This window comes from Camarhynchus parvulus, chromosome 2, assembly GCF_901933205.1.
Source record: "Camarhynchus parvulus chromosome 2, STF_HiC, whole genome shotgun sequence".
NCBI lineage: Eukaryota > Metazoa > Chordata > Aves > Passeriformes > Thraupidae > Camarhynchus > Camarhynchus parvulus.
Window position 1 is genome coordinate 86,648,359 of NC_044572.1, and position 221,448 is coordinate 86,869,806.

Below are 221,448 nucleotides of genomic sequence, written 5' to 3' on the forward strand. Positions count from 1 at the left end.
GCAGAAGTTGAGTCAGACTTGACCATGACATAAGCACTGTCACAGGGATGTCATGCTGTACCTGCCTCCCTGCCAACAGCTGATGGGACTTTCCAGTCGTTGATCTTTGTGCACAAATCCCTGTGATATTGCTGCAAACAGCTGACATGGCTTGTTATTTCTTTTTTATATCCTAAACAGTCTTATCTTTTTTCCAGTGAATGTAATTTCAAACAAATCAGCTTAAAAAGTAATGGCAGTCACTCTCTTGCATAGTGGGAGGAGAAATGAAAGATAAGATCATTCTTCTCCTATCTGTTTTTATAATGACCATGAAAAAAAGCCTCTGAAATTAGTTGAATGAATCTTGGCACTTCTTTTTTGGCTGAGATCATAATTTCATAGTTAATTATTCTGTATCTAAATTCTCTCTGGTTGCAGCTTCCATGAACTTTTATTACTTTAGCAAGATTCCTGGTTATCAAAATCTCAGTTTCTGTTTACCAAGGCAGCAATACCCACACTGAGGACAATGTCTTGGCTTGACTTTGGACTGTCTGAGTTCAGGGTTTCTGTTAAACATACAAGACAGCAAGTAGGGTTACATATCTTTTCTGGTTGCATTGTAGCTACTGAGCAGCATTAGTGCAGGAAACAATTAATTTTTGTTTCTCTTAAGGATACAGTAACTTAAAATTAAAAATCTAAGGAACAAGCTTGGGAAGCATTTTTCTCCTCTCTTTCTCTGTCACACTGCCAACTGAGCTCTGCCATTCCTAAAACATCTTTTTCTCCTCCATTGACAGGAGATGCAGATTCAAAATTTCATGCAAAACAGAATTAAATACTCAAGCTGGGAAAGCGAAAACGTGGGCTTTTCCTTTTAATGTATTTCAGATATATACTATTTGCAATAATTTTTTTTCTTTAAATAAAAAGTGCCTAGTATACCTGTGATTTTAAGCCATGTGTCTCTAAAGCATTGCAAGGAGAAACTTATATTTTCATGTGAGTACTAATGAATAGATATCAAAACTCACTTTACATAACAGCTAACAATACAAACGCTCCCCAGACTGATTTTGCTTTTGAACTCCAGTTTAATGGACAAGAAATGAAATTTTAAAGTCCAGTAATTTTACCCTTGCCTCATTCAGAAGTGCTTTTTCTCCTTGGCATTTCTATTGACTGTGTTGTTTCAGTGGGGAAAAAATAGTTGCCAATGTGGAGACAATAATACTGAATGGCTGGGACAGGGTCTTGCTCTTAAGCATTGCTCAAGAAGGGCTCCTGTAGTTTCAGGTGGATTCAGCTCATGGCTAAATGTGGATCTGTGGCCACAGGCACTCCTTGACCTTCAGGTGGCTTTTCCACAGCTGCTGTCCTACAGCTTTTTTTTGCATTTACAAGGAGCACAGATAACTAGTCACAGACTGATGTCACCTCAGTGGAGGCAGCTCCCATTTATCCTTGCCTTTGGAGGAAGATGAGGGCACTCCATGCCCTGCAGGTTCAGGGAGTTTATCAGCTTTCTGCGTGGTTTCCAGGAGAATATGTTTATCAGCACTTGGCGCTGTCCCCACCGCGCACGCTCCTGCAAGCGTTTGTGCAAGAGCTCCTTGGTCGCTCGTCAGGCACCAGCAGAGGTTGTTTTGACAACAAAGCTATTCATGATGATTCTCCCAAATGGAAACATTTCACAGCAAAGTTATTCACGCTCTGGGTGAGATTTCTGAGCACAACCAGCGCGCCCAGTGGCTGCTACTTGAACCACTAAGAAGCTGTTCACTGACTGACAATAAATGAGTAACCTGGGTCTAAGTGTGGCACTGCAGCGGGGCGGAGTAGAGAATTAAGTTGGGCATTTTTCTCTTAGATGACTTTTCTAACCACTGGGGAGCTGGCTAAGAAATATTTTCACTTTTTGGAGTTAATTTGCAAGTTTCTCAACAGGTAGAACAGGAAATATCTTGAAACTGATATAACTTTTTTTCATGGGATGAGGTAGCCTTTTTTTGTCCCGTCTCTACATCAGTAAACTGCTCTTCAGGTCATAAGGAAACATACGGCATTCGTAACATGGCTGTGACGAGCACAGCCCATGTCTGATATACTAGCCTAGGAGCACAAATATTAGAGTGTCCAGTAGACCAAACAATCTCATGCTGGGACATGCAGATGTGCTGCCTGAGGATGCACCTCCTCACCAATCTCTGAATAAGCTTCTTCTTTTTTCTCTCTGTGTGAAAATAGTAGCTTTTTTTAAGGTTATGGTAGACAATATGGCACTTGTCTTCAGAGGGCAAACAGACATCAACAGCTCTGTGCTCCGCACGGAAAAGTAAACAGACTCCAAGAGGAGAGAGCCAGTTAAAAATAGCTATAATAACAGTAAAGTAGCCATAAGTGAAGGTTATAGAAACTAAAGGTTTCTAACTATTAAAATGGCAAAATTCTGGACCAGCTCTACAGAGCTACTCAGACTAGAGAAAAAGTAAGTAAAAAAAAAAAAATCCCAGACAAAAAAAAACTTCATAAAGTAATAAAACCATAGCCCTGAGTACCAGAGAGATCATCCTTTTGTTGTGTATATTGACCTTTTTTGACCAACCTGCTTTACTGCCCTTGGAAACAAGCAAAATCCTAGTTATTTCTCAATATTATTTGTTTTTCACTCATTTTCTTCTTTTTACTATAGGCAATAAAAATAGATAAATAAGTATTGCCGGCATCAGGGATGGTGTTAAAAGTCAAGGTAATACAGACAATGAACAATTTAAAAGATCTGTCAAGAAAAATCACTTAGGAAAGGGAAGATGAGTATTCAAAAATAAACCAAAACTTTTCTTTTTGACAAAATTATATTGAAACTACTTATTTTTTCCCCTAACCTTCTTCTCCTCAAAGATCTGTATTTTGGAGGCACTACTGAAAATTAACTACTGGAGAAGACTCATCTAGGCTGTTTTGATATGAAGTGAAATGTTCCCAGTGCAGGAAGGCAATTCCCCAAGGAATGGCCATGCAGGACACCTTGACAAGGCAGACGCAAGCGAGCAGTTTAGGGGTTTGCAATGTTTTTCTAACCAGAGAGTAACTTGAGGAATACCCACAGAGCAAGGCAGACAGATGCATAAAAAGCCTTGCCATTGGTACAATTCATGACCCTTGGGAGACACAAAATATTATGTAGCAGGGAATGGTGTGCAATCCATAAATTTTCCAGTGTATAGGGTGCCTGTGTGCAGTGTTTAAGCAGCCCTAAGCTGGAGGGTGGGAACAGCCCTGGAGAAGAGGTTGTTTTCACTACTGCAGAGTATCTGAAAGAATGCTGGCTTGCTGAGTTGCTCAGCTAGTTCTTACAAGCAGGAATTATTTTCCCATGTGTGCAGATTTAAGGCTCTTCTTTCCTCATGAGCACACAGATGTACACATCACCATTGAAAGGCAACCAAGGAATGTGAGGTGAGAAAAATACAGCTGATAACTTTTGGGTCTCTTCCCTTATTCTGTCAAAGGAAAAACTCACTCAGCCAAGAAAGGGAACTGATAAACCTTTGAGACAGCCTAATTCATTCAGCTCATCAAAAAGCGAAGAGATACACACACAGCCCCATTCATCCTGGTGCCCTTGCTGTACATTAATAAGAGATGTATTCACCCTTTCAGGGGCTCTCAGTACATCCTTTCATTTTGGACAGTGCCTCATTCACCTTCTCCTGAAGTGCTTCTTTCCAGTAGCATCAATCTAGGAGGCCATCAGCCTTGCATGCTTGATAATTTTCAATTAAAACAGTAACATCTGCATTGTATAGGAGGAAAAATGCTGGGAGACTAAGGAGGACAATTTCTAAGTTTAGCCATCAGAGGTGAATGTAACCTAATTTAAATGTGATGAAATTAGACTGTTTGCCCTAATTTTCATGCATTTAGCATTATCTCAAGAATACTGATGAGGATAGAATGAACACCTGAGAGCAGCTGGCAGGCAGCATGGTCACTGTGCTGCGTCACATTCAAGGTTTGATTTCAGATGGAAAGACAGAGTTATAAAAATGAGGGATAGAGGTAGGCTATTTGGCTCTCCAGCTTGTTTGGGAACAGGAGAATGCCAGCATCCTCCCTTCAAAATCACATTGACTTCTTCTTTTACTTCTGCTAGCCTGCTCTGCCTGTGTATTGAAAAAAGCTCAATACTGTTGTTTTAGGGGAGAGGGCTGCTCTTTGAGAGGTGTTGGTGGGAAAATTGGGGTTTGGGGGATCATTTGCTTGCCTTTTAGTTTTTAACTAAATGGAGGTAGGAAGAGGAAAGCGTTGCTCCTTGAGTCAGTCCATAAGTAGCAAAGACACTACTACTTCCATCTATTGGTAGAAAAGTAAAAATTATTTTACTTACTTTCCAAAGACAGGAATTACAAGAATTTCTAGTGCCATCTATGAGTGAACACAGAGAATTGCCAGTATTCCTATGCCTTATTTCACACACACACACACACACACACACACACACACACACACACACACACACACACAGATTTATAAAATACAGAAATGAACATTGTTCATCTTGTCACCTCTAAGTCCACACAAGATCATTGTGAGTAAAATCCTTTTGCAGCTATTTAATGCACACACTTGATTAAATCCAGTTGGAGTTAGTAAAACTTTAAAACTCATCCCCACAGTCTAAGATACCATGCAAACCAGCTGACTTTCAATGTGCCATCACAATGCAAAGTTCTTAAAGGAAAGCCTAAAGGAGATACCTGAGCTCAAGTCTCTAAACTTCCTAAATGGCAGCAATCCAGGGTCAAAATCTGCAATTGACCCATACCACACTGAAGAGAAGCATCTTCCCACCACCCCTGTTGTAGTTCAGGTTTTTTTAAATACATCCTAATTAAAAACCAGCTGAAAACAGCAAGATTCAAAACCCAGTTGTTGTCCTCCGCTCACCCCTGAAAAGACAAGAACAATCCCGCTGGAATTCCCCCCTGGATCTTACTGGCAAGCAATTTAAAACCTCAGAATGATAATTATCTTTTTCTGATACTCTATAGGTTGAATTTTAAATGCTTTTGAACACTCATCATTAGAGACTGTCAGAAGCAGGGATGTGGGAAATCACATACTGTAATATTTCCTTTTTGGATGTTCCCAGATGTATCAATTTCAAAAAGTGCAACTTATGCCTGGGAGAGACTTTCTATTTTATTTCTTCTCACCCATATTTCAGTCTATTTCCTGAGCTTTTTCTCTCCAAAGAGGACAGTAGCAAAGAGAATTGGCAATCCAGAAAATAAAGAATGGTTATATTGGATTCCATGAGAGAAAAACATGGAGAAAATGACTACAGCATATCTTAAAAAACACATTACTGTCCCCTGGGGAAAAATTTAGGAGTTCACATTAAGGCAATATTCATTTGTAGAACCTTAACACAAATTTGCAACATAAAGTATTATAAAGGCTGTCATAAAAAGTGAAACACCAAGCAAATATTTTCTGGTATTTTTTTCTACTATTGTTAAAAAAACGGAGCAGAGCCCCTCACCAAGCAGAGTGTTTGAGGTTAGCTCAGCACCAGCACTGCCTCTCAGCTCCCTGCAGGGACATTCCTTGTGCAGCAGTACAGCCAGTGGGGACACTCCCATTGCAAGTTCTCACATCCACACTGCCCTAGGTCCAGTGAGTGCAGCCGCCTGGGCCAAGTGATGCCCTGGGTTTTCATATGGAAATAGACAGTGTCTCATTAGGCTGTGGAGAGATGCACACAGAAGTAAAAATGCGACGTCCCCTCTGGTTACAATGTTATTTTGAGTTTTAAGGGAATGTTCAAAGAAAAAACATGTCGAGTGTGACACAATTTCTACATTAAACAATAAAGAAAGTGTATTATTTGTTTTGTGCTTCCTTCAGCTTCTCCCAAAAACAGAGGTCAAAGGAGGCTTTGGGGACTTGTATTTTCTTGATATCATGGTTCATGGTAAAAATACAGCTAAATATGGATTACCAAAGGAGCACTTAAACCAAAAAAATGTCCCCCAGAAACAGAATCCCAGCAAGAAATGTACATAATAGTGCATTTCTCATCACTAGGAGGCATCAATGGAAAATGTGAGGGGACTAGAGGGGGGTGTTACATCCATTGTATATTCATCTCAGTATTTTCCTCTGAATAAGAACATTTTATGTTAGTTTAAAAATTTAATCTGATTTATAGTAGACCTGACTAAACTAGTCATTCATTTTCCAGAATCAAGCACAAAGGCGAGATAAAAATCAAACTCCAGAATTTTCAAGCTAATGCGTTTTAGTTCAGAGAGTATGAATGTACAAAAACATAAAAAGAATACATTTGGTTTTCAGTAACGAAATGTCAGCAAATTAGGGCATGGTATAGCAGAGTCCTTGGCTGACACCCTTGTTTCAAAGCAGATGTAACTTAGGGAGTAAGTTTGTAAGGGTTCTACATGAGATTCCAATACAACGCTGTGAAACACACTCTGTCCTGCTCTAATCTTTCCCTTCTCCTTATAATCCTTCAAAATCTGTGATGTATATATGTTTCCAGAGTGTATGTACCTAGATTTTGCCTTTATTCCATCACATGGAAGATCAGTTGGGAAAGTATGCAAGTACTCCTGTCCTTGGGCTTTCCACCCACACCCTAAGGCATAAAGTTCTAACAAATCCATGTGTGTTAGTAATTAAAACATAACTGCAGATGAGTATTTCCCCTACCCAGAGACACTATTGCATGCCTCATCTTTCTCCAAGCCATTTATTAAGAGAGCAAAAAATTTGATTTCTTTACCCAGGATTTATCTATTTTCACACCTCAAGAGTCTGTGTAGATGCACAGTGAGAAGCAATGGCACAACTGCTTGTAAATTTATCATGGGACATTTATCATGGTTACTGCAGTTTCAGCACATTTCCAAGAAATAATGATAAGTAGGTTTTTAACAAAGGTCCTTTGTCTGATCTGGTTGCCTGAGGAATTACCCTTCTTTCTGTAAGGTATCACCATGAAAAAGACAAGGTCTGGTTCCTCAAGTGTAATAGAACAAAAAGAGCTTCAATTTTCTAATGTGGATTATGAGGCTTTTATTTTTCTAAATGTTGATAAGGTTCGTTGGGCTTTGGTTTTTTGTTTGTTTGGTTGGTTGGGGTTTTTTGTGTGGTTTGGGTTGAATTTTTGTTTCATTTTCCCTTGGAGTTGGGATTTTTGGAGAGAGGGCTTCAATAATCTATATTTAGCTGTATTTTTACCATGAACCTGATATCAAGAAAATGCAAGTCCGCAGATAATGAAAGTCTCCTTTGACCTCTGCATTTGAGAGAAACTGAAGGAAGCACAAAACAAACAATACACTTTCTTTATTGTTTAATGTAGAGATTGTGTCATAGTCCACGCTGTTTTAGGAGAAGAAGAAAGATACACTTACTTTGGTATATTAGCAGTAATTTGGCTATGTGGTAATTTTATGTTATAGTTTACATACAGCTCTTTGTGTGCATGTTAAATGGCATAAGTAAAACTATTGAGAAAGCAGCTGATTAAAAAAACCAAAACAACCAAACATATTTGAAAAAAGCCAGGAGAGACCTTCAGAAAATACATTTTCAGGCAGTGGGCAGTGACTACCATGCACACAATTCTACATGAGAACTGAGCTCAGAAGATGCCCTTTGGTTTTGCCCTTGAAAGTAGTGCATCGAGGGAAGAAAATTTCAATTAACTAGAAAGCAGAAAGACAAGTTTTTAGAAAATTCTTTTGAGAATAATGAAAATAGGTCTTTATTTTTCTCTCCTTTATTACTACACACTGCCTGCATTGATGTAGACTTACAACAAAGTTGACCAGAAACACAAATCTCTATTAAAAGAAACAAGAAATACAGAGGAAATCAAATTAACACCTTTTGCCAAAAACAAAGACACTAGGGGGCCAGTTTGTTTTAGCTTTCTCAATCAAAAATATAATAGTCCTTTTATATTATCACCTGGGCATAAAATTTTTAAACATAAATTGTGAAAATGCATCCAAAAAGTAATGAAATAATGCCCAAATTTCACAGAGCAGGTTTAATACAAAAGGCCTTCTTTGGAGTCAAACTGGCGAGATTTTTCTCTCCTTCATTTTAAAGTAAAAAACCCCAACCAAACAAAAAGAAGATGCAAGAGAATTATTCCTTCCTCCAAATTTTCAGTTTAGATATCAATTTCATCCCCCTTTGCACTCAAATTCCTTGCTCAGCTCTACTTTTGACCTTTTATTTTTAGAATAAAGGGGGAAATAAGAAGAGAACTTGAAAATTCATGCAAAATAAGTCTACCTAATTTACTAATGCAAACATTCATATTTAGAATCCTGGAATTGACCGGCATATCAATTTGTTCCTGACATTGAAGCTAGAATGTGAAAGAAGGGTACCTCTCCCACTCGCTTGAGATTCAAATGTGTCATACCTCTGCACACATCCTTCCCTTGCTCAGGCTGAAAAGGATGAGCAAGGGTAGCCCTGTGAGTCAGTGTCTTCCCTGGAGAGCCTTCAACCACAGCATTATAAAGGCAGTAGTTTTGTTAATTCAATCACACAAGTGATGGAACTTCAGCCACTTATGAGGGCAGAACGAGTCCTTCCTTTCACATTTTAGGAAATCCACCTTTCACATCCTCAGTCAGGCTGGGGGGAGGTTTGACCAATCTGTACCAATCTCTCCCCAGTTCCACATCCTTGACTGGGCAGCAGGTTTGGCTCGGTCTCCTCCCACAGTGGAGAGCATTTCAGCTGGCTGCTGTTCTTGGCATGGAATAATAACCTGGTACATCTCTGCTGTTCTTGGCATGGCATAATAACCTGGTACATCTCTGCTGTTCTTGGCTTGGGATAATAACCTGGTACATCTCTGGTGCCTAGGCAAAGAACCTGCTGGCTCTGCCTTGGCATTTCCATGGCCCAAAGCAGTTTGTGTGGCAAGGGCTGGAATACAGCACTGGGCTACCCATGAGAGTACAGCTCGCTGCCATGCTTGTGCCATGAAAATCCCTAAAAGTTACGGTCCCTACACTACCCATTAATGAACTCATGGCAGAAATAGACAAAATAAAAGCCTGCTGGTATAAATCAGAATGATCTTGTTATTTTCAGCAATACAGAGTTAACAATCGTTTGCAATAGCTGCAAAACTGGCCTCTCACGTGTAATGGATGACACAACACAGCTGCTGGGGAGGAAGAATAGATATGTCTTCCCACTTCTTTATGAAGAAGCTCCATTCTTTAAAATGCTCAACAGATAGAGGTGACTCCTAAGAAGTCAACATGCATCATGAGAGATCTCAGATATTCTGCTGGTAGGTGATCATTTTATTTTATCTTCAGCTGTCAGTGTCAGTCAATTGTAATGCTAAGTAAGGTTGCATCACTTGCTTTCCTTGGGTGCAAGGAATGGGATGTTTTGCACAGGTCTGCAGAAATTTTTGCTACAAGCTCTCCAGTAATTCTCAAGGTACACTTTGAATTTAAAAAGCTTTTCTACATCTAAGGACTAGGAGTGCATTCCACTTTGAAACAGGTTTGATTTATTCCCATGGCTGGTGCAGCTGAAAGAACAGAACCAGCAGCAAAATGCTACATCCAGCTCAATTTGTTGTATATTAAATGTTTGCTAGTTGTTTTCTACCTGCAAACATATTCCAAACAGACAAAACTTTTCAGGAAAAAAGTCTCTTTACTGCTAGGGATGCACATAGAAGTTGGAGTTGGTTCTGTCTGTCATGAATATCATCCCCAAGGGTTATGAGAGCTGATTTTAAGACATGTCTGGCACTCCTTCAACAGAAACTAATGCTGGGATGACTTCTTGGAGTCACCATCCTCAAATGTTTCCTCTCCACAACCCTTTACTGTGACAAAACAGACAGCAAAGTCTTTCATTTCAGCAACTTCTGGCTTCAGCACTGCTATCTCAGCAGGATGTGAAGACAAGATAAAAAAGCCAGCAGTGACTTTGCCTGTAGATGGGTCAGAGAAAATTTTCATGAAAACAACTTTCATTTCATCCATAAGATGAAGTTCAATGGCTGCAGCACAGTCAGGTCCCAAGCTATTACACATGTAAGTAACAGCTCAGACATTAATACACAGCAGAGATAATCTGTGGGGTTTTTTCCTTTTGTGTTTTTTGTTTGTTTGTTTGGGGTTTTTGTTTTATTTGTTTGTGGGTGTTTTTGTTTTGGTTTTTTGTTTGTTTTTGTTTTTTGGTTTTGTGGATTTTAGGTTTTGGTTTGGTGTGGTTTTGGTTTTTTTTGCTGTTTTTGTTTGGGTTTTTTTCTTTAACTTACTTTATACTTGGGATTTAGCTTGAAAAGGGATTTGTGAATGTGTCTTTGCAGATACATGACACTGGTCAGGCTCCTGCTCCAAGTACAGTACATTTTTCCTGTGATTTAATCTGCATGAGAGGCAGCGAAATATTATTTAATATTTAGACTTTATAAGACCTGCCACCACCTTTTCCTGGCCCAACCAGAAAAATCAGAGTACAGCAACCAGCACTGCACAGAAGTAACACAGTGCAACAAAGGACTGGCCCAGCCTTTCCCAAAGCAGCACAATGTAGGTCAAAGGACTTAACAGAAAAGCCATGCTTCAACAGAGGTAAGTTTCATAAAACAAGCCTCAGATTAGGTAAGCAAACACCCAGCTCCTGATAGCTGAAGGTGAAAAAACCAGAGACTCAGGTGCTGAACCCTTGCTGAAACCATTGCAGGTGTGCCCACACCATGATGGAAACCAGCTGAGGAGAGGGCCAGCACTGTCAGAGCTGCCCCTGAGCTGCCCTGCTGAACAGCCCAAGGACAGCAGGGTTTTTTATGGGTGGAATGACGGTGGTGCAGAGGCATGAGCAATATCTGCCTCCTGCCAACCTCTGGCAGGCAGCTTGCAGTGATCCCCCAAACCCCAGGGCAGCTGCAACTTGCAGAGGCCACCCGCAGCGTGAGTGCCCTGGGCCCAGGACCTCATGCTCAAGGCATAGAATGGGCACACTGCCCACTGTTTTCTGCCTGTTTTGAGGCTCAGAAGGGGACACAGATCATTTCCACCAGGCCAGCTCTGAGAAACTATGTGGTTTGGGGGATTTCACATATGATGCTGCAGCAAGGATGACCTTGCCTGCTGTGCTGTCCAACATGAGGGAGCAATCTCTGAAGAGCCCATGTGTAAAAGTAGCAGCCTGTGTCAGCCCCCTCACTCCTCCATGAGTGTCCCTCCATGCTGTCCCTTCTGCCACAGCAGAGCCATGGTGAGGATGGCCATTAGTTCAGGACAGCATGCATTCATTGAGCATGCACACACATTTGGCTTCAGTCAGGGAGGGTGTTTGCTTCATACCAAAGAGATCTGTAACAATAATTTGTATAGAACCAACCTACCTGCAGTGAAAGGGATCTAGGAACATGGAGATAAAGATGAAAGGTCTCTTCTCAAAGACACAATATTTGAAGAATAACAGAAGCATATTTCTGGATCAGTGGAGTGGAGGTCATAGACTGGAGTGTTTTCCATCTGCAAAGGCTTCTTAGCCCACCAAAGAGGAGCCTTTTTATACCTGTATCCAAACACAAACAACAGAGTTGGGGAATTTTGAGGATAGACATGTTGCCAGTATCTTCCCTGCATTATTAAGAATAGCCAAGAAAAATGTTCCTTATCCATTTCTAGATGTAGATAGAAAGCATGGTTCTGTCAGTGAACTCATTACCAGAAAAATTATCCCTTGTATTACATACAAGGGATATGTAGATATCTCTGCTACAGTCCTTTGCCATGTTTGATTAAGCATTCATGGCTAGTTCAAAAACTGTAGTAAGCTGCACAGTTACTAATTAATCAATATAAACACACTGCTGTGCCTTGAGTCCCTTAAGAGGAACGGAGGAAAAGAGAGAACAGCAGTTTTTGCATCACAGTGACTCAGGGGTACTGCTCTACGTGCTGAGCAGTTTGTATTTTCCAGAGAACATCCACACCTTTTCATTTCAACAGTAAACTCCAGAGAAGTGCTCCTTCAGCTGAGCACACACTCCACAAATTTCTCACATAAATCTGAGAGAGGATATTTAAGAGTCATACACCTAAAATGTGCCTTGAATACTTGAAAAGGAGAGGTTTTGATGTGTGTCAAAATAAGAGCCAGGCTGAATAAAATAATTCAGCCAGGAATTGTCAAAGTGGGAGCTTTAATCTTACGCATTTAGCATTTCCACCTGGAAAAAGAAACATCAAAAGAAACTTGAAGACCACCAGTAATGTGGGAAAAAACCCTCTGAGCCAGCGTGGACAAACTGCAGTGGCTCAAGGAAAAGAGACATAACCTTATTTGAAGAAAAGGCTTCATGTGTCAGGAAGAGAATAAATTTGGGCAGTAGAGGGACAACAACATTTTAGTACTGTGACTTCCAAAATTTGGGGAAATAACACAGGGGAAGCGAGCAGCCAGGTGCAGGGCTGGAGACACACAGCTGTGTTGTGGATTCCTTTGCTGAGGAAGACCCTGGAGGGACTGCAGCCCATGAAGGACCCAGAACAGGATGAGGAGCAGTGGGTGGCACAGATCAGCAGGAAAGAAACCTGCTGTGCACCAGCCCAACCTCTCATGGCTCACCTGTCACCTCACTCAAAGGGACAGGGAGGGATTGAGAGTGACATGCAGGGAAGTGGGGACCAGGAAAGGTGGAGGAGAATTGTTGGACTGAAGACCAATATGGGGAAAGGGGATGAAAGACATTTCCCTCAGGGTTTGTTTTACTGATCAGCCCCTTATTTTTCCCCTCAATAGCCAAAGTAGATATTAAAGTTTCTATTAATCAGAAATTAATTGAATTAAATTAAATTAAATTCCACGGGTCAAGACTGCTTTACTTGGGATGACAGGTCTTAATTTACATGGCATTTTCACACAGATCTGGGCTGCTTTTTTCCTTTTCCTCCTTTTTTTTTTTTCAATCACCACAATGTGCTGATAGGGGATATTTCTTCTTTAGGATAGGGATGCTCAACACACAGCATGTGATGCCTATGGAAGGGGACTGCAGGGCAGTGAAAATGTTGGCCCTTCCTGGCTATCACTTCTGAGCATCACTCTGCTCTTCCCCTGCCACAGTCCAGATTGACCTGGGGACAAGTGGCAAAAGCTGCTGTGCTCCAGCCTGTTCCTGAAAACAGAGTGTGAAAGGAGCCTACCACCCTGGTTGCTTCATACAGCCTTGCACCTGGCTGGGAACAAACAGGGACTTACCTGTGCATAAGCACCAGCTTTTCTGGCTCTGCTCTGGCTGCACCAGCCACACCTAGGGCGTGTGTACTTGGGAAATCCAGCCCCCTAAGAGGCAGTCAGGACCTGGCAATCACAGCAGGAGGCTGGCTGTATGGACAGCAGGGAGACCCCGCAGCCCATGAGAGGTAGCACTGCTGTGACAAACCAGGCCATCCTCCACATGATAAGCCTAAAGGAACTTCTGCCTCCTGAAAGAAACTATGCAGCTTTTCACACACAAAACTATCCTCTTCTGTCCATAAATCATCATAGCTCAGGAGAAACTAATGCCTGCATAACAAAAGGATTACAGAGCTTTCCTTATGAGGTCAGGAGAGTCCAGAGTGTTTCAATCAGCTCTTTGATATTTTCAGTCTAGGCAAAGCCTCAGGATACTGGTTTAAGGATTAGAAAAAATAACAGAAATGCTTCTTAAACTGGTTTTGAAATCTGCAAATGTTTTATGCAACAGGAAGACCAGGCTCCAGGAACAAGGTAGTGCCAGCAGCCTGTTCAGCAGCACAGGAGATGGTGTCCACTCAAGAAATATTCGAGTCTTTTGGGTGGGACCAGGGTTCATGGATACAGAAGATAACAGAGCTGTGTGAGGCCTTCCCAGTTTGGCATCAATACCTAAACACTGGCTTAAAAATGGAGCTGTATTGGTCCCAATTAAACATTACATGAGTGCTCAAAATAAAAGCAGGCAGGAACACACCAAGCTCCATGAACAGTTCTCCACTGTTTGAAATTGAGTTCCTTTTCCAAGATTTGCTGATGACACTGAGCTATTTTGGGTGCATTCCAGAGGAAACTGGAGAAAGGTGGAAAACCAGACAAAATGTTGTCACATTAAAGGCATGCAGTTTGAGCTGTTTCCAAATTATACTAGGTACTGAATTGAGCATATCAATTCAGAAGAGATAACACTATATTTTAATAAAGAATTTAGTACCAATCTCTGGACAATCTGCGAGTGGCAAAAAAACTCCAAAAACCAAAACAAAACAAAACCACACCAAAAACAAAACAACAAAAAAATCTAAAAGGAAACAAAATGTTACAGATAATAGAAAGGCTTTCAAGTAGCTCATCAGACAAGTGAGCTGGTATCTAGCTAATCATTCAAACTCTGCTTATCTTCTTTTGAGAAATATAGCTATGGCAGAATTTGAAGATATCACAGGATGAGTGTGTGAGTTCCACAAGAAGCTGGGCTGATATAAATCACCTTTTTCTAAACAGGCTACTCCAGGACGTGTGGCTTTATGTGCTGACCATATAAAAGAATAGCCTTGCTTGGGTGTGGTAGTTGTCAGCACACAACATAAGTTTTTAAAGAAATCAAATTATATGACTAGTTGCAGCAAATTTTACACCCCCACCCAGCAAAGCACTGAAATGCGCTCTCCTCTCTCTTCAGAGAAATGTAAAGCATCAATGCTGCCTCAAAAGTTTCTAGTGCTAAGCTCTGTCAGACTCAGGAAGGTTCAGAGGGCCCAGGATGCTGATGGAAGAGATGTGGGAAAGTTGCTTTTAGGGAGAAGTTTACTTTGTCACCCACAAATGTGATGGCCAGAGGGAAGATTCAGCCATCTGCCTCTAAAGTCAAAGTCCTCAGGCCAGCAGGGATATGGCAAAGGCTTTCAGGAGGGAACTCTGTTCAGGATGGGCTCCATTTAACATCTGCAGGGGTGACTAGAAAAGATGAATAACATGTTCATGACGTTTACAGATACTGATTAATTAGAAAATGAAGCAAAGAGCTAATGTGCAGCTGAAAGGCAGTAATAAAATCAAGCACTGGTGTATGAGGCATACACATAGAGTCAACACACACACATATATTAATATGTGTGAACATCAGCTTCCAAACATAGTGAGGGAAATTATTTTCTGAATTACTGTTTTTATTGACATTGGACTCACTCTGCTGAATGGCTGAATGAAAACACTTTTCCATCAAATGCAACCATCTAATATACTTTACTGCTCTGTGCAATGCTGTTGATGTAGATCTTTGCTTCCACAAAGGTGATTTTGACCAGATTCCTGATAATTTTTTTCTCCCTATTCTGTTTTATCTTTTGTTTATCTGTGTTGTAAAAGCAGCATGTGAAAGCATTTCAGGTAAAGTCCAAAAGAGAAAGGGTAAAAGTACAAATTAAAACCTGTTAATTTTTACCTGAGAAATCAAAACTTTGGTTATGTCCTGGACATGACCTTGTAGTGAGAGGAGGAAGAAAAGAGGTGTGATTCCTACAGGTGAGCAGCTCTTGCAGTGACTGTTGGAGCTGGGGCTCTTTGCCAAACAAACACATTTTCAAGCCCTTTCAAGCCCTTCCCCTCTGACTGGATTCCAGATGGGGCTGCCCGCTGGATGTGGTAGCAGGGCGATGGCAGCCTGAACATCTTCCCACCTGCTTAAGGTTGGCAGGATGCTCCTTTTCTTTGCAATTACTCTGTGACCTGTGAAAGAAAAGGTTTTCATGTTTCACTTCTGAACACTGGGGGTCAGGGCCACTTGCAGTCAGTGCAAGGTCAAACCACTGAATTATTGCTCATTTTCCATTGTTTCCTTCCCCTGGAAAAACAGCTCTGCCCCTTTTCACAAACTGCTTGGAAATCCTGAGTTTGATTAGCACTGCCAGGTTCATCTGCACAGGCACAAGGATGAGGATGTGAGGCAACAGGGTCACCTGCAAGCAGCAGGGAGAAGTATCAGGAACACTGATCTGTGCTGTACACTCCCACTGGCCCCACATTTTACATTCTGGTTCACTGGGCCAGGGCAGCCTCAGTAAGCTGAAAGCATCTCACAGGTTTGAGTGGGGGCAGATTTTTAGCTCTTGAATGTTAAGGCTAACTGTGTTTAGGGTTGTAGGTTTTTTCCATTTTCACGTACACCAATCTGAAGAGAAGAAGAAGGAAAAGCCAGCAAGCAACCCTCACATACACACAGGCATTCAGAATGGGCTGGACAAGTTGCTTCAAAGGGTTTATTTCCTTTGAATCTCTCTGCTTACAAACCCAGCCATGTATTCTGGGTTAGAGTTGCCCTGTGAAAAGTCATGTCCCAGTTTACTTGGGGCAAACTGGTCACTCAGCCCTGCTAGGGCTGGGGCAGAAGCTCCTGTAGCAGTGAGTGCTGCTGCTGACCTCCTGCTTCTCCCCTGTTCCTCATCTGTGGCTGCTCCCCCAAGTGACCTCTGTGCAATAAACTCTGGTGTGTCATAGGAAATGTAGGAAAAGAAGCTGCAACTCTGCAATATCTGAGTGACAGAGCCAGCTGATATTGTACCCAGGACAGCAGGTCAGATGGACTGTCAATAAAATGGTACTGGTTTTGCTGGTGTGGCCTGCCCAGTCATTTAGCATACTGGGTGACCTATAGCACATCCTTTCCTACCCCACAACTCTACTGTGCCGTACATGCAAAGAAGAGCCTGCAATTTCCCTGGCATAATTGCCACAGAAAGACCTCTCAGCCCAATGAAGTCATTCAGACTTTTATAAAATGGCATGTACAGCTTTACAAGGAAGCCTGACAATTTCACTGTAAGAGGCAAAATTAGTGTGACTTTGTTAGCCTATTTTCAAGGTGTCACAGCAACAGAAAGACATCAGCATGACACTCTTGTAACTCCTTGGGTGTCAAATCAAGACTCTTTCAGAAGGCAACATAGGAGCACAAACCACCCTCCATTTAGCAAAGAGAGCTTTGATAGCATCTGTGTCTCTCAAATAGTTTCAGACTGTGGCAGGCAAAATCCCTAATCCTTTGCTATGACAAGAGAGGTAGGTGCAGGAAGGCCTTGGTGTGTATCCATAGTCAAGACTTGACCTTTCTGGCTGCTGGTGGAAGAGCAGACACAGAGTGAGTGAATGGGCAGGAGCTTTGGGGAAACTCCACCTCAGCCAAGAGGAGTCACAGCTCTCCATGGCTGCCTACCTGCCTTCCCCTCACACCCAGCCAGGTGCCCTGCTGGCATTCTGTCCAGGTTCCAGGCATTGCTGGCTGCTGACTATGCTGCTTTTCTGGGGTTAGCAAGCACACCTGCAGCAGAGCAGGACACGTCCATCAGCCCTTCCACCAGCAGCCACAGCATGGCATCTTACTGCAAGGCTGGTGTGCTGCTGTGGCAGACCCTGAACAGCTGCCTGCTCCAAGAGAAAGGAAGCTGTGCTTGAGCAAATGGCTTTAAGTCCAAGTGATCAAGTCCAGTAGCTCATTTATGATACAATGCCAGGATGTCTCACAGGAATTCATGCTCCACTCTCCTCTGCACAGCCCACCATGCAGTGCAGCCTCTCCTGGCACAGCCAGAGTTTCCCTGTGGCAGCTGCAGCACTGCAGAGCATCCCTCTGCACAAATGGCTTGGTTTTGTATTGCCACATAAACAGCAGCAGTCCAGGAGCAATATCTCCTATTGACACTGAAAAAACAGCTGTTCATGAGTAAAACCACTGAAAGAGAAGCATGTCATGGCTAATTTTAACACAACCAAAGTCCTTATCTGCTTTGGAATTTATAGGTGTTAACCACTGCTTGGACTCTTTATGGACCTGGGAGATGCACAGGACCCCAGCAATGTGGTGATTCCCCGCATCTCATAATTGTGACATGCCACATTGCCATCTTTCATTCTGAAGGGATGAATTACAATCCATGCACCTCATTTGCATTAGCCTCATCAGGCTTTGTGGAACTTAGTCAGCTAAATATCAAATCCAGCTCTTGCAATTCTGCTTACCTAGAAGAAATAAAGCTGGATGAATTGAGAAAAAAGTAATCAGCTTACGTTGCTCTGATACAAAATATTTGAAGCTGATCTGGGATCATGTATCTGGGTTACTACATTGGTATTTAGAATACTGTGAATGTTGGGTATTGGGTGCCCCAGTAAAACCCTCAAGAGGAGAAGTTGTGTCTGCTGCTTGTTTTCATCTGTGTGGCACCTGAGGGTTGCAGCACACCCTGGACATGCTCAGGTAACTGAGATCCCAGAGCCAGATGCAGCAGTTCCTGCATGCAAGAGACAGAAAAGAGAAGCATGCTGTGCAACAGCTGGCCAGATGCATGATTTTCCAGAAATCATGGAAAATGTTATTCTTTAGGAGGACCTGATGGGACCCATACCATTCACAACCCAGAGTCTTGCTCCAGCTCCTAGAGCAGGCCACAGAGTCCTGGCCATTTGCCTGCCACAGCTGTTGAACCAGCCCTGGGTGAATCAGTCAGCATCATCTCTGCTGCTCCACTGTCCTACAAAACAGATGGTGACTGTGCACTTTCCATGGCACTGGGAAACAAAAGGGATATTATCATGTCTTTCTAGGACCAGAACTCAGATTAAAAAAAAAAAATTAAAAATTCTCTTTAAATATTTACTAGTGTAGATTTTGTTCTAAGTAATGAAAAATGTCTGATCAAACATAATACTCCTCTGCAAATATTAGGGTAACAAGGCAAAGAGAGCACGGAGTGAAACTGCTCATTTTTTGAGATTCTGCCTTCTTGTGGAGCCAGAAACTCTGAGGACTGTTTAATTTCAATTTCCCCATAAATAAAAGCACGTTCAAATAAAGCCCAGGGCACATATGTCTTTGCACTTACAAATCTGTACAAGTTTTGTGCAAATGTGACACACATAGACCTGTGCTATTATTTGAACTGTGAGTCATAGAGAAAAGGAATGTAACAGCCAGCACAAGGACAGCTGAATGAATTTTCATCAACCTCCTTGATAATGATGTGATAAACTGTCATCAGGGTTTCCTCCTGTTGCCAAAGAAAGCCCCATGACCCATCAGAGCAGCAGGAACCCCTGGCAGAGCCCCTGCCAGCTCTCAGTATAGGCTCTGCAAGTCCTTGGTGGTGCTTGATGAAGGCAGCTTGCACATGAAGCGTGGGCTTCATCAGATGATCACTGAAACCAAATTTGCTCCTTGGAAAACATGCACACATTCCCACAGTCCCAGGAAACAGTGGGCTGCCAAAAGAAGATTGCCTCAGCTGACCTGGCCTAGCTTTTTCCTAGCAGAAAATACATATTGAAGATCCCTTAGGCCAATTTGCCAACTTCTGCAAAGACCTTGTGGCCTGTCCTCAGCTAAGTCATTGAATGGGCTCATAATTGCTGTTCCAAAAATGCTGAAGGTGGGCAGCCAGGATGATTTTACCCACCTGTATTCCCACAAAAGGTGACCACAGTGTTGAGCCAAACAGCCCTTGTGGGAGCTCCAGGAGAAACCAGTGAATCTGCTCAATGTTTTCACTCTGTTGTCTCAAGGCTTCTTCCTTGGGCATCAATCCTGTCACACTTAGAGTTTTATGAGTCAGGAGATGAAGTGCATCTGGCTGCTGGGGAATTGATAGGAGAAATAAAAGGCTTTCCTTGAAGCACAGCTAAGTGCCAAGCTTTTCATGCAAAGCTGCAGCCTGCAGTGTGCTGACCACACTGCCCTTACAGGTACAGAGAAATCAGGCAGCAAAAAGCAATTAAATATTATTGGTTATATGGTTTGCCAGAAAACCTTAAAAAAAGGGAGGAAAGTATAAAAGCACCCGGCTTTAGTTACAGTTTTGCCTTGGAGCAATGTGGTACCCTTCCTTTCCAGAGAAGGTATTATCTTGAGCTTTGGGAGGTGGGTTCTGGTGCAGGTTCTTTCATAACACCCATGATTGGTTTCCTCTCCCTAGAAACAGCATTAGTCAATCCGGATCAGGAGGTCTGTTTGAGCCAAGACATTGTAAAGAGATCTCTGAGGCCAGTTTCTGGTAGGGACCCCAGAGTGCCTGGGAGCACAGGCACCAGCTTGCCCTTCTTGGTTCCTCCTCATCTGCAGGGAGCAGGTTGGAGATTAGGCTGGGATCTGCCATGGTCCTTGCTGTGCTTTGTCTACAGGGATATCACTAGGTGGCCCTGTTAGATTGCCTATTTCTAATGAGCAAGTTTTTAATCTTCAACAAAATATTGTACTGCTAGTGATTGGAGATTTTTTAATAATTTTTTTTTTTTTTTTTTTTTAAATAAAGGATTCTCATTTTGAAAGAAATAATTTCATTATTGTGGGAGCTTGCTGGTAGGTCTATTACCTGTATTTTGACAGAAATCCTTCAAAACCACAACTCTGGGCTCAAAGAAATGAAATTTCTTTCAGAAGAGGTTTCTTTGCACATGGTTTGAGATGATCTTGGCTCTAAAGTTAGTAAATGCATATAAATAAAAGAAGATGGGCTCTGAGCAGTTGATAATCTGGTCTGCTTCAGTAGAAAGGTAAACCAAAGGTCTGCAACAGTTTGGCTCAGTGCCAGGTGGAAAAGGACAAGTTTGTTTTTTTTCAAGTGGAAAGGCTGACACATTTGCTAGGACCCTTTACATTTACCTGGGACTGCACAAGGACAACGCATCAGCTTTTCAATCCTGCCATGAGTTATTTGTCCTCTAAAAGGTTATTTGTGCTTCTGTGAGAGGCCATTGCAACATTCAGCTCTTCATCACAATTCTTTCCAATTGGAAAACCAAGAGTGTTTATACAGTGAAGCTTGAAACCACTTGTACAGCTGCAGCACGAGGGCAGCTTGGAAGTGAAAGAGTTTGTAACTACAAAAAGTCCCACGATCACATTTCCCAGCACTGAGGATGTGGACCAGGCTCTGTGTTTCATTCCTTGGACAGCTGCTTTGCTAGTCAGCATTGTGAATTTTAGGGAGAGCACAGAGTATCAGCACATTGTGCTGAACTTCTTTTGAGTCTGCTGGGAGAAGGGAGATTTAAAGGTCAGAAAAGAAGAAATTATTCTCCCAGTGCCTGGGAGAAATAATGGGAGTAGAGGATGTGCTGTGTGGAAAAGAGTGATGCAAGCTCTCAAAAGTTATTTTTGAGTTATTAGTGGGTTATTTTCTGCAAGCAACCACCTCTGCTACAATAGAGAGGCACTCCACCAGTTAAGGAAAACCCAAAGACCAGTTTGGCTCTTCAGCAGTGAGCTGACCTTGCAGTCTTAACATCTGATAACTGCTGTAATTCAAAATTGTGCATGCTCCAAAAGACCAGCTGCCACAACAAAAGTCATGGAGATGAGAAAAAACAGTGACCAAAGAAGCCCACACCTCTTCAATATATTCACCAAACTAAACAGAGCAAAACTTCATGCCCAGCAAGTGGAGATGGGAGGGCACAGAATATTTGTCCAGTTGGCACATTATAGCCAGAAAACTGCATTTTAAAATGCTCACTGTCTTTACATAGGATGAAAAAGCAAATGGGTGGGTTTTCTCCACTAGCATCAAGTCAGCAAACCCACCAGTGACATCTGCCAATGCCAATGGAGGGAAATCTGCCCTGGATACTGCAGAAATGATGGTGATTGCCCTTTGTATATCAAAACAGCATCAGCCCCAGTAAGAGAACAAAGCCCAGGTTCTCAAAGCAGAATATTTCTGTTCTGAGCATCCTGACTAACAAAAACATAAAAGGTCTAGCTTAGGACTCAAAAAGACCTCTCCTCTTTTTTGAAGCCATTTGACTTCCACAGTGCTGAGATTTCTCTGGGAATTTGCTGGGAGGCTGTTAGGAACTCATGCCACATGTAAGACTAGGCATCCTCTGGGATCCCTTCCTTTCCCAAGGACACAGCTTCCAGCCAAAGATCTTTGAGATGAACCCCCGACCACCTTGCTGATTAGAGCTGGCCACTTGCAGGGCTTTCCAGGGGTTATTTGCTTGTTCTAGCCTTGTACTTGAATAAACTAAACCATCACATTTAGTGGCAGAGACCACACAACATCTGTAAAACCTGCTGACTGAGCTGTCTGAGAACCCCTTTTGCTTACCCATGGTAGCAGGGAAAGTTTTGCAATGAGAAATGGCAAGGCAATTTGGCACAACAAGTGGCATTTCCCACTTAGAAATCCTCACGATTACACAGGATCAAGTGGTGTGTACAGCCACACATGGGATGGTGACAGAGTTCTCTCTCAGGCACTGCAAAAGCCAGCAGGTTTATAGGTGTAGCTCTAGAGAGATGTGTCACCTTTCAGCCACTGTTCTTAAACTTGAGCATGTGTCCCCTGTTATGTGCCAAAATGTTATGTGGAGCAGAAATAGAAATTAAAGGATGCTTAATGCAGGAAAACCTCACAGAGAAGAGGTTTCTGCTGCCTGCATCCCTTTCTTCAACAGGGGCATCTCTCATCCCAAGAATAAATTACCCACATATTTCTAAGCACTGAGGCAAGCAACAAGGGCTTTTTACATCTCTCCCAGCCTTGCCTTCTCCATACAACAGTTGTTTTCAATTACAGCCAGCTTCCATCAGCATCTCTCACTCTCCTTCCTTGCAGGAGACAAGTTAGATACTGACTTTGTATTTTCACCTAAGTTTTTCTCTGGGCTGTGGAGGAGGAAAGGGAAAGAAAGAGAAAGTGAGTGTAAGTGAATATCAAGAACCTGCCTTAGATAAAATATTCAAATCGTACAGTGAATAATACATGGGAATGGAAAACATTTTTCCAGCTATGTGCAAGCCCAGTGCACTGTAGCAGAGACCATACCAACTTGGCTAGCAGCACCTTACAGAGGACCAAAGGAGGCAAAAAATTCTGCACATCTTCTGTTATTAACTAAATTCCCCTTCAACACTGCAGCAGCAGACGCAGACACAGACCATGCATACACTCACACACACACACATTGTTTTCTCTTCGGCTCCAGCAGCATGGGTGCTGTGCTCACATGCAGCAAAGCAGCAGCAGAACTTTGTCAGAGGTTTCAGCTGGAGGCTGGGCTGCTGTGTGCTGCTGATCAGCAGGGAGTGTCCCCAAGATGATTAATAGAGGTTTGCTTTGCAGCTGCCATCACCAGCACTCTGCACTCCTGCCTGCCCCCCCTCTCCACTTCACTGGTGGCCATAGCAACATCCCCAGCACTGCCTGCAGCGCCAGCTCTTCCCTCCTTCCAGGCAGCCTCCGCTCTAGGAAACCATCCTCGTGAGCAGCAAACCTGTGCTCTCCACACTTACAGGCTTTGAAATCTGGGACCATTTCCCAGCAGGATTCTGGCATGCACCAGGTGCCAGAGGTCCTGCTCATGCCCTGCCCTCCCCTGCCCATCCCACCACTGACAGCTGCAGAGGAGCCTCCCAGGGGTGAAACACTGCAGACACCAGGCTCAAAGCATGGCTGGCTTTACCTGCTGGCACCATTTCATGGGCACCCTCTTGGAGCCACTTCTGCCCTTGACAGAGGGGATGAGCCTGGCCTTGCTGCAGCTCTGCTTGGTGCACTGGCCCATCCCTGCCTCTCCTTTCTTTGTTCCTCTCTAACCAGAGGGTTGGCTGAGTTAAATCCTGGCAAGTCCCTTTGTAAGAGCTGCTGAATCCACCTGGGCACCAGCTGTAGATGGGAAAATGTCATCCCACTCCACCGGATAGGAAAATGCTCATCTAAGGACACATTGTAGCCTGGGCTGCCTGAGCATCCGTTTAATGGGTGCCACACTGCTGTGGGAGCTGCTCATCTCCCTGCTCTGACAAGTTGCAGATGTTTTCTTCAGTGTTATTTTAGCTTCAGCCACAAAGTGCTCTGAGGCTGGAAAATAAGTAGCCCTAAGGGATTTTGTGAACCTCCCCATTTGCTGCCTCAGGATACACATGCACCCCTGCTGTCTCAAGGCACTGTGTATATCTAGAAACCAGGGAAAGGAAAGTGGGAAGGAAAGGGAACACAGAGGCTCTCAATTCCCACTCACAGGCTCTGGGGAGCAACTCAGCACTCGTATAAATGCAGGGACAAGGGCCTGTACTGCTCAGCAGCCAATTGAGGTAATGGCCGTGCCAGGCTGAAACTGCTGCTCTGGATCAGCTCTATTCACAGCATTCCTCTTTCCAATTTTTGCTGGCACAAGTGTTCCAGTAGGCTTAGCTTTCAAAGCACTTATTGCTGTTTAAAAAAACAAAAAACCACAGACTGTCTCTAAGGCTTCCACAAGCATGCATACAGCTAGAAGGAAAGATTTTGTTTACTTTTTAAGCCCTTCCCCCCTTTAAGACATAAGTAATTTATGCAAGCAGATAAAAATGTTCCTTATTGCAGGCCAGTGTATTTCCAGACAGAACTAATCATCATTAGCCTATTTGATTTCTAAGGAAACAGCCTGATTAAGTATTGATCATTAATCTATCATATCGCTTGGATTAGTTTTAACTTTGCACATTAATGTCAGCTGCTGTGAGATGCAAATACAATAGATTCACTTTCCAATTTCTTGTCAGAATATTGTACATGTGCTACTGCAGTATCCCAGGCTCAGATATTGCATTTCTCCCCTGAGGTCCAACAAACAAGAATTTCAAGAGGACAGCAAATGAATACTTAGCCTGAGGGAAAATGTTTGATGAAAAAAGTCACATTGTTAATACTTTTCATGGAAAATGAGATGAAAGTGGGGTTGAAAAAAATACTGGAGTGGTTTTAGCTGTAAGTGCCACTGAGGGCAGGATAAAAGCTGTACCTTGTCATTTTTTAGACTGGTCTCTCTTGCATACTAGGGCTCCCACTCAGGCTCACACAAAGTATTCCTCACTGGGTATAAGGTAGGAGGAAGACTGCTGCTCTCCGTGGGCAATGTTAGGAAAGAGAGCCTGCCTGGTAAAAGCTAAAATATAATTCAGGAAGCATTATGATATCTGGATTAACTAAAAATCATTATTTTTATTGGAAGTATTCTTTCTCATGGTGAGAAGTTCTTTACTCCTGTGAATAGCTAGCAGATTCCACAATAACTGTGAAAGCCCAATTTATCCAACAGAAATGTCGATGGAAATCATTTGGGTCAGCTTTCAGAATACCACCTTGCACTTTGAAAAAAGCAAGCAGTCTTCCTGTTTTATCCATCAGGAATTGATGGCAGACAGGCCAGGTGGATTGGACGGCAAGTGGGTTTTAGTGCACAGAGCTGCTGCTCAGCTCATGGCTTCATCACAGTTGAAGGAAAAGATGCATGGGAGCATTAAACAATCACTGCATGCATCATCCCATTGTTCCCTTGAAAGTGAGGCATGGGGACTACAGAAATCCATCTCTATTGTTCTTGGATTCACTATGAATAGTAAACTGATGTGCAAAAAACCCCAACTACAAACCACATAGAAAATCCAAGCAGTCCTGAAGTGCCAAGAGATTTTGTAGGAGCCCCTGGTGAGGCAGGATGCACTGGGGTAACCTGCTCCTCCAGCCTCCTAATTGTCTTGATCCATTTTCAAGGAAGAGGATAAAATGTCACAATGACATATTTTGCTTGAGCTAATCAATGCTGTGGGCTGCAAAGCAAAAGAAAACAGCCCCATTAATTCACAATAACCTTCTTCTGAAACCTTTTGGGAATTTATGCTTAGCTGCTGCTAAACAGAGGAGGTTAAATAACAAAAATGCAGAACCACTTTATTTGCTTATCAGCCCTGATGGGCAGCCTGATAAGATAGATGCTGTGGAATAATCCAGACCAGACACAGCAGCTCCCTCAGGCTTCTGCGCCAGCTGCATTGCCCGTGCTCACATCAGCCACTGCTGGGCTCCCTCCTCTATCCTCAGTGAGCAGCAGCAGCACATGTGGTCTGAGGAGCAAGGGAGCCCCTGACGAGCCTGCACTGAGCTAAAGCTGGACTTCTTTTGTTAAATATGAACAGAGGTTAGGCTTATTCAGGGAGGGTGTCCTGAACCTTCTTTCCCAAAATTGTCCTCTTGCCCTGACACAAGAACGCTTTCCCTGCCTCACTGCCACACCCAGGGGCTCCTCCCATCCTTTGCATCAGGCTCCCTCTGTGCTCCATAGCCTGTGTGCACTGAGACTGCACAGAAAGCCAACAGCTTTCCTAGGATTACTTTTCAACAAAAATGATTCATTTTTTAGCAAAACCTACTAACTTACTACTACTACTTACTAGTTTAATTTATTTTAAAAATAAAAACACTCCAAGGAACGCTTCCTTTTAAAAAGCAAACAGACCAGTAGCACAGGAGTTAAATCCATTGATTTCAAAGCAATTGGAATGCCAAAAGCTTGATAGGTGACACCTGTGGATGGACTATTATGGAATAAGCTCATAGCAAGGGCAAGCAACAGTAAAATAATTAGTCTGGTATGTCAATGATTAATTTAAAAAAATATAATATTTTTAGTCTGACAGGACACAGGATAAACCTAGAAGTCTCTACTTAGTAAGAAAAATGAAAGAAGCAGCCTGGGATATACAAGAGGTCTGCTACAGGTCATCTTACAAGCAGCTCTATTAGGTATAGAATTTCAATTTATTTTCTTTTAAAAAAGAAACATTAAGTCATTAGCTGAAGACTTTGGTAGCCTTCACCCTTCCCAACACAAAGCAATGAAACAGGCAAGAGATTCAAGAGCTTCTTGGGATATGATGGGAATTATTTTCTGCAAAGTTAAAGGGAAGAGGGAGGTTTGGAGGATGGGTAGCTCTCTGAAGAAATAGTATTGAAAGCACACACACACACACAGGCTCTGCCAGTGCGGAGGAAGCATAGCAGGAGAGCAACTTGGCTCTGCTGGGAGCTATGAAACAGCCTGAGACTTGGGAAGAATAGAAAAATAGGACATAGGGGAAGCTATTCAGGAGAAGCATGACAGAAGAGCGTGGATTTATAAGGGTAAAATCAAAGGCCAAAGACACAGAACAGGCCCAGAGAACAGCAATATCACCAGGAAAGTATGAAAATTAATACATTAGCAAGAAAATAGAGATAGATCACTACTCAGTGGGAAGGGAGACCTGAGGAATGGAGCATTCTACTTTAACAGAGCTAGGAGTAGATGGGCAGAAGAGTAACACCCAGGAAAAGAGTAAAAGAGCCAAGATGATACCAGAAGAGAACAAGCCATAGAGTACTCTGGTAAGGTAGAAAATGCCTGAAAGCTTATTTAACTGATTAGACCTGAGGAAATGTACCCAGATTGCTCATCTCCCTATGGGAGAACATGTCAGAATGACCAGAGATTTTTGTTGAGCACTTGGAGAAAAAATGGACTCGGTAATGGGAAACAGAAGAGCAAAATGGTCCTTAAAAAAATTACTTCAATGTCCAGTGATAACAGAGCAAGTGGTTTCAATTGCAACTCCTAGAAAGGCACTGGAACAAATGATCTAATTATATGTGAACCTGCAGTAAGCAAACATGTTACAAGCAACAAACATCTCCAACTCATTAATAAAACCCGCATCAAATCAATCTAGTTTTTAACACATTGCCATACCAGAATATAAAATCTGAGAGGGGCTTGTGGGCATAATTTGGAGATTTTTTGTGATCCCCTCTCCATTGTTTTGGGTTTGAGCTGGGTTTTTTTCCCCCACATCCAGCTAGGTTCAGAAAGGAGAAATAATTGGTCACTGAGTGAAACAGAGGAACCTCAGGGGACTTTGGTAATACAGGAGCTTAATAATGTGCCATGAAATTAGATCTCTTTAAATGTTTCTCTTCATTTGTATATATTACAGTCACTGCTTTGTATCTCTGGCTATCCAGATCACTCACACTGGCTCCCCACCATGACACAGGTGCTGCAAAGTATTTCTTAAAGCAGCACAGTAGGAATAAGGCTTACAGGGAAATCTGGGTTCACAAACGCCAGATGAATGTAAATACACATTTCTGTATGCACATGAAAGTGTACTGCAGTGGCATCCAGAGCTGTTTTAAAAATAATTATGTGCATTAGTCATGGGGTTGAGCAAGGAAAGGTTTCATAAAGGCAGAGTTGTCAGCCTCCATCCACACACAGCTGAGTGTGGGGAGGTGCAGGCAGAGATCTAAGACATGAAACTGGCTGATAATTACCTTACACCACTCAGCAAGAAAAAATAAGATGTGAAAACCATACAACATATGTGAATTATCACCCCACATGGAGTGGGGGGGTCTCTGAGGGCAGGGGCACAAGCTGCCAGCCCTGGGGGCAGAAGGTGGTGAAGAGATTCTCAGTGCTGCAGCTGCCTGTGGATGGACATGTAGGCATGGGGAAGTTCTGCTGAGAGACATGAGACTGAGAGATTTCAGGGACCCACAGGGGAAACCTAGTGGGTGGCTGGAGGTTTTTCCTTGTGAGGGAACATGGGCAGCTTCCAGGCCATGGTTCCAGGCTGGGCAGGCATGGTACAAGGGGCAGCTGACCTGAGTAGGGATCTTGCTTTCAGTAAGTGATGGGGACATAACAGAAGAAGATGGGAACACCTGGAAGTTGTGGACTGTGGTTCAAAAATTTTACCTATCAAGACATAAAAAATCATTGGTTAGATTTCTCTCCTCCTTGGGTTACCTTGGCTCAATACACATCATCTAAATAAATCAAACCACTGGCAACTGAAAAAACCCAGCAAACTAACCTCAACTTTCCAATTGTTTCAATCCATATAATTAAGAGAAAAGTAACCAACCTTTTCAACAAAAACTCTAAATTTTCCCCTTTTCCTTTAGCAACCTCCTACAACACATGAACATAACTAGTGGCTGCATTGCAGACACCATCTGTTCCAGCACAACAGCAACTCACCCACTTCTACCCACTCAGCATGACCAGAATTTAGCAGTGCATGCTGCATGTGCAGGGGAGGCACATGTGTTGTGAGTGGCGGAGGAGAGCAAACTAGGATAAGGAAGGGACAATCACTGCTAGAGGGGGAGCAGAGTGCAGCTCTGCAATGAATCCTTCTTTTTGAGAGGATAGCGAGTTGGCCACACTCGAGTAGGGTAGCAAAATTCATCCTGGGATAACCAAATGTTTCACCATCTTGTAAACTGCCTAGTACTGATGTAGCCATCCAAACCTATTGCTTCCTTGCCACCAGCCACTGCCAGCAATCCAATAATTTTTAGTGTGAAATCTTCTAGTACTGTGCTCCATGGGTAGGGCATCCCATGGAATATGAGTAAATCATTCTGGTAGTCAGCCTGGGAATTCTGGCATCAGCCCTGGCATGGGCAGAGGACTACAACTTGACCCTCAAATTCTCTTCCCTCATCCAATAGCTTTGCTCTGTGGCCATGAGATTCTGCACCTAACCTTGGGGGAAATACAAATTACTACATCTCACAGGACTGTAAAACAAACTTTGCTTGGCAAAGTACCGTCCTCTGTGGGGAGCTATAAAAAAATGCATCCTCTTCTGCTGAACTTCAGTTCTAGCTATATCCTCTCACTGTCCCCAACAAGGAATGCATGAAATCTACCAAGACCTTTTTCTGTAAGCATTTTAAACAATTAGCACAATTCCATGAAGGAGCAATTTCTGTGAAGCAACAGGAACACAGTGAGAACAAGGTGTGCCCAGGGTTTCAATTATCTTTGCAGAAAGGCTCTGTACAGAAAGCACCGAGGGCTTCCTCTCAAGGTACGTTGCCAGTGCTGTACTTCCAGTTTCTATGACTTTATGCTCTCTTGCTTGCTATACTTGGATAATCCAGGTTCCATGCAGTATCATTCCCTTTGCACTTGGATGCTTTGGTAATTCCATCAGTTCACACAGCTAAACTTCTGCTCTTCAAATATCTACTGAAGTTATATCTGCCTAATTTCTGTAATTGAGCAGTTATTAAAGAAGTTATTTTCTCCTATATTTAACCTTTGTGTCACACCTCTGTTTCCTTATATACCATGGCTTGGTTGACTGTGAATGAATAAACTGTTCTGTCCCTCCTCTGCACCAACCTAAAAGCTTATTGGAAGTGGGATTGCATTTGATAGTTATGTGCTCAGCATCAAGCACCCTAACTGCATCAGATTACAAACTTGAATAATAATTGGCTTGATTAGAGCAAAAGGCATGATATGTAAACCAGTGCTTGAATATACACTGAATGTAATCATTGCATAAAGTATTTTATTTTCCCTGTTCTCTGCCATATTACTCCCTGAAATACCAGGAAATCACTTTCCTAAGTCATTACCCTTAAAATAATCCTCAATCTACATAACCTTGTTATGACAGAAGAGCAAACAATTTATGCAGATGGCAATAAAGCAAGCAAGATTCAGTGTCACTTGAAGTAATAAATTATGCATGTATTACAGCACTCTACAAAAGCAAAATCCTATGCATATAAATAATAAAACCAGCTTATATACAGATTTTTTTTCAATAGTTTGAATCAAGTTTTTACTTCAATACAAAAACTACTGTAGCACGCTAGAAAAAACCCACTCCTTATTTATACATATTATTTATATCACCTGTATGGTCAGCTTCATTTTAGACTGACCCTTTTTAATACTGTTCATGGCTGAGATGTCAAACTGAATATATGCATTCTCTGCCCATTTTTGGAGCTACTTTTGTTATTCACTTAAATGCTCTGTTTTCTCTTTCTATACATGTGCTCACATACACATCTATCTATCTCTCTCTCCACCCCCTTCCTATCCTGTCTTGATAAAGAGATAATATTTGAAAGTAATGCAATTTAGACAAATCTTTAGGACTCCTGTAAGAGCACTTGCCAAGATGGAGCTTCTCAGTTACACAGCTGAGGAGTTGTAAGTCAGGCCAGCTCTGAGCAGTTGCTGCCATAGAGGGTGAAGTTGAATAACCTAGGCCACAGGAAAAAACCAGCATCAGGCCATGAGAGAACAGATGACTTTGAAAGGGAGCTCAGACTGGCTGTGGCACCTCCTGCCACAGGGATTGAAGATGGACAGCCTGTTTCCCTTAGTAAAAATCCAAGGGGAATGGGGAGGAGGAAGAAGCATAGCAAGCTCCTCGTAGATGGCTATCCTCCAGTCTTCAGTAGGTCTAATAACTCTTGGGTTCTCTAGGTTTCCTGTATCCTGCATAGCATCTAGGCTATGTTCAGTCCTAACTTTCCTTCAGCTGGAAGCTCTACTTCTCCTCAGTTCCTGCTTTTCTTACCCACGTAGGGGAATACTGTATAAGAAAGAGCTCCTACAGAGGTGGCACTTTCCCAGCTGGGGGCCCAAGACAGCATTTGCTCGTGCACTGACATCTCATTTGATAGAGCAGGGAAAGTTACTGAGGTAGCAGAGATGGAATATCACAGTACTGAGAGCTGTTCTTATGGAGGACAAAGCAACATCCTCTATTCAAAATGCAAGTGTCCCCAGCAGTACAAAGTGGGAAGGTTTTCTTGTAATAGTGTTTCTAAGACTAAAAAAAAAGCCCAAAACAAAACAGAAAAAAACCCAAACCAGAACAAAACATGAAAAACATCACAAAACAAATGAAAAATCAACCCAGCAGGACAGATGAAAATAATTAAGCCTGACTCTTCTAAAAGAAAAAAAACCACAACCAGCTAAGAGGCAGCAACAAGTAACTTTGTAGGCAAAATGTATTTCAGTTTTTGGCACGGTTACCTGAATGCTGGAGTCACTGCATCCTTTTAAGCTCAGTGTTATACATAAGCAAATTGGCCCCATTTGAACGCAGCAACCTTATGCTAACTTAGAATCTGTATAATTGAATGCAAAGCTAAAGAGCTACACTACATTTCCATGATGTTTGTATGAACATGCATGAGCAGAGTTACCCAGATCAGAGCTGAGGACTCTCATGCTCAAAAAGGACAAACCACTTAGTAAGGAGTAACATCCAGTATTTAAATGAGAATTTATCAGGTCTAAAAGAACAGGGCATTTGTACTGACACAGAAAGCTCTGAAGGCCAAAATTACACTTAACCAGGAACAAACCCATTAGCAATTAGCATTCCTATTCCCACAGCACTCTGGGCTACATCAAAGTATACAGTGAGGGTTTTCACACACCTTTCCATCCTGTTATTACCACCTGACACCCCAGCTCACACCATCATTTGTGCCAGTGCAACCTGACCGTTCTTAAGCAATTAACCCTTGGGCTTGAGAGACAGCTAGTGCTGAGGAAACCTTTTTCTATCAGTGCCAATTAACTAATTTTTTAAACTGCAGCTGATGCACAGATGAACGAAAAGGCTCCTATTATAAATGATGCTGCATCTCTTGTGAGTGGGTGCTACATACAATGAAACAGAAGTACATCAGAACACCTTTGCTTAAAAATAGTGTTGCAGTTCTTTGAGCTTTGAGTTCTTTGAGCAGTGTCAGGCCACTCAAGGGCACAGGAGCGTACAGAGGGGTCTGACCTTTTATCATGCTCCAGCAGAATATTGGTTCCCCTTATTCCTGAAGATGGACCTAGGAATCTGAACTGGCTCTGAACCCAGAGACCACCAGCAATATCCCCAGTCTCCCCAGATGACTCTCCCCAATGAGTTAGTCTCATAGGGTTCATTTTAAAAAATTGTGAACTCTTAATTTTGCCACTCAAAATGAAGAAACAAGTTTTCTTAGCAGATTGGCTTTTGCACATGCCACCTTTGCATATTTAGTTTTTAGTACATGATGAAACCCAGTTTAATTACATTGTACTAGGACTGCCAAAAAAAAAAAAGAAACTTAATCCCAAATGGACATGAAACCAGATGTTAACAATTTTTATTATATTAGTTAAAATATTTTACTTTGAGTACTAAAAGGAAGATAAGCTAAATTGATTCACTGCTTGAAAATGCTTATATCACTGAACTAAGGCATGAAAAAGCTAGACATGAAAATAACATATATACAGCGGAATGCCACTTGACATTTATATTCCCAATTGTAACAAATTCAAGCAAGACTGTTAAAAGGGAGGCTATCTTGCCTATGACTGCTTGTTAGGAGTCTTTTGTGTTACATAAAGGCACTCCTTCCACATTCCCAGCTCCCTGGTGGAGCACCTCACTCCTCTGGTAGCCAGTACCATAAGGGGTAGCCAGTACCATAAGGATTTTAAAGGATTACCTTGTATGGAGGAATGGAACACCTTCATGTCCAAAAATCATGTGTCACACTCAGCAAGTTAAAGCCCTCTTCTCCCCTCTAGCAATCAGCCATGGTACAGCTACAAGCTTGGAGTTTACTTCTGCCTTATCTCCTCCAAAAGGCTTTTCTTGCACCCATCTTGCTATCAAGCTGTGAAGATAGCAGTGCATCTTTCCATAAATGGCTTCGTTTGGATTTCCAGCAAAACCTTCAGCTTGGATAGCTCTCTACGTACCTGTAAGAGATTCCAATGTTCACACATATCCTGTGTCTGAGCCGTCCAGACAGGTGGTTTTGGCTTTGTGCTCCCTTTCACTGAGATTTTATTGAATTCATGACTTCATCATGAAGTTTTATTGGCCTCAAGCTTGAAAAGACTAATCAGTAGGCAGAGCCACACCTTGTAAACAGCAAAACGTGCTGGCTAACAAACATTCCAGTTCTTAACAAAATCTCAAACATATTTTCAGGTCAATGCTCTATCCATCTGTTAGTGTTTCATTCAATGTGTTCTCTATTTTGAAATGTATGAACTTGCATCTCAATATGCATGTAAACAGAAATAATTCAAGAACAGCATCAGTGGGCTCTGATTTGTTGTGAAAACGTGATCACCACCATGGGGCAACAGACGGTGTAGAAGATTACTCAGGCATGCTGGTGAAATCCCAAAAGGAAGGACAGCCTGGAGATTTCATACATAAGAGCAAAAAGGAAAATCCGCACTTGAGCAAAAAAGAAAATCTACACTCAAATGGTTATGTGGCCTTGCATGGCATGACTGAAAAGGTTTATTCACCTAATTAATTTAGACAATCCTCTTTCATAGAACTTTTTGCAAGTGAAATATTCCTTAGAATTTGTGACTTGCTTGTTTTCTTTTTTTTACTGTGGTATATAGACCAGACACTTCCCATACACGCTTGATTGCTTAGATGAAATTCAAGCTGGATCCATGTGTGATTTTTTAGATTATTCCTTTCCTATCAAAAAGGCCAATAACTTTTAAATGTAATTCATATTTGCTTTTTGAATAAGCCACAGTAAAACCATACAGCCAAAAATGGTTTATTTGACCATTAGCCATATAACCAATACGCATAAAATGGTGGCTATGTTTTTGTTCAAAACAGTTCCAAACCCCAAGAAAGCTCTACTGAAAACATTAAACAACCCTTTATTCCTGTAAAAATAAAAAAGAAAAATTATACATTCAAGAGGCGTCTACACTTTTAAACAATAAATTAAACTTTGTAATATCAACATCAATTTACATTTCAAATGATTTAAAAGAAAAGTACAGCATAGGGTACAAAATAATCTCTTTCCTTACCTTCCAAATACATCAAATACATTCTTTTATTCCTTTAATGCACTGGCACCTAAGATCTTAGAAGAAACTATAGAGTGCTACAGGAAAAAGAAAAAACACTTAAAAACCTCCAGCTAGAGTCCCTAAATGGATATTCTCTTCCAAGATTTTGCAAACAAAACTCTCTGACAAAAATGCTAACTGAACTTTTATGAAAATACAAGCTTAGTGACTAGAATACTGAAATTTTCTTCAAAACTTGCAAAAAACCCCAAACAACTTCAGCTTTCCCAACTGTTATGCAATTTATCCCAGTCCTATAAACACATTTCCATATCAGTTGTAATCAGTTTTAACCATTACATTATTTGTGAGAATGAATGGCAGGCAGATTTTTAAAGCTTTAATAGGACTGTCCCTGTTATGTACCTTTAATAATTTCTCTATTAAGGTTACACAGTGAAGTGTGAAAACCTAAATAAATTATATTTAGTGTTCACTGCATAGGTTACTGGAATGTAAGCACTGATACTCTTCATTTATTTTCCAAAACTGGCATTAGAAATAGATTTACATTTGAGCACATACACTAATTCCTCTCTAATTTCTACAGACAGTAATTCAGTTCCTGCTAAACCCCAAGTTTTCAATCATGTATGCAAAGCTCTGAATTAGAAGGGCACTGATCAGGACTAACCCAAGTGCAGCTTAACTGAAGCAAATTAAGCCCACTGCAATTAAGACTGCTGGGCTGAGCTTTTTGGTTTTTTGGAATGAAGTGCTTCAACATCTTTGCAAACCCATACAGATATACCTAATCTCACTTTGAACTAGACTGCTGAGGTTAGATAATACAAGTACAATTGTATTATCTAACACTAAGATCAATATAGGCTGTGGATTTAGTGTGCATTTACTATTTCTCTTTCCCAAAGGAAGGCAGACTTTTTTCCTTACTTCCTTCCAATCAGGATTGCAACCAACCATGTACAAGAAAGTTGACAAATAATGAGGCATTTGGGCTGATGATGCACTTTCTGTGCTTTAGGGGCCATACTGCACACTAGCTGAGAGCCAATTATGACTAAGTAAGCTGCCCCCACAGCTAAGAAGGTATTTCTAGCAGCTAACCTTTGCATCTTGTAAGAAAAAACTATTTTTTTCCTTTTAAAATGTATGTTTTGTACAGAATTTCATAAATAGTCACTCCTTACTTTAAGATTTTAACTTTTTTTTTTTTTTCAAACTATAAATTCTGGCTTGGTGCAAGACTATTTCCTGATGCTTGGGCAAGCAAGCTCCAAGGACTATTTACAAAATGTTTATACTGCAAAAGGCTGATAGAAATATGATGCTACTCTGGCTTAAGTTGGTAACTGATGCTAGATGAGGGGTTTAATAGCCCTAACAAAGCATCATCTTCCTCTTAAGCATGCACGGTAACCTCAACAGGGTTGCAGGCAACCTCAACCTCGACAGCAGGGCAACCCAGCCAAACGCAGGTTTCATTTATGTCTCAGGAAATGACATCAAATGAAAACAGACAATATATTTTCTAAGAGGAAAATATTTAAGAGGTTTCTTTTTAATGTTACTGAAGTGCACAAACCAGTAGATGAGGAAAATGTTCCACTTAAAATTATTTTCTAGGTGGATTTGACAAAAATTAAATCCCATGGCCAACAGCATGGCTCTTTACTAAAGAAATTGTTCCAAGAGAAATGATGTGTTTAAAACACAGAAGTGTTTTAAAGGAAAATGAGTAAAAAAATAATATTTTTTCCACCTCTATCTGTTAAAAGCATTTTCATGTTCACAATGTTTGGCTTTTTTTCTTTGTATATTTAAGTTAAACTCAGTCTTATCTGCCCCGAGGAAAACATTTTTTGCACGCTTTTCCATAAATCTTTATGATTTCTACCACTGCTAGTAGCACTGTTCAGAAAAGAGATCAGTTTGAGACTGGTCTGAACACCATGCTGGCCCTTCAGCAGGTGAAAGAAAAACATCCTTTCTAAAGCAATAGTAACTTTGCCTGTCTGAGACAAAGCCAGTTTCACACTTGGAGGAAACCTCAAAGTGATTTTATAAGGCAGAACAATGACATTTCAAGAAACAAAATCACGTAAGTCAAGTAAACAGAAGTTACACAGTTAACAGTAAACGGAAGTGTTTCACTAATGTCTATTAAAATAAACACTTTACTATTAAAAAAAAAAACTTTATTAAAGTTTAACCTGCATCTAAACCCAAAATAAAGCACAAACTAAGACAAGTCTTAGTCAAGTAGTCTGCAAGCAAATGTCCCCTCTTGAGATGAATTTGTCTTTAAAAACAAGGAAAAAAAAGGACAGCAATATTTCCTGGTCTCTTACAGTCCATACAATTTGCTTTTTCCCATAATATTACTGATTCTCAACATTTGCTCTTTATGTGAGTGGTAAGAATGCTACTGTCACAGTGGCATTGAGTAGCAATGTAGCACAGTAGTCTGAGCTGAAAAATGGTTAAATCCATTGATATTATGTGTTACTTCTTCTTTTGATCCAGAGAAACTTCCTTTTTCTTTAGAATGACAGGCTTCAGTGATTGCAGATGCTACTGTTTGAAGCAGTGTTAAGTACTCTAAAACTCAATCATATTGCATTAGATTGGTATATTTAAACTGTTAATGTAAACTACAATTAAAACAGACAGCCATTTGAGATGGCTGAGCACTATCAGTGTCAGAACTTAAATGTAAGAAACCCATATAATCAAAACATTGTTTTATATAATGAATTAATCATTCACTTGGCCTTTGAACAAAATATCTAATGAAAACTTTACCTTCTATATAGCTTCAATTAATAAATGCTTTTAACCAAGTAGACTGGTTGCAGGTTACTAATCAAAATACAAACATTTCCCAGCACATGTTTTCTGGAAAGGCTGAAAGAATTAAATAAACTTGCACTTAAATGCTACATTTCAAGATAGAAAAATAAAGCCATTATCAGTGAAATAACTATGTTTAAATTATAATTGACTGAATATGAACCATGTGCATCTATTTTTAACATTTACGCATTTAGTCTGACATGAGAATACTGTCCACAGGGAAGAGCTTTTTTGCAAAAAAGTATCACTATAAAGCCAATGCAAAGTTCATTATATAGTTCAGAACTAGAGTTCTTTTAAAACAGATATATATTTAACCAAGTACTGCATAGTAGGAAATATGAGGAGAAAAAAGAAAACCAACAGCTGAAAAACTGAGTGTATATGAAGACTTATTGCTGAATTTGTGGGTACATTTTGACTGCATACAATTTAGTATCAACACATAAAAGACACGATAATTAAAAGCAAACCCCTAGATTACAATTTATTCCTTTTTTTTGTGTGTAAAACACCACCACTGTTCAAGGTTTGGTTGTATTTTAATGACTTGTATTTCGTACATCTGGTTACACAAAAGGCATTCATGGTTTAGGGCACTGTTTTTCTTTTAACAAATAGTAAGACCTGTCCTTTCACCTTTATATGAGAAGTGTTTCCCTGTGAGATTTCTGAAGACATGTTGAATAGGCAGTTTAGTTACTTCCACATCAAATATAAAGCCACTAAGTTAAAATTTCTTTAATTCCGTAGAAATCAATGTTAGTGTATTTCACAGTGATGAAAATGTCAAGGGTTTATTGCTCCCTCTTCATCCACCCCCACCACACCAGACATTTTGAATACTTATTTTCATGACCATGCCAGCACAGGAAAAAATCAAGGGTAAAATGTTTATGAAGGTTATACAGAATCTTTTCTTCACAGCATCTTCTACCACTTGCCAACTGCTTGACAATTTAAAACTTTGTGCTCACAAGTTTTAACTCCAACCAAAATCCCCCCAAACCGACCATTTCAATCTATATCTTCGTGATTTCTTAATTTTTGTGAAAACAAAAGCTGTCAGTATGATGTTTTTATAATTATGCTTTCATTGCAAGATCAGATCTAAGGCGTACTTCATTCAGTGCAAAGTCATCACACACTACAGAGAGAAGACAAAACCCCTTCAATTCTCCCATATGGATCTTACAGGTACATGTGCAAAACCCAGCAAGACTGAAATAAAGATGGACACAATATACAAGATACTTGTGTAGTTAATATTTCGTTCTAGGTATTAAAAAAAAAAACAAACCAAAAACCAAAAAAGTTATAGAGATTACTATTTATATAGCTTTGAGCATTCTCTCTGTGGCCAGCAATTTAAAACAAGTTATTAAAATCCAAGAGCTCCCCAATGATATTACCAAACCCATCCAAGTTTACCAAAACAAGAGCAGCATTTGTTGTCACAACATGACAGTCATCCTTTAAATGCACACATACTAACCCAAATCAAGCCTATACGATGTATCTTGAGACTGGAATTATACACGAAATATATTTACAGTGCTTTGGTAAGTACATATTAAACATGAAGAAACATAAATAGCAATTGGAATATAGGAATAACCTTGAACACAAAGAAACCATGAGTACTTCCATGAAAGACACGGATGTCACTAAGATGCTCAAAATATTTTCTTACAATTTATTTTCTTGTCTTTTTTCACTTCTTGACAAACTATTAAATGCAAATCATGTCAACTGCAAGGGATGAATCTGAGACCTTGGCAGAGGAAAACTTAAAAAAAAAAAAAAAGATGTTTTAACAGACAGGCACACATGTAACAAAGCTTCCCAAGTAATATGTGCATGTCCACTATCATTTTACATTTGGAGCCACAGACTGATTAAGCTACCTGATGCAATTTAGCAAGATAAGAGTGAACCAGTCTTTTGGTTTTTAATCTATGCCAAATCAAGCAAGATGACAATGATCCAAAATATTACAGAAAACTCCAGTCAAAGTGAAATTTGGAATGCACTATGTAAAGATGAGCACAATCCTATTCACCATTCAAGCTAACAAAACCAAGAAAGTTTCCATGTCGCCAACTACGCTGCACATCTCAATTAAAATTATTTTGATCAATAAACAGTAACCAGACATCCTCTTCAGCTATAGCCAAAAATGTAATCTTGGAGAAAGGATCAAGACTACAAAAGACAAGTCAGCAATTTAGCTTATCCTACATGCACTTTCTAGTTACCTCCTGAGGGAAAAAACATAGTCTTCCAGTAACATGAGAGATGCATACTGTACAACTGTGAATAGTTTCTATAATGAAACTCGAGCTATAAATGATAATATCTATAATACAAACCATAATTCTAAAATACATCTGAATATGTGTGTGCATATATATCTCTCTGAAAAAATTATCTACATTTTCTCTTTTATACATATAAACATCTGGCTAATATGCCCCATAAAAATTTTACCCTATTTAGGACTAATTTTTTAAATAACAGAGTTTTAAACAGTCCCTTAGAATATTTTTTAAACACTATTAAAAAATTAATAACTATCTCAGGTTAATCAAAAAGCACACACAAAATAATTTAACATTATACAAACGTGGTTATACTGTTCAGAAAGTCCAATTCTCCCATCTGAAATGAAATAGAGACCAGTGTACCTTAGGGTGAATTATTCATCAATGTACAAATTCATTCTTTCTTTCCATGTAAATCTTCAGGTGAATTTAACTGCATTTCTGTATAAGCAAGAAACACAGTGAATCTGGAGAACTCTTGCAAAAGGGAGTCATGTTTTGCTGGATAAGAGCGCTTTGCTGGAGGGCAGCAAGTCAATATTTTATCACCATCTGAACACTAGCAACACCTGTGCCCTTGTAAGCTTCACACCTTGAAATAGCAGCAACATATTTGATGGGTTCAGTAGTAATTTTTCTTCCAGTATTGGATTAGACTACTTTGCATATACAGTAAGTCAAAAGTCTAGTACTTGTGTGCAACATTAATCCACATTTACATCTGAGAACTCGTAAATACACATGGAAACAAACATGACAGAGAATTAAACCTCATTTTAAGTTAAAATGTTTTCAGTACACATATAGAAACAGCAGTGAAAACTATAAAGAAGATGGACAGCAGAAACAGAAGAAAAGGGGTGCAATAACTAAAACTGTATGAAGTAGGTCGCTGTCAAAAGAGCAAGTTGCAACTAAAATTGATCAACAGAAGATGTAGACTGTACCACCTGCATAAATGCCTAACTGCAGCATTATTTTCACATCACATACAGTAGATGTGATTTCTAAGCAGCATATTATAACAGCTGGCATACTCACTAATAGATTTATGGTAACTGAATACTAAATTTCTCCAGCTCAGTGTACAGTAGTTATGCATTAGCCTTTAAAGCTCTTCGTCAGCCTTTTAGTCAAGGTTACAGTTCCATGGATATTTAGTAGCCCAATGAGAAAGTTACAAATATTCACCTTCAATGAGTTTTCATATGAAACAAATATATTAAATACCTTCTTAAGATGAATAATTTCAATAATAGGAGTTTTCCTTTTGCTATTTCAAAGGAAACACAAGGAACTTTGTAACTTCCAAAGTAAAGGGTATTTTAAGGCAGTAAAAGATGCGTGTTAAGGTTTCCATGATTGTTTATGGTTGTCTATGTGAATAAAGCATATTACACACAATTGCTGTCATATATTTATCTATGTGACTTTGTTATACTGTACATGATTTAGCAATCTTCTTGAGAAATTTAAAGTGCCACAGTTCAAATGTGCTCGTCTGTCTTTTCATGGGCTTCTAGTCCATTCTAGTTGCTTTCACAAACAAGCCCTTGCTTTACTTAAAGAGCAGGTTTTTTAGGCAAAAAAAAAAAAAAATCATCCTTCACTGCTGTGCTAACTGGAATCCAGTGGTCGAACCAATCCTTCTTTGTAAACACGAAGAATAGCTTCACAAACAAATTTGTATTGACTCTGCAGAGGAAAGAAAACACAAAAACATTTATGGATGTTCAGTTAAACTGCTGATTAGACAGTATTATTGAATAGGACTAACAGTTCCACGGCTTCCTTTTTTCCTGAGCAATGACAGGAGAGGAGCTACAAGGATGGGAGGAGAAAATCCTACTCCTCTGTCTATGTTCACAGTAAACAAAGCTGACATTTACTCTTCCTTGAAGGACAAGCATTAAAAAATCACTCACCAAGGAAAATATAGTTCTCCAAACTAAAATAATACGTGCTTAATTTTTAGGGAAAAGGACTTATTTGTAAAAACTATGCATGACTTTTGACTAAATTTAACTAAATAAATGATATTTACCTTCTTTATACATCTCATCTGTTTTAGGGGTGTTTGGTAGTTATCTGATTATTACGAGTATTCTGAACTTGCCAGTCCTGCAGTTACATATTACTGGGCACATTTAAAGTTGACATATAGGATCTATAGGTGTGACTACCTAGCTAAAACCCTTATTTTTTTCTCCCAAAGAACCTACAGTACTGCAGAAGGAGTCACTTTAATTTTTGATCAGACCACATATGTCCTTTTGTAACAGAAGGGGATCAAAACCTTTCAAATTAATATTTTTGAAGATCAGCAGTCACATTAATTCTTCTCTCACTCAACATTTTGATCTCAATTAGATCTAAAAGTCTTCACGAATTAAAGTTTCTTTTCTACATTATACCATGACAAAGACTAGCTCTTCCACAACCTTGCAATGTAACTATTTGTTAAAAACAAAAGTTTTTCTTCCTAAAAAGCGATACAATAGGATTTATGCAGAACTAAAAATCCAGGTAGTCTGAATAAATTTTTTGACTAACACAATCCTGAGAACACAAGATGATTGAAATTTAAAAGAACTTGCAAAGATCAAAGCATCCTCACTTCTCTGAAACTACTATTGTCAAAACCCCCAAATGAACCCTTTTCTCCAAAGTTTCATTACATATATTCAGAGAAGCAAAGCTTCACATTTTTCATATCCCTTTTTTCCATCTTTGAAATGTTCTCTCAGCTGCTCTTGTATTGTCAGCTCTTCTGAAGCATCTGGAAACATTCTCCCACCATCTCCCAAAGGGCAGGGCTAAAAGATAACATTTGGACTGTGAAGGACTTTAGGTTGCCTCTATATACCAGTAGTTAAGAATTTTATTCTTGTCCATAACATAACACAATACATTTTCTTTCAAGTACAGAAAAACTTAAAGGAAAACAGGAAGCTGGAAATCAGCTTTCTGCATCTTGATTTTCCTGGCTTTTCTTTCAACCTTTCAGTCAATTACTCCCACCTTGAACAACACTTTGTTCTTATTTCTTAATTACCTTGTCTCTTCACTGTTATTGTCATTTCCATATTTCTACTGCCTGAACAAGCCAGGTGTGGTATTTAGCTCTCTGTTCAATACTTCTGTTAACTTGTGTGATCAAGTTACTGAACAAATAAAAGAATGAGCATTTCACCATTGCTTCCTCTGACTCAATCTCTGACTACTTGTTTTCCTTGCTCTTATCTGTTACATGTATTCTTAATGCTCCCTCAGTTAGTAGCTACTTCTATTATGTACATCCTAATATATTCTGTACTGCTTACATACCTAATTTCTCTTTATTGGTTAATCTTTCTTTTTTTTTATTAATGAAAGGTCATAGAGTTACACCAACTTTGTTATAGATTCATCATTTTGGTTGAATGATGAATTTGCTTTTTTTGCTGCTCACAGTAACAAAATTACTGGTCTTTGAGAAGCTACAGCTTCCACATGATTAACAACAGACACTAAACTGACCAGGTAATAGCTCTGATCAGTTCATTCTTTTTGAGTATGCCCTGTCACAACATGTACCTAGCAAATCATATCACCTTAGAATTGGAGCACACACAGAGTCCCCACAGGGCAGCTGAACATGCTCTAGGCAAGGCTATTAAAACTGAACTATCCTTTATTACAACAGAAGAATCTCTAACAGCTTCTCCCAGACACTCTAAGTGGGATGTCAAATATGAGCAGTGAGGCTAGCTGGAATGGGATGGGAATGGGATAGAGCACCCAGGACAGATCGAAATATTAACACAGGTCTCTGGTATTCTGTTTTCTCACAGTTGAGGGCTTGCTTCTGTGTCTCATTTACAGCACAGAATGCCAATTTTGCTCACTGGCTTTTCACAACAGTATCTGCCTTCTTCAAAAATAACAAGCAAATTTAGTTTCACAGTATTGCTGCTATAGATCATCCCTCTCCTGATTGTGCTGACAGCAAACTGTGTGACACAGCAAGCAAGGTAAAGAATCCTATTTTAGATATTGTTTTCCCCACCAGGAGACTGACTGTAGCTGTATTTTTTACTATTTCCTGTATTCTTCAGTTATGTCAAAGTGTGGATTGAAAGGACAATTCTGGCTGATTTCTGTTGTAACAAAAGGGATTCAGTCCTTTGGCAAGTTGAAGTTTACTCCAGGTTTTTACATCTGATTCTCAAGAAGAGGACCATTTCTAGAATGTTGAAGCTTGAACTTGTTTAGGCAATTTTAGAAACTGAGGGGTATAGACAGGTGCAATTCCAGAAGTAAACACTCAGCTTCCTTAAACTTCAAGCTAGTATTCTTCATCTCATGACCACCTTTGTCACCAGCTCAGCTTCCACTTCAGCAAGGAACAGGAAGGGCACCCTTCAAACAACTCCCATTCAACCACACAGTCCTGACCCTCTTCCAGAGGGTGCGCTCCTGCTGCAATGAATACAAGTCCCAGCAGCATGCATGGACAAGCTCTGCTCAGTGAGCACTCTAATGGTACACAGGCAGCTGCAGATCCTGACACTTTTATGCCCTTTGATGATACAAAATTTCCCTCACATCTAGTCATAATGCTAATTCTGTAGTCATTAACCTGTTAATGAATAGAATTTGTCTTTTTAAATTAACTATTTTTGTGATCAAATGGATTTGATTTCAACACATTTCAGGCATTTTATTTGTAAGATGAGACAGAAATGCCCAATTAAATTGTTGGCTTTCTGTGTTTAAATCCCCTCACTTTTATTTCTCATAGGGCATTTAGCTCTCCAACATAACCCACACTCAGAATTCTTGTCATCCAGTCTCTCCTAAAGAAAGAACAACTTCTCATCCTTCATCCATCTCTAATGTCAATATGTTCATTTCCAAAGCTGACAAAGAATGGCTCTCACAAACTCAAGTTGTCTCACTTTCATCTTAAAATTGCTATCTACTTTCATGTTTCTGTTACTGGTGCTACACAACTTGCCCTTAGTTTTTTTCCAACTGGGTAGTGGCAAAATTTAAAAAAAAATCTATATGTTCTTATAGAATTTCTACTCTAAAGTGGCCTTTTGAAAAGCAACTTCTTACTTTTCAAACCAGGCCACAAACACTTTGATTTTACCTTCAACTTTATAACTTCCTGTGGTGTTCTGTACTAGAATAAAAAGCAAGCATTTATTCTAGCTTCTTGCAGAGAAATTAGACAAAGGAGCAGGAACAGATGATCAGTACAAGTGTGACTTTGGGCATTCTAACTACTTACAATGTATCCAAATCAATTATCTTTTCATGGCAAGATAAGAAATATTTTAAAAATAGAAAAAATACATACCTCATTAGCAAAGCAGCCTTTGCTGCTATGCTACATTTTGCTAAATTTATATGATATATAATGTTTGATATATAATGGCAACTGAAGAGTCATACTACTAGATCCTTTATAAAAATTTTGGACCTATTTTATAACGTGACAAGTGCAGTAAATACACAGAACATGATGCTTCCTCCCCATCACTTACTGATGTTTGCACCATCATAGCTCTCTGGTCTCGCATTTTCCGTACAATATCCAGTGGATAAACAGGCTGGTTCCTTTCAATTAAGCACATGGCTGTTTCCATAGTGACCAACACACCAGTGCGACCGATTCCTGCACTGTGAAATTCAACAGGAGAACAGTCTGTAAAATTAGGTTTTTGCAAAACACCAAATTCATATCACAGTCTTAATAGTAGGATAGCCTTGGAAATAACAGGAAGACCCTTGTAAAATCCAAAGAGAGCATAAAGTTTATTTTTATAGCAACTTCAGTAATATTTTCTGGTAATTACTAAAATGAAAATATTTTTAAATATAAATACAACTAAAACTTCACCTAAAGTAGATGCATTTTTAAAGAACTAAACTGTTCAAACTGTACAGGTTTGATATTTTTGTCTTTAAAAAGGTAAGATCTAATTGACTGCTTTTATGACACACACAGTTGAACAGCAGGAAAAGAATTTTAGCAGTACCATTCAAAATGAGATTACAACAGTGTAGAGGATAAAAATCAGAAAACAAACTAAATTGCAGATTATCAGATTTGTGATAATTATATGACTAAGCCATTTCACCAGAAGGTTGCAGGAGAAAGGGAGACAAAGTAAACTCATCCTTTAGATATAACATCAGTGTTTCCATCATCAGCAGTAAATGCTCGCATTGCACAGTTTAACATTTTTATCTCATTCAAGGATCTACAATGAGAGTTTTAAAACACAAATACCTGCAGTGAACAAGAACTGGCTCATTCTTTACTCTCTTTGGCCTCATACAGTTCACAAACTCCAAGAAGTCCATGGAGTCATCAGGAACGCCATGATCAGGCCAAGCTACGTACTGGAGATGGGTGACGGTGTGCTGTTGTTCTGTCTAAAACACAATAAAGTTTTTAAAAAATGGCCAGTGTTATGACTCCTGTATTAATATTTACTAGATACAAGTAATATTTTTCAGAGCAAGTGTTTTCTGCAGATGCAATAAGAAGTAGATGGTGTAGAAAATGTTTGTGATTTTAAAATTCAGTGTGAAGTATGGACATTCTTGGAAAGAATTCATAAGGCACAACATTTTCTAAATAAATGAGGTATGAAGTTTAACTTTTGTGATCTAAACATTTTAAGTTTTTTGATTTATTGAGTGTTGACTTAATATATTTTGACATCATTGATTCACCTGAGGTAAAATGCTGCACGACATAAGCATAACAGTACTACACAACTATAGTTTAGAACTGGCTGGAAGAAACAACTGATAACACCAGAACTACTGAGAACAATACCAATATAACAGGGATTTAGGGCTATACAATCTGATGTAAATATGTCTGTGTACACTTACATATTCAGGTATAATAACATCGCCTGCAACACTTCCCAAATCTGGTTTCTGTCAGAAAACAGCATACATACATATATATCATTCATTCACACATGCTTATTATACATATATGAATGACATCTGCACAATCCACAGGAGAATACTTTTTCTGTATGGAAGCAATATAATTAGTTAAAAGATTCTGTTGTACAGAGAGTTCTTTTTTTTTGAATTTTTGAATTATATGTAAAAAAGCTGCAGTTTTACAGAAGTTCTTTCAGTTTAGCTTTTCGTTAATTTTGATTATGAAATCACTCAATCATCTCTGCAATCAGATTGAGCTGAACTGATATGTTACAGATGTAACTAATGGTTAGGGTGGGAAGGAAAAGACATAAGATGTTCATGAGTTCTGAAGCATCACGCAGCGACGATGTCAATCTTTACAAACTGAGACAAGTCTTCATGCTCCTTTATTCCTTCCACACATTTTGCAATAGTTAAGCTGGTACCTGCATTTAATTTATGTCCATTATCAGACTTAACATTTGGCACCCTTCTGAAATAAAACTCTCCTTTATGACAGGATTAGTCTATAAAAGCTGGCCTTTCCTTAGTGGTCCACACAGAAATGTTTTTATGATGCTTGTGACTTTAAAAGGATTTTTTCCCGTTTCTCTTATGCTCACAACTGCTGAAATATAGGACCTGTTTTAAATGTCTTCAGCTGCTTGTTTTCCTCTCCTGCTTGAGGATGTTCCACTCCCAGGGAACAGGGTAGTAGGACAGAAAAGATGGAATAAATACTCCCTATGTACTAAGCAGAGTCTTAGGGAAAACATTTATTCCAGTCAAAGCAATTGCAGAAATTTACAATTGCCCACAGGGACAAAAAGAAAAATGACACAGCTCATACTTTGCCTCTTAAAAACAAAGCCTGAAAAATCAACAGTTAAAAAGTTCAGCATAAGGCCCACATGGACAACATAACCTAACATTAATGACCAAGCTCACTGTAATACAAATTACATCGGGATCTACCACCCATGTCATCAAAAGATGCACAATGACCAGGATCTCTGCATGAAAAAGCATGCATGGCCTTTTGCTATCCAGCTCTACTGAGTAAGAAAAACTGACCTTGATCAAATGATTGCCATTCACATTTTTCTGAAATGCCACAGATTTAAAAAAAATATACAAAAATATGTCTAGGAAATGTCATTAAAAAGTCCTCCTTTGAAAATCTGCACTTGCTTAATCAGAACCTCTTCAAAAGGGAAATGAGATAAAGCAGCGATTACACTTAACAGTTTGAGCTGATTCTTTTAAATCAGAGATGTTTGAATTACAGCATCCTGGTGAAACAAAGACTTGATTAATTTGAAAATTATCCAAGACTGAATATCCAGTTGCTTTCCATGTGCTTCAAGAACTTAAAGCTACACAACATGGGTAAGTACCAGTGGCACACCTGTGAAACACTAACAGTGATCTGTAGAAACAAAGTCATTTTACAAGCTTAGAACAAAGGAAAGACCTGACTTAATTTTTACTTATCAGTACTTCAGGTTCAAATAGAGTGAGCTGCATTTAGTCAAATAGTTTACAGACATTAGGTACAAAAAGTACGTTACATAAGACTTACTCAGAGTAAGAATACATCAAGAACATGCACTTAGTCCTCACAACTGCTGCTTTTGGTGTAAGCATCTTCAATTTTGGTAATGTGTCCTAATCGTCCTTTGGGACCAATACAGGTGTTTGTTAATTATTCCAGGTATGCCTCAAGCCTCAGTGCAGCCTTCCAACTATTTGTGCTTTAACATGATCAGTTTTGATTCCTCTGTTGAGCTCTTCTGAGATGATTCAAAATGCTGAAACTTGACTATTCTGCTTTCCTCTTGCTTTTCAAAATGCATAAGTATTTTAAAACACTTTATGTTTTATTAGCAATGTAAACAGTAAATATATTCGTGTATGTTAGAATTAGTTTTTCTATGCATGAGTTTTTGTCTCTCTTGCAGAAAATGTCAAAGCAGTACTACAATGAAGTCCAGATTTTTAAAGTTATTTTTAGCAGGGTTTTTGGCTTTTTTAAAAACATATTATCTTCAAGTCTAGTGAAAGTCAGTTTTTAAATACAGAAAATGTCAGCCAAATAACACCCCACATAGAAATAACTTACATTAAAAGACCATCACAGCTTCTAAAATCTAGCACTTCTGCATGAAAAAAATGCTAGAATTGTAGTTACTGGTTCTATAGCTAGCCCCACAGTACATGTTCTGTTAGCAATACTTATTTTTAAACACTATTCCTCTCAGATCTTGCTCCTTTATACAAACCTGATAATGGAAAATAAGAGGTAACCTCTCATATTCAAGTTATTAATCAAACCACTATTCTCTACAACTCAGTTTAAATCTTTTTCACAATTTTTTTTCTTTTAGCACTGTGGTTTTTAATGACAGTCTTCCTAATGACTGATAAATGTATAATTTTTTTCATAAAAATCTGGCTTTATTAGTCCTGTTTTATGAGTCTTAGAGGAAGTGAGACAGCAACAGCTGCTTATTGCTTGGTTGCTATTTTTCCTTAACTTGACCTTGTGCACCTTGCTATTCCAAATTTTTTTTTGCATTTATGTGGACTAATTTCAATGGAATTAATGTATTTGGTATTTCTCCAAATCAGTTTAAAAATTATGGATTAAAAAAAATTAGCCCAAACAACAGACTCCAGTGACACTTCAGTAACTTGCCCAGTTTATTGTCAGCCCTTTGGCCAACATTTAGCTTCTTCATGGCATTGATTCACATTTACTTAGTAAGGCGCTACAGAGGTGTAAGACATCATCTTTTGCTTACACCTCTTCAGAGGTGTAAGACATCACTAGCTCTTTGTTATTGTGCTTCTTTGCTGTCATTAGAGCAAAGCTGTTCAGCAAAATAAGTCCAACAAAATTATGTACTTGTCCCTACCCCTCCTGGGCAAATTCAAGATACCTAACTGCAGAAGCAGCTTCATTGTGGTTAAGATAACATCCTAGATTTTGCTCAGAAGCACGTGATCTTTACCAGTGAGTCTGTCATTAGGGCTGGAATTCCTGACGAAGAATACATCTGTCACAGGTAGTGCTTCAAAGGCACTTGCAATACAGCTGTACTGTCAAGACCTTCAGCCACAAAAATATCCAATCTTCATCCTTCTGCAGTTTGCAGCCTTGCTTATTATAATTATATCAAAAGGCAAACTTCCTTGTTTCATTCTCCTTAAATGAGAGACTCTCCCTGATTAATAAAAGATTTGTGTGCTCTTTAGAAAATCAACACACAGAACTTGGAATAATAATAATAATATAGAAAGCAGGAAATTTAAACTTGAAATGTCAACCTTAATTCCTACTTATGTTAAAACCAAACAATTGATTCTGCATTTGCAATGTTTCAGTTAATGTCCTTTTTCACAGAAGTTATAACATAATCTTCAAAAATAAGACAAAAAAGAAATCACAATATAGAACTACATTAACCCTGAAATGGTCTTTTTATCTTCTAAGCAGGAAAAGGTGAGCTCGTTGCCACTGAGCTTCACAAACACACCTTGAAAGCTGAGTCTGAATGATTGGGGGTAAAGCCCAGTTTCTAAAGAGTAGATAGATACTCTGGCAAATGGCATTTGTCATTTCTTGGACAAGTGTTCATACATTATTATGTTGCTGTACACACTTGCCATCACATTTCTCACTTACTTTTGTTATTTGGTTCTTAATGTTTCAAAACTAGTGAGATTTAATGGTCAATCATACATTGCAAGGCATTTATCTCAAAGGAAACAATGAAAATTTGTTTCAGGCCTCATGCTATTTTGTCAAGGATCATAAAGAAAAACGTATCTCAATTTACAAAATAGTGCACTGTGTGATGTACTCTGCACTCTCACTACATGATTTCTTTCCTTTGGTTTGTTTGTTTTGGTCTCCAAAGTGCTCTGAACCTTTTTTTAAAAAAATAAAAAGCTTCAACCAACCCCAAAACCCCCCAAACTTGGTGCTACAGTATAGCTTTTGATCTTGGTCTTGAAAAGAAAAGGCTGAAAATTAAACCCTTCTTCATTTTATGAGATTTAGAAAGGTTACAAATAAATAATTTGAGTGAGAAGGACCAAAATTTTGGGTACATATATTTGCAGTACTACTTTTATGAGGTTAATTGCTTCTGTGCTGATATTCAGGTTTATCACTTACAGAGTAATTGGCCAAAATACAGAAACAAATATCATGCTGCTCCCTGACTGGGTGGTTTCTTATATCTAGAAACAGAAGCACAGTAAACTGTCTTGACTGAAAAACCTCTAAGGACTGATGTCTGACATGTCATGTGTTTATGACTGCAAAGGAAAACTTAATCACATTAAAGTAAATTTGGATGCACTGTCAAGTGAGAGAATGTCAAGTCATAAATATATGAGACTAAAGGATTGGTCATCTTGCTGTAAGTACATTGACTAATATTAAATTTTAAAACAAATATTGTCTTTTCCTTGCTTACTACTTACTATTACTACTAGCAATTCTGGTAACAGTTAAAGCTACTTAACTCTACAGAAGTTTAAAAGACTGGCTAAAAATTAGCCTTTGGACAGTATACAGTGATTTCTTACACATTTTATGATAGCATAAATCCTTCATCTTTTTAGAAAATATCTGTGGCCATAGAATTTTGGAAAAGAGATGAAGAAGGAAAACATATAGAAATGCAGGTCTACTTAGAAACAAAAACCAAACTTCAACCCTGACAATTCAGGTTGTGGGAAGTCTAGAGGTGACCTGAACACTGACTTCACAAAACATGATAATATGCTGTGTTTTGCCTTCTCTTTGCTTTCTAAATTTCTAGACATTAGCATGAAAGTATTAGGAGTTATGGAATTTAAGTATTTTTCATAAATTGAACATATTTCAATTGAGATACAGATGGACTTTTTAAAAATCTGACTATTAAAAAAAGACAATGAAAAGGAACTGGTGAGATTCTGCATCTTATCTCAAAACAACTTTATTATGCTTTACTTCTTTATTAGCTGTTCTAGCTGCATGTGCTACTAACCAAGTGACCCATATTTCATCCTTGAAACAGCAGAGTTACTTAGGAAAAAAACTCTCCTTATAAATCAAAGTACTTATGAAGAGTCAGTGATTGCAAAACTATTTAAAGAAAAGCACTAAACTTCCTTTTGATGCTTATTGCAGTACCTGTATTATAATAGCACAATGTATTACAGTATAATGTACTATAGAACTTCAAAAAGTGTGTCTTTGAAGAAGCTCTAAAGAAATAATCATACCATGCTGATCCATATAATATACAGATATTCTATTTTTAAAAATGCACGTGTCTGTGTGTCTTTAGACACGCATCATATCCACACACAGAGATATACACATATACATTGCCAAGCACACAGTCTTCATCTACCCAACCTATAAATGTATTCATGCAGCTTTTTTGGGGATAATTAAAGGCAAGGAGCATTTACCTCAATGTTTGTAATGACCATTTCTCTGACAACATAAGCAATTGTGCAGTCTTCAGAGTGGCACCTGACACGGAAGCAGCCATATTCCATTACATCTGGTGGATCAGGCCAATACTGATGACATTTGGTCTATAAAGAAAATCAGGCACACGTCAAGACTGTTGTATACAAGCTCTTCCATTCCCAGCCTTCTTTCTTGTGTTGTGGTTCAGGGAATTCAAGGAGTGATACTAAATCCGTTTTAGTTTGCTGGTTAGATTTTTTTCCCTCCAAATTGAAAAAAAATAGGACAAAATAGGCTAAGTTCTCCATAAAGTTCTGTTTTAGTGATTTATAATAAATATTCTGGTAAATTGGATGCATGATGCTTCGTCTGCTGCTTATTTGTAATTGCAAGAATGACTTCTCAGGGCATAATGTGGGAGAATAAAGATAGATTTATTCTGTCTTAAGAAAAGAAGCGCAGGGGTTAAATGTCAAACTAACTGTAGCCATCTAATAGCAGGTTACACCAAAGGCAAAGCCACACTTTTCCTGAAAGTGAAAAATGGAAGGACAAGAGACAACTGTAAAGAAGTTATAAGGGAAATTCTGACTAGATGTTGGCATAAAAATTCCACAAAGAAGGACAAGCACAGAAACAAGAGCCTTATGAAAATGTGGAATCTCCACCTGTGGAAATTATTAAAACTTTGATGTGACACTGCAACCTGCACAAAGTTCAAAGTTGTTTTTGTCTGTAACTTTTAAATTGATAGAGTAGCACAAGCTGGAATCTTTGGAAAGTTAAAATTTCTAAATTTTACCTTTAATAGAGCTCAATTTTCAGAGGCTTGAAATTCAAATTATAACCATTATGCCTGAAAGTTTCACTGTAGTAATTTATCTTAACTACTTTCCTCTTCAAATTTAAGCCAAAATCATGTATTCATGTTGAAAGAAAAATTAACATTACTGAGGAGAAAAAAAAATCCTATCATACAAATCTTAACACCATTGGAAAGGGATAGTCTGGAAAGTAAAACCTCCAGGGACTAGGAAAATGCTTGGCATTTGCCAATAGGGATATTCTTGACAAGAAAACATATTTTTCTATGCCTGCAAGTTCAAACTGGACAAATCTATGCTCACAAACTGGGCAAATCTAAGTAATTTCCGAAAGCAAACAAAACTCATAAATGTGTCTGTTGTACAAAGGTACCAGCAGGATGATTAGAAGCTATTAACAACTGCCTTGAAGTTTCCAACTAACTGTACGAGCTACTATTGCTGATCTGTGTTCCTCCTCAATACAAGGAAATGAATACACCAACACAATCAAAAGATGAAGGGAGCATTTCTATGTCAGGTGATGTTCAATAATGTCTGCTTCCATGAGCAGCTACAAAATGTGACTATGGTTAAAACCTGATTGTTGCTTAACTCTACTTCCTTACATCTCAATCTTTATGCTGTTTATGACCTAAAATACTCACTCACTTGCTTTCTGAAAACATTGGGATGTCAGATAAATTTAATAATGTAGGACAGATCACATACAAAACACAAAGGCTACAGTGAAGGCATACAGGAGTCATCACCTTCTCCATCTCTTAAAAAATCCAACTGTTGAGTTTTCAGCTTCTAAAACTTTAAAACCAATACCTTTCCATTTAATCTAAAAACCTAATCTTTAAAACTACAATGGACAAATTAAATCAAAACACACCAGATTTTCACTGTGCTATTCCAAAATTCAAGGAGAGACAGAATTTATCTAAACATAATTAAAATAATTATCAGAGCAATTCTAGGAAGGAACCTGAGATAGAAACAAAAATAAGCAAGCTAAATTCTAGCCACTAGTAAATACCACAATGGCAGACTCCTTTTTACAGGTAGACTAGAAGATTTGCTCAACCCACTCAATCCTTCCAGACATTTTCTGAATCTTTTGGAGAGAAGCTGCCACATGGAGGCCAATGCCCAGGGAGAAAAATGACAGCATGTAGTACCTGTCTGATCAGCACAACAGAGTGAATGCAGTGATTTCTGTTCATCACACAGCTGGTTTGTTTGCAAAGCAGCATAACAAAAAGTAAATTGAGGACTATCTGCCCTGTCTAAGTAATTCAGAAAGCCTGGCCCTCAGAAGAATAATTCAACTCAATAAGATGGCCTCTTTTAGGGTTATTTAACCATAACAATGGAAAAAAGTTCAAAGCTACAGCACATTTTTCAGTATACAAAGGACCTGGGCGCTTACCCGTCCTCGTTCAGTGAGAGTTGTTAGCATGATGATCAGTGATAATTTGTGATCCCAGACTACTTGCCAGAAGTGTCCACATGTGTGTGGAAGAGGCCCCTGAGTAGCAATGTACCGGTTTACAATGCCAGCAGAAGGAATTTCCATCTACAGAGGGAAAGAAAAATCCTACGTTAAGTACACTCTCACTACTCAAGTACTTTTTTAACTTAGCACTTAATTCAAACAGGAAGTTTTGAGGGAAGATTAAGGCAAAAAGTTAAGTAATAAGACAATCACAATTACAATTTGATATGTAAAAAACTTTTAAATAATTAATTTACAACAGATGTAAAGCACAGATTCTGTAGTCCTTCATGCTGAACTATGAGCAGAAGATTGATAGTGAAAATGTACTTGCAAACTTGAAACTGCAAAGCTTTCTAAATTTTCTTTAATATTTAGTAAGGGATGATGTTGGTGTATATACACCAAAAGTACAGCAAAAGCTGTTTATTGCCTGATATTAAACACAGGAAGTTAATAATTGACTCTGTGATTTAGGTGCTTAGCTTATGCATCTGACAGAAATATATACACATTTCCCCCCTTTTTTTCCCCTTAGTCCTACACTTGATTGATTAGGAAAATCAAGGCTCTACTTTATCTTGCGGATCCTCCATAGCATTAGCATAGCTATGGTAATAAGTCATTTTAGAGGGGAAAAAAAGGCTCAGTTTTATGGAGACAACCTCAGCATTTGAAGTATATGGAAAAATAAAACCATTTTTACTGGTTAAAGACTCTGCACATATCACAGTGTATCACTACATGGTAGCACTCACTGTGTGTTAGGATGGTCACCTGCTTCACAACAGACACTATTTTTTAGGTTATGAAATTTTACATCTTTCACATTTACAAATCCCCCTAATTAAAACAAAATATCCTTATTCACCAAAAAAGCCATTTTTTTTCTGTTCAGTAATATAGAAAGTGAGTAAATGCAGATCTCTGTATGACTTACATTCACATAATTTGCATTAATGTAATCTTCATCTCCTTGCAATATTATCCTTGTGGCATCATCTGCACACATACAAAAAAGAGGGAATAAAATTAGCAATTAAGAGACATACTTCCCCTCTATTAAGTTTAAAAAAACCTGAGGACTTGCAGAAACACAAAGAGCAGAATACAAACAGAATAAATTACCTTTTAGAAAATAAAACGACCAATTACATGACTTCAATTATATAATGAAATCTTTAATCAGCAAGTTCAACACAGCAGTTTTAAAAAGCAAAATAGGCAGAAACTGTACTTTAGACTCACAAGGTAGAACATCTTTGTATCTATTCTTGTCCATATTCTGAGGTACCTTTGCACATGTAACAGCCAATCCTGGTTTCTTTCTGTAAAGTTGCTGTAAAGCAGAATGAAAAATTACAAGATTTGGGGGGATGTGATTATGCTATACACACACTAATTACATTCACACAAAAATACATAGACTGAAAAAAATTCCATATTTCCTTTAATGTTTTTCCTATCCTTCTACAAAATTCACTTGGGAGGTTTTTGTATTTAACACGACAAGAATTTCTGTTATTGCTAGCCTGTCTGGATAGCTAGAAGAATTTCTAGGAAAAAAGCAAAACCAGCACGTGAGCATCATTGATATAAACCATTGCTCTGCAAGTTTGCCTTTTGCTTTTAAAACTGCAGACCAGAAGGACAACAGTGATTGAGGGTGGAACAAGGGAGCAGTGAATGGCAGCAGGACAAAAAAACAGCAGCAGACTTATTCTCTGGAATCAACTACAATACAAAAATTTCAGAAAAGTTCTATTCTCTGGAATAAATTTATCCATTTCAATCCTGAAAGTAACTAAAAAACCATAACTTCAATGTATCACAATCTCTTAACATGTGACTTCTTTGCTTTTGGGCCAACCTCTATGTTGCAGACTTTATCTGGAGTAAATGGACAGAGTAATGGGGTATATGTAATGTGTGTATAACCAACATTTTGAAGTTGGTGCAAGGTTAATGGTTGGATTCTACGATCTTGGAGGTCTTTTCAAATCCTAATGATAGGGTTTGAAATGATTGAATGATTTGCTTCTATGTACATCAAACAAGACCAAAAAAATGGTACAGAGGGGAAACAACAACAAAACCAAACAAACCCACAAGAACCGTAGGTATACAACTATAGCTTTTGTGTATTAAATATACATGAAAACACCTTACAACTGAGCTATTAAATCTGGATGTGCCACTGGACACTTATCACAGAGTTCATTATGTATGAATTCATATGCTTAATGATATGGATTTTGAATATCGTTCCATACATAAAATGGAATGAAACAAACTGGAGGTTAAATCCCCTACTTCTGGTTGAGAGAAAAAGAGCAACACACAAAAATATTTATTCTACTGAGATTTGTTGGACCTTAAAATTCTGTATTCACAGATCACTGCACTTTTCAACTTACACAACATAAACAAGCCATGTGAGAAGATAACTTGGTAATATATGTAATGGAAAATCTGTTTTAAGTCAAGTTCCACTTTACTAGAGCCTGGATGCAATTTCTGCCTTTTTTAGGAAGACAGAGAAGAATAATTTAAAGTCAAGTAACCATTCTTGAGCTTCACTGTTGCCTGGCAAACAATCATTTGCTATTGACAGACTTAAATTCTGACTAAATGGAGGAAGATATTCTGGGAAAACTTGATTATTCACAGTCTACTGGCTAATTATTTACTATTTTACTAAAGTGAATGAAGAGTTTGAGTCACCAAAGCTGATGAGGAGACACTGCCATTGCCTCTGCTTCTGAAGATCACTAAACAATGAACTCAAAGCAAGAAGATCACTAAGCTGTACCCTAGTTCATTAGATTTCAAAAAGCTTTGGCATTTTTTCTGTAAAATGCTTTCATAAACATTGCCATAAAAAAGATAAAATATAGGCTCAAATATCCTATGAATATCATAATATCATATATCAGAATATCAAAAAGGATCAAATATCCTATGAAGTTCACTACAGGAAATTTGTGTACAAATTTAGTCAACAAATTTGACAATTAAGAAGATACTGAAGGTCAGTTCACATTTTTGAGCTACAGCTTCAATAGCAGTAGCAACAGATTCATTGTAATTGCTGCATTGCATCCAGTACTGTGGATTTTGGGAAGCAGTTATGAACCATTTTCTACAATTCCTTAAAACCAGAGGAATTTTAATTCTCAGAAATCATAGAAGGAAAGGAAACCTCATAAAAAGAGTGATTATACAATAAACAATACCACAACTCTTCAGCCGTTACCATTAAATTTTACAGCTTTAAAAAAAAAAACGGTAAAGAAAAAAGATATCAAAAGGGGAAGAAATTTTATTGCTGTTCTACAAGTTTTCAGTGACAGAAGGGGTTACTCCAGAACTCTGCCAATTTTATAAACCATAATAAACTAAGGTTTATTCAGAGCTACTACAAATGCTTGAATCTTCAACAGTAAAGCAACCACAAACATACATACTGTACTCCATTGCCACTAGAGAAGCAGATGAATTATCCTTTGGAATTTCTTATACTAACACTGAAGGAACTAATTTAATAAAATACGAAAATTTTTTTAGCTAGTTTTCTGTGCTAACACATTGAAGAACATAGAAAAGGAAACAAAGTACAAGACTGATCTCTGTCAAAATTCCACTACTCTACTCATTTAAACAACTACAAAAAAAATTACTGATTTAGTGAACTTTGGGTACTTGAGCCAGAAACATATTAATTTAAATACATTTTTCTCAGCAGATGGTATTTTGTCTAAGACTTAAAACTCACTCTTCCCTATTCTAAGTAGTGAAGTGTGAAACTGATGAGCAAGTCAAATTGTTGCTCTCTTGAGATACGACTGAACAGGAACAATGAGATATGCAACTAATTACAGCCCCTCCATTACTCACTGGTTACAGCTATTGTTCTACACTAACAGCATTGTGGAGTTGAGTATTACCTACCTCAAACTGAATAAGGACAGTCCCACTTTCTAGTCCTCTTCTTAGCTGCTCCATAGACTCCTCCAGTGTATCACCACCATATTCAGAAGAGACAGGAAGAATAGATTCTGGCAGAGTGTGGGAATCAGCTTCATCTTCTGATATGGGATCCACAAACTGTTTAACTACTGAAAGATGTGTATGAAGCTATAATCCATTACATAGAGCATTAATGTGTTTTTAACAGATATAAAAATTTACTAGCTTGAAGTAACAACAGAGTTTGCAAAACCTCAGAAAAGCAAATCATTAAAAGCAACATTTTAATCACATTTCTTTTTGTACTATATTACTGTAGAAACTATAAAGAGTATAATGTCCCTATGACCTTTCTGAAAGAAAAACTCCAAATGCCTGTTTATGAAGGCAAAGAACTTGAATTCCTAGCACAAGGAGGTTTTTGCAACCTTGTCTTGCCTAATGAACTGCTAAATAGGCTAATGAAACACAACCTCTACCATGGTAAAAAACAAGGGATTTTTACCTAAAGAAGTGTAGATTGTAATTAGTGGAATATCTCTACAAGAACCTTCTATCAGTTAGTACCTCAACAGCAAAACAAGAGCAAAAATCCCTTCATCACACTCCTTTGCCATTAGAGAAGACACAATTATCTTTTGCAATTTTTTATGCAAACACTGAAGGAACTAACTAAAGTTAAAAAGAATTATTAGTCCATTTTCTACAACATTCCTTGCTATTGAAGAACATGACAAACATTAATGAAGCAATCTACATAGCAGTTCTGTCCCTATGAAACGTATTGTATCACCAGACATGTCCAGCTGTGGTTATCTTCTGCAGTGAGGAGAACAGGTCATACCTGCCAAACTTCAGAGAATGGGGAGCTGGTTATGCTCGTGCCTATAAAAAATGACTGGTATGGGGCCACGGATCATCTTTAAGATTTCTCTTATTGGCAAGTTGGACTAGAAAATCAAGGAAAAGCTAAATGCTGTATAAAGCCAGTGGAAAACAAAATAAAGAGCCCCTCTATCTTCTTAGAAACACAAGAAGTTTGAAATAAAGCCAATGTTACAGAAGTACATATCAGTTAGGCTGTTACATTCCCTCCTATTTCCTAGTAATGCCTAATCCCTCCAGATTTTTATGTCTTTATGTCTTCATGCAATCAGGAACTCTGTGTAATTGTGTGTGCTAATGTCTTACCATACCTTTTAAGGAAAGCAAATAACAAATTAAGAGTTTGACATCATTTGAAAGCTCTTGGGATCTACAGGTGTTTAAATATGGAGCAAGCAATGCCAAGCTGGATGAGTTTTCCATTTTTAAACATACAGGCTTAAGACCCTGCATATTTCAAAGACTGTCTCCTCTTTGCAGGCAGCAGTTCTGCAAGCAACCAGCACAGGTTTATCTCAGTATTGTCCCTAAATGTCTGCTGTAAGAATGCAGTGAGGAGCAGCTTATTTGACATGTTTCATCACATAATTGTGCACGGGAACAGTCCATGAGTTTTTGTGAATCTGCAGTTGGGGGGGTTTTAAAATTATGCTTAATTTACAAAAAAACCAACACCTCATGTCACCAAAAAAAAATTTCAAGGAACTATTTATTCTCATAGATTTTTAGAACTAAAAAAAGAAGAAATTCTAACGTGCAAGACTCTTTGTGGCAGTGGTAAGAACCTATATAGTTTAAACTACTTGTACTACTAATTCAAATTTAGTGAGACCTACTCTTTGCACAGACCTATTCCAAGTGCACTGAGAACATGTTTATGCAAACAGAAGAGAGTACACCACCAAGCATAAGAGCAACAGTCTCAAAAACATTAGAAGTGAATAAAATTAGCCCAGTTAGTTACCTTTCCTCCTGACCAAAAGTGCAAGCTCTCTTGTGTGGGATTCTCTGCTGGCTTTTATGAACATGACCACCTGGTCATGCGTGTGCTCTGAGATATCTCGGCCATTAATTAATACTATCTGATCACCTTCATTCAGCTTTGGAATGCATTTATCAGCCTGTTTCAAGACCAAAGAAACACATTAATGTCATCACAACCAGTTGTGCAAGCAGGAACATATCAGGATATTAAGTACATCATGTAAGCAAGTCTTCACAGTTCTCCTGGCAAAGTTTCATATTCTGTATCAGAGGTTCTATCAAAGTTTTCAGCTCTAAAGTTCTCATACTTCAAAGCCTCTCCATGACAATAAGGAACAAACAATTCAAACAACATATTGATAGCTTTAAAGGAATTCACGTTAATCAAACAGCCATCATCAGATTGTTCTCAAAGATCTGTATTTCAGACTCCAAGCCTCAATAACCTCTGAATTTCCGGAGAAAGTGTTTTGGGAACATGAGATCATCCAGTTCACTTTTTATGCAGTGAATATTAAGAAGTCCAAACATGATTTTCACGAACATGAGTAAAGTAACATGACATTCCCCAGGCATGCACTTTTTAAATTTCAAAGAAATCCACACACATTTCATATCTTTGTTACTTTGTAGAGTCTTTGGATTTAAAATAACTGCTGGACTCCAAGGTTTGTTTCGCTTTTTTTCTGCCACAGTTCTCTGTATGCTTAGCCCTATGTATGTCCAGAACAAAGCAATTAAAGCTATGGCCAGAATATGATGATGCTACAAAGATGTCTAAGGGACTAGAGCAGCTTTTGCTTGAAGGAAGACTCAGAGAGCTGGGAGTATTTAGCCTAGAAAAGAAAAGGCTCAAGGGGATCTTGCAATGTACATAAATACATAGATGGAAGACACAGAGAGGATGAAGCCAAACTCTCAGAGGTGCTCAGTGACAGGATCAGAGGCAAAGAGCTCAAACTGAAACACATGAGGCTCCATTCAAGCATGAGGAAACAGTTCTACTGCTGTGGCGACTGAGCACTCCATCAGGTTGTCCAGAGATATTGTGGAGTCTCCCACCTCAGAGCCCTCAAAAGCTATCTGGATATGGTCCTGGGCAACTGACTCTACGTGACTCTTGAGCAGAGGGGAATAAAGAAGACGACCTCCAGGTCCCTTCCAACTTTCTGTGCTTCTCTAATATGAATATGCAGGATTCTACAGTCTTTGAGTGTCAAGTAATGTAGCAATTTTTTCATCATTACTATCCTAATCTTTATTTTGTCTAGGAAGTCTCCAGCTACACAAGTGATATATAAACACTTCATTCCATTTATTGTATGAATGAGACATAGACCTTTACTGTTTTTATTTTTTCATAGGTGTTCCCTGTATTTCCTTCATAGCCAGCACAGGTTCCCTGAGCTTTATTCATCCAATATCATTAGCCCTACCAAACAACTATTATCAATCCCCTGTAAACAAGATATTAAAATTAGATCCAATCCTGATTATGGCCTGCACCAATGGCTCCTAATATATTGATATTACCAACTAGTAAATAAGAGATGGAAAGAAGAAATTTTAACAAAAAAAAAATCAACAACATGAAACATGCAGAATAAAAAAATAGTGGCAAGAATATGAAGAAAATAAATTGGGAGTCATTTGTACCAGTAAACAAAGTTAAAGAAAAGAAAATTTAAGACCTTTCTTAAAGTGCCAAAAAACAGATAAAGAAGAAGAGAAAGAAGCAAGAGAGAAGAAAGATGCATGCAAGAGGAAAAAAATCCCATGCAGAAAACCTGATTAAAAATTTAAAGAAGGAATAGTTGCCCCCAACTTTTTTCATAGAAATAAGGAAAGAAAATAATGAAGGATAGGGAAGATTGACAATGATTCATTAAAAATGTAAACAGAAAAAGAATGGGAATTAGGAGCAGCCATGATGTTCTTCAATACTGATTTAACTAGGTATTCACAGGTCCCCAAGAACACCCTTACCATATTTTGTACAGTTTACAAAGGCAAGACTAAAGAATGTAACTATGAATGACTAATTTAATCACTCTTAAATATTGTTAAGTTTTTCTCTTTGAAATATAAATATTTGAAAAGGTGGGTGATATAAAGACCATATCAGGTCAGTCTAGAAGAGTCAGGACATCAACAAAAACTTGGAAGGAATGGTTTCTGAGTTTTTGTATTTGCCTATAGTTTAGATTTCTTGGCTGACTGCTATTAGTCTTTATTACAGATGGACTAATATCTTTGCTCAAACAAACTTTGTTAATCATGTGATATGTTAATGCACCAGCCTTCTTATTTGAATCATCTGACTATATAAAATATATCTCAAAGGAGAATTAATTCCTCCTATGCAAGCATAATTTATAGATTTTTCAGAGTCTGAGCTCTTCCAGACAATTTATTGTGTCAAAGGCTCTCTGTCCTACTGATACACTCAATGTGTCATTTTTATGCTAATCACCTGCTCTTGCTCCAAGGAGCATGCATGGGGTTTTTTTCCATTAAAAGCTCTATTACATAAAACCATAATGACCTCTTTAGCACCTGAGAGCATTAATACTGTTTGTGAAAAAAAAATCTGTAGAGAACTTTAATTAAAAAAACCCCCAAGCCAAACATATGCCAGAAATGGTTGTTCCTTCACTAAAATGTGCTTTCATAAAAATTTTTGGTACTCCGTCCTTCAGTTTTCCCAGCATACTACATTGCTGCTTTATTAAAAGATTTTTTCAAAAGAACTTTAGGACGTGTAAAGAAAAATGCTGCCTTATTTTGGGGAGTAGCTTTGCTTCCTCTCCTCTAAAAAAAATACACATCTTTTTGTAGGAAAGTGAGAAAAAGGCGACCTACAAACCTGAGAAATAATCTTAGCAAATAATATTACCAAATAGCATCCCTGAAGACATTTTAGAGGGTAATGAGTGAATCTAGAGGAAGTTAAAATAGCAGTAATGAAGGTAAGGCATAACTGAGCTAAAATAATATCAAAATGCATTCAACAGACTTAAATTTGAACTATCAGCTTCATTTCATTAAACAGTAAAGGACAGGTAAAATTTTGTTTATGGAAAACAATATAATCAATGTTAATACTGCTATTCTCTAAAAATAAGGGTATTATTTTCCTCTTGCTATAACATGACATGATTTCCCTAACACTGCTACTGAGTGTTATCTATTGGAGAGCTCTTTCCAATTTTTTTATGTGATCCTGGTAACTTGCTCACTTGGTGGTTTACTAGGCTAGAGAGATAATTAGTCACTCTTGTCCATGCCTATGACACCAAAGGGAGACACTTCAATGAAGTGTTTAAAGTTGGAAAACCAGTCCTTTTTCAATCCAAGAGAAAAAAATACAGATCAATACTTTCCAGAAGACAAGCCGAATCTGCCGAAGGAGATGACTGCCTCTGGAGAAACATCTTTCATTCTCTGCTCTGATTGCAGAATGAGCCTGTTTGCCCTATGTAATCTCAGAATCTCAAATCACCCTTAGAATATTTGCTAGGTTGACCATGAAATGTCTTAGGAAATGTTTTATTTTCAATTCCTAGATGTAAGTTATAATTTCCTACCGAACATTTTTTCAAGTAGTTATTATGGTTCATAAAGGAATGCTATGAACTGTGTAAATCAGGCCAAAATCATAAATGTGACCAAAAAAATAACTTCTCAAGCAATCTGTTTCAGCTGGATTAGCATCACGACATTTAGCTGTCAGTCCTATGACTGCTTACTAAATTTCAGAAGAGTCAGAAGATTCAGAGTGCATTGTATTTTTAGGATTAAGTCAGTAATATTTCCTAACAAGTCTGCACTGAAATTATTTTATGAGAGTTAGGAAATATAGTTTGGAAAAAGGCAAGTGAAAAAATTTGATATAACAAATTTAAATTTAAATTTGTCCCCACAAATTTATGTAATAACTATTTAGAAAAAATAGTTTAAAAAGATTTTATGTTCCTATTGTTATTTCACAATTCACCAGAAGAACTCAATGACTATGCTGATTCTTATAAGCATTTCACCTAGTCTATAAATATTTCCATAAACAAAAAGTCTATGGCAAAATAGAAACAGAGCAAACATATGCTCCCTTTTTATGCTCCCTCTCTCCTGCCAAGTACTCTCCTATCCTATAAATAATTTTAGCCGTAAGGATTTCCTCAGCCTATTGTGGCTAGCTTAGTCAATAACAATAGTTTTTTTCCACAAGTATTTGTCCTGTCCTGACCACACACAAAATTATTTTAACCACACATCCTTTGTCAAGGAGTTCCACAGATCTATCTTCTGCACAAAGAACTACTTCACCAAACATGAAGAACTTGACCTTCACAAACTTAATTTAGTAGTCCTATTTCTGTAGTCCTAATTTTAGTAGTCCATATTTCTGCTGGAATTCCTTTTTCACAGTGCTTCTAATCTTGCAGATCCCTACTACATCTCCCTCAAACCAGCTATTATTTCTAGGGTGCAGGGGACCAAATTATTTACTTCTTCAGTAATGATGTTCCTTTTCCCCAGTTCTTGCCCCTTATCAAGCATTTTCCAGTTCAGGACGCACTTGTTGAGATGACAGGAGAACACAAATATACTTTCTACTTATATCTGGTTTGACAAACTCTTCCAGATCTTTTAAGCTCTTTTAGCTCAGTGATTAAGAAATCACTGGTTAAACTGATCCCTAATGAGAATAGTTCTGCTGCTATCTCATACTGGTTAAAGGTGTCCAAATTTCTATGTGTACAGACCTTTGAGAGGTGGAAGGAGTAGCAATGAAAGAGATTAAAAGCCTCAAGAATTTACTTACAGGTGATCCTGGAGTTATTCTTGATACCAGCAGCGGCATTTTCTGATCTACTCCACCCTAGAGGGATGAGAAGAATGTCAAGTAAATAGCTACCATAAATCTATCATTAAGTATAAGCAGCATTTAAAAGAAGTTATTGCTTACTTTCTTTTTATTTTTTTTATGCTGTGTCATCATGGACAGGGTTGGTAGAACTGAATTTTCATCAGTAAATGGGGAATTACGGGGTGGGTTGTGGTGTCTTTAAGTGTACCAATTTCCAGTAAACTAGACTGGGTGTTTGTTTCAGGCCATACATTTTATTAAGCATAAACAGATAAAACTGAACATTTTTTGTAACCCTGTGCTTGAAGCAAGCCCAATTTAACACTTGAACTTCCAAGGCAGACAGTTTTCTTAGATTTTGTGACAAATGTGCAAGGAATTTGGTAGGATCAAAGTCCCAGACACTGTTCTCCTTTATTCTCTTTACATCAACAATAAATAGCCAAGGTGAAATGACCAAACTATAATTTTGATATTATGGCAAATTTATAATACTTTGCTTAAATGGAATTTCAGTGAGGCAATTTAAAAGATTTACAATAGTCAATTATCAAAATAATTTAAATTTTCTTCACAAATTAATTTTCAAATTTTCAATATGATTTCTAATGGGTATAACTAAATAGAACAGCACAAACTATTTAAATTGTTTTATAATACAGAGCTCCGATTTTCCAAAAGTCTATGCCTTAAATTAGGCTTTTGAGTTCATATTTCAGTAGCCAAATAGGCAGCGTGCCTTGGATGTGGGTCATGCCCATAATACATGCAACTGAAAACCAGAGAACTACTAGATGCTTATTTCTGTAAGTGTTGCTTTAGTGCTTAAGGATTAGGCTGCCTCTGCTAAAAACTCTCGGTCCACAGGACATTCCTGTAAAATAGACTGCTTTCTCCAAATCATTACACTAAAAAAATATTAAAAATCATGAAGTAAAAACATCTTATCTATAAAGCATTTAAAAATAATTAAAAGACAGCTGGTTTACCTTTAGATTAAATCCAAACTTCCCTTCTTCATCTGGTATGATACGCACCAAAAGTAAATCTCCCTCAATTATGTCATTCTGTGATATATAGAAAAAGAAGGAAAATGTTCTGATTTTTAGAAGAAAATAGCAGCAAATTAGAAAACAGTGCAAACAAATTTAGAAGTGCTGAACAAAAATACTCTACATAAATCCACCTTTGAAACAGGAAGAGGATATAGTTGTAGAATATACCTATGGTAGTAACCTTTTAAATAGTAAAAATAACAACGTATATCTCAGCAAATGCTTTCTGGTTGCTCTGTCCTAACATCGTTACTCTCATCTTAGCTTTCCTTCCCAATTGATAAATCCTATTAAAGTTCCAACCTGTTGTCATTAAAAGCTTAGGTGCAACATATGAATACAAATGACTTTATTCGAAGAACAATGAAATGACCATTTTTAGGACTTTTCTCCTTTAAATAGGTTTATTTTTACGCAACAGATCCACAAGGCAGGAGAATTAAAAAGTGTCAGCAGCTAACAGACATGTTGCAAATGATAGAACTATTCTAACTAATTTTAGTTAGTTGTTTTAATTTATTGTAAGCACCCACTTTTAGCCAGAACCCCACTAGAACAGGCTGGGGAAGAATGATCCATGACCATAATGTTAGCAGGGAGCAGCTGCTCTCCAGCCAGGGTAGAACTCAAAAGGATGATGTTTAGCCATCCTTATGAGATGCCTGGGATAAAACAGAGCTGTGTCTACTTTTCAGAGATGCCTGGGATACAGTAGAACTGTGTCTGCTTTTCAGACAGATAGTATCTTGAGTTAGCTGATCTTCTTTTCCTGTGGAAGAAACAAGATTCAACCACGTAAGGATTTTTATTCCACTAGGAACTTTCCCTGAAGCTTCTAGAATGCTGGACGCTTTGGAAACCAATGCTCTTGGTAAGCTTGCCTGTCACACAACCTTGGACAAATGTGAGTGGCAGCACGAGATCTACTCTCATTACTACATAAAATAGGCCCATCCTGAAACACAGCCACCACTTTGCCCATTCTCAAACCACAGCTCAGAGTCACACTCACTACTAGCTCTGACTTCAAAAGCACACAAGTGCCCGTACCTTATCACAGTAGTACTGACTGGAGTCTTCTGTTGAGCTGCTTTTTGTAACGTTGTCATATGTTTCTAGGAACTGCTTATCCACACCTTCCAATGGGTAAGAGCCAGAAATGTTGCCAACTCCATTGGGAGAGCGAGCCAAAGCTTTAGGTGAGAGATGGGTCAGAGAGCTCCGCGTCGGACTGTTTCCCAATACATTCCTTTATTTTGAAAGGATAAATATTATAAAGGTGCTGTTATTCACATTTTTAAATTAAAAGATTTAAAAAGAGCAAGTTGTAAGAGTTAAAAGATTTAATACTACTTAGTGGAAGTGCAGGAAAACAGGACTGGAGTGTGATCTAAGCCTATCATTGATCAGTGGACATCCAGAAAAATATTCAAAAATTCTGGAATAGCAAAACCATTTAACGCAAAATATCTGGATGTTAGCAGTGAAAGGCACTGTTGTAGCTGTACAGGAATTCACAGTAACACGTGGAGAGGGCTGAACCATAAGGGAAAGGCACTTCAGTTGCCAATTCTATCCATGAAAAAATCTTTTGCTGTGATTCCACTCTCCTTCCTGCAAAGTACCTTTTTTTTTTTTTAAGATTCCTCCCTCTTATGAGTACCATCTCAACTTATCCCAGTGGGTGAAGGCAGTTTGCAGAAAAGCCAGAGTAAATTGTCAGAGAAACAGGAAATGAAGTGAAAATTAAAGGTTTAATTGCAATTAAAATATTGTGTTATTGAAGTAGTTATAGCCATACTAAAGGACCCAGCACTAACTTAGGGTACAGATCTGGCATTCAAGAACTTTAGCATTCAATGATAACAAAAGTCAGTACCTAAAATCCTCAAATCTGGCAATTGGCCAAGTTGCCTGATAGTGCTCCAGGACTTCCCAAACATTCATGTAGCTATATTCCCTCTTTTGAAAAGGATGACATACAGACCTCTCACACAACTAACCCCCTTCTTCAATTGGACCAAACTCATGGATGCCATACAGACTAACTGCTCCATCCTTATAAACACCACCTAATGTGAAAATATCTGTCTCGAGGAAAGCTCAAGGTATAACAACATCACATTTAGACAGTGTTAAAGTGGCAGAAGTACATATCTTGCCAAGTCAACCTTGGCAATAAAATTTGTGAATTCAAACATTTATTTCTGCTTTGGTATTTGTCGATATATGTGAGCTTTTTGGAACCATTTCCAGCAGATATTTAGAGCTGTCAATGAAGAAGTAATTCTACTCCAAGGAGTGTAGCTTTTAACATACATGACTTGTATTGCAGCAAACTTTGATATTGCAGCTACTTGTTTTTGGACCGTGAAAGTCTGATCACAACAAATACAAATGTCCTGAGAGGTGCCATCAAGGAAATGTATTCTTGCCATAACACCTCTGACTTTCAGTTAGACTATGAGTACTTGGCAATGGCAATGAGGTATTTCATGCAACACTTGCAGTACTTTCAGTTACTACTGAAAGTGGCACTTTTTGAATGCATTCAAAGTTTCAGAAAGCTTTGAAGTAGTGAACTATAATTACACTGTCAAAATTCTGGTTTTATCTGATAGCTTCCAAGACTTTTCATGATTCTGATGAAGTCAATGTTAAGCAAGGAGGAACACTGTGTTTGTAAATACATCCTAATAAGTTTTTCAGAACACAGTCCAAAAAAACATTTCACTTACAAGTTGAAATTACAGACCGTGTAATGATTTTTTAATGTAGAAAAGAAATCTAACAATACCAGAAAAATATTATTTCAATCAGTGTCATCTGGCACTATATAAAGAGTCACCACATAAAATTGCCAGTGGATTTTTGCATCATTAAACATTTGTAACAGTTTCTAACCAAGTTTTTCTGTTAAGTGTGATGAGAGATCTATTACAACTTAAGACTTTCCAAATCCTGACCCCAAAACTTACTTTTTTTTACAAATCTTTACATTCTTCATTGATTTATACATTTATTTGTGTCTTTTAATCATACAAAACCACTACTTTGAAAAATCAGTTGAAGGTATATATTTCCTTATTTATCTTAAAAAGGTAGGAGAAAGTATAAAGAAAACTCACTTTGGTGATTCTTGTTCAGATGACCTGGTAAAAAACCACAAACACAAAAACAACATTAAATGAATATAAGTTAAATCTTAAAAAAAACCAAGAACTAAACTCCAACTTGAAAAAAAACCCCAAAAAATGCATAAAAGCCAGAAGTTGTGCTCATAATGGATTAAAGAATACTTAATCCTATGGTGAAAGTCTGAATCAGATAATTAGGGTGTTTATAAGACACTCTGCAAAAATCCCAGGGCAGCTCTGATCACTCACTTCCGCTTTTGATACAAGCCTAATACAGGCAGCACGCATCTGCTACTGCAACTCAAGCACTGCAGGAGTTTACACAGGCAATTATTTAGCCAGACACAATAGATCATTTTAGAAAGTTTTAGGTGTGGATTACAATGACTACAGATGTCACTGATTGTATTTTGTAAAAGTCAAAATGTGGCAAGATCTTTATGTTTAGGTAGCCAGAAATGAGCACAGGTGGCTTCAGAAGCTTGACATTTCCTATGCTTATTCTCATGAAGTGAGAGCAGTGAAGGTGTTGACAGAAAACTTTGAGACTAAGTATAATGAAAGTAGAAGCAATGAGGACAATCTGGAATGGAAAAGAAATCAAAATTTGCACTGCACAGCATTTTCCAATGCATTCAATTAACTTCATCAAAAATCCCCTGAAACAGCAAGCTAAAATGATATGATATAAATTAAAACAGTAGCAGTGCTACTAAGACAAAATTTAAAGTTACCAAAAAAGGTTCTTACAAAGCAAAGTTTAAGGCAGATTGAATAATTTTACAAATTCATTTAAGGAGTGACCAAAAATCCTGGAGTGGTACATGTCCATGCAGGAAAAAATATGCGAAGCAGTTCAGTTTGAAAGTAGACTTGCTGAATTGCCAAGTTAAAGGAGGCCATTCACAGTATGCAGTTAAATTTTCAACTCACGCTCTCTAAGTCATCCTTAATACCAAGAGTTACATACTACATTTCACTAAAATTACAGTAAAAATAGCGCCAGTATCAGTCCAGTTAAGATTCCTTGTATGTAATTTGACAATATGAAGAAATTCTTCCTTGAGAGGCAGAGACGGTAAAGCTTAATCTGGGAGGAATTTTAGAGGTTTGAGTTCTGGGTACTTTAAATACTACTAAAACATTAAGCTTCTTCCTCTTTTATTGCAATCATATCTAACTTCTGACCCCACTGACATCTACCCCCACCTCACCCACTAATATCTCTGGTTCTGTTTGTCCACAATCCCCAGAGAATTTTTACCCTCCAAGTGTAAGCAGATGCTATGGGAATGCAAATTCACCTGCTGCCTGATCAGCCCACACCTAAATGGGACAAATACTGAACTTGTACTTTAACTCCTCAGTGAGAGGACAATGTAGTCTTAAAGTTTTGGGATTATTCCTGCCTAGTCACTGACTTTCACTAATCTTGAGAAACTTTGTATGTTCAAAAACCCATCTCCTACATTACATTTGATTGCATTGTCCAAATATTCTCAAGTGGAAACAGAGGCAGAGGGGCTGTACAATGACATAAGCCTTATTTCCTTAGGAAGTTACACTAAAAATAAAAAAACATTGAATTTATTTTCATTAAGCTAATAGATTTCTTTGTAAGGCAAAGAAAAACGAAACTGTACATCTTTTTTACATTTTGCCACAGGAGACTTGCAGCTTTATTACCAAATCCTGTGCAGAATCAAAATTGCCCTGAGTTAACCCTTTCAAGAGTCTTCATCAAAAACTTACAGACATAGAATTGTGATGACAATCAATAAAATGCCCTGGTTTTAATGTATTATCTGCACTCTACCTTCCCAAGAGAAAGAGGTAAAGAGAAAGAAAAAGAACCTACTTGGGGTTTGATTCATAGACCTTCTATAAACTTACCGTACATTTTTTATTATCTCTACCTTTGGAGACTTGAATGTGGGATATATTTGATGAAGATTTATTTGTTAAATTATTGCACTTTAATTCAAACACATCAGCTTTAAATGATTGACTGAAAATTCTGTGACCTTTTAAATTGGGAAGAAAGGTGATCAAATATTTGACTGAGAAAAGTGACCAAATTCATTGTCTAAAAGAATTAATCAGAGACAGCGCAGCTGTGTCTTCCTAAAGTCCTCAATAGGTCAGCATGATAGAGCTGCAGAATTTTTCACCCCAACACAGTTAAATTGTATTTCTATCATTTAATTACTCAGCAATATGATAAAATACCTTAAACATTAATAACTAGGTGATTTTTTTTGGCTACACAGTGTTACACTAAGCCATCATCCTCATTTCACAACATACAAGGATTGTGTTTTAAGTTAATGAAAGACAACACTCACCAGACCAGCCATTCAACTTTTTCATCAAGGAAGAGAGCCCTTCCTTGGAAGGAGATTAAGCTTTCCATTGGTGCAGCAAACAAGCAATCACTTCAAAACTGCAAGTAATTTCTCTTCCTCACTTCACAATATAACTAAAATTATGCCATTTCAATCTTGCATTCAGTATGGATTGATCTGTTGACAATTACCTTTAAATACAGGTCTTTGCCCTGCAAAGTCTAACTCTCCTCTTCTGTCATAAGGACAGAATGGAAAGGTTTTAAGGAAAGACCCCTCCTCCTCATTTTGGCATGACCTACCAGAGAATTCTGCTATTCTGAGAATCAAGGATGATGAACTGCAGCAGAATAAAACCCCGAGAGAAAAGGGTCAACTGAAACAATAGCACTGTAGCAAACCCCCCCCTTTACAAACAACTGAAGGAAACATCTGTAGGTTTTGCCCTTGTGCTGTTCTTGAAGTTCTTAAAGCTTCTTTCATTGTAACACCTGCAGGGCTGGGGAAAGTGAGTATGCCAGCATTTCCATTATCACCTCTTCTGAGGACTCACCATTACAACTGGGGTTTTTTATTTATAAGCAAAATAAGTAGAAGGTACATGTAGCAACATCTTTCTGCTGCCCTTTAGAGGAATTTATACACAGAATATTCAGCATTTCTGTGAAGAGAATAACTGTATAAAGTGTCATAAATTTTTTGTACTGGATAATTAAAAGAATCAGTACAGAAAACTTGAGGACTTCAAGGCATACACAAGCTTTTCAGTGATTTCCTAGAAATTTCAGTCATTCACATTTGTAAGCTGCTACCACCACCTTTAAAGGAATACTTTGTTACTCTGCATTGCCTCTATTGACTGTGCCCAGTTTACTGGCTTGCCAAGAAAGTTTCATGTGTTCTGATATACAGCAACTGCTTGGATTGCTGCAAGGTTTGCCTTATCACAGATTTGCAATTCAATTTTGATGCTTTCCATTTAGATGCAAAATTATTGCATTTTGAACTGGCAAGGAAAGCATAGTACATTTGAATAAGGATATATATTTAAAAAGCAAAGTTTGCATCTAAGCAAAATATATTTTCATGTATATTTGGGTGGAAAAGCACATAAAACTTAGTCTATTAGTAGTAGCATTATAATTCTAATTTGAAACTAATTGAAACATTCCCAGCTCCATTGTCTAGTATTAGGATATCTTCCTTGAGAAAGGCTGAAGTACACGAACAAGGACAATAGGATTTTGTAAAATGCAACAGATTTTGTAGAAACAAAGAAATTATCATATCTGTGAATGATTAAGTACTAAGGGTAAAGAACAGTTTAAAACAAGGGAGAGGTTCACTTATTTGTAATTTTCTACCCAAAAAGTAGCTACGGGGACTCAGCTGGATAAATCTGAAGAGTACTTTTATCAATAGTAAAGCTATAAAAATTTTCCTCTTGTGAAAAATCATATTTTAGTTAAACTAATGATGTGTTCCCATAGTACATTCACCAAAGCTCACTATGCAGCTACAGTTATTGTCTATCAAATGCTAAGCTAAAAGAATTGAACAAATGCAGCATCCGTTCAGGAAATCTATTTTCAGTGCAATACCTTCACCGGATGATGCATCACACTCACACTAGGAACGTATGTGCACTTCCAGAAATTCATAGCACAGTGCAAGTGAATTTCCGTTCTGTATATTAGTTCATCATTTCATTTCCTTCCCCTCCAACTCTGGGGCTACACACATTACTCCATCTGTATCACTAGCAAAAGATAGTTTTACAATGCAAATTGAAAGATGCTTATAGCTTTGCAAGCATTTCAGACAAAAGTTTATGAAGGGACATATTGCATTTATAGCAAGAAGAATTATAGACTCAAAATAATTTATGTTAGAAGGGAACCTGAGAGGTCACAAAAACTCTTATTCAAAGAATAGACATCAAAGGTAGATGAAGGTATTTGGGTCCTTGCCATGTTGTGTTTTGAGGTTTTCCAAGGATGGAAACAACTCCACCTTTTTGCTGATGTATAAAAAGGCTTAAATAATCAAAATGTGATCCCCCCCCATTATCTTTTGAGCATTTCCCAAGCTATAACTTGCATCCAACGCCTCACATTTTTGCTCTGCATCTCCAAGAAGAGTTGGCTCTATATTCTTCATAATCCTCTTTTGGCAGAGCAAGGCAACAATGTGACCAACCTCTCCTTGACTCCCCCAGCCTTCTGGTTCTTATGCATCATATGCTTGCACCTGTGAATAACTTGGCAGATTTATCTCATCAATCAATGACTCTAAATATATGATCTATAGCATGTCACCTGTCAGGAAGCTTTTCTTGCTGACTGTTACTATACCTTATCACTTAGAAATATGTTTTACAATAATCTTCTTTCTGGTTAGACAGAAAATTTCACTAATCTTTTCAGTTTAGGCCAGCAAATCTACTCTGAAAAAGTACCAAAACACTTGCTCCTACACAATCTACTGTTCCAAACCAAACAGACGTGTTCAGTTTATTTAATTGCAAGGTGAACAGGAGAAACTGAATACAAATCAGATAACAAGACTCTCCTCCACACAGCTTATCAGGTTACTTTTCCAAGCCAATAAGCCAGTTATTTTTTCTCTTTAGCACCTTGTATACTCTGCTGGTTTTGGCTGAGGTAATTTTCTTCACAGTATCCATTGTTTTGGATTTCTGCTGAATTGTGGTTTGAATTTGTGCAGGGCTGATAATACAGAGATATTTTTGTTATTGCTGAGCAGGGCTTACACAGAGCCAAGGCCTTTGCTGCTTTTCATACTGCCATGCTGGTGAGAAAGTTTTGGGTGCTTGGGAGGTTGGGAGGAGACACAGCCAGGACAGGTCACCCCAACTGACCAAAGAATTCCAGACCATATGACATAATGCTTAGTGTATAAAGTGGGGAAAAGAAGTAGGAAGGAGGAGAATTTGGAGCAACGGAGTTTGTCTTCCCAAGCTACTGTTATATGTGAGGGGAACCTGACCTCCCAGAGATGGCTGAACACCTGCCTGCCCACAAGAGGCAGAGAATTAATTCCTGGTTTTGTTTGGCTTCTGTGCACGGTTTTTGCTTTCCCTCTTTAACTGCCTTGATCTCAGCCTATGGGCTTTCTAGCTTTTACAGCTCTGATTCTCTCTCCCTGATTCCATTGGTGGAGGAATGAGTGAGTGGCTGCAAGGTGCTTGGCTGCTGGCTGGGGTTAAACCAATGCAAATTTATATATTCATCCTGACAAGTACTCTCCCCATTAGAAAAGTGCATTCAAAAACAGGAAGAAAGGCATTAGGAGGGCAAACAATAGCTATATTAATACTCCAAACTATTTCATCTATTATATAAAAAAACAATTAAAATATTTTAAAAAGCACAAGCCATTAAACCTGAATTTACAAGGTCAAAAATAAGCTCTTCTCCTCATATAAGGGAAAGGGGAAAACAACTCCTGTACAGGTAACACAACTAAGATTATTCTGAACTGCCAAAACAAATTACTGTTTGTTTCAGTAATCCTTTGCATGTAACATCTTCTTTTCTTAAAGAAACCTGAGCTTACTAACATTCAGTTAAGGGGCAGGTGCAGGTGCTGGCCACAACACGGGTCTTCCCACAAAGCCAGATGAAAACCTTAAGGCCATGAACAGAGAAGAATGGAGTATACTCCTTTTTTATACTGAATGGTAGAAAACCATGCAGCTTCCCACAGCTGGGTTCTTGGAGGTTAAGAGCATTAAACAACACTGTGGTTTTCAGTTTTCATTTCTTGTCATTTGTTTGTTTTCATTTCTCATTGCCTAATGAAGGGTAAACATCTGTATCACACCTCATGTACCCAAAGATGCTTGAGAAAAAGGAAAGGAAAAATGAAAACAAGAAAAAATAAGTCCGAAGATCCATAAATAGCATTTGGTTACATTGAATTTAAGTTTTCATGGCAGACCTTGGAATTTCAGGTTCACCAAGTGTTTAAAAAATATATTATTGAAAAATTTAAAATTATATTTTTAATTTACACCAAATACCTTAACATAAAGACACCAGTGAAATCATTATAGCAGTTTAAATTTTCCCTTATTTACTTGAGGGTAAAGGGCAGGCTAATTTATTTTAAAGGAGTTTTTCTTTTAGCTTCTTCTAAGAGTTCATGTATGAAGAATCCTACACATATTAGGTTGCATTTTAATTTTTTTTTTAAAGCTACCAATGCCAGGAACCAGACATTGCACTGGGGATGGCCAGTGCAGCCTCTCAGGAGAAAACCTAATACCTGATTAAAGATCAAGCATGTCAAAGTACATGATTCCAAAACAACTAGTCTAATGCCCCAGTTAAAACCAAGTTTGATTTGAAGGTCACTGCATAAATCAAGGATGTCTTGGAATTTCCCAATCTGATATTGAAACAATGTCACATACTTCAGTATGACTATTTTATTCTTCTTGTACCTTTTCCCCTTAAGTGACACAGTAGCATACAGATCAGAGTGGTGTCAGGGAAGGCAAATCAGCAAGGATGACTTGTTCCTCTACATCTGTGAGTCTCTCCTTATTCCAAATTTGGAAACTGTAGTGGTACCTTTATCAAGACAGACTGCAACAGTAGTAATCTTCAAGCACTATGCCAGGCTAGACAAAGCAAAAATTGCAGTAAAAAAGAATTCCCTGGACAAGCCCATCAGTCTGCCTTTAAAAATAACTAGCTGTGGGTTAAACCTGTTCAATGTGTGTGGGCAAAAGCCCAGGGAAACATCCACATTTAATACTAAGGATATGCAAGGTAAACCTTTTTCTTACAAAACAGATTTAGCTGATAGGGTAGGATTCCATCCATCAATGTTCAGTGCTCATGGAAAGATTTTACAACACCAACATGCTTAATTTCACTTTACATCTTTCAACAAAGGAAGTGAAGTAAGTAGTAACTACTGTAAGATTGCAAAAGGAAAAAAACTGGAATGTGGACTAACGAACTTCAGTGTAGAGAAAAAGTGGATTTTTTTAATGGCTACTATTTTACCTTAATTGTTAAAAAGGAAATTATTAATGACTATTTTACTTCACAAAAATCTAACAGTCAAAACAACACAGGATAATTTATTCCATTCTTCTTCCAAACCACACAACTTGAATTTAATTACTCGGATTTATGCAGGCATTTTTTCATTTACTTGCAGAGTATCAAATATTATAAACATACCCAAAAAACCTGATAATGCATTAAGGATAAGATGTAAGAAAAAAAAGCAATGATTTATATGTGGTAGTAACAGTAAAAATCTCCACAGTGAGTGATATTATTAAGATTCAGCACAGTCACTAGGGCTCAGAAAATAAATGAATGTTCTATTTTCAAATTTAGAACATCATTTTTTTCACTGTCTGAGAAAAGGCATGAAGGCAGGAATTTCCACTCTATTCTCAATAGGTATAAGATAACTGAAACAGGAAGGAAAGAAAAAACTACAGGGGAAGAAAAGAAAAAGGAAAATAAAAGAAGTCCTACAATGTGTTAGCTGGCAGGACACAATTTGCCAGTCACAAAACACAGCATGGGAACATAATTTTCTGTCTACAGCTTCTACCCTCATCATCTCTTCTTATGTCTGCCTCTCAGTATTTTTACTCAGAAAATACTTCTAAAATTGTATAATCCGCAAACTTTAAAACACAGCAAAGACATGGCTTCCTATCTATGGCTATTCACAACATCTAAAGGCCTAACTTTTATGTATTATCATGGCTACTACTGCCAATAGTACTAATAAATAGTATTAAGGTTCAGCTGTATTCCAGTCAGAAATTTAGAACAATATTTAAAAAAAACCCTACTTAATATACCCAAAACATTTAACATACTCAAGAGTGACAAAATCCAAATATGCATACATGTCAATTTTCTTTTTTTTAATAGAAAACTCTCTGCTATAATGTCACAATAATATTATTATAGAATTTTAAAAAAATAGTTTCAATCAGAATTTAATGCTGTGTTTAGTACCCGCACACTATCATAGAGGCAGGTGAGTCCTATCAGCTTCCATTAAGAAATTGCTTCTCAAAATACACCTTGCCTTAAAGTCACTAGGCATCACTAAATACCATTTTTCATTTGCAGTGCTACAAAGGAACACGCATTTCAGCACACAGCATTCTCCCCAGCTCCAAGTTTTAAAGTAACTGTTTACTTTTTGAGACTGAACAATCAATGACTTTGTACATTTGTGATAATCCGACATTCATTAAGAAATTAGTGTAGCCATACATATAATGTAAAACATGAACAAACAAATAATCAGAGTGAGCAAAGACAGGCGCTTGAACTCCTGGCAGCAAACCTAGCAGTTGTTAAGGCACTGCAGAGGAGACAAAGTAGGTCCTCAAGGAATACAGCCAAAAAGTAGACACTGCCTTTAGAAAAGCCATTGACAGTTCCTCTGAAGAAGAAAAAGATGGATGACCACCAGCATTATGAAGTTCTTGTGTATACCCAAATGCAATACCCCTTTCAACTGACAAGGCTGACCTGGTGATGTGGAACATGACTGAACTCTTAAAAGAGTTCACTAAGTCTTTCTCCCCACAAAAACGCTTCTGACAGGTAGAAAAGGGCTGCAAAAGCTACTAGGAAACATGATATTACAGATTTGAACAGACATGCCTTAGTAGTTCTTCTAATTTTACTAACAGCTCAACTACTATGTATTGCTTAATGATGAAGGGTCAGTATGCTTTTGACTTGCATTTTGTGTCATGGCATTTGCAGTATAGCAATTGGTCAAAACAAAGCTTATGCAAATAAACTGTTTGAACTCGTTGTAGCATTACAACTGATTGTGACTGTTTCACACTACAGCTCTTTGGGTTTTTTGTTTGGTGCTTTTAAAAAAATCAAAATAAGCAAAGGATTCTTTGCCAAAGTCCTTACCTCCTCTGTGGACTACGGTTCTGAGAGAACTCTGAATCACTGTCCTTTGATGTTGGAGAGCCCTTGTACGTGTAAAAAACATCCTCTGTTTCAGTAATATAACTAATTTCGTTTGTAAGGTTATCTACAGATGAGTGCCGTGGTTTGCGGATTTCGTGACGTAGCCTAGGACTCCGCCTTAAAAACACAGAATACAAACACAAGCAGGAAGATTAAATATTTCATGAAACTTTATAAAAGAAAAACTTCTATCCTATTGCAGTTATGATCTGAATCTTCGTACCAGGCCTATAAGTCTCCCTTCAAAATAATCGTTTTTAAGCATTCTGTATGGTGTACTAGGCAATCATACACTGCTAGGTTCCATACACTGAACTGATTTGTGTTTCTCCCCCTGTAAAATGCAACTTATATTATTATGTTTTAATCATAGGATGATTCTGGTTGGAAACGACTAATGGAGGTCACCTAGTCCAATCTTCTGCTCAAAGCAGGGTCAACTAAGGCCAGAGTAGGCTGCTTAAGACTTTATTCACTCATATCTCAAAAAATCTGAAGGATGGAGAACACAAAGCTTCCCCAGGCAATGACTGTCTATGTGGTGAAGCAGTTTTTCCATTATATCATGACAAAACCTCTTTTGTTTCAACATATACTTGTTGCCCCATTCTCTCACTATGCAACAGTGAAAAACTCAGCCTAATCCTGTAGCTGGCTTCCTCCTAAGTAATTCTGGGCTGTTATTAGGCATCTGGGACACCCCTGCTTCTCCAGGTTGAACATGTGCCACTATGTCAGCCTCTCCTCACAGGGTAGGTGAGGACCTCCTGACTACCTTGGAGCTGGTGGTCTTTGCTGAGCTTGCTCCAGTTGGTGTCTGCTTTATATTTGCAGACAAAAAGGGCTGCAGCATTCTAATAAAATCTAGAGAACGCTGGGCCAAAAGGGCACCATCCCCATTGTGTTGTACTATCTACAACTCTGTCAATTCTCCCAGGTTGGACTTGTTTCCTGTCAGGGCATACCAGATGGCTCATGTACCACTTCTGCCTATAAAGATTACCAGGCTGTTTTCCAGAAAGCTGCACTGCAGACAATACTGTTACACTGGGTTCTTATTTCCCAGGACGCTGTGTTTGTCTCTGTTGAATTTCACACATTTCCTATTGGCCCATTTCTCCAGACTATCGAGATCACTTTGGTGAGTAGCCCTGGCCCCAGGCTTATTGACTCATCCCCAGTTTGGTGCCATCTGCAAACTTTATGATCAACCATACCATGGCCTCCTCCAGGCCATAAAGAGGTTAAGCAGGACAGGTCTCAAGAGCAACCGCTGCAGTCACCTACTTTTTATTGTTGTCCAGGTAGAGTGTGACCCATTAACAACTCCCCTCTTAGTCCAGTCATCCAACCATTTGAACATTTTTTTTTAAACCATCCCTGTCGTCCAGCCATCCAGAAACATAATATCCTAACTTGGGTAAAAGATTTTGGCAGACAACATGAAAGCCTTGCTAAAGTTGAGGTGACACCCACCCTTTTGTTGTCACATATATTCTCAGATCAAAAATGTTTAAATATATCTGTACACACTACATAATTATCTGCTAGAGTACATACAATTAGAAACGGTAGGAGACTAGAAGGTGTGGAAAAGGCTGAAAATGGATTTACCAATTGGGGGTAACAGGAGGTGATCGAGAAGGAAGGCTTTTGGTCTCTAGGTGCTCAACTGATAAGGATCGTCTCATAGATGGGTTCCAAACCATCCCACCTATCACTTTTCTGCAGTACTGGTTGTTTACGGACCTGAAAAGATATAAAAATGCTATATGTGAGTTATTTTGCATAGAAAACTTAAATATGCCTATGAAAGTCAATTTCATAATTTAAAGCATCCCCCTGTGCTTACCCCCTCCTTACTTATGCATTTACATTCTCACAGAGACATTTGTTGTCCCTCATTTGTGATGATAAAAGTTATTGTTAATCCCTGCTACATTGCTTATCACAAGCCTGGATAAAAATAACTTTTTCTGAGAATTATTTTTAACCCAATTGTGTTTAAGAAGACAGCAGGGAAAACAGGAAGTTAAGGATGTCCTACTGGTACTGAACTGAGTGCCGGACAAAAGACAGCTCAAATACAGGTAATATGTTCTGAAGCTTCCCTGTCAATATTCACAAGGGGGTAACAATTCAGCAAGAGCTTGGCTGAGCACAGGACAACTTTACCCATCTACCTGCTGCCTCATTAGGAGCTAAACCAGACAACACTGTATTGTGAAAGGAAGCCACTTTTGAGTGATGTATTCCTTAAGAGATAAACCATTAAAAAATCTGACATGAAAATAAGATCTCCAGGTCTAGACTGCTTCTTTTGACAAGAAGAAGAAAGATTTGAGAAGAAAAGGACTGCAACAGGATAGGTACCACAGCTAGGAAAGCAGTAAAAGTATCTTAATGGTGAAAACACACAGCATAAAGAAAATCTTTAAGTAGACTGAAATCGAGATAAACTAACCCTTATGCATCATTTTATACAGCATTCCACAAGACAAGCTGAGAGATAAGCTGCTCACCTTCAAGTTTATAGGCCTAGGATTTCTTAAAGAAGAAACAATTTATTACTTACAGAGAAAACACCTTTAGCCTGTTAAGCCCTGAACTGTACATAATGGGCAGCTGGGCTAGCAGGCTGTGTAAGGATCTTACTACAGAGCTGAAAAGCCTCAATTTTACATAGCATTAAAAAAATTAAAAATAAATAAAATAAAAACGTTACTAAAGCTGTGGGTATTATGCTAAAATCAAACCTAACGCATGCTTTGCATTGTACTACTTTTTGCTAATATAAGTAAAAGGAAAAGCAACCCATAAAAGCAACCCATAATTTTTTTTTCATATATACTTTAGTATATCTTGTTCATTATTTTAAAGGAAATCAGTTCCCTCATCTTCTAAATGTACTTTAGAAGCTTCTCCACTTATAGAAAACAGAGGAAAAACTCAGTATGAAGCATCTACATATTACAATCACCTACCCGTGTATGTTTCCAAGCTTAGTAAACAAAGTCCATCAGGAGAAGCTTTTGGCTATACTACCCATTTTATTTTTTGAACACTTTTGAATACAATAACAAGGTACCAGCTACTCATCTTCTTCAGAAACAGACGTCTTTCAAAGAACCCTTAGATAGCTGGAGCAGAGGGAAAGACTGGAAAAAGATGAATGCATTATGAAAAATGCATTGTAAAGAACTCCATATTAATAAGCTTTTCATTTTTACAAGTGGCTGTTGAGGCATTTTCCAACACAGACAACTTGAAGTGCAACACAACTCATGTGATGGAAGCCAGAACCCTAAACCCTAATTCTAATCTTAAACCCCTAATCCTGACCACAAAATCACTTATAGGGCATGTCTCTAGATATTTCAGTTAAGGCACAGAAGATAAATAATCTCTTGAATTCAAGTAGCTGCCCTTCAAATGCCAAATATCAGCATATTTCTCAGCAAACATTCTGGGAGGCTGCCAAAGCCTTTCTGGAATGGGCAGTACTATCTGGAAATGATGCTTCTTTTCTCCTATCTATTACTGAGGCTATCCTTGGTGAAAAATACAGATACATTATTTAGCTTTTCAACAAGGAATGAGAATGCGTCTAGGAGAGGTTTTTCAGCGTTCAGGCCAGAATTTACCTCTCAGAATCTGGGAGATATGATTCAGTCTGCTCCTTGAACAAGGCTTACAGGTGATTTATAGAACTCAGCAGCCCAATTTAAATGGAATGCCTCTAGTACCTTAAGCTAAGAGAATCAAGAGGGGCATCAGTATGTGCAAATAAGAAATTGTACTCATATACAGCAACTATCTGAACTGAGGCAATAAATGCCAGGCTATCTGACTCAAATAAGTGTAGGACATAGAACAAGAAAGCCACAAATTGCATAGGAAAACCTGTGATACTTAAGATGGTAAAACCTGAAAGTGGCACCCTTTGAAGCTGATGGAAGCTGCATGAAAAGAATTCTTGAATACAAGTCAATCTTAAAACCTCCAGGACTGCATGTTGTGGTCAGTGGAGCTTTTGTGTGCACATTCAGTTTTGTGGTTTGGTTTGTCTGTGTTTGTTTGATTCATACAATGCAAAAATTTCTTCCCTTTCAAAAGGGAGAATGCAGAATCACTGTTTTGGTTGTGTAACTTCCACATGAGTTCAGAGCATCCTTGAAAAGGAACACGTAAAATCTTACATCATTCCATAATCATAAACAGGTCGGAAAGTAATAATTTTCAATATGTGAAATATGACCCCAGAAGTGACTTTTTCACAATTTTTCTTAAATCTTTTAAGAAAATAATTTGCTGAGTTCATAGAAACTACTCAAAGTTTTCAAAATTACTGTTGCTTCTTTTGTTGTTAAGGAGTCTTTCATAGCAATGGTTGCTGAGTTACCTCTTCCTCATGTAGATCCCAAAACTCATGCTTACTGCTGGTATAAATAAAGCCAAAGAGGTTATCCTAAGCTGATAGAAGGTATCTCCATAACTGATTCTCCTCCTGGAGATTCCTTAGAACTCTAAGTAAGCAATTCAGCAGACAATGCCTCAGAGCATTGAAACTACTTGAAAGGAATTATTTCTTAGTAATTCAGATCAACAATGAGAACTGTCCTGTATGCTACAGACTATTAAGAAATTGTAACAGCAGATTTGTCAAAATTAAAATGTTTGGTAAAAAAAAGAAATTATACTAAACTTTGGAGTTTAGTATGATTTGGAGTCCCTTTGGAACTCATACTGTTTTCTTTCTTAACATTACAAAGGCTGTGGAATCACTGTGTGTATATATCCGCCCTATAGGAGGATCAGGATTTTCAATCTCTTTGCAAATTTGAAAGAAATAAAGGACTCCAGGACCTGACAATCCAACAAACTTTCAGTCACCTCAACACCTCCACTACAGGAAAAACAAGGTCATAACACTCCATAAATGAGTTAATTCTAAAAATAGGAATTTTTAAAATGTTAGAAAATTAGAATACTGTTTGTACAACTAGGGTTTTTTCCCTAGATCATCTAGCTATGACCTAGTACTAGCTGAAAACATGGAAATATACTCCAGTAAAAAGCATAACATTTTATCAGAATTCCTACATTGCCCTCAGGGGTTAATTACTTCATTTACAAGCAATAGCAGTGCACTTGGTATTAATTTCTGCAGTATCAAGAGACAGCAGAGTGTGAAAAGCCAGAGAGCCTCCAAAGTTTGAGGAGCCATTTGAAGCATGTTGATATCATTCAGAAGTTGAAGCTTATCCAAGTAGAAGACAGAAAATCTCCAAGTCTGACAAATTATATGTAAAGTTAAACTGTTAAGAGAACACACTACAAAAAACTCACAAAAACACACTACCCATGAACAAAAAGAAAACAATAAAATACTTTTCCAAAAATCATGAGAAGAAGCAGGTTTCTAGAGAGTCTACAGAGCATCAAAGGGTCAAAGAACCCCCCCTCCCAGAGAGGATAATGACACAAGACTTTCTTTTTCATTCACTATTAATATGAAATACTTTTTAATATGTTTCATTACAGAATGTTTTTGGGGGGTGGGGTAGGTGGATTGGGATGGGATGGATGAGACAATGAAGCCACAGGACATGACACCTTTGTAGCTGAATTGCTGATAAATGCAACAACAGAACAAATCAACATAACGGAAGAAATCACTGCAACTGATACTTATCAAAAATTGTAAAAGCCCCTAAAATAAAAGAGTAGAGTAAAGAAACTCACACAGGATAGCCAAAATAAGGGCTAACTGCAAAGAAACGGAGAGGGACATTATAATGTCATGTGACTGGACAATAAACTGGCAGCTTAACTTTAATGACAATAGGGCTCAGTAACTGCATATGGGGAGCAATAATCCCAGCTTCATATAGGAAAATCACAGGCTCTAAAGAATCACTTCCTGGTAACTAAATCTTAAACAACAGTAGGAACTAGTGCTTCTAGTGCTTTGTAACTAGAAGAATCCAATGAGACAAATAAAGCATTAGAAGTGTCACAACAGGGCTATCTTGAATACCTGAATGGGAAAAAGTTTTTCATCTTTGTGTCAGTAATAAGTGGTTGGTGTGATGGACTCCAGAAACTGCCCTAACATATTAAACAGAATGTGTACATGACACTAATGGCTAAACATTTCAAAACAAATCTGTTCTGCAAATTCTCTTACTGGATCATTAGCTAAATGACATTTTTCCTTTCCAGTTTTTATACTTTCCTATTTTTTCCTTTCCATTTTTTTTTTCCTTTTCCTATTTTTTCCTTTCCAGTTTTTATACTTCAGACTGAAGGAACAAGTTGAAAAAATAGTAGTAAAACTTATATCCAAACACCTTTTGAGGCAATTATAAGAAAAGTTCCACTGTAAGGAGATCACATTGCAGAAAGTGAAACCACAACCATATAACTTGTCAAATTATTATATATAGACTGGAACAAAGCTATGGACAGGACTGAACTCTGCCACTACAACTTGAGCTACCACTGACACAAATCCTCCCATTCGCATCATAGAGCAAAACATGCTTTCACACAATACTTACTTTGCTGGATTTCTAGAACCCAGAGTCCAATAATGTGATAATATCTTTTTTTCATGAGGTAGTGACTTCTTTGCCTGAAAAAATGTGTGATGCTCTACACAAGATTTCCAAAGATTTTTGCATGCTCTGTAATTTAACATGTTGAAGGCAACAATATGCTCTCTGGATTCATTCTGTAACAGTAGGGAACACCATGTTTCAACATATACAAGTAGATGAAACAGTAAACAAAATCATTAAAAAAAATTATTTTAAGCTTAAACATGAAAAATACATTGTGGTAAACAAACAAACAAAAAACCAGCATATATTAGATTTTGAGCTGGAGATAGCCAAAATACCTCTGTGACTATTTTAAACTCCAAACTGCAAAATGTGCACTTTACAAGTTCATGAGGTGTTAATAAAATATTTAAGTTTAGAGTGGTAAAGATTTTGTATATATGAGTATCATGTTATACTGATAAATATATTTTCAGGTTTCCAGTCAGATTTTGACCTCTTAAGACAAAGAAAATTCTTTAAAACATTCAATTAAGGGTGCAATGTCAAAAGAAAAAAAAACCTCATTCTTTGAATTCAAACTCTTCATGTAAGGCTTCAATTCAATAACGTTCTTTCAAGTGCCATAGTATGCAAAAAGCATATTCTTGATATTCTTTCAGAAGAAACTGAAGATGTTAACAGTGATCTTTCTTTGGGGAAAGAAAATACTTCTGATAGGACTGGAGCTGCTGCTACTACTGTTGAAATCCACTCCTGCTTGGATGATAATGTGAGTCCACAATGAGGAGGTTCAGAAGGCAGCAGAATATAAAACTTGTGTGTCTCAATGCAAACTCTCACAAGTAACTTCAGTGCCTGAGTGCCAGTGAAAGAAGAGTGCAACACAACTGTGCCATCAATGTCTATCCCAAGAGTTTTGTACACGAGAAAGCTTTGGTTAGTTAATTTAGTTATTAGTTGGTTAGTTAATCTAGTTAGTTAGTTAGTTAGTTAGTTATAGGTTGGTTAATCTAGTTATTGATGCAAAGAAAGTGGAGTGAGAGCAAAGAGTAGAAATAAAGGTAACATGAGACCGGAGAAAATTGCCAGCATAGCTCAGCACTTCAGTGAAAAAACAAGTTTTCATCACTCATCTTTTCTAGCTCCTCTAAATTATGACTAATTTTGACATCTCAACATATAATTAGACAGGCAACCTTTTGCTTGTTCACAGCAACAATCCTGTTGGGAAGTAACTACAAATCATTTTGGCTGGTATAGTCAATCTGTTTTTCTTGTGGTTTATTTTTTTTATTTCTAGGCATCCTTTTACAATTGACACATATCTGAGACAAAGCCTGCTTTTTGCAAATCACTTCATGTCTAGTCCAGAGAATCTGTGGCTTTCAAGAAAAACAGCGAGACTCTCAAGAGAAAAAAAGATTTCCTCTTGATTTTACATAAGTACTGAAAAACATTTAACTGATTACAGTGCTTAAGGAACATTTTCCCTATATCTATTAAAGCATTTAAAACATATTTTCTTTTCAAAATGTGGGTTTGTTATTTGAGTGTCTTGCATATTGGAAACAATTTGTCAGTTCACCACAATTGCTTCTAAGTAGTTATGTAAAATGAAGCAGGAAAGCATAACAAATCTTAACTCAGAATTTCTTGAAATATATGAAGCACACATCACAAAGGTTTAATGACAAATGCTATTTCTGACATACTCCCTGTTGGTTGAATACAACTTGAAGGGTTTTACTACTCCAGCAGACAAATAAAAGTAAGTGTATAGATCTTTTTGTAGGCCTGAAGCACCGCCCTTTCAATTGCCACAAAATTATTTTATCCAAACATCCCAATTATACTGAAAAGCTATAGTACAAAGATAAGGAACTAAGTACATCTAATATTCTCTTTTTAAATTTAGGTTTGATAGCAGCAATTAATTTTGCTTGTTACAAGTGTGCTTTTCTGTTGTCACAGAACCTTCTTAGCAGCCTTTAAGTGGGCTGCAAGTTTCAATGTGGATTTAAGCTAGGAAAAATATTTTGAGAAGTTTCATTAAAATTTACTCAATTTTTAGACTAACATAATCTTTTGTTAATAACAATCTGCCTCACTAACAGGCCACCTTGCAAGTTATGCTGTTAAATCTGTGTATTTTTTTAAAGGTAAGGAGAGTTTTAGTGGGATCCCAGGATGTAATGCCCATCATACTTCTCAACTCAAGTTCTAAAAGAATGGCATTTTCATGATTATCAAGAAATGAGGGTTAGAGAAATTTGAGGTAAAGGGAACAATTCCACATAAATAAAGTCTTTTGCTAGTTCAGCCTATGAAAGAATTTCTGCATCAGTTGTATGCCTACTCCATTAACAGAAAATCTGAAAATATCTACAGCATAAAAAGTGAAGATATATTTTAGTATGCAGCAAATGAAGTTGTTTTTAAGCATTAGATAAGCACATTGAAAATAAAATTTCATTTCTGAAAGGTACAAAATGTTGCCTTTAAACAGCATAGTTCCTATTCCTACCTTAAATCCTGCACCCTTCATTAAGCCTATATGTCATGAGCTTCTCTAGCATCAGACATTCACTGATTCATCAGTCTTGCTCCCCAGTCCTTATTTGGCTCTTCAGTAGAAAAAGAAATACTGCATACTCCTAATCAAGTAGCTGATCAACAGACCGGAGCAGTGGGAGGGTAAAAGAGAAGGTGAGTAGAAGGGAAAGAGTGAGATAAGGTAAGTTGATTTTTTTCAGAAAAGGTGCATAAGGAAAGAAAAATGGAGTAAATGAAATAAGGAGAGCAAATCAGTGAAACATGGGACATCCCAGGGGACTGCAAATCCATTGCCTTTGAGAACTTTCTGTAGATTTTAGTAAAGAATCTACATATGACATATAAAATACAAAAGAGGTTCTATAGCACTCTCATCCTCTTTAGTCAAACCTTGCCTAAGAATATACAGCATCTGCTCTGTTTTCCCCACAGTCTTGCATCTCTCTTACTTCCAGATTCATTTATCTATTTGCTTCTGTCTTTCTAAGCAAAAAACTGATCATTTTGAAGACTGACACCAATGCAGTCATCTGCCCTCACAGACCCCTCAAGCACCCCACTATTCTGGAGAAACCCCTAGGACTCCACTCCCCGCTCTCCCACTGCATGGCACCAGCAAGCTTTTCCAAGCAATACCACCAGAGCACTGCACACTTGATGCCCTAAATTTCAAACAAAGTGGGCTGACAAGGGTGGATGTATCCACAGATTCAGTGGCACACCTGGTCTGCTTTTTCATATAAACTGAGAAGGAGTAAAAAGGTCATGCAGCTGGCCCTACTTTTCTTCCAGTTCTGCAGCTCTTTAAGCATGACACTGCGTGCATTAATGTATTCTCTGGAGGTTATGAAACGAAGAACTATGATCACTTAAGAGAAGGTAAGCTAAAAGAAGCAAGAGCCTTGAACTGTCATCATTTATCAAATGTTTAATTGAACAAATTAAGATTGCTGCTCTCTTCAAAAGTGACACAGGTCTCCAGAGACAAAAATTCTACTTTTGACAGCAGTCAAGTCTTTATGTAATGAACACACATATTTTACATTACGTCCACAGATAGTTCTATATTGACACTTTATTCTTCCATATTACAAAATCATTGTGAATACACTCATTTTTCAGAGAATCGTAGAATGATTTGGGTTGGAAGGGACTTAAAATCAGCGAGTTCCAAGCTCTGCTGTACTAATCATTCTCAGAGAGTTCTGTTACTACATTTATTCTCACAGACACATTTGGAAACTGCTGTCTGAAAGCCTGCACTTATCTGTATATTTGAAATATTTAGATTTTAAAATTACTATTTATCAGTGACTTTTTAATCCTCAAACCCAGAGAGAAGTTACTACTTGCAAGTGTTTACACTCAGAATTGAGTAGAATGATCTATCAACCACTCATTTCTTCGTGCAGTGTAATATAAATGAACACACTGCAAAATATCTCCATATAGACAACATATTTAGAAACTTACAGCTAGTAAAAAAACTTTAAGATCACCCTACAATGTGTAAGGACACACTCTGTGCACACTATCTATGTGTGCAAGCATTAGTGCTGTAACACTCTGTCTGGAAACTAACTCTTAAATGTGAATCCTGAAATGTGACATGTACATACTTGCACACTCCTCAAATTTAAAGAGCCCACCAAACTGGGAAAAAAGAAGGACACATAGAAAATAAAAAAGAACAAAACATTTCTTTTTGGGAAAAAAAAAGGCCTCCTTAGAAATCTGTGTTCAGCAGACCTCCTAATCTATGTGGGTCAAGAGGTGGTCTTGTAACACAGTTCCTATAAATTTAAGAGCTTGTGTACTACCAGAAAGAGCCTCCATGAACTTTAGGTACAAGTTAACACCTGCCTTTTACTAAGTTTTGTCCTCAATTGAATTAAAATATTTATACATCTGCTGATCACTAGTTCCTGAGAAGTTTGGTTTTTTTCTGTCATATTAAATAATCTATGCTCTTTGTAAAAAACATCTTATTTTTTTCATATTGTGGCAGCACAATAACAATCAGTTATCGAGATTTCTTTCCCCATTAAATAGACTAATATTTCAATTGTTCTACAAAGAGCACAAAGCAACCAACAGAAGCCATCTCTTAACAGTTGAAAATTTTAATATTTGTTTTATCAACTATCTTCACATAATTTGCCAACTCCTAAAGCCCTCCATGTTACACAGAGCAGCAAGTGGGCTATTTCCCTTTTCAACCTCATGTTTTCCATCTGCAAAGGTCTCCTTTCCTCCTGGAACCTTGCTTTCTTCCTGAGCTCTGAGCCCCACAAGCTGAAGGGACCTCACAAACTCCCCCTAGATGGGACAAGCAGTTTAGTAGATTCACTGCATTAAGGAACTCTACATGACAGGGAGAGCAACAAGGGAAAGAGCAGCAGATGTTGGTGAGAAAGAGGAAATATGCTATGTTAATAGATATTGGAGAAAGGATGGAGATCTGCATTTACCCAAAGTCTCCAAGGGAGAAGAAACCTCCATGGGAAAGATACGGTCAAACAGACTGAAAGTGGAGGGATTCAGTGTTGGAAAAGAAAAAATAAAAGGGAAAAGAGAGGGAATAAGCAGACCAGAACTGCAAGACCAAGTTAACAAAACAAAGTTTCAAAGGCACATTATCCCAACAGAGCCTTTTGATCAGCAGTTTGTAGGTTACATTCAATATAAAATATTGAATATGGTCACTAGAGCAAAACAATATTAGAGGACTACTTACATGTTTTTGCCGTTGTTGTATAAAAAACTTTTTCCTTTTAAAGGAAATTTTTAAAATGTTCACCCTAAAAGACAGAAACAGGCCATGAAATACCGAGCAATGTTTAGAGTGATAAAACAATGAAAAATAACACTGTGTACAGTAAGCCTGAAAGATTAGAGCTGTAAAATATTCAATGAATAATATGCAGCCATCTCTTGTGTTGAGTGGCAAATAGATGTCCTTGTTTAATCTTTAAATAGTTCACAGCAGTTCTCTCCCACCAAATCTATTCTTGCAGCAAAAAACTCGATGACATCTTCTACACTAAGCTGCACAAATGTTAAATGTGTCAACTTTTGTATAACTTTAGAGTCATATGACAACTGTGACTAAAGGAACAAAATTTAAGACCCTAATGACTTGACAAGGTTGGTCTTACAACAACTGAAACTTTGCAGAGGCTTTGCAGAATTGGTTTCATAATGTGAAAGATATGTATTTGTCTTAATCACTGAACAAAATCTCTAGATAAAATCATCATTTTAGAAGGATGAAAACTGCAGGAACGAGTGTTAATATACTTTTCATTTCATTAACATTGCTATGTAATTTATGTAGTAATTTTATAAATGAACACATCTTTTTAAATATACACAGTGTGAATACATATTTTCTAAGGTAAAGATTACAACTGGAATTGGTGCTCAAGCAATTTTCATTTTAATTATACACTTATCAGTATTGCTAAATTAAACAATCTTCTACTCACCTGCACAACTTCCCACAGCAAAACAAGATTTGTCTAAAAATACCTAAATTTTCTCTGCAATAGTAGTACTTCAGTAACTGAAAACCTGCATTTTTGCACAAAGAAATCTCTGATCTACCTTCAGCTGGAATCTTATGGAGGCCTTAAGGAAACCTATTTAAGGCCTAAACAAATCATATTTGCCTGAAAAAAATAATGAAATGGTTTTGTAAGTTTATTGCTAGAAGTCTCAATGTTTTTGTGAACGGATGCTTCACAGGATGTTAGATATCAGGTATGAACTTTGTTGAAAGTCCTCTCAGTTTGGCACAGTTTTTGCATTACTCTCATCAAGCAGGATGGCATAAAAACTCATTCCCAACTGCTCATGGGAGAGACACTGGAGTTATACAGCAACATCCTTCATGGATATAGGAGAATATAGTTGCCAGTTACTAACAAGAATATTAATGGAATTACCTATCCCTCTTCCTGCACAAGAGGTGGAAAACAATGCTATTTTCAGAAAATGCTTTTCTCCGTCAATTACAGAACCACAAAGAAACAGGTATTTCAACAGTATTCTTTGACAAGACAAACTGATGTGAAAATGAATGGAAAATTGAAATCATATCCTCCTTTCCTGTTAGGCCAACTCTTAAAATACTTGTGTCATTTGACTTGCTACCTCAAACATCAGTGATCTGCATTGCTCATCTAAAAGCTCTTGATTCTGAACTACCTGACAAGTCATAAATTTTCAGTTGTATTTCCTAAGCTGCAATTCTTTCTTGATTCTAGTGCTACTCTGCCTGAACTAGTACCACTTAAGTTTTGTGCTTCTGGTTCTTTCTAACCATATTTCTTGACTTAGACTAAACTTCAACAAACAAGTTTTTGGAGTTATTCCAAAGTTGCTGTCATGGTCTTGTCTTACTCCAACACAGAGCCAGCTGAAATGCAGAGCACTGAAAACTAACCTTGCAGACTAAGTGAAAAACCCTTGACCCAACAACAAAAAGGGAGCCAGCATCCTAAAGTACCAAAACTCCCTCAATCACTCTCCACTACCTCCTGCTTTTTCTTGAAAAACCCCAAAACAAGCAAACAAAAAACAACCAAAACCCCATTAAAACCAAAACAACCCCCATCATTCAGTGCATGACCATATAATCACTTCAAGCCAAATCAGGGCATTAAATCTCTTTATTTTGACACTCTCCTAAATAGAATACCCCTCAATTCCATTCATTCTTCTTAAAGTACAACTAAACCTACTTAGTTCAGGCATGAAGAACACTTGGTACTCTGACATCTTTATTTAACAATGACTAAAAATCATTTGCAACATTATGCCCACAAACTGACTGAATGTTCACACCAAGCAAAATCTAGAAAAAAAAATCTAGGAGATTAAGGTGTCAAAGCACTTAGACTTAACAAGTTCTTGAAGATGCCATATCCAAAAATTGTATTAATAGAATGCAGTTACTGCTATTATATCTGGTGGTTCAGTGGCCCTTCTCTCTCACCAATAATCTGTTCAGTGACTATGCAACACTCACAAATCATTAAATTTCATGGTTTATTTAAAAAGCACTCACTAGTTGTAGCATATTAAGAATGATAGATCTTTTGGGTCCCATCTTCCTGTCATTCACAAGCATCAAAATAGATCTGTCGCTCTGTGGGCCACAGAATCGCTAATTTTTGATTAAACTGGCAGTTCTGTCCTAGAACTTAGTACTAACAACTGGTACTTGTGACTTAAAGCAAAGAGAAAGTTTCTTTACCTGTAAATACTATACTTTGCCACCGAAAAAAGATTCTGTCCAATTTGCTATGCAAGATACTTGTTTTCCAAGTTTTTACTAGCAATATATTATGCATTCCTCAAGCAGTTTCTCTGAAATTTTCAAAGCAGTGAAATGGCATACACAGAAAACATTAACTACCTAACTTTAGTTGCTGCTGATATAGAGACTATTTGTATGTTCTTGCCATTAATATTTACTTGCAAAATCATTTGGAAATTAGCACATAACAGTTAAGCATCCTTAAGAATAACTCTGCAGAGTGCAAAAAATACTGCATTAAATCCAAAGCTATTTTTTAAACCTGTCTTGACTTGCATTGTCGCTGACTGATCAGTCAGCTCTTTACGTAGGTTGCTTTGATTGAAAAGCATCTTTTTGCCAAGGCAGAGCTCTCTCACTGCCTCTGTTCCTGAAAACTTTTGGTCCCCTTTGACTACTACCATATGGCATAGTTGTATTGTTGTCATCCACTGCAAAGTATTTTACTTAAAATTTTGGAAAGAGTGCTTCGATGGTGTTTGCTGCCACCTTCAGTTCTAACTCATTAATGGTGAACTTTGCACAGTCCATAGGAAAAACCACTTGATATAAATGGTGTTACATAAAGAGCCTAAATAAATACCACTTCAGGCATTACAGAAATATATCCTGCTTTGAGATCTAAAATGAAAGTAAGAATCCATACTACAAATACATCCCAAGTACCTCCACTCTGGTGGTTTTCAGTGTTTGCCTGTTTTGGTGGGATCAGGAAATGGACACCATTCCTGCACAAGGAATTATGATTAACTCATGCAAGATGCCAGAAATAAAATATCAAAAAGTTAGCTCCTGTGTAGGGAGATTTTGCTTTCAAGATGAAGTGAAATTTTTAGAGAGAGAGAGGCAGAGAGAAAGCGAGTGAGCAGGAAAGCTTGGAACAACTGCATGAGCTATCAGCTGAAAATATTATTGCCTAAACCTCATCTTTTAGTGTGGGAATTATTTGAACTGAAAAACCTGTGGGTTTTACTTCCCTCAATTTTTTTCTGTAAATGAGAACAGGCTTTTGTGAAAAATGTTTTAGCATCTGTGTTTTATTGCTCTGTGATCTTCTGGAGTAAAAGTAGCACAGGAAGTTGTAGATTCCTCCTGTCTTGTGTGCTATAAACTATCTTTCCCTTCCTTGAAAAAATTCATATAGTCACAGATTATAAAATACCATTTCTCTGTGATTTCCAGGAACAACTATTATCAATTCATATCTTACTTAGGTCAACTAAGTTGGCAGAACAAGACTGGCATAAGACAGAAAATGTGCCTCCAGCTGGCAGTTTTTAAAACCTGCAGCGGTTGAAAGAAGCTGAGAGGCTGATGTATGAAAGAGCAGCACTCAAGGCACAAAGATGAAAGACAAGTCTTTTGTGCTTCAATGTGCATTAGAAATGGAAAAATACAAGTTTTCACTGTATTTTCATGCTGCTGCATGAGAGCATTATTATTGACATGCATTTACCCAGGATGATTGCAGTATATCCCAGGGAGTTGAAATGCAACTCACAGCAAAGTAAAAAAAATCCAGAGACCATATTTTCCCCTAGAATTTAAATTGAAACTGATTTTATTGCTTTTCTATAGGAAACAGCTGTTTGGTTGGGTTCATAAATGAAATGATGAAATGACACTAGCATTTAAAGACTACAGCTAGGGAGTTGGGTTTTTTTTGTATAATTAAGGGCCAAAAAGCAAGTACAACTCACTGGAATGCATTTTTCTGTCATGATTAAGAACACTGTACTATCTTACTGAAAAATTTATCCAGAAAAATTGTTACAAATTCAAAGAACTCATGTTCTTTGAATGACAATGCTATAGTTTTATCAAGCATAAAAAAAAGTTCATACTTTGTTTAAAAAAGAAAGACTGGAAAAAATTTCTTTCTGATCCAATTCAAAAACCTTAAGGAAATGCCTGACCTCCATATAATTTCTTATTCAGGTTATAATTTTTAGTATGATATAACTAATAAAGCCCAAAAGCACTTTAAAAAAATTATAGCTTATGTAACTTCTCGTGTCATTCACATCAGAGCTCCTGTGCACATTATTTCTTTGCAGAGATTATTTTCTACAGCACAATCATGCATTCTAATGTTTTATGTATCAGAGAATTAATGTGAAGGTCTCTAACCTGCTTGTTAATGTTATATACCCATATTTGATGAGATTTGAAAATGTCTAAATTATATTATCCTACTTGTAAATCTGAAACTCCAAAAACCTAATTTTACCTTTCTACTCCAAGAAGTATCTTCTTGCTGAATGCCATGTTAAAAAGTTCAGACTGAACTTAATTCAGACTGAATTAGGGACTGAACTTTAATAGCAATACTGATTAATTTTGTTTTTGAAGAAACATATTATTGAGCATAACAGCAGCAAATCTCTAAGACCACAAGGTCCTCCTAATAATGTACTCATACCTGTATGTAAATTAACTTGATCAAGACTTCACACAGTGCAAGGACTCCAGAAGTCTTAAAGATTTAAAAGCCTAGGAAAGTTTTTGTTTTTATCTAAGCACAAGGAAATAACACAATACTCCATGAAAAACAAATATATGTATTGTAGGCTTATTTGGAAAAAATGTGAAAGCAAATGGAGGTAAGATTGAAAAAACTGGACATATTTCTTTACAATACAGGAATTTACCAGGGATAGAAGCTCGTACAGATGAGTTTTCTATATACAGCAATTCCACTGGATGCAATCCCAATCATAAGATCTAGATTATGGAGATCCTAAAAAAGAAAAATACTGTAAGAACACAGATGCAGTTTGTGTCATTCACATTTATCTACTAATAAATTTATTTTCAAGCTTTCTATACCTAAATTGCTACACTTGAGGAATAAAATCAATGACATTTTTGAGTTTTGATTTTTGTGCATCTCTTTCCTTTGATGTTATCTATTACACATTCTAAATATTATTCATTCATAAAAGTTGTAACGTTCATCCTACTACCCTGGATCTTCCTTAGGTCTGTATCAAAAGTAAATTTGCAAGTCTAACCTTATTATTTCAGGAAAGAAGTTGAAATACTTCCCAAGATTAGTCAGGTAAATGTCACAGAATTTTGGGAACTGAACAAAAATTGCTTGATTACATGCTGTTAAAAAAAGCAGAGGAATAATTCCTTACTTTTTCCTGAAAGCTTTTACCAAGAAAGACCGCACAGAAGGTGACCATAATTTTGCATATGAGAATATGTTGGAGAAATACACGTGTACACAAATATTTCATACACTAAATGAAATCCATTATTAACCAAACCAAAAGCTGTGCATTAGCTTAACACATTAAACTGGGGAAAAAAAATATCAGAATTTTACAATCCTTTCTAGGTACTGAGATACTCAAGAGAAAACATATAGGCAAACATTGAGTTAAAAAAACCAAAAACAAAAAGGCAGAGAGGAGGATGCTGGATGGTCATTTTGAGCCTAAACCCAGACTGATGTTAAAGAAGTTACAAACCTTGGCTTTCCATTTCTTATGATCAATACACACTAGTGTGTCATTATACAGATTTCTGAACAGAGTTAAATGCATACATAAATCCACATGTAAGTAGAATCCATTGTTTCAAATATCAGGTTTGACTCAAAAGCAATTTCAGCTTGTTTTTAAAGGACAGCCAATGGTAACAGATTCTCTTAAAGCCTTCAGTAGCACAGTTGCTCCTCTAGATGGTAGTCTGGGCTCAATTAATATATGGCTTTCCTCCATATCCAATCCCAATTTCTTTATATTAGTAAGGTACGGGAAAATAGAACAGGTAGCATGTGCTCTGGCAATACTGTGGAAAGTCTACAACAAATCCTTTAAAAACAATTGAATAGAAGTGTGATACAGGCCCATGAATGAGCAAAGCCCAACTTAATTTTCAAAGCATAATACAGGAATCCAGAACTGACATCCCTGTATTTTAATACTTGGGAAGAACACTGAGGTATTCAGGAGATTAAGTGCCTACAGTTTAGCTGTTTCTGCCATGATATGGCCAACCTAAAGGAGGGTAGAAAATTGTATTATTAGCATTTTGAGCTTACTCTAGGTTCCTGCTTTTAAAAATCAATACTGTGAAGAAAAAACAGCTTTTAAAGTAAAACCTTAAAATCGACATGATTAAGTAGAAATAGAAGGATTATCTAAAACACTTGATGGGGATTAATTAGGCTAAACTACTCTATTTTCTCCAGAAGCTTTGTCAGAACAAAGTTCATTCCTTACCCTCCTCTGCACCAGCCTAAACCACTAAGCTCCCATGTTATTTGTTATTATGAATTCTCTTGTATTGAGCCTAAGAAACACAAAATCAAGATGCTGGAATAGCATAAAGAGAGGGTCTCTTATATGAAATATGATATTGATGTACAGTTATTTCCCTTTCAAAACATCAAGCTGTTAAATTGCATAACGAAGAAATAACGTGCATATTTTTATTAAAAAACAGGTAACATGAAGAAGAAAATAATAAAATTTGTAAAGATAAAAAATTATCATGCCAGTCATCTAGCTAGTTAAGTACTGATTCATATTTGATTTAGTTTACAATTACCATTTTGATTTTGGAAATATGGAAATAATATTGATTCAAAAAATTTCCTATCTTCAACTCTGAGTAAAAATGAAAGATAAGTTAACAGCAGATTAATTATTGAGCAGAGGGGATATTGGTCCAGAGTGAAAAGGAGATTAGAAATTCAAGAAATATCAATATAGTTTTAAGATATTGAATTCACTCTCTTGAGTCTCCTAATACTATCGCATATTTTAATATTTTAGCAGTTCAGATTTTTCATCAGAAAAAAAGCAGAAGTATTTGCAGATGAAAACTGAGCTCAAATTGAAGTTGCATGCTTAGTAAGTTGCTAAAAAAAAGCTCACACTTACATTAAATATTTAACTTTGTATCATAAATCAAAAAAAATAAGGAAGCTATATATCCATCTGCTCTTCAAGAAACATTATCCAAAAGTATCCCACTCTCAACCACCAGTACAGGAGCACCAGCTTCTTTGGGCCATTAGTATAAAAGCCAGGTGTTACCTGGTTCTTCTGCCATACACAATCTAAGAGGAACAAGATCATCAGAATCCACAGAGATAAAGCCTTTCACAGAGACACAGTTTAATTAGCCCCTGCTAAATCTGTCAAGGCACTGGGACGTGACAAAACTGGAAGGATGATTTAAAAGCAGTGTTGAGAGGGGGGAGAATATCAGGAGGCATTGTAAATATCCCTGCCAAAGCAGGGGCAGGACACAGTAGCCTCTGTGAAGAAGCAGCTGGTAAACCTTCACTGTAAACTTCACTGTAAACTTCACTGTAAATAGGGAGCAAGTTTGCCTCATGGCATTCAATCCAAACAGGCACTTGCAACTAATGTTTTGGAAGGACAAAATTTCAGAGACAACCAACTACACCCCGACTAATGACTTCCCTTCTCAGCCTCAGGTCATTTAGAGGTAGAGGATTTCCTAGTTTAGAAGCTTCTTTTATATTTAACAGACTCCAGTGACTGCCTGACTGTTCGTGATAGCTCTTTCACCTTGGGCATCCATTAAATCAGAAGTAACACTTACAGTTCAATTACAGCATTGTGGGAAAAGTCCCTTTACTTAAACCTGTCTTTTTTTGAGTAGACTGAAGATCTTGTTGGCTATTCACATTCTCCATGCTGTTCACCTGCTACAGAAGGCTTTTCCTTTAAACATTCATGATTGTTATCCTTCTCTGTACTTTTCTTTTTCCATTACCCACTCTGAGATAAGGAAGGGAGAGGAAGAATGAAGCTCAACATTCAAATGATATTGAAACTCAATTTGAAAGGTGGCATGATATTTTCTGGTTTGGGTTCTATTTCCTTCCTAGCAGCTTCTAAATGTCTAGCTGTCTAGTTCAACGGCTAGAAAAACCAGATCACTTCAAATATTTCATCCTTAAAAAAACTGAATTTCGATAAAACTATTATTTTGAATCAAAACAGTAGCAAAATCATCTGCAGTGAAATTTCATTTAGCTGAAAATGTCTGAATCCAGTCTATCATCACTACTGACACTGGTAAAACCACTACTGACACCCTGCATGCAGTTCAGCAGCCTGCAGCTCAGGAAGGATAATGGAAATTGGAAGAGCTTTCAGAAACAACATCCCATCAATATTAAGAGACTGGTCACAGTCTAGTGTGGAAGTCTTAGCACTCAAGTTGACTTATCAAAATACTAGGCTATATTAGAAGTTAAAAGGAAAATATCCAATCAAGTTAAGTGTATATAGTGATCTCAAGTGTAACACTAAGAGCCTCTTCAATAAAGTAGAAAGGTGACAGATGACCTAATGGACAGACTATACAAAGTCAGATTTAATAATTTCCTTTTCTTTCTACTTTTATCCATTATTTTAAAAAGTGTCTACCTTTTGATCACTGTATTTCATTAATATAAATGTAATTATAGTGGCTTCATACAGAAGTACTTTAGGAATTTCTAGAAATTCAATGCAGCACTCACTAATTTGTGGCAGAATAAAGAAAAACAAGAAGAAAATATGCTGAAGGAAGCAAATGACTCAGTCTATTCCTTCCTCATCATTAAAGATATTTACCAATTTTTCATTCTAACTCTTAGTGTCAGGATTATTAAAAAACCTCAAAAAATGTTAGGAAAACTAGAAGTCATTTTCACCTAGGAAATTAATTATCTGTAGTACACTTCCTTTGGTTTTTACACTACAAGTCTTATACAAAAACAATTTACTATTGCACAGAAGAACAAAAGGTAACTTGCACCCTAGAATGCAAATAAAAAAGCATTTTGGGGATTCACTTCAGATGAATAGTGCAGTCAAAATTTAAATTGCAGTAGACAGTGAAATACTAAGACACGTTTCTTATCAATGAACATCCCGTATCTAAAAGAGTTCAAATACATTTTTACTGGTCATCACTCATGCTGTTAAATACTTAGATTTAGCCTGGAATCAGGGAATATAGGAATTTAAAGAAAAAAAAATCTCTAACACTTAAGAAATTAGTGCTAGAAATTCAAAGAAATTAAACTCTTAAAACACCTGCCAACTAATAGCACTAAACACAGCATTTCATTTTTCATGCTAAGACCCTCAGAATCCTTTCTAAAATTATTAAGTAAAATATGTTGCAGTAATTAAATAGTTTATCTTAAAAATTCTTTGTTACACTTTTGAGGAGCTCTAGCTTATCTGGTTGAAATTCTAGCACCTATGTCACACATAAGTTATCGAAAAATTACCCAGCTCTCCTTAAAAATAACACATGATAAAGTCAGTATTTAAGTATTACTTTTTTTTTACTGATATTAATTAATGTAAAAAAAAAGCATATAAATTTACTTTCCAAGGGAAAAATTACAATGTAAACATACTCTACCACTGTGCAATTCCACTCCATAGAATTCAAGTGTTCTTGCTATATTTATATAGCAGGACTCTGCTTCAGATTGCTTGAGGCCACTAGAAGAAGGGGAAAATAATAAATATGAACCACAGACAAGTCAAAAGTAAATAAAAATTATATGATATTTATTCCAAATGTATAAAACCAGAAGAATGCTGAAATCCAGTGTCTCAGAAATAACACGACATTAAGTAGTGCCACAATTTCTTTACTGATGAAGGCCCTGCTAAAATACTCCCAAAAATTAAATGGATTATGTGTGATTTTATTACCTTAGCCACTCTTGACCAGCTATTTTTAGAAAAACCTTTATCTGTTATGTTCAAAGGGATGAGGAAACAATTCCCCCATAAAATCTGACATTTTAAAAAGAAGTTGTATCGGTAAATATTGTGCATTTCATAGTCTCTCAGAAAGTAGTCATGTAGAAGAAAGATAAGAAGCACGAACGCACTAATAAAATAAAGGGGAGAGAACAGACTAAAAGTTAAAGTTATGAAACACACCAAGGAAAAGCCATCTGAGTTAACCTAAAATCTGTAAGTCCTAAAATATTTTTTTCTCCTGCAGTTAAGACATTAAAATCATAAAAGCATTTGACTCTCTTGTCTCCAAGAAAGCTTCTATAAGAACAGGTAAAAACAACTCTTTGCTAGGTAAGCTTCTAAAACAACATGCATAAAATCACATTAATCAAATGCAATTTAGGTACAACCTGCACAAAGTTGACATAATATTGAGTTATGTTAAGAAATCCAGCCTCTATTACTTCCAATTAATATCTCTCTTTTTAAATGCAAAGCCATCCAAATACAATGCCCTGAAACAGCCACTCTAGGAAATCTTACATCATGCTGCAGAAAACTGAAAGCTACCTTGAACTGGAAAGCCATAGCCAGCGTGGCTTGAGGATGGCATAATATCAGGAAAAAAGAGAGCAAAGATGAAGAAAACTTCTGTTTGTCACAATACTGAGCTAAACTGGTTTCTCAGATCCACATGCATACTGACTTTTGCCAGCTTGATTCTGAAAAACTTTAGTAGACCCTGTATCTTTCACTGTGTCAGAAAATTATAGAAACAAACCAATGTGAAATGGCCATTTTGTTATATAAAAGGATGCTGAATATGTTTGCAAGAGTACATTGCTGTCATTTTTAATATTTTGATCAAGTATTTGTTCAGAAGGTCTGCTGCACACTAACAAGATGCCTGCAAATTTTAATTCTCGAATTTGTATACTCCATCTACACCAGACCAGTCACGCCTTGTGTCTTGAAGGGCCAAGTATCTCAGCACAGACTTAGGTTTTTTACTCATTGTTTTTACACCGTCCTACTCAATTAGAGGTGAAACAAAACCTTCAGGTCCCTAAGCAGATGGTAATTATTCAGTGAGATAAACAGGCAAGAGGAAACTGGTCTTGATATTCCATTTTTTTTAGTTGTTGATACCCAAGGACTATGAACCTCATCTGGAATATAAGCATCCTATTTAGTTTCAAAGGCATCTTTCTCATCAAACTGATGGCTGGATCTAGCAAGCACTATGAAAACCTTACCAATTTGGACAATATCTGCATCCTAAGATCTCAGGCTGTTTATGTTACTGAGCAAAACACAGCAGGAAAACCACGTTAGAACCAACTATACACAGAAAAATCCCCCTATGGATTTAGCAAGCAAAACAAAAGGAAAACTTCTGAAGCTACACAAGTTCAACATGACAATAGCTGCTTTCTTAACAGCTACATACTGTCCACTGAACAGTGTGACATGGACTTGTTCAGGGAATACTTCCTCAGATTTTGAAAAGCAACATAAGACCTAGGTAACAAAAACCTTGCACTGTGTTACAACACATAACAAGACATAACATAACTTCTAAAGTCTGTATTTCAGCAACTCAAGCCTTTTTATTTTCCTTTGTGAAAGTTTCCCAAAGCATAGACACTAAAGAATGAAAAAAGGATAGATGTCTATAGGGTCAGCTTTGAAACCCTCTAATATAAGAATACTGATTTCAAAGCTATAATAACTTACAGATAACCTATACGATTCACAGCAATATTTTTTATCCCAGATTAGCAGAAATTTCATTCCAAAGGAACAATGCTCTCTCAAAGGGTAAAAAAGTAAATTCTTCCTTTCTGTCTTTCCTTCCCAGCAGCTCTGGTGAACACCAGAACCATTCTTGTCAAGTATGCTCTTGGCACTGATCTAGTAAAATTCACATCTGAGACATAGGAATGCCAAAGGAGTATGCAAGAAATACTGCCAGAGTATACAATAACTTGTCTGTCTCTCCTTGCACTCTGAAGTAAATTGGCAGTAAGAGCTAAGTTTAGAAAGATGTGTTAAAACAATAAAGAAAATTTTTTTCCAGTCCAATCTACTCAGTATTTTTATTCAGACTTTCAATTACCAACATCTCTGCTAATTCCAATACAGATGTTAAACTTCTCAACCATCAAGGCTTCTTCACCCCAAAGACACTCAATGAAAGCATTGATATCACTGAAAGGACGCAGAGAAGAAAGGAGTCTTTGCAACAGACCCCATCACACCTTAGTCTGGACCAATGCTAACTTCTGATCTTTCCTCTGCAGTTTTATATCTCTTGCTACCACAGCACTAAATACATGAGCTCAACCCAGCCCATCCAAGACTCTTCAGAAATTTCCCTCAGTCGTCTCCTAGCTGACTGCTTCCAAAAGACAAGCAGGTTTATTCATTCCTGTCTAAAAACTTCCCCTCAAAACCTACTGAGCCTACTGGAAACTGCAAATTAAATTGGAAGGAGTAGAAAGAAGCATCAGCTATTGTGTGCCTGAACATAACTGTTTGGAAAGCAGCCCGGATTAGTATCTCCAACAGAAAGGACAGCTGGAGTTAAGAGTTTGGTAGTTATCTTCTTTTGCCCCATAAATGACAAGGCCTGCTCTGGATGGCTAGGGACCACACATGAAGTTCAGAACTACTCACTACACCCACTAGCAGTAAAGAAACCAGAGGAAAAAATAAGAGTATTGAAAGATGAGAAAAAAGCAGCTGAGGGACATTAGGAAGACATGAAAATGGAAATATTTCAGGGCATAAATCAAAGAAACTAAGAGAGCAGGGAATTAGCTCTGCCGCAGTTAAAATACAGGCAGAGAAAACAAGTCTACAGAGATTTGGATTTCATTTGCTCACAGACAATTTCTTAGATTGGTATATTTGCATTCAGCTTGCAAGTATCTGATCAACACCACTAATTCCAAAGCTGCAGTCTTACAAGAGACAAATCAGCAGGGTCAGAAAAAATAATTAGCAGCGCACTGACTGGAATAATCTGTTGCAGCCTTTGTATTACACTCAGGAGAGGGGAGGGAAAGCACAAAGTTAATTGAAGTGGTTTATGGCTATGGTATTTCTTGGAGTTTTTCCCCACATATATAGATAAAAAAATCTGTAGAATTTGAAAAATGATCAAATGTTCTTCATGCAGCAAACTCCTCAAACATCTAGTATAGTATTCTAGATTGTTGCCTTTAATAATATTTAAGGCTAATTAATCTCCTAGAGGTAATAACTAGAAATTTATTTAGATGTTTCAACACATTAGCATCGTACTCTGAATATAATTAAACTAGCATCTCTATGATAAACCCAAATACTTCATTTAAAAGTAGGTATATGAAATACACCTGGTTGTTGTAATGAAACTACTAAGAACTTGAGTCTTCCTTTTGACATCTTTTTTTTTTCCTTTAAAAGCTCAAGAGGTGATAGAGAAATAAAAGTTCACATTACCTGTGTTGCTCATGTAGCGTTTCTACTTTGGTAAGAAAATCTTTGTTCTGCTCCGGTATAAAGTTGTAATTTGAAAGATATCCTGAGCTATGCACTGAAGCATTATAGTCTCCAAGTTGTGCTGTTAAGAAACAAGAAACACATATACAAAGTTTTCACAGTTAATTGGATTTTTGTTTAGAAGAAATTCCTTCTAATTAAAATACATACACATATGGGAAAATGCAGAAATTACCAATTATTTCCCAACAGACAAGAAGCGTTGAACTTCAGGAACTGTATGACCCCAGCGAGGTAAGATTTTTTTCAAAATACACTTACCATAACTATAACCTCAGGCACTGAATGACTCAGTACTTTATTTAGTTACTTATGTAGCCTCACTTTTGCATCACAACCTGTAACAGCATCAGACAGATGTCATGTGCTGTGCTGACACACATGCTGCACTATAACATCAGAGAACATCAAATTGTTTCAGTAAGAGACGGCAAATGAAATCAATTTGACACATTTACTTGACTAGAACATATTAGAAGTTTTCAACAAGATCTGTCACTTAAAAAGCATCCACTCTTCCCAAATTCAGGTGGAAATCACTCTACTACCAACTATGACACTGTCATAGAAATTCAGCTGTGAATTACTTAACAGAAAATGTGAAATAACTGCGGATTGACACATAATATTATCAAGGTGCTACAAAAAGTAAATAAGTACAGCCTGTACTAACCTTCTTTTTCATAAAGAGTATAGAATACTGATTATAAAGCCTTAAATTTCCCAGAAGTTATTGGTATGATTTGCAAATTAACACAAAAGAAAGTAACTGATAGGCTGCAAACAATTCAGCATCAAAAGCTTCTCAACTAAATCAAAGTTCGAGAGCACATTTTCAGGATATACTATCAATAATATTGACAGCATTTCCCAGAAAAGTAAAAAAAATACAACAGAGATATTTAAGTGATTCAAGTTGAGGGGCATGAGAGGCACATCAGAAATAACTTACACCTAGTAATTATGTCAGATCTGTAATGCAGGGGATAACTAATATTTCCCATATACATGTATTCAAACTGCATGATTTATGTCCCAGAAAATGGAACTACAATGATACAATACAATTCCCAGGGAAATGCAGTCAAAAGCTAATATAGTTGCACACCTAATTGTCTGCATCAAGAGAAATATTTAAATAAAAAAGGGAATGATAAAGAGAAACTAATTTTCTTTAAATGCAGAAAGTCTTGCCTTAGTTCTTTCTTTTAAAAGGTAGCCTAAACTTTAAATTAATTAGCAAATGGCAGGCAAAGGACTAAATATTTTCCATGAGAGCCAAAACACGTATTTGAACATTACTGTAAAATTTATCTGAAGAAAAACAAAAAAACAAGAACAAATAAAAACAAACCAAAACAAAAAAATCACCAAATCAACCAAGACAGACAATGCAGAAGCATCATAAGAAACTGAAATGATTTTTAGAAATATCCCTACATTGACAAAAGTCCAACCCTGACAATGCTAAGACTAAGGCAACAACAATAAAAGTGAAAATCTGAAACTTTTAGAAATAAATAGTATGCTAATAACAGTGTAAAATAAAACCCACAATTTCACAATTACAGTAGTTGATCGAGGATCCCTTCCTTTGCTAGTCATTAACACAACCCATCTTTTCTATGAAACAATCTACATCTTTAATGTTTGCTGAAGCCAGTCTGAATTCCATTCTTGCCAATGGGAAAAGACCAGATTGCCAGAAATAAGATAACGTCATTTTCTACTCCAATTTTCTTTGCAATAGGAAAAGATATTGTTACTGTAATTTTACCTTCTCTAAAAGGGACAACTGTTATTCCTCCATACATTATGAGGTAGTCTTCTTTCTGATCTTCTAAATAGGCCACTCTGGGTTTTTTTCCTCTTGCTACTAGCTACCTGAGGCCATGCCAACAAGGGGAGCAATTTAGCTTCTCCAACTCCCTAGCCAGCTGTTACAGTAGAAGAAAAACCTCTTGCAAGACTAATGGTCTTGTGTAAAATTTAATTATCCAAACAGGAAAAAAAGTAAGGACATATTGAGATGCCGGCAGAATAATAATCCATGATGCTTCCATCTCTTTACTGGTTTTCTCCAGAAGAGAAAAGAAGGGCAGGAAATACTAAAGACCTATTTCTAATCTGAGTTTCTCCTGACATAGTTTCTGCTCTGATCATGAGACAGCAGATACTAACTCAATGAAGATAAAGCTAGAGTATAAAAAAATATTTTAATATTTCTCCATTCTAGACCACTGTTGCTCTTTAATTTATTGTAACTGGCAAACAATATAGAGCAAAGTGAGAGAAAGTAGAACCAAGGATGAGTCAAAAAACAAATAAACCCCTGATATTTGAATATCAGAATACTGTATTTTAGAGTTATATATCTAATATGAAAAGCTTTAAAGGAAGGAATGTATGAACCATTAATTTAGAAGGACATACTCAGTAAAACCAGAACATCTATTTTTAATTTCTAGTAAAAGAAGATTCAATAGCCAAGTAGCCATGCCAAAACACTGGTTCTACAAACTTTCAATAAAGAAAGAGCTTATAAGTGCTTGAAACACTAGTCTTGAGATCATCTATGTTTACAGAGCATAGGGTCTGTCTATGCCTTATTGAAGCCTAAAGAAGCCATATACTCTTCATACTTTTTTCAAAAGTAATTTGTTCAGATACCCTTCAAGGTGCAGATGACATTGTTCTCCAATTCTAGAGACTTTGCTTGTAAATAATAAGAAAAAGAATTGCATACAAAGTAATAGCACCAGAACCTATTTCTGTACGTGGGCATTTCAAATAACTTCAGATACAAGAAGGGAAATGCCTGAATGGCTCATTGGCTAACCATCATGAGAAATCAGTTATAGATCATTTGGACAAATTTACCCAAAGGAATGCCTACAAAAGCTAGTCTTTGGAAAGTGGGTAATATCAACTTTCTATAGACCTGGAAGTGTATCAGAAAAGAATCAAGCAGGTTCACATTAAAATTGCTATAAAATTACAAATTTAATATTTTAGGACAAATGAATAAAGCACAAAAGTGACTTGAGCTGCCTGTTTTAAAAAAAGGAAAACTACATATAAAGATCAGGTTCACAGGGCAAAAGAATAAACAAACCACGGGAAGAGTCTTACATATAAATTCTAAAATCCCTCATGTATAAAACTGCCGTCCAGGATTAAAACATAGTTAGGATCTTATGACTGGCCTCCAAATCAGGACAGCAATAATGACTCACATTCTTGAGGTGAGGGTGAAATGTAGTATTAAATGCTAATGATTAATTTATCTTCATATGAATATTGAGGTACAAAAAGAAAATATACTTAATCTGTACAGTTTAATCAGTTTAGAAATTTTAAGTGATTGCTTCTTGGCAAAAAAAAAGAGAACAGAAGAAAGATGAACTTCGTAGCATAAACTGTTTCTGAACACTAACTACAAATTATTCAAGTATTAAAATGTTTCTGGAATCAGAAAACAATCTGCTACAGCAGAATGCAGTTTCAAAGAACCAACATAAAAATGCAGACACTTACTAAAGACAGACTAAAAGGCAAAAGGTAAAAAGGCACATTGGAATGATCAAAATGACACCATGTTGAAAATGGTTTTCAGAGAGAAATTTCTATAAGGACCGAAATCCACAGAAGTGTATGTTGAGAGAAGGAAAGGTGTTTCAACAAGTGGAACCTGTATCCAAATAAGAATGTGAACATGAACACTAACCCACTCAGTCCCTAAGAAATTGTAATGTCTCTACAGGACAAGTAGAACTAGCTATCATGTGAGTTAAAACTAATTTGTTTTGCAAAAGGAAATAATGCTTCACACTCAAGAGCCCTTACAAAATGTTCAGCCTAGGCATGACTGTAAATAGCTGCTTATGACCACTTACAACAGCTGGCCATTTTGTGGTAAAACAGAATGAGAAATTAGGCATTAATAAAAACAAAGGAACATTTGTGGAGGAAAAATAGAGAAAACTATGCATGCACAATGGTAGTCTCCAAGTTATTCACCACTCCAGAATGAAAAATGAGCCAGTCATTGTAATGCCTTTTATTAAAAGAACTAAAAAATAAAAATCAGCAGCTCAAAACCCAGACACAGTCAAACAACAACACAAAACAATAGTCACAAGGAAAAGGAAGAAACAAATTAGAAACTATAAATTACACTGAGTTGCTGTTTCTGCATCTGAAATACAACATGTACTTCAGAAACCATACAGACACAATCGAAAAAACTATTGAGAAAAGCAAAGTATAATCCAAAGTAGAAAGAGTATTCATTTTGAAGAGGCATTGGGATAAAAGACTTAAAGGAGTAGTTACCAGTACTCCCACAACATTGTGAGGCTTTACCAAACTAATGCTTCTGATCTTCTGCCATATATGTTGTTTCTCAGCATTCATCACTACTCATTTGAGAATCACAAAGTCATTTAGGTTGGACAAGACCTCTAAGATCATTGAGTCCAACCCTTAATCCAGCACTGCCAAGCCCACACTAAACCATATTCCTCTGTGCCACATCTATACACTTTTTAAATAGCTCCTGGAATGATGACTTCACGACTTACCTGGACAGCCTCTTCCAAAGCCTGACAATCCTTTTGGTGAAGAAATTGTTCCTAACAAAGAACCTAAACCTTCCCTGGTGCAACTTGAGGCTGTTACCATGAGTGTAATTCTGTATTACATGGACCTTGACCTTGGGAAACTCCTCTTTCCCCCTTTTTAGTTACGTTACACAAAAACATTTAATATATTCATCCAACTCAAAATACAGAAGAACAGTAGTATAAAATCTATGAGGCACTGCAGAAAGTCAGCTCCTTCAGCTACAGCACTGGCCACTATCCCAATCTGGGGCTCTCCACTCTGGAGACTGTACCTTGTTTTAAAGTGTTACAGTTCAAAAAATTATTTGTGGCTTAATGGAAGACCATCACAAACAATACTTCAAGCAATGATCTCCTGAAGTGGCTTCTGTATTGCCTAATACAACTGTAAAATATAATTAGGGAAAATCAGGCCAAAAGAGTTGGAAAGTTGCTGTATATAAACAATCAGGAGACTGAGATGATCTGTTGTACAGAGATGCTAGCAAGCTCAGGAGCAGCAATCTAGAATTCAGTGAACTATATGGAAGAAAATGGGAATGTTTTTCAATTAATCTCTCCAAGCTGATTCTTGTATTGGGAGTTTCATCACCATCACACAGATAACACTGGCACTGCTGATGACAGGTATTATAAGATATGATAAAAGGTACCTCTAGCTGAACAGCATTGATGCAGGCTTCAGAAGAACAGATGTGACATGCACACAATCCTCAGACTACCCAACACACCTAGTAAGTAATTTCAAACCCTGGAAATTCAGCTCAAAGCTCTCTCTGCTAATGCAATCTGACTTTGATTCTAAGACACAAGGGTTAAAGATGCCCTGGAAAGAAGCAGAAAGCTGGATGATCTGTAAGCAAGTCTCTCAGTCTATATGAAATGTCCTTATGAGAACTATTTCACTTCAAGAAAGCGTGGGTAGAGAGCACACACAGAAAAATCCCCAAATGCTAACCATGAGAAGGAAGAGGTTTCCATAAACTAGGAAGTCTGAGGGGTCAATCTAATTTTTATAAAGTAAGGCAAAACGATGGCAAGTCAGAAGAAAGAGTCAGGCCTCACTGTGGTGTTGATGTTTCTCTAAGTCTTACAGCCCACCTCTATCTCTGGGACATCAATCTTCTGGCATTCCCAAAATTCTAACACTTTTATTCCCAGCTCCTGAGAGACTTTCACACTAAGTTCAGCTTTCCTTGACTCCTCATCATCACCAGCCTTCCTCTCCTTAGAAGAGGTTAAAGTCCATTGGAAGCCCTAGCAGCCAGTTAACCCCTTTCTGAACAAAGTCCCAAAGACAGATCACAGTGTGCTAGAGATGATTCCTGGGTCTCAAAGCAGGGCTGAGAGGGGCAGTACCACAGGAGACAAGAGCAACTGATGCTCATGAGAAAACAAGCTTAGAAGCATTCATAATATCTTGGCTGGCTTTATTGCTGTGCTTCAGATTCAAGGCCCAAGTCAGCAATAGATTTATTAACATAAGAGCATATTCTTACAAAACCCATGGGGATTTCTTACATACCAGTATCTGGGCATTTAAACAATGGCCTGGAAATGGCAATTTGCTACATGAAGTGATAGAAAACAAGTGGGGCTAAACCATCATTTGAAATTTTAAAAAAAGGAATAGTCATACTGTATGGGTTTCCTTATCTGGTTTTATAGACAGTACAACATTCCCATTTTACACTACTAAAAACACATGATTTATCAAGTTTTTTTTTCAGTATGATTGTATCCTTCCAACTTCACAATGATGAAATTATTTGAAATGCACCTTAACAAATTCTTCTTAAAAAAATATTTCAAAATCCACTGACTGTTTTGCCACTAAGCACATTCCTGATAATACACTAACAACTTCTTCTTGAAGTGCCTGAAGTATGTTCGTAATCAGGTTCAGTCACATGTTCTTCAGACACAGTACTCACACCCACTTGCATTCCCCTGTAACTCAGCCCCACCAGGCAAGGCAGGGTGTGCTGCAGCAGGGCAGAGGGACACGTCAGAGCTTTATTTCAGAACCAAATGCCCGCGCACAGGGCACTACAGAGAAGCCGCATCCCAGCAGATATCACCAAAAACTGTCCCCTTGCAAAACTCAGACAAAGCCTCTAAAGGCCAACCATACAACCAGCACATGGAAAAACTTTAGTTAAGAAGCAAGAGCAGAAATATCAAACACCAGACTTCATACACCGTGAAAGAGATCTGCTTCAGCCCTTCTGTCAGCAACAACTGCTACACCTTTTAAATAAACAACCCACAAGGTTGTCAGGCAGCAAGGATTTCCCGTTCTGCATACAAGGGAAGCTACAGAAGGAGAGAGCAGCCTGAAAGCCACCAAGAAGTGGCAGTAAATAGCTCAGGTAGAACTGATTCATGGCAACCTCAGACAATGGATTTCTCATAAGTAGCTGCGTCATACCAAGAATTTCAGCTTTCCTTACTAAGTATGATTAGAAATTAAAATGCTAATAGAAAACTACTTAAAACAATTCCTATTGACAGGAATCACAACTAACTTGACTCAGTAAGGAGACTGAAACCCTTGATTTCAAAAATGTCTTTGCTATGCCATCATCTTCAGGTAAAAGCAAAAACAAAAAACTTAAGTGAATATGCCTCTATATTAAATATTTCATTCCCTACCAATGCAGAGAATAAATATCAGTATCACACAAACAGCAACAGAAAGGAAATCAGATAGCAAAAAATAGTTACTTTTGGTTTTGGGGTTTTCTGTGCTGTGGCTTTTTAATTAAAAAAGAAACAAAAAAAAAAATCCCCACCACCTGGTAAAAGCAGCACTATCAGAAGTTAGAAAAAAGAGATAAATAACTCAATGGAAAATCCAGAATACACCATGAAAGAAATGAATAAAACACACTAGCACCCTTTGACAATCTTCACCGTCCTTCTAGCATTCTCCTTTAGCACAGCTAACTGTGTTAGTAGATATCCTAGCCTATGTACTAAAAAGGGAACAGTCCTAAAACTGAAGGGGAAGCAAGAACAACTTGGGGATTTGGGGTACACTAGATATATCATGATTGATTTTCTTTTTGATAAAATCTTTGCATTCTTCACTTTTGAGCTTTAGCACAACTGGATCACCAATTCATTTAGCAATCCTAATGGTGCAGACTGTTTCAGCCTTCAAGTGCCCTTACTGGGCCTCGGAAACACCAGAGCAGGATACATTTCATCTGGCACCACAATTGGGACTATGGGAAATTTGGAAAATTTCAGCTGTTCTTACTGAAGCTTGAATCTGATTACAGTTTCATTTTATAAAAGAGTGCAACATATGATATGCTTAAACATAAAAGCAAATGTTTCATAGACTGTTAGGGTTTCAACAGATACTAAGAGTTTATCACATTTCTCTTTGAAAACCACACTTTAATTTTTTTAGCTTGGTTCTTATTTCAAACAAAAATTACCTCAATTGTTTCTGTGGGCCTTGTTAGCCTTTCCATAAAAGAAATGAGATTCAGCCAAATAGATACACAACTATTCTCGTTTATTTTCCCCTGACTATTTTAACAAATATGCAAACTCCACTAAACCCCCAACCTGTTTCTTTTTCTTTATTTGTTTAATGAGAAAGGTCTTCCTCCAGCTGTTTTCCACTATCTGTTGAGGATGCTTGTGAGGCATTGTCAGACTCCAGTTTGGTTTTCCTACAGAAGATGTTTTTCTAGTATTTGAAATTCTTTTGCTAGCTGAAGGCAGATGAGAAGGATTTAAGTTCTTATATGTAAAGTCATCTTAAATGTGTTGCAAAGGGCCAGTTTTACGTAACTAACAAACCAAATTCCATGAAACAAACATTGTGTAAGAACACTGTAGTTTCTTAATCATGAGTTTACCTTCCTCTTATCCATTCTCTAGATGACCACTTATTCCCTTGGAATGCTTTCTCATAGCTATTGTAACACAGTAAGTTTCACAGTTTTGTTTCCACTGACAATGCAAACCTGACTTTTTAGTCAGCAGTCAGAAGCACACATAAATAGCAACATTACTCTTGTATCAATTTTTTTTTTTACAGGTCTAAAAAGTATTCTTTTTCTATTTAGACTGCCTCTGGAGGCTGGTCTAATAACCTTCACCTGCATACTGAATACTCAAATAGATAAGGAAAGAAATCTTTCCTGACTTTTCAGCACCAAAGAGCCAAGAAAGTAGTTAGTCAAGTAAATTTATTAACAAAATAATGATTGGATATTACTTACATTGTACTGCATATGATGCCAGGACAACAGCAGAATTAATGGGACATGACAACCTGGAAAGGAGAGGAAATAATTTTATTTAAACATAGGCTGTATGTATGTCTTATTGAAAATGTCTCACAATTAGTTCAGTATGCGAAGACTAACTTATCTTCAAAAGAGTATCTGATTTTTTCTTACTAAGTTTGATTGTTAAAGCACAGTACCAGACATTAAACAGTCCCTTAAGTGAATGGAAGGAACTAATTGGAAAAGCACATGCTCAAACTCTTGCTGGATGCTTAGTCAGGAAAGAAAAAGGAGAAAATATTTTTATGGGGCTCTGGACATTACTTTAATAGCTGTATTTTGGTGTACTTAAAATGAGACACCAACATTAAAATTACCTAAATGCCAAGCACAAAGACAGCTCTGATCTCACAACCAAAACTGACTCTATAAAAGAAAAAAAGACAACACCTGTAGGCAAATGACATTTGGCAGCAAATACTTGGATCATGTTTTCCCGTTTTACTTTTTTCAATGTACAAACATGCAGAAATCACAGCCAAATAAACCACTGGGTATATGCCCACCATATAGGTAATATAACCCTGAAATGAGAAATGATAGCATGAACTGCCTATTACTATTCCTGATTACTGCACTAGGTAGTGGGTCCCCAGGTTTGGAATTCCATACCTGGCACACCAAGCCTTACATAAATATTTCTGTGGCTGATGTTGAGCCTGTTGACACACAGCATCTCCTACAGCTCATTCACGACAGACTTCTAAACTGTTCTTAATAAGTGAGCTATGAGAAAGTTTGTAACATTTCCTAGCAACATGATTTTCCTTTAAAGCAATGTTTCACAAGCCATATTTATGGGATAACTGGGATAATTTTACAGCAACAATATCCTCAGGTCAAAGGCTTTTTGATTTTATTTTAAAAAGAATTATAGAGAAAGTGAAGATTCTTCTTATTACCTTCCTTCTGCAATATCAATCTTCAACTGCAGAAAGAATAAATGCCTAGAAAATAATTTTTTGGAAAAGAAATAAATGTGCATTTATTTTTAAATGGTATGATTTAAATAGCTACATATATTAGCTTTACTTCATTAGATTTCCCAGCAAGCTATACAAACAGATGAACAAATATTAGTGGCATTTACAAATATGCAATCATACACCCACTTACTCTCACAACATTTTTAAGGATCTTTGGCAGTCTCTACTGCAACTCCAAAGCCACAGTATTACTGTCACAATTGACACTACAAAAACCAAATCACCATTGAACTGGGCTCTTTTTCTTCCTAAAATACTAATTTTGAATGCAAATTTAAAAAAGGCAAAACGCCCCAAATCTCAATCAAGGTTAACTTTGAGATTCTATCTTGGAGCTACTCAGTGGAGGATGAGACATTTCTCTAGCAGCATATGCTGACAAAAAGCTCTTAAACAATTCTACAAGAGCAGTTCAGTCTTCCTCTTATTAGTCTGTTTGACAATGTTAGTTTATAGTGATACTGAAGAGTGGGCATGTGAAGAACTTTAAAGAGCAGATCTTAGAATAATTTCAGTTTGAAACTGCAGAATATTTTAAAACTGCATGATTAGCAAATACCAAAACAGGTCAAAAGCTAAATTTTCTATAAGATTTATAATTTCACATGTTGAACTATTTACATTCCCAAGTCGCTGAAATTAATAAGCAATGAAAGTTCTACAGAAATGCCAGATTAATGGCCAGATTAATGTGTGCCTTCAAATTCTAAACTCCAAATTACAGGTACTGAACAAAACAAGTACTCAATTAAAATCTTGTGACAAATTAATTGCAAATTGCTTACAATTCATGCATATCACCACCCCAAAAACTCAAAGACAGGTTTAAAAATAAAACTTCAGAAGTCTACTGTAAACAGAAGCATTACACATATTTGCACGTTACAAGCAATGGGCAAACCAGAAAACAAGAATTGTTATCAGTTCTTCACCAAAAAAAATAAACCCCACCCTCCCACACCCTCAGCATTAAATCTACTACACGTGTTCAAAACTGACTCAATGTTGATACAAAACTTCTAAGATAGATAGACCTAGCGCATGCAGACCCAAAAAAAAAAAAAAAAATTCAAGATGCAAATAAACGTACTTTTAACACCTACATCTTTGTACTAACTTACACTCCAGCTGTACCTCAGAGTTGTAAGCAGTGTACATCAGAAACTACTCCTTTGAGCATGGCATTAAGCTCTCCATTCCAAATGCATTCAATACCAAGAGTAATGGAAAGTTATCTATGTAATAAAGCATAATTTGCCAACCTGCAGACATGGGCAAGACACATTCTTAGTTCATGAAGGCAAATAGAAGTTACCTGGTTTGTTCTTGCTGAAGTGTGTTAGGATCAGGTATAAAAAACCTTACACGAAAATGAAGAGTGCAGGGAAAACCTCCTGCAATATTTTAGAAGAGCAAATCAATAGTTTAAAACAGAAAGAGCATAATATTTAAATTTCTATGTATACAGAAAAATTATATGAACAACCACATACAAATCTCATGTATTTTTTCATGAAACTAAAAGAAATTATGAGAAGTCTCTCCTGATGCCCAAACACCAACTTTGAGAAGAAAATACTCTCAAATGTAGTAATGCTTTCATTTAAAGTACTTGGCATATGCTACTTTGCATAAAAGGCATTACTGAGCTTCCTCTGCCTCCTAAGTATTAGAAGAGAGAAAAGCACTAAATATATTTAAGGTATCCCAGTTGGGATAATGCTCAGTTCTATCTAACATATAAATGCATTAAATTACAGCAGTCCAATATGCTACTTTTGTATATGAATTGAAAAAAAAAAGCATGATCTGTAGCACAAGGTAGACATGAGAGTGCTGAAAAACATATCTCGAGTGTCACAGCACAAACTGGGACAGTGCCACTCAGTGCCACTCCTAAGCTGCTCTCCAGCCAGGATTATGCTGGCTGGCCTGTCCCTCTTGGCAGGCATTCTGTGTTACCCAAAGCTGCCTAAAACAAGACATACTGGAACAACAGATGTACCTGGAAGCGTGTGGCGTTGGTTTTTTTGGTTAGTTGTTTTTTAATAAAAATGCATAAATTTGGGGTTTCTTATTGTATTTGAGACAAGAAATTCTCAGAACCTACACATGAAACTGGCTATTCCTCTCTCAATCAAAACTCCTCTTCCTTTGCTTCCCTCTCAGGAGGAATTCACTGGCAACACAATATGACTACTGCTTTCATGGCCATCTAAGCATGTCTAATGCTGCTCAGAAACCAGGTTCAGCTGCTATTATAGCATCAAAGTTAATGATCTAACAGGTCTTACTTCCACTCAGGTAGGAGTAAGGAGAAGTAGAAGAATCTGTTGAAAAGACTGGAAGACACAAGACTTGCTCTTGAAGAAGAATCTACCATTTGGACAATATGCATTTGTTCTAGCCATAAGAATGCAGAAAAACAGAACTCCAAAGTTACAATCAAGATAGTAAAAATAAGTCTTACCTTTTAACTGTTTTCTAATAGGTTTGCTTGGTTCAAGCCATCGCTGTGAAATGAAAAACTATTAGATGGATTAAAAATAGTTACAAATAAATACTGTTTATGTGCACGTGTGTGCATGAATATGTGTGTATAAATATATACATATGTATATATTTATACACACATATACATGCACACACATTTATTATTTACTATACTTACAGGTGAATCTACTGAAGTCTCATTTTGCTGTAAACCAAAATATTCCTTCTCTGTCAAACCCAGCTGGTTATAGGTCATATCCAACAAAATCTGTCCAGTGTCTTGTTTCTGAAGACAAGAAAGGTTTATAAGTGAAATCTGCAACACTTATACATTTTAAGATAGAATTAATTGAAACTAATTTGGTTTTGGTTTTTTCCCTAATTTAATTCATGAATAAAATAGCTGCTAATTCATCAATTCAAAGTTTTTCAGCAATAAGAACTTTATTCTGATAAAGGTTTGGGTTTCTTTCCAAAATACTTTAGGCACATGAAATTTCCTAATATGAAGAGACATGTATCCCAGCCATTGATGTGAGTGCAGCAAATTAATCGTAAGCAGGTCACCGCTCCCTTGCCCACAGTGGGAGCAATGCTGTTCCCTGGAGTGGCAGCCTGCAGGGATGGCTTGCAGACACACGGGGCTGCTCTGGCCCCTGCTGTCACCGCAAAGCAGCATGGCAATGCTGTGCTTCCACATCAGCTAATAAAAGGCAAAGTACGTATACACTAGGATGGGAAAAAAAAAGGAGGGAGATCCTATGATCCAGCCATGAGATCCCATAAATAAGACTGCACTCTAACCTGGCCCTTAGTGTCCACATGCTCAGCTGCCATTCAGGCACTCCATTTTCTGTCTAGACGTCCCCTGTGACAGGAATCACAGAAGAACTGGTGCAACATGGTATCAAACAGGCAGCAGAGATCAGAAGTCTAAGGCTGGCATAATTTCCCCCAAACCAAAAAGGAATCTCCATGCCATGGCATTGTGGAGAACAGATTAACCAACTTCTGCCAAAGAACACTATGAATCAATTCTATTTTAAAAAGCTGCCAAACACCGAATCAAACAAAACAAAACCCCTCAACAAGACTGCAATCCTAAATATGCTAATAAGTAATAGAGAGGTTGCTGTATTGGGTTTGGGTGGCTAGATTTTGGCACTGGGGAAGCACCTGCAGACCATGGTGAATCAGCTCTGTCCCTGCAGCCCATAGAATCCCACAAGAGAGGCAGAGTCCACCTGCAGCCTGTGGAGGATCCCATGCCAGAGCAGGGATGCTTGAAAGGAGTTCGTGAATCAATGAGAAGCCAGGGGTGGAACAGGCTGCTGCAGGGACCGGCAAACACGTGAAGAGAGAAACCCACACTGGAGCAGGTTTGCTGGTAGAACTTGTGACCCTGAAGTACTGCACCTCAGGGAAGAGTGATCCATATTGCTGCAATTTGTGAAGAAGTGTGGTCTATAGGAAGCCCATTGAAGAAATTTGTGGAAAATTGTCTCCCATAGGAGGGACCCCACTGTGGAGCAGGGGAAGGACTCCTCTCCCTGAGCAGCAGGAGAAACAACCTGTGGCAAACTGATCAAAATCCCCATTCCCTGTGCTCCTGTGCCATGGCAGGGGAGAAGGTGGAGCCTGAGCCTGAGGAAGGATGAGTGGTGGGAAGGTGTTTTTAAGATTTATTTTACTTCTTATCCTGCTCTGATTTTGTTTGTAGTAAATTCAATGTTTTTCCCCAAGTTCAGTCTGTTTTGCCTACAATGGTATTTGGTGAGTGCAGAGATGTATGGCATCTTAGCTCTAGATTTTTATATATAGAATTGCTGGACAGAGCAGAAATCAGGCCAGTTTGCTTTCTTTTATTGAAAAAAAAAGAAAATCAAAGAAAACAAAGATTCCTAATTAGTTTAAGATTTTTCCAAATGTCTCTCTTGAAAGCAGAAATAATCTGCACATATTAAAAACCCCAACCCAAACAAAAAAAAACCTCAGAGGAAAATTATTTGAACTGCAAAAGACAAGCAGTTTATACTTGAACAAATTTTTTAAAATTCAGCTCTGGTTTTATTGCACTCCAATTTTTTAAGAAAATGTCTTGATTTTTTTGAAAATAATCTCTTGAAACAAAGGACTTAATGTATAAGTCACATTACTGTGGCTGGCCCCAGTCTTGCTCAGTATGTAAGTGTGCACTTATAAGCCAATTCATTTCTTTGCTTAAACATTTTTTATAATAAAACAGCGCAGTAAGCTCTGTTCAGAAGACAGATTTTTATGATTTTTTTAATAGGCTACAACACTGTTGTGATTGAGTGCTTTAAACCGCATCATATTCCATAGTCTTTCCTTTATCAAAGGAGCAATCTTCCTATTTAAAAAGATGGGAGAAGAAAAACAAAATTTCAAGCAAAGGACACCCACTTTGGAAGATGGAATATTATTCAACATTTTCTACTGCTAGAGCAGAACTCCTAGCAGCTCATTCGTGACTTGAATGCTCAGTGTTACCATATCAGGCTGTTGGCCTCCAATGAAAAGCTGTGCCCATTTTTCTGGAGTAAAGTCACATGTGGAGAAAACAATGTAGGCAACACCCAGATGTTGAGACTACCTTTTCCTCTCCAGCACTCTCCCATCTTGTCTAAATTTCAGAGAAAACAGTTGAGATCTCACAATAAATGTGAGTCCAGGCCTGGAAAGGCTGTGTGGCCACTAAGAGCAGCAGCTTTGCGCCCTCCAACCCCAGCCGCACATTCCTACTCCCACCTTTCAAACAGGCTGCTGCCATAGTCAAACCACAGCATTGATCAAATCCCACTTTCTCCTGAAACAGCACAGGCCTAACATCCAGCTTAGAAACTGAACTGCCAGTCACAGGTAAGGCCATGCAACCATGCATTCCTTATCACACAAAGCCATGGCATCATGCACCTGTCAGGCAGCTCTGTCCATCAGTGGCATTGCCTCCACCATGCAGACTGAGATTTGTCCATCAGAAATTATCCATATGTGTACACAAGAGGGCCCCATGGAAACAGCAGATTACACCTTATGAAATAATGGGCATTTCCTGACATCTGTTAAGCTCATCTTTAGCACTGACCATATTCATTTCCCCAGGGTTGGGCTTTTAGAAGCAGAAAGTTAAAATACTTTTAAGTGTCATCATGACACCTGCACAACTCAGAAGCCTAATTTAATTGCACACCTATGGTGTGAACTTTTGACAGCATCTAAACAAGCTCCTAAAGTTATATTATGACCAAAAGCAGTAATTACAGGGGATGGGATAGATACTTTGATGAAAGAAGCTGTTCAGGAATATCAGGTTTCATTATAAATGGAGCAGGAACAAGACCACAGAGGGTGGATTCTTCTGCTAATTTTTAGTTTGAATTTCAACACTTCCTATTCCTTTTGGTCTCCTTTCTTCACAACAGCATTATCTCCAAATTCCTTTCTCAATTTACATGATTCCAGTCTTTCATCCCAATTCAGATGCCTTCACCTTCTCTCTCCCCAGCCCCTCACAATTGCATTCCTGCCTCTCCCCCAGCATATATGAATTGCTAAGCCTTCTCATTGTTTCTCTGTAAAGACAAGCAAGCTCCCCACTACGACATCTTGCTCAGCAGAGTTCTCTCTTTGCAATGTTCCCATGGGTCTCCCAACCCTAAATCCAGCTGTTCAGCCAGCACTAGTCTCATCCACCTACACATCTATTTACTTCTCTTCTTCCTCTCCACATTTCCTAAAAAAAAAAATAATTTCCAGCATTACTTTTATGTAGTTCCAGTTCTTGCCCTCTGGTACTAAATGCACAGTTTTTTTCCCAGTGCCTAGATCAAGCATCCAGTCAAGATATCTAAGCTAAATAAAAAATGTTATTTTAAATTGTTCAAGTCTTGTTAAAATTCCCAGTTATAAGGGGATTTGTTGTTTTTCAAGGAAATGTTTATTTCCTTAATTTTGGTATTGCTTTAAGAAACATTTGAATTCTTTTTCGGTCTATATACCTAAAAATGGCCACACAGCTCATGCTGCACAATCTTCAACTTACTCTGTAAATTAACCATTTTGAGACCTAGGTGTAAAGTGAGGCAGGTTAAGCATGTCATATCAGAGCTTCTGAATTTTGACATCCGTTCCAATACGATTCATAGCCACAGCATATTCAAATGTTAAAATGTGTCAAGTGCTTTACAACACATCCTATTTTTACTCCCCTGTGCCATAGGAGGGCAAAACCAACATGAACACTGCACAGCTATACTGGGCATTAGAATCAAGTTCTCCTTAACCCTATCAACCATTAGGGCAAATATATAAGATGTTCCTAATTAAGCTCCTGTTTTTCTATAGCGTAATTTAAAAAATGATGTGTTTTCCTCATTAGCTTGCACTGCTATAATGACACAAACTCTTAAGAATTTCAAAGTTTTTGCTGAAAAGAAACATTTTCAAGAAGTTTGTGTGTTTCCACCTGGAAAGAACTTCCTATTTATTTCACTTTCATGATATCTACCAATCCTTATTCTGAAGTGTTAAAAGCTTTGCATCAACCACCTCATAACCACACACCATTCACCTCCATTTAAATCTGTCTTCAAATCAATTACAACTTATGTTGGATAGGCCAAAAATTAATACTTTACGCACTCATAATTAACACCTGTTACATTCTACTCATGCCACAACAAGTTCCTAAAACATTTAGGGAATTTAAATTAGTCAAATTCTATTTCTAGTAAGTTAAAGAACTGTGAAGAGAAAAAAAGCCCTCCATTACTTTTTAATGTCAAATACTGCCTAGAACCTGGAGTGATCAAGACTCACTGCCCTAAGAGCTGCATAAACTTAAGGGGAAATTGTTAGAACCTTGGACTAAAGAGGTAAATCTGCATGCAAAGTTCTTCAGGCTGTTAACTTCTACAAGGGAAGTGGTGATAATTTCGGAGGACAGTGCAATATAAAGCATATCTCCCTGTCCTGCAGAAGCTTTGCCCCCACTCTGAGGTAATGATAACCTCTCCCAGTTAAGCCCCACCTAAGCTTTTGCAAATTCAGTCTGACTTCAGATACAATGCCCACTGCCCGTCACGTGCTGTTTGAGGTCATCCTTTCCTAATTTAGCCTGTAACACTCCTTTGCTACCAGACAGCCTATGTCCCTTGGTCCTAAAAGATGCATAAGCCTGAACACAGTGCTACCACTTTCTTTTCATTTCCGCAGTAATTTAACACACAGCTAATTTGCTCTTCTGCTATCTCTGTCCTTGTCTCTTCCTGGAATTTATTTACCAACCTGATGCTCTTATTTAACCATGGAAGATTTTGTTCATCTAGAATAAACAGAACAGGCTTTTTCCTAAGGTCCAGTCTTCTGCAGAGCAGCCTAGTTTTACTATGCCTGCTTGACTGGAACTTCCCTCTTTTGTCTGCAAGTGGTCATGATCCACATGTGACATTCCCTGAAGGGTTGCCTCAATGCCAAGACTAACACTGCTAATACTTCCTTGACACTGGCTGAAGATTCTTGCCTGGTGCATGAAAGCACCCACCTTTTTCAGAACAGAAATACATGAGAAACTCAGTCTGCAAACTGCCACTGTTCTCTATTCTTTGCAACTGAAAATTGAGCTTAAAAAAACATTACCTCATCTCATAAAAGCTATTAGTTTACACTACTGATTTCCCTCACTGCAATTACTCCTGGTTCAAGATAACCTGCTACCTCATATTCCTGTATCTTTTTGTTGTTAATAAGGCCTCAAACTTAATATTTTTGATTTTTTGAAAAAGTTTCAAGAGCAACACATTAAGGAAATCTGGCAGTCAAGAACTCCCTTTAATGTCCTTGTGCTATTTAATATCTCCTTCTAACAAGATCTACAGCCACCTCCTCAGCCAACTCCTGGCCCACCCTGTAACGTTTCTAGATTCCATACACTTTAGCACAGTATTTTCCTACATAAAGGTCATACAAAATATTTGTCCAAGGACAGAGTTTTAACCCACTGCATTTCCTCTGCCTCACAAAAATGATTTAAAACAAACATATATATGAGGTTAGTCATTCCATTCTAACTTTAGAAAAATTTCCCCTCCACTAATTCTTTCCTTCAGCATTTATTATGAAGTCTTGCCCCACAAAGGGCTAAGACTAACAAGCCTGCTGTAGGGCAGATCACTTTCTCACTGTCCTCAGAGGCATCATCAAATTTCATACTGTCTTACTGCTTTCCAGTCAAGTATACTGACCTGACTCAATACAAAACTAAATATTTGCTGCCAGCCTGAAACTTCATACAGCAGTTCTTTCAACATGCAGGGACACAGAGTAGCATTAAACCATCTTGTATTATCAAACAATACCGAGTAGGAAAATTCGGTGACAGATATACAAAAATTCTGCAAGACTGCATTTTTTATGAATGGTTTAAAGTTATAAAACTCAGACCCACAGTCAAAAAGAACCTCTAAGACTTATACCTCTGTCCATTATTTTAAATATAACAACAGTACTTGTGGGTGTTCATTTTAACCATCATATTCCTTCTCAAATACCAGAAGAAGAAACTTAACTGAGGTGGAAGGAAAAGAAAAACATTCCTTACAATTCAAACTTCAATTCATGCAACTTTTTGAATTATGACAGCCTCATCATTTTCTTTCTAGAAGGAAACACTATTACTAAAAGACAACTAGTCTAAAAGCAAAAATCCCAGGTAATAAGACAAAAATATTAACTGTCTAACTGATAGACAATGCAATTCAGAAGTGATCTGCTGCTGTCAGTTTTATACCTTCTCAAAAGTCAGTTTACTTGAGAGATGCTTCCCAAGTGTTCATTCCTGGTAAATGAATCAAAGTTGAGCAAAACCAGAAAATACCTGCATGTTTATATCAAAAGTTACAGACAAATTTACATTATTGCACAATGCAATATACATAATATAATAAATACCTATTAAACACACTCATACATGGTATATGAGCAAATTCTCTATATATCAGAATGACAGCTAACATTTTCTCCAGGTGAAAAACCTATGCATTATAGTCTTAGAACATGACAGAAGAGACAATACGGACAGAGGTGAGTTAACCTTACCATAAAACTGAAACAATCAAAATTTACTAGGAGGCTTCAAGAAAGCCTGGATATAATTAAAGTCAAGTGCAACATTCAGCACTAAATGCAGTCAAGTCTTTGCCTCAAATGTGGTTTTAAAAGAACATTTCCAACTCTCAGCTTCCACGCACCTTCAGTTCTTTGCCTGGACTTTGGACATGTTCCATCTAAGTACTGAAACACATAACAGTGGAACAAGAAAGGCCATGTCAGCCTTGCATAGATAACATACTCTGTGGATTGCAAGCGATGTAGTGGAATGTGTCTGTCTGTTCTCCCATGTGAACTTTCTTGATAACAATGACCTAAAATCAGCACATACCACAGGTTATACTGATGAACTCCTTGTGATACCATTAATCCAAATTTCAGATTCACTGAAACTGTGGTATAAGACTTTTATATAAAACATTGAACAAAATAGCCCATCACTTCACTACTCTGCCAAAGTAACAAGTCCAGGAGAAAAACGGCACTGCTCTCTTGCAATTAAGTCTTTGTTTACAGCTGGTCAGAATACCAACATTCTTTGGGATAAATGATTAATAAGAACAACTTTTAAGAAAGGAAATTATGCAGCTATCTTCAGGTTCCTTAACAGATAGAAAGTTCCTCTGGTTACATCCATATGCAAAATCTACCTTCTTTTTTCCTTTGTCCAGTTTTACAATACTTGGTTTTTATTCACCCTCCTACAGACAGAACCACTGGGAAAACAAAGCAACATCTGAAGTATCATTCATCAGAATGATGAGGAAGAAAGAAACACATAGGTATAACTACAAAAGTGCCATGCCATTTGGTAACAAAATTTGATGGACATCAGCTCTGTGGGCTCCATAAAGGTCTTGTTCCTAGAGAATGAAAAGACAGTTTTATCTCTATTCTCCCTGTTCTATTCTCTGAAAGATTCAGTATTTTGAGATAACATGAATGTTCTACCATCATTTTAAAGAAGTGAGTACTAGTTCAAAATTCCAAAATATAGAAGTTGTTATCAGTGTTGCAAATTTAGACTATTCAGTTAACTTTCTATTAAATTTAAATACACCACATATTTTGTAGTGTTGAGCATATGTACATTATCAACAAGATAACAGAAATGACAACATAGGAATACACATTTGTTTAAACTTACAGTAAATTTATCTTAAGTTTCTTCTTACCCATGAGATTTCTTTTCTTTAATGTTATTTTCTTATATAATCCCCTTACAACTTTGAAAGAAAGAAATCCTTTTGCAGTAAGAATTCTGTGTTCAGAGAGTTGCTACATGACAAGCAATGCTCAGTTGTTTCCATCCCACTGTCTTTAGAATGGGAGAACTCTCCAATTCCACTTAGGCTATTATATGGACAAAAGCCAAGCTTCAAGTATTCTGCTTTTCCACTTTTACTTTCTACTATTTGTTGATGAAAAATATAATTATGTCAATGAACATAAAGCATACTTATGCATATGTAAATATTAGCCTTAGAATGTTAGTTCAAAGTGTAACATCTATCCAAACTTTGAGCCTTCCCAGATCAGAACCAGGTACCACTAGACCACAAACAACCCTGAAGAATTCCCAACCTTAATTTTCCACTAATAATATTGATGTTCTTTAAAGAGAAAACACTGAACTCTACGCTTTAGAAGAAGTGATCCTGTTCCGGTCTAGTTCTCCGAACTCTGACAGAGGAAAAAAATTCAACATATTTCAGCAATAATTGTAAAAGCAGAGAAAGTAAAAAATCTAGAAAAGTTATTTAAAATATCCAAAAGAAGAGTAGGTCTTTTTATCCATGTATCTTGTATTTATGTCTAGTCTCTTCAGAAAGCACCTTCCTTTTAATAATGTACTACTACATCATTTAATACATTTCTGCTTATTTGTCTTCTGAATAATTATGCCATGTGATATCCATATTTAATTTCTTTAAAATATAGAACTGTCAATTAACACATTGTCCAGAAATTAATTATAAGCAGAGAAAAACATCTTGATATGAGAAATAGTTTCTCTAAAGCAACACAGAAAGGTTTCACTAGTGGGGAAAATCTGTTCAGAGCAAAACTTATTTTTTTCTATAAGTACATGCCCTTCAGTTTATAACCAGCTGATTCCCAGACTGACCACAGACCCAAGTTATTCTTTGCTCACAGAGATAAAACTGAATTATGCTGGCAATTAAAATAAACACATGAACACAAAGTCAGGCTGAATTTTTCTGCTAATGTAAGCAAAACTTGGATACTAGTTTTCTGCAGCTGGTTTCAAATCCTTTTAAGAAATGGACTTTATGATGCTACCAGAGCATGGCAAAGCCTATTCTTAAGCTGCTGTAAGGTTAGATAATCAAGAAGGGCCATCCTCACAGAAAAGCGCCGCCTCCCTCATTACCAGCTCAGTACTCAAAGAACATAAATCTGCAAAGCCCTTTTCTTAGGCCATAACACAGCAGGGTAGCTGCACTCCCTGCTTGTTTCATGTACAGCAGTAATGAGTCCTATATCACCCCTATGAACAGTTCAGCATCACAACTGCAGTAAAGGAGGCCCTTACAATTCCTGGATGGAGGAGATAAGCAGCAGTGGCACCCTAAGGATACGCTGAAGGTAGGGAGAGAAATCAGTTGGGTTCAGAATTTCAAAAAATCATAGAATGGTTTTAGTTGGAAGTAACCTCAAATATCATCTGGTTCCAACTCCCCTACCATGGCCAGGGACACCTTCCACTACTCCAAGTTGTTCAAAGCCCCATCCAGCCTGGTCTGGAACACTTCCAAGGATGGGACAGCTGCAACTTCTCTGAGAAACCCATTCCAGTGCTTTACCACCCTCATAGCAAAGAATTTCTTCCTAATATCTCATCTACATCTACCCTCTCTCAGTCAGAAGCTAGCCCCCCCCGTTGTATCACTACATGCCCTTGTACAAAGTCCCTCTCCAGCTTTCTTTAGGTACCAGACGGCTGCTTTAAGGCCTACACCGTTCCTTCTCAATGGTTCCCATTTTGCACTCACTGTCTAAAGGAGGAAATGGGGAGCAAATTTCACTTGTATAATGCTGGACTTCAGGCCAAGCTGTGAAACATCTGTTTACAAAGAACAAATATACTACTATGCATGGATTTAAAACCATTTTGAATTCCCCACTTTACACAGATCCTTGTGTAGGGAAGGTGGCAATTATGCCAGCTCCCTGACAGACAAGACAATTCCCAAGGTATGCTAGAGACAAACAATGGAAACAGTATACTAACATATTGGTCCTTCTCTAACTTACTTTCCTTCTACTCCACTCCCCAATATTACACACATATATGAACACATAGCATGCAAAATACATAGTAAAATGAGAGTAATTCTGGATATACTATGGTGAAAATAACCTTTTTAACCTATCAAATAATTTATACTTCAATTAATACCCAATATCCAACGGACAAAGTTAAAAAACAAAATCAGTATGCTGAGAACTGCAATGAGACTTGGGAAAATACAACTTTTGGGTGCAGTTTTGAATGTCCTATTAGAAAGCACAGTGTTGACTAAGATATCTAAACAATACAACTTCCTCAGCAAAATGCTGCTTCTCAAATAAGGTAAATTGGATAAAATAAGTATCATATAAAGAAATACACACAAATCTTACACACAATTCTACTTAAATTTACCCACAATTTTTTTCCACATGGTCAAATAATTCTATTGAAAGGTGATTGAGAAGTTTCTCTTCTTTTCATTTTAAAATGAACCGATATTTTAAATCGGTACTAAAGGTTAGAACATTGCAGAATAAAATACACTAAACATACAGAGTATAAACATCCATTAATCCCCTTTCCCTCCCCACATCCAAATAAAGAGACTGTATTGAAGTACAAAAGACTGAACAGAACAGTCCTACTGAGCCGCAACATCTTCACTGTTTACATCATCTTTGCACTTCTGAAAATATGTACTGACATCACTACAGGAATTTATAAGGCCTCTTTCTTTCAGGAGGAGTCCTTTTTACAAGTTCTTTGAAGGAGAAGCACATCCCAGTTCAGGAGTTCCCTTTAAATATGAATTACTTATTCACAGTTGATAATGATCACCAGATCTGTTTCTTCATGGTTCCCATATCATATAGAAGACCTTTATGCAGACACAATCTGCATGCCATGGTTTTATGACATTGAAGTTGGTTGGCTTGAAAGTAAATTAAAACAGCACTTTTTAAATCCACTTCATAAGCAGTAATTCTGCAATTTGTTATTATGACAAAGCTACATCTTTAACATCTTTTGGAGATACCATGCCTCAGGGTCCCATATTTCCTCTGCAGCTTTCAAACAAATTTCTATGTATTTAAAAAGAAAATAGTTTTCCAAACTTACGTTGACTTTGAAGCTTTGTACTGAGCCATCCAAAAAGTGGACGTTACAGATTATTTCTGATCGGGTTTTCTCTTTTGGTAGCTCTGATGCTCGTATGTTATTTATCCTCCCACCTAAGGCTCGTAAACGGGAGTTCATAACTATTGCTGAATAACCTATAAAACAAAAATTATGTTTAATGACAGTTCTTATAATTCTCTATATTTGTTTTTCAGAGTAACTTACAACATCATGAAGACCTCATTACACCCCAAGTTAACAAATGCTTCTTATAGAAAAGAATAAGTTGTAAAATTAGCCTGTTGTAAACCAGAACATAAATGCATAAATATAGAGGGGTTCCCATACTGTAAATGGAAACATTATCAAGAGAATTACAGATAATCCCTGCAATGTATACCTGGCTTAGGCATGAGTCACTGCCTTAGTTTAAATCAGTAAAAAACCCCAAACACCTACTATAATATAGGAAGGCAACATCAAGACAAGTTTTATCATCTGCAACTAGGAAACCCCTTACCCCCTTTTACACTTCCTACATATTTCTGCATTTACAATACAAGTTCCACTACAATAATTCTGTTTACTCTCAGCTGACAAAACAGCCTTGAGTTAATGCAAATCAGGTTCTATCAAGTAACACTTTGTTTCAGGAATATATATGCAAACACCATATGTAAGGCAAGCAGAACTAACTTTTAAAACATGTCAATATTTTACAGTCTAGCATACATAAATTCATGAAGCCAGAAATTAATATCAAAGACGAACATCCCACAAGAAAACACTCCTTTTGTTGCTTAGGCTTTTTCCTTTTACAAAAACCCTCTTAATGAAAACCAAAACTCTAAAAACCAGTATTTACAAATTAAAACAAACAAAAGAACATCCCATCAAACAAAAAAAGCCATTCATTGAAATAAGAGGTGAATTAAATTCAGACAAGCCTGTAAACATTTCAAGCCTCTCTTCACTGGATCAGTTTACCAATTAACATCACAGTGTTTAAAGCCAGTTGGCAAGCGAAGCAGGGGATAGTTTTCCAGGTTAATTACCATACCAATTACCAAACCATTCCTCACTTATAAGGGGACAGCTACAAAGGGACTTGCATAATATAAGTATTACATAGACTGCTGGCCAAGCTAGATGGGATCTATACGAGTACTATTTTGCCATCTCCCCTTTTTCGTGTATCTGCCTTAAAACACAGGCTGGCTTTTCTTTTACACAGCTACAGAAATGGAACAATTTAGAAAAAAAAATCACTTAAAATACCAAAGCATTGCCTCTACTACATATCTCTTTGAAAGGGAAACATGAAAAGCATGAAGAGCCATGAAAAGTAAAATTGTATAAAGTGATCTTTTTGGGGTTGCAAAGGCAACAAAGCAGTGCAGTGATGCTTCTCCACTCAAGTCTGTGTAATCTATACTCAGAAGCAGCTAAAACAATTGCCTTCTCACAGACAGCTCAGAAGTCAGACACACATTAGCATTCAACACTTCCAACAACACTCTCATGGGTTTTTTTGTCAGCCAGTTGATAGTTCACCATTGTATATTTTCTAAAATCAAAACTGTAAGCTATCAAGACTCAGTTTTTAGCCAGCATGCATTTTTTTCCTCAGAAAAGGTGTGGGTTGGGGGTTTTAGATGTTTCTTTTCTCTGGTTCTTTTTTTTTTTTTGTTGTTTTTAAATGAGGCAATAAAAAGGAAGAGGTAATCTTTAGGAGAATTATGAACAATATTTCCATATAAACCACGAAACACTGCTATTGCTTTGAAATTTTTCTTGATATACAGTCTGCATTTAATTACAGGTTTTGTTTTTTGGTTTTATTTTTTTAAATCCAGAAAATGGGGTAATTCATGACTGCTTGCTGTTAAATAAAACTTACAGTTATCCAATTATCAAGAGTATACAAAAAGTTGATGACAAACTAGGATAGTAAAGGAAGCCTTCAATCTCACATTCTCTAATTTTCTGGCAGCTAAGTTTTAAACTATTTATTCAGCACTGTCTTCACCTTTCACCAAAAAGTCAAGTGACTACATGAATTATACTACAAAGTCTTTTCTCCACTCTCCACCTCAGCTGGCAAAAAACACCTTCTCATTTGCAGAAATAGCTCTCTACCCAACTAGATGGGTTAAGCGGAAGGTTATCCTTCACTGTGAGCCAGCCGCTAGATGAGAGAGAATGTTTTGGTAGCCAGATTCAAAGCTTCATCAGCCTGGCCTTAAGGGCTCAGTCTGCATTGCAACACCTAACAGTCCCAGCACACAGACTTCTCCATTCCTGGGAAAAAGGCTATTTGACCCTTTTGCTTACAATACCCAATCTATCTTACACTTCTACCATTCCCTTTCTCTATGCCCTAATTATATTCAAACTTTGTCAGAGCAACAGTCCACAGGAGTCTCCAGCACCCTGTTCCTGATCTACCCAGAGAGAGGGAGCAAACAGCGCTCAGCCCCTGAAGCCCTAGTGCAGAACACGCTTCAAGTTAAGCTACACTCAGAGACCCTTCAGACATTTTGATACCTAACTCTAATCCCTCTCCAGCAGAGCATTATTTTTTCAAGTGTTACAATATAGTCATATCTTGCTACTCACTTGAGTGTCAAATGCAGAAGCCAATACAGTAGCATCAATAAAATTTATACACATGTGTGTTTGCAATCCAGAAAAAAAAAACACAACAGGAAAAAAAAAAAAAACACCAGCTAAAAAAAGAAAACTCTTATAACTGCAAAAAAATTAACCTGAATAAACTAAACTGATTATTTTTATTTAAGTGACTGTGCATAGTAGCACAAGTAACAACAGGTCCATTTCATACCATGGTCCCTCTGTAGGAAACCCAGCCTGTCTCCTGGATAACCCAAGCTATCCAAGAGCTAACACCAACACATACTTTCATACTGCAGCTCATTATAAAATGAGAGGTGCTTAGTTTGAAATTTGTAGTCTTGTGCTAGTTTTTCAGTTACCTCTAGTTTAACACCTTCAGGTGATCTTCTGGATACTGGGTTATGTGCCCAATGCCCCAAGTGAAGCAGTAAGTTGGAAATTCATCATGAGAAATTCAAACTTGCTACTGTGACCAGTTTGCATTGGGTTCACAAATGAAAACCTGCAATTCCTTTATTTTTACCATTTTATGTAAAATCACACCAGGAACACAGAGTTCATGGTTTGTGCTGATGGCAAGCAAAGAGCCCCAGCTGAGGCTGTCCTCAACAAAGCCAGCTGACCACAGGAACTGTGCCAAGACAGGGACAAATGGCTGAGTGTTTGGATGTCACAGCTATCAGCCAACTGGAGCTCAAGGGGACTAATCAAGGCTTAGGGAACTGCCACCAGCTGGAGTCCCCAGCAGAGAAAGCCACACCTTCTACTTCCCACCTCCATGGCCTTGAGCACCACTGTGCCAAGTGAGCTCCCCAGGGAGCTACGTTAGGAGTGTCACACCACAGGAACCTGCCCACACCACTTTGCATGTCCCACCTCAGCATGCCACAAGCTCAGCAAGTCTGCAAGGAAACAACTTAGTGAATCCCTAGCCTAAAGGGCAAGGGAAGGAGAACAGGAGACAGGTGAGCAGCTGAGTTGTTGGCACCTGCTCCATGACTTTTCATCCATAAGTGAGCTGTTTAAAGCTGTATTTTAAATTGGGCCAGATTACTGGAATGGCTTATGGACTCCCAGGGCAATATGTAGCAGCATACGAAGGAACCTGCAATGGCAACTGCTTTTGGGGAAGGGAGAGGGGCCACTGAGATGCCCAGCACAACCAGAAACTTTACACTTCTAAGACAAGGGCTCTTAAGCCCTAGCAATCACCCTCCAGCCCTGAGCAACCAGAACCAGCCATTACACGCAAATCTCAGTTCCTGTTTGTAGCATCAGGAAGGAGGCTGATTCAGAAATGAAACCAAATTTTAAAAACCTGTAAGACAATTTAATATTTTCAACAAGTCAGTACTTCAATGTTTTTTCTTCCTTTCCCTAAAATAAGCATGTTTTCCCTAAAAAAAATCCAGGAAGTTGGGAGGTATATTTTAATTAAACAAACAAAACACACCGAAAACACAGTTGTTTTCACAGTTATAAAGTATAAAATAAACATGTGGAATTCTATCCCATAATGAAATCATGCAGTAGGCTTACAGGAGAAACAAATACAAGCACAGATATGGAAAGAAGTTAATATTTTCCAAGTACATTAAACACATTTCTGGACAAGTTTGGTTATGCATGCCTTCTCCTACAGCAATGCTGCAGTCAAGCAGAACAAAAATAACATGTTTTCCTCATCTTTTGTATTGAAGACTGACTTTTAAAAATGCTTTTTTTTTTCCATACCAGCATTTGATTTCTTTCCAACTGCTTGGAAATTGCTAGTAAAAAAGTGTGAGACTTCATTATCAGTATAACTGCCATTAACTTATTTTTTACCAAGTAATTAAATCAAGGGCAGATTTGGTGAGTATACACTCAAGGACCTTCTACATATAATCACACTGCATATAACTGTTAATAGATTTGTTTGGTTTGTGATTGTTTGAGGTTTTGGGGTTTTTTGTTTGTTTTTTTTTGGTTTTTTTTTTTGTTTGTTTGTTTTTTTTAATAAATTATTTATTACCTCCACTTCTTCAGGTCAATAGGGATAATTTACTCCTGTAAATGGGTACACTCATGTTTTTTGTAGGAGGAGATTACTGCACTAAGTTTTCTTACTTTATTACAGTCTTGACTAAAAATGTTGGCGTCTGAAAAATCATATATATTACAGAATCTGTGGGAATGTCATATACATAAGGATAGTGCTTCCAACCCACTTTCATTGTCTGAGTGATCACCCCTAACAAGGAAGGGGAAAACAGTAGCACTAATGACACCGCCGAGTCTTATGTGTCCTTTCCATAACAGTTACATTTTATGGTTGTCTGTTCCTTTACTTAAAAGGTACAAAATAACTGACATGGGAATGGAAAGAGGTATAACAAAGTAAAGGTGTCTTTGTGACAATGTATATCCCTAAGACAACTGATACAAATGCTCTTCAGCGTGCATCTGCCCATGTAGTTAAGAATTACTTGCACAGAGCCCTATCTATCATCAGTGCATCTTAATGACAACTAAATTATTCAGCCAGATTTTCCAAATAGAAGAATTAGGCTTAACTCGCCACGTATGAAAACCAGATTCTGCTTCCACCTTCTGCAGAGGAAATGCTTCATCTTTTCCACATTCCCAATAAGAAACTAAATGCCTCCCTATAAATAAAAAATTCAGCTCTTCTATTTCTCTTGGGAAAATCCCAAGAGGTATTTACCACAGTACAAATTACCAAGCATTACTAAAGCAATAACCAAAGTAAAAGATAAACTTCATTTTGAGCAGCGTGTACAGATCACCATTTTATCCTTATTTATAGTTATTTCTTCACAAAATTTTCCTGACATATTCAGGTAAGTTATATAAAAAGTAAGTGTGGAAGCCAGAAGCAACATGATGAAGCTTCGCATTACTTGGAAAAATAAAAGCTAAAAAAAAAATCCAATCCAAAGCAATTAAACCATAAATACAGAACAAGCATGAAAGCCTTAGATGATTAAGCCTTACAGATTATGGTATAAAAATACCTCCAAACTGAGATACAAAGAATAAAAGACTTGTTGCAGCATGGCCTTCCTTAGAACAGGAATAAAGGTTAATATCCATATTGAAAGTAGGTGCATGTGTGTAGATACACATACAACTTCCAAAGCAGTAGCTGCAAGTTTTCAAACCACTTCTCTTAAGGAAAGGCAGCAATATCATTATAATAGAGACTCTTCACAGCAAGGTTAAAATCAAACAATAATTTTATTAAAGATTTGGCTTTCTTAGATTTGTTTCCAGTGGGTATGACACCTATGATATTTTCAAGCACAGCAAAATTACTTATCTGCCATGTAAGTAACCAATAGGTCTAGCAAAGTATTCTAAGAATGATATTAAAAATTGAACTACTAAGGCTTAAATCATTCTAGTTATCATCTTTGGTTTTGCAGAAAAAAAAACCTATAGGCAGAGATTCTTCATAGAAATTTAGTTCATATAAGCAAAAAACATAGGCATTTTTAAGTTATACCTCAAACAGACATAACACATATTGCCAGCCCATAATTTACCAGAACCAGTACAGAACTGAGCAAAGAGAAAACATCCTTCCACAGTAAAATATAATGATACCTCTTCTCCATTTAATAGCCCTTAATGCCAGAATTCACCCACAAATAAGCCTTCAGGGTAGACCACATACAGTATGACTCCTCTATGTGTTTATTTAGAGCGTAGTTCAAAGCATTTTAGTTTCAATGAAGGTAGGTACAAGGAAGAAAGCCTCATTCTAAAAACAAAAACCAGACCACTACTAATGGTGAATACTCCTTCCTCTTCTAACCAGCAGAGAATTGGAATCTGGCTTTTTATTTCACTTTTAAAAGCCATAAGTAAATAAACTAGATTTGTTCCTAGGAATGTCTAGGAATCAGGTACCTCCCTATCTACAGTAGTCATTGTCCCTATACCATTACAAGAGGTTAGATGTTTAATTAGTGCATAAAATTAAGTAATTAAGTGATTTGCAAGCCTTCCCTGCACTTCATTTAGCTTTTCATTATAACACAACCCTGGTAAATTCATATTGCAAACTGTTTTCATGGGAAATCCAGCTATTTTAAACTGGATTCAGCAAGACCAGACATGAATGTCAAAGACAGACCAGAAGAGATGGATGGGAGAGGAAATATGCCTTTCAGTTCTAGCATTATACTGTACCCTGACTGACATGCCACTGAGATCCCACTAAACCAATATCATACTGAAGGTAATGCCAGCAGTGTGAGCAGCTGCAGTATCTGGTGCAGAAAAGCCATGCACCACAGTAAGCCACCCATCCTTATTTCAGTTCTGCTGCCTGGGACCTATGTGCACTCATGCAGCTGCACTGGGAACATTATTTCTGTTGGGGACCATCCTACAGTGGCAAAATAAAAATACTAAGTGATCAAATTATCCTTAAGAAAAAAGGGAACATTCACACCAAACATTTGTTCTGTATATATATGTATATATATTCATTCCAATACAAGATTTAGAGACAAAGATTTCATTTCAACTTTTCTGAGACTCTTCTTTCTTCCTGTCCTCCCCTTTTGAAAAAGGTGTGCTTTACGTGTAAAGGTTTACCAAAAAGATTTTTACCCAAAGAGTTGTAAAACATGCACAGCTTCAGCCATCCCAACAGTTCTTGCTGTTAAGACTGAAGAAGCAGAACAGGCTGCCATCACAGGGTAACAGAGATTATTCGACCAAAATAACCATACTCTTTACATAGTAATAGCCTTTACATGGGGGACTGGGGGTTAGAAGGATTATCCCAGCCTTTCAGCAACATGTTCAGCAGCAAAGACTGCTTATCTAAAAACTTAATCTTGAAATCAGATAACCCAAAGGTAACTAAATTCTAGAAGAGCTTATTGGTGGAAAAACAATACTGACCATCAATTTCAGTGTTGTTCAGATCTTGTGTTTTTAACATCCTTTATTCCAACATCTGAGGTAAATATTTTGGTCACATTTGCAAAGGATCAAACAAGATTGTATGAATAACTCCTCAAACTTCCAGGGTATAAATCTGGTAATGCCATCTTCACAAACGCTCTTCTGCATACATACAATAAAACCATGCAGGTTAGGTATTGTAGTATTCAATGTGTCATTTCAAAGAGAAAGAAGCATTATTGCTAGACCTGAGACGCAGGACTAGCACAACTAAAGAGATGGTATCTACTCCACACAGAATGAATGAGAGCAGAAAAACTAGTGGGAAGAAAAAGCAAGAGACCTGCTCCCTACACTGCTAAAATACTGTGAAATACAGTGAGAACAAGACACACCTATAATGCTTTCACATTTTTTGCAGTTTTTACTGCTCATGTCAGAGATTTTTATGATGTTCATTTTTAAAAACCATTTCTAAAATAACACCTTCAGCCAGTGTGTTGAGGACAGTAAACAGCATGCTGCTTCACTTCCTGCATGCTGCCAATCAAAGCATTCAGGAACTCTATGGTTTCCTCTATTGCCTGCCTCAGTTTTAAGCAGACCACAGAACAAAAGAAAATCATCTCACCAAAAAATGCAAGGGCTGCCATTACTTTATTTTCCAAATAATACCTCTGGGATGTAACTAACAACATTGCATGAATTCAAAATAAAAATTGCAGAATGAAAGCCAAAGTTCACCTTCCCCAGCTTGGTAGTGCCTTACACTAACAACACTGAAGAGTGGAAGCGGACACCGAGTCAAAGTGAAAGCTGAGCACTGCAGTGCCCAGCTGTCAACATTTCCCATAAATATATGAGTTTATATAGAATAAGTAATTTAAGCCTTCAAATTTTCAAAAACAAGTAAATAAGCATTCACCACTGAAATTTATAAAGACAAGCAACTAAAATATTCTGAAATCTGAGTTACCAAATTAATCATCACACCAAAACTGAAATACAAAAAATACCTCATTCTATTGGCAATGAGCCGTGTGTCATGAAACTTTTGTATGACACATAACATGAAACAAGAACCATCATGTCAATTCTCCTGCCAAGTAAAGCTGTTATATTTAAGCAGAATTATAATCATCTGCATGACAGATTCAGGATGAGATGCAGAAAAATAACCAAAGCTTTAAGGATTAAAACATATTTCCAAAACATGCTTTTAGAGGGAAATTCTACTTTTTACTATATCCATAGTATGATACTAATCAAACAATCAAACAGTCGAGAAACTATCTATTCTACTTCTGGTATTAAAAATACCCTAAAGTAAAACTGGGATTATTCACACAAATCTCACACTATCCACTATGCTTGCAGGTTAATATAAATCTCTACCACCTATAGGGTAACATAAACAAACACATATAATTTTCACTTTTGAGAATGTTGCTGAGAGTGTCAGAAAAGCATCAAGTCCCCATATAATGTTCCCTATGTGAGACATGCTCTTTTCTGATAGCAATTTTGAACTGTTGTCCTCCACCTATGAGTTAAAAAACTATCTATACTGAAACGTTTAATTTGCCAATACATTGTGATGATGGCCTACAAAAAAAAAAAAAAAAATCACAAACTGCAGAAAATGCCTCTTATGGTACAGGCATATTAAAAAAAAACCCAAACACCAGCTTTAAATAAAAGAGACTTTTACAAATTTTCTCTCCCATTAACACAGTACGTTTGCATGTCAAAGCTACAGTTATCAAAGACTTCAGTCTTTCCAACAGGACTCATGCCATTGTACCTCACAAAGCAAAAGAAATTTAAGGTGTTTTTTAAGGAGCAGGTAAACAGCAGATTGTAGGCAGAACAGAGTATAGACTCAACATAAAGCTGTGAATCTAAATGTTCACATACTATTTCTGATGCTGACATTTTGTGAACAAGTCGCTTTCCTCCGCCTCAAATTGAACATGGACCAGGACAGAAACAATTGCCAAAGCATATTTTGAAAACTTTGAAAAAGCAGGGGTATAGGTAGCTGGACTCTGGATACACTTAAGAACTTGTTCTTCTACAGAAGGACTGAATGGCCCTTAAATCTGTCAGTTCAGAAAGATGCTGCTGGCAGTGGTGACTGTCATTTTTTGCCAAGAGGGAAAGAAGGAAAGAAAACACCCTAATCATGGATGTGAGAGTATTAATGAATACTAATGCCACGGAAATCCAACTCAGCTTTTAAAGAAAACAGAAATTCCACACAAAATTCAGTGCTGGATTAAGAAATAGCCCAAAATTGAGAAATAGTCTGAAATTACAGATGGCTGAAGTTTCCTTCATGCATGGGCACAGTTGAGTAGCGGATCAAGACATGCCACCATTACCCAGTGTTTTCCACTGTGGGCAATACTCAATCTACTTTTTAACACAACAGAGGACTGTGTACCATTCAAGCTTGGGAAGAAAAAAATCTTATCACTGGCAACAAAAAAACCCAGTTCATACGTTTTGCAAGAAAACATTTCGGACCTCAGAAAACCTATCTTGTAAACTGTGTTAATGAACAAAAAACTCTTGAGAACTACTATGAATTATCTTTCTGAACCCAGATACTTCTTTTAGAACTTAAAGCTTAAAACTTCATAGAACTGTTTTCTATACATTCCTATTTCATATATATTTATAATACACATTCTGCTGCAAGCTTTTGAAATATATTCCATTAAGCATGACAGAAGACTTCTGTTATAAAACCTATGGTTTCAAAAGGTCCCCAAAGGGATTTGGAACACAGCACAGGCAATCAGCAGTTAACCACAAAATACTATTGAAAAAGATTAAATGGTAGAATAATCAAATGACAGCAATTCTTCCTTTAAAAGAAAAAAGAAGGACACAATAGCAATCTGGATATTGAAAGTTATGTTATGAAGGGGAACTTCAAGTTGTATGAAGAGAAAAAAGTATTTCTTTTAAAGACTATAATTCTATAATGCAATTTATACTCCAGCACTGTTCAAAATGATGAGTTCAGGAGATCCTCAAGTCTCACAAAACTAGTTGAAGGAATTACACAAAGTTCTACCTCATTATTATTAGGAAAGAATTTGAAAATGTGCTGCAGAAATCTTGCATCTTAGAATCAAAACCTAAACAACATGATAAAATTAAAACACCTCCTGATATTTTGATCATAACGTCTTGTTTTTACATATTCAGATAAACAAAACTGAAGTTGTTCATGTAAGCGTTTACTTGCCCTGTGAGGGGCCTAAGGGAGATGAACACCTCCAGAAAATGTACGACTTTTTATATGGGCATGTAGTGATAGGAAAAGGGGTAATGACTTAGGCTAAAAGAGGAGAAATTCAGTTTAGATATTAGGCAGAACATCTTCACTATGAGGATGGTGAGGCACTAGGATGGGTTGCCCACAGAAGCTGGTGGGATGCCCCACCCCTGGAAGTGTTCAAGACCAGGCAGCATAGAGCTTTGAGTAACATGTTTTAGTGGAAGGTATTCCTGCTCATGGTAGGGGCCTGGAACTAGGTGATCTTTAGGGCCCCTCCCAACCCAAACCAACCCATCCCATTATATTTGACTTGTAAGTCAGGAAGAAAAAGCAAACACACACTGTGGAAAGCCAGTCTAGGAACATCTGCATTTTGTAAACAATTGCCAGAGATGAACAGCTTACTGCCATTCTTTCCTCTCTTCATCTCATCTTCCTCCCGCATTTATGACTAACAGAAAAATTTGTCTTTTAAGCTTACCAAAACGCACCTCTTTCTTCCCTTTTCAGGTTGTTTCACAAACTTCAAAACATCTAGTATCACAAGAATTTGCTATCAATAAGATCAAACTGTTCTCCAGGACCTGCAATAGCACTGACTGCAGCTCTGTAGCTTTTGCACAAGTCCTCCTCCTTCTGCACAAAGAGAATAGGCAAAGAAAAAAAAGCAACACTGCCATCCAAACTGGATAGACATTTTTCCAATTCCTGCATGTGCTTGGACATCCTTACTTCAAAAGAAGAAAGTAATTCCTCCACACAGTGAAGAAAAAATTAAGTAAACATACTACAGAACACGTCCTAGCTTGCAAACAATTTGTGCTTTCTCGTTTTCCATAAGTATTTAAACAGTGTATGTTTCAAACCAGCAAAATCTAAACATTTACATCTTTACATCCCTGTTAGACAATTTTTGACCACCCTACAAGATTAACACATACCTGGTGACCATGGTGCACCACACTAGAATGAGACTGGTCCAAAAAGCCTTCACCTCAAATAAATGCTCCTGCATCTTCCCTCCACTGCAAACCCAGTGTCATTTTTGGTCATTTTCTTCCTTTCAACATGTTAATTAGCTTAAGCCCCCAAAGAGACAAAAAGCAACTTCCCAGTCAGGATTCAACACAGCTTTGGTGCCAAGTTCAGGCTGGACAGCCATGTCCCTGGCAGCACAGATACCTCCCTAGACCAGGGAAGGCAGAGCATTCCTCCACCATCACAGGCTGGGGTGAGTATATTGGGTCAGCTTTTAGACAAATACCTGCTAAACCTTCTGACAGGGGGCCACCAAAGTAGAGTGAGCATGAGCCATGCAATCCAAACTGGAGTTTGGGGGAGTAAAATTGAATGGATTAGAGTGAGATTTTGTAAAGGAGTCTGGTAAAGAACTGCTCACTCTTGGGTGAAGTACTACTTTGGTTTTGTTGGGAAACAGGGAGGGGAGGTTGTTTTAGGTTTTTTGGTGTTTTGTTGTTTCTTCTCCAATTCTCCTACTGACATATAACACTGGCACAAGTAATTCAGCCCACCTAGGTCCTTTTTGTTGATTTTTAACACAGCCGTCCAGCACATGGTCATTTATAATAAAGCCTCCTGTTGCCATCTGAAGTAATGCAAGTCTCTTCAACCTTGTTAAAACTCCCATGCAGAGCCAAGATCACATAATTTAGAGAATTAAACCATCTCATTTTTGAGAATGCATCCCTATGTATCAACTGCTGCTATTTTTCAGAGTTTATAATTCAGAGGCTAGTTTGGTTTTTAAGCTTCAAATCATTCAGTGCACAAGACAATGCCAAGCATTTTCAAACAAACACACCAAATTTTGCCAAGTAGATCTGACATGCCCCAAGCCTTTCTATTTCAGTTTTTGTATTCCTGGCTGGCAGGTAGAATATTTATCTACTTCCCACAAAGCAATCTTAGCATGCTGTGGCAACCGATTACAGAGGAATGCAGGCACTAGGCCAGCATTGCTGGTTTATACTGAAACAGGAGCAAAAAAAGGAGAGCTCCGCTTACAGTCCTGAGATCCGGTATCTCTCCCAGTTTCCTCACTGCTCAGCACTTCTACAATGCAGAGGTAATGGGCAATGCCTCCCCACAGGCAAATTCCTCAAAACCTAATGTGGAAGGGCTGGGAGAAGTAGAGGGGTTTGGCTGCAGCATCTCATCAGGTTAGAGCCATGATCACAGAACAGCTAGAATGAGAAACAGGACAGAAGTCCACAACTTCTTGGTTTTTTGCCTTTGTGTTTCTTTCATGACCCTGCAATACACCAGACGTGCATTTTTAAGGAAAGGCATCAAAACAAGGACTACTTGAAAACACAGTACTGTATTTCTAGTTTTGCTTAAGACTAGTCAATTGACCAGAAATGAGCAGTACAGCAAATCAATGACAAACCAGCCTTTTTTCCTGGAAATAGCTGATCATCATGAAAGCTTTAAAGGAGAAATTAATTTGAAATGGGTTCTTCAATGTCATCAAGCTTATTTTACCTTAGCAACTGAATAAAACAGATTAGCAACTTGATTTTGAAAGCTATTAGCTAAACCTTTACATAGATCTCTAATATTTAAGCTTATGCTGTAATCAGTAACAAAGGTAATGACCCTTACTCCAGACTGCCTACCCTAAATTACACCTAAATAAAAATACTCAGCTTAGTTTATTTAATCTTAATTGCTTTCCTAGTGCAAAATGTACCTTGTCATGACCAAGTAAGTGGTCTGCTTGCCCGCGAGAGCTTTCTGACTGTGACATCAATATTTACTCATGCTGAATGCTCTCAACTGCTACATGATCTTTGGAATTAAAGTACAAATTCTGACCTACACCACATACACTTTCCTACTATTAATAAAATCTAGTATTTCATCCAAGCAAGTTTGTCCCTTGCAAAAATGGGGTGGGGATTCAGCTTCAGCATGCACTGCAAATTAACTGCTAGATCTAGCCAAAACTTGCAAGGTATGTAACCTTCAACCGGGTTAAATTCATGCAGCAGCATAGAGTCCCCCTCTTGAAGCAGTATGACAAGAACATAAATTCTTTCAAAGTAAAGGCAATTTGCGAGATTAGAAAGAATAATTGGTAGGACAGTTTTGCTAGGGACTGAATGCAATGACAAGCTGGCTGCCTACCCTGAACCAGCAAACACAAAGCAGCCAAAGTGAATCGCAGCAGCATGTTAGGAAAGGAGGTCTAAGAGATCTTCATAGCAGAGCTCTGGCTGGGAAGCACTTCAAAACCTTGAGGAAAAATCAAAAAGGGAATGCCTCCTGGTTTATTTTTTATCACATTCATAAAGAAAGAGCTCCCCTTTCTATAAATTTCAAAAGCATTATATCAGATGATGTTCAAATGTGAAAATAAATCAGGACTGATAAGACTAATTAAATCAGGAACTAGTGCAGGCTCTGAATAATATAGGGGGTTTTAAGCAGAATAAGCAGAAGGTCAGACATAAAAACAAGTGCTGGATGAATAAAAGCATAATGGGATAGAACAAAGCAAATGGTAACACGGGTATAACAACCATGCAGAGGCTGGAAGAAGAAGAAATTAGATAAGATAGTAAAGGGGAATTACCTGGCATCTTTAAAAAAATGAATGAAGTTTGCTCCTGAAGAACTAGATCAGTGCCAGGCAAAAAACAACAACAACAACAACAAAAAGTGTTAAGGATTTGTACAAATTCCTACTAACACCCTTTACAAAAAAAAAAAAAAAGAAAAAAGAAAAAAAAGGGAGAGAGGTTAAACTATTGAGGTTGCTTGGATTTTAAAATGCCCATTGAAGTTTCAGTATCTTTTGTGGGATTCCCTTCATAAATGTTAGATAGCATGATTTCATGCTGAGTCTGAAGTGCTTCCTTGAAAGCACCTCTTTTTAGTCCCAGCCAGTCTCAAGAAGTATTATCTGCACAGTTGGGTGAGAAGTCAGATCCATCTCATTTAACTATCTTACACTCTCTTACTACTGAATTTGTCACCTTTTCTCCAACGTGACTCAAATTATTTGTGTACAGACAGCTAACAGTGACCACATACACCCCTTAACTTCTGTGACAAACATGCACTACTACACTTAAACACAGGTCTTAACATCTTGTTTTACAGATAAGGTTTTATCTGCCACAAATATTTTGCCATCATTCATGTTTAATGCTTCAAGACCAACTCCTCAGGTCCACCTTATTAATATCTCCAGAAGGAGAGGGAAATGAAAACCTCAGAAGAACAAGGATCACAACTCTTTCTGGTGGTATTACTAAAAACATCATCACAGACCATACTAATTACTTGCTTCTACCTCAAGCTTTCAGTATGCAACAGTTTGGCAAACTGTCACTTTCTTATGTCTAAGAACCTTTTACTTAATGACCAATATTAAGTCATGAAGGGAAAAACTGGCAACATTATCAAAGATGTACAAAATTAGACAAGCACTGTAGCGCACTAAGCTTGTAAAAAAGAAATGTGCATTCTTACTCATGTAGATGGAATTAAAGGAACCATACTATAATTTGCTTCAGAAAAAACGCCAAAACTGTTTTGATCAATTAATCAAACACTTGGAGAGCAAAAAGAGCAGAATATCAATGTAGCTGAAGTACAATTAAATCCTTAGGAGGCCGTAGAACTTTTCCCCTAAATTTAGAAGTTCAGCTACTACAAAGTGTTATCAAACCTACAAAATTCAGTAATACAACTGCCATTACAAATGCAGTAAAGAAAGGATCAAAAAATTCAAAAATGCTGATTTAGATGGCTACTTTCCTCTGGTTTTCAGCCGTGTAAACCTCCAAAAGAGGCTTGAAAACTGAGCTTGGAAGAGGAGCCTGGCTGTGCTGGGCCCACTGCTACCCCCAAAAGCGTGGCTGCAGGTCCCCAGCCCAGCACACCCTGTGCCGCGGTGACATCGTCAAGCCGCCCCACGCTGGGAACATGGAGGTCCGAGCTACTCATTAACCAGGGCCGGGCAGGAGGCTCCCAAAGCCCGCCCGGAGATGGGGCTGTTCCCAGAGCTAACGCCGCGCCTGCTCTCGCCCGGAACAAACTCCAGGGAAAGCCCCTGCCCCGGCACAGTGGGCTCATGCTGACAGCAGGCATTCAAAGTCACCAACTCCTCTGTTCTAGGACTAATCCGTTTGAAGATTTGTCCCCCCTTTCCTGCCCTGTCACCTAAATTATAATATTTGTAATTGTGCAAACAGTAGTTAATTATAAATCTAGCTATCCAGAGAAAGGTGACAGCATACCAGAGCCTGGAGCAGCACTATTCAAACATGGTCTGTGATGTCTGCAATTATTCTAAGGAGTCATGGAAGAATAAGAAACTTCTACATCAAACATCTCTTCTGGAAAGCAAGCACAATGCAAACACCTTTCTGCCCACTTCAAGAGCAGGTCCTAAAGTGGTTAGGTGGCAGGAAAACAAAAAAAGTAGAGCTGATCTAAATACAAAGAAAATAAAGATATCAAATAATTTAAACAAACAACAAAGAAAAGAATAAATCACTAGCAACAGCAGGTAAAAAAAAAATACAAAGTTTTCATTCTGAGAAATGCTGACCTTGTAACTGTTTTTCTCCCTGCTTGAAATAATTTTACTAGCTAATGAAAAGAAACAAAAAATTTAAAAAAGAACCTGATGAGTTCATTATAAAACAGGCTTGTAAAGTATATCTGTATATATATGTACTCCTATTGCAAAGTTAAGCACTGGAAACAGCATTTATAACTTGCTAAACATACTCAAGCCAAATCATAACTAATCCAAGTAGTCCCTACACCTAATTTTACATGCAAATCAGTCACAGGTTAACATAAAAGGTTTTGAATATTTAAGTATACTTTCCCATGAAGTAGCTTACAGTATTTTATTATCTTCAGTAAGAGATCCTTAAGTTCCATTCTGAAAACCAGGCCTAAATTTTTAGGTCTTCTGTACAAATTTTACATAGTATATGCACAGACATCACTACAGATCTCAGAATTATTTCCTGAACCAGTAGACAGCAGAATTACCTTGGCAAAATTTGAAAGGCTAATTTGAAATGTCATACAGGGAATGTCAATATATTACATTGACTTTGTAACAATTTCTACAATGAATGGCTGGGACAAAACCAAAAAGACTTACACCAAAAAGGCCAACCACTACAGCTGGCCAATTTGGAAAACAGACAGACAAATTGAAAAGAAAATCCACCAACAAAAATGCCCAGAAACCAACTACAAACAGGATATGTTTACTTCAAAGTGTTTTGAAACAAATATAGCTCCACCATTTATAAGCTTGTCTTAACGTGTTCAATTTGTTCTGCAATAAACATATCAGTATATATGTGTGTGTGTATATATATATATATATATATATATATATATATACACATAGACAACATGCCATCAGCCATAAAACCTTCATTCAGGTATTCATCATTTACATATAACCAATAATAAAGGAGGGTGGAAAGTATTTGCTACTAATAGTCAAATGGTTTCTGATTAGGTTTGAAACTAGGTTGTTAAACACTACTCAAGCAGCATGGTGTGCATCAAGCAAACTCCTTACAGGATGCACCCTCACTAAGAGCTCTTTCTGCTCTCATATAAGTAAAAATAACTGAGTATCAGCATTATAACTATGTCTCTAATATAGAATAACAATGTAAATTCTTTTAGTAAGTTTATCATTGTATACTGGCAACGGTATTGCATTGGCAGACTGATTTTTCACATTTTCAACAGAAAAAAATATCCTTTATTTTAACAAGATTAATGTAATTTCCATTATACTACCACAAATAATTTAGAAAAACATGGCTATATATGACCTAGATCACAGAATCATAGAAAAATCTAGGTTGAAAGGGACCTCTGGAGATCATCTGATCTAACTGCTCTTGAAAGTAGGGCTTTAAAATAGATTTTCCAAGGTCCCATCAGGTCAAACCTTGAATACTTCCAGCAAGGAAGACTTCAATACTTCTCTACATAATCTATTCCCAGAGTTATATAGTTCTCAAAGCAAATATCATTTTTTCCCCCTTATATATAGGCGTCTAATTAAAAACAAACCAACACCAAAAATGAAAAAACAGTAAACATAAGCACCCTGCAAATAAGGCAGAATAATAGAATTTAATGTCTGCAGAATCTTTATTTCAAGTAACTGTAGGTTTATAATAGATGTAATTGGTCAAGTCCTATATTTATTATTAAATAACTTGGTAATATATCAGTGAGCCCTTTTGGTGAGTACCTCTGGCACCATCCACTATCCTAAGAGAGTCACACAGGCATTCCCAGATGCCTCTGAGCATGCACCTACTACTACTCTCATCTCTTAGGGCTCCAAGCTGCCAATTCTCCAAGCCTGAGCCCTTCCCCTCTTCTCCCAGATCCCAAGCCTTTGTGAGTCCCACACATTCCTCCATACTGCCAGTCCTGCCCAGCCATCAGACAGAGGATGCAGAGAGCACCAGTGTAGGTAGTGAGTGAAGTCAAGCAGTTGCTCACTCTCTGCCCTGTGGGCAGAGCAATACAGACATCTGCAGAGCCTTTCACAGCCCTAGGGGAGGCAGCAGCCTCTTGATGTAGCTCACAGCTTGAGGTCTGTAAGTCATTATACATATAAAATGTGTTGAAACCAAGAGGATCAAGCATTACAGGTGCAGGGATGGACAACTAGCACGCTTTTTAAACAGCAAAGTTCAGGAGTGGAATGTTTATTTGACCCAACGTTGCTTGAGGTCACCTGACAGCACATCAGAGTTAAGTATATGAAGAAACACAAACCTGTACCTCATTTACTTGTCACACATCAACTGCCAAAAGGAATCCCTATGAATGGAAAAGGACATTAATAAAGCCAGGCTCTTCATGCTGTCTAACATTATCTGCTGGCAAGAGGCACCTTTGCTGATTGCCTTGAAGTTGCCTCTAATCAATCCAGTAAAACAGGCTTTTTTATTACCCATGTTAAAAGTTCAACTTTGCCTTATAACATGCAGATGGTTGTAAAGCCAGTTTTTCTCCACACTGCCAGAAAAGAAAAGCAAACGTGCTTCAAGGAATGCTGTGAACAGTCTCCAAGCAAGAGAGGCCATTTCACAGCTCTGGGTGCTGGTACGTGGCAGCTGAGGACCACTGATAGACACAGGACTCCTGCAGTGCTGTGACCATGCACACAACTGAGGTGACACCTACAGCAACACTTTCTTCAGAGCTTCTACAACATTAGGCCTCCTGTCTACTTTTGTAAAAAAAGTTGTAAGAATAAGCATAGTACCTTGACATTAGAAATAATTTTAGTTAATTAAATAAACTAAGCCTTCTAGTCTCTAAAGGGGGACTGCAAAAGAGAGGGAATCTTTTACATGAACACAGTGACAGGACAAGGGCAAATGCATTCAAACTAGGAGAGAGTAGATTCACATTAGGTAATAGGATGTAATAAAATTTGTTCCTGTGGGGGTGGTGAGGCAGTGGATGCCTCATCTATAAAAGTGTTCAAGACCTGGTTGGATGGAGATTTCAGCAACCTGTTCCAGTGGAAGGTGTCTCTACACACAACACAGAGGTTGGAACTTGATGATCTTTAAGATCTCTTCCAACCCAAACAATTTGATGATTCTATGATGATAAGCAGTGGAGGAGACAGACCATGTTTGATGGTTACATTATGAATCTGTTCATAAATGTCTGGGGGACAGAAGGCAGAGGGACAAACATAGGCCAAAAAAATCTACTTTTGCCTTTGGCAAATGAGGTGATAATAAAGATGCAGCGCTGGACATTTGGGAGACTAAGCAACATGAAGATTTATTTCCTTCATACCCAGCTAACACAGCTTCTAATTGTCTTTGGCACCTTACTTTGACACCGAAAAGAGAAATTTTAAGCCAGTTTTTTTTTTTTTTTTTATACTGGGAAAGATTTACTTCCTGGGTAATCAAAAAAAAAAAAAAAAAGCAAAACTAAATAAGGACGACCATAGTACACAACACGACAACACTACTCCAAGTCAGTCCAACGTAGCACACACTGGTTAACAAGTAACTGAGGTTGTAACTGACAGTAGTAACAAAATCACTTGCTCCTGAGAGTGCTCACTTGGTGACGGCGCTAACTTTAGACACAATATTACAGAGTCTAAAGGCTTGGTTTTAAGACCATATTAATTAATCTCTGAAAATTCTATTTTCAGAGCATATTATCTTTCAAAACTTCTTTTAATAAAGAGTTAGAGTCCTCCTTTATAAGCCAAAGAAAATAGGTAACACATCATGAGAAAGGTGGGTTTCCTGTATAAAACAATAACAACTCCTCTGCAATCCTTTTGCTCCAAGAAGATGGAGGGTTGCTTTGAAGAAACTTTTTTTATATTGTGTTTTCGGAATCAAGAAGTCAATGCAAATAAGAAGAAATTATTTCAGTGATCCATTACCTTCACCAGAATCATACAATCATTTAGGCTGGAAAAGACCTCTAGGATCATCAAGTCCAGCCATTAGTCTAGCACTGACACCACTCATCCATTTCCCTAAGTGCCACATCTACATGCCTTTTAAATATCCCCAGGGATGGTGACTCCACCACTTCCCTGGACAGCCTGTTCCAAAGCTTGCTAATTCACTTGGTGAAGAAAATTTTCCTAATTCTGAATATGCCAAACTTCATATTCCACTGCATTACTGTTTGATTACCACAAGACCTCTGACGGCTCACAAGTCACATAAATTTAGTTAGAAATCAAGTATAGTTAGATGAATGACACTCACAGTAAAATCAAATGTACTGCTGTCTCAGGATCTAAAGCCAATATCAGGATCTAAAGCCAATATAATACTAACATATAATAAATAGCGTTTACCAGTTCAGCACTGATTTTAAGCAACTGTATAATTTTAAACAACTGCGTAATTCTTCTGTTCATAGTGACAAGGAGAAATAACTGTAAGGCTGCAACCATATGCAATCTGCTCCAACAAAAGTATGATGTTCCCAGTTCATTCCAGGGAGATACTACCTGATATATGCAGAATGCTGTTGGCCAGTTCAGCCTCTGTAACTGAACAGTAACAGGACACTTAACATGATACATCAGTTATTTGGTACCTCTGGTCAAAGGCACCAAGTATCACATGAATTAATTGAAAGATTAAATATTTATCTGAAAAATAATAAAGCACTATCTGTTAAAAAAAGGTATAAGACAAAAAAACCCAAAAACCACTAAACACACAACCCACAGCTTTTCCCACTATCAAACACTGAATCACTTCCTAGTTACCAAGAGCCACTGTGCTTCCCTTAATCCTGGAGCCTTATCAGCTGCCAAGTACCAAATCACCAGCTTCCTTAAGATAGGCACCTTTTCTCCAGATGTGCATTTACAATATGAATAGGAAGTACATTAACCAAAGCTGGAGAATAAACTTAAAAAACATTGAATTTAATGAATAGAAAGCTGCAATTAGGACAGCTGCTTTACTACAAGAGTATTCTGGGGAGTTCTAAAATATGTCAGGGATTTTTGGTTTCTTGATTTCTAGTGCTCCCTGAATGGTGTGGTCTCACAAAAATTTCCTCCACTTATTAAATTTTCTGGTATTTAAAATAAAATAAATTTACTTCAAAGAAAAACTGTGTTGCTAAAGTCAAATTGGAAAGCGAGAAGAAGGAAAAATCTCCATCGTGGCTGCAAATGTAAAACCCTACGCCTATGTGCACTCTTACTAAAAACTGTTAATTTTATATACACAAAATACAGTGTCACATGTATTTTCACAAATTAGGAGTTGCCTAATATTTGCACATCTGAATTTCTTCAGTGATACCTCAAATTGCTTATACTTTTGGAGTAAACCAGGAAGCATTGATTCCACTCCAAACTGTTCTCCACAATTCTAGGTTATAAATAGGTATTGGATTTTTATCACTGGCTTGCAGCCTTCTATGAAACAGCCATCAAATGCTGCATACCTCTCCAAGCAGTGTATGCTGTCTTGTTCTACTACTGCATTTTTTAAGTTGTTTTATTGAAGACATGGAAAACTTAAGTTTTTTAACTAAGCACTCATGCATGACTAAATTCTTAGCAACATTTTCAGGCACCACACAAAATAAACTACACTTACAAAATCATGCTGTGAAGATAGAAAGGTTTATGATATTAAAACAGTAAGGTCTTTCTGTAAAAATATTCTCAAAAGACATGATCTCTTTTCAAACTAATTATTAATAGAATAATGCAAAAGACAATTTTTAGAGTGGCTTATGCTCTACCCAAAGCCAAGCTCACCAATGAGTTTCCATCAAGTGAAAATTGTGACATCTTTTTTAGGCAGCTGAGAATGTCATAGATGGAAGTGGCAATGGGCAGACCAGATACTAAAATGGCAGGATTGTTCTAATAAACAACTGCCCGATTCACAAATGGAGAGAATCAAGACTTAAAATTGAGTTAGGCATAGGAAAGGGTGGAAATCTTAATCAAGCAGCATTAGTCCAGGCAATTCTATGTGAAAGAAGAAACTATCAGAGTGCAATAATTTTATCCCTTAAAGTCTTTTGAGAATCAACACAATCCGCTGACACACTGAACCCAAAAATAAGAAGCCAAGGACATCATAAAAACCTGAACTATACCGTAACTATGAGCTTAATGCACCCAGTTGGCCAGGATGTTAGACAAATGTTTTTAAACATGTTTCCAAAGTGCTTTACTAAATCTTTACTGATATACATATCTATATATATAGATATATAGATATATATAGATATATATATGTCTAGAAGTATGTGCAAAAACTAGAAATGATCTAATCCTACAACAACCTCTGAAACCCAATAAGGACAGCTTGTGCTCACTAGGTTGTTCAAAGACGCCTTTCTTTCCTACAGTAAACATGGACTCACATATTCTGAAAGAACAATGTAAAGATACGGCAAGCTGTACTTTAACATGTGCTAGCTGATCTTCAACTTGACCAAAGTACAATCTGCTGTAACTACAGGCTCTTAATGTGCTAGTCAGAATATCAGCAACATAGTCAAGAAGATACCTTCTTCCAAACCACTAGCATTGAAACCATGGCAAAAAAAAGAAAAATACTTGCATGTCCTTAACTTCAGGTACGTATTCACATCTGCCTCAATCAAAAGCTGTGCCTCTATCTACCCCATTACAGTTCCAGAAGCACAGTCCCTCCCCATCTATGTAAGAATATGCAAAAAAAACCCAAATCACAAAAATTATGAAAAACATTTAGACTGACACAGATGTAGAAACAGAATACTACTGTACATACATGGAATAAAAACCTTAAGTTTAAAAGAAAAAAAACACCAAAAGTGAGTGAAACTGCAGAAATCAGACCTCTGCATACTTGGGCCAATCCCTGGGGAACACCCCATGTTGAACAAGAGGATCCATAGTCACAGAATTGTAGGCAAATAACACAAGAACAACACTACAGTAGGAAATCCCACATGTATACAAGTCACAGCTCAGGCTCCCAGCTTTGATTCATAAAATGCGTCATTCCAGAGAGCGTAAGTGTATCACATAACTTGCTAGGGAAATAGCCATGGTTACTCATCACAGCTTGGTGTTATGAACCACTGGCTTTCCATAACACTGCACACACCAGATTAAAATCTCTCTGGGGGTGGAGGGAGAGGATAGCAGGAAATCAATGAACAAGATGTCAAATCATAACTACTTTCATACTTCAAAGTGCAAATAAAACAGTATTTGACTTAGTAGTGAAATACTTTACTGTTGATTTCAGCTGGTCCTTCTTTAGAACTATTTTTAAAGTCTTGCTCAGGCTAAAAGAAGAAAAAAGTCTGGATCAGAATAAATAATAAATTACTTGAAAAGAGGCTTTTTGCATCTTGCTACACAAAAACTTAAAATGTAGCTTTACTTTGTGCACATGCATGTTTAAGTTGACCTTTAAACTATATTGTTGAGGCACAAGCCTTGGTTAGCACGACTGGCACCTGTCAGAATCACCAAAATTACAGCTACCTCCAAAACACTGCAACTGTATTTGCCAGCTACAATGGCTGAAGTGTTTTATGATTTCACACAAATTTTAGCATTACTTCTTCTTCAGAAAATATTAAAGTGAAGCATATTTTGTACTGTCCACCTTAACATCAGAAATTAAATATTTTATCTTGTTTGAACAGTTATGTGAACTGAAAGAAAGAGTCACAATTAGTTTTATATTACATTGCAATAGAAGAACAAAAAGTTGGAATCACTTTCTGTACACCCAGTTTTCTTCTTCTTGCAGAAAACTTAAAAACACTTATTTTATTTTCACCTTGAATTATTTAAAACCTCTTGAAGTCCTTGTAAAAATCTACCTCTTACTAAGATAACACACATGTACAAGTTTGAATTGAAGACTGACTTTTGCTTCACTTTTTATGAATTTCTATGAGCAACACCACTTAATATTAGTGGGAGAGTTCCAAAACCAAATCTAGTGACTGAACCTGTGGTTGGTAAGTTACTACTTCAGTAACACAGTATTGATTAAGAGTAATTACCTAACCAATTTCAGAGTGCACCAGCCACCAGCTTGAATTAGTAAGATAAAAGCTGGCTGTTGAGAAAGATGATAGAGTAGGTGGCAGTGACAAGGGTTACTACCTTGCCTTTTGAAACATACTCATTGAATTGGTCAATACAAACAAGCATGCAACTTATTAGCTTGGCTGTATTTCAACTTTGTGATGCAGGGAAAAGAACAATTTCATTTTTGGCAAAACACATTTTAGAAAGCCTAATACTCCTCCTGCCAAAAAGGGATTGAGATCACTTATATTGAAGAGTTGCTCTCAGCTCCAAATTCTGAAAACCACAGTTTCCTCAGAAGTGTTTTTAGTCATAATTCAAAGCTTAGGACACTCTCTCCCCCCCTAACATATGTTGCTGTGCTTGTATCAAATCTAAACTTGCCAAGAGAGGGAACCGATGAAATTACAGCCAATATGACAGATTAACATATGCTCATAGCATGCACAAGCTTCACTGCTTCTGGGATTTCTGGTTTTATTTTTGTAAAACTGCATTACCTGTCTAATGTTCTGTAATCTTCATATTGAAAAGACATTTGCAGAAGTTTAACAGAGGGAACTTAGTCAGAGAGATACATCAGACAAGACCACTCATAATGATTTTCATTTCAAACAGAGGCCATTAGGATAATGTGCTGGTTCAGACTTAGGGACCCAGAGCCTGCAGAGAGCCACCACGTCCCTTATGCAGTGATATGCTCTCCTGTTAAATCAGTGGTGGCAGTTCTTGGACAGAAGAACTGCATTTCTTAAAATGTTATTGGATGTATTGTTATTGGATGGTGACACATGCTGAGAAGGGATAGTAAGATAATGTGAGACAAAAAGTTTCTTGAACCACAGAAGTGTGACAGAAAGCCAGAGGAACTCTACGACCGGTGAAGAGGCAGATAGAGCTCTGCTTGTATCTTTTTCAACTTTTTTCTGAAAGCTGATGAAAAAATACCTTGCATCTTCCTGAGGAGTACCAGATGGATAATCTGTATTCAAAATGTATGCCCAGAGCCCATATTTTGGCACGTCTCTAACTTGTAAGCCAAGAGCCGTGAGAATCACCAGGTGAACAACAGTACAGCAGTGCACCAAGAACCTACAAGGTTTTCAAGTCTCTCTTGAGTCCTCTTGACCCAGAAGACAGGAACCCTTTGTTACCATTACTCATGTGTAATGTTTGGAAATCTAAACCAAAATCTAGCAGACAGACATGACCAGACTTCAGCATGGACCAGATTTCAGCACAACTCAAGCAACCAAATTATGTACGAAGCATCAGTGCTCTCTGCAGCGAGAAGGCTCTTCAAGATTGTGAATGCAGCTGGACAATAGGAAGAAAAATTAAGACGAAAAAAATCTTTATAAAGCAAGCTATTAGACAATGTTTTCTATAGTATCTGATTTTGTAGCATTTCATGAATGTCAGGATATGAAAAGAAGAAAGAGAAGGAACACAAAGTCCCATAGTGGGCACGTGACTAAGTTTCATATTACAATGCTAATAATAGAAATTAGAACTACTCAGTGAGGTTCAGTGCATGCTGACTGAAGGCAATGGTATCATAGGGTATGGGCAGATTAGAATCAATTATCTCAAGGTATGTCAGGACGAAACTTGCAGCGCATCTGTTACTCCACTCCAACTGCTTGTGTGCCTGCTCTTTCTCCTTAGTAAACACCTCGACAGAAGAATAATTTACCTCCCATTAATTCCCATTTGTCATGAGGAAAGCCCACATACACCTTCTGACTTCTAGGATTTGAGATCAGGAAAACACTACAGACCATGAAAAGCATCCAACTCCAAGACAAAACTGCAGGCAGAGCATTTCTAGTTAATATTGACACTTCCCTTTCCTGGATTAAGTTGCCTAAACTCTCTCTCTCTCTTCAGAGATGACCCCAGTTCAGAGTTACTTGATTGATTCCTATTCAAGTGAACCATCCCATGCTCCAGTCCAAGGTATGGGATGCTTCCATCAGGAGCTAAAGTGCCAGAGCTATGGCTTCTCATCAGTGTTGTGCCAAATCTCCCTTGCTGACTAACATCATGCACTCCACACCATGGAACAAAATGTACACTGCACTGCTAAACATAGGTAGCCAGAAGAGAAACCAATGCTACAAACACCAACAAATACAAGGAAGAAACAAAATAAATATTTTTTGCTAATATAGTCAAAGCTGTAGTTTTGGGAAAACAACTGAAAAATGTTGCTCTCTCATCTCCTGTGCAAACTTTCCAGTAGATGAGCACACAATGTTGCCTCTGACAGAAATGAGCTCTCAAGTTCACAGTTTTATGAAGCTTAGGGAATGTGCTTCTCAGTCAAAAAACAGACAAACAAAAAAACCCCAACAACTAAAACCAAACCCACACCACAATGTTTATATAAAACTTACAATTAATATTTACCACATTTAAAACAATGAGACTGGTAACTGTGGTCCTCATCACCACTAAACTACATTTTCCTTTTAACTGGTTGAGTTTTAATGAACAAATACTCTTATGTATAGATGCCAGCATGGCAAATATTACTTGTGAATGAAGTGACACAACAGAAGAACTGCTCACTGTACTGGTATTTAGTCCACCTTGGAGAATCTAACATTAATGACTTCTGTGCACAAAACTTCTGGTGTTGTACCTATGTAAGGTTACTCCTCCAGGGTCTATGTAAAGCTATCATTTACCCATCAGTGTAAAAAGTAGGTCACAGCTTAGAAAACTATGCACAACTGTCTCTGCTATAATACTGACTGCTAAAAAAACTGTCCACCCAAGATCTTTAGAAATCAGCTGATATTTTAGACTCCTGGATTAGATGAAAACATGATTTACCACATGGTAAGCCATGAACATATTCATGAAGATGATGGTACTACCACTAGCTTTTTTGTTACTACTTTTTTGTTACTTCTGTCTACTGCTTTAAGCACATTACACCAATAATACAAAATGATGAATTGAGTAAAAGCAGTCATGGAGCTTTGCAATTTAATAGCATATCACTTAACTTTAGCTTTATCAGCATCTTAGTTTGTACTGAAAGTATTTTGGAAGCATGAAGGTAAAGAGTAAAGTATTGTAAAGTACAACATGTCACTGTGATATTACTCAAATTTATGTCCTAAAACAATGAACTGTCCCGGTCTTAGAAGATGCAAAAAGTTGATATGGGAACATTAGAAATGCTTATTAAGTCAGAGAGAGAGATGACAAGTGTTAAGAGTTCTTCCAGGAATCTGCAGCCAGCAATATTAGAGTGTTTAATGAAACAAAATTAATCTTATCATCACAAGTTGGTCCTTCAAATGATCTGTTATGTTAAGTGTACTTAGAACTATGTGGAGTACTACATTTTTTTCTTATGAACTAGAAACCAAAAATGTATTAGATATTTGTCACCAACCTATCAAGACACTTGCCACAGGACAATGCCAGAGAACACCACCATCATAAAAATTTAGCATTTGTCTTGCATTGGTGAGCAAGCCTTTCTAGAGATGGTAACTTCTTCCCCACAGCTCTGTTTGCTGACTCTTTCCCTTATGATCAAACCCACCCAGGTAATAGGGACAACTTGCTTCTTGTACAACTAGTTTCAGAAAAATTTCGTTTAAAAAAAAAGTGAAAGTGCAACTGCCCTCCAAAGTTAAGTAAGTATTCTACACATCTACATTCACTTGTTATAAAAAATCCTTCAATGCAACACTGTGCAAAATGAACATTTCAGGAATAGACGCATTTCTACTATAAAGACAGTTTGTGATTAACAGAGTAGCAGTACTAATATTTAATAGCATTAAAGAACTAACTTGTTCTGCTTTCTGTTACATAGTTATTATAGCAGTAGCAATTTGTGACGGGCTAAAGAGCGCTGCAAGGGAAGCGACCATTGTAGCAGGGAAAACAAAAAATCCCAATCGTGTCTTTGAAACAGAGGAAAGCAAGGAGCAACAGAAGGAGAGACTGACTAATTACTTCGGATAAGTTCATTCAAGAGAGGAAACAAGAAGTGCTGCAAGATGAATGAGAATTTTATATTAAAAGAGGCATCCTATTTTACCACTGTTGCATCTGTTCCATAACACCAATGAGGCAAATAGTTGTCACACTTGACATATATGGATATATTATATATATCTTAAATATATTACAGATATACTGGATATTTTTGCATCTCCACAGGGCAAGTCAGCACCCAAAATGCAGAAAAGTATTCGCTGAGGAGCCCGGCAGCCTTCGTGGTGGGGCAGCTGCAGATAACTAGTCTGTGGTACTGTATTTCGGGGCTTTGGGGTTCTGATCCCCCGGCAGACCCATGGGGCAGGGGCACGGGCAGGGCCGCTCTGCGCCCGCAGCCCTCCCCTGTCTCCCAAACACGCCCGAGGCACTCGGGGCTCGAGAATACTCTGAAGTCGGGTGCTCTGCCAATGATTTGTGGGGGGAAAGCCAGGAACAGAGAAGAAGCCAAACTCGCCCTGTATTAACAGGCAGCAAAGCCGAGCGCAGGGGAGCCCGGGGACGGGACGGGACCTTCTCCGTGCCCTCCTCCGTGCCCGGCGCTAAACACACGAGGCGCGGAGCGGAACAGAGAACGGAGGGACAACGCGGAGCGGAGCAGCGCCGCCCCCCGAGGGCACGGCACGGCTCGGCGGGCGACGGGCTGACACCCAGCCCGGCACGGCCGCGCACCTTCCCGCTCGCTTTCCCCCGCGCCAGCCGCCGGGAGCAGCGCTCGCCCCCGCGGGTTCGGCGGACAGCCAAGCACCGGCGCGGGGCCAGCCGCCCGCCCGGGCACTCCGCCGCCCCGCCGAGGTGCGCGAGGAGGAGGAGGAGGGAGGCGCGGGGCGGGCCCCGGCGGCACCACCGCCCCCGCCTCCTGGAGGCGCCCCGGCGGCGCCAACTTTCCCCGCGCCCCGCGCCGCTCCCGCCGCCCTGCCCGGTACCTGCCGCGCCGCCCCGCGCCGCCGCCGCCGCCCCGCTGCCCCAAGGGGCGCAGAAGGCCGTCACGGCCGTCGCGGCCGCCGCCACCGTGCGGACCGAGGAGAGCAGGTGCGGAGCGCGGCACCACAGAGCCGATCCCGATCCCGCCGCCGGCTCCGGCTCCTGTGCCTGGGCTGGGCGGGCGGGGCGGGGCCGGGCGGGGCGGGGCGCTGAGGAGCGCCCGCCGCCCGCGCCCGCCCCCTAGCGGAGGGAGCGGCCCGACGGGCCCGGCGCAGGCCCCCGCCCGGCCCAGGACCCCGCCCGGCCTGCCGCTGCTCTCCGCCTCGGCTGCCCTCGGAGCCCTTCGGCGCTTTCTGCCGTTCCCTCAGGGGGAACCGGAGCGGGGTCACCGCGGATGGTGGGGCCGGGGCTGTTCCCTCGCCTCCCTTCCCGCCCCGCAGCAGCCCTGGCGGGGACTGCCCCGCCGCCAGCTGTTCCCGCACGGCCGCGGTCCCGCCCCGGTCCCTCCGCCCGGCTGTGCCCGTTGGCAGCGCGGCTCCAGCAGCTCTAGTGGCTGGCTCCAGAGGATCACACGAGATGTGCCACACCGCCGGCTGGCGGACCCTGCCAGGGGACGAGGAACCGGGCGTCCCTGGGGAATGCCATGGCCTGGGGAAGAACGGGGCCGATACAGGAGGTGCGAAGTGTCACCAGAGCCCGCAGTCGGTGGCACAGCCGGCCCCATCGCCTCCCCTCACGGGAGGAGGCGCCGGCGAGGCGCGGCGAGCTGGCCAAGGCTCGGGGATGCGCATGGTGCCTCCTGCTTCCCCCGCGTCCCCGCTGCCCGCCGGGCACCGCTGCAGCGCCCTGCCGAGGGATCAGCTCAGGTCCTGCGGACGGAGCAACTGGGTCAGGGCAATTCTACACCCATGCTAATTAGCTGAGCCTTTCTGCAGCGCTAATTAACAGAAGCAGAGTACCTCAATGGCCGAGCAAGCCCGTGGCGTGCTTTCTCCAGTTTTAAAAGAATGTCCTGGTGCTTGGTCCTTGTGCCCTTGTGCTAACATGACTGTACATGGGATCAATGAAACAGTCCAGGTTAAAGTATTCAGAAAACCCCTCCAAAACTGTGTGAAACTCGGATGGTGCTCCCCTGATCTGTTTTGGTCCCTGCCTTCAGCCATCTCTGTTAACTCAAATGCAGGGGTGGGAGCAGGGAGACAGTGAACCCATGCTCCAGAAGCTCCCTGCAAGAGACCCAGATCCAGAAAAAACGTCCAGAGACAAGCCCGAGAAAATCTTATCAGACGATTCCTTGACATGGCTGTATTGTTTCAAATTCCAAATTGCTTTTCCAAGCTTAGTTCAGGGACCTCTATGCTGCAGTACACAGTATAGATATGTCTGCTGTGGAGATGGGGCATTCCGAAATGCAATTTAGCTCTTGCCATTGCAGATGCCAGCTGTACTGTGATGCAAGCTCACTTCTAGTGAGCCATTTCTTGGGATGCCACGTTCTTGGCTAGTTTGGGAAAAGTAACATGAAAACAGCAGCTCTGGTGAAGGCAGAAGAATGAGAGCGAGTTTGAGCATGTCTACACAGTACTGCCTATCTGAATTTGAGTATTGGGAGGAGCATAGCTGTGTCACAGATTTTCCCACCAGGTACAATGCCCACTGCTGCTCAGCACAGCTGATTCATAGGATTTTGCAGATTTCCCACAGCCTTCTCTGAATGGTTCTGTCTTATGCTCCGGTTCACTATTATCTAACCAGAAAAGTGTTCTTTCCCAAACGTTTGAGGAAACCATCTAATAATCTAATCCCCCATCATTTATTAAAGGTACAGAAACTTAATTTTCCATGCATTTAAACCTTAATGGAATATTGAGGCTTAATTCTATTTAACTGTTTCTGAGATTCAAAATGAGAATTAGTTCACTTGTTAATTCTATAACATTACTCCAGAATGTAAGCTTATTTAGCTCTGGAACAATAAGAGTGTTAAAAAGCATTGGCTTTGCCATCCCAAATCAGCCCCTTAGGTCACTGTGTTTCCACCAGAACCTCTCCTGCTCAATAAGTGAGGATTAGACCCATGTAATGCTTTCCATGCTTCCTTCGCATGGAAGGAAGTTAAATTTTCTTTGAAGTGATACTCAGCATTTTCCAAAGTACTTTGTAAACAATAGTCAACATCTTTTCTTTTAGAGAGAGTGCAGGAAAATGGCGCTACATAACAAGTACACAAAGTGAACACACCACCAAGGGCCACGCTGCTGGTCCCCATATTGAAGGTTACAGCATCTTGCCCTTCACATAGTCCCATGTAGTTCTGTAGGAGCATTAATTCAGAGGCATGAGAGCCTATCCAATCCAATTAATCACAGTCAGGACCTGATGACTTTAGAGATGAAATACGAGTGCATCAGGCTTTTGATTTAGTGCTGCAGTTCCTGGACTCAGGTTCAAATCTGTGCAGCAGAAATCTCTTTCATTACAAGCATCAGAAATTCTACTGCTGGGCCTTGAAAGAAATATGTAATCCCAGTCTTCCCCTGAGTAAAAACTACTACTTATTTCATCAGATGCAATCAGTCATGCCAGTGAAGAAGCATACTCCCCACTTTTGATTGGGAGTTGCAGATTTAGTAGGAACAGACTACAGATACTATTGCACACAATTACTTTCAGCTCAAAAATTCTGTTTTTGGAAAGCATTTTCCCAAATTCCTTGACTTTATGGAAAGGTAGAGAATCCTATGTTATTAAGACCATGGAAGAGAAAATATAATTGAATACCTAGGATTGCCACACACAGGATCCAATAGAAGCACTGTCTCTCACCAAGAGATGATTTGTCCCTCCAAATGTGATATCAGCCTATAGCAAACACTTCTGAATCCTCTACTCCTCACCTACTTGTTAAATTGTGCTAAATTAGATAAGTATTAATTAATTTAGTGTAATTTATTTTCCTATCACACAATCAAAAATGTGGACAAGATACTAATTCCATGAGAATAACAACCTCAAGTTAAAAAGAAAAACCACTACTCCTTCAGAAAAAAAAAAAAAACCAGACAAACAAACCCCATTAAAAAAACCAGGATAAAAGTTGTGTCTGTAATTTTCACCTTTTGTGGCTGAGGCATTATTATTTTCTGTAATTACACAAACAAACTCTTTTTGCAGGATCATCTTCCATTCACTGGACATGTTAATCCCTACAGACTGGATGTCTGTTTTCATACTCTTGAGTATCCAGCTGAAGACATCTAAGACACAGTTTTTCAGCTAAATTTCTGAATGTGTTTATTCACATCTCTTAGCACTTCTTTAAATAAAAAGAAATCACAACCTGAACCTCTGGTCAGTTTACTCAGGAAAAAAAAAAAAAAAACCAAACTCAATTACTGATCAGAGGAAAGAAGTCCAGCTGGAATAACTTCCTCAGCATCACCCAGAAGTGTTGTCACAGTAATAATCATCTCTGAGGGCAGTTTGAGCAGCTTCCTAACCAGGGGTCAGGTTAAAACCAGATGAGGAAAAACCTGTGAGTAGTGTTACTTTTAATATAGATAAATTCTGGAGTTAGGTTAGCCAGTACTGATTTGAGGAAAAGTGTGCAACTATAAAAAGCTGTCAGTGTTCTAGCCCAAGACATGTTAAAGGGCAGGGTGGATGTATCTCTGAGCCACCTGGTCTAGTGGAAGGTGTCCCTGCCCATGGCAGGGTGGCTGGAACCAGATCTTTAAGGTCCTTTCCAACCCAAACCCTTCTATGATTCCATAAAATATCTGCACACACGCACACACAGATTTTCAGAACTTAATCAGCCAAATCTAGGAGGAATTCCTTCTTGTCAACGAAAGAGTCCTTGCTGTCAGAATCATGGACATGCTAAAGCTTCTCAAAAATTGGTTACAAATAGGGAATTTGCATGATTGTTTTTAATTAGCAATTCCTTATCTTAATTCTTCTTGAAAAGGCAAAATTATGATCAGTTCAGCCAGAGGCAGAAACTCATGAGGTGAAACTTCATCCCAAATAATTACATTCTGGCACAGTTGTAACAAAAGCAGGATCTCTATAAGAAAAATATTTGGCAATCTGAGCTGTGGTTATTCTGCCTTATAGGTAGATCTGCATATGCAAGCACAGAATAAGCTTCTCTCCACTTCCAGAAACACTACAGTTCTAAACACTGTCCTTATCTCAAGTTCACAAGACCTTTAAAAACATAAACCGATTGTGAACTTTAAAAAAAATAAAATCCTAAGTGGCTTAAAGTATGTTCTTATTATCACAAAACACCAATCTAAATGAATACAGACTGGGAGTGTGAATACACACAGTAAGTGAATGTTCCCAGCAGTCAGACAGTAAATTGTCTGGCCAAAGTAATTTATGTGCTTGCACAGTCTTCATGGATATTATCCTCCTCCCACACTCTGGCTGACATTTTTGAAAGTGCTTGCATTTACTTACAAGCATGTATGAAGCAAGTCACATGCTGATTCATGAAATGTGTATCGTGAAATATTGGTTAAACAGAGTGGAAGGGTGCGGGAAAAAATTGAAGCTGGGGATATGCCTACAATGTTGCACTTACACCTAAACAGTGAATGTTGTACCAGGCTGCAAAAAAAGTATTTCTAAGGGAAACAGTGAAAGTACAATCAATTCAGCCTTTTAAACTTCAATACATTTAAACACATAGCTGGGAAATTTGCATGTAGGTGCATAAAAAAAATTAAGTAATCATTTTTATATCTACTTTGATTATCTGATCACTAGTATACTGAATATGTATTTACATGAATATTGGCCTTTCTGTTACTGACAAGGGTTCATCTCAAATTGTCATTTTGGCATAGTCTTCCTTTACTGCTCCTTATGGCCACTCAAAGTTTCCTCTTATTAGTATTTTATAACTGTAAATTATGAAAGATGGAGACATGTTGCTGGAACTCCTATAATTTTTTTCATTCACCTATAACAGTATTTCCCCACTCCAGGACATATCTTTTTTTAATCAAAAAGTATGATTCATAGGAAAGAAGTGTCAAATAATTTTTGTTTTGTCTAAAATTTGTAAATGTTTTACATTTAGCAATTAACCATGAAAAGCATATTTAAATGAATCTTATTTAGATGAACCCACCATATATATTTAATATAGCTGCACAAGCAAAGCAACATGGTACTATGCTAATTTTTCTGTAAAACATACTTCTTTCCTTTCAAAATTACCACTCCCTGAAGTAAAACAGGAGTCCATTTTAAGTTCTGCATCATTTGAATTTGAGATGGAGCATTGAAGAAAGCTGCTTTAATTGAAGCTTAAAAGATATGGAATTGAGCCTTTAGGGAGTGTTGGGCACTTTTCTTGTCATTCTGGTTGATTGATTTGCATGATGTGGGTGGGGAATGTTGTTGATCAGGCTGTCCATTTTAATTTTGTACTGGCTGTGTCAGCTTTAAAGTGAGGGGCGAGCACACAAGATTTAGTACAGACATTATGCTGCAGGCCAAAATAAGTAAAATGGCACTATATACACCCTTGAAAAGTGTGATATTTAAGTCAACTCAGAATATCATATGCTGCAATACGTTATTTTTAGTCTCATATTGAGCAAGTGCCTTCTCTTTTTTTCTTTTCCCGATTCACATGTGTATGAACAAGGTGGAAGAAAAGTCTTTAAACCTAACATGTCACTGTCCTGGTTCCTTGAGAAGTACTGTTCTGAATTTAGCAGACAACCAACAAACCTTAATGATGAGACTTGAGATATCCCCTAAAGGAAAAAAAACCCTAAAGCTTATTTTGCTCTTCTGATTTACATTGCAGGGTAGGCCAGATTTAGCTGCCATCCTATGTCTTACCACTGCCTGATATCCTATAAAATCACTCGAATTAAGAGAGGCTGGACCAGTCTCCTAATTTGTTGTTACGTACACACCTGTTACAATCAGACTCCTCTTTTAAAAAGGCAGAACTCTGCACTTACAAGTTCTTTGTGAACCATTTCTACCCAGGGCATTTAACTGGGTAACTGTTTCTGCCTGCATTGCTTGTGACACTGCTGTGACCACTGTGAAAATCAAAATCACCTTCCAACAGATGGCACACAGGCAAATTAGTGACAGTAGTGCTTCTGCGTTACTCAGTGTCCTGTATGAATGGAACAAAAACCCTTCACTTTCCCTGTGTTATCCTACAATGGTGTTCATTAACACTCAAAAATGGGGAAAAAAACCTGCCACCAAAAAAACAGGTCTCTCTTCCCACCCACTCCCTATCCCATGACAAGGAAACTATGTTTCAGGAGATGAGTAATAGAGCAGCTTTTTTTCTAAAGGTTACAATCAATGCAAACCAAAAAAACCCAAAAAACCAAAAAAAAAAAAAAGACAAACACAAAACCCCCCTTAACTATACTTCTATTAAGAGGTTCTTAAGGAAATGTTCAAATGCCTCAGCATTTTTATATTCAGCACAATTCAGTCCAGTAGCACATGGGGTTATTATGTACCTAAGGGGAGAAGACATAAAGAATTAGGTCTGGAGTCTGGGGAAGTCAAAAGCTTGGCTAGACTAATTGATTTTGCAGGCTGATGTTTTAAAAACCTATACAGTGAAAATACTAATGAGTTCCTTTTTTGGAGGGATGAGAAGAAGTTCTAAATTTAACTATGAACTTCCAGTAACTTTCAGTAACTATGAGGTCTTTTGCTCCAGGTATTTAGGATATAAAACAGCTGGAGAGGTTATCCTCTTACGAGCCCTCCAAACATGTCTCAGGTATGTCTGGTGCTATTTGTTGTGACAGGCACAAAAAAGCAGAGTGTATCCAAGAACTTAAAAGCTGAATGTTGTAGCATTGAACACACAGATGCCCGACTCTGGAGTAAAATCCTACATTCAGCTCTTGGGCTGCTTCAACAGAGTACATAGGGAAAGTTTTCCAGTTCATGTTGTGTTGGAGAACTGTGTCAGCACATTGAATCAGGAGTGCTTGGTCACTGTTTTCAGCAGAGAGATGCCGGTGTCAGTGGTTGGAAGTGCTCCCTACATGGGTACCTGTCTAATCTCACATCTCTGCCTCAGGTGCTCCAGAGAGGCACCTCTGTTCACTTGGGATCTGTTTCCACCAGTGTGTTCTTATATGCAAGTAAGATTTATGTCCTTTATTTCTGGATTCTAATCAGGACCAGGTATTCTCCAAGCTGTGGTTTCACAGCCCTGTTACTGCAAATGTGAGTGTGGGCAGGACTGGAGCTCAAGAGACATCAACTGCGCATGGCCAACCCCAGGTGCAGCCCTGAGGTCTGTAGTTTGTTGCCTGCTAAACATAAAGGGTTGAGATGCAGGAGGTTTAGATTTAGTCCAAATCCCACTTTAGACTTTCTAGATACCCATGCTGTACCTAACTTTTCATGCTGTTCATACTTATGAACTAACCCTCATGGGAAATGATTCGATGCTCTGAAAAGACTGTCATCATTCTGTGGATTACACACATAGAGAAGAATTGAAAGAGATCGATTGAAAGGTGTTAAAATAATTCAGATTTATAATTCTGACCTCTTGGCAAACTCCTCAATTACAACATCCCATTTATTATTGGAATATTACATATTCCTTGTCACAAATCTATCTTTTTGGAGGTTACTGAACTGTGTTAAAATATTTGCCACTTTTGAGAAGAAACATAGCCTCCTGATTTTCTCCCTCTTTGTTACAAAACCATTTCTTAAGTTCAACATGATTTCTCAAAAGTTGGTCTTCGAGGCAACACAAAGCTATCCAGACAACGGTGTTTAGTTTTCTTCTCCCTGAATCACCTTGTGATGGAATTTACAGTGAAGCTGATGTCCTTGCAAGGCAAAAATAGGAAAACAGGCTCTGAGTTGCTACTTTAGATACTTAGATTGACTCATTCCTGTCCAGAGTAAATAGGAACAAAATTCATTATCTAGGTCCCAGCACTGCAGTCAAGTGCTCTCATTTCTATTTATTCCAAGCAGAGTGACGAATATTTTCCCCAGAGTGACCAGGTGCCTAAGCAACCTTTAGAATTGCTTTAGTTAGAGAAAGAAGTCTAATCATTATCTCCTACTTTCCTAGCAAAAAATGAATGTCAGCATTTCTAGATTAGACATGTGGTAAGAGTGGCATCTAATGGCTCTGAAATCTTCAGGATGGTGGAGGAGGACATACTGATCTTTAAAGGGTCACATATAGGTGTTTTGCCATTTTATTAGAAAAGGTAGGAACAAAACAAGGATTTTGGATGCCACTAGGCACCTAGTTCCACTAGCATCTGCAGTTTTGATGTTCAGATGCATATGGATCCTGTGTGGAGCTAGTTTGCTGATGCAAAGAGTTTGTGTACTCTTGGTTGACTACCACCCCTATAAATAAACAAATATATAGCACCATCACATGTTCTTCCTTTCCTGCCTTCCACTCCATGTGAAATTTTTATGATTCTTGAATTACAATATGACATAATCACCCACATTTCCTCTGGCAGCACTATATCTCTGTAAAGCCTGATAGCTAACAAAAACTGTTTTCAAAGCAGAGCTGATCTCATTACTGATGCTTGTCCATAAAGATATTTTGGCATGATAAGATTCTATATAAACTGATGTGTTTGTTATTGAAACAAACTTTAAGTTTTCATATCTATTCAAAAAGGAAAAGAAAAAAGATAGTAACTTCTTTACTGGATGGAAATGGCAAAGCAAAAGAATTGTCAAAATTTTCTAGTTGCTAAAAGACTATTATAAGCATGGAAAGAAACAAATTAAGCTGATAAGAGTATTTGGCCTCAATGCAAATGATTCCTGATGCTTCTCCTCCAAGCCTTTCTTTATGAGTCAATAGCTCCAAGCAGCACACACTGAACACTGCTGCAACCTGGTATGCTGCTATCTGGAAATTTCAGATTAGACTCTGTTAAAAAATTGTCAAGGAACAGACGGCAAAATAAAGTGGGGGTGGGGGGCAGTGAGGAAAAGGGGAGGTGGCAGTAGTTGCTTACAGTGGGTTAGATAGAGGCTGCTGTTCTGGTCAGCAAATTATTTGGAACAAAATAGCTACAATTATAGGTAGGGAATATAAATGGAAATTTGAATGAAATATATACAGTTATATGACCCACTAATGACTCCAAAAAAGGGCCTAAGTTGAATGAGTCACTGAGTTTTAAATATAGTTCCCTGCTGCAATTGTTTTATCATCAAACAAGGCTCCACTTGAATTAAAGGGGAGTGAGGGCTATATGATGGGGTCATACAGCTATGCCTCAGTGACAGCAAAGGCAAAGGCTACAAAAGTTGTTTCCATTATAAGCAATAGGAGAGAGAAGCATTTGCAAAGGGGGTGACTCAGATCAGAGAGCTTTCAGTTTGACTCTGATACAGTAGTTCAGATAAATGCACTCATTATTTTCTAGTCTGTGACCTTTCCTGGTTCATAAATAGTAACATTTATTTTTCTGCACAATATTTATTTTAACACTGTTACTATTGATTTCACTGTATTTCATCATTTGTTCCAATTATAAAGTTAGGCTCACTTACTAATATAAGATCAGCAGCTTTCTAAAGGCAAAGAAAATAGCAAGGTCGTGCTAGGATTTTAACAGCTGGGAACAGAAATAGTCTTTGACACAATGCTTTTAAACTATTTTTTTTACTACATGACACAATTTGTTTTTAAAGAACTGTGATGTATCTTACAGACACATGTTTGGCAAAGCACGGTCATTAGAGAGGTAAAACAAACCTAATGACTTCTGCTTTGCTGGCCACCAAAACAGCACAGGCAAGGAAGTGAAGAATTATACAAGGTCCTTTGAAAATATAAACCCAGAGACTACATTGCAAATGTTCTTCCTATCATTTGCAGTGCTGTCTCCGAAGGTCATTTCTAATTTCAGTCATGATTTGCATGAAGTGAAAAAGTAATTCAAATAGACTGCTAAAAGGTTTGTGGGTTTAGGGGGTGTTATATTGCTATACGAAACTTCTGAGTTCTTATATGCAAAAACATGTCACACAACTTCAAGAGATTTTCTTTGCATATTTGAAAAAGTGAAAGCAAACTTCAAAATGATAAAAAAGTAGTCTATTTCTTTCCCATTAACCCTCTCCTGCATCACATATGCATATTTCTAAAGAGATAAGGAGAATGAACTTCACTGCTGCTCTGCTGCAAATGTCTGTAGAGACAAGCTTAAACAATTGTTTATTTCTCAGAATAAATAAAACAAACAGCAGCTTTCTTTCCCTGGAAATTTTGGCATCATTTACTGATAAGAAACCTCAAAAAGCTTCTGGTATTTAAAAGCTATTAGGAACCCAATCCAGCCAGCCTTTCTCCTGTCTCCAGCTTGAATGAATTGGCTGGCTCTGCTCTTAGGAGTGAGCACAGCATGAGCGCACAGGGTTTGCCCCTTGGCGTGGGTGACTGCTGTGCAGCATTGCCCAAGCTCATCCTGGCACAGCAATAGAGCTCACATTTTAAGCTGCCCTTCAATCTCTGGTTTAGCACAAGCTGTTTATAAGCTCTCTGGTAGCTTGTTAATGGAACAGTTTACATTGATTATAATGACACCAAAGAAGTAATTAAGGGGGAATATTTTAACTGTACCTGAATTTAACTTGTCCTGTGTTGCTATGCAGATTGTCTGGTGTGTATATAACCTCACCTTGAAAACATATTTGTAAAGGTAGAAGGTAAAAGATAAAAAAGTAGATAAAAGTGGTATGGAAATATAACAATATTATATGTGAGAGGATACAGGTCTGGCTGATTTCTTCTTGTCAATACCAAGACAACTGTTACATGTAAGAGTTTCTTTGAGTTAGCATGTTCAATAAATTCAACCTTGGCAACTGTGCTGACAACTAGCATTAGGTTTATAACCTATAGACCTCAGGTTATAAAAATCTTTTCTCCCATCTATTGTGAAATTCGGGAAGTGCAGCTCAAAGAAATGGAAGAGATATAGCAGGCCTGAAGCAAATGCTGAAGAGCTTGTGATCTCCCTGTACTTAATTATGTGACGAGTCTTAACAACAACATCGGCATTTCCTGCAAGTCACATTTGTCTGGGAGTCTTTGGAGTTTTGTGACAGAGAGGGCAATGGATCCTTCTGTCTGCAACCTGTGCGTGCCTTTTAGGGGTTTCACAGGTCTGTCCTGGCATCCCTTGCAGTTAAATATCTTAGTGTCTCTCCCACATGCTGGGATCATTTCCACCAGGGAAGATGTGTGTGTAATATGTTTAGATATATGCTCATGAAAATCCAGTATTTTTAAGGACATGCAGTTGCAAATAACCCACTTTCATAATGTTCATAACTTAGTGTAGAATTAAATAGGATTTGTAGTCCATGCTGTAATAGGAGTATTTAGTACATAGACTATTTTGTGGGGTACCAGCTGTAGAATGCTATTGCCATTAACTTTGCAACATTAAACTTCATGCAAAAATTTGGTTGATACCTGCAGTACTGAATGCCTAAATATTAATGGAACTAGCACAGATTTTCACATCAAAAGCATGCAAATATTCAGAACTAGTTATTTACTTTTTATAGTGAAGACCTAGAAAAAGAGTCTTAAGTAAAATATTATAGCTCTAATTTTTTGATGGACTTATTATAAGGAGATTGGTGAGTTTTGTTAAATAATTATTTGAAGAAATTGACAGTGGTAATCTATATAACACTGGAGCAAAACTCATGCCATTTTCATATGAAGGGAGATACTTTTGAAATATTTCTTGAAATATTTCTTTTGAAATATTTCTTTGAAATAAAGAGAGCTTGTTTCAATATAATATTTCATGCTGAAAATAACATTCTGCCAAGGGTATAAAACATGAAGATTGATTTTCATTAAAATTTTCAGTCAGGAAGGCCTTGGTATATATTAAAAATCAATAACTATTTTAGTCTCTTTTAAATCTTATTTATTTCTATTCTAAGAGAGGGTGGGAATAAGAAGCCCAACTGGTGAAAAAACTAGTATCTTTATATTAAAATGGGTATTAAAAAATCACATTATGTACTTAGGGACTCTAAACTGCACATGCCCAGGCGCTTTATTCTGTGCCCATAAAGAGTCCCACGGACACTGAAGAGGACTGTTCATATGCATGAAGTTAAAACACATTTCTATACAGTTGTAAGTTTAAGAGCTAGTTTAAAAAATTCTTTATGGAACCATCATTTTATTGCCTTTTTATTTCCAGTGAAAAGAGCATTTGATATAGTAATTTTTTTTTTTTGGTATCAGACAAAACTGCTCTGTAACTCTACACATCATAGGAGAGAAATGAAATGCGGGAAATAAAAATCACTGTCAGCCCAACTGTGCAAGTTTTCTATGGGACATGTTTTCTCAATATCTTGAAGTCACTCCTCCAGATTGTATTTCAGGGACAATATGAGAGTTTAGACTTAGAAAGTGACACCAGGATCTAAGCACTGGAAAGCATTGCCTGTCAGTCACTTCTGAGGACAACTTGAAAATGATTAATGCAACAAAATAAATTGAGCATGAACTCAAATGACTCGGTAAAACTGAGTCATAGCAACAATTTCTATGATGCTGACTGCCTGAGAAACCAGGTCTTTTGTTTCATAATGGCATAAACTACTTTTTTTAAACAGTCAACAGTGCTATTTTCTGGTATTGCAAAAAATCTTCCTTTACACAGAAGACAGATTTGTGATTTACTCCACTCTAAAATGCAGGCAAAGGACCATACCTGCCCACACACTGTATTTTTAATTTATTTTATCATTTTCAGAAATGCAACATGAGGAAATGACTTGAAAAACAAATAGCTTGAAAGGAAAAAACAATTTGCCCCATAGATGAGTGGGGTTCCAGATGCAATTCTAGGGGTTTTTGCTGAAAGGAAATGACCTCAAAATTAATATAAGATGGTATTATCAACCAAATAAAACTTTCCATTCTGAAACTGCAGCATGGGGGTTTTGAGCATATGGAAGGGAGGAAAACACTTTTATTACAGTCATACATTTAGCCGAGAATGAGCAAATAGATTATATTTAAAGAATGCTTTTTCTGGTGACTGGGAGTAAGGCTCAGAAACAAATCCCTTAAACCACTATTATTAGCCATCTCAGAGGAGAGAGATATTTTATCTGACTCTGCCCCAGTTTGAAGACCTCTCAGTAATTTTAAGAAATTGAAGTAAAACTACATGAAACTCATTTGTCCTAATTTCTGGGGCCTACTAAAGAGATCTATATTGCAAGTCTAATCTAATCTAAGGAATGATGCTTTAGAGGGCTAGTCCCCTGCTCCCAAACATAAAGCTTTCTTTCCACCAGCTCTTCTCTTTGCCCTAGAGAGGCTGTGATTTTATTTTATATTTCAAATATAAATGAAACTCTATCATCTTAATAGAACTTGGGAACATTTAAAATTCAAGATATAGTTTCTATATAATGACAGAATTGTATTAAGGCGCAACCCACAAGCACCACTTTCTTTTCTTGCTGCATTAATTCATTTGGTGACAATCTAGGTGTGGTCTCCTAATTCAATTTACATTCAGTTAAATGGCTAAAGAAAAAGAGGTGTTTGTTTGTTTGTTTGTTTGCTTGTTTGTTTGTGTATAGTGATAACCTTCCAGAAAATTCTCTTCTTCAGAAAACTGCCACCTATGTTTTCAGTACCCTGGAAAACTGATGGAAACTGCCATAAATGTGTGTCAGTTAGAAAAAAAAAATAGGAAATATGTGAAATTGTAGTATAGCATTTCCTATGATACCACCATGAACTCATGAAGCTTTAAGGAAAAAAACTAAAATTAAATAAACCCCATGGTGTCTTGAGTGGTTTTGAAAGTGTTTGAGCTGGGAAAACCACTAGTCTTTAACAGCCAAAAATACTGTGGATTCTGACAAGCTTGTCTTTCTACGTTTGTACCAGTTCATATTTTCCCTGTCTTTCTGGTGGCTACTTGCCTTCTTAGTACCTTATCTCAAGGGTAAAGAATAAAGCTATACTTGGCTAGCAGGCCAGACTGATGAGTCAATATAAACTGCTTTCTTGGAGGCCAAAAATAACTTTCTTATGATGGAATCATGGAATTTTATTTAAATTGACAACTAGTACTTATAGCAAGTGTCCATGTTAAAAAATAATGGTCTAGATAATTGAGGCACAGAGGACAGAGCAGAGCTCAGGCATTACTTCCAGTGACATCCAGTCAAATGGATACACTGTCCAAGGTAGCCACAAAGTTTACAGGTTTCCATTGGATTCTGAAGTGCGAAACCCAAGAAAGCAGATTTTGTAGAGAGACGTAAAAGTTCATTAGTTGAACTGACCATGCTGTTCTTGGTCATAGAACCTCTGCAGTGTACACCAGCAATGTCTGTTGCATCTTTCTGAGCAGAAAATGCATTGCTTCCATTTCTGCCTGCATTGTGGGGATTTTCATAGGTCATTTACAGAGCCTGATGATTGAAAAGAGCAGCATAAAGCTCCTGCTCAGCCCTGCTCACTTTCGAGCACTGCAAGTAAAGAGCAGCACAATCTCTCTTTGGATGCAAAAGGAAATATCTGTTGAATAAAGTCAACACTTGAACTGAAGAGAGGGTGTGAACAACAGTAGAAAGATACCCGTGAGTAATTTTGTGCATGAATATGCTGGTTGTGGGAGAGGAGCGCTGCTTTGCAGGTGGGTAACTCATGGATGAGTCAGGAGCAACTCTGGTGACAAACCTGCAGGAAGTGTAATTCACAAAAACCCTTCACACTTAAACTGCCTTCCAAAGAATGTATGTCTGCAGCAGCAAATACTCTGACATTCGCAGCAATAAGTCTTTGCAAATCAGAGAGCTGAGATCAGTCAGACCACAAGAGCCTCAAGTTACTAAAAGAAAGTCACAAGCAAAATGATCGTTCTCAGAAAGAGCTGGGAAAAAAAAAAAAAAAAAAACACAAAACAAAAACCCCCAAAAGAAAAGAAAACAACACAAAATGCTCTCAGAGTCCTACGCGTCTGAGAGTTCACAAGGTTATGGAAATACTGCTGCAGGTTTTGTTTCCTTTTTTCCCCTCTAAAAAGGGAAGAACGAATGATATAAACACAAAAATAGCTTTTAAGCTGACAAGAACTAGTTCACCGGGATAACTGTAGGACTGTTTCCCCCGCTCTGCCGGAGGAAGATGCCGATGTGCCTCTGCACAGGTCCTGTGCCGCCCTCTGGCGCTCGCCGCCCGTCCCCGCTTCCCCGCCGGGAGCAGGGCGGGTCGCGAGGAAAGAGGGAAAATGCCGCGGCTGCACAAGTGCCAGTGCTCTGCCCGTGCTGCTCTGTGCACCTCGGCTGGCACTACACAGCCTTGCACCTCCGGGGAGACGCATTCCTGCGCTTGCTGGAGGTGTGCCCCGTACGTAAACCCGGACCTGGGTGTCTCCGGTAATCCCGCAGCTTCCTCTTTCCTGAGCAAAGCAGGTTTTTATAAAGCTCCATCCACATTTCCAACACTCAAGCTCTCTGTAGAAATACCCCAAACTCGAAGCTTTCAATCAAGCAAGAAACTGTAAACTGGAAGTCTGGAACTCTAGGCAGGCAGAGCCTTTTCTGCATCCAACAACGCCTTTGGAAGAGATCCACGCTGCTGTTTGCATTGCAGGGCAGCCGACCAGCCTTAGTCATGGGCCAGGAACCTGTTTACACTAGGTTGCAGCATGGTAATAACAATTTACGACTCCTGGAAATGAAGGGGTTTTGATTTGGGTGGTTTTTTGTTTTTGTTTTAAACTACATGACATTAGCTGTAAAGAAAACAGTGGAATTCCCAGCTGTGTTGGCCCTGATAAACTGAGCTGAGGGTTCGTTGTTGCTGATGCTCCTGTTAAACACAAAATACAAAGCCCCTATCTAAGGATCTCATTCCGTAACTCAAATCCATTTCCTCTCTCAAATCCTTTCTGATGTGTGTTGCAGCCCTCACACTGCACAGTTCTTTTTCAATGCCATTTTAAAAAGTTTTGCCTTTTTCTTTTCAGAAAGCAGCTTGCCATTTTCCAAGGATGCTCCTAAAAACTCTGCTTCTATTTTTGCCACTTATCTTTGTTATGATGATACACTTTTATAAGTGTTTGAGCCTTACAATGTAGATCAAATTAGATTCTCTGCAGTGAGGAAGCAACATAAATTAAGATGAGGGCTTGAGAGAGATGTTGGCTGCTGGAGGTCCTTGGTTGTTTGGCAGCCAGCAGAGCTCAAAACTGAGACTGAACAGAGGAGATGAGTTAACATCAGAGAGGGGAGCCAAAAAAGCCAAAAGCCCTCAAAGAAAGAGGAGGAATAAGTGTGACCAGTTCATCATATGGCATGTTCCTGTCTGTGTCTGTCACGATGGGAGGAGGTGTGTTATTGAGCAAGCCACGCTGTTTCTCATTGCCTATAATTACAGATACGCCCATAACTGCGCACACAAGCTTATCACAAAGAGGATTTCACCTCCCTTTGGACATGAGCAATGCTACTATAGTTTCTGTCACAGGCAGCACCTTTGTGCAGGTGGAATTTGGGAGAATTTTCCAGAAAGCTGTAAAGTCTCAATTTTAGTTTTCTAGCTGCAGTGATAATCTTGTCTAAATTATTCTGTACTGTAGCTCAGATACCAGTTCCGGGTCATCTCGCGTAAGAGTGACCCTCTCCACTCTCAGGAATCCCACAATGATAGCAATATTTTTGGAAACATCTGGTCATAACAGGAAGTCATACACACAATAATCCTGTCTCTACCTCAGTACTCCTAGTACACAGGCAGAGTCTAGGGAAAAAGAGCAGCTCCTAGTCACATATAGATCACCTGTGTTTGGACAGTGCCACACAGCGCCACGTGCACTGAGATTGTGGGCCCAGCCGTCATTCTGTCTACTTGGCTGGTAGGTCTGAGGATTTACCCCTCCTGCAACCCTGAGGGGGTTCAAATCCTGGATCCAAATGAGGCATATTTAAAAAACAAACAAAAAAAAAAAAAATCAGTTCCCGTATAAGCTGAGAGCAGAAACTTCAAGACCTGCAAGTTATAACTGCTTATGACTTCTGGTGAAGTCTGGACCCGTCCTACATGCCTATAGCCAGTGTCCATGGCTGTCATTTTTCTAGCCAAGAGTTAGATTCCTAGCTTTCCCCAACTGCCAACTCAGTCCTTGGACTTCTCCTTGGCATTTTCTACTGTGATAACCATTTGGCTCCCTGATGAGGCTGTCAGTGTGCATAAGGACTTGCTGGACTGGGGGCTTAGGGTCCAATCCATTTCTTCACTGAAGGTAAGAGGAAACTTCTTCCTGACATTGCTAAAAGTGCAAAGGGACTACAGCAAAATGAGGGAGACTACAGTCCACATTTTCTTTCATACTTTCATGGCTCCCCGAAACTGGGTAAACTGGGTGAACTTCACCACTGAGCAATAAAATCATCACAGCCAAGTAAATTTTTTTTTTTGGCAACATTTAATGAAACATAGCTGGATCAGCAAAGCATATCAACAGGCTTGATCAAATACTTATAACATTTACTGATATTTTCTAGTTTTATTTTCACATTTCCCTAAGATAATGAATGGGAACAGGGTAAATACACAAATTTTCAAGTGAGGTGTGTTGCATAAGTTTAATATGGGTTTTAAACATGCTTTAATGAGCAGTTTGAAGGTTGCTACCCCACTGACTTCTAAATGTTAGGCTCAAGATCAATTTTATGCTCTTCCAGTTTACTCTGAAGTACACAGTAATTATTCCTATTTTTATCAGCTAACAATTTTAAAATTAACATTTATTTGATGCTATTTCTTCCATTTGTTTTCAATATAGGAATAAGATTTCCCCCACATGCATTTGGCTGCATTAAACCTTAATTAGAACATGAAAGAACAGATCTTTGAGAATTCAGTTAACATTTGCTAGCACTTCATTAACTAATGTCAAATGCAGGAAGGAAGCAAACATTCCATTCTTTAAGAAAATCAATGAATGTTAGTACATTATTATATGGAAAAAATAACATAGGAATCATTATCACAGGCAGAAAGTGTATTATTCCATTCTGATACCAGAGGAGAGGGAAAGCAAACTCTAACTTCAGTTTTGACCAGCTCATACAGTTACCACTGTTGTTTTACAGTAAAATTTGCATTGTACTTGTTTCCAACAGCAAGAAAAACCACCTGTGTCTGAGTTTACCCTTTTCTTTCCCTGGCTGTAGCAAGCACTGCCCATGGTAGGGGTGACTTCAGCTCTGCCTGCTCCCACTGTGCTTGCAGACCCAGTGAGGTGCTGGGGTGTGCTGGTTGGCCTGGCCACACTGCTTATTGCTGCCACTGCTGTAACTGAGCTCTGAGTGACCTGCACGGATACAGCCAGCCCTGGCTGCCCAGAGCTGTGATTTTTTATCCACAGAGTCATCTAGAGAGTCATGCTGCAGATAACCTAGAACTGGGAGGTGAGTGCCAGCCTCTGAACAGCTGTGATCTCCAGAGATAAAACCCAGCAGCCTTCCTCTGCTCCCGGTTATTGCCATCAACCAGCCACTGAGTGGGACCCTTGCTGGCCACAGCTGTGCTGAAATGCAGTGTGACCCTTGCTGGCCACAGCTGTGCTGAAATGCAGTGTCAAGTGCTGCTGTGATGGCTCTGCCTCCATGATGATCTCTGCCTTCCCACTGGCCTTGGGACTGGTGACTGGGCCAGAGCTGCCCTGCACACGTGTAGAACAACACACCCATATATATCTCATCATCTGCATACAACTGTTCAAAAAGCTGCAATACCAATAGTCACACCATTCAAAACAGAACTACAGTAACTATTGAATGTACACACCCATATGTATCTCATCATCTGCATACAACTGTCCATAAAGCTGCAATACCAATAGTCACACCATTCAAAACAGAACTACAGTAACTATTGAATTAATAGTTACTGTAGTTCTGTTTCTTGGGATAAATAAATCTTGAGAGTCACAGGGAGCTCCAATAACAGAGGCTTTAAGTTCAGAAAGGAACAGGGGTGTAAATGTCATGGCCTTTTAGGGACTGCATGCTTTGAAGGAAGATGCCATTACAACATTGTCCTTTACCTCTTTTCTCTTAGAGCTTTCCTGAACCTCAGTGCTTCTGTGCTTAGCTGCAAGGAAAATCCACATGAACATCATACACTGGGTTCCCCATAATCATAAGGCTGTAAAACTCTCTGACTATGTTTCAGGATCAAAAGACAGGACCTTTTATTTCCTCACCCCAATGTATGGCCTGATGAGAGTAGGTGCAACTTCATTTCAAGGGCTTTAACTTTTCCTAATTCGTTATAGTGCTAAATATCTTTCAATAACAGCAATAAACAAAATGTCCAGCACCTTGTGATAATGAATCCCAAAACTACTGCTGTGGAAGTTGGATCTTCAGAATTAATCAGGTTAGGATTTTATTTATAATTGCATTTTTCGTGCACAACTTTTAGTAATCTGCTGATATTTGTATTGCTGAAGAAATGTTCACAGTGCTCAGTTGCTCAGCTGGATTCCTGAATGATCTTAAGAAAAACAAAAACTGGAGGCAATTAGTATCTATAAGTATCTGAAGCAGATGGATCCAGGCTCTTGTCAGCAGCGCTGAGCAATAAGATAATGGGCAGAAAATGACACTCAGGAAGTTCCACCTGAATATGAAGAACAACGTCTTTACTGTGCAAGTGACTGAGCATTGAAACAGGTTGCCCCGAGAGGTTGTAGAGCCTCCCTCACTGGAGATATTCACAAAGCATATGTATGGAATTCTGTGCAATGTGCTTGAGCATGGAGATTGGACCAGATGACCCACTGTGGTCCCTCCCAGTCTGACCCATTCTGAGATTTTGTGAAATATCACCCTGGGAAAGGCTGGTCACTGGAGAAATGCCTCTCTGCCTGGCTAATCTGTAACCTGTCCACTGGAAATACACTAGGAAAGGTAGATCATCACTGAGTGCTGGGCTGCTACTCCACACACAGGTTTGTGGTACTCCTGATGGTGATTGGAAGCTATGGCTTGGTCTGGATTGCCCAATCCTGTGTATTAGGGACACATTCACTTCAGGCTTGGGTGGGTCTCCTGAAGACTTACACGTGTTGCTAAGAGTAATCTATGTGAATTTGAAGAGTCTCTTTGGAGGAGAATGATGATTTAGGTGCTGTACAGAGATAGTGTAACCCTTCGTCTTTTTCATCTCTAAGACAACTGGAACGTACAAACTGATTGCACAAGCAGCAGGAAACTGGCAATTAACCCTGTACCAGATTCTGTGCTGGAAGAAAAAGGGCATTTCTAAAGGTATAAACCTTTGCAAGGCCAATTAGCAAGGAAGCCTGTAGCTTCTTCCTCCTGCTCTGCACCTGCCTGGGCCTTGGTGCTGGAGGTAACAAATGGGAACGGGTGTATGAAGTGCACTCCAGGGCATGATAGCTCTGAAACCCCCATCATTTCTCCAGGAAAAGAGGGAAGGGAGGGGGCAGAACACATCTTCAGCTTTTACCTTTTCTATATGCCTTGTTCCACAGGATGAACTGATGTGAAATAGTAGGGTAGCCTCAAAAGAACAGCTACTCTTTCTTTTAGAAATAAATGTAATTATTTACAAAATGAATCCAAAACCAGTTCAGTGATAACTGCAACATTACCAATGACCCCAAAGGTAAAGCTACAGCTTAGACTGGATGTACAGCTAATATAATGCATGAAAACTTAATTGTTTATTGAAGCCAGTGATAATTTCAGTGGCTTCATCTTATGATACATGGAGAGGAAACCTAGTGGCAAAGCCACTGGGAATGAAAGGACAAAAGAAAGTTAGTAACCTTCACTTTGAGGTTGTGTTTTGTTTCATTCTGTTTTCTTTTTTTGCAGATTTTTGTCTCAAATCAAAATTGGTTAATGAAGTCCTTCACTGTGAACAGTAGGTCGATTACATTTGTCTTTAATGAATTGAATCTTACTGCAGTTGCTCCTGCTCAAGGATATTCTAATAAATGAAGTCTTGCATCCTAATGAGTTTCAAGATTATGAGAAAATTGTGAATAAATAAAAAAATCCAAAAATATTTTTTAATTATGCAGGGATTTTCCCCAAAGTGAATCCATCTCAGACAGGAAGGTGGCTTTAAATACCTGGTAGTTTAAGAAGAACCATTTCCAAAGGGAGTATTAGAAAATTAGTCTTTTGCAGATGCTAAACTCCTGGCATCAATTAATTAATGAAGCTGGAAATCAGCACAACTTTAGTACAGAAATAGATAAAAAGCTATTAAAACACAAGCATCTTAAATAGAAAATCTGATATTTTTTTTCTTCTTGGTTATACCAGGGTAAATCCAAAATTAGACTTTGGATTATAAAAACTTCCTGAAAAATAATCTTTTCTATCTGCACAATTAAGACTGTGAGATGAAACATACCTTAGGCAAAAACCCCTTAGTTATTGTGAAGTATCAGATCACCACTGAAATAACTGGAGCTGTACTGATAAATCCCAGCAGAGTGCCTGAACCATCCAAGTTTCCAAGCAGAAGAGAACTGTGGTTTGACACCTGCCTATTCTATAGATATTTCAAGACCCATGTGACTTCACCTGCAAATAGCCTGAAACCTGAAAATGAACCAAATCCATATTCTTCAGACATTCTCCTTGCTAACCTGCCAATCTCAGTTATGCTGTTCTCTGTTTCTGATTTCTGCATTTAATAACAAGTCTGATCATCTCAGCTGAGTTAAGTTGCTTGGAGTTTTTTTGGTGCAGTAGCTAATCCATCTTTGTGCAGCCATGCAGAAGTATCACCGACAACTACCACAGAATTAGACCTCAGCAACAAGCCAACTAAAGCTGTGAGAATGGGTAAAGTGCCTCTGAACTCATGTCCATAGGGCATAAATCCAAGCTGGCAAATCCAACCAGACTTCCATCTGAGTGGGAGTAGGCATGGTTAATTTGATTAGAAAGTGGCTAAGGTGCCCATTCCTGCTACCACTGCTAAAATAATAGCAGGTGAGGGCAAAAAATGAAGATGACACATTTGCAAACAATCTAAAAAGAAGCAGTCCTCAAATTTACCTGTTCCACAACCTTCCAATGCCTTTACAACAAGGGATGTGGGTTTTCTTATGACTGTTTTTCCAACAATAGAAAATTACTTGATGTCAACTTCTGTTTTTGAATGGCACGAACTGAGTTGGGTGGAGGAGGAAGGAGCCAGCCAAGAGGAAATTTGAGGCTTTTTGTTTCTCCCTGTAAGCAGGTATGCATTGACTGTACTGCTTCCAAAGGCGTATGCTGCGACTCAGCATTAATAATAGCTCACAAAAATGTGGCTAAACCTGTATAATACACAAGATGTAGTCATAGCACCTGGTAGGACAGCACCCATTATAGTGCAACCTCAAGATGTCTAAGTAGTAAGTCCTCTGCCCTCTGCCAGTCCACTACATTTACAACCTATTTGCTCCCAAATTCCTCTGTCTCAGAATGAACCTGTCTAATAAAGGCAGCACAAATCAGGATTATGGGGTTTTCCAACAAAATATTTTTACTGGAAAATTCAATTTCTGAGAACTAAAGTGGTCCTCCAAGATATAACTGTTAAAGAACAGGGAAATAAGACTTCCTGAGAAGATACTCAGTGGGCTCTGGTGCTCCCACATCTTGTAATGCTTGTGATTACTTGTGGGTTTTTCAGTCAGATTCCTGCACAGCCTTGCCACATGGAGTGAAAAATAATCCCCAAGGTTTCTGCTGCAGAAACAAGAGGTTGGTAACCCTGAGGTTTTTCTTCACTGAACCTGAGCTTTAGACTCTGCAATAGGGGGCTGGAAAGCCTCAAATCCCTGAGGCTGATTCAGAGGTTTCAAGACTTATCTCACAGCTGGTCCCTCCTCTCACTGGATCTTAAAAGCCATGTGGCAACAATGGAAAGTGAAATTTCAAACTCAATTTTATTCCTAACAAAAGATTTTAACTGTTTCCAAAACTTTTTTTCTGTTGGTTTGGGTTTTTTGGTGGAGGGGGTTGGATTTTTTTTGGTGTGGTTTTTTTTTTTTTTGTTAATTTGTTTTCTTCTGCCACTGTGGAACATTTAGAACATTTTTTTCTCCATTTATCCTCATTTTGTATCTTTGGATTCCCAATAAGAACGAAAAGTTTCCTTTTCACCCGCTTTAATCAAAGTCCAAAAATAGAAAGAAAGAAGGAAAAAACTCCCAAACATCTAGCATGATCCCCTACTTGGGAAAGCTGTGGAGCTTTCCATCCTAACAGCGGAATTGCATCATTGGTTAGGAAGAGCAACACAGAACGGTTTTGCATTGAAAATACAGAAGAACAGAAGAGCTATGGCCTTTGTAATCATAATCAGAAAACAAAGAGTTGATCCTGTTATTTACACAAGATAAAGATTTGTATTTCCCAGCTTTTCATTTAAGTGTTTGTTTTTGAATCTTGGTCAGTGAATAAAGAAACTAGTTAAGAGATTTCAGATGATGTGAAAAGAATGAAAAAAACATATTTTTTTATTCATTGAAATGTTTTCATTAAACAAGCTCAAACTGTGACCTTTTATTCAGATTCACTAAATTTTTATTTTGAGATATTGTGGAGGATGAAAAAGTTGTCTGTGATACACTTTGGTCTGGTGTCCTAAGAAAATAAGGATTACATTGTCATTCTCTCAGTGTGTCTCTGCTTGCCTGTCCTCCTTCTCTCTTCCCACACCCCCAAAAGGTTTTGAATCCAGTTTTGATGAAATGTGTCAGAATGTTCTACAATTCTTACAGTCTCAGAAAAGTAGGCTTGTGAGTGAAGTTGGAAAAGAAACACTATTAATAGACCATTAGGGGTATAAGAACAAATATAAATCTTATTAAACATGGGAGAATTTGCACCAGAATTTTTCATTATGGTCCCCCCACTTACAAATCAGCTCATTAACAGTGTTGGGGAATCCAGATTCTTTGTGTGATGGTCTTCTGGCTGAATGTATAAGGTGAACCCAAAAGTTTTAAAGAAACAAGAAACAGCAAAATAGAGACAAGGATAAGGCTCTGAAGAAACACTAGGGAAGACAAATATCCAGGAATTGCCTTCAGCTAGGAATGGTCTAAAAGGATTTTTCTTTCCACATTTGATCACAGAGAAAAAAAAAAAGAAGAAAACCATCCAAACAATTGTTATTTAATCTAGAAATCTACTGAGGCTGAATGATCTGTGAGAACTATGAAGAAGTTTGAATTGCAAAAAGGCAGGCCTTGAAAGAGAAGAAAAAGCCTCCTCATCAACAGAACATTGCTCCCAGATAGTTATGGAGGTCTAGGCTGAAAAGAACAAACAGGTGCTTTCAAGGAAGTACTCAGAGATAGAACACTGGACCCATTTCATCCTTTTTTATGATGTATTATGACTGTGAATAGAAGAATCAGTCATGTTTTGAAAAAACTCTTCACAGGTTATTAGTTAATAGCTTATATATCTTCCATAGGAGCAGCCTTAAAATTCCAAGTACAGCTAGGCAGGCAAGGTGTGGCAATACAGGGATCCCACTAGGAGTGGTTGCACTGGGGGCTCATACAATCCAAAGTGTAGGAAGAATGAAGATCACACTTGAGAAGGGTTGAAAGTAGGGTTTTAAAAAACCAGGTTGCTCTGCAAGCCTGAGGGAAAACATGATGTAAAGCCCAAAGCGAAAAAAAAAAAAAAAAGCCAAAAACCAAAGTTGGAAAAACAGTCTTTGAATGATTGACAGAGGAAACGAGACTTTCTTTGGAGCAGGTCACGGTGAGTTCCCACCTCACAGTTTTCTCTTCAAAACAAAAGTCTCCATTGTAGGTAGTTCATAGCCAGGTTTGCTGCCTGGGTGCACAAATCAGAGGGACTGGGGGGCACTACAGAGCCAGGTGACAGCGAGATTGTCTGAGCAAGGCAACAAAACCAGCCAGGCTGTATCGAGTGCTCTGTAGCAACTGCCCCGTGACAGTAATCCCTCATAGTAAGCAAAAGCAGGATAAACTGGTCTGCAATTACCAAGAGGGTTAATTCCCTCCTTTTAACATAAACATAGATCTAAAATGAGATTATATTACATCAGAAACAAGGCAAAGTTTGAGGATATTTGTTGAAAATTGGCCTAATGACTCTTTTGTCATTGTAATTCACACCTTTCACCTTGCTAATATCCAGCAATTGCAAATTGGCATACTACCAGAAAATGAAAGTAGTATTTTTCACTTGTCCTGTTTGCTTTATCTGCTCTTTCCCCTTCTTTCTTTTCAGACACTTTGGACTTTTCAGACACGATGGACTTTTTTTTAAAAGCTGCTAGTCATTTCCAATTTGTGACCACTGTACAGCCAGCTGCCTGTTTGTTTCTATAACAGGAGCCTTTTTTTTTTTTTTTGCCAAACAGATGACATCAAAGTACCTCTGCATGCCTGTTCATTTTAGAGTCCCTGGCTGACAGCAGATTACACCAAAAGAAATCAAGATTCCTTAACATGTCCTACACCCATCTAGGACACATGGCCCCAAGGAATTTTGTTGAAGACAAGGAAGAAACTCAAAAGGACAATTTTTGGAGGTACTAGACATTATCTAAGCTTTTCTAAAGCTGGCACAGAGCCAGTGGCCCTACCCTGTCTTTGTAGACTCAGAAGGGAGCCCAAGTCATGAACTGGTCTGCCCATGTGTGGAACACCATACAAGGGGTCTCCAGCCATGAGACCTCCACTGTGGGGTGGGGAGAGCACTTGGTGGGCAGTAGGCATGGCACTGTGGGGATGAAACCCTGGAGAGGTGAAGAAGGAAGGCAGCTCAGGCTCTTTTGAGGGTGGTATTGCTGAGCTGGACTGGGCCCCAGCTGTCTGCCTTGCCTGGTCCCCTCCCACAGCAGACAACTCAGAGCCCTGTGGAAGTTGTTATCATCTGCCACCATGAATTAATCGCAGAATTCCTCCTCCCTTTGGTCCTCCAGCAGATGTCTTGTGGCTCGGATTCAGGAAAATCTCTACACCCATCTTGGACACAGTAGACAGATCATCCAGTGGCACTAGAAGCAAGGAAGGAATTTATCATGCCCTTATAAAGGCAAATTTTCCATGTACCCAGAATCACATGGACTGCAGGGTTAGGAATTGCCCTGTTTCAGTTAGCACAGGCAGGTTGTGCTGCCCCTGTGCCCTGAGGGTGATGGTGACATCTCCTACACTGATATATCTTTACATTCTATAGTTTGTTATTTATTAAGTATTCCTTTCCAGAGGAATCATCAGTACTAACCAGACCGGAGAGGAGAGGAGTCCCCTTTGCCAGGAATCTTCTCCTCTCAAGATTCCAGTTTCATGAATCAGATTTGTGTTTAACTCATTTTTTCTGGCACAAAATACAGCAGAATCATTCCATGCAGACAAGTAACAACAGAACAGGATGCAAGCATTTTCAGGGGGCAGTAAGCTAGCATATGAAGGGAAGAAGTTAGTATAACAAGTCCAATTTCATAGCTGTCTTTTCTTCAAGCACACAGAACTTGCCAAGTAGATGCTCTCTGCTGTCAGTTTTTGGCTTTTTTTTCCTCTCCTTTTCACTCTGGTAGGAAGCAACACTCATGTTTTGTAAACACCTGCTCCCCACTTTAGGAAAAAACTGTGGCTATGGGGGCAGCAGGAAGAATTTGCAAGAGTTTTGTTACAGCGATGACATGCTCTCAGTGGATATAGGGGTATGTTTGATTCACACAACATCTCACAGACCTGTTTTTCTCCCTTGGCTAAGCAAGATTTAATCTGTTAGCCGGTTTGGTGTAAATCTTAAAAAAATATGTGGTATGAAAATACCAAATTGTGAGTCTGAGGTTAAAATACAGCCTTGCCTTTCCACTGAGAGCCTGAGGTGCATGCTGTTTTCTTACTCATCACAGTAACCAGTCTGGTGCATCTTTCCAGGTTTTCAATATTAGATTATCTGAGGATACAAAATCAAATTGGGAGAATGAGTCAGCTGATAGATTATTGCCTACTAAAGAAAAAGCACAGGAATGTCATTATATTTGCCTACAAAAAACCACATGTACCTATGAGGTTGTAAAGATGATAAGTATGAACTTGATTACTGCTAATATGCTCTGCTTCATGTTCAGATATTTCTTTTATATAATTTTTTGTTAATATCCTGGAGTTGATAAAATGCTTCAGAGAAATTAAACTGATGAATACTGTTTCACTGGCCTCATTAAAAATTCAAGCAATAATACCACAATAGCAATAAAAGCTATTGTTAAAAAAGCAAACAGTTACAGCTTAATGGTATCAAATACAATTAAGAAAATGGCATATTAACTCCAGTGTTAATAGGAGTAGAGTTTACATTGCTAAAATTCTTTTTTTCTATTATAAAAAATCCTTTTTTTCTATTTCTACACCACACATGAAAATTAATATTTCACTTTACATATATATGTTATATATTACCAGCTCGAGCTGAGATAGATGATTGCTGGCTGGCAGTTGCTGCTTCGCCTTTACGTAGCAGAAAAAAAAACCCCAACAGTAGAAAGGCAGAAATGACACTGGTATTCAATTAATTGTCCCTCTGGAAGCTGGAAATAGTTGCCCATTCTGCCACTGGGAGCCTCTACATTCTCCCACTCTTTTTCCTGACATGCCTGCAGTATAGCAACTTGACAGCTCCCCACAGGTTCTCCCTCAGGTCTGGTCTGACCAAGGGAACAGATATGGTGGCCTCACTTTGCACTCTGCAAGGAGCATTCTTCTGCATGCTGTCCTGTGGGGCAGGGAGCTCAAGCTACTGGAGGTCATTCAAGAAGACACATCAGGAGAAACCTGCTCACCTTTCTCCTGATGTGGCCAGAGCACTTTAGCTATAAATACCATAATACCAGTGGGGCTCTTCAGGGAGAGCTGAAGGGAATCACAGCAGCAAGGTGGTCTGAGTAAAACTGCAGGGCTGATGCAAGGTGTTACCTGAGGTTCACCAGGTAACAAAGACCCTGTTTCCACAGAGATTTGGATTGACCCCTTGCAGCCTTCATCCAAGTCCATAGACAGTGGGAAGGCCTGGCACTTCCCCACCAGGAGCATTTTGGAGGTAAAAGCCATCTGTGGAAGACTGACTCTGACTGGAAAGCAAGGGCTCATTAGAGTCAATGGGTCCCTCCCACAGGAGGTAGTCCTTCAGGAACAGGCTGCTCTACTGTGGGTCCCCCACGGGTCACAAGTCCTGACAGCAACCCTGCTCCCACGTAGACTCCTCTTTCCACAGGTCCCATCAAGATCCTGCTCCAGCCTGGGCTCCCCATGGGGTCCTTCAGGTACCTCCACCTGCTCTGGTGTGGGCTGCTCCATCGCTCCAGGTGGATTTCTGCTCCACTGTGCTCCTCCATGAGCTGCAGAAGCACGGCTGCCTCACCATGGTCTGCACCACAGCTTGCAGGGGAACCACTGCTCCAGTGCCTGGAGCACCTCCTGCCCCTCCATCTCCACTGACCTTGGGTCTGCAGGATTGTTCAGCTCACATATTCCCACTCCTCTCTCTGGCTACAGTAGCTTTTGTGCAGTAAGTTTTTCCTCTTCTTAAATATGCCATCCCTGAAGCCCTGCCATTGCTGCTGACAGGCTCAGCCTTGGCCAGCAGTGGGTCCATTTTGGAGCCCCCTGACACTGGCTCCATCAAACATGGGGAAATTTTCTATCAGCTTCCCACAGAATCCATGCCTGTAGCCTCCTCTCAGGCTACCAAGACGTCACCCTGCAAACCCAATATAGCATTCCACCCTTCTGGCCTCTCTGGGGAGAGGCTGGCTATCAGTCCTCATCCAAGGTCTTCTCCTCTCATGGCCAGAGAGGGCAGAGCCCTCAGTGATCACCAGTGAGGGGAAGCTGATATTGCACAGAAAGAAAAAAAAAAAGTGGAAGGAAAACCAGCTAACTGTGATACTGAGATGTGGAAGGAAGACAACTTGCCTGACCCCTCCTACAACACACAAAAAAATGCCACAGGCAAAATCCAAAATTGTGGAGCAGAACCATAGTTTCCATAGGTTTTTCTGTCGCAGAAGCCATGACTACTAGCAGTTGAAAAAGACTTAATGGTCAATAGCTTCCTGCCATCTCAGATAGTTACAAACCAAGAGGGATGCAGGTGCTGCCAGCCTGTCCTGTGTCACGACCATGGTGGCTGTCACACAGCATGCCTGGGGAATGCCACAGTTCCAGAGAAATAACAGTCCCTCACTGCTCCTGAGTGTGGTCTCCATGGATAGAACAACACCTTCCTACAGCAACATGCTTTTGCCTTCCCTCTGGATAATTTCTCTCTAGTGAAGCCTAGCAAAATTTCCCACTATTGCTTTCTCTGAGCATGAGCTGCTTGTAGGATGGTTGAGTAGCTCCTACCTGCAGGGAAGGCAGGGAGGAAAAGGCATGCTCTCTTCAGTTTAATAAGTAAAATAAAATTGAATGAAAATGAAAAATATTCTTAACGAAATGTGGTTCTTTCTTTTTTCAATAAAGAAGAAAAATGCAAGTAAGAATAGTGTCCCAAATAGTTCTGATAAACATCAAAACTTCCACTTGAAGAAAAAGAGTTTCTGGAAAACATTTCTGAGGCCAGAGAGAATTCTGTATTTATTAACAGGCAAAGTTCAAAAGATTAATCATACAGAGTCTTTGATATTTTATCATGCAAAAGAATAATCTTGATAAGAAAAATGTTTTGGCAAGAGCACCCTCACTCTTGAACACATGATGGTTACTCTGGAAGAGGGAACAAGATCTAACTTGTTGAAATGGCACTGTAAATGCAGAAGAAAAGCAGGTTTTACTGAACACAAGTTCTAGACACTTATGTTGGTGTTTGTCCAATTTCTTGGACTACCTCTCACACAGCACCAGTGGGAGGAATGAAAATAGAAAAGCCATCTCCTTCATGTCATTTATTTTTCCTCTTTCTCATTCCTGCTGGTTTTATTGTTGGGAAAGGATTCTGCAGGAGGCTCAAAAGGCCATTTGTCTCTGAATCACAAAGAGCAACAAGCAGCTCAGTGAAAAGCCACACTGGGGTAAAAGAAATCCAAACCACAAGCCATCAAGGTGAGTTAGTATTTCCGCCCCTGGTTTTGCAAGGGATTAACTATTAATAAAGATTTAACTAATCCCTGCTTTGCCTGTACCGCTCAAATATTAATAATGACCATACATCTTGTAGATCTGTTGTATTTCCTCCATGGCAAGTCTGCAACAGTGAATATAGCTCCAGGCTGTTTCTATATTACTGAAACTCACGTCATTGTGCTTTTCTGACCCTTTCCCCCCCATTATCATTAAAAAGAAAAAGGAAAAAGTTTTCTTCCACTCAGATTCTGCTGTCATTCTCCATTCCCACCATGTGTTATTTTCCTTCTCATTTTCTCAGCCACAACAGTAAAAGTACAGAACGAAGCACGGACAAAAAGCCTGGAGCTATCTTAGAATGCCTGATGTCACAAGAATTACCTAACTAGCCAGCTTCCCTTTGCAATCAGATTTGATGTGATACCATGGCTGGAAACCTGTAAAGTGCTTTTAGTTCTGACTTTACTTCTGCCTCTCTCTTGTTTACATATTTTTTGTCATGTCTAGAAGTTTATTTTCTTTACTTTGGTTTCACAAATATTCTTGTTCATGTTTTAGTTTGCATGAATGTCTGAGGTTTCTAGAACAGAATAAACCTTGGTCTTCAGGACAACCCACAACTTCTAGTTCTATACTAAAAGCCTTTAGCCACAACCCATAAAACAGGCATCACTATGGAAAATGTATATTGATAGCCTTTTTTCCTCTCCTGGTTAGAAGGTACCTCAAACTTTAGGACAACTTAATTTCTAGCCTCATAAATTCTCCTAGTGCTATTAGCTGTACCCCAGCTTCATCCCTGTCTCTCCTCAGGCTGGGAGGAAGGGCAGGGAAGGTGGGCATCCATTGCCTTCCTACAAACACCAAAGGAGGTGCAGGGACTTCAGTCACACAGGTTTTGGAAACAGGCCAGCTACCATATGTGGAAGCCAAGGGAATGCAGATGGCAGTCTCAGTATTTTGAGCTGTTGTGATCTCATAATATGACAAAAAAAAAAAAAAAAAAAAAAAAAAAAAAAGAAAATTAACTACATCAGATTTGACCTTTTCCAATTCCGGACAAAACGTTATCAAAGACACTTTTGGCTTTCATGTCTCTTCAATTAATATGTACCTCCCTAGCAAATATTTTATGAATCCCATTGGTTTCTGTGCAGCAAAAACAAATGTTAAAAGAAACCAATCTAAAGGAAACGGTTTGGCTTTTGGACTGTTGGGCCTTTTCGTTATGCTTTTTTTTTTCCTTTTCCTTTTAATTTTTTTTTTATCTCTACTTTATTCTTTTGTCTTGAAATTATAAAATTGGTACCGAACTCGGAACACAATTGTTTATGACAATAAATCAGTTGACTTCACTGTTTCAGTGCCATCCAAAATGACTTTGTAATCTGGAAAAAAAGAATTGTTCTGAGGAGAAAGGGAGCAATGGACATTTCCCAGGCTTTTTTGACCTTCTGAGCAAGAATTGGAACTTGCCTAGTGGTTTAGATGCTAATCTATCTACCCAGTGTGTGGGTGTGCTCTGAGTCACAGCCAACATGTGCAGTCACTTCTAAAACAGGGCTTCCTAAATATTTTTGTAAGGGTAGCTTTTGTTTAACTTTCATTTGGCAGAGTCCCACACTGGGAACAGTCAAAAGCTCAGGAAGGACCATATGTTGTGTGTAGAGCTGCTAAGGACAACTTTGAAAGTTTTCAAATCTTTTTCTCTCAAACTGAAGAAGAAAAGACTCACCCTTCTCCCTAACATGATTCAGATATTGCTTTTTTCTCACCCACTTGCCAGAAAACCACATCTGTCAGACTTCAAGTGTGCAACAACTGTCTGTCCATAGTGAAGATAAATGTCTTTATGTCTGGATTTTTGTTTTTGTTTTTGGGAGTTTTAATTTGTTTTGATGTTTGGGGATTTTTTTAGAGTTTTGTTTCATTTTGGTTTTTTTTTTGTTTGTTTGTTTGTTTTTTGGTTTTGGGGTTTTTTTTTGGGGTGCTTGTTGCATTTATTTTTTTAACCCATGTCCAGCTGGCAAAAACCTCAAGGGGCATTTCTGCTGAGGATGTTCCAGGCAACTGTAACCCTGTAAGTCTGAGCAAACAGGATGCAGTGGCCATACAGGCAGCAGGTACTGCAGAGATTTCTGCAAGTTGAAGTCTTTTTTGGACATTTTTCTCCCTGTTACATAACTGGGAATGGGGATAATGAACATGTTTCAGTCAAAGCATCAGAGGTGTTACAAATTGCTTTCTCTCTAGGAGGCCCTGTTATTAACCCAGTTACTCCTAGTAATAATACCTGCTGCTCTGCAAATAAGCCTGAAAAAAAGCACTGGGGCCAGATTCAATAAAGGGCTTTGGTGACTCAGTGTTAAGTTGGTGTAATACCCCGTGTTTAAGATCTCAGGCCTTTGAGCAGAGTCTGAATCCTGAGCAATAGATCTATAAAGTGCACAAAGAGCGTTAGGAGCTAGCAATAACAACCCCAAGGAGCTTAGCATGTACCTGCACAGACCTAGCCAATAAAGCTGGCTGGGTGGGGAGAGAAACCTTAAAACCTACCTGTCAGACCTGCAAGGAGATACTTGCATCTGGTTGGGATCTGCAAACTGGATCCCTCCCAAAATATAACTTTTTGGGCTTTTTTGCCCCCTTTATTTATTTTCCTTTTTCTTTTTTTCTGCTTCCTTTCAGAGAACTGTGCGGGCCTTAAGCTTTTTGATGTTCCCTCTTTGCCACAGTTTCCACACAACCACAGGAGACCCTGCTGCTAAAGCAGTGACCTGGGAATTGGATGTCCTAAGTTTGGTTCCTTGCTTTGGCTGCACAGTGTGTGGGAAGGGGGCTGCTGTTCCTGCCCACCCTCCTCCCCTCCAAGCTTATGCCTTTAGCAGCTCTGAAGTAGGTCAGTCTGAGTGGGCTGGAGGGATGTGCTCCTCATCCCCCCTCTGCAACTGTGCAGGAAATATTTCAAGAAACACTACTCCATAAAGAGAAAGAGCATATTAGGCAACTGAGTCAGGTTTCCTCATGCTCAGGACACTCACCTGGCATGAGGGCATCCAGGCTTCTGGCCCTTGTCTCTGCTTGGTTTTCTGTGTTTTATCCACTGGCAGTTGAATGTGAATGTAAGAAAAAGAAGTCCCAGTAGGGAAACTAAAACTCAGGCCTGTCCAGCTCTGCTTGGAGTGAGTAACCAGCACCAGGCAGGTGGCATGGTTGAAGTGGGACTGCCTGTTGACAGAGTTGCTTCTCTGCTGCTGGTATGGCTGTGTCTCAAGAGGCTGAAAATATTTGAACATTCTCTGCTCACATAGGGAATGAAAATCTCCAAGGCCTCTGAAGTAAATACTCAGTCTACTATGAAGTACTAGGGCAGAGAACAGGAATTTTGAATTTTAGCAGGAAAAGCAAGAGTCACTGCACATAATCATGTGAGAAATATGTCCCTGAAAGCTGAGTATGGTTAGAACACATTTGTGGGACCAGTTGTTCCTACAATAGGCTTAGTTAGGGGTATGTACAAAGTGACACTTGAATTACCACTCAAATCCACTAAGACTGGGACATCTTAGGATATAAACACACATACAGCATCAAGATCTTGGTAAACTGAAGAGCAAGAAAGCTTTCAAACTTAATCACCAGCAGCTTTGTTGGGATTTTAGTCTTAAATGTCTCAGCTGGGTCAAGTTCCAGGTCAGAAAATCTGACGTAGATCCAACACCTTGCTCCTTTTAAACGAGCAGCAAAGGACAGAGTGTCCTGCAGACTGCAGTGCTCCAAACTCCATCACTCTGGTAGGAAACACCACACAAAATTTTGTTCTCAGTTATGTCATTACAACTTTCAGCATAACTGGGCCAAAAATATGATAGCAGGATTGCTTTGTGGGGTTTTTTGTTTTGGTTTTTTATTTTTCATAGGCAAGGTTATGCTGTGGCATGGTGAGAAATACAAGTGGACGCCTCACTATCAACAGCTTTATGTGGCCAGTGCAGTAGAGCCTCTACCCCTTGGGAACCCAGTAAAGCAAAAGTCATGAAGATACTTGCAGGTGTGATTGAAGGAAAAAAAACCCTCAAGAGAGAAACCTTCCTGGGCCCAGGACTAGATGTGTGGGCCATAGATGTGTGTATGATGCCTTTGAGATGTGACATGTATGCTGAGTGATACTGCAGATATATTCGGAGTCCATTTTGAACTTCCTTCTGCTGTTTTCTCCCTGAATATTGTTTCTCTTTCTTGCAGAGTTAGCCTAGGCCAGCTCCCAGTGTCCCCCAGAGCCCATCTCCCTGCACGGGGAGCTGCACGCCTCCAGCTCTGGTAGCATTCCCACCCGCGTTACCACAGCAGCACAAACAGCCAAACATTAAACACGAGGATGCTGTGTGGGCAAAGTCCCTGCATCCTCCGGGCCCCTGAGCAGCCTTTATGCAGCTGCCAGGCCCCTGGAGCAGCCTGCAGAGTTTGGGTGTTTGCTCCATCCACTTTTCCAGCTAAGCCTGGCATTTTTCTGGGACATGTAACATAATCTGTGCAGAACGAGTAGCCAGCAGTGGTTATACCAACGTTATGCAGGGATTTTTAGTGGCCATTCTAGTCAGAAAGAACATAACTTAAGCTGTTTCCCCAAATATACTTCTCTGTAACCTTTGACAGGCACATTTGTCCATCTTATATATCTGCCTGGGCTCCACCCTTGCATTGCATAAGCCCTTCTTCCGAAGATAATTCAGCACACAGGAATCCACATGGAAGTATCTTTTAATGTGGCTCTGAGTGGAGAAGCATGTGAATAGCATGTGTGTTGCTTTTGGCTTGTTTTCAGTTTATTTTCACTTCCTTTGGACATATCTGATCTTCAGAAGTTAAGGAGTGATACAGACTTCATTTCCTATTAGCTGACTACAGCTATAGATTGGATTGACATAAACTGATGTGTTAATTTGGCAAGATATCAAAAAATCATCCAAAAAAGCTGACAGGCAGCACGGTTCCCTGGAAAACAGATTTCCTTAAATAAATCTTTTGTTTTGACAGTATGACAGGTCTGTTCAAGAACTGTATCTGTATTAGAACAGTATATTTTGATTTCTCCAAGACATTCAATTTAACTGTACATGGCTTTTTAATTCAAAATGTGCATTTACTGGAACTTGCAAAGAGTGTGTTAGATAGATTAGAAATTGATTCCCTGTTAGGTTTTAAAAAGGTAGCTGTTCATCAGGAGATAGCTAGGGCTGTTTTTCTTGTGACCCACCTGAGACCAGTTCTTAGTCTGACATTATTTAATATGCTAATCCACAATCAAAATAAAAGAAAAGAAGTCTTTACAGGCAAATTCAAGAAGTGATTAAAAAAAGTGATAATGCTAACAGGGAATCACCCTGCTTTGAGGATGATCATTAATTTAAAAGTCTAAGTCTAAAAGAATGCCTTCTGACATGATCAAACAAAACATTTAGATTTGAAAAGGAAAAAAATGAGAATAAAAAAAATGAGACTGAGAATGAGTATGTGTCTGGGAAAACTGTTTCAAATAAAGACTTTTTAAATACTCCTTCTAGGCAACCACTACATTTTTGTCTTGTCAAGACAGAGAGAAACCAGATATTTCCCACATCTTCTCATCAGCACACACATAACACCACAGTGGTGCTCTTAGACAGCAAGAATGAAATATATTAATTGTACAATATTTTTTCAAATCTGAAATCTAAGTAAGCCATCCTGAAAGTGTTTGACATTTCATAGCTGAGAAACAGTGGTCAAAAACAAGCAAATGAACAAAATAAAACTCTCACTATAAACATAATTTTTGGTTGAAATATCTTTGTTTGGTTCTAAGAGAAAGTTGATTTGCTTTTAGAATAATTGAAAAAAAAGTAGTTATTAACTGCATGACAGAAAATTAAAGTACAAGCACAAAAGTGTGGAGGTTTTTTTTGAGGGTTGTTTGTTGGTGAGTTGTTCATTTTGGTTTGGGGTATTTGTTGGTTTTTGTTTTGCTTGAGTTTTTTTTTTTTGGTTGGTTGATTGTTTTTTGGTTTTTTTAATAAAGGCTTAGACCAGTGTATTTTTGTCATATGCTCTTCTAGAGTTAATAAATAAATAAATAAATAAATCTCTATTTGGGCTTTGGGAATGTACAAATATTACCTAAAGAAGCAGCCTAACATAACATATTCAAAATACACAAAGGATATGAAATTATTATTAAAATAGATAATAATGCAAAGGGAGAAGTGCAAAAAAGACAGGTTCTGTTATTTTCCTTAGAAATTTACATTTGCAAGCAGCTGTTTAGGAATACTGTCTGACTATGTCACATAGTTTAGAAGTCTGTTTATCCTGTTCTAGGAACAACAACATATTCGATACACTTTTTTTCTTTCCAAGAGGGGTAAAATCCATTGTAATGGCTGATTTACTATTTTTTTCCTTTGAAAGCTGCCTCTGCCTAGGGAATTTCTAATGGCTTCAACAGAGTTTGCTCCAAATATCTGGTGAAATTAGGCTACAGTGAAAAACTCCAGCTCGTATTCCCTTCAAGGGAAGAGAAAATATTCACCCATGGACTGAATAACATGATACTACAGCACTAGACCCTCACATTTCTATGAAAAACATGCCATGTGACTAACTACAGGTTGATTTTTCAATGTTCTGACCATTCTGGTTTGTCTTGGAGGTCAAAAACCCCCAAATATCTTAGTTTTCCCTTGCAAGAATTTTAGGGAGACAAATGGCATTGAGGAGAAGGCACATAGAAATGCATCATTACAGATAGCTAGACCTTTGGTTCAGGTATAAAGTTGTGAGCTCCTTGTTGACTTCACATAGCAACAGGTAGAAAACCAACAGTTCCCAACAAGTAGGTCCAGACTTCCAAAGACATATCATACTTAGCAGAAAGAATTTCTTAAAAGACTCAGGTTTTTATTTATAAGCTTAAATCTCCAGCAGGTTGACCTTTTGGATCAATCCAAGACATCACTTAGTTTTGAGCTGAAAAGCATCACCCACTGAGGCATAATTTGACCCTTTACAGCTAGAATGGACCCATTCAGTGCTCTGTTTGTCTTTTTAACATGTCAGATCCACACCCTACCCGGTCTGGGCAAGAGCTTAATGCTGTAAATGCAGCGAGCTGGTCCTGCACATAGTCCTTTCCTAAGCCCATGGGGTAACCCTGTTGGCTTCAGGGGGGTCACTGCTGATTCATGCCACCAAAAGGTCTAATTAGTGGACCCAGCTCATCCATCCTGAGGTATTACATGGCTTCCTTCCTCCTATGGATTTAGTTCCTTTGGGCTTGATTTGATTTCTCTATGCAATTTTTTCAGCCCCTACAGCACGTCATGTCACATTTCTGTAAATTTGACAGCCAAACTGAGTCTGAGAAATCTCTCTCTCACACACATGCAAATACAATGACACACAGTAAGAAGTTAAATTTCATACACAAAACTGAGCAATTTGAGAGGTTCAGTGACTTTTAAAGTTTTCCATAAAAGGCAATTGTGTGATTTTAACCCAATATGACTCCCATTTTCTATTTAACATTAAAATGAACAACAGAAAAAAAATAAGTCCATGAAACAAAAACAATCATTTATATCGCTGAGGTTACAGCAAAGCTAAAAATAAAGTATTGTCATCCTGCTTTTTAAAAAAACTTTTAATAGGACACTAGGCAGCAGAAAGGAAAGTGTGGTTTGGTTGGGTTTTTTTAGTAGCACAGATATTTTAACTCCAGGTTTCATTTAAACTCTGTCACAGCCAGTTGGTTATGAGCTTCTAAGTCAGCTCAACAGGACACTGTGGTAAGAATAATTTTTATCTCTCTTGCTTTTTGCATATACAAAGGAGGGAGTAGAAAACAAGACAAAAGTGAAAAGAAAACGTCTCTCCACAGGTAAACTGCATTTTGCTGACATCCCTGTCCTATTCTGCTCCCAAAAATGAACACAAAGCCCTGTGCAAGGTGATATTTTTACAAACAGAACAAAGACAATCCTTCAGTCTGGAGTAAATGTTAAATAACCTCCTCATGAAGCAAGCTGGGCCATTCAAGAAGCAGTATTTCTTTAATTGAAAGGGAGAAGGTTTTTTTTTTTTTTCTTGCACTGAATTTTATTCTGGCAGTGCACTGGAGTGGCTTCAGGACATACCAGTTCCATTTCTACATTTGCTTAATATTTTGTTCAGACATGTCCAGTCCACACTTAGTTACCCGACTTTATTGCAGTCAGCTACATTTTTACCTTTCTGTCATACTCATCTTTAGCACGCTGGAAATCTGAGTTAGTTATTTCACTGGTCTTTTAAAACATTCCCAGGCATTTTAAAAGCCAATACGTACAGATTTTGTTTGGTTTATTGTCTGCATTATATTTTCTGGTAATAAAAATAAAATTTCTTGTTCACAAAGAGGTTCTGTGACAGTGTACTTTCAGGAAGGAGGGATGGATTTGGGTATATTCCCACTGTACCCTAATTTCAGCTGATGTTTGGATAAAATATCAGAAAGCATGCAGATGTCAGGAAAAACAAGAATTGTATTGTTTAAAAAAGCCTAAACTGTTTGTTTTAATCACACCATGTCTTTCTTGAAAATGCTTTCTTTGCACTCCAGTCTGCTCAAGTAGCTGAACCAAAGCTCATTGTTCATGTTCTCTACCACACAAGCAGCTCCACACCACAGCACTTTGCAAATACAAACAGAAAGTGGAAGATTAAAGCAAGTTTCTTCAAGAAGCTTTTGTATCAGTGTTGTGCATACAAGCATCCTTTCTTTTACTTGCAAGTACGCTAATCGTATTTCAATTGCATGCCTGCAATATAAAGTTAATAGCTTCCTTATTTCCTTCTTTCAGCATTTCCCCTCTACTCTCTCAGTCTTTTCAATTATACAACCTAGATAATTTCTTTCATTTCCTTCCTCCAGTGCCCTGTTTTCATTTCTTATACAAAATCATATTTGGTCACTTACACTTTTCTTGAGGATAAGCACACGATAGCAGCATCTCTTGCTCCACCATGGTGCTGTCTGTTGCAGAGGTCAGTGGTCCCTTGAATAGCGCTTTAAGAAAATATTTGGGAAAGCTGAGCTCACTCATGCAGGCTTCTGATCTTCTCCAGTACTCTTGGCTTCTCTGTGTGCTGTCACATGTTAGCCTCCCTCCTGAGAAACCTGTGAAACGGGTCTGGCAACACACAACTTGTGTGTCAGAGGAGTTTTAATTGATTCATTGCAACAGGTACCCACCCTCATTAAAAAAAAAAAGCTGTTGAAAGGAGTAGTCTCTTAGCGCCTCGTTTGAAATTACAGAACCTGCCCAGTGTCACAGCTGGTGCACTTTAAAGGGAAACTACTTGCTGGGTTTGCGAATGCACAGGAAATAATTTCAAATCAATCTTAACGTGCCAAATAAACCACAAATAGCGGGAAAGTTTGGAGCCTTCTGCACTGTGGGAATGCAGGAATCCTTCTGCTGTGCAATGAGGTGGTGAGGGCTGCCACTGCATCTCTCCAAGGCACGAAGTCCTGAGGGACAAAGCAGCTCCACTTTGCTCTACAGAGTCCTCTGTCTCCATGATCAGCCACCCTGATGGCTGCTGAAGGGGAGAAATTGTGTGGGCCTGATTTCTGAGGAATGCATCTTCAGGAACATGAGGTTATCAGTGCCTCAGTGCTTGCAGGGAGGATTCCTCCATGCAGCAGCCATGGATGTTGCTCTGCCTTTCAGCAGCCCCTGTCTACCCATCCAAGGTTCAGTGAGGAGCCTCCAGCACTGCTCTGCAAGCCCCTCTCAGATCAGTGACCATTTACCTGTTACCCCTGTGACCAAGAAGAACAGCAGGTGGACCCTGATTCTGATGCCATATCAGCTTCACATCAGGGTGCACTTTGTAGGACTCCCATAGCAGTTCCCTGCTGCTTTTACAAGCTGGTGATACCACCTCCAAGTGAGGCTGTGGTTAGCAAGGAAGCAAAAAGCAGGAGACATGGGATTTATGCCTGACTCTGCCTCTAATTTGTCCTGTCACCTTGGGCAAATGGCTTTACCTCTTGGTGTTTCTGTTTCCCCATCTCTACCGCGTGCATAATTGCAGTTCACTTTCTTTGGGAAATGCTTTGAAATCTCTTTACAAAATGCAGCATGAAAGAGGAAGCTATCATTATAGGACACTTGTAAAAGATTGGGATGTGGCAGACAATAAACACCAAGCATATGAGATTTTAAGCATATAAAGTGTTTTGTTTAAGAAGAACTTGACCTTATTGTAATAATGATTTTAAAAGAGATACTCCTACAGAATTTGGCAAAAGCTCAGAGTCTGTTTTCACAGTGGAATGATGAGAGAAAAATCTAAATCAATTCTCACTTCTAGGATCACTACGCCCTCCTGGAAATAAAAATTCCACCAGAGGCTCCTCACTGGAAAATGATATAATGTGGCAATTTCCTGCTTTTCTTTCACCTAGGTTAATAAAATCTCTCATTTTACAGCCTGTGACTACTTACGTTATACTCAATAGGTCTAAATCTTCACCCTCATTTTCTTTCTCTCTCTTTGAAAACTGAAACTCAACAACGCTTACAAAGATTGGCTTTGTTTTATTTTATTCATGTGCAGGTAAGATTGAACAGATTGATACAAAGTTGTGCTTTCCAGAGGTTAAATTCACTCATATGAGAGCCTTATACTTCTTTTAATACTTCAGTGAGCAAAATGAAAGGGGTGCCCAGAGAAGTTGTGGCTGTTCCATCACTGGAAGTGTCCAAGGTCAGACTGGTCAGTACTATAAGGAACCTGGTCTAGTGAAAAATTTGCTTGCCCATGACAGAGGGCTTGGGTTAGATATCTTTAAATGTCTCTTCCAACCCAAATAATTTTGTGGTTCTGTGCATACTTTCACCCACTTCTGCAGTGTTGCTCACAAGCAGCCTTCCTCAATGGGGATTGTAAAAGGCACAACAGTGAACTTATTTTCCTCTGGACATTAGAGAAAATAATTTTTCACCTGCTCTGCTTGGGAAGACAGCAGTAGCTGGGCTGTGAGAAGAGCAAGAGGATCTGGCTTGGCTTTCCTGCCTGTGCTTCTGCTGCATTAACCCATGTACTTTCCCCATCAGGCTGAAGGCATCTCAAATGATGGCAACATTCTTGAGATGATACACTGAGGACTCATATAAGCTTGAAAAGTAAAACAAATTTGCAAAAGCTTTCAGGACATATATTGTTTGTGTGGTCTGTGAAGAAGCAAAGTTACTGCTTTTTCCCCCTGCGTCCTCTTTCTGCAGGACAGTTCTGAATAGATATTTATTTATCCACAGTCCTGCTTATACTAAAATCCTTAACATGGGTGATAGCCCAGAGATTAAGCTGGGCAATGCTGAACTGAAGATAAGTAGATGTGGAGAAACAGCTTTTTGTGAAATGCCCTTTGATTGCATTTGATACTGACACATTCCAAAGGCTTACCTGAGTCTTGAAACATAATTCCCTACATGACTTAGCATGGCCAGCCAGCATTATTATAGACCAAGATAATCATGCGTATTATAAATGCATAACCTACTTGCTTCTTACTCCATAATCCACTAACTTCAGAGTCATGTTCTAGGATGTCCTAAGGTTACTGAACTGACAATTTATAGTATGAGGTGAATAACTTGGAGCTGCAAGCTCAGAAACTCTCGGAAGAGTGTTTGCAGAGGAGTGTGTATTCATTTGCATTGTCTGAATACATGTAGTTGCAGTAGGTGACTTGTCAATAATCACATTCTCAAATGAAGCACATTACCAAACTCATATTGGGCATCAGATAAGCATAGTTTGAATGTCAGTGGAAGAAACTGTTAAAAAAATAAATAAAAGCTTTCTGTAGCGAGATAGTATAAAAATTGCACAGGCAATACTTTAATTTTTTTTCTCTGTATAATTCTTCCTGTGAATGAAACCTGTAAGGAATTAAAACAGTTCATCAATCTTTGGAAATCAAAGGTACAGTCTGAGTTGTTTCAAAGTTTTTACAGCACAGAAGTGAAAAGTATCAATTGAATCTGTGCTATTTGTTTGAGGTAACACTTGGATGAGTGAATGCATTTAATTAAACACCAAATCCTAAAAATCTGAAAACCTTCTAATAAGTTAAATGAACCAATATTGTCAAGTTTAGCCAGAACACAGGGAAGAGTCAAATTTACATAAAAGAGCATTCTGTTGCAATCATGAAATTAGGAATATGAAGTGGTATCATCCATCTATGTCTTTGGATAGACTCCAAACATTCAAACTGATGCATACATTTCTATGTCAGTTACTGTCAAGTGTTCAAATGACAAACATCCCATAATTGCAGTCCTCGAACTTCCAAGAGGCTCATATCTATAATTATAACCATTGTCTGAAAAAAAATCAAAACAAACTGTGCAATTGATGCTTGCCTCCACTTCTGTCACTGAAGTGACAAAATAACCAAGTTGTGCTCTTACCTGCTTCCTTATAATGCTACATTTGCTCTCACCTCAATATCTTGCTGTAACCTACAATCATGTGTCATTAATTTTGTGGAACTGATCAAAGCTTGTTCAGTTGAAGGCTGATTTGGGAATATGCCAGAAGTCTGAGGGTGGACCCTAACTGGCATCCAATGGATCAGGATTATGCAACCGTTCCTTTAAAGAGCACAGATTTTCCACTACAGATTTTAAAGAGCACAGATTTTCCACTACTAATGACTCTGTTATCCAGTGCTCTGTGAACACCAAGTCTTGAACACGTTGGTGCAGAGAGGTGTGTTATGGTGTCATCCAGACCATTTGGGTAATCTTTGCCTTTCTGTTCCAGCTGAAGAACCTCAAAATGGTTAATTTACACAGCAGGACAGTGTTTGTTTGAAAAAAAAAATTCTGGTCTTGCTGCACAGGTTACAGGACTGGAGCAAGCAGAGGAAAGGGAGCCAGAGCTCTCTTTGGAAGAGGTGAAGCTCACTTGGTGAGAAACTGTGCTGAAACTGCTGCCTTGCCCTGGAAGCGGTGAGCTGAGAGGTTAGGAAACACAGAGATGCCAACCATGGCACTAGGGGAGCACACTTCCACAGCAGCTGTGTGCAGGTGAGAGGCACAGCACACACTGGGACCAGGGCTGCTGTGTGTAAAAGGCTTTAGAAAGTGCAATCTTGTTCCATCTATGTTTAAAGGAGAGGCCGTATCCTGAATTCCAGACAGCTGTGCTATAGATCCATGTGTGTGAGATGTTAGCCCAGGCTGTCTCCACAGTCATGGAGAGAACCAGGCATGCTGAGGGCATAAGTTGTGTGAGCTGTTCCAGACACGTCCTTTAGGAGGAGCTGAGCCATGCCCTCATTCCCTTTGTGCACTGATTCACTCTCCATTGCCTGTAAAGGGAACTTCCCCACGACCAGCTCTGAGGTGAGCTTCTGCATTTACTAAGATGAATTCTGCTTTCCAGATGCTGCACAAAACCAAATAGGTTCCATTTGTTTTTCTAATCCACTTTTCTATCTATTTTCTCAGACAAGGGGATGGATAGTTTCCACTAAGCTGTGCCCTGCAGACTCCAGGAGCACCCTGGGACCATAAAAGCCAGAGGAGCCACACAGCAATACACAGCATTAGCAGTGCTGAACATGTCACTGCCTAGCAGTAAAACTAGGGGACCTACATAGATCACTTGAAATTATCCTAAACCAAGATTTTCTGAACATGATATTAAACTATTGAAATTTTTTTAGGTTATTTTGATTGTTCGTTTGTTTTTTAAATTTAAATTAAACAGCAACTCAATACTGATTTCTCAAGATCACAAACCAAATGCCATCACATATTTTTTGACAAAATCTAGCTCAAGCATCCACTGGCAGGGTAATTTCTGTGTGATGTGTATCTGCTGTCAGATACAATGCAGATTTCTGAAGAGCAAAGAGTGGTAAGATAACGTAATGCACTGGCTACTTCATCTGGAGTAATTTCAACAAATGCAGCTTTAAATACCAGCCCATTCAACACTACTACCAAAGCTTTTCTTTCTGAACTTCCAATTCCTTAAGGTAAATGAGCAAATCCCAGCAGGTTGAGAAGACCATGGGAATGAAGTCAGCCTGTTAAGTTGCTGCAGAAACCAGAAGGGCTCCAGGGACAAAAGGCCGGGAGGAAGTGATGTGCTTTCACACTCTCTGTGAGGGTGATGCAATGTGTTGTTATCCAGTGCCACTTTTTTTTTCTCTAGCTTCAGCTCAAGGGATCAACAAACACACCTGGAGGCAGCAGGGATGTGTTCAAACACATGGAACATGTGAAGAAATTCAAACCTCAGACTTAAAACAGGCAAACAAAAAGACTGCATAAGGGGAAAAGGAGGCAGTTGTAGTAATTGCGAGGGCAAAACCTTGCAGAATAATGAACCCAGCAATAAACTGCTGCCAGCACACACAGATTTCCAGTTAAGTCTGTAGGCTGTTCCACTGCCAAATCCTGCCTTTGAGGGGCACACAATCAGGTAGAACATTTTTTTAAGGATTAAGTTCTTTTTCCAACTTGTCTTCTCTCCATATTTGGTTATGTTGTGGTGTGAGTGTTTGGCTGACTGGCCGGTGAGCCAAGAGGGCTGATGCCAGCATTTGCTTTTTCTGTATGCTTCCACTTGCAGCAATTCCCCTCACAGCCCCACTGGCTTCTTTACTTGCAGCCTTGAATTGCTCAGGTCTGTAGCTCTTTGTTTTGCCAGTAGTGAGTCATGCTACTCCAGTATGGATGAAATAGCGTCAGATGGAAACTGTGAAAGCTCCATCTTACAGTCAAAATTTCATACTCTGGAGGTAAAGATTGTTCTTCATGAAAAAGTAGGGAGAGGTAGATATTCATGTATCAGCTCTGGAATTCTTTATAATGACAAATAAGTGCAATATAAAATAAGTTCTCTTTTAATGTCCCTACATTAAACAGAAAAGGAAGGACTTTTTTTGTTGTTTTCATTCCAAATGTATTGATAGAGAGTAATATATCCACCACTGGTTGTGCTTGGACCATTTTCCACAGTTAATCTCGGCTAATCTCCCTAAAACAAAGGAGTCAAGAAGGCAAATTAATGTAGCTCAGAAAGGGAGGATAGCTGGAGAAGGCAGAGATATATCCCTTGGTTGTGGAAACCTCAGTTAGGTGCCCCCCTCAGAGTGCATTTGTGGCTGGTTGCATCTCTTAGAGCTTCTGAGAGTACATCAGGGACCAGAAGCCTCCTTGGGCAGTACAGGGTTAGGTGTGAGCAAAGCTGGCTAAATCCCCTGTTGGGTATGTTCCTCTTGCAGCTTATAATTTTAAGTGATTGTCTGGAATTTAATCTATTTTTCAACTACAATTAGCATAAACTGGCACTTCCTCACCCTTAGTGCTGAAACTTATTTTTGTCATGAACAAAAAAACCAGAGAGGTATAATAACAAGAGGAAGAGGGTAGTCTTGCCTATTAGTCAGCGCATGTAGCCAGGTTCTTTTAAAAAACAATAATTAAGCATAAACAGACTAGATCATAGAATCATTGAATATCCTGAATTGGAAGGCACCCACAAGATAATTGAAGTCCAATTCCTGGCCCTGTGCAGGATATCCCCAAGAATCACATCATATGCCTGAAAGCCTTGTCCAAATGCTTCTTGAGCTCAGGCAGGTTTCATGCTGTGACCACTCTCCTGGGGAGCCTGTTCCAGTGCCCAGCCACCCTCTGGGCGGAAAACCTTTTTCTAATATCCAACCTAAACCTCCCTTGACACAACTTCAGGCCATTTCCTTGGTCTTGTCACTGATTGAACAACAACTGGTCACCACAGAGAAGGGGTCAGTGCCTGCCCCTCCTTTTCACTTTGTGGAGATGTTGGAGACTGTAATGAGGTCTTCCCTCAATCTCTTCTCCAGGCTGAACAGACCAAGTGACCTCAGCTGCTCCTCTTTTGGTTTCCCCTCAAGGCCCTTCACCATCTTTGTTGCCCTCCTTTGGATGCTCTCTAGCAGTTTGATGTCTCGTATTGTGACACCCAAAACCACACAATATTCAAGGTGAGGCTGCCCCAGTGCAGAGCAGAGCAGGACAATCCCCTCCCTTGTCTGGCTGGTGATGCTGTACCTGATTCCCTCCTGGACAGGGTTGGCCCTCCTGGCTGCCAGGGCACTGCTGGCTCATGGTCAACTTGGCACTGACCAGAACCCCCAGGTGCCTTTCTGTGGTGCTTCTCTCCATTATCTCATTTCCCAGTTTGTATGTTTGTGTGTCCCATTCTGGGCGCAGAATTCAGCACTTGTCTTTATTAAACCACATGTGGTTGGTGGATAATTCCAATCTTTGCTGGAAATGATAGGCAGGAACTAGAGGACACACTGAGGGTATTAAATGTACAGGAAATTCCTGGTATGATTTTGTAGGTCAACTGAAAGATGGGGATTATTCCAAGTGGAGGGCAAAAATGCAACCACAAACATTCATTTAAAAAAATCATAAAACTGATCATTTAGGAGGTGGCTCAGAGTTAGCTGGAGGGTTTAATTACCCTGCATTTCTTGGATGAGTAAGCTTCTTGACTTCTTTTCAATGTGCTGACCAGAGGACATATGTAAGCTTCACTGTATTTAGTAAATAGCTTAGGGTAGACGAATTCCAAGTGACATCCCCGTGGTTTCATGCAGCAAAATGGTGACATGTCATCACCACCATGTTATCATCACACAAATTGTCAACATGGCCATATTATTCACTACTGAGTGTGACACCTTAATGACATGGAGTGACATTTTGTTCCTTTTCTGCCCCTGTAAGTCTCTGAAGTGTGGCTCCTTCCTAGCCTAGTTTTAAGTCCCATCAATCCTTTTGTATTGGCACACAAACATGAGTCTTGCACACACACTACAAAGCAAGAAGTGCCTACTAACTATATCTCCAAATTTTATGAAAGCCTAACACAGAAGGAGCTGGCCACCAAAGGATCCTGAACAGCAAAAAGGCCCTGCAGAGGCAATCCAATTTTGGGCAATCTCTGAATAAAGCTTTAACCCTACTAGATTATTTCAGCCATATTCAACAGTTGAAGTGAATTTGAACTTCCAGCTGCATTAAGCTTTATGCTTAAGGAAGGAGCTAGAAATATTCCTGTACGATTCTACCTGGACTAGAGAGTCAGATGTGTCCATGCAGACCAGGAAATAAAATGTCCCAGTCAGTCAACAAGACAATGGGACATCCTCTATTTAACCACCTCACTAAGAACTCTGCAAACTGGGGATGCAGACCAAAAGTCAGGCAAGTGCTCAGGTAGGTATTTGTCATCTTTAGATGAAAGGAAGTGACATATTTGATATACATCAGCTTAGAGATCAGTAGCAAGAAACTGTTTTTAAAGCTGCATAGGACCAGTGTTTCAAGAATACAAGTTTCAGAGGTATGCTAGTTGAATTTAATCAGTCTCCACTTACGTTCATTACACATAGATGATACTTCATCTTCACATAAGACTCCAGATTTCTCACATCTATGTGTGAAATGCTCCATACTTTAGCACTTTGAAGTATTGTATCCATTGATCTCTTTGCAGATATGCACACACACACAATTTTAAGAATTTTTTAATGTTTGCAAATACTCTCTGCACTAGGGGATCATATCTAGCTTATTATCCACTTGGCTACTGATTTCTTTGGCATCTGTGCTTTGCCTGCTGGGAATCAGGAGATTCAGCTAAAGATCTAAATAAAAAAATCCCACAGTCTAGGCTTAAATTTATTTTCTTCATTCAGGTAGCTTAGATGTAAAAGTTAAACATGTGGTATAGTAGATGAGGTTGTTGGGCAAAGTAAGCATGAGTATTTAAACCAGAATATTTTAATGCTTGATCTGACCTTAACTTCCAAATGGTGATATACTTGTTCACATAGCTATTCAATATAACTTCACTAAAAAAATAATTTCTATTCAGTTTCTTGTAAGTATCATGCTGGTTTTATGGTAACATCTGAAGGAAATTAGAAAAATTAAAGCTCTATATTTAACACTATTTTATGTATATATACACTTCTAACATTTAGCTTCAGCTTACCGAAAATACACTATCCCTTTGTGGCTTATAAAAGGAGGTCTGTGATAAAAAACCAGCATCTACCTCTCAGTATTTCTGCTGTTAATTGCCCTGATGTTATGAATCTACATGCCATGACTAAAAATCTTACTGCTCTTTATGCAGTCACACACTCCAGCGTGGAGAGTGGAGGCATTGTCTAGTGGGTCTTACAGCTGTTGTATAAAAATCTCTGTGAGCGCTAAATATTCAGAGCCAATAGATGCCCTTACGGAAGAAGATGTTAACATTCCCTGGAAAAAAGATCAAACTTGTTTATTATCCACACAGGGAAGCCTCTCTGCCTATGAAGGAAGTGCCTCCAAAAGAAAGCACAAATATTAACACTGAAGAGTTTGAAATGCATTGTCTAAAGGTGCTTTCTCACAATCTGTTACTGCTTTTGAACACTACAGTTTTTAAGCCATAATTCTAACCAAAATAGCTGATAACACAAGTTAGTCCATGAGCTGATGGAAGTGTTTTTTATTATTTTTTCTTTGATAACTCTCAGTGCCTTGTTCTTACACTGACAGTGTCAATTTTCTGTCACTAATGGCTTTTTTATTATTCGGGGGTTTATTATTTTTTCATTATTGTATTTCTTAAATAAGTTATGGTTTGCAATCTGATATTTTTATATGCCCCTTAGGACCAGGTAGTTTGTAATTCAGTGAGTGTGAAAAACAGAAGTGGTCCACTGGTAATTGAGAAAATAAATGAGATAAGGTAATTAACAGGACACTGATCCTATTCTTATTTAGCACATATTTTATGCCTTGAGAAAAAGAAATCTTTTTCTGTGTTTGCTGTTAGATCAGTGATCTAACACAGTGCTGTAAAGATCAGTGATCACTGCCGTCCAAGTGCTGTGTGGCAAAGGCTTTGAAAAGAAGTGTGAGCTACCACTGTGTGTTGTGCATTTCTGCTTTTAAGGCCAGATATTCTGTTTTGTGATGTATATCAAAGTAACATTGGTTCCATTAACTATATTTAGACTGATACAAAGCCAGCTATAAAAATAATAGGTAATGCATCTGATGCCCTGAGCAAAGATCCACTAACCGAAAATCCCAACAATTTTGCAGGATTTTTTGGATACCTTATTTCATGAGGCAGTGGTATCTCAGCATATAATGTTCTTCAAGAGCTAATGATGTAAGCAGATGGGACTTCTTGCTGTGAGTCAGCTTCATATTCATGATACAACTTCATCAGCATTTTAGTCCAGGTGAGGAGGACGTGCTGAAGTGACTCTCAGTTCCTGGACTACTCAGCTTTGGCCTAGGAGAGCACTAATTGGATCAAACTCCAGCCACAAAAAAAAAAAGCAATCACTCCTTGGAGTAGAACAATCCCTGTGACAGAGATTTTGGACATGTTCTGTAGAGCCCCTGTTCTTGCTCTGCACTGATTGCTAATGCAGACATAGCCTCAGGGTGTCAAGTGTTGTTACTTCAGTAAAATGTTGGTGGGTTTTTTGGTGATCAAATCACATCACCTCTGACAGTGTATGTTTCTGTAAAACAAAAGGTCTTGGTGGGAAACAGACCATATTAATGAAGGGAAGGGTTGGCAGGATAATTGAAACAATTCAGTATCATGGAACTGACTGGGGTGTGGAGGCTGGGGGCTTCTTGATTCACTTGGTTCCAATTTCTTACAGGATTTTAGCTTTTTCTATAAAATAAACTAAGAATTAAAGCATTTTAACTTTATAAAAATGTATTTTAAAGTTATTGTTCTGTTTCCAAATGAGAATATATTACCTTAAAACAAACAAAACCCCAAAAAACAAAGACAATCAACTAACTAGTGAACAAAGACAATTTATCATCTAAATCCTTGAAAAAACTTGCATGATTTTGAAATTCTGGAGTTTCTTATAGGACTAGGTTTCATCTTCAAAGAAGCTCTTTTCTTATACTATTTCTGAACTGGCACAACTATAACAGATATGGCCAAGCACCTGTTTCAGAACAAAACCATATACTCCAATTCCTTTCAATAGCTGCTGCCACCTTGCACCACCCCACTCTGCTGTGAGCTATTATTTCCCAGGAAAAGGTGGCAGAAAATTAACTTATAAATCCAGATTTGTGGTAAATGCCCAAGGAAGCTCACCTTTGCTCCCGTTAATTTGTCCTCCTGCAAAAAATTCCACAGTGCTCTGCATTCATGAAGTTTTGTGCAGTTGCAAAGAGTCAAAAGAAAAAAAATTTCTTTCCCGTGGTGCAGGCTCTGCCCCTTCCAAGGAAGAATGTTTCTGAGCAGGCAGAACAGCAAATATTCCCTTTCTTTCCTCACCTAATGCCCTGCCACCACCCAGAGCATTTGAACTCCTCCCAAGGTCAAAAATGACAGTTGTTTCTCTTCTCAACCTGAAAGATATGGCATTAAAACAATTAACATGAAGGTGTGTGAATCTTGAAGAGCATGGATCTCACCTGCCCTGCCAAGACAGTGGAAAGATTTATAGTTTCTAATTTATTTGGGTTGCACCACTTTTATTGTGGTAAAAATTATATTGCTTTTTAAAATCCTGCTACTGCTGTTCCCAGACAGGAATGAGTGGATGCTACAACGTGTTTTTTAGGATTAGCCACATAAGAGTGTGCACAGTCAACTTTGTGCTCATACAACAAGTTTTGGACATTCTGGTAGAGAATCTAATGTCAGGAATGGGCTTTGCAGGTGACCCCAGTTACGGCCATTTGTCTGGAGGTATTTTGGTTTTATTGGGCATTGTCTTACCTCACTTTCTGCACAACTTCTCCCTCTTGCCACTCAGCAGGAAGGTTGTCATTTCCAGCAGAACAAAACCCTCCTGTGATTTCAGCTTGGACACTGAGAGAGAGAGAGAGAGGTCTCCTCAAGGAAGCAAGGACCAAAGGGGGGAAGGATGCTCAGGATTAGGGCAGTGGTGCTCTGCTGAAATGGTTCAGGAAAAGGCAACCAAGAGAAACCAGAGAATGTTTTTGGTCATGGTACCGTGAGCAGCAGCTGACAGCTGAGGCTTGGTACCCTGAACTACCACACATGAGAGGCAGTGGGATGATTTGAGGCCATAGAGAGCCTGACTCAGCCTCCTGGGCAGCAGGGGTGGAAGTGCTGGGGCTGACCTGCTGTGGCCATTTGGGTAAGCCGAAGGCAATAACCTCATTTGAGTAATTCCAAGGTTTTCAACAGTTTCTTAATCTGTGGGTAGCCACCCTGCTGAGTCATGCTTTTTAGGGAGAGAGAGGCATCTTCTCCAGGAATGGCCAGCTCCTTTTTCTCCTGGTTCAGTGTCAGCAGCTCCTTTTCCTGCCTTTGCTGGGGAATGGAAATATAAAAATATATATATATATATATGTGTAGACATATGTTTAAAGTTGCTGTTTATACTGGAGAGAAAGGAAAAGGTTGATATATTAGCAAAAAATTACAGAACTTCCCAAAGGTCATATTAAGACATGCTTCCTGACACCAGCTTCAATTAGTGAATGGACTCTCAGATTGCTTTGGAATTCTGCCCGTGTCTAAGAGCTTCCTCTTAACCCTTGACTTGACTAGTCTTCAAAAATCAAATTGCAAGCAAAAAATATTAGTTTGCCAACACTGTGAGCAAAGCACATGTTACTTTAACTCCTGCCAAAGAGCAGCCAATCACAATGCCCTGTGACTCAGTTATTCGTGAACTGTCTAATTTTCCTGTGAAAACTTTAAAGAAACTTTCAAATTGCTTGCACACAAATGCTTTTTGATCAGCTCAGCTCTATTTTTGGAACAAGCTCTCATGAACACATTAGCAGTCAGTCCTTCTCATATTTATATTTTTCATTCTGTCTGAGTTTAGGGGAAATATGTGTCATTTATAAATTGGCTAATTATAGCTTTGTGTTGAGCTCATATGTGGAGCACACTGGTCTAAATTAGATTCCTTCATTATTTTAAATTGTAGCCCTAACAGAGGAGCTAAATACACAATTATATACTCATAATAACACGACTCTGGCCAAAGCGCCATGGGGAGGGGTAAGATACTGACTGAGCCAACTGGTCAAGCAACACAAGTCCTTTTACAGCCAACCATTTTCCCCAGGGCTTCCTTAAAACCCAAAGAGCACTGTTTACATTAGAAAACCTTCTCATAGAGGAAGCCCAGGTTGGGTTATGACAACTGGCTCTCCTTACATGGGACCTTCTCCCTCTCTTCACTGCTCTGGTGGTACCTGACAGCCCTGGCTTGGCTCTGAATGTTGGACTGGCCTTTAGATGTCAGCTCCTGTCCATAGTGCCCACCTAGCCATGTGCACAGGAAAATAACTGACTGTGACAGCGCATTACTGATGGATTTCCATCACAGCATTATGCTGGGTCTCTGGGACTTTGGGTTAAGATTTATGATGTTTTTAATGAGATGTGGGATGCTTCTCCTCTGGAGAGCTGCAAGCTGAGCACCAGCAGACAAAAGCACTTGATACTTACTAGGCACCCTGAAGGACAGGTCCTGCTTGGAAAATTCCCATGAACTGAGAGTTAATCACTCAAAGAAAAAGAGGAAAGATAGCAACATGATGTAGGTCATGCTCTGGAAGAGCAGATTAGGGATGGATCATTTGCAAATGCCATTCGGCTGGCAGCCACTCTCGCCCTCCTGGTAATGAAATACACTCAGCATTTGCTATCAGTATGAACAGAGTTTAAGATTATGCATAGGCTGGACTTGCAAAGCATGACTTTTCCAAAGGCACTGAATTTTTTATCTTGTCTTTGTCACACATTTAGAAGTATGATTCCCAACTATCAATATATACTGCAGTGCAGGGTAGGGTAAGATGTCCATCACATTTGTACTGAGATAGGTAAAGAAATTCTTTATTCCAAAGCTCCATTTCATCAGTATTATGAGACATTTCTGATTTGTGAGGACTTTCATAAGATAACCATACACATGCATTTATAGAATGTTCTTAAAATATATTTCATCAAAAAAGTTGGTGATGAACCCAGCTCATGAAGTACTGCAAACCTGCACCCTACTGCACATTTAATGAGGGATACAGCAGGACACAAACTCAGATTTAACTTACTCTGTACCTAAACTGCTTCTCAGAGCAATGCAAAGGAGATGAAAACAAGTTTAAATTGTAACAGACTCATTGCCCACTGTAAGTAGGAGATTGCAACTTGCCCTTCTAATTTGTCCCTCCCTCTTCCTCTCAGGCTGCACAACTTACCTATGTGAGTGCTTCTGCACCCCACAAAAGGATAACACAGCCTCCATGCGCTGAGCTCTGTGTGAGAGATCCTGTTTCCTGGGTCTGCTCCAGCCCCAGGGCATAGCCTGAAGCAAAGGATGTAAGGGTGTGCTTAATTTGCATGACCTCTCCTTCACAACTAGAAAACCAGGCCAAAAATAATTTCCTCGGGGTCTTTCCATTGATTCTTACTTGAAGGTGCTGTAAAAATACAATGCAAGATATATAAATATTCAAGCACCACTCACAGATCCACTTCTGAATAGCTTGAAGAGAGGAAATAAAAGTGCCTAAAAAGGCAGGGCATGGATGATTACATGTGTATTCAAAGCATCAGTATTTAAAAAATAGGAAGGAAGAGGAGACCTTAAACTTGAGTGAAGCTCTGCTGCAATACACAGTAACCACATCATATTTCAAACACAAACCATGAGGAAATATATCCCATCCTCAAATTCCCTAGCTGGCACATCGTCAGAGGCCACTGTTTCCTTCACAGCTTCTTCTACATAAGAGTCTGTAACACCACCATTTTTCTCAGCAGTTACACACACTTCTCTGATAAAGATTTTCCGGCATTTATCTGGATGCTTTGGGACACTCTGACCTAGAAGGAGGTTTACATGCACCTACCTGCACCTACATGCACCTCCCTGCCAGCCAGGGGCATCTTTTGAGTGGGGTGAAAGGATTGCCTGCTGTGGGAAAGCAGCAGCTCAGGTGTTTGTTGTTCCTCCCTGCCATGAGGTAGGAACATCTTGTGCAAAAGTGCATTGCAGGGACCTGCAGGAGCCCTGTCCCAGAGCACTGCTATGTCTCACTCTGGGAAAAGGGTTAGTTAGCCCTCATTTGCCAGTCAGGCTGAGCTGCTGAGAGCCAGAGGGCAGGGATTCCCACCACCCTGCTCAGTTCAAAGGGATATGCTAAATATATGCAAAGGCATGAAATCAGATGCAACAGGGAAAGGGAAGGCTGATTATCTGTGGACCTTCCAGAAGGCTGCACTGTGCCATTGCCTCAGGGAGGAAGAAAAAAGCTCCTGAGGATACCATGTGCACAGGGTCATGCTTGCTGTGTCCTTGCTTCTAAGCAGGGCCAGTTAGCCTTATTTTCCTCAGTGCTAAAATTAGGGGTAAAATCAAGAGAAAAGAAAGTGCATTGGCTCAGATCAGGATAAATTAAGTTGTCAGAGCTTTCTTGTCAATATAGAGAGAAATAATTGTTTTGGACAATATCAGAATTCAATCCTGTTCATGGATAGTAGAGGCCAAGATTATATTGCATTTTAGGCGCTGGCATGTAAGGGTATGGCACATTCTCCTGTTCATTATCAGGGAAAACTCTGATTCCATAAAAGATGAAAGAATTACATTAATCCACTTCCCCTGCTATTTTGGAGGACAGTTGATGTCTGATCACAAAGTGCTCAGAGGTGAGTGGTGACCCTAAGCAGAGGAAATGGAGAAAACAGGTCTCTTGGTGCCCTGACTGGAATGGTTATGCAAGAACCAGGCACAAACCACTTCATTATCTAGGGCAGGCACTGTCCCCAGGGAAGGGAAAGTCAGGGAGCTGGAGGCAAGAGGAGGGGTGTTGTCAGAGACAGGAGCATGTGCTGCAAAGTGGCAGTGACCAAGGAGGCTTCTGTCGGGGAGGAGAGATGAGTAACCCTCTCCAGGTGACTCAGCTGGGGTCTGATCAGCAAAACTGCTCAGAGCTCTGGGTACCCCTCCTCTAGAAAGCAAAGCTTGCTTTTTAATTTCTATCCAATCCCTGACCAGATGGAGGGCAAGTAGTGCAGCAATATTTTCTGGGCTGGGAAGACTGACGTGTTCAAGCTGGAAAAACTGACTTGAGGAAAGTTAGGAGAGCTTGGGTAAGCTACAGGCAATTTATGTGACAAGATTATTTGAAAGGTGGAGGTGAAAAAGAGAGACAGATCATCTAAGGCAGAGTAAGCACCATGGCCAGATTATTATGTACTTTTACAGCACTTAAAGAGTGATCAGACATTTTATAAAACAAATAAAAATCCGTGGTCTGAGACCCTTATGCTCTAGTCAGAGACATAAAAGATGCATGACTGGAAGGAATGAAAGGCAAGAAAATGGAGATTGAGGGATATAATAATAAGTAATGGGCTGAAACTACAGGACAAACTTAAACTGAAATTAAAATTCAAATAGATCATTAGGGCCATTGCAAAATCATCCAAGAAAATGGATTAAATATTCCATTTATCACACCTGAACAAAATGTCGTGTATAGCATCACTTGCAAAATGCATGAAAGGATTTCTCCCTAGAGGAATTCACAAACTGTTTCAGACAGGAGAAGTAACAAAGATGAGGTCTCAGCAAGGGGAATATAGAAACAGTGCAAAGAGCAGAGCACTGGACACAAGCATTGGCCTCTATGGACGTTGTCTCATTTGTCCTCAGAAAATGAAGGACAACAAACATCATATAGAGACCCATTACACCAGTGATACAACACTCAACTGGGGTTTTCATAAACACCAAGAATGTTTTTGGAAGCTCCTTCCGTTGTGTCAAGCATTAGGGCCGGGCGTGTATCCTGGTTTCCAGAGAGATATGGGCTTGATTCTTGGTCATCTTGCTTCCCAGTAAATCATCCAACACCGTCAAATCCATAACACAATTCTGTGTCCCAACACTACCACCACACTTCAAAAGACAACCTAGGATGCAAAATAGCTGTTCTTTAGTAACATTTTTCTCTAATATTGAAATACTGGATGCACACAAGATCATCTTACGGGAATTTTATGCCAGAAAGTCCACTGGTGTAATTGCTAATTACACAGGACTTAGATTGGGATCAGCTCTCAGGGCAATTTTATTGATTTCCTCATTCTATTTCTGATTTCTTACATTCATTCCTCACTGATTTAGCAGCAGTGAAAGTGCTAAATCCTAGAAAAGTTGGGGCAGAGAGAGAGAGAGAGAGACTTCCCTCACATTCAGCACAGCCTCTGGGAGTAAACTGATCCACGTCTTCATCACTAGGTGAAGTAACAATGTTTGCAAAATAGGCCATCTTTCAAAAAAGTTTTCATTGTTCTACTTTACAAATCACATTCTACAAGTAAACACATTTCTTAATAAATTGGTGCATCATTCATAATTTTGTTTTCCTACAGAAACTTGCTTAGGACCCTAGGAGCTAAATAGTTCAGAACTGACAGAATGGTCCAAGTAGTGTAGAAAGTTTTTTCAGTGTGGCTGAGCCTGAACACACTCATTTTTGAACAGATAAGATAAATAGAACAGATAAAGCTTGCCATCTAGAGGAACTGTACAGAAATCCACTTTTCTTTCTACTGAACCTGTTCTTGCAGTTACTCATTTAGTGTGAGCAGACCAACAAGAGCAAGTGACACATTTAAGTATTGATCAGAATTGGAAGAAGAGACCGGAACAAGATGATAGAGAGATCCGCCTTCAGCTTGTCCTTCTGCCATCCAACTTCTCCCTCCTTTTGCACCCAGTATAAGGATCCCTGCTCCATCTTGCTCCCACAACTACTCCATGGTGAGATTCCCTTCCTACTGCTCTCTGTGTGATAATGAGTAGGGACAGCAGAGTGGTGAATCCCTGCCCTGACATTTTACTGAGGTGGAGTCTGGAGGATAGGGGAGGGAAATGCCTCAAGGGACTGAAGTATCAATTCAAGACCTCATTCTCTGCTCACCAAAGAAAGACAGCCTTTAGACCATGAAGAAGCTCACAGGGACAGAAGAGGACCCAGGCCACAAGCTATTGGAGCTGCCTGAAAAATGCAATGGATAAGGCAGGGGTAGGATGATACAGCTGTGTCCTGCTAAAATCTCAAGAGGTGCACTGCAGTGCCTGGGTAGGAGATGCCTCTTGGTGGGAGCCCCAGAGCAGCCACATATGACTTGCTTGGTAAAGCTGACAGGATTTCCAAACCTGCGTGTAGCTTAGAGCGGAAGGAAGGTGGCCACAGTGGGCAGGGATGAATGCATCCAGGCAGCCAGGCCAAGGAAAATCAGGCCTCCTGCTCTTGAGGTGAAAGCAAGCTGCCCTGGCTGTGTGCAATGCAGTCGAGGCTGCTGTGCCACTCACCCTGGCCAAACACACACGAAGTGACTCCCAGCTACTTTCTCTTGCATAAGAGTGTGTCACGTAAGCAGCAGAGGTGGTGAAATTATTTGTCTGGAAACAGCACTGGGCACAAGGTCGTGACACTCTTTGTTAAATTGCCTCAATTTCAGACCTGAGCATCCACCTTGAGTGCAGATGCTTCAAAGACATTGTGAGAAGAATGAGTACCACTCTCATGTCACTGGATGGAAAGTGATACATCCTTCCGGCTTCAGGCCTAGCAAAAACAATAAACAGAGCTTCTCATGCTTTTCACATTTTGGAGAACTTCATGTAATTAAGAGAATGACCCTGTCCTGCTTCTCTTGAAATCAAAAGGAGTTCTGCAGTTTACAGGAATTAAAAGTGTAGAAGTGTTCACTGTGCTTTTGCCTTTTCCCAGTCGCACTGATATCAGAAGGGTCACGTTGGCGGAAATCAGGGAGATGCTGCCAACTTACACCAGGGCTGGACGCGACTGATCATGAGATGTCATCCCTCAGGCTAATTATGAACTCATCAGTTCAAGGATTCTTCTGAGTTCACTTTTAGGGATCAGTGTGGTTAGTCCTCCAAACCTAATTTTTAGCCTTACAATGACATACATAAGCACCTATGTTTAACTTCTGAGTTACCACTCCTTTGGGCTGGGAAACTGATAACAATTAAATGAGTCATCCCCAGATCAGTGCTGGCCTCATATTTCACCCACCCTGCTGTACCCTGTTGTTTAATCATACCTCACTGCTCTTAATGAGACTCATTTGTCTTACTCTCAAGTTTCATACTATTTCCTGCTTTACTGACTTTTCTGATGAAAGCAACAGAAACACTGCTAATTGATGCCTTTCAGGTGACATTAGCCCTTGCAAGAGCATCCATCAGTGGTGGTAAACATGTCTGATAAGAATTTTTTTTTTTATATTCCACTTTGGAAACTTAAAAATAGCTAAAGCTCTGCTGATAAAGGATAAGCAATACACAGCCTTCAACTGAGAAATTACAAGGACGTGGAGCATGGTAACAGAAGTGTCTCAGATCTTTGGTGGCATGGTGGTGATTATAAGACCAAGTTAAGCAGACTGACAAAACCCTTTCATCAAGAGCTGCCCTTTGCACATTAAGTTGCATGAGCATAAGCCTGTGAACACAGTGTCTGTAATAGTCTGGGTGCTCTGTCAGACTGGGTCAGCTCAGGGACAGCAAGAGTCTCCAAGTTCAGCTATTAGTTGAAAAGTAATCACCTTGGTCTTTGGCCCACATCAGTTACCTGGCAAAAAGTAAACGTCAGGGAGCAAATCAGTGGAACTGACTGACTGAGGTGTCCAGGTAGAAGCAGACTGACCACTTTGGTCCTTAGTCAAAGCAGTTACTGCTGCTTTCTGTGCCAAATGTAGAGTGATCCCGATTGTCACACAGAGAGAGTTGAGTGTTTTTAAGAGCACTTATCCCTAGTTCAGGCCTTGAGGGCACTGATATGCCACAATTGCCCTGAGCAGTGTCCCAAGACTCTGTCCCTGCTCAGCCCAAGAGACCTGTCTCAGCTCCATCTGGGCACTCCGTTCAGCACTGGCCCTCTGCTGCAACAGGCTGGGGATGAAGGATGCTGGAGTTAGGGAGCCCTTTTTGATCCCTTTCTCACCAGCCAGGTGATCCATTGCTATATTTGGTGCTGGCCTAGGGTTGAAGGAAACATTTGATAATGTTTCAAGGGCTCTTCTCCCTCTATTTTGCTGCTCCTCTCTACGACACCAGGATGATGTTCATCCTTGACATCAATTGCACATCACTGCAAATATTGAAGTCTTGGGAATCTTCCAGGTGATCTGCTGGAAAGGCCCGACTTTGTACAGCTCCTCTGTAGATCAGCTACATAACATGCATATGAGGGTACCCCATCAAAGGGAAGAAGAGCTCATACAAGTAAGAAATGTTGATTGACTTACTAACAACCTCTGCCTGGTAATAAAAGACTTGGCTGCAAGGATTTTCAGATTCATAACCTCAGCTGCTATGCTTGCAACATTAGCCTAATACAACAGAAAAAACAATTAAAAAGTAAAAAAATTGGGAATTATTTTGAGCTCTACCACCTCAGCAGACAAAGAATTTAGGTTCTAACATCTTCTCAACTTCTTTACAATACAAACATCCTACTGATCCTGGTTCAACATCACCTTGGAATTCATGTAGGTTATTCATCACCTATGCATGGGGATTTCAGAACAATACTCGAGGGAAGGTTCTCTGCTCCCATGTGATTACAGCTTTTATATGTTGCAGTGGGACAAATAAGTATGCCAGGTGCCAGGGAAAGAAAAATGAGGCTGCTTAGCAGTTCAGGCCTTATTTTGTACCCATGATTGCCTGAAAATCTCATTGACCTAGTCTGCCTGATTCACATTTTTTGCACTGTACATGCTAAAGAGAGAAGCACAAAGATACATTTGTGAACAGCTGTCAACTTTCTCTTGCCTGCTGGCAGTGAAACAGCTGATTAACTGCTTTCAGATGTGGTTCATTTAGTAAATTAGGAAGTGGTACATCTTTGTCTAAAGTTTCAGAATACTTGGGCTGCATAGATATTTGACTGTTGCACTGCTCAGTCAACCCAATTTTCATTGAGTGTTCAGCTCATGCTTCTAGGAAATCAAATTTGTTAAGTATCCAAAACTGGGTATGCAGAAATGGAACTGCCTCCGTTGCATAGCAACTTTCTGAATATTGTGGAGATCCATTTAGAACATATTGAGGGAAGCAAATATGATTACCATCAACCTAGAGAGGAAATATGAGTTTACTCAGCAAATTCGAATTTAGTTCTGCTGCTGACTTCATTCAGACCAAGATTTCAACCACATTCCAGTCTTGCAAAGAAAGTACTAAACACCCTGTCCTTCCCAGTCCTTGAAAATAAACCCCCAAATTTTCCTTGATTAAGTCAAAAGGAGAATCAGCCAGTAAGTCAATGGTAATAGACTTATACCCTGAACTAAGTGTAAAGGTTCATTTAAAACTAAATGCAGAGGCATTCTCTCAGGAGCAAAAATGGATGTATCACAGCCAAATCTCTAAGCAGATAATAATGTAGCTCTTTTGACCAGCTTGCCAGGGAAATGATGCCTGCATGAACTGTGTGGCCTTTCTCACTCATTCACCAAAAGAACAGATGAGAGAATGCTAACCAGCCCTATAGGTCAGGTAGCGATTTTTTTCAGTTCTCTGTTTTAAATCTTCCAGCATTCATCACAAGATATTTAAAGTCATGCATGACACTTCTCACTGGAGAGGAAGGTCTGAGGATTGCAGCACAGGATGTATGAGGTGATGCTGAGGGAATGGGTTTCTTCAGACTAGAGAAGAGAAAGCAAAGGGCTGGGGGTACAATTACCTATGGACCAGGGGCAGAGACCAGTCTTCAAATAGATGCACAGTGAAAGGATAAGAAGCAACAGCCTGAAGTTGAATTTTGGTCTAAAGAAGGACTTCTTCATCAGAAGGTGGAAAAGCAAAGGAAGAGGTTGCCCAGAAACATTGTTGGAGAGACTCAAAACTCAGCTGGATACAACCTGAGAGACCTGATCTAGCCCTGAATCTTGGAGCAGTGTTTTGAACTAGAGGACCTTCAGAAGCTGACAGCTCCATTACCAAGAGGGTAACCAAAATTAACGAATGCTAGTAGTACTCAAAACAAAATTTCACATGAATGAATTCATGTAAAGCCCATCATACACATTTTTAAAAATTTATTAAGTTGTTATTGCACGGCAATATTTTGGCTCATTAAATAAGAAAACAACTGGCTTATAATGATAAAAGGATTCACACTGAAATACACAGCTTTCTAATCTTATGGTTTTTTTCTTTTTCAAATCCAGCTTTGCTTTTAGACAAAAATGAGAAACAGCTGAAAGGTAGAGGGAAGAGTTCACTTTTAAGGCAGCATTTCCCATTCTCAAGTCCATTCATGTATCTGTAGTTGCATTTTGAGATGGATTACTGGGCTCATAGCTCCTGTTGCCCTAAGGGCACTGAGGGGTCTTGTTCTACTTACAGGCTCTTAAAAGGCTTCATCTCCTCTGCCATTCACGTTCAGACATCCTCTTCCTGCCAGATGCACTTATTTCTTCCACACAAAATCCAGGTTAAGAAAGGCTGAGTGTATGTCACAATAATGCCAGCATCAAGAGGTCAAAAATCGTGATGTTTCTGATCCAATAAGTCTTGCTATAGCTAGAGAGCTTTTCAACTTTTTATTGCAGTATTAAGGTCAGAATTTTCCTCTTTCTGAGAAAGACTGTGTCTCTCCATGAGGCCTTTCCTTATGATTTTAAGGTTTGCTTTGTCATATAACTACAATGATTAGCAACTTTATCTCCATGCCCACATCCAGCACGAGTATCTCTGTCAATAATAAGCTGATAACAACACTATTTCAGTGACTTCTATCCATGATCTGGCAGTCAGGGGGCTGTAAAAACAAAACTGATATGACAAACTGTGGCTTGGATGTTCAAAACGCAAGAAATTGCTTTTATTTATATTAATGCATTCTAGAAGGCTTAGATAGTTTTGTTTAGTTCTGTTATTCACTTTTGTACTTATTTTCATATTCTTTTTAAACCTAGTTTTCTTCCTACAGAGAAAGCTGTAGAAAATCAAAGCATGCTGTTTTCATTTAAAAAATTCCATTATTTTGCTGTATTGCGGCACTTTCCATCTGATACCACTTTGCCTCTCAATCTCTACCTGTTCCTTCTGGCATAAAGATCATCACCAGAGACTTCAGAAAAATAAGAACACCTACTTAAAGTAAATGTCCTAATTTGAGTTTCTGAGAGAGACGTGTGTGTATCTTATGGGGTTTCTCTTCCAGCAAGCATTCCTTTTGAGCCTTAAGGTGATGCCTGACCTGTTTCTTCTCTTTGATAAGTGCCATGGACATTTTTCCAAATGGCTCATTGTGTAATATCACCATTCAGCTAATTTGTAGTCTCAGTTCAGAAAGCTGCGTCTTCTTCAGGAGTTTTCAAAGTTCAATTTCTCTTACTAGATAGAAATTATAATTTAAACAAATATTTTGCCCATCAATATTTTGGGGATGATAGATACAATCAGAAGAAATACAACACAGGTTATAATGACCCTCCAAATCCAAACATTCTTATTTGAAGCAGAACATTGATTTAATATATATGCAGATAAATATGCTAATTTAATACCTGACAATCTCATTTAGATCACATATAGCTTCTTAAATACATGATTGATGGCTTTTATTATCTATGCACTTAACAAAAAGGGCTGGTAGGAATCCACTTAAATTCTTCCCAATGTTTCATGCAGATCCCTGCTTTGCACAGCTCTCAGTCTTGCTTGACTGATTTAACCAATTGTTTCAGATCACCCACTCAATGAAACCTCACATATTCTCTTCCTCAACACGGTCTTCACTTTGCACGTAAATAGCTCCAAATTACCATGCTGTGCCAGGGGGAAAGGCAAGGGAGACTGAATGAATATCAAGTGACTCCATGACGCCAGTAGGAGACATAAAATAGTATAAAAACTTGACAAAGTCCTTCCCTCAGAAAAAACCATACACAACTAGTGAATGAAAAGGCCTTCAAGGCTGGTAAACTGAATTAGCAATGACTGTTTGGTTTTAATTGATCTAAAAGTCTCTGGCCACAATATACAACCCCTGTGCTACAGCACAAGGCAGCAGTGGCAGCATTCCAACATTGTCCCTGGGCCACTGTGCCACTCTTTCACTCTCTCTCTCCATCTTCTTTTCTAACTGACCAGACATTTCTGAGGAACACTGTTGCTTTTTCAAAATTCTGGGTGACAGATGAAGCAACTCAGACAAGAACCTTCACTTTTCAAGTGTATTAAGTCACTATATCGAGCTTTGGATAGAAAGTCAAACACAGAAAACTTAGATTCTTACAATCATAGAACCATTTAGTCTGGAAGACACCCTTAAGAC

General features: G+C 38.6%; 1 protein-coding gene across 5 annotated transcripts; it reads right to left on the reverse strand.

Annotated features, from left to right (window-relative positions):
- Positions 1–37,765: 37,765 nt before the first annotated feature.
- On the reverse strand, positions 37,766–197,091 carry PTPN3 (protein tyrosine phosphatase non-receptor type 3). Of its 5 annotated transcripts, none has more exons than XM_030969746.1 (27): positions 196,956–197,091; positions 128,347–128,501; positions 117,019–117,126; positions 116,818–116,860; positions 115,663–115,741; positions 114,264–114,308; positions 113,293–113,345; positions 104,364–104,484; positions 100,538–100,625; positions 95,781–95,869; positions 90,544–90,607; positions 85,248–85,420; positions 80,299–80,433; positions 78,625–78,801; positions 69,324–69,347; positions 67,246–67,444; positions 66,130–66,207; positions 65,096–65,152; positions 60,251–60,407; positions 58,384–58,550; positions 55,681–55,771; positions 55,373–55,434; positions 54,367–54,513; positions 52,122–52,250; positions 45,988–46,133; positions 45,239–45,374; positions 37,766–41,399 (listed from the first exon to the last, which is right to left on the reverse strand). In XM_030969746.1, the coding sequence occupies exons 1-27, from the start codon at positions 197,080–197,082 to the stop codon at positions 41,322–41,324; spliced, it is 2,928 nt and encodes a 975-aa protein (XP_030825606.1). In that variant the 5' UTR covers positions 197,083–197,091; the 3' UTR covers positions 37,766–41,321. The 5 variants fall into 5 exon arrangements, with proteins under 5 accessions (XP_030825606.1, XP_030825593.1, XP_030825600.1 ...); XM_030969733.1 differs by having other exon boundaries at positions 116,818–116,875; XM_030969740.1 differs by lacking the exon at positions 37,766–41,399 and having other exon boundaries at positions 44,518–45,374.
- Between the last annotated feature and the right edge of the window lie 24,357 nt (positions 197,092–221,448).

Bases quoted from the DNA above. Each gene is read 5' to 3' on its own strand.
- PTPN3 (XM_030969724.1), bottom strand. From the start codon at position 197,082: ATGAGTGAGCTCAGCTTTCCCAAATATTTTCTTAAAGCGCTATTCAAG. The intron at 67,445-69,323 runs GTGAGTTTTCTT...TTCAAAATAAAG, and splicing joins TCTGAACAAGAATCACCAAA to GAATGTATTGGGAAACAGTC. The intron at 55,435-55,680 runs GTGAGTCTAAAG...GTATGTGTGCAG, and splicing joins ATACAAAGATGTTCTACCTT to ATGATGCCACAAGGATAATA.